The sequence below is a fragment of the Bos indicus genome, chromosome 8 (genome assembly GCF_029378745.1).
Source record: "Bos indicus isolate NIAB-ARS_2022 breed Sahiwal x Tharparkar chromosome 8, NIAB-ARS_B.indTharparkar_mat_pri_1.0, whole genome shotgun sequence".
Taxonomy (NCBI): Eukaryota; Metazoa; Chordata; class Mammalia; order Artiodactyla; family Bovidae; genus Bos; species Bos indicus.
In genome coordinates, this window is record NC_091767.1 from 1,661,128 (window position 1) to 1,949,485 (window position 288,358).

General features: G+C 43.7%; 3 protein-coding genes, 1 long non-coding RNA gene and 1 other non-coding gene across 10 annotated transcripts; 1 reads left to right on the forward strand and 4 right to left on the reverse strand.

Annotated features, from left to right (window-relative positions):
• Positions 1–28,801: 28,801 nt before the first annotated feature.
• MFAP3L (microfibril associated protein 3 like) lies at positions 28,802–81,889 on the reverse strand. 3 transcript variants are annotated; one of them, XM_070794362.1, is made up of 3 exons: positions 81,633–81,889; positions 48,594–49,016; positions 28,802–34,888 (listed from the first exon to the last, which is right to left on the reverse strand). In XM_070794362.1, exons 2-3 carry the CDS (start codon positions 48,883–48,885, stop codon positions 33,975–33,977), a joined length of 1,206 nt encoding a protein of 401 aa, XP_070650463.1. In that variant the 5' UTR covers positions 48,886–49,016; positions 81,633–81,889; the 3' UTR covers positions 28,802–33,974. The 3 variants fall into 3 exon arrangements, with proteins under 3 accessions (XP_070650463.1, XP_019821325.2, XP_070650462.1); XM_019965766.2 differs by lacking the exon at positions 81,633–81,889 and adding an exon at positions 81,143–81,332; XM_070794361.1 differs by lacking the exon at positions 81,633–81,889 and adding an exon at positions 49,525–49,632.
• A 64-nt stretch (positions 81,890–81,953) lies between these two features.
• LOC139184491 (uncharacterized) lies at positions 81,954–227,669 on the forward strand. 3 transcript variants are annotated; one of them, XR_011567980.1, is made up of 3 exons: positions 81,954–82,245; positions 82,539–82,735; positions 227,154–227,669. It is a non-coding gene; the product is annotated as an uncharacterized lncRNA (long non-coding RNA). The 3 variants fall into 3 exon arrangements; XR_011567979.1 differs by lacking the exon at positions 227,154–227,669 and adding an exon at positions 98,869–99,208 and having other exon boundaries at positions 81,954–82,264; XR_011567978.1 differs by lacking the exon at positions 227,154–227,669 and adding an exon at positions 98,869–99,208.
• Positions 130,402–154,842, reverse strand: AADAT (aminoadipate aminotransferase). 2 transcript variants are annotated; one of them, XM_019965767.2, is made up of 13 exons: positions 154,422–154,840; positions 153,687–153,855; positions 152,217–152,349; positions 147,189–147,263; positions 145,169–145,378; positions 144,041–144,106; positions 142,348–142,430; positions 141,859–141,955; positions 140,530–140,591; positions 140,198–140,262; positions 135,516–135,622; positions 131,657–131,758; positions 130,402–130,740 (listed from the first exon to the last, which is right to left on the reverse strand). In XM_019965767.2, the coding sequence occupies exons 1-13, from the start codon at positions 154,486–154,488 to the stop codon at positions 130,702–130,704; spliced, it is 1,275 nt and encodes a 424-aa protein (XP_019821326.2). In that variant the 5' UTR covers positions 154,489–154,840; the 3' UTR covers positions 130,402–130,701. The 2 variants fall into 2 exon arrangements, with proteins under 2 accessions (XP_019821326.2, XP_019821327.2); XM_019965768.2 differs by lacking the exons at positions 141,859–141,955; positions 142,348–142,430 and having other exon boundaries at positions 154,422–154,842.
• On the reverse strand, positions 164,998–203,129 carry LOC109562760 (kynurenine/alpha-aminoadipate aminotransferase, mitochondrial-like). The gene is made up of 13 exons (XM_019965769.2): positions 203,063–203,129; positions 202,312–202,480; positions 201,173–201,305; positions 197,633–197,707; positions 187,425–187,634; positions 186,336–186,401; positions 185,217–185,299; positions 184,682–184,778; positions 181,780–181,841; positions 181,449–181,513; positions 179,142–179,248; positions 167,497–167,598; positions 164,998–166,380 (listed from the first exon to the last, which is right to left on the reverse strand). Exons 1-13 carry the CDS (start codon positions 203,127–203,129, stop codon positions 166,339–166,341), a joined length of 1,278 nt encoding a protein of 425 aa, XP_019821328.2. The 3' UTR covers positions 164,998–166,338.
• Positions 227,670–236,948: 9,279 nt separating the features above from the next.
• TRNAC-ACA (transfer RNA cysteine (anticodon ACA)) lies at positions 236,949–237,021 on the reverse strand. Its single transcript has one exon. It is a non-coding gene; the product is annotated as a tRNA-Cys (tRNA).
• Between the last annotated feature and the right edge of the window lie 51,337 nt (positions 237,022–288,358).

Here is a 288,358-nt window from a genome sequence, read left to right on the forward strand (position 1 = left end):
TTCTTGCCTGGAAAATCCCATGGACAGAGGAGCCTGGTGGGCTGAAGTCCATAGGGTCACACAGAATCAGACATGACTGAAGTGACTTAGCACACACATACCACCTATGTTATGTCTCAGTACGACCCTGGGTTTCATACAGCAATGCTGAATTAATCTCTATGTCTGATCAAATCTGAAGGCCACCTCTGGAGAAGAAAACAGTTAATGGAGACGGTCAGAGATTTAGGAACATTTACGGACTGAAGGAAGGGCTTCTCTGGTGGCTCAGTGGCAAAGAAGCCACCTGCCAATGCAAGAGATGTAGGTTCGATCTCTGGGTCAGGAAGATCCCCTGGAGAAGGAAATGGCAACCCATTCCAGTATTCTTGCCAGGAGAATCCCATGGACAGAGGAGCCTAGAGGGCTACAGCCCATGAGGGTCACAAAAGAGCTGGATACAACTTAGCAACTAATCAACAACAACAATGGGCTGAAGGAAATAGGCCAAATAGAGGTAATATTGGAAGATATAAGAGAGGAAAACACGGATCATTGATGAGACATTGGAAAGTTTTCCTGAAGTCAGTAGAGAAAAACAGCAAACCAATAGTGAGCTGTTTGGAGGTTGAGTGAGTTCACCAGACAGCCCTGATGGCGGTGAAGGGGGGAGGTTGTGCGATGTGAGGGCTGGGAGTGGGTGGAATAGCCTGGCTGGGGAAGGAGTGTGGCCATAGAGGAGAGAACAGCTTCAGAGACATCACAAGACTTGCCACCAGAATGGCGCAAAGTACGTGGACCTGCAAGGACAGTCCCTAGCGCCTTTCTGGCACAGCTCACCGGTGCTCAGCAGATGTCTGGTCCCTTTTTTGTTTTTGTTTATGTAGTTTACCAGGTCCTGGAACATGGAGACTTTTCAGGCCACGGTATCTACTCCCTGAGGCCACTACTTTCCATCTGTGGTCTTGCAGGTACCATCCACGCCAGAAAACCCTGTCACACATTCTTCACGGCTCACAGGCTGGCCTCCCTCCATCAACCCCCGTCTCAGCGTCTCTGCTGTCAATTTCAAGCACGCTCTAATCCCAGCCCCTTACAGGCTTGTTGACGCATGTTTCTTCTCGCCACTCTAGTCATAGAAATAGACACTGGAGAAGTGGCAAAATTGGTTTGCATGCAGATGATGTGTCAAAGATTTACCTCAAACCCAACAAAATAACAGAAGCCAGCACGAGTCTCCTGCTTGGCACGGAGCAGGCTGGTAGGGAGCCCCCCTGGGGAAGTACACGGAGGAGCAAGTGAACAACGGCCCCAGAAGCATCACTGGGAGCTCTGAGCCAACTCAGCTGCTAACCCAACAAACACTCAGTGTGACTATACATGTGTATGTCACATAGGGCGTGGAACACATGTCTATAAATAGTCCGCTGAGGCTGGCAGTGACCACACAAGCTCGGTACTTTGCTGGCTTACTTAACTGTACAGAAAGAACAGTGTGTGAGCCCTGCTTGAGGGGCTATGCGTTCAAGGAGGCTGCTGAGAACCTGATGGTCACATCAGCCCTCTGTCATGTTCAATGTGACGGCTGCAGGGAGGGCTTTGAGCTCAGGGAAGGGCCTCCCAGTGGTAAAGAATCCGCCTGTCAATACAGGAGACGGGAGTTTGATCCGTGGGTCAGGAAGAGCCCCTGGAGGAGGAAATGGCAACCCACTCCAGGATTCTTGCCTGGGAAATCCCATGGAAAAAGGAGCCTGGCAGGCTGCAGTCCAAGAGGTTGCAAAAGAATCAGACACGACTGAGTGACAGAACAACGGCAACCCTCTAAGTAGTGGTTTATGCAGCACACACATTGAGAATCTCCCATGTTCCAGGCACCGTGGTGGCTGCCAGGCACACAGAGATGAGTAGAACAGAGTTCAAACCACGCAGAGCCTGCAGTCCAGCGAGCATGACAAACATGAGGATTCTGGGAGGTAGCTGAGTGCTGCAACACTGGAACATACTGTCACTGGGGCTCGTAGAAAGTTGCTCCAGTTCCTTTTGCTGGATGATAATAAACTAGCCCAGGACGTAAGGACACGAAGGGATTGTTGTATTTGTATCCTCACAGATTTGGGGGTGCACAGAGCACAGAGGAGGCGGCTGTGTGTGTGCCACCATGTCAGGGGCCCCACCTGGAAACAGGGCAACCAGGTCTGCCTACCAGGTGTGTCACATGGCTTCTGTATGGAGCCAGGCTTCCTCATGGCTCCAAGGGAATGTGTTCCAGCCAACAGCATGGAAGCCATGTCATCTTTTAGGGCCCAGCTTCCCAGGTGGTGCAGTGGTAAAGAATCCACCTGCCAAAGCAGGAGATGTGAGAGACTTGGGTTCAGTCCCTGGGTTGGGAAGATCCCCTGGAGGAGAGAGCAGCTTACTCCAGTATTCTTGCCTGGAGAATCCTATGGGCAGAGGAGCTGGTTGGCTACAGTCCACAAAGTCACTAAGAGTCGGACACGACTGAGCACACACACACAGGGCGTGGCTCCTGAGACACCACACCTGCCACAGACTCTTTGGGGTGAAGCAGTTACAAGCTTACCCAGAAGCAAGGGGAGGAATGTGGACCTGAACTCTCAGTGCAGGGAAAGTAGAAGAATTATGCAGCCGTTTATAAAAACTGCTCTGGAGAGAGTGCCTTCCCAGCTGGAAATCAGGGAGGAGTTCACAGAAGAGGTGATGTTTGGGCTGCACCTTGAGAGGAGTGGAGGTTCGCCAGGAGAAGTGGAGAGGTGTGAAGAACAGCAGCCCAGGCTCACACGTCCACAGACACGTAGAAATACGAGAAAGATGAAGCCAAGGGATAACCATGAAAGGAACAAGCATTGGAGGAAAATCAGTTTCACTTCTCTCTCGTTCTCTGAGTACATCAATGTGTCTGAACTGCTAACTCAACATTGCTCACTGGTCCCTAAACACGTACAGTGCCTGGGCAAGTGCTGTGGAGAAGGTGGGTTTAAAGTCAGACTCGAAAGTGAAGGCACAGTTTTTCATTAGCAAACACCTTGGAGAAGGAACTAGCAACCCACTCCAGTATTCTTCCCTGGGAAATCCCATGGACAGAGGAACCTGGTGAGCTAAAGTCCATGGGGTCACAAAAAGTCAGACACGACTTAGCGACTAAACCACCAGCATATGTACTCCCTGTGGGCACCATGCCAAGGACAGGGCCATCTATACTCACTTAATCTTCCCCACTGCCCTACAAGACAGCCCTTGCTACTATATTGCTTACAGATTGGGCATTGGGGTCCAGAAAGGTGAGGTTACATGTCCACCTGGACAGAGGCAGACCTGGGATTCACAGCAGGTAGCCTGACCACAGGGTCTGGACCCCTGAGCCCATATGGTGCCACCCCTCAGACAGCTGGGGCCGAATACAGGCTGAAACTGAAGGTCAGCCTGGGAGCTTGGACTTGATCTGTGTGGCGACCATGAGCTGCTTAGGGCCACCTGAAAAGACAATGAATGTGACCTAAATTGTGTGCACGCAGCTCACATGGCTGGTTCTTGGCTGATGCAGGTAAGACAAGTCTCTGGATTCTGCGTCCAGTGTTCCTCACTCTTTGCTAAAGCTTGCAGGCCCAAGACAGTACCTTCTGGCCCAGCACCTCTTCTGATCTCTCCAGTAATGCTGTGAGAATCTCGACTCTGGAAGAAACCAGCAACGGGGTTCTCTTGAGCGAGGACTTAGCCCACAGCTTCACAGGGGTGCGTTCCAGCCAACAGCATGTGAGTGGGAGCCTGGGCTGTTTTAATTCTAATCTAGAACAAGACCAAGCATTTCTCTGCGGTTTGACTTGCAGAGATGAAATGCAATGTATCAAAGCAGTTTCATTTCCCCATCAACTCAGCACTGGTTTTACCATCGTGAGCTGTGGTTGACCTAATGCTTTGCTGAGCTGTGTGTGGTGTCATTCAGGTGCGTGTGATGATACAGGACAGACAACCTCAGTTGGGCAGAAGGTCTCAATGGAAGCACTACGGTATTAGCATTCCTGCTGTGCTTATTATAGAACCTAAGATACACAATGGTTAGAGCGTGGTAGGGGGGCATGGTGTGACTGCAGAAAAACAATGGAAGCAGCTGGCGGCTCCATTTTGGGTTTTGTGGAAGTTTTAAATGGACATTGTGCTAATCTCATCATCTATAAAATTTTTAAACTGGTTACTTTGTGGTGACTTGACACTTCCACTGAGATATATTAGAATGTGACAAGAATTCTAATATATCAATATTATAGTATCAAGTACCTAATATAGCAATAGTATAAATCGAATTTCAATATAAAAATATCTAATAAAAACAACAAAAACCATGACATCAAGCCCCTGGCTCAAAAATGTCCTCCAGGCAGACTCACAGAAAAAGACCGGGGCAAGTGAAGTAGATCATTTTGAAACTGAAGGTGGTTTAAAGGAGGAAAGCAACAATTCTAGAAATTGTGTAGTCTGAAGACATGACCTGGGAGGGAAGTCAGGCTCGTTTTGACAGAAGGTGTGTGACTGTGGGGCTGGATCTAGCTGGGACCAGAGCTGTGTGCCTTCAGCCTCACAAATCACCCCAGTGAGCTTCAGTGGACACACACAAATACGTATTTTTGTTGCACAGCAAAGGAAACCCTACACAAAATGAAAAGACAACCTATACAATGGGAGAAAATATTTGAAAATGATGTGACTGACAAGGGATTAATTTCCAAAATAGAAATTATGAAGTTCAATTAAAAAAAAAAAGAAACCTAATCAGAAAAAAAGGGCAGATAATCTTAAGTACACATTTCTCCAAAGAAGACATACAGATGGCCAACAGGCATATGAAGAGGTGTTCAATACCACTAATTATTAGAGAAATTCAAATCAAAAGTACAGTAAGATATTACCTCACTTTGGTCGGAATGCTGCTGCTGCTGCTAAGTCTCTTCAGTCGTGTCCGACTCTGTGCGACCCCATAGACGGCAGCCCACCAGGGTCCTGCATCCCTGGGATTCTCCAGGCAAGAATACTGGCGTGGGTTGCCATTGCCTTCTCCGTTGGTCAGAATAGGCATCATCAAAAAGTCTATAAATGATAAATGCTGGAGAGGGTATGGTAAAAAGGGAACCCTCCTACACTGTTGGTGAGAATGTAGACTGGTGCAGCCACTATGAAGAACCCTGTGAAGGCTCTTTAAGAAACTAAAAATAGAGCTCCTGTGTGACCCTGCCAGGCATATATCTGGAGAAAACTCTAGTGAGAAAAAATAATGCACCTGTGTTCACAGCAGCACTATTTACAATAGCCAAGACAGGAAAACAACCCGAATGTCCATCAGCAGATGACTGGATAAAGAAGATGTGATGCATATACACACTGGAATATTACTCAGCCATAAAAGGATGAAATAATGCCATTTGCAGCAACATGGGATGGACCTAGAGATGATTATATTAAGTGAAGTAAGTCAGACAAACAGAATATTGTGTGGTATCACTCATATGTGGAATCTTAAAAATGTGATACAAATGAATTTATTTACAAAAGAGAAATAGACTTGCAAATGTATAAAACAAACTTATGGTTACCAAAGGGAAATATGGGGAGAGATAAATTGAGAATTTGGGTTTAACAGATACCTACTATTAATACTATATATAATATATAATACTATATATAAAATAGACAAATAACAAGGACCTACTGTATAGCACAGGGAACTATGTTCAATATCTTGTAATAACCTTTAATGGTAAAGAATATGAAAAATAAATAGTAAAGAATCTGAAAATACATATATATTGCTTCCCAGGTGGCACCAGTGGTAAAAAATCTGCCTGCCAATGCAGAAGACGTAAGAGACGCAGGTTCGATCCCTGGGTTGGGAAGATCCCCTGGAGTAGGGCATGGCAACCCACTCCAGTATTCTTGCCTGGAAAATGCTATGGACAGAGGAGCCTGGAGGTCTACAGTCCATGGGGTCACAAAGAGTCAGACATGACTGCATACACACACATGTGTGTGTGTGTGTGTGTGTGTATACACATAACTGAATAACTTCTTGTGGTACATTTGAAACAATGTAAATAAATTATACTTCAATTTTTAAAAATCTACATAATCAGCCTTAAAAAGGAAGAAAATTCTGATACATGCTAAAACAAAGATCAAGCTTAAAGACACATACTAGGTGAAATAAACCAATGACAAAAGGAAGAAACAAAAAAACCCAAAAAACCCAAATATGCATTTTTTGCTGAGCTTTCTAAAAACTTGTTAATTAAGTAAGCCATTCTGAAAATTGTGCTTCCTGTATGAATGGATGGGTGGATGGATGGATCTCACTAAGTATCTTTCTCTCTAGTGAAGCAGTCTACTTGGTGCCCTACCTGACTTTCTGGACTAAACTCCAGCAGCAGCAGAAAACAGAGAGGTCAAAGCAACCAGCGCTGGCTCGTCAACCGACCAACAGCCAGAAAAAGGGCCTCCTTTTTCTCTTTCTTGAGCCCATTATACATGTTTTTTGGTGCAGAGTAAAAGTGAGCCAAGAACACCCATTTGTATGCCACAAGCCTTCTGCACAGACTGTTATTTTAAAAGGACATTCACACACACTGTAGCTGTCTCTTGGGGAAGCTATGAAAATACTTGTGGATTTCTGAGCTGTCATTTCAAACACACAGTGGTGGGGAAACTAATCTACAAGTATTAAAGGATTCTTGGTTTTGTGCATTAAGGTGACATGAAAAGATGTCATATTCTCTTCTAACTTGAATCCACTGAGTACTTATTTGGGTCTACAGAGACACTTAAATTTCTCTTCAGAAAATCTTTCCTGCTGACAAAGCTAGGGTGTCATTGGTGATGGAATATCAAAACTTTCACTTACGGACCTAAAACACACATAAGAGGGAGTACTGAGCGTTCTTCTTGTGTGTGTGTTTTCAGTAGCTCAGTCATGTCTGACTCTTTGCGACCCCATGGACTGTAGCCCACCAGGCTCCTCTGTCAATGGGATTCTCTAGGCAAGAATACTGGAGTGGGTTGCCATTTCCTACTCCAGGAGATCTTATTTGTTAGTTATCTTGATGACAATGGTTCAAGAGGGTATATCTCATACCCAGGGGATTTAAATCATTCCCCAGTTACTTCCTCTCCAAGGTTTTCATACATATTATCGCTTGGCTGAAACTGAAAGTCGCTCAGCCACGTCCAACCGTTTGCAATCCCATGGAATTCTCCAGGCCAGAATACTGGAGTGGGCAGCCTTTACCTTCTCCAGGGAATCTTCCCAACCCAGGAATCAAACTGGGGTCTCCTGCACTGCAGGCAGATTTTTTACCACCTGAGCCACAAGGGAAGCCCATCAATACTGGAGTGGGTAGGGTAGCCTATCCCTTCTCCAAGGGACTTCCCAACCCAGGAACCGAACCAGGGTCTCCTGCATTGCAGGCGGATTCTTTACCAACTGAACTATGAGGGAAGCCCATTCCTTGGCTACATATGTGGTTATTCCATGCTGAAACAAACCATACATGGGATATTTGGGAAGAGATAATTATCCACTTGGCTGATTTTGGGGAAGGAGTTGGTTTTACCTTCCAACCTGAATTGCTTACAAGAAAGAGAGGCCATTTTTGGATTCCTTCTGATTCTATGAATGTTAGCTCTATTGAAGCTCTTTGATTCTCCTACCTTGTTGCTTAGAAACATTTCATTAAATAGTGTCAGTGCTTCAATCTGATACGATTTAAAATGTTACTTTTCTCTTTCACTGTAGAATGAGCTTTTTGCTTTGTCATTTCCCCCAGTAATACCCAAGTTATTTATAGTTGCTAATATTTTATTGACACAAGAATGGTAGGTCAGAGTGAGCTAATGGTTCTGGCCTTTCTATTTTAAGGGCACTGGTTGGGGGTTGGTCCAGAAAAGGCTGAGGTGGACAGACAGGTGTGCTGGGCTATCCTTAAGAGCCTTCCTTTCTGACTCTTAGAACCCAAGAAGAAGAAGAGATTCACAACCCCCATTTCAGATTTCTTCTGAGCACCCCTCCTGGGCCCAAGTGCCTATCACTGACCCCCTGAAATCCCACCAGTGGTGACATTTCTCTGATGTTGTTTAAGCAGTTACCAGATTCAAACTTCCCTGGAGAGTTGTTGAATAGCCGGATGAGAATAAAGCCTGAAAGAAGTGTGGGCTGAGACAGCACTTGTGAAAGCAGGGGAAGAGAGTAGGGGTGCAGACGGGGAAGAAGGGAAACTGACAAAATCAAGATCACGGACCCCACCCCACCCCTGCCCGGGTCATGTATAATTTGGCCCTAATTCCTCAAAGAGCTACTTCACAAAAGAGTTAATTAGGCCTGTAACTCATGTTAAAACTTGAACTGCTAGTTTAGAAAACCACCAAATTCTATCTTTAAAAGTAAAACCTGGGGCTTTCCTGGGGGTCCAGTGGTTAGGAATCTGTACCATTGCAGGGGGGTGTGGGTTCGATCCATGGTCAAGGAACTAAGATCCCATATGCCTCATAGTGCAGTCAAAAACTAAAAGAGAAAAAAGTGATACTTGATTTATACCATCTGAATTATGCAACAACTATATTTCAAATGAATGTATCTATATTATGTCCACTAATAGAGAGGATTTTACATGGCTTAGAATTGTTCCCTTAAGACTTGAAGGTTATTGAAAACTAAGTGAAATAAAACTTCTCAAATGATCATTCCAATGATCATTTGATCAAATACACATACACACATATCATACTTATACTGTGGTCCCTGTACTTCAAGCTCCCTGTTAGATAAAGGGTGTTGCCAACTTATACCAATGACTTGATTGACCATCCTGATTGTAATACCTTGTGTTACAGGTAATTCTCATTGTTTCAGAATCCTTCCTCCTTCAGGGTGACTAGCTTGTCTTGCAGCCCTAGACCTAAAAGAATAGTAGACACATCCAATTTGTTGTCGTTCAGTAGCTTAGTCGTGTCTGGCTCTTCTGACCCCATGGACTGCAGCATGCCAGGCTTCCCTGTTCTTTACCATCTCTTGGAGTTTACTCAAATTCATGTCCATTGAGTCACTGATGCTATCTAACCAACTCATCCTCTGCCTCCCCCTTCTCCTCCTGCCCTCAGTCTTTCCCAGCATCAGGGTCTTTTCTAATGAATTGGCTCGTTGCATCAGGTGGCCAAAGTATTGAAGCTTCAGCTTCAACTTCAGCATCAGTCCTTTCAGTGAATATTGAGGGTTGATTTCCTTTAGGATTGACTGCTTGATCTCTTTGCAGTCCAAGGGACTCTCAAGAGTCTTCTCCAGCACTATAAATAGAAAGCATCAATTCTTCGGCGCTCAGCCTCCTTTATGGTCCAACTCTCATATATGTACATGACTACTACATCCAATACCAGTGTTTCATAAGTAAAAAGCTTGCTACCGTAACATACACAGTAGATCAGACTTCCTTAGAGTTTCAAGTTTTATGGGTGAACTGACGCAGAGTAAGGAAGGCCCTTTATTCATTTATGAGAGGCTCTCTGACCGAGAGCTGCCAATAGAGGCACAAGCTAGGAAGAAGATACTCAAACGGACTGTAATTTGATTATCTTCTAAGACAAATAGATCTTAGCCATGATTCAGGCAGAAAAAGCTAATAATAACTTCATGTGGAGTTATTATTTTTGCCCATAAGCATCTGGGTGGTTGAAGCAGTCTGTATGATTTGGCACAAGTCCAAACTGTAGAAATACTTTGGTTGAAAATAGTTACGTGGGAAACCACTGGAAATGGATTTCAACGTCTGAGAGATTTCAATAGGGTGAATCGGTCCATTTTTCCCCCCTGATATTTGGTGTTTATTTTTCATGGACTATAGCCCTCCAGGTTCCTCTGCCCATGGGATTCTCCAGGCAAGAATAATGGAGTGGGTTGCCATTTCCTTCTCCAGGGGATCGTCCCAACCCAGGAACCGAACCTGGGTCTCCTGCATTGCAGGCAGATTCTTTAGCTACAAGGGAAGCCACCCTCTATTTTTCATTGGCAAACACAAAAAGAAACAAACAAAAAAAATATGCATGTTTTCTAGAATTTTGGATTAATGGCCAAAATCATGGCTGATGATATTAGGTGCCTCGAATACTCTGTGGAGCTCATGGTGCACCTGCTCGCTGATCCTTAAGACTGCTGGGAAGTACAAGGTAGAGGCAAGATTCTATTTCCAGGCAAAACTTGGGCTGTCTTATCAGCTATTCACAAATAATACACCTGTATAAAGGTAGGATTCAAACACCTGAGCCCACCTATAAAATGTTCTCTTCTGTATATGACGGGTTTCCCTGATGGCTCAGATGGTAAATAATCTGCCTGTAAGAGACCCAGGTTGGAGCCCTGTGTAGGGAAGATCCCCTGGAGAAGGGAATGGCAACCCATCCCAGTATTCTTGTCTGAAGAATTCCATGGACAGGGGAGCCTGGGGTTGGGGGGGGCTACAGTCCATGGGGTTGCAAAGAGTTGGACATCACTGAGCGACTAACACACACACAAAGGTAGGATTCAAAAACCTGAGCCTACCCATAAAATGTTCTCTTTTGTATGTGAGAACTTCAACTTTTAAATTTCATAACTAGTCAAAATGTACAGCATGTATCCTTGATTTCCTTTCTTCTTTTTTGTCTGTTGTTTCAACTAATGGCCAGTTTCAGTCCCCTAGACCTACTAGTCCGAAAAAGAATTGTCCTTTGATGGCTCTGGGGCTTCCTTGGTAGCACAGATGGTAAAAAAATTTGCCTGCAGTGAAGGAGACCCTGGTTTGATCCCTGCGTTGGGAAGATTCCCTGGAGAAGGGATGACAACCCACCCCAGTATTCTTGCATGGAGAATTCCATGGACAGACCACAGGGTCGCAAAGACTCAGACATGACTAAGCGGCTAACACTTTCACTTCCACTTTGACGGCTCTAGGGAGGCAGCTGGCTCACTCAGTGTGCTGACATACTGAAGATTCGTGGAGGTTTCAGATCTGGCCAGCACTGCTGGGAACATCCTTCCCTTTTGCAGCAAAATGCCAGGTCTGAGAAAAGAAAAAGAAATGAATGTAATTTTTATAGACACAAGGTTCTATGCTTACAAAGTCCATGGACCGATTTTAGCGATAACAGTAATAGTGAAGTTTTAGATTTAGAGACATCAAGTCATTTCCATGTCTATCTGGTCAACTAATTAATGATAAAAGACCCAAGAATATAAAATGCTGGGGAAACTGTATAGTTACATGCAAAAGAATGAAACTGGACCACTGTCTTAGACTACAGCTCAACTCAAACTGAAATAAAGACTTGAATGTAAGACCTGAAACCATAAAACGCTTTGATATAAACAACAGCAATATATTTTTGGATCTGCATCTTAAAGCAAAGGAAATTAAAGCAAAAACAAAGAAATGGCACCTAATTAAAGGTTTTTGCACAGCAAAGGAAACCACTCACAAAACGAAAACACAACCTACTGCATGGGAGAAGATATTTGTAAATGATTTGACTGACAAGAGGTTAGTATCCAACATACATATGCAGCTCCTCCAACTCAACATCAAAAAAAAAAAAAAAAAAAGAAGCAACCTGATTAAAAAATGGGCAGAGGACCCGAATAGACATTTCTCCAGTCAACAGGCACATGAAAAGATGTTCATCGTCACTAATCATCAGAGAAATGCAAATCAAAACTACAATGAGATACCATTGTACCTGGCAGAATGGCCATCTTAAAAAAGCCTGTAAGTGATAAATGCTGGAGAGGGTGTGGAGAACAGGGAGCCCTCCCACACTGTTGGTGGGAATGTAAATTGATGCAGGCACTATGGAGAACAGTATGGAGGCTCCTCAAAAAACTAAAAGTAGAACTACTGTATTCGACAGCAATCCCACTCCTGGACACAATACCTGAAAAAAAAAACACAAGAAAACAAAAATACCAAGAATGGGGACCTTTCCTGTTCACTGCTGGTTTCCAACACCCAGAATAGCATCTGGCAGACACACAAGTAGGCAATTAACAGCATTTGTTAAAGGAACAGCAGTGGTCATCACCATCATTGTTGTTCTTTGCTGCTCTATCATATTTCATTTCTGGTATAGATAGATAGTGATAGATGTAGAGATAGATATTCTTCATATTGATTTACAAGAGAGTGGCAGGACACCCAGCCAGCGAGGGTGTCCTGGATCACCTGGCAGTGGTAGTTTGTCTATGACCTAACAAGTGTAGACAGGGTGGGCGGTTACCCTGACGGTAAAGACAGGTATCCAGGCAGTAGGGTTTGGACAGCTGGGCATGCGTTTTTCCAGGCTTTCCTATTGACCAGTGATGGCCAATGTACACATCTGTCAGACTGACATGAAGGTGCTGAGACCTCAGCTGTGCACTCCTTCTTCATCTTACCCACACCACACACACATATCAGTCATTCCCAATCTTGTAAGAAAAGTCCCAGAGGCAGGACAAACAGAAAGGGGAGCTGGATTCACAGGCAAATACCCCCAGGAACCTGAGAGACATGGGTTTACACAAACCTGAGAAAGCCTGACATGTAATGCTTTTGTCAGGTGAGTGTAAATGGAACATCAGAGGCTGAAGAGCTTCTGTCTGACAGCACGATGACCATTAGGTATTCAGGACAGAACCAGCGATTCTCCTTTCCTGAGAGCACCTGTCCGTGGTTCCCATTGGCTGTCTCCTCTCTGCTCCCAGAGGGTGTTTGGAGCCGGAAGCCCTCTCCCTGGGCTGGGTGAGCATGCTCCTTGCCGAACTGCTCATCCAGCCCAGAAGCCCGGGTCCCACACCCACCTAAGAAGAGCTCCAGCTCCCTGCGGGTGTACCAGTTCCTCCCAAACTGTGACTGAGGCTGGAGAACTAGGTTCCAATCAGTCCTCGTTTCTATGGCTACAAGAGTTCCCTGGGTGGCAGAAAATAAGGGCAGATTGCTCTCATTTTCTAAATGCATTGATATAAAGTGTTTTTTATTTATTTATTTTTTCGCTCCTATATTATATTTATTATTTTTTTATTTTATTTTTTAACTTTACAATATTGTATTGGTTTTGCCATATATCAACATGAATCCGCCACAGGTATACACATGTTCCCCATCCTGAAATCTACCCTCCAGTTGTTCATTCTCTGCCTCTCTCCCTCCTACCCCTGTTGTTGTTGTTCAGTCACTAAGTTGTGTCCAACTCTTTGTGACCCTGTGGACTGCAGCACGCTAGGCTCCCCTATCCTTCACTATCTCCCGGAGTTTGCTTAAATGCATGTCCATTGAATTGGTGATGCCTTCCAGCCATCTCATCCTCTGTCATTCCCTACGTACCTACCACTGGGATTAGAGCAAAGGCCACGTGGTCTCCCAGCCTCCATCTGCCTCCACTGCCTCCTCTCTAGTATCACCCGGATTTTGCTCGGCCCTCTTTGCCCCACTTCATAGTTGGTGTGGTTAGAACTCACAGGAGACTGGTCCTGTCCACAGGGTGTGCATCACAGCTGATACAAGCCAGGGACTGATTTAGGGACAGGCCTGTCATTAAGTCCAGGACAAAGAGATGTGAGATCAATTTGCTCGATATACTGATGAGAAAGAGTTCCCTTCCTTAAAACAAGAAAAACAAACAAAAATAATAAGAAATTGCCCTTTCATGTTTTCTGTTTCCGAATGACCAGTGTGAACAGCAATGTCCACACTTGCTTTTCCACCTGGAGATCACCAGGGAATCCAGTGAAGGACCAGGAGAAGCAGGATTGCTGAAGCCCGGAGGAAACCTCGCTATTTATTGACCCTGATGGTTTAATCACCCTGAGAAACTCTCCACTGACAGAGCGCTTGTCGTGTGAGAGTGAAAAAGAATCCTAATGTTGCTTGTCACTTTGAGCTCAGTTTTCTACCTTCTGGAGGCCCAAAAGCACCCTAACTAAGCTGCTGGATTCCAGCTGTTTGTTCAACATATCTTAAGAATCCCCTGGTTTGGGGACTTTTGAACAACAGTAGAATTTTCTACTTAGCTGGACTGTAAAGAAGGCTGACCGCTGAAGAGTTAAGGCTTTCAAACTGTGGTCCTAGAGAAGACTCTCAAGAGTCCCCTGGACTGCAAGGAGAGCAAACCGGTCAATCCTAAAGGAAATCAACCCTGAATATTCATTGGAAGGACTGATGCTGAAGCTGAAAATCCAATACTTTGGCCACCTGATGCGAAGAACTGATTCATCTGAAAAGACCCTGATGCTGGGAAAGATTGAGGGCAGGAGGAGAAGGGGACGACAGAGGATGAGATGGTTGGATGGCATCACTAACTCAATGCACATGAGTTTGAGAAAGCTCCAGGAGATGGTGATGGACAGGGAAGCCTGGAGTGTTGCAGTCCATGGGGTCGCAAAGAGTTGGACATGACTTCGAGACTATAGAACAACCATCACCACAAAGGATTTTATAGTAATTAGGAGAATACACCATGAGAAATGCTGAGCTGGAAGAAGCACAAGCTGGAATCAAGTTTGCCAGGAGAAATATCAATAACTTCAGATATGCATATGACACTACCCTTATGGCAGAAAGCAAAGAGGAACTCAAAAGCCTCTTGATGAAAGTGAAAGTGGAGAGTGAAGAAGTTGGCTTAAAGCTCAACATTCAGAAAACGAAGACCATGGCATCTGGTCCCATCACTTCATGGGAAATAGATGGGGAAACAATGGAAACAGTGGCAGACTTTATTTCTTGGGGCTCCAAAATCACTGCAGATGGTGATTGCAGCCATGAAATTAAAAGATGCTTACACCTTGGAAGGAAAGTTATGACCAACCTAGATAGCATATTAAAAAGCAGAGACATTACTTTGCCAACAAAGGTCCGTCTAGTCAAGGCCATGGTTTTTCCAATGGTCACGTATAGATGTGAGAGTTGGACTGTGAAGAAAGCTGAGTGCTGAAGAATTGATGCTTTTGAACTGTGGTGTTGGAGAAGACTCTTGAGAGTCCCTTGGACTGCAAGGAGATATGCAGTCCATCCTAAGGGAGATCAGTCCTGGGTGTTCTTTGGAAGGAATGATGCTAAAGCTGAAACTCCAGTACTTTGGCCACCTCGTGTGAAGAGTTGACTCATTGGAAAAGACTCTGATGCTGGGAGGGATTGGGGGCAGGAGGAGAAGGGGACGACAGAGGATGAGATGGCTGGATGGCATCACCAACTCGATGGACATGAGTCTGAGTGAACTCCAGGAGTTGGTGATGGACAGGGAGGCCTGGCATGCTGCGATTCATAGAGTCGCAGAGTCGGACACGACTGAGCGACTGAACTGAACTGAACTGAATGTCAATATGTGAAATAGATGAGCCTCTCTTTTCAACCGAAGATCAATTATTGATTCTATTTTTCAATGCTGTATGTGTTCTATCTTCAGTTCATAAGGCTCCACTGTACACTCTCAAGTCTGGTCCTGTGAGCAAGACTCCCTAACTCAAAGGTACCGAGAGGAAGCAGTTTCGACTCCATGTTTACAGACACATCTATCAGTCTCAAGCTGCTGAAAACAACTTGTAGAAACCACAGCAGTCATGGTGCTACTTGCTGCCATGTCCTGTATCCCTCACCTTCTCCTCCGCATTTCTCTAATGCCAATGTGATTCTTTGAGGCATCAGGTTTTAGTTTTAAAATCCCCAATTTATTTCTGCTCTCCTCCCACCCTCTTACTCCAGAAACAACTGTGCCCAAGCCCCTGATGGCACCTTCAGAAACACCTCATATCCCTTCCGATCGCCCTGCCATTCCTGCCACTCCCCTGGTTCAGACCCTCACCTAGAGCCTTCTGAAGTCCCCACAGGGAGCTTCACTCTCTCCCGAGCATCTTTCCAAAGAAGGCGTCCGTCCTGCCCACCCTGCTCCCTGGCCTCCAGGAGACCCCAGCCCCCCTCCCACTCTCCCCGTGCCTCCCCTTCTCTTCTCCAGCCAGCAGGAGGCCCTGGGACCCCTTTATGTCCTCCACCCCTCACCTCACATCGAGTCTGCTCAAATCCCATCTCCATCTGCTCAAATCCCAACTATTCTTCACAGAGTACCCAAAACCGTATTTTTCTTCATAAAGTTCTCCCTATTTCTCCCAGTCAAAAGTATGGCACTCCTCCCCTGACTTACTAGGATTTCATTTCTCTAATGAAGGCATTTATGACTTTTTGAAACACTGTCTATTGTAGATATTTACTCTATATCTTATTTACTTTCTAAAAAGATGAAGTGTTGAGGACAGAAACCAGGTCGTGTTCATTTTCATGTTCTTCAGTTCAGTTCAGTTGCTCAGTCGTGTCCAACTCTTCGAGACCCCATGAATCGCAGCACGCCAGGCCTCCCTGTCCATCACCAACTCCCGGAGTTCACTCAGACTCACGTCCATCGAGTCAGTGATGCCATCCAGCCATCTCATCCTCTGTCATCCCCTTCTCCTCCTGCCCCCAATCCCTCCCAGCATCAGAGTCTTTTCCAATGAGTCAACTCTTCACATGAGGTGGCCAAAGTACTGGAGTTTCAGCTTTAGCATCATTCCTTCCAAAGAAATCCCAGGGCTGATCTCCTTCAGAATGGACTGGTTGGATCTCCTTGCAGTCCAAGGGACTCTCAAGAGTCTTCTCCAACACCACAGTTCAAAAGCATCAATTCTTCGACACTCAGCCTTCTTCTTGGAGGCTAGTATTTCTTTGACCATTACTAACACCAGATAAAGAAAGCTAAACTAGTAAGGATGGGTTGGCTTTCTGTTGAATTCTGTTTTGTGAGTCCAAAACCTTGTATTATCTGATTAAAATGAAATAGAATTTTGAAAAAAAAAGGAACATTATTAGGTTCAGCTGGTCACTAATCAACTAAATAAGGGAGAATTATTTTTTAATATTTATTTATTCATTTATTTATTTGCCTGTACCAGATCTCAGTTGCAGCAAGTGAGATCTAGTTCCCTGACCAGGGATCAAATCCAGGCCCCCTGCATTAGGAGTGCAGAGTCTTAGCCACTGGGCTACCAGGGAAGTCCCAGGAAGAATTCTTTAAGGGGAGATGAATTCAGAATCATGTTAACTGCAAACGAGGAGAGATACCTTTGTTTTCTATTTCAGAGACATTCTTAATCTGAAAGACAGTTTGAATAACATCCATACTTCAGGATGATTCTCCGAATTTATAAGTACTTTTGGCCTTTCATTTGAAGTTTATCACTGGAACTTTACCAAAGAATGACTGTTTTGCTTTAGTGAAAAATACCACTTTTCAGTGAGTCAAGAGGTTGTATATACCCATATCAAAATGAAGGATCCTTTAAAACAAATGCCTATTTCTTTGCTGGGTGGACTTCTCTACTGATGAAGGTGATACTCTGCTATTCTTCTGCAGGCACCATGAGAGGATGAGATGCATGTTATCTAGTCACCAGTTAACACCGGGAGGTCTGATTGGACCGAAGGAACCTCTGCTCAGCTGGTCTGCAGGAAAAAATACACCCCAGGCTCATGCTGGGGAGACTCTGAGACACATCTAGGATAATCCTCCACATCTTCTTACCCTTAATTTTTTCCCTGCTGTTTAGCTTCAATCTGGGGCCTCTCTGGTGGCTCAGCAGTAAAAGAATCCACCTGCAATGCAGGAGATGTGGGTTTGATCCCTGGGTCAGGAAGATCCCCTGGAGGAGGGCCTGGCAACTCACTCCAGAATTCTTGTCTGGAGAATCCTTATGAATAGAGGAGTCTGGTGGGCTACATTCCATAGGGTCACAAGAGTCAGACAGCTTAAATTTAATACACAGTATAAAATAGAAGTAGATCCAGAGGTTATCAGATCAGGAAAACCGTAGAGTAAATAAACCCTATTCATTTCCATGAACTTACTGCTTATTGGGTAAGCAGATAAGGTAACCAGATAATAGAGTAGGATTTATTTTGACTCAGTTTAAGGACCATTTACAAAGTAAGCACTTGATAACTGGCAAAACAGAATTCTTGAGTATTCAGTAAGAGCAATTAAGATTTTATTTGCACAGTATTTGCATAAAAGTAAAAACCAACTGGGCCTATTTTGGTTCCACATCCAGTGGGGATAAAGGCAGCTCAGAGACACACAGTCAAGAAGCAGAGGAAAGTTGAGTTACAAAGGATCAAAAAGATTTCTGCCCTGTAATTAAGTAACACCTAGGGGTTAGCCTCCATGATTGTAAATATCAGGAAAGGGGATTTGCCAAGGGGTGGGCAGGGCTGAGGTCAGCAGGACTGAGGTCTGCCAGATGACGGGCGGACAGAGCTCGGGATCCGCGCCTGTCTTGGATCCGGGCGGCAGCGATTACAGAACCAGACATCACAGGGGAGTGTGGCCAATTGGCTGCCCCGGAGCCTGGCAGAAACATGTGGAATCTGGCCAGGAATTCCCCGTTCACCACTGCCTCTGGATTGTTACTCAACCTTCAGATGGAAAGCTGGCGTTGGAACCAAGACCGAGATCTGGCCGATCCAGTCGTGGGTGCGTTTCTGCCCAGGTAGGTGACGCGGGGTGAAGGCGTTGACAGGGATTCTCACAATTCAGATGTCAGCCTCCCCACAGCAAGTGTGCGCATGTGCCCCGTGGTGACGCAGTTCTGCCTTTACAGGACCATCCTCTTGATTTTCCATAGTTGCTTCTTTTTAAGAAACATAACTGTATTTATTTATTTTAGGCTGTGCTGGGGCTTCATTGTTCGCGGGACTTTTCTCTAGTTGTGGCTCGTGGGGGCTGCTCTTCATTGCGGTGCTCTGGCTTCTCAATGCAGTGGCTTCCCTTGTTGCGGAGCCCAGGGCCCGTGGGCTCAGTAACTGACTCGGCTCCCAACTCCAGAGCACAGGCTCAGTACTTGCAGCGCATGTGGGGTCTTCCCTGACCAGGGATCGAACCCGCGTCTCCTGCACCGGCAGGCGGATTCTCAATCTCTGGGTCCCCAGGGAAGCTCCATAGCTGCTATTTCTGAGACAGATCAGCAGGGATTATGGCCCTGGGATGACGTGCCTGCTGTGCCCTGTCCAGGGCCTCCTCAACCCTGAAATAATTTCCTCACATAATAAGGCGTGTCGTCCTGCTCCTCCAACAAGGCCAGCGGGCAGTGCTGCCCTGTTTGTGCCCTGAAAGCAGGTCAGGGAGAGGACACACCCCTGGTTGTTTAGGGAGCATTTAAAGCTCTCAGTTGTGTGTGGTTCCTTTTCCTCTGGGGTGGGTCTATCCTGGCAAAGGCTGAAGGAGAGTGCAGGATGGGCTTCTGGAATGGGATCCTCCATGAGAATTTTGTTTGAGATTAAAAGAAACCCAGGAGGCAGTCAGGGCAGCCTGGGCGGTTAAGCTGTAACCCCTCTCGAGGGCAAGGGGGCTGTCCCCGCCAATCCCTGAGCTGCAGAAAGGCTGCGCTTTTATTTTACTTAACCCTCCAGGATCTGAAAAGTGCCCGCAGAGAACACGGCATGAAAACACAGAGGTGATTCCAGTGTGACTGTTCCTTTTTCTTGAATTCACCGCAGGTTTCTAATTGTGGAAAGCGGTCTCACCAAGACAGCCCCAGAGTGGACAAAAGACCTTTAAACATCCCTTTAAAAGATATATATTAAGTTAAAGTTGACAGAAAGAGAAGAGTTATATTCCATTTCTTGAAAAAGAAATCTACCCCATCCTGAGAATGGGGGAACACTCTACAAGCATGGTTTTAGCTTCAATGAGATTCTTCAAAATGTACATTTTATCCTTCACTGGGCCCTGTGAATGAAGACATTTAATCCATTACCAATAGATCCTAATTAGCTGCAAGACGTGTTTGTTTTCATTTAATGTTGACTAGAGGCTTGGCATCTTTCTGCTTCTGCTGGGAGCACTGTGGGGGTTCAGACATGGTTGTTATCTGCACAGAGCTCTGTCTGGTAGCTGGAGAATCTCCTATGGTCTCAGGGAAAATGACTCAACTATTTCGTTCTTCAGAACATGGGACCATCTTTTGGGCTACACTGCCTGTAGGACAGGGAGGAAGAGGGGTGTCCTGTTATAAAGGGGAAACCAAAGAAAAGACTTAAGGGTTTACCCAGGTTTATCTGGTGGCTCAGACAGTAAAGAATCTGCCTGCAACACAGGAGACTCGGGTTCGATCCCTGGGTAGGAAAGATCCCCTGGAGAAGGGAACCCACTCCAGTATTCCTGCCTGGGAAATCCCGAGACAGAGGAGACTGGCGGGCTATAGTCTATGTGGTTGCCAAGGGTCGGACAGGACTCAGCGACTAACACTTTCACTTTCTTTCCAGCTTTATCTAAATAGTCTGACATGAAAATTGACAGGAAATGTTCCATCTCAGTGTTGATGAATGGGCATAAATAATTTCGTAAGGCTGTGACATAACAGCCTGTGCGCAGGAAACACAGTTAAACTTAGGTAACACATCTGAACATCATGGTTAGACTGAGGTGTGCAGACTTGGTGTTTTGCCCAGAGTGGAAAACACAACAGCAAGGTTACTGCAGCGGCAGTTATGAAAAAGACACTTTCGATCTTGATGGAGACAAAATATTCCAATTAATGCATCACAGTCAAAATAAACAAATATTTGAAAGAGGCTTCAGTGTTGCTGCTTAAAGGGAAGTCTGCCCTCCCCACTACCACAGGGCATCATTTCTTAGAAATGGTTTAATAACCTGAGTTCTGTAACAGGAGCCCACTGATTAGCTTAGCACAAAACACTTTGGGCATTGGGGTTCGTGTCACCGAGGAGATGACCAGGACCTAAACTGGAGGTTTCTTGGCTAGAAATTAGGTGGGTAGCCATTCCCTTCTCCAGGGGATCTCCCCAACCCAGGGATTGAACACTGGCCTCCTGCATTGCAGCCAGTTTCTTTACCATCTGAGCCACCAGGGAAGCCCAAGGAGTGTAATTTTCTGTAATTTTAATAATGGATTCACACAAGCTAATGCATTTACCAGCTGGCATATTTTAAAAATTCACTTTTATCCAGGCTGGCTAACAGTACAGAGATCGGTTTCTCAGTTTCCCTCTGCTTCCTTCAGGCAGCTCCTTTGAAGCTTTCAAGGGGTTGGCGTCCAGATCAGGCTGCTCAGGTCCTCCAGCCGTGGCTGGCCTCCCAGAAGTCCCCTTGGGACCTTCATCCCTCCTCCCCACTCTCCTCCATGATCTGAGTCCTGGGCACTCAGATTTCAGCTGCTTGGTAGGTAAAATCACTGGAGTAAACCAATCCAGACCACTTATCCATAATGCCTGATGTGATTACAAGTCCGGGTATTTGCACAGTAGAACAATGTTATCTGGAAGGAAGGAATCTTTCCTGGTGCCATTTCAGTGGCTTTGAATGAGGACTCTTCAAGGCTCATCAGATGATCCTGTTCTGGAAGCTGTCTCCTACACTTTCCTGGGTTGGGCAGAGGACCTTTAACTGTGGCCAGCTATCCTGGTCTCAACACCTGAGACGGTAACTGGCATTCATGCTTTCCTAATGTGACATCAGAAGTGACAGGCTGGGGACTGGCACTGCTCTCCAGCTCCTGTCTTACCCTGGGGAGGCTAACGAGATCAGCAGCGTCAGAAGGTGTCCGAGCCTTTCCCACTGACCGTTACCACTCTGTGCCTTAGCTGTGGAACTTCTGGAGTATATGTCGCCCTTGTGGAGGGAGGACATTATCTCTGAGACTCTCCAAGGCACAGAGCCCCCACGCCTCTGTTTGCTGCTCTGCATCTTCCGGCCGCACTCGGGTACAGGCTGTGATCTGGGAGTCCGAGGACCCTGCCAACAAGACACCTGCCTTGAGCCCCTCCTTCTCAAGGGCTTTCCAGGGACTCATGTGTCTGGTGGTCTTTCCTTGGTTTCAGAAACCACACCTGTCTGCCTACATTGAACCAGAACTTCTAAAGCAACAGGAACTCAGACACCAAGAAACAGAAATCTGCACACTTATTTCTATTGGAAAATATGATGCTAAAGCTGAAGCTTCAATATCTTGGCCTCCTTATGGGAAGAGTCGACTCATTGGAAAAGACCCGGATGCTGGGAAAAGATTGAGGGCAGGAGGTGACAGAGGATGAGATGGTTGGATGGCATCACTGACTCAATCAGTTCAGTTCAGTCCAGTCACTTAGTTGTATCTGACTCTTTGCGACCCCATGAACTGAAGCACGCCAAGCCTCCCTGTCCATCACCAACTCCCAGAGTTCACTCAGATTCACGTCCATCGAGTCAGTGATGCCATCCAGCCATCTCATCCTCTGTCGGCCCCTTCTCCTCCTGCCCCCAATCCCTCCTAGCATCAGAGTCTTTTCCAATGAGTCAACTCTTCGCATGAGGTGGCCAAAGTACTGGAGTTTCAGCTTTAGCATCATTCCTTCCAAAGAAATCCCAGGGCTGATCTCCTTCAGAATGGACTGGTTGGATCTCCTTGCAGTCCAAGGGACTCTCAAGAGTCTTCTCCAACACCACAGTTCAAAAGCATCAATTCTTTGGCACTAAGCCTTCTTCACAGTCCAACTCTCACATCCATACATGACCACTGGAAAAACCATAGCCTTGACTGGACGGACCTTTGTTGGCAAAGTAATGTCTCTGCTTTTCAATATGCTATCTAGGTTGGTCATAACTTTCCTTCCAAGGAGTAAGTGTCTTTTAATTTCATGGCTGCAGTCACCATCTGCAGTGATTTTGGAACCCCAAAAAATAAAGTCTGACACTGTTTCCACTGTTTCCTCATCTATTTCCCATGAAGTGATGGGACCGGATGCCATGATCTTCGTTTTTTGAATTTTGAGCTTTAAGCCAACTTTTTCACTCTCCACTTTCACTTTCATCAAAAGGCTTTTGAGTTCCTCTTCACTTTCTGCCATAAGGGTGGTGTCATCTGCATATCTGAGGCTATTGATATTTCTCCCGGCAATCTTGATTCCAGCTTGTGTTTCTTCCAGTCCAGCGTTTCTCATGATGTACTCTGCATATAAGTTAAATAAGCAGGGTGACAATACACAGCCTTGACGTACTCCTTTTCCTATTTGGAACCAGTCTGTTGTTCCATGTCCAGTTCTAACTGTTGCTTCCTAACCTGCATACAGATTTCTCAAGAGGCAGGTCAGGTGGTCTGGTATTCCCATCTCTTTTCAGAATTTTCCACAGTTTATTGTGATCCACACAGTCAAAGGCTTTAGCATAGTCAATAAAGCAGAAATAGATGTTTTTCTGGAACTCTCTTGCTTTTTCCATGATCCAGCAGATGTTGGCAATTTGATCTCTGGTTCCTCTGCCTTTTCTAAAACCAGCTTGAACATCAGAAAGTTTACGGTTCACGTATTGCTGAAGCCTGGCTTGGAGAATTTTGAGCATTACTTTCCTAGCGTGTGAGATGAGCAAACTCAGGGAGATAGTGAAAGACAGCGAAGCTTGGTGTGCTGTAGTCCATGGGGTCGCACAGTTGGACACGACTGAGACACTGAACAACTACTATTGGAAAAACACACTGATTACAGTTGGTTCCAGAGAAACTTGTTATCTAATTAAGTTTACTGCATATTAAAAAAAAAAAGTGTGTTCAGGGTGGGAAGGAGGAAGGTGTGGTTATCAAAGGGAAACTGAGGGATCCTTGACCTCCTGGAATTTCTGTGTCTTGGAGGTGGTGGTGGTGGATGTGCAGACATACACATGTGGTGAAGTGTCACAGAACTACATGCACACACACACACACAGTGTGTAAAACCAGAGCCACCTGGTCGACACTGGAGACTGCTCCAGTGTTGGGGCCCCGACTGTGATGGTGTACAATGCTTCTGTTAAGAGGTGACCCCTGGGGGAACTGGTCAAGTGTACATGACATCTCTCTGTGCTGTTTCTTACAACCCCACAGGCACCCAGAATTCTCAGCATAGAAAGTCTGATTATCACACACTGGCAGCTTAAACAAAAAACATTCATTGCTCACGGTTCTGGAGGCTGCAGAGTTTGTAACCAAGGCTCTGAAGATGCACTGTTTGCTGAGGCCGGCTTCGTGGTTCAGAGATGGCTGTCTTCTCGCTGTGTCCTTGGAGCCCTCTGGGCCTCTTTTCTAAGGACACAAACCCCATTCCTGAGGGCTCCACCCTCACAACCTCACTACCCTCCAGAGGCCTCATGGCCAAATACATCATGCTGGGGTTTGGGATTTCCCTGGTTTCTGAGGGGATCCAAACATCCAGTCTGTGAGCATGGCATCATCGTCTTCTGCTCCACAAAACCTTCCATTTTCAGCTACCGACAAGAGCATTTCTAGATCATAAGATGATTACACTGCTGTCCTGCTTCTAGAGTCATTCTTAAAGTCTCTTACTGATTCAAGATGATTGGGAGTAAAATCTTTGATTAATATGGTAGTTGGGTTACTGAGTTAGTGAGCCTGTGTCAGACACAGCAGTTCCAAACTTCAAAGGATGCACAGAAAGTAAAATATATTTAACTCAATCACCTCTAACCCATTATGGGATGGGAGAAGGAAACATAAAATAGCACGATGTAAGAATTATCCATCTATAAGTATTTTTAAAGACATGTTAAATTTTTTTTCTAGGACCCACCCGGCAGAATTTCATAAATATCACTAATGTATCTCAATAATTACTGTAATGACAAAAAGCTAGGATAGTTATATTCTGCACATAAAAAAAATGTAATGATCCCAGATTCCTCACATCAGCCGTCACCTTTCTTTTCTCCTACAAATTTAAATTTCTAAGGTCGTAACACTTTCAAAATGACTTCTACTAATAGAAGTAATCTAATCTACAAATATGGTTGTTGTTATTGTTTAGTTGCTGAGCTGTGTCTGACTGTTTTGCGACACCATGGACTGTAGCCTGCCAGGCTCCTCTGTCTATGGGATTCGCCAGGCAAGAATACTGGAGTGGGTTGCCATTCCCTTCTCCAGGGGATCTTCCTGACCCAGGGATTGAACTTGAGTCTCCTGCACTGGCAGGCAGATTCTTTACCACTGAGCCACCAGGAAGCCCACAGATGTGGTTCAGTTCAGTTCAGTTGTGTCTGACTCTTTGCAATCCCATGGACTGCAACGCGCCAGGCTTCCCTTTTCATCACCAACTCCTGGAGCCTACCCAAACTCATGTGTATTGAGTTGGTGATGCCATCCAACCATCTCATCCTCTGTCGTCCCCTTCTCCTCCCGCCTGTGTCATCCCCTTCTCCTCCCGCCTTCAATCTTTCTCAGCATCAGGGTGTTTTCCACTGAGTCAGTTCTTTGCATCAGGTGGCCAAAGTATTGGAGTTTCAGCTTCAACATTAGTCCTTCCAATGAATATTTAGGACTGATCTCCTTTAGGATGGACTGGTTGGATCTCCTTGCAGTCCAAGGGACTCTCAAGAGTCTTCTCCAACACCACAGTTCAAAAGCATCATTCATCTGTGCTCAGCTTTCTTTATAGTCCAACTCTCACATCCATTCATGACTATTGGAAAAACCACAGCTTTAAACCATATTTTGTTGGCAAAGTAATGTCTCTGCTGTTTAATATGCTGTCTAGGTTGGTCATAACTTTTCCTCCAAGGAGCAAGCGTCTTTTAATTTCATGGCTGCAGTCACTATCTGTAGTGATTTGGGAGCCCCCCAAAATAAGTCAGTCACTGTTTCCAGTGTTTCTCCATCTATTTGCCATGAAGTGATGGGACTGGATGCCATGATCTTAATTTTCTGAATGTTGACTTTTAAGCCAACTTTTTCACTCTCCTCTTTCACTTTCATCAAGAGTCTCTTTAGTTCTTCACTTTCTGCCATAAGAGTTTTGTCATCTGGTGCCAGATTCTAACTTTTGTAAAGCTTCAGGTTTAAAATAATTTTAAATACAGCCAACATTAAAATGCACCTCTTTTATGTTCAAGGGTCTAATACCTGGTGGATGAATTTTCTCACAGTCTCTATCTGTAATCAAGCCATTTACTTCATGCATAATAGCCTCGTCCTCTGGCCCAGAGGGTAAGGAATGCTATGGCAGGAAAGACAGGAGACATCACCCCACGGTGAGGGCCACGTGACCAGCTGGAACTGAAGACTTCTATCTCTTTGTTCAAATGAACTTGTCTTTTTTTCCCCACTTCATGTAAAAACCTTAATGTTTAGAATTAAGAGTACTTTTAAAGCTTTGGGACAACTTTAGTCACCTCATCAAATGGCTGGGAGGAATAAGTGTGCCACAGCAGGTGTAATAATCTATCAGACTTAAGAGTCAGAGACACGGATCCCCTCGGGGTCTCCAATGCACCTGAGCTTCACAGGAGTCATGAGAACTTTCAAGAAATAGATGTTGTAAACTGAACAAGAACAAAAATCCCTTAATCTAGCTAAAGGTCAATGTACAGGTGATTTTTTGCATGATTCACGGGGATCTCTATTCCATAAATGAGCTTTAAAATTAAGTTCATTATAAGAAAACTCTCTAAGAAAAACATCACAAGAAATTTGCTTGTTGAAAAATTCATATGCTATCAGCCTTTGTGCTTATTTTTTAGCTTATTTAATATGAGTTAATATCTTAAGAAAATTCTTACTCTTGGCATCTTCATGTTACCTAATAGTTAAATGCAGTTGGTACAGGCTTTACTTCACCTGTTATTTAAAAATACCTCAATAAACCACAAACACATACATATACTTCATTCAATTTTTGTTTGTTGTTTAGTTGCTAAGTCACATCCAACTCTTTTGTGATCGCATGGACTGTAGCCTACCAGCTCCTCTGTCTGTGGGATTTCCCAGGCAAGAATACTGGAGTGGGTTGCCATTTCCTCCTCCAGGGGATCTTCCCCACCCAGGGATTGAACCTGCGTCTCCTGCATTGGAGGTAGATTCTTTACCACTGAGCCACCTGGGAAGCTCACATTTCTTTCAGCACGTCAGTTCTAATGGTCTTTCCAAAACATACTCATCTACTGAGCTTTCATTTCAATCATCTGCTGATTCTTTCATTTTTCTAGCCATTGAACTATCTTTCTATTTAATGAACTGCAGCCTCAGGGTATCTCAGGGGCCGAGGGAGCACCAGAATCATTTGACTTCTGCCTCCAACACCCCGCTGGCAGAAACCATCTAAACTCAAGAGAGTGTGAGCCACATGATCTGTAATTAACGAGTGGTGCCAGTGAAGTGAAAGTGCTAGTGGCTCAGTCGTGTCCGACTCCTTGCAGCCCCATGGACTGTAGCCTACCAGGCTCCTTTGTCCATGGGATTTCCCAGGCAAGAATACTGGAGTGGGTAGCCATTCCCTTCTCCAGGGGATCTTTCAGACCCAGGGATCGAACCCGCGTTTCCTGCATTGCCAGCAGATTCTTTACCGTCTGAGCCAGTTGGGAAGCCTTAGTGGTGTCAGGAGCACCCACATTTTTTGGTAATCCTCTCTTCGACACAAATACATTTATAACTGTCTTTTTAGGTTGATGGTAAAAGGATGACTTCATTGTGGCAGGACAAACTCATGCTTTCTGTTCCAAATGGCTGGACAAGGACCAGTGTAGCACCATTTTTAAGATTTTTGACTTGGCACTTAAAACCTACCAACACCAGAGTATGTCCTCCATGCGGTCAAGGGCTCCGCTTCACCAGAGGTTTTCAAGTAGAGAGGAACCATGTGTGTTAGCTACTCTGCCTTAAAAGATAGGGAAATCAGAAAACCTGACATTTAATTTCCAACTCTGTGACTACACACTTGAAAATCCATCAGATGAAGCCTTACCTAGGCTCTTTTGATTAAGGCCCATGAAAGAATGGACTATTCCAAAACCTGTTAAAAATAAAAGCACAAAAATTAGCAGCTGTTTGTCCTGAATCTGAAAATATCTACCAGTCAACATTACACAGTTAGGACAAAACTTTCCTATTTTCTCTTCCCTAATGGCACATTTGTTACAGTTTCCATTAATGCCACTGCAGTTCTCTTAAAGCCTGTTTTGTTTGAAGAACTTACAGATATTAGTTATGTGCATAGTTTATTGGGTAACCCACTCAAACTTTTGTTTGCCTCTTCAGATTGTATCAAAATTTAATTTCTTTCCCATCTGGTGTTGTTCAGTCTTGTCTCATATACACAGCCTTATCTCAACCCTGAATATTCACTAGAAGGACTGATGCTGAAGCTTGAATACTTTGGCCACCTGATGTGAACTGGTGACTCATTAGAAAAGACCTTGATGCAGGGAAAGACTGAGGGCAAGAAAAGAAGCTGGTGACAGAGGATGAAATAGTTGGATGGCATCACCGAGCCAATGGACATCAATCTGAGCAAAATCCGGGAGATAGTGAAGGACAAGGAAGCCTGGTGTGATGCAGTCCATGGGGTCACAGAGTCGGACACCACTTAGCGGCTGAACAACAATCTCAGCTTATCTGAGAGGAACCCAGCTTTGAGAACTCTCATTGGGCACGTTCAGAGCAATCTGGCCTGAACTGAGTGCTCTCAGGTTTCTGCGTGAGGTCTGCAACTAATACCTTCTCTTGGGTGAGTCTCCTGGTCGTTGCGGATCTTCTGCAATAAGCTTGATGTTACATGTTAAAATTCCCTCTTGATATAAATAAATGGCCATCAAGTTCGTTAGGACAGAGTTAAGATTTTTGACTTTGGATAAAGTTTGTAGATTCACATGAAAATTACTTCCTTTACCCCATTTCCCCTAAGATATGCCACAGATGCAAAAGGTAGGGATGCACACTGCCCACGTACTTCTTACACAAGTAAAAAGTAAATCAGGCCACATGCACACAGCCTTGACCAGGGACATGGCACGCTCGGCACACCTGTGCAAATCCTTTATTAAAGCAACAACCAAAGTACAGGATGGCTCACATGTTTTTTTTTTTTTGCTGCTATATCAAATTAAATATTAATCATTTGTTTATACATTTAAATTATTTTAAAAAGGTGAACATTTATAGCTCACAAATCAACGGAGTGACATTTCCACCCAGATACATTTTTCCATCTTAGTTCCCAGTTTTAACAACAGACATTCAGAACCAGAGGGACAGCACATCAAAGGTAAGTGGCAGCACCTTCTGTGAGCAGCGCCAGGGTGTCTGAGAGATACACTGAAGGTTTACATTCTTCATTAAATAAAAACAATTTATGCAGGAATATTCTTAGACCTATTTGCTTTATTTTTACATTCTCTATGAGCTTTAAGTTTGGTGGTGGCATTCTGAGCATTAGACCTCTTACAAACGACATCTCTGAAAAAGTCTTAATTAAAGGTCATTATCACTGTCATATGATATTTTCTTGCATAACAGACACTCAGTCTTTCAGAAAGCAAAATAAGCAATTATATTTGATTTTTCACCCCACCACTGATTTGTTTAATCCAGATCTTGTTAATCACTGTAGAAACCCTATAAGTCATTAGGAAGATGAACTTTGTTATCTACTAGAGGATTTTACAATGAATAGGTGAATGTAAAAATGACTAATACCTTGAAGATGGTGGTGGTTTAGTTGCTAAGTTTTATCCAACTCTTTGCCCCTGTAGCCCGCCAGTCTCCTCTGTCCATGGGATTCTCCAGGTGAGAATACTGGAGTGGGTTGCCATTCCCTTCTCCAGGGGATCTTCCCTACCCAGGGATCAAACTCGCATTTCCTGCATTGCAGGTGGATTCTTTACTGCTGAGCCACTAGAGACACCCAACCTTGGAAACAACAGAGATCAAAATATGTGGGTGACTATACAATGAGATTTGGTGGCTATTTAAAGAGTACCAATGAATTAGTCTAAAGAGCCAGAACAGAAACAGGGATTATGACGTAAAGGAAATGCAAAAAGGGTGTGTGAAGATGGATACTGGGTAGTCATTGAACTGTGCTGAGTATAAAACAGAGTATCTGAAAGATACGTGAAATGCTGTGTTTTCTCACCCAATGAAACACTGAGACGAAACCCCTGTTCACAGAACGACTGGGGCTGTGAGGAGTTTGAGCACTGGTGAAAAAGTAAAAGTGGCAGTCACACAGTCGTGTCTGCCTCTTTGTGATCCCGTGGACTGAAGCCTGCTAGGGTCCTCCGTCCATGGGATTCCCCAGGCAAGAATACTGGCGTGGGTTGCCATTCCCTTCTCCAGGGGATCTTCCCCACCCAGGGACTGAACCCAGGTCTCCCGTGTTGTAGGCAGATTTTTTACTGTATGAGACACCAGGGAAGCCCTGGCATAAGACTGAAATTCAACCTGCACATACAGGTGGGCTGGTTTGCCTTTCTGAAACAGCTCCTCAGCCAGCAGGGATTGGGGTCTCTAGGGTTGAGCTGGTTTGTGTCGGTGGCACTACATTTAGAGGCTATCTGTTCAAAACAGGCAAACATTCTTTCTGCCTTACGCTTTCTTCATGGGCTAAAGAGCTGAACAGATTCAAGGTTACCAATAAGTAACAATCCATGTATTATATTTGAAATGTTATCAGTCCAGTGAATAAGCTACATAGCCATCATTCAAGCCCAGTCTCCACCAAACTGCTTTCTTATCACATGTGCCCTTCAAAGGAAGTCTGAACAACACAGATGTCTACAGTTAAAAATGAAACACACAATAAAGAAGCAAAGGATTCCAGACTCCACTGTGTGGGAGGTCAGGACTTTTGGCCTTGGCTTTGGGGAAAAAAACACAAACGCCCATCAGCAATCATTCTGGGTGTAATGACAGTACAGTAATGCTCAGGACGAGCGAGGACATTCAGGTGTTTCTAGAGCGATTTCTATATGTTACAGATGTCACATTTGGTTCCTAGAGATTTAGTCAAGTATTAGTATCTCGTTTTGTCAAGTATGATATACAAAAAGATGAGAATAGTAGATGTGCCCTAAAGATATGAAAATATATATAAAACAAAACCATTATAAATTACATAGATTTGCAATATAAAATTGTTTTTCCCCCATTTAGAATAAATACCATCCAAGTTTATAGGTCATTGCAGTGAATTAAATATGCACACATATCTGAATCATTTTCAGAACTTCAAGAAAAAAATTGTTATAGATATGACCAGCTGACTTGGAAACCAGAAACTGCTTGCTTTTGAGAAGAATGACCTAAGACCCAAAGGACATGGCTTGGGATTCAGTGTTAAGCTGCAAAACTGCCCCAAAGAGCCATATGTAGCCATACTTCTATAAATTTCTATGAAGCTGAACAATTTATCTTTGAAAAACCAGGCGAAAGTCATGAGACTGTCTCTGTCCCGTATTCTAGTGGGACAGCATTTCTATTTCGTAAAGAAGCTATAGCATAAACAAGAAGAGACAGAGACATCTTTGTAGTAAGCCAGCCTCATCTCTGGTTGGCTATTAATATTATTCTATCAAGAGCTTTCTGATGCCTTAAAGGGGAACATTTTAAAAATCTACATAATCTCCCCAGTCTAAAGAAGCTAAAACCAACCTGAAAACATTCTTTGGTCACTCAGTTCTGCTCCTGCTTTAAGAAAAATCTGCCTGTGTTTAACTATCTGTATCCGACATCCAGGTGGGAGATGCCTTCTCCTGTCATTTCCACGTGGAAACCTGTATGTGGGTTTCGGTGGAGGGAGAAGGGGACGGAATGGGAAAAAGTTTATTTGGGGACCCCCTATTGTGGCTTTGGGTGCACAGATCCATGGTAAGGATCTGCTGACCTCCACAAGTGGAAAAATGTTTACATTCTAAGACATATGATTAAACTTCTCCACAGGCCAAATACAGAAAACCTTTGTCCAGGGAGCCCATGCGGGGGTCAAGGTTTCTCTGGACTGTTCACTTCTCATGTTTTAGGTGACCACCCAAGACACTCCAAACTGATGGCAATGGGTCATCTGAGGCCAAGAGGAATCTGACCCAACTGTGTGTGTGTCAGACCACCTTTCACATCAGTTATCTCTACATAGAAAAGCCACTGAAGCCAAGTCCTCTGTTCTCAGCTCCAGACCCAGATGAGTTTCCTGAAAAAGTTGGCAGCAAAAGCATCTAATAACATCACAGGCCCATTTCTGCTCCTAAGACTCCTTGTCTCGTGTAAGGGGGGCCATCATGGGAGATGACAAACTTTCCACAAAACTCTAAATGTCAGAACCAGGTGGGATCTGGGGACCCAAGTACCACCTCCGTGTTTGGCAGACGAGAAAGATTCAACCCAGGGACGCGGTGAAGTCTCACTCACGCAGACAGTGAGGACGTGAGGACTAAGCCTTGGGTCTGTTCACCAACCGTGCAGCCCAAGGGACTTTTGTGGACCCATGACGTGGCCATGACACTCATGACGACCTCAAGGTTATGGCACTCCTGCTCATAAATGGCAAGGAAATTATACCTCTCCTTTTCATGGTTACATCTAAACTGCGGACGTTGCTCTAATGCTTTTGGGGGCAGAAGATCCACAACTGTCTTAAAAAGCTTTGAGTTTTGTAAGCTGGTTCCTTGAATTTGCAACAGTACTGATTTTCAGCATAAAAAATGTTAGAAGAACCACAGAGGACAGTGGAAACCTGAAAGCAATTGTGGAGAAGGGCAGGGTGATGATGCTGGTTTGGTAATGTGGGCAAGGGAAGCACTTAGATGGAGCCGGGGAGTGCGTGGGGTGCCCCCCACTTGCACAAAGCCCACAGTGGTTACCAGCACAGGCCAGTGAGGTGTGGGCCTGAGGCAACTAGCTTCGGCTTCTTTCTAGAACATCACTCTGGCCTCACATACAGCTGCCTTCTTTGGGGGCTAAAAATGAATTCAAGAACGCTGGCATGATGATGCCATTATCCTAACCTGTCTCTGCCCCCTTCAAGGATGGACAAGTCAGCCATGCAGTTAACAGGAGTGGGCCTGGTGGGGCGACCCCCAGGACCCTCACGCTTGCTGCCCTAACCCAAGCATTGGGGTCCCCTGACATCCGTGGTCCATGGCAGCGTGGCGGGAGCCCCACGCTCCCCACTTAAACAGATTCCTCAGGCGCCTCTGTCTCTGGAGGTGATACACCTTCCAGATGAAGCAGCAGCTGGCTTGGAGGGGGACACTGCTTAGACATAAGAACAGGGCTTTCCACGGGCAGTCTGGGCAGATTCAAGTTCATGGTCTCCCTCCAACCTCAGCTGAGCTCACCCAAAGGCTCTCAGAATGGGACGGGTAAACCTATTTTTATTTGGCTATTAAAGTGCTATTCCTGGGCAAGGTTTTATTTTTTTTCTTCTCTCAGTTTCACCACAGCAGCTTCACTGGAAACGAACGAACAAAAAAAGCAACGATGGAGACAGGCCTGGGAAACGACAAACATCAGGAGGCTGGTAGCTAGCTGCTTTGGAATGTTAAGATGACTCGTGGGAACCAGCCCTGACACCAAAGCCTGGGAGGTAAAAGTCTGGGGTGTGCGTTAGACGGTGGAGGTAGGGGGCGGGAATAAGGACAGAGTGGCCAAGGGAACAGACCCGCAGGAACGGTCAGCATTCAAGTCACAACGCCTGGGTTATAAAGCGACAGTGATGGGGCAAAACTGAGAAGAAAGTGCAACAGAGCCGCGGAGGGATGGACTACAGCTGCTCCCTTAGCAGACCCATTTTTCAAAAGAAGAGCGGCGCCCTGTGCCCCAGGCAGGGCTGTGAACTCAGAGTCTCTGACAGTCAGTGTTCTCTGCCAAAAGGGCAGCAGCGGTTAAGGTTATCTGGCGGAGAAGAGCCTCTGAGGTTCGTGTCATGTGGACAGACACCTGCCCAAGGTCACCACCCCGCTCCCCGACGATGCTCGCATCCCCCTTGGCTGGGGGTCGACTGGGGCGTGCGTGCAGGGGCCTGACTCATACGTGCGTGCGTGCGGGGCCAGACTCCTACCTACGACTGGCGTCTCCGGTAAGGCTTAGCGGCGAGGGCGGCCTGCATCTGTCCCGAGGGGTGGCCCTGAATCTCGGGGTGTGCATAGCTTCAGGGTTGGGGGGTACACTGTTAGACATGGCTTTCATAGACGACATGGGTGCTTCCGTCCCGCGGCCTGGCTGGCTCCGCGGCCTCTAGCAGACCAGGCGGCAGGACGTGGTCCGGCACCTCGACGGGCGTTGGTTCCTCGGAGGTCAGCGCTGCTGACGTGACCTCGGTGGAGGGCGCCGCGGACTCCGGGGAGTGCTCGGCCGACGGCTCGGTGTCCTCCTCCTCGTCTCTGGCCTCGAGGGCCCCGGCGGCCCGGTCGTCTGAGGGCTCCCGGTGGGCTGGGGGGTGCACAGACACCTCGATAGCGATCTGCTGGGGCTGCTCGTGCAGCGACGAGGCATCAGAGTCGGCGTCGGGGATGGTGTAGACCTCGTCCCCATCAGCGGCTGCGGCCTCCTGGCCCTCAGGCGTGTGGCGCACGAAGTTCTGGTGGCCATGCTCATCCAGGCCCACCACTTCCATGAGCTCCTCCACGATGGTCCTGCAGTTCATGATGAGTGGGGGCAGCGGCACACTGCGTGCTAGCTCCTCGATGTAGCGGGCGAACTCCATTGTCTTGAACTGCGTGACCTTGGCCAGCTCCAGCGTCTTGGCTGAGGTGATGATTGGGATGCGCTTAGCGATCTCGAAGGCCTTCTGCAGCTTCTCAGCGCCCTCCGTGCGGAAGAACTCGTTGATGGCCTTCTCGGTCTTCTTCAGGTGGCTGCTCATCATGCAGAGGCGGGTGACGTTGAGCACCAGCACGACGGCGAAGGCCACCAGGCACACCACCATGTAGTACACACCCATGTCGCCCGACGTGAAGACCACCCGCAGCGTCACCGTGTTGTTCACAGAACCGTGCACGTTGGAGGCCATGCACGTGTATCTCCCTCGGTCTGAGAAGGACACCTTGGTGATGTTCAGGAGGCCGTCATGCATCTGCCACTTTCCTGTGGGAGAAGGAGGACAGGGTCAGCTGGGCCCTCCGCTCCCCGCAGTGACCATCCACGTGGCACTGTGTGTGCCTCACACCACTACCGAGGCCGGCAGTGAACAGTGAACACCTCCCTCCACCACTGACGGTATGCACGGTGAGCTCTGAGCACACTTCCCACAACCAGATCTGCTGCTGCTGACTATGGGGACAGTGAATGGTGACTTCGACAGACGGGGAGAGGAACAGTTCTTAATCCACAGAACTCAGGTAAAAGTCACGAGCACCAGCCCATTTTATAGGATGGAGAAACTGAGGGAGGGGCCTCTAAGGAATCAGGAATTGGAATTAGGAATCAGTTGAGCTAGATGTGAGTTCAAGCCCAACAAGTTAGACTCTGAACACCAAATCATACTGTGCAATTCCACACTCTAGAGAAAAATTAGAAACACAGTCAGTCTGGAAAAACACTGTGCTATTACTAGGGAATTCCTTAATGTGGCATCTGATTTTCTCCCCTGCCTGTGAGCATGGCACTGCAGATACTGCAGAATATATGTTCACTGGAAAGTTTTTGTTTATAAAGTATAAAGAATATAAAGTACATTGGGATCAACCTAAGAAACAGAGTGAAAGTGTTAGTCACTCAGTGTCTGACTCTTTGTGACCCCATGGACTGTAGCTTCCCAGGCTCCTCTGTCCATGAAATTCTCCAGGCAAGAACACTGCTTGCCATGCCTTCCTTCAGGGATCTTCCCAACCGAGGGATTGAACCCAGGTCTCCTGCACTGCAGGCAGACTCTTTACCATCTGAGCCACCAGGGAAGTAAATCAGTTAAATTATAATTGTTTACCTGGGTTTCTCATATTTGAGATTGAAGTTATCCTCAGTTGATGGAAACATGACTTAAATCATTCATTCAGAGACTCTACAATGAACTACATCACTTACATTGTGCAGATTCAGAAGCTGGGTGTGAATAAATATAAATTTGGTTTTGCTTTGCAAATAAACAATAGACCCATCAGGTTGAATGGAGAAGGAAATGGCAACCCACTCCAGTATTCCTGCCTGGAGCATCCCGTGGACAGAAGAGCCCAGTGGGTTACAGTCCATGGGGTCGCAGAGTCAGGCATGACTGAGCAACTGAACAACAAATCAGGTTGAAAGCAGGCCTCACACCATGGAGAACACATGATAAAAAGTATTGAAACAGAGACAAACTCTTCCCTGTCTGGCCTGGAAAGGATCTAGCACTGCCCTGGGAATCAGGTTCTTAATCTGAACTAATCTTTGCTAGGAGAAGGCAATGGCACCCCACTCCAGTACTCTTGCCTGGAGAACCCCATGGATGGAGGAGCCTGGTAGGCTGCAGTCCATGCGGTCGTGAAGAGTCGGACACGACTGAATGACTTCACTTTCACTTTTCACTTTCATGCATTGGAGAAGGAAATGGCAACCCACTCCAGTGTTCTTGCCTGGAGAATCCCAGGGATGGGGGAGCCTGGTGGGCTTCCGTCTCTGGGGTCGCACAAAGTCGGACACGACTGAAGCGACTTAGCAGCAGCAGCAGCAGCAGCAGGGGTTCATCCTTAATCTGCCTGTGTACCCGCAGGTCAAAAGACCTGACCCCAGGGCCCCAGGAAACATGACCCTAGGTCTGCCTTTCAGGTTTTGGGTCTGAGTCTTCTGCAGCCCCTCCATCTCCCCAGATGGGCCCTCAGAGACACAAGGCCAGGCCCGGCCCTGGGGGAGTTCTGAGAGCTGGCTGATATTTCTGTAAAAGCACTAATGTCCCCAAGCGAGCCAGAGAAGCTCTCCTGAGAGATGGGGCAACTTAACTATAGTTTCCTTCCAAGTGTCTGTTATCACATTGCATTTTTGTTTGTTTCATCCCCCTCTGGCATAAACTTAAGCCTAATGAGAAGTCTGAGAGTTCCCCAAAGCAACTAGCGACTGTTTTAAAATAATAAAACAATCTGTAAGCATTAAAGTGACGAGGGTCCCCAGGGAGTGTGAGACAGGAAATAGCCTGCATCACTCCAGGTCCTCTGCCTCAGGGACCGTCCTCAGGGAAGCTGGCTGGAGCCGTGGGGGCCTGCAGCACCACCTCCCCCTCCCGCCCCCGCTAGCCTGGGGAACCTGGCGGGAAGCCTGCCATAGAAGGCGCTGTCACATTTTCTGGAGGAACATCTGTGGAGAGGGGCTCTTGGCGTCCCTGAGCACCCAGCTTCTAACAACTTAGCCAGTGTCCTCTCTGAGAGTAGAAGACGTGGGAAATCTAGTTAATTTCAATCTCCTGTGAGTGTGCGCAGACAGACCAACCTGTACCCACTGTGTGAAACCTCCCCTTGTCCACATGGGCAGGGGCCAGCCTCCTACTCTATTTACTCCTTGAATATCAGGCTTCAGATGTGATACAGCAGACTTATCCAAATATAAAAGCATCTGAGCAAGGGAAATGATCAACTTGATCTTCCTGACCCAGGGATCAAACCCACATCTCCTGTGTTCCCCTGCGTTGGCAGGTGGATTCTTTACCAACGGCACCACCTGGGATCAAACCAGACTATAGAAGGCACAGAAAAAAAGAACACGTCTCGTTGACTCAAAGTTTATGACAGACAGGGAAGGTGCTGAGCTCAAGAGGACTGCAGATTCTATCTGTGGGAACTTCTCACACTGACCTTCCTCACTTCGGTGGGAAATACAGCAGCAATAGGACAGGAGAAGGTGACGTTATGTGCATGGGGAACACTTGGGATCAATCTGTTCACCTCCTACCCTTTCATCCCCACTCCCTCTGTGGAGGAATCATCTACGAGTTCAAGGTCAGAGAAGGAGGAACCTGGGTGTAGAAGAGGAGGAGCAGAAAAGAGAGCTGAAGTCAGGAGGCAGGCACCTGACGGGAACATAAATGGCTTTTCCCAAATATCTCAGCTATGCTTTTAGTGATGGCTGTATTCTAACTGTTACAGAAAAGTGAAACTCAGAAATGCATATTAGTTACAAGACACCAATGCTTTATTGACTATTCAAAGGGTTTCTGAACTTGGATTTTATAGTTATCTTCAGGGATGTGTTCAACTGTCTCAGTTCAGTCCAGTTCAGCTCAGTCGCTCAGTCATGTCCGACTCTTTGCGACCCCATGGACAGCAAACACACCAGGCCTTGCTCTCCATCACCAACACCTGGAGCTTACTCAAACTCATGTCCATTGAGTCGGTGATGCCATCCAACCATCTCATCCTCTGTCGTCCCCTTCTCCTCCCACTTTCAATCTTTCCCAGCATCAGGGTCTTTTCCAATGAGTCAGTTCTTCTCAACAGGTGGCCAAAGTATTGGAGTTTCAGCTTCAGCATCAGTCCTTCCAATGAACACTCAGGACTGATTTCCTTTAGGATGGACTTGTTGGATCTCCTTGCAGTCCAAAGGGACTCTCAAGAGTCTTTTTCAATACCACAGTTCAAAAGCATGAATTCTTTGGTGCTCAGCTTTCTTTATAGTCCAACTCTCACATCCGTACATGACCACTGGAAAAACCACAGCTTTGACTGGAAACTGTCCACAGACATGTATTTATCTGGCCTGGGCCCAAGCAATTCAATGCAGATACAGACTCAAACACGTCAGAAGTTCCTAGTCACAGGTCAAAACAGGCCCCGTCTGCAGTAAACACAATTAGGTGACACTTGTGATTCGTTTGGGGGAAACCAGTGGGATAGTCAGTGCATAAATTGTTAGTTTCGTGCATATTCTGCTTCTTAGCCCAGAACAATGGGTCCTTAGACTAACACCTATTGTAGACTTTATCCAGTAATGAACCTTGTTTATTCTTGAAGTCTGAAGCCTCTCTGTGTGATAAAGTTGAAGTCTTTAGAAGGACAGCTGTCTTTTTTATCTTGTTCATGCATTCAACAAACTTTAGTTTACAAATTGTCTGTCACCAGGCTCCCTAACAGATAATGCAGATGCAAAGATGAATCAGACATGACCCCTGGCTGCAGAGACCAGTCATGTGGAGAGGGACGCAGACTCCCTGCCAAACCGGGGTGCATGGCACGTGCCCTGAGTGGGCAGGGCACCAAGGATGCTGCTGGATGAGAGGATGCAGTCCTGAGTGGGGCTGGGGTTGTTGGGAGACGAACAGGAGGAAGAGAAAGCACTCCAAGGCCAGAGCGGGTGATGGGACATGTGAGAAAAGGAGGGGAGCCCATGTGCTGCAGGGGCAGAGAACTGCGGGCAGAGGCCTGGCCACCCTACCTCTTCCCCTGCTCTGAGCCCTGGTTCAACCAGCGGAGAAAACCTAAAGGTCCAGACGCAGATGCCGGAAAGCGGGGGGATTTTAAATTAAGGAAGATGTCATTTCAAATCAAGGGGGCTTGTTTGAAAAAAAAATAAAGTTAAATTCCTAGTTTAGTGACACATAAAAACAAATCCCAAGTACTCTGAAGATCCAAATGTAAAACTATAAGTATAATGTCAATAGAAGACATGAAAATATTTCTATGGCCTTGGGACAGGTAAGCCTTTTTCAGCATTTCAAGAATCCCAGAAACTCCAACAGAGAACCCTGATGGATCAGACTTCTCCCCAGTTAAAAGTTCCACACTATGATATATGTTATACTAAAGTTACAAGCAAATGATAGAGTAGGAGAAAATTCTAGAATATCCGACAATTGCTTAGTAACTAGAAACCAAGAAGAACTCCTACATGTGTGTGTGTTGAGTTGCTTCAGTTGTGTCTGACTCTTTGTCACCCCATGGATTGCAGACCATCAGGCTCCTTCAGGCTCCTCTGTCCATGAGATTCTCCAAGCAAGAACACTGGAGTGGTAGCCAGTCCCTGCTCCAGGGGATCTTCCCAACCTAGGGATCCAACACATCTCCTGTGTCTCCTGCACTGCAGGTGAGTTTGTTACCACTGAACCACCTGGGAAGCCCAAAGAATGCCTAAAAATCAAGACAATAACCCAAAAGGAAAAAAAAAGGTGGGGGGAGGATTTGGACGAATAAGTCACAGAAAAATGGAACGCAGGTAGTGCCTAAGTACACAAAATCACCTGTGGTTAAATCATAGCAAAATTTAAAGAAATTCAAGTAACTTCTAAAACAGGTAACTTTTCCACCTTGCAGAGTACCAGAGGAGGGATGCGGGGGCGGTCATGGGAGGATGAGAAAGACATACTGCCCACAGATGCGGCTGCTGTGGGGACGCTGCTGCAAGGCTGCTTTCTGGAATCTACCGAAGTTCAAGATGAGTGTATCTGTTACCCACCTCTAGGATTCTTGAAATGCTTCAAATCAGGCAGGCCTACATCTGATCGGGAAAATATTACTGAATGTAAGAAAATCAAGGGCGTGGAAATATCTTTTCAGCATCTGTCTCCTTGGGGACACAGTTCTGGGACCTTCCTCCCAGCTAACACCCTCTGGGCGAAGCCGACATCTGGGTCCCAGGCCGGGAAAGCGGCTGAGCTTTTATCGCTTGTCACCTCGGGGCCTGGGCACACGGATGGTGAGTCACTCAGGGCAGCACAAGCTCACGTCCACAGAAGCAGTCAACAGCATCGTGTGGTGACAGCTAAACCTATGGTCCCAAGAAATGCCACGGTACATGGGATACTATGATTCGACATGACAGGTCAGGAATAACACCCATGCCAACACCTTCCAGTCAAATGACCACTGGACAGAACCAGAGTACCAACCTCTCCCGGAAGTGAAGCAGCTTGAGAAAGCTGGCAGTACAGCCATGGAGATGCTGTAAGCATAGTTCTCCTCCAAACCCATGTCTGCCAAAACCCCCATCTGTCCAGCTATCCTGAGGACCACTCAGCATCAATTAACATCATGCCCATGAAAGCATTCAGTTCAGTTCAGTTGCTCAGTTGTGTCTGACTCTTTGCAACCCCATGGACTGCAGCACACCAGGCCTCCCTGTCCATCACCAACTCCTGGAGCTTACTCAAACTCATGTCCATGGAGTTGGTGATGCCATCCAACCATCTCATCCTCTGTCATCCCCTTCTCCTCCTGCCTTCAATCTTTCCCAGCATCAGGGTCTTTTCTAATGAGTTAGTTCTTCGTATCAGGTGGCCAAAGTATTGGAATTTCAGCTTCAGCATCAGTCCTTCTAATGAACACCCAGGACAGATCTCCTTTAGGATGGACTGGTTGGATCTCTTTGCAGTCCAAGGGACTCTCAAGAGTCTTTTCCAACACTACAGTTCAAAAGCATCAATTCTTCGGTGCTCAGCTTTCTTTATAGTCCAACTCTCACATCCATACATGACTACTGGAAAAACCATAGCCTTGACTATATGGACCTTTGTTAGCAAAGCAATATCTCTGCTTTTTAATATGCTATCTAGGTTGGTCATCACTTTTCTTCCAAGGAGCAAGCGTCTTTTAATTTCATGGCTGCAATCACCATTTGCAGCGATTTTGGAGCCCCCCCCCCCAAAATAAAGTCTGCCACTGTTTCCACTGTTTACCCATCTATTTCCCATGAAGTGATGGGACCAGATGCCATGATCTTCGTTTTCTGAATGTTGAGTTTTAAGCCAATTTTTTCACTGTCCTCTTTCACATTCATCAAGAGGCTCTTTAGTTATTCTTTGCTTTCTGCCATAAGGGTGGTGTCATCTGCATATCTGAGGTTATTGCTATTTATCCCGGCAATCTTGATTCCAGCTTGTGTTTCTTCCAGTCCAGCGTTTCTCATGATGTACTCTGCATATACGTTAAATAAGCAGTGACAATATACAGCCTTGACGTACACTGACATGAAAAGCATACACACTAGCATGTGTAAAATAGAGAGCCAGTGGAAATTTGCTGTTTTGACTGGGCACTCAAAGCAGGGCTCTGTAACAACCTACAGGGGTGGGAAAGAGGGGGAGGAGAGAGGGAGGTTCAAGAGGGAGGGCACAGATGTACACCTATGGTTAATTCATGTTGATGCATGGCAGAAATCAAAGCAATATTGTAAAGCAATTATCTTTCAATTAAAAATAAATTTAAAAAATTAACATCATGACCAAATACAAAGCTCTTAGAATTTCCCTTAAATTATTTCTTAGAAGGAAAGGATTTCTCTTTTTCCTTGGAGAGGTCTTTCTGTGAAAGGGTAAACCACTAATGTATGGTTAATCTACTCATGGATAGGAGTAGATATTGTTTAGTCCTTAAGTCACGTCCGACTCTGTAGTGACTCCATGGACTATAGCCCGCCAGGCCCCTCTGTCCATGGGATTCTCCAGGCAAGAATACTGGAGGGGGTTGCCATTTCCTGCTCCAAGGGATCTTCCTGACCAGGAGACTGAACCTACATCACCCATGTCTCCTGCACTGCAGGTAGATTCTTTACCACTGAGCCACCTGGGAAACCCTGATAGGTGGTACAAGAAGGTTAAGTCTCTGCTCACAACCTCATTTAGACATGAAGGATCCGTTCAAACAAGGTTATTTTCATGAAACCAACTGAAGACTTTCCAGGAGGTGAGGGTCCTGACAACGTTTACACAGACAGAAAGGAAGTGCAAACACTCAGTCGAATGGCGCCGCACTGAGTCCACACTTGTCTGGAAGTGTGGGGCCTGTTGTCCAGTATGTGAAATAGAGGAGACTCAGGGAAGGCATCCAGCCTTTCTACAAAACAGACCTGAACACGAACGGAGCCCCACATGGCTGTCATGGGGCTTCTGCAACAGGTGCGAGCCACCCTTCCCGCCTCCCCAGAGCCCAGCCACTGCAGAGACCCAGGGCACAGACACCGTAGCAGCCAGGCCCCTGTGCCCCAGGGTCCCATCCTCCTGGGTGGCCTCTTCAGCCAGTCCTGGGGCTGCTAACAAGCTTCTTCCTACATCACATGGGGCCAAGGAGCCTGGGATCATCCCGGCTTAGTTCAGCTCTCTGCTCAGGAATGGGGGGAAGGGACAGGGGAAAGCTCAGGGTGTACACAGCCTGCTGTTGTGCTCCGCTTTAAAGGATCAAGAATACCTGAAAAGAAGCCATCTTTTCATTTCCTGGCAAGGGAAACATCTGACTCGCCAGCTAATTCAACTTGATAATCTTCATTTTTATAAAAGTGCCAAGCACACCACTCCATGCAGGCTGGCAAGAGTCTCTTCTGAGAGCGCCCAGCACCGGGTGGAGAGAAATAACTTCCTGTTTTGGCATCTTGGCTCTCCTCATCTGAGAGTGATAGGGAAGGCTCTTCCCACTGCTCAGACTAAAAGCTGTCTGGGCTCACATCCCAAAGGGAGCACCACTCTGAAGAAACACTACACACGGCGGCCCGTTAGCAGGCTGGCCTCTGACATGATTCCTTCTGGAAAATGAACCAAAGTACCACTTTTATGGGAGACTACATTACCGGTTCTCACAGGTGACTTAACTGACTGTGGAATGATTCTTTAGCTGGCTAAGATGCTTCTTTAGGTGGGACCAGGGTTTCTCCAGTTGATGATGGACAGAGAAGCCTGGTGTACATGGGGTTGCAAAGAGTTGGACATGACTGAGCAACTGAAATGAACTGAACTGAACTAAGGGTTTTTCCACTTGGGCTGGCATGTTGCATCAGATAATTCTTTGGAGGGCTTCGCTGGTGACTCAGGGGTAAAGAACCTGCCTGCCAATGCAGGAGACACGGGTTTGATCCCTGGGTGGGGAAGATCCCCTGGAGAAGGAAATTGCAAACCACTCCAGTATTCTTGCCTGGGAAATCCCATGGACAGAGGAGCCTAGCGGGAAACAGTTCCTGGGGTCTCAAAGAGCTGGACATGACTAAGTGACTGAGCAACAACAACACTTCTCTGTAGCGGGCTGTCCTGTGCATTGTGGGATGTTGAGAATATTCCCGTTTTCTACCCACTAGATGTCAGTAGCATCATCTCCCCCTCCTTCCTCTCCTGCCCTGTCCGCGACTACCAAAGACGCCTCCAGACTTGGCTGGTATCCTCTGGGTGAGAGAACCACTGGTTCTGGCAAAAGGAAAGTACACTGTGTGCATAACACCCCCCAAAGCATACACATGCACTGCTTTCTCCACGGCCGGAGCACATGGGGGTCAGCGGGCCTCTGCATACGGAGGGAACGTGCCAGGAAGGGGAGGTGGCTGACGGAAGAGAAGGTGCCTCCCTTGCCATCACAGTGTCATCTCAAGATTTTAAATAACACTGCAGGGATAGACATGCTTTTTAGTTTTTGGTTTTAAGGTTGAGAACTTGAGAGAGTGAATACGAAATTGCTCAGAAATGTATTTTCTTTCTTTACAACACACACCGTCCTATGAAGCAGAGACAGAAGCACTTGGGATCTTGACTGTGACAACACAGAACGAGGATGAAGTGACTGGTAACAGTGATGCAGCTGCCGTTTCCTGATGTCGTGGTGTATTCTAGGTACCATTGTTGTTCAGTCATTAAGTTGTGTCCGACTCTTTGTGACCCCATGGACTGTAGCCCGCCAGGCTCCCCGGTCCATGGAATTTTCCAGGCAAGCATACTGGTGGGTTGCCATTTCCTTCTCCAGGAGATCTTCCCGACCCAGGGATCGAATCTGTATCTCCAGCATTGCAGGCAGATTCTTTACCACTGAGCCACCTGGGAAGCCTCTCCAGGTACCATACTGAGCATCTAATACATCATGGAAGGCTCACAACCCTCCCTGGAGGTACAAGAGGATTATCTCTGCTTTACAGATGGGAAAACTGGCTCCAAAAAGTGGAGGAACTTGCTCAAAGAGCCATCATTGTTCTGTTCTGCTGAATTTCCAGTGGTATATTTACAGTTACACAAATTTTGTCTAATTTTGAGGAATCAACTTTTTAAATCTCAAATATTTAACTTCCTAAAAGAAGAATTTAGTGTAGCACTTTCATGGGTTCACACACTATTCCTTGCTTCATCAGAGAGGCAAACAATGATGTACACTTAATGCTGTGGGCACGGACTCCCTCCTGGATATGCTGGATTGGGGGGAGATTCACTCAGGTCTGAAGATGTGACCAGCACAGTTTTCTGTGATCCCTTGGCAGGAGGAGGTAAAAGCATCTCACAGGCTACTAAAAACATCTGCAGGAGCAGAGGATAAAAACACCAGAGCAATGTAAACTAAACCAAAATTCATAACAATGAATTCTACAAAGGTGGAGCAGCCATGAAAGAACTGTGAACTTCATAGAACTCAGCTAACTCTGGGTGTGTTTATTTTCAGAGATAATTCTTAATTATTTTTGGTGACAGAATGCTATAAGAGAATGGAGAGCAAATCCACAGGGAAACCTAAACCCTCACTTGAAGTAAGAATTTCCAGCATAATTGAGCCAGGCATGATTGCCAGGCCTGTGCCTTTTCCGGAGCAGACTTTCTTGAAATTCTTGTTATTTATTATCTGATAAAGGTGCCAATGTGCATTTTCATGGTTTAAAGTCAGAGTAAGAAACTACAGCAAAAATACACTGGAGAATTCATGCCTGAAATAATAGGGGCATTTTTATAACACTTGCTGGCACTTACATATGGCTACTCACCTGTAGCAAAAGAAAAACTGAAAAAAGGACATTTTGTGGCCATGTGTGGTTGCTCACATTATTGGAGCTCTGGGTTATTTTTGTAAAATGGTGGACCACCTCAAACATGTCCTTTGCATGTGTGCTAAGTCGCTTCAGTCGTGTCTCACTCTTTGTGACCCCATGGACTGTAGCCCACCAGGCTCCTCTGTTCATGGGATTTTCCAGGCAAGAATACTGGAGTGGGTTGCCATTTCCTCCTTCAGGGAATTGTCCTGATTGAACCTGGGTCTCTTACATCTCCTGTGTTGGCAGGTGGGTTCTTTACGACTAGCTCTACCTGGGAAGCCCAGGTGCATCCTTCGGTGAACTCCAAAAAAAAAAAAAGAGTCCCCCAGAAACAGATCATACAGTGGCCTCTCCTGATCTGTGGCATTGAAGTGATAACACGAGGGACACAAAGCAAGCCAGCTGCTGTTCCCACCAGCGAGGGGCAACAACCGATGCCTTCTAGGACCCGCAGGGCTGGCATCAGGAACAGTTGCGTCACTTCTCAGCACTAGCAAGAAATGGAACTATTAAACACTCCTGGAATCGCAGAGCACGCATGGCGGGCAACTCACCAAATGGTTCTGAACACACCTGGTGTACGCATGCTTCGTGTATGCATCACGGTGGGGGCCTAGCACTGCCTCTTGGTGACGGTGATGGGGCTGGTGCACCAACCATCCAGCCTCTCATCTGTTCTGTCTGCTCAGGGGCTTTCACCACCCCTTGCCTGCTGACACCTGGAGGAGGAGCAGGTGCTGGTAGGCACAGAGGGAGAATAAAGCCCAACCTGGCCACGCCCTGCTGAGTCCTGTCTTCTCCATCCCCCTGCTTCTCAATCCAGACCCGTGAGGATCAAGGCCACGAAACCCTCACGCCCACTGTAAGGACCAGAAACAAACTGGGCAACACGGTACAGGGCCTTAGTCAAAAGGGTGGTTGCTGATGGGAGTTACGCTCGCCTTGTTTGATTTCAGCAGTGGTCTGTGGCTCAGTGGTAAAGAACCTGCCTGCAGGAGATGCAAGAGATGAGGGTTCAATCCCTGGGTTGGGAAGCTCTCCTGGAGAAGGGAATGGCAATCCACTCCAGTAATCTTGCCTGGAGAATCCCATGGACAGAGGAGCCTGGTGGGCTACAGGGGCCTTGGGGTCACAAAGAGTCGGACGCGACTGAGCGACTGAGCACAGCACCAGGCAGCACTGCAGCGTACGCATGTAACTGACATTCTAGGATGTTAGCGCTGTTCCCACACTGTGGCAACCACCTCTTTGTTGAGTTATTAATGAAATACCACTCCATGTAAACTCCTAGCTGATCAGCCCAGATCTATATCCTGGTTAGAAGGTGGACATCTTCCTGTCATAAATGAAGACTTTAAGACCTTGGCTCCTCGAGTGGCACACTGATGCTCAAATTTTATGCTGAGGATAAACGTTCCATTTCCTCTGTCTTGCTCAGTGGTTCTGAATATTACCCCGTGTTACTTGTGTCCTGAAATGACTGTTATTATGTGAGGTAATCACTAGAGCTGAGCTGGCACGTTAAGTACCAATATTACAAGTTCTTCTAAAAAATCTAGTGTGTCTTTCCTCATGAGGCTTTAGAATAGCCAAGGGATTTGTCAGCACGAATGCAGCTACAAACAGGACCGGAGGGCTCTGGAAAACGAGCCATGAACCTAGCCTCTGCCTCCAGGCCACCTGTGTCTGCTCCTTCCACCCCCGGTGCCCACAGATGGAAGGGAAGTGACCCCAGGTGACTCCAGGGTATTCAACCACCCAAAGCACAGAGAGAGCCATGAAGCACAGGTCCACCTGCCGAGACTGACTGGTCACCATCGAGATCTCCTTGGAGTGGTCAGTACGACTCCAAGACAGACCTCGAAACATCACTGCTGAAGTCCAGGCCCACTCTGTGCCCATACTCTCCTCTTGCCAGGACACAGGGCTCAGAGTCCCTGCCATGGCCCTCTATACGTGGGACCACCTCTGCTCCAGGCCCAAGGGGGGCAGCAGACTCAGTCTGGAGTCCCTGGTCACTTCAGTGTCCTTGGAATCCCTAGCCCTGCAGAAAAACCCTTGGGGTCCAGGGACTTGAATATGTGCACATTGCCGTGATTACCATCCCCTCACAGGTGTGACGTCACTTCCTCCTGACTTACAGTGAGAGGAAGGGGCTGGACTGTTCCGTCTGCTCACCGTCAGTATGGATCAGCTCTGTGACCAGAGTAGTATCAGCATGGAAGGTTCTGGTCACAGCTAACGACCACAGGACCAGGGAAAAATCACATGAGAGAGGGGCTTCGCCTGTGCAGTCTCCAGGGTTCCTTCTAGTGGGCAAGTTCTGTGGTCCCATCATTGCTTCTCCCTCTTGCAGCCTCCCCGCCACCTCCTGGCCAACAGTCTAGAAACTTCAGCCAGGTTGCCAGGAAACACAGGTGATCTGTGGCTGCCAGCGAGAAGCTGCACAGAGCCTGCTTTCAAAAAACGTGACCTCGAGGGACTTCCCTGGTGGTCCAGTGGTTAAGAATCCACCTGCTGATGCAGAGGATATGGGTTCAGTCACCCGTCCAGGAAGATCCCACACGCATCGGAGCAACCAAGCCTGTGCACCTCAACTACTGAGCCTGAGCTCTAGAGTCCACGTGCCTCAACTCCTGAAGCCCGTGGGCCCTAGAGCCTGTGCTCCAGAGCCAGAGAAGTCACCACAGTGAGTAGCCCCTGCTTGTACAACCAGAGAAATATGGCACAGCAACAAAGACCCAGCACAACCCAAATAAACCAATAAAACGTTTTAAAAAAGCATGGCCTTTAACAACCGCTACATTCCATGAAACCAAGGAAAACTCCCTTATGAATGAGACACGTAAGGAAAACCCACTATATTCCACCCCTACAGCAATTAGTATGCATTATACTGTAACATTTTAAGAGGTTTTTTAAAAGACACTAATGCTTGCCTTTTGTTTTCTGAGTCAAGAGCGAAAAAAATGAATTCATTACCGCTGTGAATCCTTATCTAGTTCTCTCTCTTTCCTGAGAAAAACAAGACTCAAGAAGAGCCTGAAACGACATGATTAAGAACCAGAGACGTCTGGGGCACCCGCCCAACCCCTCCTCGTTTTTCTGACCCTGGACTAGTGGGATGGCCTACCTCCCCCTTGATCCTCCTCGTTCTCACTCAGCAGTTTGCCCGCCGAATTGTACCACTTGAACTGGGGTTCGGGAAGGCCGGAGACACTGCAGTTGATCAAGGCACTGTTCCCTTCCTTGACGATGATATGGTCGGTTCTGGCAACGACCACGGGCGCCGAGCCCACAGCCACGTTGGTGCCATTTAAAGTGCTGCTGGTCACACTGCTGGCGGTCGCCAGAGTGGATACTAGGATTAACAAGGGCACAGGAGGCAGGAAGCACACAGGCAGATGTCTCTTCACTCCATCCATCTTCTTCGCTTGTTCTTTACGGAGGCAGAGCCAGCTGGCCGGGGGAATCCTCTAGTGGGTGACACTCTGCTCATAGCAGGCCAGGGGCCAAACCTGGCCTGGCTCCATGGAGTTGGCTCCTGATTAAAAACCTGTTTAGAAAAAAAAAAAGAAATGCATAAATACTAGCATTCATACTTTAAAATGATTATTTATAATATGTTAGAAACCCAGCTAAAACACATATCTGGCTAATTTTTAAATAGCACACCAAATATGAAGTTGTTCCAAACGTTCATGGAAATCATGATATATGAGTTTGTTACTTCTGCTACTGAAGCATAAGACTCCTAGCAGGAACAGCGTAACTTTGTATCACACGACTTGCAGGGCTCAAAGGCCAGCCCGGCTTTCCTCAGTCAGCACCTCGAGGCCTCCTCTCACCCCCTACCTGTCTGCTTGTGGACACCGGGGTGCACTGGGTGCTTAGAATCTCTCTCTGCCGCTGGACAGGCCCTCTTCCTGCTGCAGTGCGCCCGGGGGTCTCCCCCAGCATCAGCTGGCGTGTCCCTCCCCCGACTGGGACGCCCTTCCCCTTTCAGGCAACCACTCCCGCGCCCTCTGCCCCGGCGACCCTCCCCACCCCCCGACGTCACTCACTGAACTCCTCGGTCTCCATCTTCATGTGCCTCCTGGGATGCAGGATGTGACATGGTGGGTGGCTGCACTTGCTCACCCAAGATCTAACCCCCGCCTACTGCCCTCCCCTCCATCTCACCCACTAAGCACATGGCCACACCCCGGGGCCTTTCTCCTCTCCACATTCTAAATTCTGAAGTTCCAGGTCATCCTGAGGTTCTCAGTAGCCGTCCTGCCCTGTACCCCACCTGCTCAGTGCCCTCTCTGGGTTCCTGGTCTCCCGACTCCCCTCAGGCTGCCCCTGCTGCCCCGGCCAGCACCCAGGCACACAGACCACCGCCCCCCCCCCACCAAGACCACGTCCTCCTGCCAGCATCCAGCGGGATGCAACCCACCCCGGGACGTCTTGGCTCTCACCACAGAGGCCTGCGCAGAACTGGGGATGAACTACACCCATGACGTGCTCGCAGAAACCAAGGCACGTCTCCGGCCCAGCCAGGATCCCAGCTTGCTGGTCCACTGTCCTCTTCCCTCCATGGTCTCTCCAGCTTCAGAACCAACACTGTGGCCCAGCATGGTACAGCCTGCCCCCCACAGGGTGCGGGGCTGAGTCCCCTTGTCCGCCTCCCACCCACTGGGGAGGCCTCCTGCCTCTCAGCCGCAAGCCGTCAGCTGCCATCAGCTCCTCTAATGGGGACACTCGGTGTCCACCTGCTCTCTGTTGAAGCGGATCCTGTTCACATCACCAGTCTCTTCCTTACCAGACCTGTGGCAACTGTCACTGTGACAGCGGCTCTCCCCAGCCTCTCCTCCTGTGGGGTCTCTGTACTCCACCCCCCACTGATGGTGCTCCCTGTTCTTCTCCAGCCCCTCTCCTCCCCCTGCGGCTAGTCCTGCCACCTCCCACCCAAGCACCCTCTGGGCCAGATTCCTGGTTCTGACCCCCTCCCTGCGGACAGTACCACCCACAGCTCATGCACTTCCTCACCAGGATGCTCTGTGGGGACTTGCGTCAGGCCCTCAGACCAGCCGGTCAGTCTGCCAAACAGGCTGTGGCACCGTCTATGCAGGAAGGCACAGGGACAGTCCTCAACTCCACCATCACCCTCTTCCTCTCTGAACGTCCCTAACACCACACTGTGAACTCCACCTGCTGAACACTGCTTGGGCGGGCCCCCCGTTTCTGTGTCCTCTGAGGCCCTCCCCGGGGGTCTCCGTGTCCCCCTCCTAGGAGCAGGGAGGGAGCCTTCTGGGCTGACCGCCAGCCTTCAGTCTTGGCCCAGGTTCCAGGCCGACCCCTCCAGCCGCTCTAAACACGAGCCACACGGTGCCCCTACTTTCTGTAGCAAGAATCTGCATCTTTGCGCTGCTGTGCTACACAATCTGGATTCCTTATCTCTTCTATTTAAAAAGAGTTACTGAACATCTACTATGAAAGTGAAAGTGTTGGTTGCTCAGTCTTCTCTGACTCTTTGCGACTCTTATGCACGGCAGGCCCCCAGGCTCCTGTGTCCGTTGGATTTCCCAGGCAAGAATAATGGAGTGGATTGCCATTCCTTCTCCACTGGGCTGAACTCACGTCTCCTGCACGCAGGCAGATTCTGCACCTGAGCCACCAGGAAACATCTACTATGGGCAGACGTTATTCTAGGTCCCCGAGACAGACGAACAGACAATACAGATCTTTCCTGTAGAGGTTATATCCTCATGGGAAAAGCAGAGTAAACACCATGGGTATAAGAACTTCGGATAACCACATATGCTTTGAAAAACACACCATGATGCACCTGAGTGCCAAATGAGGCAGTCCTAGAGAACTTCCCTGAGGGGGTGGCCTTGGAGCTCTTTGGGGATCACCCAGGCTCCAGAAAAGGGCACTCCAGGAAGAGCCAACCACTAAAGCAAATGGGGCACTACCAGATGTGTCAAAGAGGACGGGTCCAGATCTCCTAGGGCTCTAGAGGACAGACTAAGGAACCTGGATTTTATCAGACGTTCATCGAAAAATGTTATGCAGGGGAGACAGAGGATATGATTCCTCTTTTAAAATCAACTTTGCTCATGCTCAGTCACGTCTGACTCTTTGCGACCCCTGGACTGTAGCCTGCCAGACCCCTCTGTCCATGGGCTTCTCTAGGCAAGAATACTGGAGAGGGTTGATATTTTCTCCTCCAGAGTCTTTCCAACTCAGGGATCAAACTCACATCTCTTGCGCATACTGCACTGGTGGGCAGATTCTTTACTGCCAAGCCACTCACATCAGATCAGATCAGTTGTTCAGTCGTGTCCGACTCTTTGCGACCCCATGAATTGCAGCACGCCAGGCCTCCCTGTCCATCACCAACTCCCGGAGTTCACCCAGACTCACGTCCATCTCATCCTCTGTTGTCCCCTTCTCCTCATGCCCCCAATCCCTCCCAGCATCAGAGTCTTTTCCAATGAGTCAACTCTTCGCATGAGGTGGCCAAAGTACTGGAGTTTCAGCTTTAGCATCATTCCTTCCAAAGAAATCCCAGGGCTGATCTCCTTCAGAATGGACTGGTTGGATCTCCTTGCAGTCCAAGGGACTCTCAAGAGTCTTCTCCAACACCACAGTTCAAAAGCACCAATTCTTTGGCGCTCAGCCTTCTTCACAGTCCAACTCTCACATCCATACATGACCACAGGAAAAACCATAGCCTTAACTAGACGAACCTGTGTTGGCAAAGTAATGTCTTTGCTTTTGAATATGCTATTTAGGTTGGTCATAACTTTCCTTTCAAGGAGTAAGCGTCTTTTAATTTCATGGCTGCAGTCACCATCTGTAGTGATTTTGGAGCCCAGAAAAATAAAGTCTGACACTGTTTCCACTGTTTCTCCACCTATTTCCCATGAAATGCCAAGCCACTGGGGAAGCCAAAAATCAACTTTACTGTGCTGTAATTTACAAATTAATACAAGTACCCATTTAGGGTATGCATTTTAATAGGTTTGGGCAGATTTACGCACCCATGTAACCACAACAATACACAAGATGTGGAATGCTTCCATCATGACCAGAAGCACTCTCGTGCACCTTCCAGTTTTAGCTTTTCCATGGACCCACTTTGGTTACTTTGTATGTGGTGTAAGGAAGAACCAAGGTTCATTTCCTCCCCACAGGGGCATCCAGCTGTGTTTGCATCATCTATAGAAAATACCCTCCTTTTTCAGTGGCTGGCCTTGCCCCCTTGTCAAACACAATGAGTCTGTCTCTACACTCCTCCTGTTCCACTAGTGCTGATGTCTTTCCCGAGGCCAACACCATCCGGACCATACTGTCGACCTCAACATGTCTCTGTGGAGTCTGACATGTTCCCTGACACTTTAGATGCCCAGTGAATTGTTGAATGAATGAATCTGTCTTCAAAAGCAGAAATCATCATTCCAACTGTGTGGATAAAAACACTGAAGAGGTACTGGGGATGATAAGGCAGCTTCAGGTCACAGATTTCTTCAGTAGGAAAGACACACAGTCCCCACAGGGCTGGGTGCCTTCCTGTCCTGGACAGCCCACATGTGACTCTCCAGCAGCAACTAGGGGGCCCAGGATCATGACACATTACCCCCTGAGACTATGGTTTTCTCTACGTGGCTCATCTTGTGGTTTTCTTTCAGCAGAAGTTATCAAGCTGACCTGCTCCTTACCCAACAGTTAAGACATGGCCTCAGGTTTGAGAGCAACTAGGCGAGGATCCTGGAGTAGGCAATGGCACCCCACTCCAGTACTCTTGCCTGGAAAATCCCATGGATGGAGGAGCCTGGTGGGCTGCAGTCCATGGGGTCGCTAAGAGTCGGACACGACTGAGTGACTTCACTTTCACTTTTCACTTTCATGCATTGGAGAAGGAAATGGCAACCCACTCCAGTGTTCTTGCCTGGAGAATCCCAGGGATGGGGGAGCCTGGTGGGCTGCTGTCTATGGGGTCACACAGAGTCGGACACGACTGAAGCGACTTAGCAGCAGCAGCAGCAGGCAAGGATCCTGGATCTAACCCCCCTGACAACCAGGCTGTCTGTTACTACTGGTAACAGACTTACCAGTAAAGACTGCTACAAGGATTTATGATCACACATATGTCAAACATGCACTGCTTGGCTTGATAAATAAAAATTACTAATACAATGTACAAAGAATCCTTCACTGAAATTAATGCTTCTTGAGTTTACTCTAAGTTATATCACATCTTGTTTTCAGCTCTGTTGAATACATTGTGACTGCCATCCCACCACTGGAAATCATGACAACTGATTTGCAGCCATGGTTCCTCTGAAGGGGCTCAGATCCGAGAAGTGCGAGCACCATGGCCAGCACCTGTGGTCACTCCAACTCCCTAGAGGCAGGCGAGGACAGATGCTGACCAAGGACCTCAGGGAGAATGAGAAAGAAGTCATAGCAGGAGACAGGTTCTCATGAATATGTGCTGTAAATACACTGTGAGTTTTTTTTTTTTTTTTTTTGCAATTAGAGAGAATGCAGTAAATGCAGACTTTCAGTCAGTTCAGTCGCTCAGTCATGTCCGACTCTTTGTGACCCCATGAATCGCAGCACGCCAGGCCTCCCTGTCCATCACCAACTCCCGGAGTTCACTCAGACTCACGTCCATCAAGTCAGTGATGCCATCCAGCCATCTCATCCTCTGTTGTCCCCTTCTCCTCCTGCCCCCAATCCCTCCCAGAATCAGGGTCTTTTCCAATGAGTCAACTCTTCCCATGAGGTGGCCAAAGTACTGGAGCTTCAGCTTTAGCATCATTCCTTCCAAAGAACACCCAGGAATGATCACCTTCAGAATGGACTGGTTGGATCTTCTTGCAGTCCAAGGGACTCTCAAGAGTCTTCTCCAACACTATAGTTCAAAAGCATCAATTCTTTGGCACTCAGCTTTCTTCACAGTCCAACTCTCACATCTATACATGACTACTGGAAAAACCATAGCCTTGACTAGACGGACCTTTGTTGGCAAAGTAATGTCTCTGCTTTAAGCATAGTCAAAGCTATGGTTTTTTTCAATAGTCGTGTACAGGTGTGAGAGCTGGGCCATAAAGAAGGCTGAGCACTGAAGAATTGATGCTTTCAAACTGCAGTGCAGGAGAAGACTCTTCAGGGTTGCTTGAACTGCAAGAAAATGAAACCAGTCAATCCTAAAAGAAATTAACCCTGAATATTCATTGGAAGGACTGATGCTGAAGCTGAAGCTCCAATACTTTGGTCACTTGACATGAAGAGCTGACTCACTGGAAAAGACCCTGATGCTGGGAAAGACTGAGGGCAAAGAAGAGGGGGGCAGCAGAGGATGAGATGGTTGGATGGCATTGCCAACTCAATGGACATCCGTTTGAGCAAGCTCTGGCAGACAGTGAACAGGGGAGCCTGGCATGCTGCAGTGCATGCAGTCGCAAAGAGTTGGACACGACTTAGCAAATGATCAACCACAGGTCTGAGAAGCATGAGCACCATGGACAGAGCATGGGGTCAGTCTGACTCCCTGGAGTGGGGGGACGCCTGTGCAGATGCTGACCAAGGACCTCAGAGAGAAACAGAAAGAAGACACAGTAGGAGAGGTTCTCGTGCATATGTGCAGTGAGCACACTATGACATTTTTTTCTCCCCCGCAATTAGGAAGAATATGGTAAATGGGAGATCGTACTAGGCTTTAAGATGCATAAATCAGACGTACTTTCAAACAAAAGCTGGCCACATGGTTTCTACTTTCCAAGACACTGTGCAGGCCAGGACAAAGAGAAGAGGAGACTACTGTCCAATCATTTTCCAATCATGTCCATCAATGTTCTGGGCTAGAAACATAGTAACTGTTCCGGACTGGCATCTGGTTCCCTCAGAGACCTTACCAGGTAAGGGGCGGGGGCATCCCCTCCCACCCCACCCCCATGCAGGCCAAGTAGGGAGCTGACTCATCCCTCCCCTCCTTCCCCATCTGAAAAGTCACTGAGGCACTTAGAGAACAGAATGTGTCATTTATGGGCTGTTTGTAATCCAGGCGTTTTTACTGTAAAAACTCTCTGTGAACATTTATTTTCGAAAAGAAAGCATTTAATGCACATGAATGAATTAACAGTTTTTAATTAAGAATTCATCCTATTTCATGCAGTGCCCTTTCAAGTTCAGATTTTTACAAAAGTGTCTATTATGTGCCGGGCACACTGCCAGGGACCTGCGGAGTCAACACGCCATAGAATGCAGAGTTATAGGCCGTGTCTACTTACAGTGGCCTGCGGTAAGAGCCAGCAGTTAGTTCAGCGTGCTCTGCCAGTGCCGGGAGCATGGGGGTGGGCTGGCGACACTGGGAATGGGTGTTTTCTGTTGGCCTCCCCAGTACCCAGCCCCACTCCAGCTCTGTCCCCACCCCCGGAGTCCCATGGTGCAGACCCGAGTCCTAATTGTCCCAGGGCAGGTACAGCTTGTTCCAGACTCCCTGACACCCCTCCCACACAAGCCCTTGGCTTCTCAGGCACGCGGGGCAGCTCAGCAGACTCTTCTCCCTCCCCAGCACCCAAGGTCCTGCCTCCTTCCTTCCACACCCGCTCTGCGGCCACACTGGGGTGGAAGCCCCAGGTAGCTGCTCAAGAGGCAGGAGTCGCCAAAAGAACAGAAAGGCATCACGTCCCTTTGCACGCTGGGAAAACGTTCCACAAACGGACTTTGTTCAGCTTGTCAGACTTTGCACATGGTATCGCGAGGAGTTCACTTAATATCACCGTCACACTCAGAAAGACATTTCAGCTTCTGAAGAATAAATCACGAGGGCTAAAATCCACCAGCTTAAAACACAGTCCTTCAGAATACAACAAGGAAGGCCACAGATCCCCAAAACCAGGCTTACCCACAGCCACAATAGACGAATTGTTGAGGTTCATGGGTAAGCTCGGAAAACTTTCACAGAATACTTGACTTTAAAAATAAATGAAACTTAAGAGAAAACAGTTAGCAAGCATCAAAGGTCCTTTCTTCAGCTTGGCCCTTCCCCTACTTCCAAACAACTGCATTTTATCTAAATGCATTTTAATAAAATGCTTTGTGGCGTCTTATTTGCTATCTCTTCACCTATAATAAAACAGGACTATTGACCATGAAGCTCTGGAGTTGGAAGGGAAAGGGCCTCTTGTGTCAGGGTGTTCTGAACTACATGAATGTACATGATTGTTTTTTTCTTGGCAGGGTCCATGCTGGCGCTTCCCCATCAACTGTGATGAATAATTTTATACTTCATACAATGGCATTTTGTCACAACATCTACAAAGAGTCATCACTGGCTCTCACTTGTGCAGAAGTGATGTAAGCAGCACAGAGGCCTCCCCTTAGATAAGACGCATTCTTGATCGGTCCCTATTCCTCAGGTGCGGTGGGAAATCTCAACTTCCTGCGGAATGGAGAGGGCCGGACACGGTACGTCGTAGATGCTAACATTGAAAACTGACAGCCTTGGGACTTCCCTGGCCGTCCATTGGTGAAGACTCTGCCTTCCAGGGCAGGCGGGGCAAGTTCAGTCCCTGGCTGGGGAGCTAAGAATCCCACATGCCTTACAGCCACCCCTCACCCCCACAAAAAACCCCATAAAACAGAAGCAATATTGTAACAAATTCAATAAAGACTTAAAAACAAAAAGAGTAGTCCGAATTGAAAAAAAAAAACCCCAAAATAAAAAAACACAAGACAACTGATAGCCAGCTGCCACCACCCTGGTTTGGCTATCTTCCTGGAGCTTCCTTTCCTGTGTCTTAGAATCAGTGAAAAACACCCACACTAACCTTTTTAACCTGGGCTTCCCTGGTGGCTCAGCAATAAAGGACCCATGTGCCAGTGCAGGAGATGCAGGTTGGGTCCCTGGTTGGGAAGATCTCCTGGAGAAGGAAATGGCAACCACTTCCAGTATCCTTGCCTGGGAAGTCCCATGGACAGAGGAGCTCGGTGGGCCATGGGGTCACAATAGTAGGACACAACTGAGTGACTAAACAAGAACAAACCTTCTTTTACAAACGTGGTTTAAAAATGACTTTCTTTTGCAATTTTAAAGAAAAATGAAAAATTCTACCAGCCCATTCTTTCTCCAGTCACTTAAGTATTTAGATAGTGAAGGTGACGTCTGAACACGGGCTGTGCTGTGTGCTGTGCTTAGTCGCTCAGTCGTGTCTGACTCTTTGTGACCCCATGGACGGTAGCCGGGCAGGCTCCTCTGTCCATGTGATTTCCCAGGCAAGAATACTGGAGTGGGTTGTCATTTCCTTCTCCAGGGGATCTTCCAACCCAGCAATCGAACCTGGGTCTTCTGCACTGCAGGCAGATCAGGCAGATTCTTGACCAACTGAGCTACAAGGGAGATGCCCAAACACAAGCTAAGGGCGTCTAAAGCCAAGATGAAGAGTTGTGTGGAGCAAGCGTGTTCCTGCATGGGTGACTGCAGCCCAGCCACAGCATTTAAGTCCTCAATCAGCTGAGTTCTGTCTCAATGTCCAAAGTCATGTTAGAGAAATAGGGTCACGCAGTCCTTCTTTCTTCCTGACATGTACTCTGGCATGTATGCCTGTGCAGGGATCCTGATGCCTCTCATCACACAAAGCTAACTCCCCACCTGGACGGAGATGTGAAGGTTACAGGAAAGGAGGAAGAGCATCTTTGGAGGCACCCAGCATCCGTCCACACCACTGCACAGTAACTGAGGAGATTCCCTATGCCAGGCACACTGCTGTGGAGCACACGGGGAGGACAGGTCCTTACCCCAGTCCTCCAGAGTCAGGAAGGAGGACTCAGAGAGTGAACCAACAGTGACAGGGCAGTGGGACAACCGCCCCATCAGACAGGGCCCAAAGAGCCATGTGGTACCGCACAGGAGACTGCAGTGGTGCAGGCTCCAGGAAGAACCTTCTACAGGAAGTGACCCTGGGATCTAATGACAAAGGAGTTCGCCAAGGAGGCCAGGGGCCAAAGAGACCACAGTGCTTGGAGAGGACCTGGCACGTGGGGAAATGGGTATGACGGTGATGGGTGGCTGAGTCACTAAGTCATGTCCGACTCTTGCAACCCATGTGCACTGGACCCCATGTGCACTGGTAGCCCCGTGCACTCAGGCTCCTCTGTCCACTGGATGCTCCAGGGAAGAGTACTGGAGCGCGGTGTCCTTTCTGCTTCCAGGGGATCTTCCACACCCAGGGATCGAACCTGTGTCTCTTGCATTGGCAGGCGAGATTTTTTTTTTTACCACTGAGCCACCAGGGAAGCCCCAGTTCAGTTCAGTTCAGTCGCTCAGTCGTGTCCAACTCTTTGCGACCCCATGAATCGCAGCACGCCAGGCCTCCCTGTCCATCACCAACTCCCAGAGTTCACCCAGACTCACGTCCATCGAGTCAGTGATGCCATCCAGCCATCTCATCCTCTGTCGTTCCCTTCTCCTCCTGCCCCCAATCCCTCCCAGCATGAGGGTCTTTTCCAGTGAGTCAACTCTTCGCATGAGGTGGCCCAAATTTTGGAGTTTCAGCTTTAGCATAATTCCTTCCAAACAAATCCCAGGGCTGATCTCCTTCAGAATGGAATGGTTGGATCTCCTTGCAGTCCAAGGGACTCTCAAGAGTCTTCTTCAACACCACAGTTCAAAGGCATCAATTCTTTGGCCCTCAGCCTTCTTCACAGTCCAACTCTCACATCCATATATGACCACAAGAAAAACCATAACCTTGACTAGACGAACCTTTGTTGGCAAAATTATGTCTGCTTTTAAATATGCTATCTAGGTTGGTCATAACTTTCCTTCCAAGGAGTAAGCGTCTTTTAATTTCATGGCTGCAATCACCACCTGTGGTGATTTTGGAGCCCCAAAAAATAAAGTCTGACACTGTTTCCACTGTTTCCCCATCTATTTCCCATGAAGTTATGGGACCAGATGCCATGATCTTCGTTTTCTGAATGTTGAGCTTTAAGCCAACTTTTTCACTCTCCACTTTCACCTTCATCAAGAGGCTTTTGAGTTCCTCTTCACTTTCTGCCGTAAGGGTGGTGTCATCTGCATATCTGAGGTTATTGATATTTCTCCCAGCAATCTTGATTCCAGCTTGTGTTTCTTCCAGTCCAGCATTTCTCATGATACACTCTGCATATAAATTAAATAAGCAGGGTGACAATATACAGCCTTGACGTACTCCTTTTCCTATTTGGAACCAGTCTGTTGTTCCATGTCCAGTTCTAACTGTTGCTTGCTGACCTGCATACAAATTTCTCAAGAGGCAGATCAGGTGGTCTGGTATTCCCATCTCTTTCAGAATTTTCTACAGTTTATTGTGATCTACACAGTCAAAGGCTTTGGCATAGTCAATAAAGCAGAAATAGATGTTTTTCTGGAACTCTCTTGCTTTTTCCATGATCCAGTGCATGTTGGCAATTTGATCTCTGGTTCCTCTGCCTTTTTTAAAACCAGCTTGAACATCAGGAAGTTCATGGTTCACATATTGCTGAAGCCTGGCTTGGAGAATTTTGAGCATTACTTTACTAGCCTGTGAGATGAGTGCAATTGTGTGGTAGTTTGAGCATTCTTTGGCATTGCCTTTCTTTGGGATTGGAATGAAAACTGACCTTTCCCAGTCCTGTGGCCACTGCTGAGTTTTCCAAATTTGCTGGTATATTGAGTGCAGCACTTTCACAGCATCATCTTTCAGGATTTGAAATAGCTCAACTGGAATTCCATCACCTCCACTAGCTTTGTTCATAGTGATGCTTTCTAAGACCCACTTGACTTCACATTCCAGGATGTCTGGCTCTAGGTCAGTGATCACACCATTGTGATTATCTGGGTCATGACCAACATTATACAAATTTGTACATCAAGGATGAGCTGCACACAGGTAATGAGGGAGTGACCCCCAGATGAGGTTGGCTGCTGCTGCTGCTAAGTCGTTTCAGTCATGTCCGACTCTGTGCGACCCCATAGACGGCAGCCCACCAGGCTCCCTCATCCCTGGGATTCTCCAGGCAAGAACACTGGAGTGGGTTGCCATTTCCTTCTCCAATGCATGAAAATTGAAAAGTGAAAGTGAAGTCGCTCAATCGTGTCTGACTCTTAGCGACCCCATGCACTGCAGCCTACCAGGCTCCTCCATCCATGGGATTTTCCAGGCAAGAGTACTGGGAGTGGGGTGCCATTGCCTTCTTCAGATGAGGTTGGCAAGGTCACTAAACAATTCAGAAGGAGCTAGAACAAAAAGGTCTCATTCTACACTATGAACTACACTGATGTTCAGGCCTCTACAGCATCGTACGCTTGGTTATTTTTCTGATACACAAAAGGCACCTAACTTTTCAAAAATGGATGTTTTAAATCACTGTTTTTCAAACCTAACAATGAATGAGAGGTGCCAAGATGTCATCTCTGTAATACTTAATTTTTTTAATGGATCCGGCATAAAAAGAAACCCTTCTTGGGTCTTCATTTTTTTCCACATGCTGTGCCTTTTCTGATTAAAAGTTAGAATCATCTTACTCCTCTGCCATCATCTTCCACTTTTCCATGGAGAGTGGCATGGAAGCACATACACTGCCATATGTAAAACAGAGCCAATGGCAATTTGCTGTATGACTCAGGGGACCCAAACTGGACCTACAGGGGTGGGAAAGGGTGGGAGGTGGGAGGGAGGTACCAGACCGAGGGGACACATGTATACCTATGGCTGATTCATTTTGATGTTTGACAGACAACAACAAAATTCTGTAAACCAATTATCCTTCAATTAAAAAACAAATAAATTTAAAATAAATAAATATTTTAAAAAGAGGAATAAAGTAGGAGTCATATAAAATAAAACTCATAAATATAATGTTTAGAAAAGGAGAAAGAGAAAAGGAACAGTATTAAAGGTTTTCCACTAGTGTTAGTTGCTCAGTCGTGTCCGACTCTTTGCGACCCCATGGACTGTCGCCTACCAGGCTCCTCTGTCCATGGGATTCTCCAGGCAAGAGTACTGGCGTGGGTTGCCATTCCCTTCTTTACGGGATCTTCACCTAAGACAATTGTCAGGCAAGATAAAAACAGGTCTATTGCATGTATCTGTTCACAGAACAAGAATGTTAGGTCTGGAAAACCCTGGGCGTCTCTTCTCAAAGGTTTTTTTGTTTTTGGTGGGGATTTCTGTTTGTTTTAGTTTTTTAACACAAGGTAATCATGATGGTGTGATCACTCACCTAGAGCCAGACATCCTGGAATGTGAAGTCAAGTGGGCCTTAGGGAGCATGACTGTGAACAAAGCTAGTGGAGGTGATGGAATTCCAGTTGAGCTATTTCAAATCCTGAAATATGCTGCTGTGAAAGTGCTGCACTCAATATGCCAGCAAATTTGGAAAACTCAGCAGTGGCCACAGGACTGGAAAAGGTCAATTTTCATTCCAATCCCAAAGAAAGGCAATGCCAAAGAATGCTCAAACTACCACACAATTGCACTCATCTCACAGGCTAGTAAAGTAATGCTCAAAATTCTCCAAGCCAGGCTTCAGCAATACGTGAACCGTGAACTTCCTGATGTTCAAGCCAAATTTAGAAAAGGCAGAGGAACCAGAGATCAAATTGCCAACATCCGCTGGATCATGGAAAAAGCAAGAGAGTTCCAGAAAAACATCTATTTCTGCTTTATTGACTACACCAAAGCCTTTGACTGTGTGGATCACAATAAACTGTGGAAAATTCTGAAAGAGATGGGAATACCAGACCACCTGATCTGCCTCTTGAGAAACCTATATGCAGGTCAGGAATCAAGAGTTAGAACTGGACATGGAACAACAGACTGGTTCCAAATAGGAAAAGGAGTACGTCAAGGCTGTATATTGTCACCCTGCTTATTTAACTTATATGCAGAGTACATCATGAGAAACATTGGGCTGGAAGAAGCACAAGCTGGAATCAAGATTGCCGGGAGAAATATCAATAACCTCAGATATGCAGATGATACCACCTTTATGGCAGAAAGTGAAGAGGAACTAAAAAGCCTCTTGATGAAAGTGAAAGAGGAGAGTGAAAAAGTTGGCTTAAAGCTCGACCTTCAGAAAATGAAGATCATGGCATCTGGTCCCATCACTTCATGGGAAATAGATGGGGAAACAGTGCAAACAGTGTCAGACTTTCTTTTTCTGGGCTCCAAAATCACCACAGATGGTGACTGCAGCCATGAAATTAAAAGACACTTACTCCTTGGAAGGAAAGTTATGACCAACCTAGATAGCATATTAAAAAGCAGAGATATTACTCTGTCAACAAAGGTCCATCTAGTCAAGGCTATGGTTTTTTCAGTGGTCATGTATGGATGTGAGAGTTGGACTGTGAAGAAAGCTGAGTGCCAAAGAATTGATGCTTTTGAACTATGGTGTTGGAGAAGACTCTTGAGAGTGCCTTGGACTGCAAGGAGATCCAACCAGTCCATTCTAAAGGAGACCAGTCAGTCCTGAATATTCATTGGAAGGACTGATGCTGATGCTGAAACTCCAATACTTTGGCCACCTCATGTGAAGAGCTGACTCATTGGAAAAGACCCTGATGCTGGGGGGGATTGGGGGCAGGAGGAGAAGGGAACGACAGAGGATGAGATGGCTGGATGGCATCACTGACTCGATGGACATGAGTTAGGGTAAACTCCAGGAGTTGGTGATGGACAGGGAGGCCTGGTGTCCTGGGATTCATGGGGTCGCAAAAAGTTGGACACGACTGAGCCATTGAACTGAACTGAATTGAAGACAGAGAGACGAAAGAAGGTAAGAGACTGCCTGGGGACACACAGTTTAGTGGCTTCAAACCAGGATAAAAAGCCATGCCCATATCAGATCTGATAACATATTAAAACCTCTTGGCTCCATAAAGGTAGTTTTTCATTGTTCTGGCAGCTGAGACAGACACTGAGGGCTGTTCTAATCACAAGAGTATCTTTCAGAAGAGTTTATTGATGTTTTGGCCTGTATTTTACATCTTTGAATTCTCATTTCAAATGATCAGGCTAAAACAGTTTGGGGCCCAATTAATGAAAATCATTACTTGATCAGAGAGATACTTCCTCAGAAATCTGACAGTCCAGGGAATAAACCAGACCTGGGGACTGAATACAAATGGGATCAACCACTGGTGAGGGGGTGCACTGTGCTGCCAAACCTGTTCCCGAAGCATGGCAGGAGGTGGACAGAAGGTGAGGATGCTGCGTTGGCATTCTTCTCTCACCTCGGACCCCGTGATGATCAGATCACTTATCAGACTTAAAGCTGGTACAGAAGCATCTTGAGCTGTTTCTCACTTTCTCCTCCTGTCTCTATCACTAGGCGTTTTCCCAGATTCTCCTTCTACTTATAAAAAAAAAACAAACCTGAAACTAAATTATGTCCTTTCAAAACATTCTTCCTATCCTTTGGAGAGTGTATATAGGGAGATTCGATCAAACGTCAGTTTGATCCCTGGGTGGGAAGATCTCCTGGAGAAGGAAATGGTAACCCACTCCAGTATTCTTGCCTGGAGAATGCCATGGACAGAGGAGCCTGGGGGGCAACAGTCCATGGGGTAGCACAGAGTCAGAGATGACTGAGCATGCACGCATGCTGCTATAGGGAGATTCAAATTTTCATTCGAGAGCAATTAATTTTCTCTTATTGGCTAATCTACAGCATAGCTTCAGCTGACCTTCCATCCTTCCTTGTTTAATTTCACTGTGAGTCCATTTTCAAGACACTCATGATGTACTTTGTAAATAAGCTCCTCCGTGCAAAGTGAGACCAGGCAGGAGCTGGGGCGCATCTGGGAGCCTAGACGTCTCCACAGGCCAGAACTGCCTTCCCGCCTGGAACAACAGGCAGAGGTGCCCACATTCAGGAGTGATGCGTGATGGATGTGCTGATCCTGAGCCCTGCCCACGAGTCCAGTGCTCTGCCTTGATAGAGGGGTAGCCTCCTCCCCCGACAGGCTGCATAAACCAGAGACCAATATTCTTAACCTGCTTCCTAAATATGATGTTCAGGCTTGAAGAGACTGTGCACTTAGATTTTCTCAGATTCTGGCATACATAGTAAACACTTAAGGCCGTGGCAGAGAAAGCCCCTTTCTCAACCAATCTGCCTGTACATGGACGACCTCCCACTGGTCAATGGTGATGCCCCGTGTGGACTGGGTGGGGGAGGGGGGTTTCTCCACTGACTGGGGTGCATGGCTGGTTATTTCTTCTCCAAACCCACCATCCTGTGACCACAACAAGCAGGGGTGTGGCTGTGCTGTGGAGGGAGGGAGCTGGGAGGTGTCAGTCTGCAGACGAAGGTCCTCCTGCAGGAAATTAAGCGGGACAGAACACCAGATTGCCAGCTGCCTCTGAGCTCTTCCTTTTGATAGACTACCTTACTGGTTTTCCAAATGGCTCAGTGGTAAAGAATCCGCCTGCAATGCAGGAGACACGCGTTCGATCCCTGGGTCGGAAAGATCCCCTGGAGAAGGGAATGGCTCCCCACTCCAGTATTCTTGCCTGGGAAATCCCATGGACAGAGGAGCCTGGTGGGCTACAGTCCATGGGGTAGGGCTGCAAAGGGTCATACACAAGTGAGTATACACACATACACACACCTTACAGGGCATCCACGCAGACCCTGCTTTCCTCCAAATTCCACCCATTTCTTAGGAATTCTAGGTAACTGTGCCCATTCTTTACCACAGATCTAAGTTTAAAACATAAATCGTGGCTTCCCTAGAGCTCAGCCATCAACATATACTTGTGGGAGAGGCAGGGCACTGCCCATGAGCCCCTGGACGTGGGCAGGGCCAAGGACTCAGGCCTGCGAGGTGAGTGAGGTTTATGGGACTCTGGTACGTACCTATGATTGAGGAAATGGCATTTATATTTCACAGAGTCGAAACCACCCCTCATTCCTGGTCTCCCTGGTGTCTGATTAGCGCCATTGAGAGTTACCGAAGAGGGACTGGATCACCTGGGGAGTCTTCCTTCATCAGAATAAAATCTCATCTATTTGAGAAAATATGCTTATAACTGCAGAGAGCAGTTAGAAAGCTTTTATTCTCCTTACCAGCCCCGCTGCCACAAAGTGGTCACATGAGTGCTCTTAACAGGCTCTCTCTAAGAACCAGGTCTTAACAAAGACAGAAGAGATGTTGTAATTCCAACTCTACTAGATTCAATTCTTGTTCACAGTATGAAAACAACATCCCTTATACTCATCCGGCATTTATGATTTATAAGACACACCCTCGGATACTACCTCTTAGAGCCTTGCCATGACCCTATGACATGGGAAGGACCGTGTAGATCTGTCTACACTGACAACGAAAGAGGTCAAGGCCAAGCTGCCCACTGTACAGGGAGGCCCCGAGGACCCTGTGGCCCTGGCTGGGGCTCCTGCCACCTGGCCACAGTGACTGGGGGTCAGAGGTCACGGCCAGGGCACACTGGGTAAATGCCACTAATGGCCAAACTGCCGTGACTGCCATTTTCAAATGGTGATTTTTAAATATTTTCATATTTTTTAAGTTATTGTTTTAAAATTTTGGATATAGAGCAATAATTTCCAAAATGCGTTTGAACCAGAATAACCTTCTAGCTGAGTTCAATGCATATATCTTAAGGTCAATCTTCCCTAAAGTTTAAGTGTGTTTCAATGTGACACTGTGGAAAATTATCTTCACAAAAATACCAGAAGAAAAGTCAAAAACGTGGATTTAGTGTTTTCCATCACAATAAACTGGAAAATTCTTACAGAGATGGGAATACCAGACCACCTTACCAGCGTCCTGAGAAACCTGTATGCAGGTCAAGAAGCAACAGTTGGAATCAGACATGGAACAACAGACTGGTTCCAGATTGGGAAAGGAGTACGTCAAGGCTGTATGTTGTCACCTTGCTTATTTAACTTATACGCAGAGTACAGAACGTGAAATGCCAGGCTGGATGAGGCATAAGCTGGAATCAAGATTGCCCAAAGAAATATCAATAGCCTCAGATATGCAGATGACACCACCCTTATGCCAGAAAGTGAAGAAGAACTACAGAGCCTCTTGATGAAGGTGAAAGAGGAGAGTGAAAAAGCTGGCTTAAAACTCAACATTAAAAAAACTAAAATCATGGAATCCAGTCCCATCACTTCATGGCAAATAGACAGGGAAAAAAATGGAAGCAGTGACAGACTTTATTTTCTTGGGCTCCAAGAAAATCTGCACCATCACTGCAGATGGTGACTGCACCCGTGAAATTAAAATATGCTTGTTCTTTGGAAGAAAAGCTATGACCAATCAATACAACATATTAAGAAGCAGAGATATTACTTTGCCAACAAAGGTTTTTTCAGTAGTCAAGTATGGATGTGAGAATTGGACCATAAAGAAGGCTGAGTGCCGAGGACCTGAGGCTTTCGAACCCTGGTGTTTGAGAAGACTCTTGAGAGTCCCTTGGATTGCAAGGAGATCCAACCAGTCCATCCTAAAGGAAATCAGTCCTGGGTGTTCATTGGAAGGACTGATGTTGAAGCTGAAACTCCAATATTTTGGCTACTTGCTGCGAAGAGCTGACTCATTTGAAAAGACCCTGATGCTGGGAAAGATTGAAGGTGGGAGGAGAAGGGACGACAGAGGATGAGATGGTTGGACGGCATCACTGACTCAATGGACGAGTGTGAGCAGGCTCTGGGAGTTGGTGAAGGACACAGAAGCCTGGTATTGCAGAGTCAGACACGACTGAGCAACTGAACAGCAACAATGCACTCTCTGAAGGAAGCTTTGCCTCTCTAGGCTCTAACGGGAGAAGGCCCTGCTAGGCTGAGCACACTCTCCAGGTGTTCTCGATGACTTGTCAGGTGGGCAGTTAGATTCCTCTCAGTGATAAAAACAATTAAGACTCAGTCATCTCAATCAACTGGAACTCAAAGTATTTAGGAGGCCCACTGTTATCAGTTCATACTGCTCTGGGGCTTAAGAAATTTCTTAAGACCAGATCTTTACACTCAAGGCACTTATATTCTTGGTGATACTTGTATACAGAGCAATACATAATTAAGTGCTAAACTGAGTAAATACTGCAGAAATTGAGAGAAAGACCAGCTGGAAAGGTCCCAGAATGTTCACTGGGGTTGGCCAGGACTTGAAGGGCAAGAAATGGAGACAGGAGAGTTTTCCAGCAGGAGCGATGGCTTGGTTTAGCCAGGAGGGCGTGGCCCACCCATTAAAAACAAACATCTTCCTCACAGTACATTTTAGCAGGACTCATGCAGCAAGAGCCAAGTCATTGGAAAAGACTCTGACACTGGGAAAGAGTGAGGGTAGGAGGAGAAGCAGACACAGAGGATGAGATGGTTGGATGGCATCACCAACTCAACTGACATGAGTTTGAGCAAATTCCCCGAGAAAGTCAAGGACAGAGATCCTGGCAAGCTGCAGTCCATGGGGTCACAAAGAGTCAGACACACTTAGCCACTGAATCAGCATCAACAACATGCAATGCATCTGCTGTGCATGCTCATCTTGAGAATGCCAGCATATCAAGGCGCTCCTTCAGTCCAGGGCTTCTTAGGAGCAATGATAAAGGATGAGGACAGAGATCCATTACTCCAGTGGAGGAAGAGGAGATAACCAGAACCCAGAGAAAGGAAGAGATGGACCCGCTACAAAGGCAGAAGGGTCAAGCCTACCAGAGGTCCTGGGGTCAGACATACAGGGGAAGAAGCCCAGCCCCCAGTAAAGCAGAGGATTAGTAATATTCAAGCATTTTCTGGAAATTAATTTCAAGTTCCTCAAAAGCATTTTAAAATGGATTTCAAAAGCCAGGTTATCTTTGGGATGTCTAATGAGAGCTAGACTCACTCAGAGACCAACACCTAGGGCTGTCCAAGCCCCGAAGGACAAAAACCTTCCTTCCACCCAGTCCAGGAACAGAAATCTATAGGATGAAACTAACAACAGCATCTGAGAAGCGAGAAAGCTCCACAGCTGCTGGAAGTTTAAGCCATTCCACGGCCATCCTGGGGTGTGCACACCCAGAGTGAAGACCTGGGTGAAGCTTGGAGCCAAACCCTATGGCCATCTTCACTCCAATGCCTTCTCCTGCTAAGGGCCAGAGAAAGTGGGCTCTTTACCTTTAGAAAGCATCACTACGAACAAAGCCAGTGGAGGTGATGGAATTCCAGTTGAGCTATTCCAAATCCTGAAAGATGATGCTGTGAAAGTGCTGTACTCAATATGCCAGCAAATCAGCAGTGGCCACAGGACTGGAAAAGGTCAGTTTTCATTCCAATCCCAAAGAAAGGCAATGCCAAAGAATGCTCAAACTACCACACAATTGCACTCATCTCACACACTAGTAAAGTAATGCTCAAAATTCTCCAAGCCAGGCTTCAGCAATATGTGAACCGTGAACTTCCAGATGTTCAAGCTGGTTTTAGAAAAGGCAGAGGAACCAGAGATCAAATTGCCAACATCCACTGGATCATGGAAAAAGCAAGAGAGTTCCAGAAAAATATCTATTTCTGCTTTATTGACTATGCCAAAGTCTTTGACTGTGTGGATTACAATAAACTGTGGAAAATTCTGAAAGAGATGGGAATACCAGACCACCTGATCTGCCTCTTGAGAAATTTGTATGCAGGTCAGCAAGCAACAGTTAGAACTGGACATGGAACAACAGACTGGTTCCAAATAGGAAAAGGAGTACATCAAGGCTATATATTGTCACCCTGTTTATTTAACTTATATGCAGAGTGCATCATGAGAAACGCGGGACTGGAAGAAACACAAGCTGGAATCAAGATTGTCGGGAGAAATATCAATAACCTCAGATATGCAGATGACACCACCCTTATGGCAGAAAGTGAAGAGGAACTAAAAAGCCTCTTGATGAAGGTGAAAGTGGGGAGTGAAAAAGTTGGCTTAAAGCTCAACATTCAGAAAATGAAGATCATGGCATCCGGTCCCGTCACTTAATGGGAAATAGATGGGGAAACAGTGGAAACAGTGGCAGACTTTCTTTTTCTGGGCTCCAAAATCACTGCAGATGGTGACTGCAGCCATGAAATTAAAAGACACTTACTCCTTGGAAGGAAAGTTATGACCAACCTAGATAGCATATCTAGAAGCAGAGACATTACTTTGCCAACAAAGGTTCGTCTAGTCAAGGTTATGGTTTTTCCTGTGGTCATGTATGGATGTGAGAGTTGAGCTGTGAAGAAGGCTGAGCGCCGAAATTGATGCTTTTGAACTGTGGTGTTGGAGAAGACTCTTGAGAGTCCCTTGGACTGCAAGGAGATCCAACCAGTCCATTCTGAAGGAGATCAGCCCTGGGATTTCTTTGGAAGGAACGATGCTAAAGCTGAAACTCCAGTACTTTGGCCACCTCATGCGAAGAGTTGACTCATTGGAAAAGATTCTGATGCTGGGAGGGATTGGGGGCAAGAGGAGAAGGGGACGACAGAGGATGAGATGGCTGGATGGCATCACTGACTTGATGGACATAAGTCTGAGTGAACTCCAGGAGTTGGTGATGGACAGGGAGGCCTGGCATGCTGCGATTCATGGGGTCGCAAAGAGTCAGACATGACTGAGCGACTGACCTGATCTGATCTGATCTGATTACCTTTAAGAAAGCACAACTACCCCTTTAGAGTAGACAAAGGAGTCAGTGGGCCAACGTGGGATGGTCCCCACTGCCACAAATGTCACAGAGCTCTTGGCACATTCAAGAAAGTAGGGGGAAAGTGTTAATCAGAGGGAGAAACACTTAAATCAGGCACAGCCCTGGACACAGCAGCCATGTGGGCAGAAGGGAGAAGAGGCATCATAACTCCTGCGTGGTTGGAGCATCTGTTAGCTGTGTGACGACCCCTTCCAGAGGGACTGAGGGCAGAGAGACTGTCCACCACAATGTTTAACCAGAGAGATGGAAGCGGCAGGCGGGAGGGGGAGGTGGGGGCAGGAAAGCCCAGGTTAGTGTTAGCTGCTCAGTCATGTCTCTTTGTGACCCTGTGGACTGTAGCCCACCAGGCTCCTCTGTAAAGGGACAGGCATGGAAATAATCATGTCCCATCTCTTAGAGGAGACTTACTGCTTTAAGGAGCCCCAGTCTGCTACCTCCAGCTCTGTCAGTGGGTACCGACTCCAATTCTTTGATTTTTTTTTTTTTAAGGAGCAAACGATTCCCTTACACTTTTCCTCAAACCATCAACCACCTCAAATCCTCAATGGAAGGAAAGGGTTGGGACACTATTTAAACATCTGCCCAGCAAGCCTCCTCTTTCCCACTGATGACAAAGAAGCAACTTCAGCCAAGTGTCTAACAGAGCACAGAGCTCAGTCGTTTCAGTCATGTCCAACTCTCTGCGACCCAATGGGCTGCAGCCTGCCAGACTCTGTCCATGGGATGCTCCAGGCAAGAATACTGGAGTGGGTTGGCATTTCCTTTTCCCAGTTTCTAAAAGAGTCACCTTCTAAATCCAGAATTAGGAATTCTACCCACACTGATTTCCTTTTAGTCTCCCTGGAAAGCCCCAGACTTCTGACCAGAAGCTGGATAATCGGTTCAGTTCAGTACAGTTGCTCAGTCCTGTCTGAATCTTTGCAATCCCATGGACCACAGCACGTCAGGCCTCCCTGTCCATCACCAACTCCCAGAGTTTACTCAAACTCATGTCATTGAGTCCATAATGCCATCCAACCATCTCATCCTCTGTCATCCCCTTCTCTTCCTGCCTTCAATCTTTTCCAGCATCAGGGTCTTTTCCAATGAGTCACTTCTTCACATCAGGTGGCCAGAGTATTGGAGTTTCAGCTTCAACATCAGTCCTTCCAATGAATATTCAGGACTGATTTCCTTCAGGATGGACTGGTTGCATCTCCTTGCTGACCACAGGACTCTCAAGAGTCTTCTCCAACACCACAGTTCAAAAGTATCAATTTTTTGGTGCTCAGCTTTCTTTATAGTCCAACTCTCACATCCATACCTGACTCTGGAAAAACCATAGCTTTGACTAGATGGACCTTTGTTGGCAAAGTAATGTCTCTGCTTTTGAATATGCTATCTAGGTTGGTCATAACTTTTCTTCCAAGGAGTAAGCGTCTTTTAATTTCATGGCTGCGGTCACCATCTGTGGTGATTTTGGAGCCTCCCAAAATAAAGTCTGTCACTGTTTCCAGTGTTTCCCCATCTATTTGCCATGAAGTGATGGGACTGGATGCTATGATCTTAGTTTCCTGAGTGTTGAGTTTTAAGCCAACCTTTTCACTCTCCTCTTTCACTTGCATCAAGAGGCTCTTTAGTTCTTTTTAGCTTTCTGCCATAAGGGTTGTATCATCTGCATGTATGAGGTTATTGATATTTCTCCTGGAAATCTTGATTCCAGTTTGTGCTTCATCCAGTCCAGCATTTCTCATGATGTACTGTGCATGTTGGGGGCCAGACTGAGGTACTCCGCCCATGGCAAAGGTCATGAGGACGGAGGCTTGACATACGCAAAGGCAGGATCGAGCCTCAGGAGTCCCCCTGGAAATCCTTGAGCATCTACCCCCGTAACCGGAGCCCGCCTACTTTACTACTTTGTGCTCACCTACACCTCTGACTTTATGGGGGGCTGTCCCCCACCACCTCTTTCAGAGAAGGAGTTAACTTAGAGCTCCAGTTAATAATAATTCCTGGGTGTGATAAGAGTGTTTTAACCTACAAACTCCTCTGAAGGTTCTCTGGCCTGCCTGACAGGCTTGTCCAGCCACATGTGATCGCTCACAGCCTCCCAACCGTGAGAGGCACAAGATGCTTTAAACCTTCTAAAAACAGGTTCCTTAGAAAAGTTAGAAAACTATTAGTATAAGTATAATGGGCTGATTAGAAATTGTGTTGGTGAAGGGTTTTTCATTTGTTGAGCCAATGTTTGTTGCTAAGTCTCCATATCCCCTGCCCTTACACACATTAATGAATATATAGAAGAAATAAGTATTAACCTTTGATATTAATCACGTTAGACCTTAGGCTAAGTAAATTCTTTCCTTAACTAAAACCCACTATACCCTCACCCTGTAGGAATGTAACTTTATTTGGGTGGCGTCTGTTTTGAGAATAATCACCCCTGGAGAAATAAGTGTCCTGGTTGACTGACCGCTGTCACAAGGAGAGGGTCATAAATTGTCAGCAGGCCCCCTGGCCAGAAGATGATGTAACACCCCTAAGACCTCTGTATACATTTGTATGAAGCACCTGACTTTGATAAAAGTCAGGACTGCTGACCCCGCGTGACTTTTGCGTAACATCTCAGTGTATAAAAGTAGACCATGGAAAATAAAGAATTGGGATCAGTTTCTCAAAATACTGGTCTCCCCATGTCTCTCTCTCTCTCACTCTGGCTGAGTCTCCATCTGGAGCACGGAACCCACCATGCTTACTAATTATGCCTGGGCTTCTAGGATCCGACCGGGGAGGCCTCAGTGTCTCCTCTCCTTCGGGAGAACTGAAGGACACCTGCGGCCTACGTAAGTGGTGCAAACTTCTTGTCTTGAAGTTTTATTGGTCTCCCGCGTAAACCAAGCTACTCAGCCTCTTTTCTCCACTGAATTTTCCTACTGAGCTATCCTCATCCTATTACTCTTTATATCTTTGATAAAATATTTAAATAAATAGGTCGCCGACGCCATCCCCGCTTCGAATACCCTGGATCAGCCAGGGCTGGACCCCGGCATGTGCATATAAATTAAATAAGCAGGGTGACAATAGACAGCCTTGATGTAACTCCTTTCCCAATTTGAAACCAGTCTGTTGTTCCATGTCCAGTTCTAAGTGTTGTTTCTTGACCTGCATACAGATTTCTCAGGAGGCATGTAAGGTGGTCTGGTATTCCCATCTCTTTCAGAATTTTCCATAGTTTGTGGTGATCCACACAGTCAAAGGCTTTCGTGTAGTCAATAAAGCAGAAGTAGATGTTTTTCTGGAACTCTCTTGCTTTTTCAATGATCCAACGGATGTTGGCAATTTGATCTCTGGTTCCTCTGCCTTTTCTAAATCTAGCTTGAACATCTGGAAGTTCACTGTTCACATACTGTTGAAGCCTAGCTTGGAGAATTTTGAACATTACTTTGCTAGTGTGTGAGATGAATGCAATTGTGCAGGAGTTTGAGCATTCTTTGGCATTGGAATGAAAACTGACCAACCAAGCTGGATAATCACCAGAGAATTAATCCCTTCTTTCTTTCTCCCTTGCCTGGCTTAGGAAGTCTGTACCCTGCAGTAATGCAGTTCTGACTACAGCCCTGGGGCTTCCCTGGTGGCTCAAATGGTAAACAATCTGCTTATAATGCAGGAGACCATGATTCCATCTCTGGGTGTGACGATGCCCTGGAGAAGGGAATGGCAACCCACTCCAGTATTCTCGCCTGGAGATTCCCAGGGACAGAGGAGCCTGGTGGGCTCCAGTCCCATGGGGCTGTGAAGAGTGGGACATGACTGAGCGACACTAACTAACCTGGGCTTTCCTGCTCTGCTCCCATCAGCTTCAGTTCCGTCTGGTTAAACCAGTCTCGTGGCCCATAATCCCTCTAGAAGCAGCTGCACACACCTGACAGATGCGCCTCCTCCCTCCTCCTGGTTTAAGCGCTCACTCCTGACTAGCACTGCCTGATGGATCCCGTCCTGCCGGCCTGCCTGCAGTCCACACACTGAGGGGCTGCTGAAGCGGGCTGACTCTGAGAGATCCGATTCAGACATCCTCCAGGTCCTCATCCCGCCACTAGTATAAAACTGAAGTCCATGGCAGGACACACAGGATCCTCCATTCGGACTCCTGCCTGCCAGCCTCTATAGCCTTGTTCAGAGCTCTCTCAGCACCCATGTCCTCTAGACGTGCTGCCTTCCACAGTCTCACACACCTGGAACCCCCTACTCAGCCCTCAAGTCTCGGTTCAAAGCCAACCAGGACTTCCCAGATAGCCCCAGACACTCCTCTACTCACTGAGCTTCACCCAGAACCTCACAGTTGCACTGCAATCATCTTTGTGCACAGCTGTCCTTCCCCTCGATTATAAGCTCTCAGGTTATCAATATTTGCTGAGATGAATCAGTGAATGGATGAGATAGGCTTATCTGAAGGCAGAGATTTGGGGACACTGGCGTGTGGGTGACTGGTATGGTCATGGAGAAAAATAGATCACCCAGAAGGAACAAAATGGACCTCATGACGAGAGGAGTAAGGTTAGTGAAGTGAAGTCGCTCAGTCGTGTCCGACTCTTTGCAACCCCATGGACTACCAGGCTACCAGGCTCCTCTGTCCATGGGGTTTTCCAGGCAATAGCACTGGAGTGGATTGCCATTTCCTTCTCCAGGGGATCTTCCTGACCCAGGGATCGAACCCAGGTCTCCTGCATTGTAGACAGACGCTTTACCATCTGAGCCACCAGGGAAGTGTTAGAAACCAGCAAAGGAAAGATAAACCCTTAGAGAATGACAAACCTGTATCCCAGAGCCTAAGGGAGAGGAGTGTCAAGACAGAACAGCTTATACTGAGCTTGTCCTGCGCAGTGTAAAATAATAGTTAGTGCATTTTTATACTCAATTAAGGAAGTCCAGGTATAAACCTTACAAAGTTATGCAGATGGAAGCTAAACTGTAGATTCACAGCTGTGTTTCCATTAAGGTAAGTTTCGATCACGTCTCAGTGTTGGTCCTAGGATTGGATTTTGTCAGCACAGGGCTTCCTTTGCCATGTTGTTGGAAAAATCTGTTCTCCCTTACTAATTTTTCTACATGCAGTTCCGTTTCAACTTGGAGCTACTCTTGTCACACCTAAGGTAGAAGATTTCTTCAGATTTGGTTTTCCAGACACACAGAGATGTAAATTTACCCCAATTACAGGTTTTTACAGGACCGATATTAAGCCCTTGTACGTGAAAGAGACTGTACATAAAAGAGACTGGAAAGAATGATTGGATTTCTTAACATTTAAATCCGTAAGTTAGGGTGCCTGGTATGATAACTGTCACTTGCTCCCCAGCAAATGCAGAGCCTACAGAAACACTGCTGATGGGGGTAGCAGTTTCTCAGTGGAGTCCCTATGAGCCCATGACATGACAGACAGCTCCTGCCCACTGGTCAGAGTTGGCCCAGTGACCTGGCATCGCCTCAAGGTAGCACGTTCAACCTGACTTGCCCACAGACTCATGTCTTCATGTCTGCTGTGCTCCGTGTGTATTCAGAAGAGCAGCTGTCTGTTGGGAGGACAGTGACAGGAAGCTCAGTCTGGCGCTCTGTGACGCACTAGAGGGGTGGAGCGGGGAGGGGAGGCTCAGGAGGGAGTGGATGTATTAATATGTATCATTATGGCTGATTTGCATTGTTGTAAGCAGAGACACAACACTGTAAAAATTAAATAACAAAATAAGCTACAAGGATATACTGTAAAATATGGGAACACAATCAAATTTTACAATAACTACAGATGAAGCACAACCTTTAAAAAAGTGTGAATCATTGTACTGTATACCTGTAATTTATATAATAGTGTACAACTATGCTGCTGCTGCTGCTAAGTCACTTCAGTCGTGTCCGACTCTGTGCGACCCCATAGACAGCCTCCTACCAGGCTCCTCTGTTTCTGGGATTCTCCAGGCAAGAACACTGGAGTGGGTTGCCATTTCCTTCTCCAATGCATGAAAAGTGAAAAGTGAAAGTGAAGTCGCTCAGTCGTGTCCGACTCTTAGCGACCTCACGGACTGTAGCCCACCAGGCTCCTCCGTCCATGGGATTTTCCAGGCAAGAGTACTGAGTGGGGTGCCATAGTGTACAACTATACTTTAATAAAAAAGAGGACAACGAACAGAAACAAAATAGTCAAAATGTGACCACTCCACTGCTTTACTGTCTCCGTTCTTCCTGTACTAATGAATTGTGAATGCAAGTTTTCTTAAGCTCTTTTTTAAAATTAGTTCTTTGGCTGCATTGGGTCTTAGCTGCAGCCCATGGCATCTTCCATCTTGTGTGCTGCACTCGGGATCTTTAGTTGGAGCATGTGGACTCTCAGCTGCAACGTGTGGGATCTAGTTCCCTGGACAAGAGAGTGAAGCTAAGGCCCTCCCACGTTGGGAGCAAGGAGTCTCACCCACTGGACCACCACGGAAGTCCTATTTTAAGCTGTTAATTTCACACATGCATACTAAGACCATTTCAGATTAAAGAGGAGAACTGAGTTATACAACACACTGGTTCCAGATTCCCCACTGCCACGGATGACCTCCGGTTACACACCCTTTGTCGAACTGCCCTGTGAATCCTGGGGTTTAGGAAGATAAAATGGCAGCAGTTTGTCTGTCACAGGCTCCTGTTTCAAAGTCCTTAGGTGATGTCCCATATTTATCAAGAATATGATGAAATCCAAACTCCTCTGCCCCAGCTCCCGATCCCATCACACCAGACCTTTCCTCGTGTACGGTCAGATGACCTTTCTTGGGCTCCCTCCTAAGGCACCAAGTCACAAACCTAGTGACTTAGAACACACCCCTGTTATCTTTCGATCCTGCAGGTGAAAAGTTCCACATGGTCAGGACGGGCTAAGCAAGGAACTGGCAGGGGGTGGGGGAGGGACATCCGTGTCCTCACCTTCACCAGCTTCCATAGGCTGTCCCGCCCCCACCTCCCTCCTCGTTCCCTGGCCCTTCCATCTTCAAGGGCAGCAATGGCCAGCGAGTCTTCCTCACACGCATCTGACACTGAGTGGGCTTCCCTGGTGGCTCAGCAGTAAAGAAGCTGTCTGAAATACAGGAGATGTAGGAGACTCAGGTTCAGTCCCTGGGTTGGGAAGATCCCTGGAGAAGGGAATGGCAACCCACTCCAGTATTCTTGCCTGGGAAATCCCATGGACAGAAGAGCCTGGTGGGCTCCAGTCCATGGTGAAGTCTCTCAGTCGTGTCTGACTCTTTGCGACCCTGTGGACTGTAGCCCACCAGGCTCCTCTGTCCATGGGATTCTCCAGGCAAGAATACTGAAGTGGGATGCCATTTCCTTCTTCAGGGGATCTTCCCGACCCAGGGATTGAACCTGGGTCTTCTGCATTGAAGGCAGACGCTTCACCCTCTGAGCCACCAGGTCCATGCGGTCGCAAAAAAGTCAAACGTGACTGAGCATGCACACACACACACACACACACTCTGCTTCTCTCTTCCACTTGTAAGCACACTTGTGATGACATGGGGCCCACTGGATAACTCAGAACAATGTCTCCATCTCCAGACCCTCCATCTAATCACACCTGCAAAGTCCAGAAGTGGACATCTTGGGCAGGGAGGGAGGGCATTGGCTTAACTACCATCATGGTGGTCTGTCTGTCTGGAGAGCCCACTTCCGGCCAGAAGACGCCTATCCAATTCCTCAGGCATTCCTATTATTATCACTATTATCATGAAGCCTCCTCCCCTCCACCCCAAGGGCCTCCTTCCTGCACATTTTCCGTTCCTGGTTCAGATGCCTCTTGGGCAGCACTTACCTTGTTATTTGTGCTCAAGCCTGTCTCTCTGACTAGATTGTGAATCACCATGTCTTACTCACTTCTGCAGCCTTAGGGGCTTGACTATAAAGATGGTGGGGAGAAAAAATGAATGTGATGTTTTAAAGAGTAAAGACCTCAGGTAGAGGCAAGACCAATAAACACACAGGGCTTCTGTGCTGAGTATAACTTAGAAACTAGTTCTGACAGCTCTTCACTGGTCCTTATCACATCATCAACCAAGCCCTTTAATCCTTTAACTATTCCAGGGAGGTTTTCCAGCAAACTTAAAATCAACCATTTGCATCTAAGGCTGTTTCTAACTTTATAATTTTATTTATTTATTTTTTGGCTGTGGTGGATCTTCATTGCTGCACAAGCTTTTCTCTAGTTGCAGCGAACAGGCTTCTCATTGCAGAGGTTTCTCATGTTGCAAAGCACAGGCTCTAGGGCACATGGGTTTCAGCAGTTGTGGAGCACAGGCTCAGGTGCCGCACAGCACGTGTGATTCTCCCAGATCAGGGATCGAACTTGTGTCTCCTGCAAGCCACGTGTGATTCTCCCAGATCAGGGATCAAACTCATGTCTCCTGCAAGCCACGTGTGATTCTCCCAGATCAGGGATCAAACTCGTGTCTCCTCCAAGGCACGTGTAATTCTCCCAGATCAGGGATCGAACTCGTGTCTCCTCCAAGGCACGTGTGATTCTCCCAGATCAGGGATCGAACTCGTGTCTCCTGCAAGGCACGTGTGATTCTCCCAGATCAGGGATCGAACTCGTGTCTCCTGCAAGGCACGTGTGATTCTCCCAGATCAGGGATCGAACTCGTGTCTCCTCCAAGGCACGTGTGATTCTCCCAGATCAGGGATCGAACTCGTGTCTCCTGCAAGGCACGTGTGATTCTCCCAGATCAGGGATCAAACTCGTGTCTCCTGCACTGGCAAGCAGATTCTTTACCAGTGAGCTACCAGGGAAGCCCTTCTCTAACTTTTCTGTGATTTGCCATAGATCACAAAGTTCTGTCAAATGTCCTCCTGGGCTTGGCTAGAAAAGGGCGAGCCACACACCAAATGCTTGGTTAGATGCTGCATTGGGGAATTATTATCTGCACTATTTCTGCCCAAGGAGAAGGAAATGGCAACCCACTCCAGTATTCTTGCCTGAGAAATCCCATGGACAGAGAAGGAGCCTGGGGAACTACAGTCCACAGGGTCACAGAGTCAGACACAAGTTAGTGACTGGGCACATGCACTACTTCTGAATTCTAAGAAATGATTCTTGACCAAATCTGACTACTGTGTTGTGGGTTAAAAGCAACTTCGCCACAATAATTATTTGGTATTAGGAAGCAGCCTGAGAACACGAGTCCCATCATACCAGGTAAGCTTTACATGTATGTAATATACACAGGAGATTTTGAACTGGATGTACTTCTACAGAAAGGGGAAGCACATTTTCTCAATATCTGACTTGGTTCTTTCTCAAACTTCTAAAATTTTCTACAAACACATTAAGAAAAATGTTTAGGAGCAATGAACACCACCAACCAAACTTTTTGACTAAAATGAAGAATTGCAGGTCTAATTTGCAGAAAGAGTCAGCATGTTGCTGTTCTTGTGGTCTGGACACTTGCAACCTGTTTTCCCATTTTTCCCATTCCATGCCATGAAGCAAGTAATTCAATGTCAACTTGCTATGGAGTCAAATGCTCTTGTTATTAAATCTCAGTCACCTACAGGCAGGGCACACAGCCCGCATGGGGAAATGGTTTAGAGCATCTGGAATGAGAGCTGGCACCATCTCACCCACGAACAAACATTAAAAGCTATTCACAACCAATGAAAAGCAAATGCACCTCAAAAGTCTACTAGAATCTATAAAGAGCACAAAGCAGATGTTTTGGAACACGCTTAATAAATAAAACAACTGTATCCACTAAGTGGTGCTTTTGGCCACCAGCTTGAGAATCAGAACTTTAGTTAGAGGCAGAACTATTCCCCACTGGAATAAGGATTGTTTTCCTTGCTCCCGAAATCCAGTAACCATAAGGGTAGTAATGGTGCCAAATGTTTCAAGAACCAGCAAAAACTGTGGTGGGACCTACAAACTGCATTTGTCATGAAAATTATAAGCCCAGTAGAACTACATTGTTCTAACTTACTCCTTTCTGAAAACATTTTTTCCCCCATCTTCCATTTCATCCTGAACAATTTTACTATGTTCAGCATAGTAGCAACTGAGAAAACATGTTTCATTTAGAAACAAAAGTGAGAAAACTTTATAAAAAAAAAACACTGTGCTTCTGCCACACTACCGGTATTTCCAAGTTCTTATACGTATAAAATACCGCACAATAAAGATGGCTACAGTAACCCAACTTCTGAAAAACAATGACAATTCAACCATAACAGATTATTTTCTACACTGTGAGCAGATAGTGCGCACCTACAAACATTTTGTTTTTCCTTTTTGCTAGTTTTCTTTATAAATCTTGCAGGCTCAAGTTTTTCTCTTTTTTTGGACTGGAAGGCGGGTTAATGGTCGAGCTTAAAATAAATCGGCTTTGCAATTACTCTGTTTTTTAAGCCTATGAAGCACGTTTTCCCATTCCACGCCATGAAGCAATTCGATGTCAACTTGCTATGGAGTCAAATGCGACAAACTCCGGGAGCTCCAGCGGAGGCGGCGGCTCCCTGAGCGCATAGCTCCTCGCTTTCCTGCGGCAGCAGGATGCGCCGCCAGCACTCGGGGCCTGCGGGGCGCAGGACAGTGCACACCCCCCATCCCGGTCACTAAGGTCCGGTGACCCGGGCAGCCGGAATCGGCGAAGGCCCCACCGTGGCTTGACGTCCCCTTTCCTCCGAGACCTGCCGGCTCCTCGGCTGCGCGCGGTGCACACCGTGCTCCTCGCCATGGGAGGGCTACGACACGAGCCTGGGACGCGATGTCCCCACACCACTGCTCTGGGATCCCGCAACATCTTGCGACCCTGGAGCCCACTGCGGGGACCCGGGCGCCTCCCAGAGCGCAGCCCCAGCCGCGGGCTCCTCCAGCCCCAGCACCCCAAAGTTGGGCGGCCGCTACCGCGGCGACTCGGCCACCACGCGGTGCAGGGCTCCCCACCGCCCGCGCCCCGCCCGCCGGCGCCCAGCTAACCCGGCTAACCTGACGCCGCCTCGCCACTCCGGCGGCTGCCGTGCGCTCCTCGCCATGGCCAGCCCGGGAGCCGCGCCGTGTCGACGCCCGCAGCCTCTCGGCGGCTGTCCCTGCCCCCGCGCCGGCTGATGTGCGGGCTGCGGAGCCTCCCGGAGCCCAGCCTCCCAGAGCAGAGCGGAGCGGAGCGGAGCCCAGCGGCCGGGCGGAGCATGCCCAGTGCGCGCGCCGCGGCGCCGCCGGGTCTTCGCTGCAGCGCGGCGGGGCGGGGCGACCGGCGGGGCTGGGGGCGGTGGGCAGGCCCGCGGGGGAGGGACCAGGGCTGGGAGGTGGGGCGTGGCCCCTAGGTCCTAGCGGACCCGCGGCGGGACCCCGCGCCCGGCCGTCCCGGTCCAGTGCCGGCTCCGTGCGGCCTTGGCAGTCCCGGGGGAGTCCCGGGCTCCCGCCCTCAAGGCTGGGGACCCGCGTTGGACACGCGACGCTGCACCGCTCCTGCACCTACCCTTGCAGGGACCCTGTGCGGCCGCGAGGAGCCGCAGGAGCGGGACGTCAACCGGCGGCTTCTGAGCCGGAGCTCGGGATTCTAGACCTCCTTCTAGACTACTTGTAGTTTCTAAGTTTTCTTTAGTGACCACTGCTGGGCTTTTTCAGTAAGAAAGACAGATTTTCCAAGGCGCCTGCAGAAGTTGAGCGGCCCGGCCTCGCTCTGCAAGCTCGCCTCTTTGCAGACCCGCCGGACCCCGAGATGCGGGGACCCGGACCAGGCTCCTTCTAGGGCCGCCCCCGCCGCGGCGGCCACGCCCAGACACGCCCACATCAGCTTCCCGGGTCCCGCCCCCAGGGCTGCGGCGAAAACCCGGCGCGGCGGACTTTTCGCCGCGCCGCGGGGGCCGACGTTCGCCGGGCTGGAGCCCCACGAGGGCAGGCTGACCCTGCTCGGCTCTCCCCACGCCGCTCTCTCCCCGTCCCCTGTGAGCCTCGCGGGCGAGCGTCCCGACCCCCGCCGCGGCCCGGCCGCAGAAGCGGGTCAGGACCCGACTGAGCATGCTCGCCCGCTCGCCGCCGCGTCTGGACGCAGCCGGGCCTCTGGATCCGGCCGCACAGGGGCGGCGCAGGTGCGCGGTCCGGGCGCAGGTGCGCGGGAAGCGGCCGCGCCGGGCGTGGAGGGGGTCTGGCTCACGGGCGAGTGGACCTAGAAACCCTATTTTAACATTACTTTCATGACCTCAGGAACTTTCGGCTGGTTTTTTCTTTCAAGAAGCCTGAACCCTTCATTCCCGTCTCCAGGGTAGGAAGCATCTTTGACAACCACACGAGGACACGACATTGTCATCTGGTTTTTCAAACATTAAGGCCTTGTCCTCACTCTCAGGTCATTTTGCAATATGATAGTCCTCTTTGTCTTCAGACAGGTCTTCCTTTGAGACCCCACACTCTCCAGGGCCCTGCAGGACTGCGCTCGGCCACCTTGGACGAACTTGAGGTGGGCGTGGGAACTTCTTGGGTCACGGTTACGGAGGAGAGGACGGAAATGGAGAGCTTCCAGCGAGGAGAGTCTGCAGGCTGGAGAGGCATCAACTAAAGACCCCAGAGAGATGCCTTCAGGTCAGTGGGGTGAGGCCTGTTTCCCGTCTGGGGTGGGATGCGGGGAGCCGGGAGCGCTGGCCCCACCAGGTTCTGCGCTATGGTCGGGTCCCCTATGTGGGGCGGCATCACTTTCCCCTCGTCCGGTCCCAGGGCAGCGCCAGCGTCCTAGGAGACACCACCTGTCGTGGAAGGTCACGCAGGCAAAGAACTTCCTGGGAAGCTTACTTACGCTGGTACTTCTCAGAGCCCTACCTTGTGCTGGGGTCCCCGCCTCTCTCCCCCGTCATTGTCCCTGCCTCCCGAGCCCTGCTCTTGAGCTTGCTCAGGCTCCTTGGCAGTCCTCAGCGCGAAGAGTCTAGCCTGGGAGACGATGGGTGAGAATTTGCACCCGGCCTGTCCCCAGCAGAACTGGTGAGCTGTGGTTGCCCCTCACCCTCATGTCCTAGCTCGGTGACCGGTACCCTTCTTCTCAGCTGTACACCCTTACGGATGTTGTCCCGGAGTCCTCATCCACTTTCCCCTGTTGTCTAGCTAGTTGCTGGCCCACTCACTTGCCGGTAGACGTCGCTGGGGGCAGACCCACCACCTGCCCCACCCTCTTCAGTCGCATGATCTTGGCCGTCAACCAGAGTAACGACGTTCCAGAAGGATACTCCCTTAGTGATCTCTTCAATCCATCCTGTCTCCACACACTCTTCTTTCTAAGCAAATTGTATTTCAGTATGTCTGGTAAAAATTCTTACATGGATTCCCAGTGCCTTCAGGATCAAGTCCGAGTTTAAGCATGAACTGGCCCCCAGCTCCCTCTCTGAATTAGTATGTCCCCCATCCCAGTGACTTACCATGCAAAGTCATACCTCTGTGTTCCTGTAGCTTTCCTGTGCCTCCTTTTGTCTTGCTCACCCCTTTGCTGACTTACTTCTTCAACACCCAGCACAGGTTGGGTGTTCTCTGACTTTCCCAGGGCTTCCTGGTGGGCACCTTGCCTGTTCCATATGCTTTGTCTCCATCTGACACATCTGACCTTGATTTATTTTCCTTCATCTCCACTGAACCGAGGCAGCATGGCTGCACAAGCTCCTGTGGACACTCTCTGTCTTCATTAAGACTATGCTTAATTAGTGAATGATAGATTTATGCACCCCTATAATATTTCAACTTCATTAATTTAAAAAATTCTTTTCAAGATTGCACATTGTGTTTTGTTGCATTGAGCAGCTTCAGCTGCATGCAACAAATTCTGGTACAAATATTTTCTAATTTTCCTTGTTACAGCTTCTTGGTCTTCTATGTGCTCAGTTGTGTCTGACTGTTTGTGGCCCCATGGACTGTGGCCCACCAGGCTCCTCTGTCCATAGGATTTCCTAGGGAAGAATACTGGAGAGGGTTGCTATTTCCTCCTCCAGGGGATCATCCCAACCCAGGGATAGGACCCGCATCTCCTGCATCTTCTGCATTGGCAGGCAGATTCTTTACCACTGTGACACCTGGGAAGCCCATGGCTTCTTAAATACACTCGTCATTTAAAAGTGGACATTTAATTTCCAAATACATGGGGATTTTAAAGTATCTTTGATATTAATTTCTCATTTAAATGCTTTCTTCTCTGTAATCACCCTCTGTGTTTTTTCATTCTTCTAATTTTATTGAGGCTTTTGATGATTAAGTCAAAGATCTCTCCTTGTCACATTGCACTTGAAAACATGTGAGTTATTTTCAAGTATCTTTTGACGTTGATTTCTAACATAACTCCACAGTGATAGAACAGATTCTGTATGATTTCAATACCTTTAGCCCATGAAATTTTTGCACCTGGTTTTACATCCCTGGATATGTTCCAGTGTCTCCTAGTTTACAGTCTATGGGAACTTGAATAGAATTTGTATTATACTGTTTTGTGAAAATTGTATAAATCTTAATTATATTGAATTGGCTCATGGTACTTTTCAGGTCTACTGTATCCTTCTACTTTTCTATATTTTCATTCTGTTAATTTTTGAGCTTTTTATATTGAAACTCCAACTAAAAATCTTAATTTAGCTACTTAAAAATAATTGTAATATATAGTGAAACTATATGTAACTTTGTTCTGTGTTTTCTGAGCCTCCCAGAAATGTGTTGTCATACCTTCATAATTTTAAAAAATGACAGTAAAAAAAATAATGCTGCAAAAAATATCCTTTCTGAGAATTGTAAGGAAAAATACTAGAATAAAGTTACATCACATGCAATTTGCTGAATGGCTGTGCTCCTCCGAGTGATGTAAGTGAGACCTCAGATCTGACCTCTGGCCCAGTGGATTTTCTTCAGCTTCAGAGGTCAGGGCGTGTTTGCCGAGCCAGTCTCAGGCCCTTGTTTATCAGTCTGTGGCTGCAGAGTTCCACATGGTATTGCTCATTAATCCGCAAACTCCTGTGTCCTCTGTCCTCGGTTCCTTCTACAGCGTAGTCATAGCCTTCTAATTATGGGTTACTCTTAGAATAGATTGTGTTTGTTTTTTTTTCCTGTTGAGAGTGTGGCACCAGGGAGGGCAGATTAACCATTTAGAAGGAACGTATTTTCTGCGTCTCTCCTGGATCTCGTTGCTTGCTCGGCAGGACCAGCACTTGGAGCTGTCTGTGGCAGGACTGGCCCCCTACTTCAGATTAGCTGGGGCTGGTTGGCACGCCCAGACCTCCTGGGCAGAGTGGGCCGGAGCCGGCAAGTCCAACAGGCCGTCCGGGTGACACCTGGGTTCATTTGAGAAACACAGCTGTATGTCATTTGGGTAAAAGGAAAACACTGACGAGTCCAGAACTTCAAGTTGCCCCTGTCATGGTTTTCTCGGGTGGAGAGCTGCATGTGGGCGGGAAGCGTGTCAGGTCAGCTGTCTCAGAAGTGTTACCCGTGTGTCTGCTTGTTGATCAGCCGGCACTTGTGTTAGGGAGTCTGGGGGTCCTCACCAGCACAAAATAAGGCAGCTGCTTGCTCCTCTGTGTGCTTTACTTGGTGGCTGTTAGGCCACGTGTGAGTCCCTGGCACTCGCATCCTCAGGGCAGCCCCCCTTGAAGGGGGTTGGGGGCTGTGGATGCTCTGACCTGACCCCTTCCCGGAAGAGTCTGGGAGGTGCAGCGTGACTCTCATTAGGCAGTGTCCTTGTTCCTGGGAGCCTGAACAGGCATGGGGCGGGTGGGGGAGGCCTGAGTCAGTGTTAGGAAGCATTCCCTTCCTTGTTCTGGATGTAGACGGAGCACTGATGCTGGTCCTCTGAGGGTGTGTGCACGTGTGTGGTCAGACCAGTCAGCCGGACACTGGCAGAGCAAAGGGCTGCCTGTGGCTCACGCAGGACTGGTGACCCAGCTGGGGCTCACACCCTCTCCGACTGCCTTCTGAGGCCATGGCAAAGCCCTGGTCACCTTCCAGCAGAGCCTGCTGCCCACCGGATTTCATTCCAGATTGTGACTCGGATTAGGGACATGGTTTATGGGCAGGAGAGGGATGAATCCGGGAGTCGCCTCTGTGTGCAGGGCCTTCCCCAGAGGAGAGGTGTTGGTGCAGGAAGGTCAGGGGAGGGCATCTCTCTGCAGAGAGCCTACATGGGAGGTAGGTGGGGGTGGAGGCTTTCTAAAACAAGACTTCAGAGCTGTGTTTCCTGTGGATTCTGAGAAAGTGATCTCTTGTGTATAGCCTTTGTTCTGGTCTTTGAGTTTAGAGTCACCTCTGGAAGGAGGAAGGGAAGACATCCCCTTCCCCACCGTGGGTTAAAGTTGAATGACCTGTGTAATGAAACTGACAACCATGTCGCTGATCGGCAAGTGAGAAACAGAGATGCAGAGAGGTGCCCCAGGAACTCCAGTCGGGAGACCCTGCGCCCACGTCGGGAGACCCTGTGCCCACGTCGAGTGCCGCTCTGCCCTGGACTTTGCCCAGAGGGGCACCTGCAGCCTGCAAACCTGGGTGGGAGGGACCGTGGACCCCGCACCTGAGAACTCCAAGGGGAAGCGAGAGAGTCGAGGTGTGGTTTTTGTGCTGGTGATACCACGCTTCACTCATTTTTCAGCAATTATGTGCTAGAACTAGGAAGGGGCTTCCCAGGTGGTGCTAGTGGTAAAGAACTCCCCTGCCCACGCTGGAGACATCAGTTCAGTTCAGTTCAGTTGCTCAGTTGTGTCCGACTCTTTGCGACCCCATGAATCGCAGCACGCCAGGCCTCCCTGTCCATCACCAACTCCCAGAGTTCACTCAGACTCACGTCCATGGAGTCAGTGATGTCATCCAGCCATCTCATCCTCTGTCGTCCCCTTCTCCTCCTGCCCCCAATCCCTCCCAGCATCAGAGTCTTTTCCAATGAGTCAACTCTTCGCATGAGGTGGCCAAAGTACTGCAGTTTCAGCTTTAGCATCATTCCTTCCAAAGAAATCCCAGGGCTGATCTCCTTCAGAATGGACTGGTTGGATCTCCTTGCAGTCCAAGGGACTCTCAAGAGTCTTCTCCAACACCACAGTTCAAAAGCATCAATTCTTCGGCGCTCAGCCTTCTTCACAGTCCAACTCTCACATCCATACATGACCACTGGAAAAACCATAGCCTTGACTAGACGGACCTTAGTTGGCAAAAGTAATGTCTCTGCTTTTGAATATGCTATCTAGGTTGGTCATAACTTTCCTTCCAAGGAGTAAGTGTCTTTTAATTTCATGGCTGCAGTCACCATCTGCAGTGATTTTGGAGCCCAGAAAAAGAAAGTCTGACACTGTTTCCACTGTTTCCTCATCTATTTCCCATGAAGTGATGGGACCAGATGCCATGATCTTCGTTTTCTGAATGTTGAGCTTTTTTCTTTTTTTATTTTTTTTCTTTTCTTTAATAGAAAATTATTTAATTAGTATACATGTGTTCCCCAGAGGGATGGTGTGGGGAGGGAGGAGGGAGGAGGGTTCAGGATGGGGAATGTTGAGCTTTTAAGCCAACATTTTCACTCTCCTCTTTCACTTTCATCAAGGTGCTTTTGAGTTCCTCTTCACTTTCTGCCATAAGGGTGGTGTCATCTGCATATCTGAGGTTATTGATATTTCTCCCGGCAATCTTGATTCCAGCTTGTGTTTCTTCCAGTCCAGCATTTCTCATGATGTACTCTGTGTATAAATTAAATAAGCAGGGTGACAGTATACAGCCTTGACGTACTCCTTTTCCTATTTGGAACCAGTCTGTTGTTCCATGTCCAGTTCTAACTGTTGCTTCCTGACCTGCATACAGATTTCTCAAGAGGAAGGTCAGGTGATCTGGTATTCCCATCTCTTTTCAGAATTTTCCACAGTTTATTGTGATCCACACAGTCAAAGGCTTTGGCATAGTCAATAAAGCAGAAATAGATGTTTTTCTGGAACTCTCTTGCTTTTTCCATGATCCAGCGCATGTTGGCAATTTGGTCTCTGGTTCCTCTGCCTTTTCTAAAACCAGCTTGAACGTCAGGAAGTTCATGGTTCACGTATTGCTGAAGCCTGGCTTGGAGAATTTTGAGCATTACTTTACTAGCGTGTGAGATGAGTGCAATTGTGCGGTAGTTTGAGCACTCATCTCACATGCTAGAGTCCCTTGGACTGCAAGGAGATCCAACCAGTCCATTCTGAAGGAGATCAGCCCTGGGATTTCTTTGGAAGGAATGATGCTAAAGCTGAAACTTCAGTACTTTGGCCACCTCATGCGAAGAGTTGACTCATTGGAAAAGACTCTGATGCTGGGAGGGATTGGGGGCAGGAGGAGAAGGGGACGACAGAGGATGAGATGGACGTGAGTCTGGGTGAACTCCGGGAGTTGGTGATGGACAGGGAGGCCTGGCGTGCTGCGATTCATGGGGTCGCAAAGAGTCGGACATGACTGAGCAACTGAACTGAACTGAACTTGAGCATTCTTTGTCATTGCCTTTTTTGGGATTGGAATGAAAACTGACCTTTTCCAGTCCTGTGGCCACTGCTGAGTTGTCCAAATTTGCTAGCATATTGAATGCAGCACTTTCACAGCATCATCTTTCAGGATTTGAAAGAGCTCCACTGGAATTCCATCACCTCCATTAGCTTTGTTCATAGTGATGCTTTCTAAGGCCCACTTGACTTTACATTCCAGGATGTCTGGCTCTAGGTCAGTGATCACACCATCGTGATTATATGGGTCGTGAAGATCCTTTTTGTACAGTTCTTCTGTGTATTCTTGCAACCTCTTCTTAATATCTTCTGCTTCTGTTAGGTCCATACCATTTCTATCATTTATCGAGCCTATCTTTGCATGAAATGTTCCCTTGGTATTTCTAATTTTCTTGAAGAGATCTCTAGTCTTTCCCATTCTGTTGTTTTCCTCTATTTCTTTGCATTGATCACTGAGGAAGGCTTTCTTATCTCTTGCTATTCTTTGGTACTCTGCATTCAGATGCTTATATCTTTCCTTTTCTCCTTTGCTTTTCGCTTCTCTTTTTTTCACAGCTATCTGTAAGGCCTCCCCAGACAGCCATTTTGCTTTTTTGCATTTCTTTTCCGTGGGGATTGTCTTTTCCTGTCTCCTGTACAATGTCATGAACCTCAGTCCATAGTTCATCAGGCACTCAATCTATCAGATCTAGGCCCTTAAATCTATTTCTCACTTCCACTGTATAATCATAAGGGATTTGATTTAGGTCATACCTGAATGGTCTAGTGGTTTTCCCTACTTTCTTCAATTTAAGTCTGAATTTGGTAATAAGGAGTTCATGATCTGAGCCACAGTCAGCTCCTGGTCTTGTTTTTGTTGACAGTATAGAGCTTCTCCATCTATGGCTGCAAAGAATATAATCAATCTGATTTCGGTGTTGACCATCTGGTGATGTCCATGTATAGAGTCTTCTCTTGTCTTGTTGGAAGAGGGTGTTTGTTATGACCAGTGCATTTTCTTGGCAAAACTCTATTAGTCTTTGCCCTGCTTCATTCTGTATTCCAAGGCCAAATTTGCCTATTACTCCAGGCGTTTGTTGACTTCCTACTTTTGCATTCCAATCCCCTATAATGAAAAGGACACTTTTTTGGGTGTTAGTTCTAAAAGGTCTTGTAGGTCTTCACAGATCTGTTCAACTTCAGCTTCTTCAACGTTACTGGTTGGGGCATAGACTTGGATTACCGTGATATTGAATGGTTTGCCTTGGAAACGAACAGAGATCATTCTGTCGTTTTTGAGATTGCATCCAAGTACTGCATTTAGGACTCTTTTGTTGAGCATCATGGCTACTCCATTTCTTCTAAGGGATTCCTGCCCGCAGTAGTAGATATAATGGTCATCTGAGTTAAATTCACCCATTCCAGTCCATTTTAGTTCGCTGATTACTAGAATGTCGACGTTCACTCTTGCCATCTCTTGTTTGACCACTTCCAATTTGCCTTGATTCATGGACCTGACATTCCAGGTTCCTATGCAATATTACTCTTTACAGCATTGGACCTTGCTTCTATCACCAGTCACACCCACAGCTGGGTATTGTTTTTGCTTTGGCTCCATCCCTTCATTCTTTCTGGAGTTATTTCTCCACTGATCTCCAGTAGCATATTGGGCACCTACTGACCTGGGGAGTTTCTTTCAGTATCCTATCATTTTGCCTTTTCATACTGTTCATGGGGTTCTCAAAGCAAGAATACTGAAGTGGTTTGCCATTCCCTTCTCCAGTGGACCACATTCTGTCAGATCTCTCCACCATGACCCGCCTGTAAAAGACTCAAATTAGATCCCCGGGTTGGGAAGAACCCCTCGAGGAGGGCATGGCAACCCACTCCAGTATTCTTGCCTGGAGAATCCCACAGACAGAGGAAGCTGGTGGGCTCCAGTCCATGGGATCTCAGAGAGTCAGATACGACTCTGAAGCGACTTAGCACGCACACAGGAAGGAAGGAAAGGAATTCTGTCCTCTGTTTATCTTGTGGGTGCTTATGATAAAAAGTGGCTCCAGCTGGGACAAAGGCTGAGGGGAGCCCCAAGGTGCAGCTGAACCTGGTGGGCAGAGGCCCAGGTGGATGGCAGTGGAGAGGACCCTGGTGAGGAGGAACAAAGGGCGTGGGGATAATGGGTGCTGGCTCTGCAAAAGGCAAAAAGAGCTGGTTTAGGAGAACTGAAGGACTGGGAGGCCCAGAGGCCCTGCTTTCCATGGGTACTGGCTTCCTCTTGGGCCTTCCCCTCTGCCAGGTTCCGGTCCTGGCAGTCCAAGCCTTGCCCTGGGGCAGCAAGGTGGGGGAGGCGATGGGGGCTGGGGGGTCAGGTTCTGTCGCCAGCAGCATGGGGGCATTGGACAGCCACACAGGAATTATCACCACAGTGATGGGATGGGGCTGAACTTACTTCTGATGCTGGTACCACTGTAACTTGAGCCCTGTCAAGGAAATGAAGTCTCCCAATAGATTGAAAGTCCTCCCCTGTCACAGGAGACACACCGAAGTGTGCCAAGCTTCATTCTGATCCCTGCCCCATCTCCCTAACAAGTGCAGTGTCTACCATTGCTACAGGAACAGTTGTGGGGTGTGTTCTCCATGGTGGGCAAGTGTGCTTGTGAATCGTTCTTCACTGCTTCCAGCCACACAGGGGTTGACCCAGCTGAATCATCCGACCCAGTGCAGAAGAGTCTCCTCCTGGCTGGACCACACCAGAGTTTCAGACAGACACAAATTCTGCAGCTTCTCTTCAGCAGGCATTTCAATCTCATCGCATATAGATTCTGGCATGTAAGCTAGGCCAATACATTTTGCTGAATAAAATGTTGGAATTGGTGTTAGACCCACATGTTGGAGTATTTTGGAGGCAGGCATGTAAAAATACAAAATCTGTCATTCAGTTGGTTAGTGGGAAATGCCATCCAGGCTTTGGGCTCCATCTATGTCATGTTGATTTGGCTTTTCTCTCTGGTGAAGTGCTTTAGATCCATTACCAGTGTGTTTCTCCCTTACTTGGGGCAGCTGGCAAAAAGGCAGAGCTGCGAATAAATCCTGGATGAGTGTGGGACTGAATTCATGTAAATTTTTGCAGAAGGCTACTAAGTGGCTGGTTTTTTCAGCATCATGGTTCAAGGGCCCTCTATTGTGATAGATGAGCATTTCTGCTATTAATTTCAACGAACCTTTCCTTTTGCTTTAATAGGAATCCTAACATGTCTTGGAATCAGCCCTTCCTTGGGGAATGTTGTGATTGTGCATATGAACTGAATGCGCCAGTTTGCTCATGTTGAATGGAAATGGGCTGTAGGATCAGGGAGAAAGGCAGTCAGAAATTGCTGACACACCCAATGACACTGGCTGGTGATGTCCTGCATCATCAGAGCAGAGTTAGGAGAGTGCTCTGCAAGGCTGGGTCCACGTGGTTGACTTCAGTGAGTTATAGGTCCATGGGTCTGTGCTTGGCCTGTAGTGCTAATGACTGCAGATGGACTGAGCTAACCAGCCGGTCTTCAGGAACCTCTGGCTGGTACATGAATATAACATTTAATTATGTTAAAAGTCCACTGTCGCTTATTCCCCATAAGAGACAGAGGAGACGATGGCCCGTCATCTGCTAGCCGCTTATCGATGTGTAATTCACCTGCCACTGGGCCCGCAGTCCTCTGGCGCCAGAGAAGTGGGAGAGCCAGGGCGGCTCTGAAGGTGTCCTGAGCCCCAGACTAGCCCGGCCGCAGCCTGGAGTCGTTTCCATGGGCAGGGTCAACATCTGCCTTCCAGCCTTCGGGGCTTCGGTTCTGAAGGTCCGGTCTGGTTTTCTGTCTCTCTCGTTTTCGCTTGTATTGACTCTCACCCCACTCATTCTCTTGAGGGTGTCATTTCTTTCCTTTCGTCCTGTCGTGGGATGACTCCTGAGAAGACTTACCGGAAAAGGAGGAGCCACATCAGTGCTGAGACCCCAGGGATGGGGGGAGGCCAGGCTGCAGCCCCTGATGGCGGTCTCCCTAGCCTTTCGTCCAGGACGGCTCCCAAGACCGCACACAGGGCATGCTGAATTGATTTATCTGTAACGAGATTCTGGCTCAGGTTTCCCTTGAATAGTAGTTGTTACCTAACTTGGAGGATTCAGAATGTGACCTGACAGGCCAGTCAGGAGCATTGAATTACACAATTCAAGCCCTGCCAACTTTCAGACCCCCTGGAAATACACCTTTGTTTGCTGTGATGTGCTGTGTTGGATTGTCAGGAATCAGTTAGGACCGCGGGACCGCGGCCCCAGCTTCACCGAAAGCCCTCCCGTTGCTGGGTCTGCCTGGGCCTCACCTCCTCTGGGAGGAGCCTCTGTCTATGTGGGCCTCTGCTGGCAGGGCCTGGGGGCCAGGGGGCTGAAGGCCGAAAGCGCAGGGTGATGGGCACCTTCTGGGGCCCACGGTTCCGGAGTTTAGGAGGGGATGTGTGTCTGCACTTCATCCTCTTGTCAGTGGAGTACGATGTTTTTATGGACTCTGTATGTCTAATATTTATAAACGCATGTTTATACTTTTAGAGGGAGAATATTTTTCATTTGCTGCACCAGGAGTCAAGCTGCATCCTCCTAAACAGCTGGGCTTCCCTGGTGGCTCAGTGGTAAATAATCCACCTGCAATGCAGGAGACATGAGAGATGCAGGTTCGACCCCTCAGTTGGGAAGATCCCCTGGAGAAGGAAACGGCAAATCACTCCAATGTTCTTGCCTGGAGAATCCTGTGGGCAGAGGAGCCTGGAGGGCTATAGTCCATGAGGTCGCAAAGAGTCAGGGCAATGATATATGAGCATCATGACAATTTGCTCTGAATGTCAGCACAAGAAATTAGTCACAGAACTTGTGACTTTTAGAAAGGATTAGATGCAATATTTTGGACCAGTGAAAGTCATATTGCACATAAGTGAGAAAATAGAGTCTAATGCATGCATTTTAATTTATTACAAAATAAATATGCCAAATTTGTCTAACAATTTAGAGACATTGCATAATTTATAGTGACAGTTCATTTACGAAAGAACTAGGGTATCTTTTTTTTTTTTAAGTCATAAAACAAAGTGGAGAGTGACTCTTATCCCATGAGTGATTTATGGCAGAAGATTAATAAAAAAAATTAAGCATAATGAATGTACTTGCATGACAGGATTATAGCAGGAATAAATATCACAATAAATAGCAACAAATTTTACATTTTTAATCAGTCTAAGGAATTTTACTACACAGCAAATTAATTTTGTTTTTATCTGGCACAACATTAAAATTGTTTTATCAAGCAAACTGCATTGAACACACATTGCCCGTCCTCCCAAACTAGTTGAAACTCCTTGGGGACGGAAGCCTGTCTCTGGTTTATGCAGCCTCTGCATCCAGGGTGTTACTCTGCGTGATCGATACTGGCTCAGTGTCTGCTGGGTCAAACCTGACTGTAAGGTTTTTTATTTTGGACTATAGTTGATTTACAATGATGTATTAGTGTCTGCTGTTAATATATATATATATATATATATATATATTAGCAAAGTGAATCATATATATATACACATACATACACACATGTGCTCATGTGTACTCAGTCATGTCTGACTCTTTGTGACTCCATGGGCTATAGCCCTCCAGGCTCTTCTGTCCAGGATTCTCCAGGCAATAAATTGGATTAAAGATTTATTGAGCATGGTCCCACCCATCAGAACAAGACCCAGTTCACCCCTCAGTCAGTCTCTCCCATAAGGAAGTTTCCATAAGCCTCTTATCCTTCTCCATCAGAGGGCAGACAGACTGAAAACCACAATGACAGAAAACTAACCAATCTAATCACATGGACCACAGCCTTGTCTAACTCAATGAAACTATGAGCCATGCCATGTAGGGCCACCCAAGACGAACGGGTCATGGTGGAGAATTCTGATAAAATGTGGTCCACTGGAGAAGGGAGTGGCAAACCACTTCATTACTGTTGCCTTGAGAACCCCATGAACAGTATGAGAAGGCAGAAAGATAGGACATTAAAAGATGAACTTCCTAGGTCGGTAGGTCCCCAATATGCTACTGGAGATCAGTGGAGAAATAATTCCAGAAAGAACGAAGAGACAGAGCCAAAGCAAAAACAACACCCAGTTGTGGGTGTGACTGGTAATGGAAGCAAGGTCCGGTGCTGTAAAGAGCAATACTGCATAGGAACCTGGAATGTCAGGTCCATGGATCAAGGCAAATTGGAAGTGGTCAAACAGGAGATGGCAAGAGTGAATGTTGACATTCTAGGAATCAGCGAACTAAAATGGACTGGAATGGGTGAATTTAACTCAGATGACCATTATATCTACTACTGTGGGCAGGAATCCCTTAGAAGAAATGGAGTAGCCATGATGGTCAACAAAAGAGTCCTAAATGCAGTACTTGGATGCAATCTCAAAAACGACAGAATGATCTGTTCGTTTCCAAGGCAAACCATTCAATATCACGGTAATCCAAGTTTATGCCCCAACCAGTAACGTTGAAGAAGCTGAAGTTGAACAGTTCTGTGAAGACCTACAAAACCTTCTAGAACTAACACCCCCCAAAGATGTCCTTTTCATTATAGGGGACTGGAATGCAAAAGTAGGAAGTCAAGAAACACCTGGAGTAACAGGCAAATTTGGCCTTGGAATACAGAATGAAGCAGGGCAAAGGCTAACAGAGTTTTGTCAAGAGAATGCACTGTCATAGCAAACACCCTCTTCCAACAAGACAAGAGAAGACTCTACACATGGACATCACCAGATGGTCAACACCAAAATCAGATTGATTATATTCTTTGCAGCCAAAGGTGGAGAAGCTCTATACAGTCAGCAAAAACAAGACTGGGAGCTGACTGTGGCTCAGATCATGAACTCCTTATTGTCAAATCCAGACTTAAATTGAAGAAAGTAGGGAAAACCATTAGATCATTCAGGTATGACCTAAATCAAATCCCTTATGATTATACAGTGGACATGAGAAATAGATTTAAGGGATTAGAGCTGATAGAGTGCCTGATGAACTATGGAATGAGGTTCGTGACACTGTACAGGAGACAGTAATCGAGACCATCCCCAAGAGAAAGAAATGCAAAAAAGCAAATTGGCTGTCTGACAAATAGCTGTGGAAAGAAGAGAAATGAAAAGCAAAGGAGAAAAGGAAAGATACCCATCTGAAGGGAGAGTTCCAAAGAATAGCAAGGAGAGATAAGAAAGCCTTCCTCAGTGATCAATGCAAAGAAATAGAGGAAAACAACAGAATGGGAAAGACTGGAGATCTCTTCAAGAAAATTAGAGATACCAAGGGAACATTTCTTGCAAAGATGGGCTAGATAAAGGACAGAAATCGTATAGACCTAACAGAAGCAGAAGATATTAAGAAGAGGTGGCAAGAATACACAGAAGAACTATTCAAAAAAGATCTTCATGACCCAGATAATCACAATGGTGTGATCACTCACCTAGAGCCAGACTTCCTGGAGTGCAAAGTGAAGTGGGCCTTAGGAAGCATCACTACGAACAAAGCTAGTGGAGGTGATGGAATTCCAGCTGAGCTATTTCAAATCCTAAAAGATGATCCTGTGAAAGTTCTGCACTCAGTATGCCAGCAAATATGGAAAACTCAGCAGTGGCCGCAGGACTGGAAAAGATCAGTTTTCATTCCAATCCCAAAGAAAGGCAATGCCAAAGAATGCTCAAACTACCGCACAATTGCACTCATCTCACATGCTAGCAAGGAAATGGCAACCGACTCCAGTACTTTTGCCTGGAGAATCCCATGGATGGAGGAGCCTGGTGGGCTGCAGTCCACGGGGTCGCAAAGAATAGGACACTACTGAATGACGTCACTTTCTTTCTTTCATATGCTGGCAAAGTAATGGTCAAAATTACAATACATGAACCATGAACTTCCAGATGTTCAAGCTGAATTTAGAAAAGGCAAAAGAACCAGAGAACAATTTGCCAACATCTGTTGGATCATTGAAAAAGCAAGAGAGTTCCAGAAAAACATCTATTTCTGCTTTATTGACTTTGCCAAAGCCTTTGACTGTGTGGATCACCGCAAACTGTGGAAAATTCTGAAAGAGATGGAAATACCAGACCACCTGTCTTGCCTCCTGAGAGCTCTGTATGCAGGTCAGGAAGCAACGGTTAGAACTGGACATGGAACAACAGACTAGTTCCAAATAGGAAAAGAAGTACATCAAGGCTGTATATTGTCACTGTGCTTATTTAACTTCTATGCAGAGTACATCATGAGAAACACTGGGCTGGAGGAAGCACAAGCTGGAATCAAGATTGCCAGGAGAAATATCAGTAACCTCAGATATGCAGATGACATCACCCTTATGGCAGAAAGTGAAGAAGAATTAAAGAGCCTCTTGATGAAAGTGAAAGAGGAGAGTGAAAAAGTTGGCTTAAAACTCAACATTCAGAAAACTTAGATCACGGCATCCAGTCCCATCACTTCATGGCAAATAGATGGGGAAACAGTGGAAATAGTGTCAGACTTTATTTTTCTGGGCTCCCAAATCACTGCAGATGGTGATTGTAGCCATGAAATTAAAAGATGCTTACTCCTTGGAAGAGAAGTTATGACCAACCTAGACAGCCTATTAAAAAGTAGAGACATTACTTTGCCAACAAAGGTCCTCCTAGTCAAGGCTATGGTTTTTCCAGTAGTCATGTATGGATGTGAGAGTTGGACTATAAAGAAAGAAAGCTGAGCGCCGAAGAACTGATGCTTTTGAACTGTGGTGTTGGAGAAGACGCTTAAGAGTCCCTTGGACTGCAAGGAGATCCAGTCAGTCCATCCTAAAGGAAATCAGTGCTGAGTATTCATTGGAAGGACTGATGTTGAAGCTGAAACTCCAATACTTTGGCCACGTGATGTGAAGAAGTGACTCATTGGAAAAGACCCTGATGCTGGGAAAGATCGAAAGCAGAAGGAGAAGGGGATGACAGAGGATGAGGTCGTTGGATGGCATCACCAACTCAATGGACATGAGTTTGAGTAAACTCTGGGAGTTGGTGATGGACAGGGAGGCCTGGTGTACTGCTGTTCATGGGGTCGCAGAGAGCTGGACACTACTGAGTGACTGAACATTTGCATGAGTAAAAAGTATTGGTTTGTCAAGTTGCTTCTGAGTCTTGGGCAGAATGGACTTGAAGACAGTCTTTGGTAAATATATAGTTCATTAACATAGCTTAAGACAAACATTGCCATAAGGAAAATGCATTGGTCAGGTCAAGGTTTGAGAAGAATTAAGTTCAGGTGGAGCCAGGTGTTGTCATGGCAACACAGAAGTTTAAAAGGAACCTCTCTTTAAATTTGTATAGAAAAAGAAAAAATCTAGGACTTGTAGTTTGTTTCCTCCTGCAGCTAAAGAGAGAGATAAAAAATGTCTGACACTTGCAGCCAATTTCCTCCATTTGGAGACCCCTGGCCTTCCTGCCTGTTACCCTCTCATGTCTGGGCAGTAAAATCCACAGCACTGTATTGAAGAAACCTCTCAAATTCCTAGGTAGCTGGCGGCTGGGGAGATGCCCCAGGGTCCCTGATCACCCACAGGATCTAATCTGTTCTGCCTTAGTAGTAAACCTTCAGAAACTTCATTGGTGGTCCAGTGGTTAGGAGTCCAGGCTTCAAATGCAGGAGGCACAGGGTCAGTCCTCGATCAGGGAACTAGGGTCCCACATGCCATGCAAAGTGGCCAAAAAAAGAAAAAAAAAAAAAACCTTTATGCTTCAGTGCATTTTACTATAAGGATTAGACTTAAGTCACATTTTTTCCATCGCATGCAAGAAAGGGTCAGATGCAGGAGTCAGAGACCACACTGCCTTTTGTCCTGTAAGGAAGGTTTCTGTGATGTGAAGGAGACTGGAGATCACAGCAGATCTTTCATTGAGGTGTGTTATTGGAGGGGCAGCCATTCAGCAGCCTGGCTATGCACAGAGGTTTTGATCTAGCTTGAACTTTTCACTGGAGGCCTGCTTGATTGGCCACTGCTCTCAGATCATAGGACATGTGACAGTAAAACCAGGGTATTATTTATGATTAGAATTTAGTCTCACTCTATTCTGGTTTTAAGACCATCACAGGAGGTTGCTTGAGGTCCGAAGTTCATCAATATTGTCTTTGGACCAAAGGTACAGTATTTCTGTTCTAGCTGTGTGAGTGAGTTTCTCCATCTGCCCTTTGTTTCTTGACCTTTCCTTTAACAGGGACCTTGCTAATCTCACTGCCTTCAGAGTCCTGTGTGTAATCTGCTAAGGAATCTGGGGGATCACAACCAGTGCGAGATTCATCCTGAAACAACCAGATGGTCTAAACGCCAGGGATGCCACTTCAGTTTATGCTCCAGGACCAGGGACCGTGATGGCTTATGTTATAGCGAGTTGCCTGCTGACAGTGCCGTGAGGGTACCACATGCAGGAAGCGTCCCTGGGGCCACTGCGCTGAAGGCGCCCCCATGCCGAGTAAGAACTGCACATGGAGGCTGTGCATTCCAGGAGCTCTGTGACTTGGTTGTCTTCTCATTAAAGTACATTTAATCTTGAATAAGTACATTTCGTTTTTGTCAATTAAATTTCATTTTTATTAGTAATTACATTTGACTTAATAATAATTGCATCTAATAGTGGCCTTCCCAGATGGCTAAAGAATCTGCCTGCTAAACAGGAGACACGTGTTCAATCTCTGGGTTGGAAAGATCCCCTGGAAAAGGAAATGACAACCCACTCCAGTATTCTTGCCTGGAGGATTCCATGGGCAGAGGAGCTTGGCAGGCTATGGTCCATGGGGCTGCAAAAGAGTAGGACCTGACTTAGGGACTAAATAGCAGCAGCAGCAGTGTTTAATATTTCCAATAACGAACCCTTCCCAGCAGCCTGGTGTCCTCTGGGGGCCGAGCAGCTTGGGTCCATGTACTCAGTTCCCCAGACATCAGATGCTCCATGTCCTGGCCGGTGGCCCCTGGCCAGCCTGCAGATGGGGTGTCTCTCTCCAACACATGCAGTCCTGCCATCTGAGCTGCCTGCGTTTACCAGGGCAGCTGGTCCTTCCCTGACATGTTGTGACATTGTGTCCAAGGGTGTGCCCTGCATGGCCGTATGTGCTGTGTCCCTGCATCCTAGCACCTGGGTGGGGGCAGACCCCAAGCCCACTGGAGTGAGTCTGTTGCAGGAAGGAGGACCCCTTCCAGGGCCTGAAGCCAGGCTCTTGTCTAACACTCGGAAATGAATTGTCTGAGGAGATGCATGTGCTGACAAAGCAAGAGATTTTATTGGGAAAGGGCACCCGGGCAGAGAGCAGTAGGGTAAGGGAACCCAGGAGAACAGCTCTGCCATATGGTTTGCAGTCTCGGGTTTTATGGTGATAGAATTAGTTTCTGGGTTGTCCTTAGCCAATCATTCTGACTCAGAGTCCTTCCTGGTGGTGCACGCCTTGTTCAGCCAAGATTGATGCCAGAGAGAAGGATTCTGGGAGGTGGTCGGACATGTGGCGTCTCCTTTTGACCTTTCTGGAACTATTACAGTTGGTGGTGGCGTATTAGTTCCGAGTTCCTTACCAGGACCTCCTGTTGTAAAACAACTCATGCATATGGTTACTATGGTGCCTGGCCAGGGTGGGCAATTTCAGTCAGTGTGCTTCCCCTAACAAGTCCTGCTGGGCTTGTGCCAAGTGTGCACCGAGGGGTGATGTCCATGGGCTGGTCCGCACAGGCTGGCAGGTGGGGTCCATCCTTCTCTGTGCCATGGATGGAGTCCTGTTTCCCCCAGAGTTTCCCACGTGGGAGCCTAATTCCCAACGGGCTGGTCTTAGGAAGGGTGGATGGGTGCTGAGGGTGAGCTCTCCTTCTGGACTGGTACTCCTGTGAGCAGAGTCAGAGAGGGCCCTCCTCACATGGGGACACAGCAGAGGCAGCTGTGCAGGCTGGGAACACTGCCCCCAGCCCTGCCAGAAGCTGACCCGTGGACTCCCAGCCTCCAGAGTGTGACAGTAATGTCTGCTGTTTAAGCTCCCAGCCCAGGCAATTGTGACAGCAGCTTAGGCTGACTAAGATGCCATGTTTCCAGGGGAGGTTTGTCTAGAACATGGTCTTTCCATCAGCTCACAGCAGGGCTACTGGGAGGCCGGCTATGGGGGTGGCGGCATCCGGGTCGCCCTTAGCACAGATACTGCGACTGGGAGGCCGGCTATGGGGGTGGCAGCATCCGGGTCGCCCTTAGCACAGATACTGCTACTGGGAGGCCGGCTATGGGGGTGGCAGCATCCGGGTCGCCCTTAGCACAGATACTGCTACTGGGAGGCCAGCTATGGGGGTGGCAGCATCCGGGTCGCCCTTAGCACAGATACTGCTGTGGGGTTGTTTGTACTTGGCGTTTATGGGCCTGTGACTCCAGTGCAGGGGCCTTAGATCCAACTTTCGAACTGGTTCTGGATTTTGCTCATTTTGAGACACTTTGTTAGTCACTCAGTCATGCCCAACTCTTTGTCTTCCCATTGACTAGCCTGCCAGTCTGCTCTGTCCATGGGATTCTTCAGGCAAGAATACTGGAGTGGGTAGCCTTTCCCTTCTCCAAGGGATCTTCCTGACTCAGGGATTGAACCCAGGTCTCCTGCATTGGCAGTTGGGTTCTTTACCGTCTGAACTACCAGGGAAGCCTTTATGATAATTCAAAAGCTCTCTTACAGAAGAGGTGTATAATGTATTTGTTCACACTGAAACTCTTGGATTCTGAGTTTTTGTTTTAAAATTTTCTTGCAAAATCATTTGTTAAAATTATTAAATTAAAAAAAAAACCTTAAAATTTGTTAAAATTATAAAAATTAAAAAAGAAAAATTTCCAGGTTATTCCCATCTGTGAGCTCATCCAACCCCTCGACTGTTTCATTGGTCTCCACCGGCAGCCAGGCTAGGTTTTAAGACAGCAAAAGAGGCTTACCCAGAGTCTTTGAATTGATCTAGCCTCTGCACAGTCACCCCCTCCCCCACCCACCATCTGCAGTTCTAATGGCTGACTCCTTCTGCGTACTTCTGCTGGGTCTCACTGTGTGTATTTACACATAACCAAATATATTGAGATAAAGGTAGTGAAATTTAGGTGATGAGTGTTAGTAGTTTGCTAGGGTTGTGGTAACAAAGTTTCACAAACTGAGTTTCACAAAGGGAAACTTATCTCTTAGTTCTGGAGGCTAGAAACCCAAGATCAAGGCGTCAGTCAGCAGGACCATTGTCCCTCCGGGAAGGGGTCCGTCAGGACTTCAGTGTATGAGTTTGGGGGGACACAATTCCACACATAACTGTGATTGGCATGAAGACAGTCTGCTTATGGAGGCTTAGAACCAGTGGGGTCCTGGGGGATTATTGGATGCAACCTTAAAATTTGGACATGAGCTCAGTGGGCAGTAAAGACCTTATTATATTCAAAATTAAATCAGGTGATTTGTCATTGTTTAGTCATGCCTGGCTCTTTGTGACCCCATGGACTGTAGCCCGCCAGGCTCCTCTGTCCATGAGATTTCCCAGGCAAAATTATGGAGTGGGTTGCCATGTCCTCCTCCAAGGGATCTTTCTGACCCAGGAATCGAACCCGTGTCTCTTATATCTTCTGCATTGGCAGGTGGGTTCTTTACCTTCTGAGCCACCAGGGAACTCCTTAATCAGCTAAACCATCCTCCAAACGCTCCAAAATAATGAACGCTCCCTGCTGTCTGCCCGTGTCTCTTCTCCAGCCCCAGTGGGCATTCTCTTTCTCCGACTGCCCATCCTCCTGGTTCCAGCCCACCTCCACTGCCCCAGGAAACATTCCACCCAACCCTGCACCACCAGCCTGTAGTAACTAGGTCCCTTCTGTCTCCTGATTTTTATTCACTGAAATTTTCAGTGTACACACCACTTTATGTTTTAATCATGTTGTGCATTTTTAGGCTCTGTGCATTTGTCCATGGAAAAGTTTCTGGTTCTGTTATTAAAAGGAACTCTGATACTTAGGCACGTGAAATTTTTCTGAAATATAGTTTTTTTCCTTTTTTTTTTTTTTTTTTTTAGCTGTATCAAGTAGCATGTGGGATCTTAGTGCCGGGACCAGGGATCAAACCCAAGCTCCCTGCATTGGAAGCACAGGGTCCCAACCACTGGACAGCCAGGGAAGTCCCCTGAAATACAAGTGTTAGTCACCTGGATTTTGAAGAGTGGATGTGTGCGGCCGGGCTGTGGAGTGGATAGTAATGAGTGTCTGGCTGGCCATTCCTCACCCATACGTGAAACATGCTGCTCATTTGCACTTTGACAATGGCAGGCCTTTTGTTGGGACTGTATGTGCAATCACATATTTAGGAACTTTAGGGAGTCCTCAGGGGCAGACTCTGTTGGTCTTATCTCTATAAGGCTGTGTGCTCCTCAAAGGCATAAGCCTTCTCTTTCCTGCTTGGTGATGACTTCCTGCTGGGGCAGGGCTGTGCTTGGGGACCTGTCACTGTAGCTAGGGAAGCCAGAGGTCGTCTTAATGTAAGTAAGGTCAATGGGGGAAAAGGTGTTGTCTCACTAGACTAGACCCAGCCAATATTTTGAGAGTAAATGTATTTACCATGATTATCCTATGGGGTTTGCCATTTGAATTTTGAATACAATGTGAAATATACTTTTAAATATTGTAAAAATTACAGCCACATTAATCTTTCTGAAAAGTTAAAGGTAAGTTTTATTATTTCTCTACAATGAATGAAAATGCAGATCTTTAAAAAAATTAAATGAGACACAGGAGTATGCAGCATACAATTACTGACATGCCTTACACAGGAAGACAAAATAGATTAAATGTCTTAATGGTAAAATCAATGTTTAAATATATTACTTCCCCCACTATGACTTATAATGGCCTAGATGTTAATGCTTTATGTGAAATGTGCAGAATTGTCTTGATTAATTCTCTTAATACCTACTACATATATTATCTTGTATTCTTGCAGTTAATGGAATGAACAAATTTAAAAACATTACTCATGAAACTCCAGGCAACATTATGATTAAATAATGTTGCATTCATAATTCCTGCTAAATATGAGACACATTTGGATTTTTGACTCAGAATCAAAAATTTACTGTAATCTGGCTTCAAGCTTTTGAAGAAATCATGAGGCAAGCCTGCCACCTGCTGGCCAAGACTTGTTACTTCAGTCTACATTTCAAATAATCTGGGCATTTTTGATTACAGGAAAAGAATGTAATACAACTTGAAGCAATCCTACATGTGGACTTTTGAGATTTCCCAAGCTGTCATGAATTACTGAAGCCTGAACATCCCAACAATTTTCATTCCCACAAGCCTTTCATGTTTATTCTTCCTTCTTGATGACCACTGATGATAAATCTAGGGCTACATTTCTGAGCCTTTGATACAGAGTCCAAGTGCAATTCGGGCTTCTTTCTCTTGAGCAGTTATGTGCCAAGAACCTAACTGTAAGTGCTCCCACCGTCCTGCAGGATTGCACTCCTCTGCCTCTTCTTTCCTGACCACACCGCACACACACACTGGCGGAGTCACCATGTCCCCGTCATGGAGGACCCCAGGGGGGCTGCACCCCCCAGAGCCACCTGGGAAACCCCCGTTCCATTAACAGAAGACCCTTGTGGCTCTGTTTTGAAAAATCTGGACACCAGCCTTTCCTAACTATCTGGCTGCCTTCTTCTGGGTCCGAGTCACTGTCCTCCCAAGTCTGAGTTAGTGCAGTAGCCCTTCGACAGGCCTCCCTACCTCTCCTGTTCCCCTCAATTCAGCAGCCAGAGCCGCCCACTCAAGCTGGAGGCCTCCTCTTTTTCATGGTCAACATCCCACCATGGTTCCCCCGCTTGCAGGGTAAAAGCCAGAGTCCTCACCGGGGCAACAAGATGCCACCCCACCCTCCTTTCCCAGTGGGTCCCTCTTGTTTGCTCTGTTGCAGTCACCCTGGTCCTTTGGCTGTCCCCTGAATGAAAAGGCTCAAATCTGAGGTCTTACTCCTCCACTAGATACCCGTTTGGGTCCAGTCTAGTGTCCTGAATTCACCCTGCACCATGCTCCCTGCCTGCATCTCAGCCCTCTCTGCCAGGCAGCACCCACACGGCCCTTTGTCCCGTCTAAGATGCTATATGATACACTTGTGTATTGTGCTTATTACTTATGGTCAGCCTCCTCGGTGAAAAGGTAAGCTCTGTGATAACAAGGATCGTCATTCACTGATGGGTCACAAACACTTAGAACTGTGCCCACAAATATAGGCATTCAGAAATACTAAATATGTGGATATATCCCTTTGTTAAGCCAAAAAAAAAAAGAAAACAACCAAAAACAGCAACAAAGTATCAGGTTTATATTGTAAAACAAACTGCTTTATCAAAACTCTTTTGCATAGTATTTCCTGAATATTTTCCCATGTCAATAGACATGCACCTCATTTTTTTCTAACTACATTGAATGCCACTGTATGGTAATTGACTTTGTGTTAGTCGCTCAGTCATGTCTGACTTTTTGTGACCCCATGGACAGTAGCCCGCCAGGCTCCTCCATCCATGGGGTTCTCCAGGCAAGAACACTGGTGTGGGTTGCCATTCCCTTCTCCAGGGGATCTTCCATACCCAAGGATCGAACCCAGGTCTGCTGCATTGCAGGCAGATTCTTTACCATCTGAGCCACAATTAGTTTACTGTTTAATTAATTAATTTGTTTTAATGGTAACCTTTTAAAACTAGCTTTGTTGAGATGTAATTCATACAACACAAACTTCCCCATTTAAAGTGTATGATCCAAGGGACTTCCCTGGCCATCCAGTGGTTAAAGTGTCCCAAATAAAGTGCAGAACCCAAGGGCAGGAATCACTTACTGAAGACCTGCCCCCCGGCCAGGCGCTGAGGATGAGCCCTGAGGATGCGGCCACGAGGAGCGTGGCTTGGCTCCTGTCCTCAGGGCCTGGGAGGAGAACGCTGATTAACAGCAGCAGGGAGAATTACTGACCATGGGAAGAGCTGCAAGGAAAAGTGGTGCTGCCTGATGGCGGCCCTGTCCTGGCCAGTGCAGGGTGATGGCGATCTGGGCCTCCCCTCCACGAGCAGGGGGCCGCAGGACCCGAGTCCTCAGCATGAGCCGGGGTGGGCGCTGGGACGGGGGGCACTGGAAGGAAGTTGCTGTGGTCGGCCGCCTGGGCCGCTTCTTTCTTAAGGTGCTGTGATGAAGGGCCTTCAACTGTCTCCATCCGTGAACTCGGAGCTTCAGGTGCTCCGACAAGACGTATGCAGGTCTGGCCTTCCTGCCTTTGTTCTTCCTCTGCTTTCTGAAAATTTTAAGAAGAATTGCTGGAAGGGTGTCTAGGGAATCCTTGGTGTCCCTGTGGCTTCGTTGTCTCCTTCCTGGGACTGTTCACAGGCGGTTCGAGGCACCTGGGGAGAAGCCCCAAGGCAGGTCTTTGCAGGTGGAGGCTGTCCCGGGGGCAGCCTCAACCTGGACTCTCAGTCAGGCTCCAGTGTTCTTGAATTTTAGCCAGACTTGTTTTTATTTTCTCCTGGTTTCTTCCTTGAATGTAAAATCACTAAGAGCCCCGTGAAGTTCTCATCTGAAGTGCTTTTTCAATGACTCTAATAAACATATGACTGTAGTGTCTGGGCAATCCAGCTTGTAAATACTCAATGTTACTGGAATTATGACTGTATTACGAGCTAGTACTTAAATTTTCAGTGTCAGTTATAAATTTCCAGATTTAAAAAGGACATGAAACATTTACGAGAAGTATGAAATACAGAAAAAAAAACCCAAAAAAAAAAAAAAAAAAAAAAAACCATGAAAGCAGGAATACAAAAGAAAAGCAAATGAGCCAAACCAAGCTAGTAAGTGAGAAAATGAGTTACATATTCAGAGCAGATGAGAGCAGGAACCGTGCAATACTTGCTTCACCCTCAATTCATTGTTGTTCAGTTACTCAGTTGTGTCCGACTCTTTGTGACCGCACACCAGGCTTCCCTGTCCTTCACTGTCTCCTGGAGTTTGCTCAAACTCATGTCCATTGAGTCAGTGATGCCATCCAACCATTTCATCCCCTGTCGTCCCCTTCTCCTCCTGCCTTCAATCTTTCCCAGCATCAGGTCTTTTCCAACGAGTCAACTCTTCAAATCAGGTGGCCAGAGTATTGGACCTTCAGCTTCGGCATCAATCCTTCCAATGAATATTCAGGGTTAATTTCCTTTAGGATTGACTGGTTTGATCTCCTTAAGTAGCCTTTTAAAATTTCATTTGTATTGAAAGGTCGTTTTGCTTCTTTTCCTCAAGTATCTGCCCTTTATTCAGATTTTGCTTTAGAGGCTGCATTGTAAGAGTTTGTCCTGATCCCCTAGTTGAGATGGAATGTCCCATCTGCAGGCTCCTCGGGGTTCCCCCAGTGCTTCTCCTGCTCCATGGTGACCCATTTTCTGGGTCAGGATGGCCTTCGAAAGCCAAGTCAGTTCCGCCATTCTCCTGCTTAGAACCCTGCAGTGGCTCCCACGTTCTTGGGCTAATTCCAGATCTTGCATGGCCTGTAAGGCCTTACCTGGTCGAGCACCCCTCCACCTGCTCTCTGTCTCGTATCACTTTTCTTATGGGCTGAGTTGGGGTGGGGTATTCATATGTTGATATTCTAACCCCCAGGACCTTAGGATGCGCCTGTATTTGGTTGGAAAGCCTCTAAAGAGGTGATTAATTTAAACTGAGGTCATTAGGGTGGGTCCTGGTCCCTTAGGACACCTGTGACCATGGTCCTTATAGGGAGAGGTGAGGACACAATCATGCACAGAGGGATGACCACTTGAACGCAAAGGGAGAGGCAGCCATCCAACCATAAGCCAAAGGGGGAGGCCTCAGAAGAAACGGCCCTGCCTGCCCTGGATCTCAGACTTCCGGTCTGCAGACTGTGGGCAAGTACATTTCTGTTGCTGAAGCCAGCTCTCTGCAGGGCTTTCCCCACCTCCACTGACCCTGCAGCCTCTCTGAGCTCTTCACAGTTACTTCTCAGGCCCCTGGGCTCCACGGCCACGTGTGTGGTGTCTGCAGTCTGCCCTCTGCCAGCCTCACCTGCCCTCTCCAGCCCCCACTACAGGAGCACCCCAGCTGTACATCACCCTTTATCTTGAATTGCTTTCTTTGTTGTGCTTAGCACTGCATAAAACACTAATAAATTTCTTTACTCTCCATCTTCCTCTGCCGACTCTTCTTTGCCCCAAATGTAAGGATCTCTCTTTTGTTCACTGCTTTAGGTTGAGTGCTTAGAGTAGTAGGTGTACGCTGAGTTCAGAGAAAAAGAGAATGATCCAAGCAGTCAGACAAGAAAAGGGAATTTATTAGAGGGGAAGCCAGAGGATGACTGGCCCTTGAGAAGAACCTGTGTCCTCCCTTTCTGACCCGGTCTTTTTTATACCCCGCCAATGAAAAATTCTCTGAAGGGATGGTTAATTTTTAGCCTGTAGCTGAGTCCTGCGGTCATGTAGCCAGAAGTCTGGAATCCGGTGGTCTCATAGCCTTGAAAAAGTAAGTGCCAGTGGGAAAACAGAATGTCCTTTGGACAACTTGGTCAGTCTCAAGGGTCACTGTGGCTTTATTCTTTGTTTTTGAGGTCAACATAATGAGCCATTTCAACCATGGGCCCCCATGTAGACCCTATCAGTAGGCACTCAGTAAATATTTACTGCCTGAATGAATAAAATGAATAAATGAAATGTTAAATTGGGAAGCGTCGAAGTAAGGTAACTCTAAAGGCACACCAGTCAATGGGTATGTTTTGCCACCTGAGCCACCAAGGAAGCCCCAGTACATACATTAAAACATAATATTCCCCTAGTTAGTGTGGGGTTTCAGAAAAAGGGGTTAAGCTCCATGACTTCAGGAATCTTGATACACATTACCAGTTAAAATGAGATATTTAGTCAATATTTGATTTTCATGGAGATTAGATTCTCCAAAAATTTTAATGAAACCTACTTCTGTTAAAGTCAGTAATTGCTACCCACTGATGGTTTAACTGGACTTCTCTGTTGGCTCAGATGGTGAAGGATCTGCCTGCAATGCAGGAGATCTGGGTTCAATCCCTGGGTTGGGAAATCCCCTGGCTAAAGGCATGGCAACCCACTTCAGTATTCTTGCCTGGAGAATCCCATGGACAGGGGAGCCTGGCGAGCTACACTTCATTTGGAAAGGAATTTGAAGATACACCATGCTGTAGAAGTATTGTAGGAAAGCATGAAAGGTTTAAGGAAGTGTGGCGGGAGTGTGGAATTCCTTAAGTGGACAAGTCAATACTTGAATTTAAATGAGAAGAAAACCATGCAGAGTGACAACTGTTGACTTCAGGTCAATTTGAATCAGTCCTGTTAATTCCCACCAGGACCTAACAGCTCTGGCTCTTTAGGTGGTTGTGGACCAGGGTGGTGACCCCGGGGCTGCCATGGAAGGTCCGGGCACCAACAGCAGGAAATCCACACAGACCACAGGTGCGACCGTGCATTTGGCTTTCCCTCTGGTAGTGGTCACCCCACTCCAGTGCTCTTGTCTGGAAAATCCCATGGGCGGAGGAGCCTGGTGGGCTGCAGTCTACGGGGTCGCTAGGGGTCGCTAGGAGTCGGACACGACTGAGCGACTTCACTTTCACTTTTCACTTTCATGCATTGGAGAAGGAAATGGCAACCCACTCCAGTGTTCTTGCCTGGAGAATCCCAGGGACGGGGGAGCCTGGTGGGCTGCCGTCTACGGGGTCGCACAGGGTCGGCCACGACTGAAGCGACTTAGCAGCAGCAGCAGCGGCAGTGGTCGCCCCCACGTGCTGGCTCCATAGGTGCTTTGTACCACTGCCTTTCAGAACGTCTGTGTATTTGAGTGAGAGAAGTGTGATTGGCTTGCTTAGGGTATGAAAAAGTAAATTCATTGTTTCAGCTATTAAAGAACCATGTTAGAGAAGGTTTTGTGAATAAAGAAAAAAAGTGACCCCACTGTTACCCTCCGCCCCTCACCCCCTCCTTTTTTTGGTAAATGTCTTAGCTTTTACACAGTTGTAATTCAAATTATCTAATCTGGGTGGGGAGACCCTTAGGTAACGGATCCTGAGAGAGTCATTTCCTAGGCAGGTTGATAAGAAGTCTAGGGGTCCCCAAGGAGACAGGGGTCTGGAATTCTCAAGGAGGAAGAAAGGACAAACTTTTTCCCTCTACATTCTTAGGATTATGTATCCTGCCTGAGGACAGTCTCTGGATTAAACCTGGCTAATCATGTTATCTTAAAATGTAAATTATGGGAGTAGGTCTGGTCTTTACAAGGATTATACAACAATAATGTATCCTGCCTGAAGGCAGTCTCTGGACTACACCTTCTAGCTAATCCTGTTATCTTAAAATGTAAATTATGGGAGTAGGTCTGATGAGATCTTTACAACCTCCAGACATTCTTTGGATTCTTTGGAGAGTATGTAATTCCATTGCTAACACTAGCAAGGGGGTACACTTTTTACCTGCTCTGATGTCTATGTAAGAAGCTTTCTCTATCTCCTTTATACTTTAATAAAACTTTATTACACAAAAGCTCTGAGCGATCAAGCCCAGTCTCTGGCCCCGGATTGAATTCTTCTCCTCCGGAGGCCAAGGATCCCGGAGTCTTTGTGTAATTCAGCAACAAACTTTCATCTTGGGGGCTCATCTGGGATTCTTCAGGACAAGGTAAGGATGCTTGGAGCTCTAGTTCTTTGTTCTCCTAGCGAACATGTTTTCTGCTGCACTTTACTAACTCTACAGTGTGCTTGCGTGGATGAATGAAACACCCTGTGTGAAGCAAGTGAAGAGCCCTGCTCTGTGGTTCCGTGGTGACCTCGTACAGCTTATGGCAGAAACCTGTCGGGGGTTTATACTGACCTGCCATTGCCAAGAGGCACCCAACGTGTCTGACTGTTTGCGACCCCATAAACTGCAGCCTGCCAGGCTCCTCTGTCCATGGGGATTCTCCAGGCAAGAATACTAAAGTGGGTTGCTCTGCCCTCCTCCAGGGGATCTTCCCAACCAGGGATCTAACCCAGCTCTCCCACACTGCAGGTGGATTCTTTATTGACGGAGCCAACAGGGAAGCCCAAGAATTCTTGAGCGGGTAGTCTATCCCTTCTCCAGGGGATGTTCCTGACCCAGAAATTGAATTGGGGTCTCGTACATTGCAGGTGGATTCTTTACGAGCTGAGCTACCAGGGAAGCCCAGATTTAAGTATCAGTTCAATTCGGTTCAGTCGCTCAGTCGTGTCTGACTCTTTGTGACCCCATGAATCACAGCACGCCAGGCCTCCCTGTCCATCACCAACTCCCAGAGTTTACTCAGACTCACATCCATTGAGTCGGTGATGCCGTCTAGCTATCTCATCCTCTATTGTCCCCTTCTCCTCCTGCCCCCAATCCCTCCCAGCATCAGGGTCTTTTCCAATGAGTCAACTCTTTGCATGAGGTGGACAAAGTGTTGGAGCTTCAGCTTTAGCATTAGTCCTTCCAATGAACACCCAGGACTGATCTCCTTTAGAATGGACTGGTTGGATCTCCTTGAAGTCCACGGGACTCTCGAGTCTTCTCCAACACCACAGTTCAAAAGCATCAGTTCTTCAGCGCTCTGCTTTCTTCCCAGTCCAAGTCTCACATCCATACATGACCACTGGAAAAACCATAGCCTTGACTAGACGGACCTTTGTTGGCAAAATCATGTCTCTGCTTTTCAGTTGGTCATAACTTTCCTTCCAAGGAGTCTTTTAATTTCATGGCTAGGTATACATTTCTCAAAGAAGTCATGCAGATGGCCAACAGGCACATGGAAGGGTGCTCAACATCACAATTATCAGAGAAATGCAAATGAAAACTGCAGTGACAGCCACACCTGTCAGAATGGCTATGGTTGAAAAATCTACAAATAACAAATACTGGAAAGGGTAGGGAGAAAGGGAACCCTCCTATACTGTTGGTGAGCAAGTAAATTGGTGTTGCCACTCTGAAGAACAATGTGGAGGTTCCTTAAAAAACTGAAAACATGAGTATCATATGGTCCAGCAATCTCATTCCTGGACATATATCTGAAGAAAAGCATAATTTGAAAAGATACAGGCATTTAATGTTCTTTGTAGCACTATTTACAATAGGAAGACATGGAAGCAACCTAAAAGTCTATTGATAGATGAATTGATATAGGTGTGGTGCATGGGTGCGTGCTCAGTTGCTTCAGTCGTGTCTGACTCTCTGTGACCCTGTGGATTATAGCCTGCCAACCTCCTCTCTCCATGGGGATTCTCCATGCAAGAATACTGGAGTGGGTTGCCATCCTTCCTCCAGGGAATCTTCCCAACCCAGGGATCGAACCCGTGTCTCTTACATCTCCTGCATTGGCAGGCTATAAGTACCGCTAGTACTACCTACATATGTGGTACACAGACACAGACACACACACACACACAGACACACACACACACACACACACACACACAGAGGAATATTACTGAGTCACGAAAAAGAATGAAATAATGCCATTTTTAGCAACATTCATGGACCTACAGTTTATCATATGAAGTAAGTCAGATGATGAAAGACAAATATCATGATATCACTTATACATGGAATCTAAAAAATGATACAAAGGAACATATTTACAAAGGAAATAGATATCACAGACATACAAAACAAACTTATGAGTACTAAAGGGAAAGAGGAGGGGAGAAATAAATTAGGAGTTTGGGATTAAAATATACATACTACTATATATAAAATAGATAACCCACAAAAGCTTATAGCACAGGGAAATGTATTGACCCTCTTGTAATGACCTATAATGGAAAATAATCAGAAAGTCTGTGACCCCATGGACTGCAGCCTCCCAGACTCTTCCCTCGATGGGATTTTCCAGGCAAGAGTACTGGAATGGGTTGCCATTTCCTTCTCCAGGGGATCTTCCCGACTCAGGGATTGAATCTGGGTCTCCCTCATTGCAGGTGGATGCTTTACCCTCTAAGCCACCAGGGAAGCCCTGTATAACTCAATTGCTTTGCTGTATATCTGAAACTAAGACAACATTGAAAATAGACTATATTTCAATAAAAATTTAAAAATAACAATAATTGAGTGAAAAAATTTTTTACAACGGATAAGCAAACACTTTTCTTAGCAGTCAAATGTAAAATTGTTCACTAAATGAGAGTTATCCAGACTGCACTTATGGTGAACTGAAAAGGTCTTAGACTTGAAAATCAGATGCTATATGAAAGTGAAAGTGTTAGTTGCTCAGTCTTTACTCATATTAAACTTGTCTTAAGCCTGGGGTTAGGATTAGATTGTATAATTTGTTGTTGTTGTGCTCAGTTGTGTCCGACTCTTTGTGACTCCCTGGACTGTAGCCCATCAGGCTCCTCTGCAAGAATACTGGAGTAGATTGCCATTCCCTTCTCCAGGGGATTTCCCAGATCCAGGAATCAAACCTGGATCTCCTGCATTGCAGGCAGATTCTTTACCGTCTGAGCCACCAAACATGAATGAAAGAAGTCAATACTGGATCATGAAATAAACAATATGGACATCAGCATGTTCCCTCACAGCCTGGCATTGTTCTCTGGACATGTGAAAATGTGTGTGCACATGAGCAATTTGCACAGACACAAGTCTTATATTTATAGGTATTGTGTAATCTTATGCCTAAGAAGTTTAGGAAAATAATTAACACTCAGTATCCACTAACTAAGAAAAGGCAATTATTTTAACTTAGTGTTTAAAATTATGACCAAATACATAAATAATAAAAAGTTGCCATTTTAAGGTGAGGGATTCAGTGGTATTAACTACAGTCACATGTGTACATCCATCGTTACTATTATTTTCCAAAATCTTTCATCACTACAAATAGACCCCTTGTACCCATTAAGCATGAATCCCTCATTTCCAACTCCCCCCCGCCCCGGTTCCTGTAACCTCTGATCAACTCTCAGTCTCTATGAATTTGCCTATTTCAGATATTGCATCTAGTGGAATCACACAATGTTTGTCCTTTAGTGTCTCGCTTCTTTCATTTGGCATCACGTTTTCAAGGTTTATCTGTGTTGTAGGAGGTACCAGAACTCCCTTCCTTTTTCTGGCTGAATAATCTTCCACTGTGTGGATAGACCACATTAATCCATCCACTGATGTACACTTGGAAACACCCATATTTTGGCTATTATATTGCTGCTATGAACATTTACATTTCTGTTTGACCCCCAGTTTTTCAGTCTTTTTTGGTATGTACTAGGAGCAAAATGTTGAGGCACTGATAAACTGTTTTTTACAGGGGGCTACACCATTTTGCATTTTAACCAGCAATGTACATTTTCACCAGCAATTTCTATGACTTGCTATGTTCCATTAAAAAATATAATAGACATCCTGGTTGGTGTGAAGTAGTATCTCATTGTGGTTTTGACTTTCATTCCTCTAAGGACTAGTGATACTGAGTATTTTTCATGTACTTATTGGCCATTTATGTATCTTCCTTGGAGAAATGTCTGTTCAAGTCCTTTGTCTAGTTTTAAATTATTTTTGTTGTCTTTTGCTATTCAGTTGTAGGAGGTCTTTATAGACTCTGGATATTGAACTCTTATCATATATATGATTTGCAGGTGTTTTCTCCTACTCTCTAGGCTGTCTTTTCACTGTTTTCATGATGTCCTTTGATTCGGAAAAGATTTTAATTTTTGATGAAGTCCGATTCATCTATATTTATGTTGTTGTTGCTTGTATTTTTGTTGTTATGTCTTAGTGCCAAATCCAAAGTCAAGAAGATTTGCCATTATGTTTTCCTCTAAGAATTTATAGTTTTAGCTTTTATATTTAAGTGTTTGATCCATTTTGAGTTACATTTTTATACAGGGTGAGGTAAAGGTCTGATTTCTTTCTTTTGTACATGGAAATCCAGTTATTCCTGCACAATTCATTGAAGAGATTATTTTTTTTCCTATTGAGTGGTGCCCGTGTCAAAATCAATTGGCCACAGCTGTATGGTTTATTTCTGGATTCTCAGTTCTATTTCATTGGAATATCTGTCTATCCTTATGCCAGAACCACCTGATTTGGATTAGCATAGCTTTGCAGTTGATTTGAAATTGGGAACCGTGGAGTCCACTAACTTTGCTCTTTTTCAGGAATGTTTTGGCTATTTAGACATCTTCCAATCCCAAATGAATTTGAAGACTGGCTTTTCTATTTTGCAAGAAAAGCCATTGGACTTTTGATAGGGACTGTGTGGAAGGTGTGTTTCACTTTGGTAGTATTGACCTCTGAACAGTATTAAGTCTTCCTATCTGGGAGAAGGTGATGGCTTTCTGTTTACGGGAGTCTTCTCTAATCTCTTTCATCGATGTTTTATAGTTGTTAATGTGGACGTCTTTCACTTATTTTGTTAGATTTATTTCCAGATATTTTATTCTTTTGGGTGCTATTATAAATGGAATTGTTTTCTTAATTTCCTTTTCAGTTTGTTCATTAGAAAAGCAATGTTTATAAATAATTTTACCTCTACCTAGGAGGGTTGAGGAAATATGCCTTTCATCAAGACAAGGTAATTGCTTTATACATATTCAGTTTTACAAAGACAATATTAAATTAGAAAAAAGATAATCCATGAAATTAAGATCAGTGAAGCATGAGAATCACGTCATTAAGTCACCTAGTCTAAGCTGGAATTACTTTGCTAGCATTTGTGTGAGGTGGCCGTGAGTTACTTTGCGCGCCTGCAGTGATGGGCCTGCTCTCCTCCTCAGAGAGCAGGTAAGGCTGTGCTTAGAAAGTTACACTGACATGAACTTGCTTCCCTGTAGTTTTCGCCCTTTGGTTCCAGTTCCATCAACCTAAGGACGTGCACAGACAAATCTAACTCCTCTGTGACACGGCTAACTTTAATGTAGTTGAGGACAATTGTCACGTCTCGATGGAGTCTTCTCTTTCTGGGAAATAGAGTAGTTCCTAAAACCATTCATCGTGTGTTTCCAGTTCGTTGTTTACTCTGGTTGCTTCTCTCTGACTGTGCTCCAGTCTGTGTTTATATCGACCCAAAAGCATTGTGCCCCGGACAGTGCTGTGTTCTGGCCAGGGCCCACAGACCAGGTGATCCGCCTCCTTATTCTGGATATTGGGATCTGTTAGTTAACACTGGATATCAAAGTACTAGACTTAACATATTAGTTTTCAGTTATATTGACATATGCTTATACTTTGACTTGTGGGAATACAGATGGTAATAAAAAACGTCTTTGTCAATTGTCACATTTCAAGTGAAATAATAAGAAATCTGAACACGATTTTGTACAATCCAATTTTAGCACCTCTACATTTAGACTGTCAAGGACATATATAAATAGAGGGTATATACATTTGACATATTTTGCACATGTTAAAGATTCTGTTACAGAAGAAATATGCTATTTTATTTTTCAGTGGGAAGATAATTCTAAAGTTGTGGTGTTTTCTCCTTATTTATTATAAGAGACAGAGAGTAGCCTTTTGTAGGAATTTGTACTCACGGCATGAATTGTTCTTGAATAAGTAGGTTCATTTACAAGGATATTATCTCCAGGATTAACGATCATTTCAAACATCTAACAAAAGAAGCACAGGTTAGCTTGTATGATTTCCAGCCATAGAAACCCCCATGACTTTTTTTTTTTTTAAATTTTGAGCTCACTAGTGTTCTAGAGTAGGCATTGGCAGGTTTTCTGTAAATACTACATGGGGCGTGTTCTGTGGCCCTGGTGTCAGCGTTGCCACTGCTCATCTCTGTCTCTGTGGTGAGAACGCAGCCATGGGCCACGTGTAAGCCGATGGTGTGGCTGAGTTCCAGTAAAGCTCTACTCACAGGATCAGACAAGGGCTGGTTTTGCTCTCAAGCCACAGTTTGCCAACCTGTGTTGAAAAACAAAACATAACTGATTTGGCTCCTACAATTCATTTCTTCCTTATTTGTAAACATTTTAAATATTTGCTAGAAACCACATCTGTGTAAACGATGGAGATCAAGTGGTGAGAACAACTGTATAGTTTTTACCCTTATGGCAGTGCTCGGCCACCATGATGACTAAGTTTGCAGAAGTCCCAGAAACATGGGCTTCCCAGGTGGCACTAGTGGTAAAGAACCCACCCGCCAATGCAGGAGACACAGGAGATGCTGGTTTGATACCTGGGTGGGGAAGATCCCCTGGTGGAGGGCATGGCAACCCATGCCCAGGAATACTCCAGTATTCTTGCCTGGAGAATCCCATGGACAGAGGAGCCTGGCAGGCTACGTCCTTGGGTTGGCAAAGAGTTGGACACAATTGAAGCAACTTAGCGCTCATAGAACCGTCCTTTCCTACCCTGGGATGTTGCATAGTCCCCAGGCCAAGAGTCTCCTCTGTATCATTTTAACAACCCAGAGCTCTTGATAAACAGCAGGGCCGTTATCCATTGAGACAGAAGATCTGACTTTAGTTTCCTGATATGGTCTCAGATCTTCCATTTACCATTCCTCATGAGCTTTTGGCATTTTAAGACAAAAACAGTGCCCTTCTCTGAAGAGTTTCTAACTGAGTCAGGATTTACAGGACCTCCTTTGTTGTTGTCATTGTGGAGTCACTAAGCCGTATCTGACTCTTCTGTGACTCTGTGGACTGTAGCCCGCCAGGCTCATCTGCCCATGGGATTTTCTAGGCAAGTTGCCATTTCCTCCTCCAGGGGATCTTCCTGACCCAAGGATCAAACCTGAATCTGTTTAACTGGCAGGCAGGTTCTTTACCACTGAGCCACCTGGGAAGCACACAGGGCCTTTAAGGGCCAAACAAGTCACTAGGGTGGCTTGTGTATTATCCAGGAATCAGATGAAAAACCTCATCACAGACATTTCCCATGTTGATGAGGGACATGAGAAAGTCCAATAACCTAAATGAGGAGGGAGGGCTGTTTATTATCTGAAACACAGGCATCTAAAATAATATCTATCCTGGAGAACAAAGTGGAAGAAAGATTGACCCGGATTCCCAGGAGATCTTGGTAACAGCATGGCGACAAGCCAGTGAGTTACTGGTACATCTGGCCACCTTTGCTGCCTTTCTTCTTCATATGACCAGTGTTGAGACAGACAAAGAAGAAACTTTCTTGTGCATCTTTCTGGGGAGAAAAAAAGGCTCGCAGTATACCTTCTTAAGAAAAGAATTTCACTGAAAAGAACTTTTTCTCCTACTATTCTGGGGCATCACAAATGTTTGTATTCAAGAAAAAGACTCAAACAGCAGCTAATCCTTTTATTTTTTGCTTGTTAAGTCCAAAAAGAGGGGAAAAATGTAAAGTCTTATTACTTTAATATATTATTCTTAATAATAATTTAATTAAAATTCATTGAAACTGACCAGATTATGTCTTTCATATTTACATAAAAAAGGAGCAAGAAAGCTACTCTTGTTTGATATAAACAAGAGTCAGACTTTAATCTAGAGGTAAAGACTGAATTAGAGTCTTATCCAGGACTACTTATTCAAGAAAAAGAAAAGAAAAAGATATATGAAACTGAGAACTATATACGCAGTCTCTTTATCAGGGGAACCCCCAGTGGTGGTTACCTCGGTGGACTTCCTGGAATCCAGGAGAGAGGCAGAGAGAGGGACAGACAAACAGAGAGAGAGAGAGAGAGAAGACGCTAACGCAGAGGAGAGGTCAGCCACAGCCCAGACGTACCCCTGGATCTGGAGAAGCACAGCCAAGAGGGAGACGGGGCACAAGAGGCAGCTGGTACAGACGATGGCAGCAACAGACACACAAAGGGACGAGGCCTCAGCTCAGGAGGGTCAGGACGCACCCTCGAGGAATTAAACAGTCGTACAGACATAACCACGGCCTAACTCAACGTGGCCTGAATCTCTGAGCCACATGAAAGTGATCCTTGCTCACTAAGCTGCAGGGAATCTTGTCCGAAGGACTCAGAGCTCTGGGCTCTCTGTTTAAGAGAAACCAGGTTGGTTTCCCGGTCTTCAAGTTCTACTTATGATTCTAGTGAAGACCTGGTGTCCCACAAAACATGCTGCTCTGTGGTTAAGGGAGAGATGGCTGTATGGGTGCACATGTTAGATTCTTGCCATGGGTGCCCTTCCCCTCCAGTCTTACCTTACAGAGACCTTCTAGGCTGCCACATATGACGCATATGTCCATCTGTCCTTGGCTGGGTACATAATGGATGATGGGTGGATTATGCAATTTTTTTGTAACTGTTTTAACCAGGATAACAGTTCTGGGTATCTAAAGCAAAAAATGCATTTTGAAGTTGACATTAGTGAAAACCATAATAGTAGTAGATAGCAACCATATGGTAGCTTCATGGTGGTGGTGGTTTTCTTGCTAAGTTGTGTCTTACTCTTGTGACTCCATGGACTGTAGCCTGTCAGGCTCCTCTGTCCATGGGATTTCACAGGTGAGAATACTGGAGTGGGTTGTCATTTCCTTCTTCAGGTGGCTTCATACCAGGGACTTTATACATTCAGTTTAAAAATCCTTAAATGCTTTTTGCTGATATTAATATCTTACTTAAAATATAAGGCAACAAAGTTATAGATTAAGAAAATCCACATAAAGTTCATCAGCTGGTGGTTTAATGAGCTGAGACTTGAATCTACTGCTTTCTTATTCCAAAGCCTGTACTTTTTCTTTTACATCAGAGAATTCACTGTGTATATGATTTTTTGTTTTTCTTAGGGAGATTTTTGTAGGATACCTAGAAGTTTGGGTTCAGTAAGTTGTTTGCATCACAGAAAGAAAAGCCTAGGTATTCATTATGTACAATACTATTGTTATGCCCCCAATGTGTATTAATCCTTCAATCACAGAGGAAATAAACTCTGATAAAGTATAGTTAATAGACATTCTGTCAGTTACCCTTCATCACTGGAAGAAGACCAGCTAAAGAAAGCTGTATAATATTTGTTCTGTTTCCTTTATGAAATTAAACACATCTGAATTGTTGGGAAATGTGTTTCCATAGCTGCCTGTTAGAATAGAAATATAATTAGTGAAAAATTCCCAAGGCCCTAAAGTGTTTTCTGGGTCATCTTTTTCCTCCTCTCTTCTCCCCTGCTTCTTCTCCTAGTTTATCTTCTGTCTGTCTTTCTTTCCAGTCTCAGATCAAATGGTACCTGCTTTTGAAAACTTCTCCTTCTCCAGGTGACTACTTTTAAGGTTGAAAAGCAGGCACTGAGGAGTGTTAAGCAGTCAGTATCATTCCTGCTGTTAATTTCTCTTGAACAACTCTTCCCCAAACCTTCCTAACTGTTGAATATCCAGTTAAAAAAGACACAGTCATTTATCAGCTGGCTGCAGACTGCTGCTCATGAAAATGAACCAACTAAGTTAAATTATCTACTGATCAGATTGAGGGCAGGAAGAGAAGATGGCGACAGAGGATCAGATGGCTGGAGAGCATCACTGACTCAGTAGACATGAGTTTGAGCGAACTGTGGGAGGTAGTGAAGGAGAGGGAAGCCAGGCGTGCTGCAGACCATGGGGTCGTAAAGAGTCGGCATGCCTTAGTGGCTGAACTACTGATCGGTACCCAGCACTCTGAGAATACTGCAGTGCTCTCTTCATCATCTGTTCATTAAATTGGAAGGGTTTTCCGTTTTCTATGGTGATGACCACAGTCTTGAAAGGGAATGTGCTGCGGTTTGGTGCCCCAGTTGCCAAGCAGAGGACAGATTTTGGTGCCTTGCCCAGTTTCTCACTTTCAACAAAGGGAAGAGAGTAAGAAACATGTGTTTTGTAAACCGAGACGGTATGTTGCATTAAAGGCAATAAAACTTTACAGTGTAACGATGTCTAGTGATAGAATGCTAGTCTGAAAGAAACATAAGATGACTTTGTACGGACCTCACTAGTGGAGGAACTGAGGAATCAACACGTGCCACTGAGAAGGCGGACTGATCGCCCAGACAAAGCAGAGGCCACAGTGACAGAAAACCCTCCTCCACTCGGCCCCTCCCTGCCTGCCAGGCTCCCTGCAGCCCCTTCTGTCCTGTGTACCCGCCCTCCCCGCTCTGCACACGCCTGCAGGCTGTGCTGAACCCTGACTCCTGTGCCAGAAGAGCCCCCTGAAGTCTAACCATGACCGTGACCTGGCCTCTCTCTGTTGCTGATTTACTGCCCTTGTGCCAGTTCCAACTGAGTTCTCTGAGAGCGAGGGCAGTGCCTGTCCCAAGTCTTCTCAGAGCCGGGTTCAGACCTCCTGGAGCAGCTCTGCGGGGACCCCTCCCTCCTAATGGAGAGCTGCACCCCAACTCACCAATGACTCGAAGGGCAAAAGACTTTCTGGCTGCGCTTCTAGCCATGATGAGCCGTGTGTAATTCATTATCGAATCTAAGCACCAAGCCCCTCCTTTGGTAGTTGAAGACTAGGAAAGCTAAGGATCCACCTCAATCGTTCCTCCTAAACCTTGCCCTGAAAAGGTCACCTCCTCTGTCCCCTGAGTCTGAGTCTGGTGCTTGGAGCAGGAGAGGCCGGAGAAGCCCTGGCTACAGGTGTCGCTTGAACTTGGTTAGGAACCGGCTGCGGTGGATGGCAGGACTGGCAAAGTCCATGGCAGTGGCAATATACGTACCCCTTCGTGCCCCGTGGCCTTTGGTACCTCCCTTCGTCATGCCCATCCTCTGGCCACCGCCCCCGGCCTTGCCTCCATCCTGGTCTAGGTCCTGACTTCTCCTCCAGCCTGGTCATCGGTCTTGGCACAGGCAGTGTGGGAACCTGGCCCTCCAGCATTGCAGCCCTAACCAGGGTTAAAAATCCAGTCAGATTCCTGACTCTGCAGCTGGAGTTGCAGAAGAAAGTGGCGGATGGACTGGGGAGCCACCTGGATCCAGGCGAGAGGCTGGTGGAGGGCTCTTAGTCTACCCTGCTCAGGTCCTGGAGGAAGGCCACCTGCCTGGCTTCACACCGTGACCAAATCAGATGCAAAGTTCTCCTTTCAGCAGTGCAGACTGTAGACCCTCTCCTGGCAGGTCACCAAAGTGAACCGACGATTTCCAGAGCCTCTGTCTCCAGGACCTGAGAGTTTTACAGTTTTAAAACCATGTTTTAAACTCTCTGTTTCTGCCGAGTGCATGTCTTTCCCTGGTTGTCGGCCGTGGGTGCTTGTCTCCGGGTGCCCTAGTCTTCTTGATGTGGGGGGTGCTTCTCTTGTAGCAGGGCACAGGCACCCCGGCCTCTGGGCTAGGCAGCTGTGGCCTGGTGGGCTTAGCTTCCCAGGGCAGGTGGGATCTTAGTTCCCTCATCTAACCCAAGCTCACCCAAGCGGCCTTCAGTGGAAGGCCTAGGACCCAGGGAAGTCGCAACCAGAGTATTGTAGAGTGAGGATTCAGTGTTGACGCAAACTTTGCAGGAACCACTCTGAGGGTCTCCTCAGATTTTACTATCTCCTCTTCCCTTGGGTCCTCTGACCATCCATTATAGATTTAGGTTGGAAGTGTAGATCCAAAAAGATTCAGGACTTTGGGGCTAACACCTTGTCCCCCTTTTCTTATAGAATAATCCTCCTCCCCACACCCTCCACCAGTTTTCTCTGTGATTTCTCTTTTCTGAATCATCAAAATGGAATGCACAGGCTTCCATGGGAGCCCTTAATGAGAGATTTGTAAACAGTCCTTTTCTTTTTAAATTCTTAAATGGGTATTAAGTCATTTCTTTTTAACCAAATTCCTAACTGGATTCATTCATTTGGTAAACACTGTTGAGTTCTTCCTGAATGAGTGAGTATTGACCCTCTGCCAAAGGACTTTCTTAGACATAATAGTTTGATCTTGGAGTCCCTTCTGCCCTTATCTAGGTCCTGGCAACAGCAGGATGAGACCAGGAAAATCTTTATGCCCCCAGCTTGCGTGCTCAGTCATGTTTGACTCTAGTGACCCTATTGACTGTAACCTGCCAGGCTCCTCTGTCTGTGGGATTTTCCATGCAAGAATACTGGAGTGGGTTGCCATTTCCTTCTCCAGGAAATGGCAGATCTTCCTGACCCAGGGATCGAACCTGCATCTCCTGAATCTACTGCCTTGCAGGCAGGTTCTTTACTTGCTAAGCCCCTGGGGAAGCCCCTAGCTTAGGAACACAAGGGAATATATTATTAAAGCTGCTAGAAACCTAAAAGGCAATGATGGCGTTCTGGATTCAGAGACCTCAAGTGGTTTAAATCCCACTTAATGAAGTTATTTAATCTTGCTGTGCATCAGTTTGCTCCCGCTGTGAGCGGGATTAAATCAGAGAATCTCTGAGGCTTATCAGCACAGTGGCCTGATCTTATAAAAGTACTCAGTGACTCTTAGCTGTTATTATGACTAGTAACACTGTCCTTGGAGAAGGAAATGGCAACGCACTCCGACCTGGAGAATCCCAGGGACAGAGGAGCCTTGTGGGCTGCTGTCTATGGGGTCGTACAGAGTCGGACATGACTGAAGCGACTTAGCAGCAGCAGCAGCAACAACAAGGTTCTAAGCAAACCTAAGAACTCAGCCTGCTGATGGCATTGGCTAGAGAAACTATATGGCAACTTTTAAGGAAAATTATGTCCTTTGTTAATTCATATATGCAATTAAGAATCTTTGTGAGGTTACCTAAAGTGTTGCCTCTGAATGTTTCTAGAAATTAGCTCAAGAAGCTCTAACTTTTAAAATTAACTAAGTTATAAGCAATAGTTAATTATGAAATAAAACTGCAGATATTGATGTTACTAGAGATTCAGGATCCTCCCCCCGCCCCCATTAGTGTGATTCCCTTGATACTTAATATAAATCCAAACTTCTTCCCTTTGGCAGCAGGAAAGTGTTTGGTGAAAGGTATTTGGTGTTCTGAGCCAAGAAGAAAACTAGAATTTAGCCTTTGTAGCCATATTCTTGCACAGGTCTGTGCTTCTCATAATATTTATTATAAAGTTTTTTTTTAAGTATGGAACTAATCTCCACCCACACTTTCAGTCAATGATAACAGAACTAAAGGAGTCCAGAGTAAAGAGATTTTAGGCCAGCTTGTCATATCATGCAGGCGCTCAACCTTCATCAGTTTGCTGAATTTTATACTTGGCTGTAGGAATGCTGATTCACTGTGAGGTGGTGATCATTGAGGTCATGCAGAGAAGCAGAGAAGTAGCCCATCAGAGCAGATACTGAATGCAGGGGACCTGAGGCTGTGCTTGGAAATTCAAGGCAGAGAATGGCCAGTGTGGTGGGAAAGGGTAGGCAAAGGCTAAGCTAGGGACAGCTCACCTAAGAATCAGAAGCTGAGGAGATGATTGGTTGCTAGAAAATCAAAGAGACCAGACTTTGAAATTGTCAGGAGCAATCGCAGGAGGAATTTTCCTGAGGGTGTGGAATGAGTGATCAAGGTTCGCAGCTCAGGCTGCCTTTTAAAGGCTTGGCTTAGGACTCTTGGGTACAGAATGAATTATAAGGCCAGGTGTTCTGGACCCAGTCATTCTCTAAACATTTGTTGAGTGCTTGTCCTGTGCTGGGAGCTGTATCACGTTTAAAAGTGATGATGGAGACGAGCCACAGGTCCAGAGGCTGGAAGTACAGGATGAAGGCATCGGCAGGCATGGTTCTCTCTGAGACCTGTGACCCAGAATCTGTTCCAGGTCTCTCTCCTAGATGCTGCTGGTGTGTGGTATGGTTGAACGTTCCTTGTCTTGTGGCTGCATCACCGTGATGTGGCCTTGGTCTTCACGTGGCGTCTCCCTGTTGTGTGCACACCCCTGCTGTCAAACTCCTTATAAGGACACCAGTCTCATCAGACCAGGGCTCACCTTCATCGCCTCGTGTTAACTTGGTTACCTCCGTAAGGACTTTGTGTTCAAATAAAGTCATACTCCTAGGTACTAGGGGTTAAGACTCCAAAGTATCTATTTTAAAACATTGAAGTGTAGTTAATTTACAATGTTCTGTTAGTTTCAAGTGTACAACAAAGTGATTCAGTTATGTATACATACATGTGTATTCTTTTTCAGATTTTTTCCATTATAGGTAATCACAAGATATTGAATGTAGTTCTCTGTGCTATACAGTAGGTTCTTATTGTTTATCTATCTTACGTATGCTCCGTTGCTCAGTTGTGTCTGACTCTTTGTGACCCCATGGACTGTAGCCCTCCAGGCTCCTCTGTCCATGGGATTTTTTCTAGGCAAGAATACTGGAGTGGGTTGCCATTTATATTTTAACCTCAGACACTCCTGCGTAAGCTTCTTCTTCTCCCTGTCATCTCTCCATCCCCATTAGAAACACTAATTTTATGTTTTATGTCTGTGACTCTTTTCCTGTTTTGTAAATATGTTCATTTGTATCATTTAAAAAAAATTCCATATATAAGTGATATACAATATTTGTTTCTTTGTCTTCATTTAATATAATACCTAGGTCTGCCTATGTTGCTGCAAATGGCATTATTTCATTCTATTTTGTTTTTTAATGGCTGAGTAATATGTACCAGATTTTCTTTTTCCATTTATCTGTGATGTCCATTTAAGTTGTTTCCATGTCTTGGCTATGTAAATAGTGCTGCTATGAACATTGGGGTGCATGTATCTATTTGAACTAGAATTTTCTCCATATATATATACCCGGGAGTGGGATTGCAGGATCATATAGCAACTCCACTTTTAGTTTTAAAAATAAGCTACATAGAATTTTCCACATGGATATACCAGCTTACATTCCCACCAATAATGTAGGAGGGTTCCTTTTTCTCCACACCCTCTGGAAATTTTTATTTTGTAGACTTTTTAATGATGACCATTCTGACCAATGTGACATGGTACTTCATTGAAATTTGGATTTTCATTTCTGTAATAAATAGTGATGTTGAACATCTTTTCATGTGCTTGTTGGCCATGTATGTTTTCTTTGCAGAAGTGTCTATTTAGGTCTCTTGACTTTTTTTTTTTTTTTTTGATTGGGTTGTTTTTTTCATGTTAAACTCTAATAGTTCTTCGTATATTTTGGAAATTAATTCTTTGTCAGTAGCATCTTTTGCAAATATTGTCTCCTATTCCCTAAGTGGTCTTTTCTCATTTTTATGGTTTCCTTTGCTCTGTAAAAGCTTTTAAATTTAATTAGGTTCCATTTATTGTTTTTCTTTTTATTTTCATTAGTCTAGGATTGATCCAAAAAGATATTGCTGCCATTTATGTCCAAGAATATTCTCCCTAAGATTTCCTTTAGAAGTTTCATAGTATCTATTCTTACATTTAGATCTGTAAGCTATTTCCAATTTATTTTTGTTTACGGTATTAGCGAATTTTCTAATTAATTTCATTCTTTAACATGTAGCTGTCCACTTTTCCCTGTACCGCCTGTTGAAGAGACTGTCTTCTCCATTGCATATTCTTGCCTCTTTTGTCACAGATCACTTGACCATACATTTGTGGGTTTGTTTCTTGGCATTCTATGCTATTCCACTGGTCTGTATTTCTGTTTTTGTGCCAGTTCTATAGTGTTCTGATGACTCCCTTATATCAGTAGTCAGGGAGCATGATTCCTCTGGCCCCATTCTTCTTTCTTAAGATTGCTTTGGGTATTTGGGGGGGGGGGGGGTCTTCTGTGTTTCCATACATTAAAAACATTATTTATTTGTTTCCTTTTGGCTGTGCTGGGTCTTGGCTGCTGCGTGAGGGCTTTCTCTCGCTGCAGCAAGCAGTGGCTACGCGTCACTGCAGTGCGCGGGCTCCTCATTGTGGTGGCTTCTCTTGCTGCGGAGCACGGGCTCGCTTGGTTGCCCCTCAGCAAATGTGATATTCCCACCAAGCATCGAACCTGTGTCCCCTGCATCAGTAGGCAGATTCTTAACCACTTAACAGAACACCAGGGAAGCCCTCCATACATATTTTATTTTCTCAAGTTCTGTGAAAAATGTCTTTGGTAATTTGAGTGGTATTGCATTGAATCTGTAGATTGGCTTGAATAGTATCATTTGAACAATATTGATGCTTCCAATCCAAGAACAAGGTGTCTCTTTATACCTGCTTGTGTCGTCTTCTAAATCTTTTATCATTATCTGACAGTTTTCGGAGTAGAAGTCTTTGCCTCCTTAGGTAGGTTTAATCCTAAGTATTCTATTCTTTTTGATACTGTAGTAAATGAAATTGTTTCCTTAATTTCTCTTTTGATATTTCCTTGTTTGTGCACAGAAATGCAACAGATTTCTGTATGTGAATTTTGTGTCCTGAAAATTTACAGAATTTATTAATGAGCCCTAATAGTTTCCTGGTAGGGTCTTTAGGATTTTCTACGTATAGCAGCATGTCATATGCAAACCGTGATAGTTTTACTTTCTTCTTTTCCACCTTGGATTCCTTTTATTTTTCCTGTGTGATTGCATGGCTAGGAGTTCCAAATCTATGTAGAATAAAAAAGTTGAGGGGACATTATCTTCTTGTTTCTGAGCTTAATGGAAATGCTTTCGGCTTTTCACTGTTGAATATGAGATTAGCTACTGGTTTGTCACATATGGCCTTAGTATGTTGAGATATGGTCCCATTATGCCCACTTTCTGAGGAGTTTTTAATCATAAATGGATGTTGAATTTTATGAAAAGCTTTTTCTGCATCTGAGATGATAATACGGTTTTAATTTTTCAGTTTGTTAATATAATGCATCACATTGATTGATTTCCAAATAATGAAAACTTCTAGCACCCCTGTAATAAATCCCCTTGATCATGGTGTGTGATCTTTATATTGTATTGTTGGAGTTGATTTGCTAGTATTCTGTTGAGTATTTTTGTATTTGTGTTCATCAGTGATATTGGCCTATAATTTTTTTTGTGATATCTTTGTCTGGTTTTGTTATTAGGGTGACAGTGGCCTCATAGAATGAGTTTGGAACTGTTCCTTTCTCTGCAATTGTTTTGAAATAGTTTTAGAAGGATGATTGTTAACTCTTCTTCAAATGTTTGGTAGAATTCACCTGTGAAACCATCTGGTCCTGGGCTTTTGTTTGGAGTTTAAAATTTTCTGATTCAATTTCAGTATTGATAATTGGTCTGTTCATATTTTCTATTTCGTCCTCATTCAGTCTTGGTACCTTCCTAAGCATTTGTCCCATTTCCTCTGGCTTTCTGTTTTATTGGTGTATACTTGCTCACAGTAGTCTTTTAGGGTCCTTCTTATTTCTGTAGTGTCAGTTGTAGCTTCTCTCTTTTCATTTCTAATTTTATTGATTTGAATCCTCTTTTTTTTTTTTTTTTATGAGTGTGGCTAGTGGGCTTCCCTGGTGGCTCAGATGGTAAAGTGTCTGCCTGCAGTGCGAGAGACCCGGGTTCTATCCCTAGGTTGGGAAGATCCCCTGGAGAAGGAAATGGCAACCTGCTCCAGTACTCTTATCTAGAAATTCCATGGATGGAGGAGCCTGGTGGGCTACAGTCCATGAGGTCACAAAGAGTCAGACATGACTGAGCAACTTCAGTGGTTTATCCATTTTTCTCATCATTTCAAAGAACCAGCTTTTAGTTTCATTGATCCATAGGGAAGCATAAAAGACTTTCTTACACTGGGGGGAGGGACTCCTAAAGTGGACATGTCAATATTTAAATTTAAATTTGAAGGAAACCATGCTGAGTGACAACTGTTCCCTGTGTATGGCTGTTTCTATTTGCATCATATATTCAGGTGTACCTGTGTTGGTTGCATAGATATTTATACATGTATATCTTCATCTTGGATTGATCCCTTGATCATTATATAGTGTCCTCCTCTGCCTCTTGTAACAGTCTTTAAAGTCTATTTTGTCTGGGTATTGCCACTCTAGCTTTCTTTTGGTTTCCATTTACATGGAATACCTTTTTCGAACTCCTCATTCTCAGTCTGTATGTGTCCCTAGATCTGAAGTGGTGCTGTGTAGACAGCGTCTTATGTTTCTGTCCACTGAGCCAGTCAGTGTCTCTCATTCAAAGCATTAAATTCATTTACATTTAAAGTAATTATCCATAGGTATGTCCTTATTACCTCTTTGTTAGTTGTTCGTTTTTACGAATCTTTTTTCCCCCTTCCTCTTTTGTTCTCCTCTCTTATAATTTGATAGCTAACTTTAGTGTTGTATATGGATCCTTTTTTATGTTTGTGTCTATTGTAGATTTTCAGTTTGTGGTGATCAGCGGGTTTTGATATAGCATCTATATATAAACACGATTATTTTATGTTGCTGGTCTTTTAATTTAAATGCATCTCCAGGACCCTGCATTGTGCTCTCCTCACGACTGATGCTTTTGGTATCGTAGTTAGGAGTGGCTGATTTCCTATGTTTACCATGTGTATCTTTACCAGTGAGCTTGTCCATTCATAATTTTCTTTTTTCTAGCTGTGGCCTTTTCTTTTCCACCTAGAGAAGTTCCTTTGGCATTTGTTGTAAAGCTGGTCTGGTGGTGCTGAGTTCTCTTAGCTTTTGCTTATCTGTAAAGCTTTTGATTTTTCTGTCAAATGCATGAAAGCCTTGCTGGGTATTCAGTTTCTTCCCTTTCTTCACTTTAAAGCTATCATGTCACTCCCTCCTGGCCAATGTTTCTTCTGAGAAATCAGCTGATAACCCTATGGGAATTACATTGTATGTTATTTTTTGCTTTCCCTTTTTTAACTTTTAATATTTTTCTTTGTCTTTAATTTTTGTCAATTTGATTTGTATGTATATCTTCATGTTCCCCTCAATTTATTCTGCCTGTGACTCTGTGCTTCCTGATAGTTAGTTCTTCATTTTAAGTCAGCTTGAAATAGCTATAGTGATGACCACCAGGACCAAACGCTCCAGCTCATTCACATGGTGGAAAAATAACAACTGTCATGGAGGTTTTTATGTACATAAGGATCTTGGGAACGACAGTGACCTATACTTCTCATTCCTTACAAGACCTGATAACTTCACAGTGACTAGATGGAATGCTGGTAAATTGTTCTATAAGGACAGAAAATGGATACAGGGTGTTTATGATACTGTCCTAATGACATCCTATGCTCATGTACATGCACAGAAACATCTAAAAGGATGGATGATAAATGGTGTAATGAGACAGGCAGTGGCTTTTACTTTATCCTTTACATTTCTAGGATTATCTGAAAAATTACATGAGCATATTTTTAATAATCAGATGGGAAAATAAAGATAGTAAAAGATGAGAAAGAAAAGCATTAAAAAGTATATCCTGAGTACCTCAAAGGTATGTAGTAGCTTGAAATCACATAACTGGTAAGAATGTGTTTTTGAAGTTGTGTAGAATCATAAAATACAATGTAGTCCATTTTTCAAAGTCCTCAGTCTCCCCTCCTCAGAATTAATAGGAACATCTTTAGGTATGTTTAGTTTTAGAATTTCATGTTATAGAGATTTTTATATTATATAATGTCTGTGATACTCTTACTGAAAATTATGCATAATGGTCAAATTCTAACAACTTTTGCAATAAGCTTTCATTGAGTGAGTGCTCAGTCATGTCAGACTCTTTGTGACCCCATGGACTGTAACCAGCAAGGCTCCTCTGTCCATGGGATTTCCCAGTAAGAATACTGGAGTGGGTCACCATTTCCGACTCCAGGGGCTCTTCCCAACCCAGGGACTGAACCTGAGTCTCGTGAATCGGTGGGCAGATTGTTTTACTACTGCTCCAGGTGGAAGCTTTCATAACATTTCCTTAAAAAGAGATAAAGTTCACATTATATGCCATTTTAAACTTATTGGCTTATAAATAATTTACTATAAAATGTCAGTTTCAAAGAAGATTTATGGGAAATTATAAAGTGAATACAGAGTTCTTTACAATAAAACCCAGGATAAAATTAACTGTGTGGGTTGAATATTTATCAAAAGGTATGGATGAATTATATTTTGGAGATCTGATGGGTTCAAGGGCACTTTGAAAGCTGTGTAGTTAAATGACTACAGGCATGACATATTTAGTGAAACCCTGTCTGTAAATCTAGCACCAATGATTGTTTCTTCTTGCTGAAATACAGAAATAATTTATCTGAAATCCATGAGTGCTATGAAGAGTTTGATTTCTTCATTAAGATTCTTTTATAAGTTGGGCCAGTCTCTGAAAGGCCTAAAATAGAACAGAGAGAAGAATTAAGAAAATTAGATGCCATTTAGGAAAAGTCTGTCATAACTTAAAAAATTCAAACAAAGAGATCAGACCATGTAAGGTCAGGCTTAAACCTCAGGTCTATCTGAGTCAGACGCCATCATGTCCACTAATATAGGAAGATGGAAGCATATCAGAGTTCCAGGAATTTTTTAAAATTCTTATTCCTTCAAGATCATCTTTTTCTGTCACAACACAAATTGGTTTTTGCGTATACTCCCTCACTTGCATATGCCTTCTGTATAGTTTCAATTGTCCAACTCTATTCACATACAACTTACGAAAAGCATATTTAATGATGTGAGAAAGCAAGTAAATCAAGAACACACCCAGAGGCACCCCATCTCCAAGGATAAGTATACACTCTTCTCACAGTTACTGGATCTCAGCGTATGGCTCTTCTGTGAGTTCCCGACACATCAGTCAGTGCCTAGGAACTTGCTTTCTGTTATCTTGGTTGAAGATGGACTTTGTGATTAATCAATTAATTAACTCTAATCATTAATATTATTTTATTTGGCCTTTGCTGAATTTTTCCTTCAGAGATAGAGAGAGATGACTTAATGAATTTATACTTTTGGCTCATGTTAATTCCATGAAGGAGTGAAAGAGTTTCTCTTTGTAACATGTTGATAATCTGCAAACAATGTTGAGTAAGTCTGAAAACTTCATGAAGACAATAAAAATTCAACTGCAACTTGCTCTCATCATTTTTCTAAAGAAGTCTGGCAATTTCTTTGAATGGTAACTTATGACTTTCCAATTATTCTAGCTTTTCAGAAAACAAGGAAGACAACAAATAATGTTGTAACTCACAAAATGAACACAAAAAATAAATTGATATCTAGTGTTTCTCTAAAGAGAATATGGTACTCACCAAGTCCATCTGTTCTGGAGAAGCTGAAGAGAAGGATGCTCTGAAGTACGGGCAAGGAGCTGAACTGTCAGTGTAGAAACCACATCCCGGAAGCATGAATATCTGAGAGAGTTTATGGAAAATGGGTGATATTCCATTAAAGGGACAATAAAAACAGAGGAAAATCTAACCTGAGTAGGGGAAGACTTTTTAAGTTTAAAAGCAATTGAAGAAATCACAAGAGAAAAATCAATTTATATAAAAATTCTGCATGTCTTACAATAAACAAAACTAAAAGCATAGAAACTGGGAAAGTGTATAAATATTTAATGTAACCAGAAAAGTGAAATAAATCCAAACCACTTTTTAAGGTATCAAATTTGGAGGTGACCTTTAAGCTGGGACTTGAGAGATAAGTAGGTGTTGGTCAAGCAAAAGTAAGGGAAGAGTCCTTCAAGGAGAAGATATAGAATATGGAGGCCCCGAGTGGAAAGAAAACTGATCACTCAAAGAGGTGGTAACACTTCATACATAGAGTGATGGAATAAAAATGTCAAGTAATGTGTCCAAATGGTGGGACAGCTGTTCTACTTGGTGACCTCTGTGGCTGACAGCTCGCTGCCCTAGAGCACATGTCCGCTGCTTCCTGGCCATGAAAACACTGTTGCCAGCCTCTTTCTAGATGCCTGTGGCTGAGTGCTCGAATCCCAGCCAGGAGAGGGGACATCTTGGTGCTCCTTCTCAGCCTGGCCCCAAATACCTCCTGTGTGACCCACCATGCCCTCTGCAGTGTGCAGTCATCATGGATCTGTGTGCTGAAAAATGCAGAGCAAGAAGGTGGCATGAACCCAGGTCTCAGACTCATGGCAGGAGCAGAGGAGCCTGCAGACCATGTCTTTGAAAATTGTTCCCGAGTCAGAAACAAAATCCTTGAGATGATTGTCTAGTACAATCACGACATTCAAAGTTTTAAGTAACTGCTTGTTGTTACATGGTGTGAGTGTGGGACCTCTGTGCTGAAGTTAGATGAGGTGGGAATGAAATGATCTGGGGCATTCTGGGGAGAAGGTTTCAAGGCAGAAGATGAGTTTTGTGTCTTGATTAACGTGCTAACTCGCTTCAGTTGTGTCTGACTCTGTGTGAGACTATGGACAGTAGCCCACCAGGCTCCTCTGTCCATGGGATTCTCCAGGCAAGAATACTGGAGTGGATCGTCATGCCCCCTCCAAGGGATCTTCCCGACCCAGGGATCACACCCATGTCTCCTGCAGGTTCTTTACCACTAGTGCCTCCTGGGAAGCATCTAGAATGAAAACCATAATTTCTTTCAATATTGTGGGACTCTTTTGGAATGTGCCAGAAGCAAATTTCTGTAGAGAAGGAGGAAGTGGTAGTAATTTCCTTCCAATATGGTCAAAATCTAGATTAAGAGAGTGGTAATAAAGTTGATGATTATTTAGAAAAGTTAAAGGTACATGCAACAGGGAATAGGGAATAAATGAAGGGGACTGAAAAAACTATGATAAAACATGAAGTCTGTATCCTTAGCTCCTAGCTCAGGGATACACACAAATAGCCATTCATCAAATGTTTCAGATGATTATGGCATTGATAAGAAAGCAAACAAAATGTTATAAAATTGACTTATTATACTAAAATGCACTTCTTTGAGTCAGGTAAGTATTTATTAAGCATTTACTATGTGCTGTCATTAGAATTAAAAAATTCATAAAGCACAAGTCCTGTGCTCAAGTACAACAGTTAGAGAAGGTGAGTGACTTTCCCAGGGGAGTGGATTTGGCCTCAGGTCCAGTCAGCCAGTTCCCAGCTCTGACCTCTAGACTGCCTCATCTCTTATGCTCTAGCATGGGAGTTGGCCAATATCAACAGTCTGTTCTTTTGCACTCGTTGCTTCAAGAAAAAAGGTATTCTAGAAACAGATCTGGGTGTTTAGAAAAGAGTGACAAAAACCATAAAGGAATTAATTAATAGAGAAAGGATACTTTATTTGGTAAATTGGAAAGCCAGACAAAAATGTTTAGATTTCCCAGTGTAATCAATGTCTCTGAATGAGAGGGGATGTATATCTAAGTATACTTATGATTTAAGTATAAAAGGAGAGAAAAACCCAGAAGAAATCCTTGCAGGACAATTTTAAGTAAAAAAGCAGGATGTAAACTTTTCTGTGTAATTTTAATCATTTAAAACAATTGCATAGCCATATTAAAAACTTGATTAAAAAATGCACATCACCCACAAGTGCATGAGAAGATGCTCACCATCACTAATCATCAGAGAAATGCAAAGTAAAACCACAATGAGATATCATCTCACACTTCTCAGAATGGCTATAAACAAAAAGAACACAAGTAACTAGTGTTGGCGAGGATGTGGAGAAAAGGGAACACTCATGTACTACTGGTGGAAAAGTAAATTGGTGCAGCCACTATGGAAAACAATATTGAGGTTCCTCAAAAAATTAAAAATAGAGCTACCAAATGATCCAGCAATTCCAATCCAATCATATATCTGGAAGAATAGAAAACTCTAATCTGAAAAGATACATGTACCCCAATATTATTTACAATACACAAGATAAAAGAACAACTTAAGTGTTCATCAAACATGAATGAATAAAGATGTGCTACACATATACATCGGAACTCAGCCAGAAGAAAACGAAGTCCTGCCATTTGTGACAACATGAATGGACTTGGAGGGTATTATGCCTAGTGAAATAATTCAGAAGAAGAGAAACACCATGTTATCACTTATATGCAGATAACAGAAAGAAACAGACCCATACCTATAGAGAACAAACTCGTGGTTACCATTGGGAAGAGAGAAGCAGGGAGGGGCAACACAGAAGCAGAGGAATACGATGTACAAACCACTGTGCATAAAGTAAATAAGATACAGGGATGTATTATACAGCATAGGGAATATGGCCGAGATTTTATAACTTTAAATGAAGTCTAACCTTCAAAAATTTTGAATCAGTATGGTGTACACCTAAAACTAATGTAATATTGTAAATCAACTATACTTTAGAAAATAATTTCATAGCCAAAATACTAGGTATATACAAACTCTTCAAGAAAATATATCACAAATGGTAATAAAATCTGGGTGGTAAAACTATGGGCTATTTAAAATTTTTTCATTATGCTTTAATGAAGTATGATGCTACAGTGAATATGCTTTACTTTCTTTTTTTTAATTTAATTTTATTTATTTTTTTTGCTTTACTTTCATAGTCAGGAAAAAAATGTACTTTAAATATTATAATGGCCAATACTTAGCATTTACGATGTTCCAAGCATTAGTTTAAGTGTTTTTTCCGTGTTGATGTCTGTCATCATCATAGCAACTCTAAGAGGGAAAGAGTCCTATTACCTGCATTTTCCAGATGAGACTTGGTGAGGGCACCTCACCCAGCACCACATATCAGGGCAGGGCTGGAGCTGGGGTTCACTCCTAAGGACTGAGGCTCCAGAGACTGTGCTCTTAGCCACTAGGCTAACCAGTAGCTGAGCTGAATGACTGTATTTCCCCTAGTTTAGACCAGAAGACTAGTTCTGTAACCCCAAATCCATCATGATCTCAGGACTTCTCCTAATGCAGAGGCTCTGGGTTTGATCTCTGGTTGGGGAACTAGATTGCACATGCCACAGTGATGTTTTTATGCTGAAACTAAGTAAATAAGTAAATATTAAAAAAACAGCCCCCCCCAATCTATTATGATCTTAATAATAAGATATTGTAACTGATACACAAAATCATCCTTCAGTTGGTGGGCAGTGATAAACATCTCTTGCTGTTTTTGTTAAGATATCACCTTACAGAAAAAGTATAGCTTCCCCCCCACCCCCTGTTTTACCTCTTTCTTAAAGGCTTTTTCTTCGATCAGTTTTCTTACATCATGAATGCCCTTAATTTTAACCCATAGAAACATTCCTGCAGTAGGAACATGCCATTCTGCCAAACCTACAAAGAGAAGAAGAGAAGAAATATTTCCTAAGGCCATTGTTGATGATGTCAACTATATTGCTTAAATGATGTATCGCAGTAACTGTAAACTAGTATTTCCAAAAAAGTTCCCTTGGAGATAGCATTTTTTAAAAAAACATAGTTTTATGAGTCCTGAAGAATGAGTGTTACAGTTTTATTTCAAAAAGCAAGGGGAACATTTGAAAGGGAGAGAGGAGACTCATGTATATTTAAGATTTTAGTGGGTCTCAGGGCCATTCAGGAACTCCAATGTCATGCTTGCCTCCCTTCCTTAGAGCTGCCCCTAAGACACTCTTTCAATTTTAGGAGAGGATTCTTCAACTCTTTCTAGAGTCTTCTAGTATTTCAATAAATCCTATCATTTATATAGCTGTTCAGAAGTCCAATAAAGTTCTTTTTTTTTTTTTTTAATCAGAATGTACTAATAATTAAGAAGTATGGGCTTCCCAGGTAGCTCAGTGATAAAGAATGCATCTGCCAATGCAGGAGATGCAAATTCGATTTCTTGGTTTGGGAAGATCCCCTGGAGAAGGAAATAGCAACCATGCCAGTATTCTGGTCCGGGAAATTGTATGTCCAAAGAGTTCAACCAAAGAGTTGAACATGACTTAGCAACTCAGCATGCATGCACAATTAAGAAGTACTTAAAATTCAGGAATTCCAGGTATATTTGTAGGTTTTGTTTCATTGAATATAAGCATAGAGAAACCAAGAAGGAACAAGAGTTACTTTGATTTTAGTCATTACTCTTTAGGGAAAAAAAAGAAAACCAAACATGGATGAGGATTAAAACCTTTTTTTCAGCACAACAGAAGTGATGCAACAGTACTCTTATCAAAAAGATAAGACTTCATAGGGAAGCAGATATGATGGAAACAAGGAATTGATACTTTGTATATACTATTATTCTTGCCAAAGGCATTTTCAGTGGGATAATTAAAGCCATGCAATTCATTTTACTTTCTTTGTCAATAGACAATTAAATCTAAACTATTCTGAAATCAGATTAGTGATAAAAAATATTAGATAAATGAAGTTAATAATTACAAGGCAAATCATCTGTAATGAGAAATCCACCTTAGATTGCATTTAGCTTGTACTATAGTACTATTTTGTCTTTACGGAGTCAGGTTAGAAAAGGAATATATTGCTTATGTCACAATTCCTCTTCTATTTGGAGCAATATTTTGAAAATCTTTCAATACAGATGTTGGCTTTAAGTAGGTTATTGATGGTTGATTGTTAGCTTAATTGATCTTTTTTTCTGAAAACCATAGATCCTTTCCTGAAGCCAGGTATAGACTTCATATATAGAAATATGTAGAGTTGTGTCAGGGTTTGTGCTGTTGTTCAGTCGCTCAGCTGTCCGACTCTCTGTGACCCCATAGACTGCAGCAAGCAGGGCTTTCTGTCCTTCACTATCTTTTGGAATTTGCTCAGACTCGTGTCCATTGACTAGATGATGCCATCCAACCATCTCATCCTCTGTCATCCCCTTTTCCTCCTGCCTTCAATCTTTTCCAGCATCAGGGCCTTTTCCACTGAGTCAGTTCTTTGCATCAGGTGGCCAAAGTATTGGAGCTTCAGCTTCAGCATCAGTCCTTCCAATGAATATTCAGGACTGATTTCCTTTAGGATAGACTGGTTGGATCTCCTTGCAGTCCAAGGGACTCTCAAGAGTCTTCTCCAACACCACAGTTCAAAAGCATCAATTCTTCAGTGCTCAGATTGCTTTATGGTCCATCACATCCATACATGACTACTGGAAAAACCATTCAGTTCAGTCAATCAGTCGTGTTCGACTCTGCGACCCCATGAATTGCAGCATGCCAGGCCTCCCTGTCCATCACCAACTTCTGGAGTTTACCCAAACTCATGTCCATCGAGTCGGTGATGCCATCCAGCCATCTCATACTCTGTCATCCCCTTCTCCTCCTGCTCCCAATCCCTCCCAGCATCAGGGTCTTTTCCAGTGAGTCAACTCTTTGTGTGAGGTGGCCAAAGTATTGGAGTTTCAGCTTCAGCATTAGTCCTTCCAATGAATATTCAGGACTGACTGATCTCCTTTAGGATGGACTAGTTGGGTCTCCTTGCAATCCAAGGGACTCTCAAGAGTCTTCTCCAACACCACAGTTCAAAAGCATCAATTCTTCAGCGCTCAGATTGCTTTATGGTCCATCACATCCATACATGACTACTGGACAAACCATTCAGTTCAGTCAATCAGTCGTGTTCGACTCTGCGACCCCATGAATTGCAGCATGCCAGGCCTCCCTGTCCATCACCAACTTCTGGAGTTTACCCAAACTCATGTCCATCGAGTCGGTGATGCCATCCAGCCATCTCATACTCTGTCATCCCCTTCTCCTCCTGCTCCCAATCCCTCCCAGCATCAGGGTCTTTTCCAGTGAGTCAACTCTTTGTGTGAGGTGGCCAAAGTATTGGAGTTTCAGCTTCAGCATTAGTCCTTCCAATGAATATTCAGGACTTACTGATCTCCTTTAGGATGGACTAGTTGGGTCTCCTTGCAATCCAAGGGACTCTCAAGAGTCTTCTCCAACACCACAGTTCAAAAGCATCAATTCTTCAGCGCTCAGATTGCTTTATGGTCCATCACATCCATACATGACTACTGGACAAACCATTCAGTTCAGTCGATCAGTTGTGTTCGACTCTTTGCAACCCCATGAATTGCAGCATGCCAGGCCTCCCTGTCCATCACCAACTTCTGGAGTTTACCCAAACTCATGTCCATTGAGTCGGTGATGCCATCCAGCCATCTCATCCTCTGTCATCCCCTTCTCCTCCTGCTCCCAATCCCTCCCAGCATCAGGGTCTTTTCCAGTGAGTCAACTCTTTGTGTGAGGTGGCCAAAGTATTGGAGTTTCAGCTTCAGCATCAGTCCTTCCAATGAATATTCAGGACTGACTGATCTCCTTTAGGATGGACTAGTTGGATCTCCTTGCAATCCAAGGGACTCTCAAGAGTCTTCTCCAACACCACAGTTCAAAAGCATCAATTCTTCGGCGCTCAGCTTTCTTCACAGTCCAACTCTCACATCCATACACAACCACTGAAAAAACCATAGCCTTGACTAGATGGACCTTTGTTGGCAAAGTAATGTCTCTGCTTTTGAATATGCTATCTAGGTTGGTCATAACTTTCCTTCCAAGGAGTAAGCGTCTTTTAATTTCATGGCTGCAATCACCATCTGCAGTGATTTTGAAGCCCCAAAAAATAAAGTCTGACACTGTATCCACTGTTTCCCCATCCATTTGCCATGAAGTGATGGGACCAGATGCCATGATCTTCATTTTCTGAATGTTGAGCTTTAAGCCAACTTTTTCACTCTCCTCTTTCACTTTCATCAAGAGGCTTTTGAGTTCCTCTTCACTTTCTGCCATAAGGGTAGTGTCATCTGCATATCTGAGCTTATTGATATTTCTCCCGGCAATCTTGATTCCAGCTTGTGCTTCTTCCAGCCCAGTGTTTCTCATGATGTACTCTGTATAGAAGCTAAATGAGCAGGGTGACAATATACAGCCTTGACGTACTCCTTTTCCTATTTGGAACCAGTCTGTTGTTCCATGTCCAGTTCTAACTGTTGCTTCCTGACCTGCATATAGGTTTCTCAAGAAGCAGGTCAGGTGGTCTGGTATTCCCATGTCTTTCAGAATTTTCCACAGTTTATTGTGATCCACAGTCAAAGGCTTTGGCATAGTCAATAAAGCAGAAATAGATGTTTTTCTGGAACTCTCTTGCTTTTTGATGATCCAGCGGATGTTGGTAATCTGATCTCTGGATCCTCTGCCTTTCTAAAACCAGCTTGAACATATGGAAGTTCTTGGTTCATGTACAGTTGAAGCCTAGCTTGAAGGATTTTGAGCATTACCTTGTTATCATGTGAAATGAGCAAAATTGTGTGGTAGTTTGAACATCCTGTGGCATTGCCTTTCTTTGGAATTGGAATGAAAACTGGCCTTTTTCAGTCCTGTGGCCACTGCCGAGTCTTCCACATTTGTGGCATATTGAGTGCAGCACTTTAACAGCATCATCTTTTAGGATTTGAAATAGCTTGGGTGGAATTCCACCACCAGCACTAGCTTTGTTCATAGTGATTCTTCTTAAGGTCCACCTGACTTCACACTGCAGGATGTCTGGCTCTAGGTTAGTGACCACACCATAGTGGCTATCCAGGTCATTAAGACCTTTTTTGTAAAGTTCTTCTGTGTATTCATACCACCTCTTCTCAATTCTTCTGCTTCTGTTAGGTTCTTACCATTTCTGTCCTTTATTGTGCCCATCTTTGCATGAAATGTTCCTTTGGTGTCTCTAAGTTTCTTGATGAGATCTCTAGTCGTTGCCATTCTATTGTTTTCCTTTATTTCTTTGTGCTAATATTACTAAGATTATTTATAGAGTAATATTTTCTTGTCAAGAATACTCCTGGACCCTGTTTCCTTCCCCGGGATTATTAACAATACTCTGTGGTATCCCTCACTCATATAAGGACTGCTGCTCATCCCAGGATAGGATGTGCGTTCCACTCACCACTTAACCACTTGTCTGCTGCTGCCATTAATGCATCCCTCTGCTTCCTGTAGAAATCAATAACCCTAGAGGAAGAAAACAATGAAAAATATGTGTTTGCTATACTGATTGCAGAAACCAAAAGGCTCTGAGGGTCCAGTCTATAAGAATCTATTTTATATCTTGATGAAGATGTTGAATTCTTGATGAGGGAATAGACCATATTTCTTTGATCTGTCCAGTGGTAAACTTTCTAATTTGTAGTGTTTCCATTATTTTGGAATAATTAGAAAATGAAAATTAATAGGGTGAAGTCCATTTCTATGTAAAGTATGAAACCTCAAATACATTACCTGTCTACGTGACCCAGGAAGCCCTCTTCTCCCCATTGGTATAGAAGCTGTGATACCAGGAGCTAAAAAGCATAAGACAGTAACAAGGTTCACACTCTAAATGTGTTTTTGCCAAAAATGAAAGCAAATCACTCTTGACTATGTGCAAACCATCCTAAAAAAGATGCACCAAGCTGCAACAAGCTTTTTCGAGTCAAGCTTTTTATAACAGTGCTGATTAACAACAGTGACAACAATAACATTAAAAATAACAAATGTTCATCAGGTTCTCACTGTGTGTCAGAAACTGCTGTACCATGTGAATATACTAATATTTCAGATTAGTTGGTCTTTGTAATACCCTTATTAGGCAGGTCATTGTCTCCAGTCTACTGAGGCAGAGACTGAAGCATGAGGTGAGCTTTCCTGAGGTCACAGCTCATCACAGAGCCTGGACTCAAGTAAGACTGTCCAGTCCCAGATCTACTCAATAAATGCTGCCCTGGATGGCCTAAGTATAAAACACATACAGTTGATGCATAAAGTTATACAATATTTCCAGAGATTTTTTTAATCCAGAATAGATGTTCTAAATGTTGTAAATGGATAGTGAAATTTGGTTGATAACAGATACAGAAAATATGGAAAAAGTCCCCAAGGTGATAAAACATGCAGGCATCTGCACTTTGTGGAACATATAATATCAAACAAATGTCCATTTTACATAAACTACCCTTTTGGGTTTCATAGCTAGCAGTTCTGTCCTTAAGGTTTGATTTTCAAGGTTGCCTTAGGGATGGGTCCAATCATTTCTCAAAGCTTGTGAAGAAATGTATGCAATCTCCAAAAATAATTTTACTGTCTTTTAATTAAAATGCATCCCAGCTGGTCTCTGTAGGGAGCTTAGCGCGTGGGCAGTGAAGGCAGACGCCTGGCCACTGGGAGGTTAGCACGTGGGCAGTGAAGGCAGACGCCTGGCCGCTAGCAGGTCCGGAACCCTTGCTCTCAGACTCCAGGACAATGGAGCGAGCTGTGTGTTACTTCACCAAACCCCTTCCATCCTGTTGAGTCTAACACTGTTTTTATTGGGTTCCTGGGCTAGATGCCAGGACACAAGATGAATGAGATCTCTGACTCTCAAGGGGCTTGGTCTACACTTGAAACAGCATCAGGTCCATTCAAATCTCTTTTGCCTTTTGGAGCAAATACGTGCTGTCTAGCTAGTCCATGTGGAGCTAGAGATGGAGTCGGTGATCTCTCTCGTAGTGACACCTTACTCTGTCTATTTGCCAAGATCTATTTCTTTTATGATCTGATTCAAAAAGTTGATATTTCATAAACCGTCATTACCTGAGCAAAAGTGCTGGGGTGCATTGTTGAAACTTGTATGTGTAAAACAATTCTCTCAATCAAGGGCTTTGGACCAGTTATAAACCCTATTCTCAACCTGCTCAAAACGAAAAGGCACATTACCAATCATGCATTATCAATGAACACCATGTTACTGATTTCATGACTTAACACCTTCTAGTAAAACTTCTTATTTAAACTTAACTGTACACTTAAAATAGAATGAATATCTGACAAGGTATTTTTAAAGTCTTCTGTACATGACCCAAACTTGACCAGTTCCCTTACAGGTATAGCTTAAAGGTCAAGGATCTTTGACCAGTGGGGATGGATTGGGAGAAAATCTGTTAGTAATAGTAATAATCGAACAGATGTGTTAAGGTGAGTGTGTACAAGCATCTTAAGTGAGAAGAACTGTCTGCACTAAAGATGCTGAGGGGCAGCCCTGTCACCTTTATCTGCAGCCTGAAGGCAGAGCCAGGGCCTTACCCTGAGGACAGGACTTTGGAAAAAGAGTCAGCTCGGATGACGCGCCCATCCTCGTCCATGGAGAGAAATGTCGGTGCCCAGGGCTTGAAATGGAAGATAAATACGATATTTATATCTGTTAGATCTGTATCCCTACTTTGTGCAGAGTGGGGAAACTTCACCTAGGACCTCCTTGTCCCAAGGCTTGAGATCCAGGATGAACAGTTTCCCAGGAAGGATTCCAGGAAAACTAGTTTGGAAAAGACCACAATGAAGAGGGTCATCAGCATGCAGGGCTGTTTAGAAAGGGAATGCTGACCCTTAGAACAACCAGAAACCCTGAAAAAGTATAAATGAAGATGAGCCATGTAGTCAGCGTGCAATGCTGAAACTTCCATGTTTATTTCAAAGTAAATGCCCACAGGGAAGGGGGCCATGGTCGTGTTTAGGGTGGGTGGCAGGCAGACATGATAGGCAAATAGATAAAAAGCCAAGAATTGTGTTTCTTTTCAGTAGATTTGTAGTGGGGACTGAATCCGTGTGTCTGTTCTCTGCAGTCCTGAGAGCAATTCTAGTGTTAGATTTTGAGGAACTGGGCGCTGGAGTCTGGGCCATTATTGTTGTCTCCTAGGGAAGAGTGCTCGGGGACAGTGGTGCACGTGGACACTGGGGAAGGATCTCCTGCTGCTGCTGCTAAGTCGCTTCAGTCGTGTCCGACTCTGTGCGACCCCATAGACGGCAGCCCACCAGGCTGCCCCATCCCTGGGATTCTCCAGGCAAGAACAATGGAGTGGGTTGCCATTTCCTTCTCCAGTGCATGAAAGTCATGTTGATGTGTGGTAGAACCAATACAATATTGTAAAGTAAAAAAAAAAAGTGCAGAGGAGACTATATAATATACAATGTTTTGTGGAAAAAAGAAAAGGAAATAAAAATACATATTCATGTTTGCTACTAGATGCATAAAGAAACTCCAAAAGAATTAAAAGAAATTAATAAAAATGATTACCTGTTGGAGTAGTGATGGGAACTGGGGTGAGTGAGTGTGACATTTTTCCCTGTATATTTTTATATATGATTTGCTTCTTGTACCATATGAATGTACTGTCATTAAAACTGAATAAAATACAAAATATAAATGAAAAAAAAACAGGAAAGTGAAGTCGCTCAGTCGTGTCTGACTCTTCGCGACCCCATGGACTGCAGCCCACCAGGCTCCTCCGTCCATGGGACTTTCCAACTGGAGTGGGTGCCATCGCCTTCGGTCCTTTATTGTGCAGGTGCGTCCCGTCCCTACGCGACAGGGATGGCAGGCAGGGACCATGATGCTAGGAGCGCCCTCCTCTGCTCACAGCACATCACTGATGAGCACAGCCCTCCGCCTTCTCTCGGAACACAGCTCCCAAGTCCTCCAGCACATCAGCCTCCCCTGAGAGACTGAGGCTAACACCCCAGGAGACACCCACTCCACATCCCTGGTACCATGTCTATGGAACTACGATCAGGATGTGGAGTCAAGACGACCCTCACCTTGACTCACATGTTCCTTCATGTGCCTGACACAGAGCCAGCCACTATTCTAAAAGTAGGGAAATTCTGGAATAAGCAGTTAACACCACAGAAGAAAATATTCAGCAGCCAGGCTAATATTCAATCAGGTGCATTAACAACACCTCATCTTCTAACTGTGGGCTGAGTTGACACCATTGCTTACCTTGTTGAACTGCATAAAATAGTAAGGATCATCTTCTATGATGAGGAAGTCATATTTTCTTGCGAGCTAAAACACATTAAATAAAGTAAGAGTAAAGTTAAATTAAGAGCTGTGTAAGATGAAAATCACTTGAAATCATTCATAGTTCTTTGTACTCATTCAATCACTCATTCATTCATCCCAGCAGCTGCTGAGTGCCCACTGTCCTAGGAGGAGGAACCAGCCCTAAACGTTCTGTCCTCACAGAACTTTCATTCTGGTGGTAAAGACAGAACCTGAGCTCCTAGATAGTGACCAGAGAAGGATTAGGTGGGAGGTTCTGAGGGCCCGGCAGATGGTTGAGGAGGCTGATGTTTGAGAGAGCGAGACAGGGAAGCTGCAGGAGAGCCCAGGCTGACCGGAAGGATCAGTTGTGCAGATGCTGGGGGAGATGTTTAGACTGAGAGCAGGGAGCAATGGCCCTGGAGGCAGAAAATACTTGGCATGTTTTAGGGACAGAAGTTTCTAGAAGGCATGGCTGTTTAAGGGACAGAGGGAAGGATGTGAGAGCCCCCGGTTTGGGAGCAGAGGCCCAGGTCTCATCAGTGTGTGGAAGTGAAGGACTTTTATCTTTATTTTCCGTGTGTGGTTGGGAAGCGGCTGGAGGAGGGGCTGTCGGTCCACACTTGAATAGGAAGAGTTTCAGTGACTGGTGGTGGGGCCGGCGCTGGGGGACGGGGCGTGTGTGTGGGGAGGAGCTTCACGAGTGAGTCCCAGGGTCAGGGCGGGAGGGTGGCTGAGGAGATGGTGGGTTTGGGTAAGTGGTTGGTGGGGGCCATGGGATGGATTGGAGGTGGGAGATGAGGGGCAGACAAAAAAAGGGAGTAAGAGGTGAATGTAACATCACACCAAGAAAAGCATCTCTTTCAATGAAAATATCAATTAAAGGGAAAGGAATATATCATAGTCAACCAGATTGTAGTAATTTCTTGTGTTTAAATTTGTGGCGACCCTGGCATAGATGGCTTCTTTTTATTAAAAATCATCTTCCTTGAGAGGAAGAGGCTAACCAGAGAAGGAATTTGGGAGCACTCTTCTAAAGAGTCAGAAGGAATCAAGCACACAAGTACGTAACACCTTTGAAAATACCTCATAGATTTCCCTTTTGCGCTCAGCTGTTAATGAGTTCCCAGAGGGGTTGTTGCCATTTGGGACAGTGTAAAGAAATTTGGGGCTGTTTTTCTTGGGGTTCTTTGAATCTTCTGGTTTCCATTTGGAAAGTATTTCTCTGAGGGAGTCTGGAATAATCCCGTGCTCATCACTGGAAACATTAATCATGTTGCAGCCCAGGGGTTGCAGCTGTCAAATACAGAGAGAAAAGCAAGTCTGAGATTGAGACATGACTATAAAATATCAGTGCCAAGGGTTCTTACACTAAGGAGAATGTTACCATTTACACCCTTAAACGCAAACCTGCCCTCAGCTCTATGCCCACGCTGCATCATCTTCACAATTATGATTAGAACTGGTTCATAAAATAGGTGTTTATTAGGGAGTGATTTTGAGGAAGGAAATCAATCTTAGAAAGCACCTGTGATGCTAATACATAAAAAGTTTTAAGCAGAGGTGATACTCAAAATATTGGACAAGCGGTGTAGCATGGGAGCACAGACACAGAGCAGGGTGGAATGGGGTCCTGGAGACTCCCCGCCAATCGGCATTAGCTCTGCACTGTGGGGGTTCAGGGTGGTCGCAGGAGAGGGGTCGGGGGGGCCACGGTGGTGCTGGGGCACCAAGGAGCATCCAGGCCTTGGCTCCTCAAGAAGTGTGCAAGTATTTCTATATTGCACTGATTGCAGAGGCTGTAGTTGATAATAGTGGCCTTGTTCATGAACACAGTTTTACAGAAGTCTTGCACACAGATCTTCAGCCTATTCCCTCAGAGCCTGGCACAGATCTCTATTTGGGCATGTGACAGTGTGGTGCATCCAGCTATTTACATAGATGCAAGTTTTATATGTATATTTGAGGAAAGTGATTAATAATTAGCCTCCAATCATGAAGAAAAGGGAATTATTTTTAGTTTTTAAAGTTGTGGTAAAATGTGTATTCCTAAAAACTGTGCCATTCTAAAGTGTGTGATTCAGTGGCAATAACTGTGTTCGCGACGTGTGCGTCTCGTGACACTATCAAGTCCAGAATCATTTCATCACTCCACACAGAAACCCTGGACCCAGTAAGCAACCACTCCCCGTTTCCCCTTCCCCAGTCCTTGGTCACCTCCAATCAACTTCTGGTCTCTATGAATTTGCTTGTTTTATATATTTTGTATAAGCAGAATCATACAATATTTGTTCCTTTGTGTCTGGTTGCTTTCTCTGAGCGCCTGCAGTGATGGGCCTGCCTTATTCCTCAGAGAGTGGGTAAGACTGATGGTTAGAAAGTTGTTACATGGAGTTGAAATTGCTTCCCTGTAGTTTCCACACTTTGGTTCCAGTTCTGTCAACCTAAGGACATACACAGACAAATCTAACTCCTCTGTGACATGGCTAACTTTTATGTAGTTGAGGACAATCCTCATGTCCCCGTGGATCTCCTCTTTCTGCGGGAAAAAGCATGGTTCCTAAAAGCATTCAACGTATGGTCTCATTTCCAGTTCTTTGTGACTGTGGTGCTTCTCTGACTGTGTTCACATCAGTCCCAGAGTACTGTGCCCCAGACAGTGCTGAGTTCTGAGCAGGGCCCAGCAGAGCAGGTGATCTGCCTCCTTATTCTGGGTCTAGAGTCTTCTAATAAACACTAGATATAAAAGTCCTGGTCATACTGATAGGTTTATTTATATTACATTGACATATGATTTGTCTTAGACATGTGGTAATATAGACAGTAATGAAAAATGTCTTTGTAAATTAAGAGGCATTTCAAGTGAAATATTAAGAACACTGGACAGGATTTTGCACAACTGAATTTTAGCACCTCCACACTTAGATTTTGTAAAACGTAATGTATATATCAGAAGTTATGGTTAGCATATTTTGCTTCTATTAAAACTTCTCCTCTTCACAAAGATGCTATTGTATTTTTCAGTGGGCAGATAATTCTAAAGGTGCAGTGCTTTCTCCTTATTTACTATAAAAAAGAGTTACCTTTTGTAAGAATGTGTACTCACAGCATGAATTGTTCCTGAATAAATAGGTTCATTTACAAGGATATTATCTCCAGGATTAACGATCATTTCAAATACCTAATAAGAGAGGCAAAGGTTAGCTTGGAGAGTATGATTTCCAGTCGTAGAACCCCCCACAACTTTATTTTGAGCTCACTAGGGTTCCAGAGTAGGAGTTGGCAAGTTTCCCATAAACGCCAGATGGGGCGCGTTCTGTGGGCCCTGGCATCTGTGTTGCCACCATTCAGCTCCGCCTCTGTGGTGACAGCACAGCCACAGACAGCATGTAGGCTGAGTTCCACTAAAGCTCTACTTGCAGGATCAGACATGGGATGATTCTCTTTGGCTCTCAAGCCATAGTTTGGCAACCTCTCTTCTACACTGAAAAATAACAGAACTGATTTGGATCCTAAACACATTTACGCCTTCTTTGAAAAAAGTTTGTCTCTGTTATAAGCCAGGCCTGTGTAATGTATGGAGAGAAAGTGAAGATTGTATGGGATGGTTTTACCCTCATGAAGGTGCTAGAGCACTGAGCTAGACACCACTCAGATAAATATGCATGTAAAATCAGTGATAAGTACTGCTGTGTAGATGCCAGTGTTCTAGTGCTCATTGTAGGAGGACTTGGGCACTCGGCAGACTTGGGGTACTCAGGGAAGGCTTCTTTGAGGAAGTGAAGAGTTGGGGAAGAGGTGACGATAGGTACACATCTGAGAAATTGAAAGAATCCTGTGGCTTGGAGGTGGAGTGTGAAGAGGAGAGTGGAGGGAGGTCAGAAGGAAGTGGGCAGAGAGCATCCCATGGAGGCCTTTGGACAAGTGAGCCAGGGAGACTTTTAAGTAGAGGGCGGGACCCAGGAGTCATGAGATCAGACAGGCATTTGAGAAGGTCATTCTGGCTTCAAGATCAAAGTATCAGAGAGGAGTGAGAATACAGGTGGAGTCTGGGAAGATTCTAGGCTCATTTGGGAGGTTTTTGCTGCAGTCCCAGGGAAAGGCAAGGATGGTCTGGGTGGGGTGGTGGTGGTGGAGCTGAAGAGAGCTGAGGGGCATTGAGGAAACCAGTAGCAAGGGACACAAGTGTGGGCTGAGGGGAAGCAGAGAAGGAGGGGTAAGGAGGGGCCTCTAGATTCCTGGCTGTACAGCAGGGAGGTGATGGGAGGGGTGTCATTCACTGGAAAACACCCCCGATGTTGTCTGTTCTGAGGGAGAAGCAGCTGAGTGTGTTTTGGTGTGAGGTGCCCCTGAGACAGCCTGGGGTGAGGTCACTGGGGGCGGTGGACATGTGGATGTGGAGGGCGCCTGGCGATGGAGGCGTGGGCAGGGGCACCTGGCGTGATGCCCAGGGGAGGTGTGTGCGGGAAGGGAAGAGGTCCGAGGCCCAGTCTTGCGGGGCTCCTGTGGACCATGGACACTGCAGGGTGGGCAGGGCAAGGACGGGGGAGTTTCCAGAAAGGACGGTTTCAGCAAGGGCTCAGGAGACGCGGAGGTCAAGGGAGACCAGGCCTGCAAATCAGAGCAGATCTTGAGGACCCTGTGATGCCTCAGGACATCAGCAGAGCCAGACAGAGATTTTCCCTGCCTGAATCAGAGGGGTCCGTTCCAACGAATCTTACACAAGGCACAGAACCATCCTTGCCTACCCTGTGATGTTTCATCAGCCCCAGGTCAAGCCTCTCCTCGGTGTCACTGAACAACCTAGAGCTCTTGACAAGCATCACGGCCAGTATCCATTGAGACAGAAGATCTGACTTTTCTTTCCTGATTTGGCCTAGGATATTCCATTTACTATTCCTCATGAGCTTTAGGCATTTTATGACAAACACAGGCCTCCTCTGACAAGTTAGTTGATTTACATTTTACACGACCTCCTGCTACTGCTGCTGCTAAGTCGCTTCAGTTGTGTCTGACTCTGTGCGACCCCAGAGACGGCAGCCCACCAGGCTCCCCCGTCCCTGGGATTCTCCAGGCAAGAACACTGGAGTGGGTTGCCATTTCCTTCTCCAATGAGTGAAAGTGAAAAGTGAAAGGGAAGTTGCTCAGTCGTGTCCGACTCTTAGTGACCCCATGGACTGCAGCCTACCAGGCTCCTCCATCCATGGGATTTTCCAGGCAAGAGTACTGGAGTGGGGTGCCATTGCCTTCTCCAACAGGACCTCCTAGGACCAAGCAAATCCATGTATAATTCATGGATCAGATGAAAACCTCATGACCAACATTTCCTGTGTTGGTAAGGGGACATGACAAAGTCCAATATCCTAAATGAGGAGTGAGTGCTGTTTATTATCTGAGACTTGTGCACCTAAAATAATATTTATTCTGGAGGGCAAAATGGAAGAAATGTGAAACCATATTCCCAGGAGGCCTCTGTAAGCGCATGGCTGTGACCAGTGAGTAACTGATGTTTTTGGGCACGTGTGCTGTGTTCCTCTTCGATAGGACTAATGTTGAGATGGACAAAGAAGGAACTTTCCAGAGCATCTTTTGTAGGGGAAAAAAAAGGCTCATGGTGTACCTTTCTAGGAAAGGTATTTCACTGAAAAGAACTTTTTTCCTACTGGTCTGGGGCATCACAAATATTTCTCTTCAAAAAAAAAGCACCTCAAACAAAACACTCTCTGACATAAATCACAGCAGGATCCTCTATGACCCACCTCCCAGAATATTGGAAATAAAAGCAAAAATAAACAAATGGGATCTAATTAAAATTAAAAGTTTCTGCACAACAAAGGAAACTATTAGCAAGGTGAAAAGACAGCCTTCAGAATGGGAGAAAATAATAGCTAATGAAGCAACTGACAAACAACTAATCTCAAAAATATACAAGCAAATCCTGCAGCTCAATTCCAGAAAAATAAACGACCCAATCAAAAAATGGGCCCAAGAACTAAATAGACATTTCTCCAAAGAAGACATACAAATGGCTAACAAACACATGAAAAGATGCTCAACATCACTCATTATCAGAGAAATGCAAATCAAAACCACTATGAGGTACCATTTCATGCCAGTCAGAATGGCTGTGATCCAAAAGTCTACAAGCAATAAATGCTGGAGAGGATGTGGAGAAAAGGGAACCCTCTTACACTGTTGGTGGGAATGCAAACTAGTACAGCCACTATGGAGAACAGTGTGGAGATTCCTTAAAAAACTGGAAATAGAACTGCCTTATGATCCAGCAATCCCACTGCTGGGCATACACACCGAGGAAACCAGAATTGAAAGAGACACATGTACCCCAATGTTCATTGCAGCACTGTTTATAATAGCCAGGACATGGAAGCAACCTAGATGTCTATCAGCAGATGAAAGGATAAGAAAGCTGTGGTATGTATACACAACGGAGTATTATTCGGCCATTAAAAAGAATACATTTGAATCAGTCCTAAGGAGGTAGATGAAACTGGAGCCTATTATACAGAGTGAAGTAAGCCAGAAAGAAAAACACCAATACAGTATACTAACGCATATATATGGAATTTAGAAAGATGGTAATGACAACCCTGTATGCGATACAGCAAAAGAGACACAGATGTATAGAACAGTCTTTTGGACTCTGTGGAAGAGGGAGAGGGTGGGATGATTTGGGAGAATGGCATTGAAACATGTATAATATCATATAAGAAACGAATTGCCAGTCCAGGTTCGATGCACGATACTGGATGCTTGGGGCTGGTGCACTGGGATGACCCAGAGGGATGGTATGGGGAGGGAGGAGGGAGGGGGGGGTTCAGGATGGGGAGCACATGTACACCCGTGGCAGATGCATGTTGATGTATGGCAAAACCAATACATAAAGTAAAAAATAAATAAAAAGAAAAAAAAGAAATAAATATGAGAACTAATAAACTATATTATGTTCTAAAAAAAAAAGAAATGTTAAACCATATTCCCAGGAGGCCTCTGTAACTGCATGGCTGTGAGCCAGTGAGTTACTGATGTTTTTGGGCACGTGTGCTGTGTTCCTCTTCGATAGGACTAATGTTGAGATGGACAAAGAAGGAACTTTCCAGAGCATCTTTTGTAGGGGGAAAAAAAGGCTCATGGTGTACCTTTCTAGGAAAGGTATTTCACTGAAAAGAACTTTTTTCCTACTGGTCTGGGGCATCACAAATATTTCTCTTCCAAAAACAAAAAAAACAAAAAACCACCTCAAACAGCAGCTTATCCTTGTCTTTGTCCTAATTAAGTCATAAAACAGGGAGGAAGTTTTAAAGTGTTATTGCTTCAATACATTATTCTGGAATAATAATTGAATTAAAATTCATTAAAAGTAACCAGATTATAGGTTTCCTCTTATACATAAGAGGAACAAGAAAACTACTCTGGTTTAATATAAACAAGAGTCATACTTTAAGCTAGATGTGCAGACGAATACAGAATCTCCTTATCCAGGACTACTTATTCAAGAAAAAGAAAAGAAAAAGATATATGAAACTGAGAACTATATACGCAGTCTCTTTATCAGGGGAACCCCCAGTGGTGGTTACCTCGGTGGACTTCCTGGAATCCAGGAGAGAGGTAGAGAGAGAGACAGACAAACAGAGAGAGACAGAGAGAGATGACGCTAACGCAGAGGAGAGGTCAGCCACAGCCCAGACGTACCCCTGGATCTGGAGAAGTACAGCCAAGAGGGAGACGGGGCACAAGAGGCAACTGGTACAGATGATGGCAGCAGCAGACACACAAAGGGATGAGGCCTCAGCTCAGGAGGGTCAGGACGCACCCTCAAGGAATTAAAAAGTCGTACAGACATAACCACGGCCTAACTCAATGTGGCCTGAATCTCTGAGCCACATGAAACTGATCCGTGCTCACTAAGCTGCAGGGAATCTTGTCCAAAGGACTCAGAGCTCTGGGCTCTCTGTTTAAGAGAAATCAGGCTGGTGCATGTCTTCAAGTTCTACTTATGATTCAGGTGAAGACCTGGTGTCTCACAAAACATGCTGCTCTGTGGTTAAGGGAGAGATGGCTGTATGGGTGCACATGTTAGATTCTTGCCATGGGTGCCCTTCCCCTCCAGTCTTACCTTACAGAGACCTTCTTGGCTGCCACATGTGACACATATGTCCATCTGTCCTTGGGTGGGTGCATAATGGATGGTGGGCGGATTATGCAATTTTACTTGTAACTGTTTTAGCCAGGATAACAGCTCTGGGATTCTAAAGCATAAATACATTTAAAAATTGACAGTAGTGAAAATCAGAATGGTAGTAGACAGCAACTAAATGGTGACTTCATACCAGGCACTTTATATATATTCAATTTAAAAATCTTTGAATGCCTTTCACTGATATTACTATCTTTACTTAAAATACAGGGCAACAATCTTACAGAGTAAGAAATTAACATAAATTAATCAGCTGGTTGTTAAATTAGTAGAGACTTGAATCTAAAGCTTTCTTATTCCAAAAGCTATAGTTTTTCTTTTCCGTTAGAGCATTCACTGTTACTGACTTTTTGTTTTCCTTTGGGAGAGTTTGTAGGATACCTGAAGTTCAGGTTCACTAAGTTCTTTGCATCATGGAAAGAAAAGCCTCTCTGTGTTAGCTGCTCAGTCATGTCCTACTCTTTCTAACACCATGAACTGTAGCTTGCCAGGCTTCTCTGTCCATGGGATTATGCTTGCAAGAATACAGGAGTGCGTTGTCATTTTTTTCTGTAGATCTTCCCAACCCCAGGATCGAACCCGCATCTCTTATATCTCCTGCATTGGCAGGCGTGTTCTTGGCATACATTATATACAATTGTTATGTACCTAACATGAATTATTCTTCCATCACAAAGCAATGGACTAATAAAATATAATTAATAGACAGTCTGTAAGTTACCCTTCATCAGTGGAAAAAGACCAGCTAAGGAAACCCTTAGAATATTTGTTCCATTTGCCTTTATGAAATTAAATACATCTGAACTGTAGGCAACACATTTCCATAGCTGCCTGGTTAGCATGGAAACATAATCATTAAAACTTTTTCTCAGGACCTAAAATGCCTGCTTCCTGTGTCATCCTCTCCTTTCTCCTATCCTGGTTTATTTACCTATCTATTTTCACTTTGTATTTTTTCCAGTCTGAGCACAAATCGTACCTACTTCCAAAATCTTCTCCCTCTCCTAGTCATATAAGGTTGAGAATCAGTCATTAGGGATCTTAAGCAGTCAGAAACATTGCTGCTCTTAATTACTCTGAAAACTCTTCCCCAAACCTTCCTAAATGCTGATATCCAGTTTAAAAAGACACAAGATGCTTTATCAGCTGGCTGTAGAATATTGCTCATGAAAATGAACCAACTAAGTTAAATTATCTACTGATCAGATTGAGGGCAGGAGGAGAGGGGGCGGCAGAGCATAAGATGGTTGGATAGCATCACTGACTCAGTGGACATGAGTCTGAGCAAACTCTGGGAGACACTGAAGGACAGGGAAGGCTGGCGAACTACGGTCCATGGGGTCATAGAGTCGACACAAGTTAGCGGCTGAACTACTGATCAATCAGTACCCAGCACTCTGAGAATACTGCAGTGCTCTCTTCATCATCTGTTCATTAAATTGGATGGGTTTTCCGTTTTCTATGGTGATGACCGCAGTCTTGAAAGGGAACGTGTTGGGGTTTGGTGCCCCAGTTGCCAAGGAGATGACAGATTTCGGTGCCTTGCTCAATATTTCAGCTACAACAAATATGGAAGAGAAGAAGAAACACTTTCAGTTAAGACTTTCATGAACAGAGATGGTCAGTATGTTGCATTAGAGTCAATAAAACTTTACAGTGTAACGATGTCTAGTGATAGAATGCTAGTCTGAAAGAAACATAAGATGACTTTGTACGGACCTCACTAGTGGAGGAACTGAGGAATCAACACGTGCCACTGAGAAGGCGGACTGATCGCCCAGACAAAGCAGAGGCCACAGTGACAGAAAACCCTCCTCCACTCGGCCCCTCCCTGCCTGCCAGGCTCCCTGCAGCCCCTTCTGTCCTGTGTACCCGCCCTCCCCGCTCTGCACACGCCTGCAGGCTGTGCTGAACCCTGACTCCTGTGCCAGAAGAGCCCCCTGAAGTCTAACCATGACCGTGACCTGGCCTCTCTCTGTTGCTGATTTACTGCCCTTGTGCCTATTTCGGCCCGATTTCTGTGCCAAGTCTGCGTAGAGCCAGGTTCACCCAGGCTGGAGCCGCTTTGAGGGCACCCCCACCCCCACTTCCAGCCCATGGGAGAGGGGCACAGCTCGGACTCACTCATGACTCGGATGGTAGAAGGCTTTCTGGCCGCGCTCGTGGCGGTAATGAACCGAGCGTAATTCATTCTCCTTCTCCGATTGGAGGTTTTTCTCAGTCCGGCCTAACCCTTGCCTGAGAAAGGCACCTCCTCTGGGTATCGGTTTCTGGCGTGCAGGGCCAGAGTCCCGGCTGCAGGCTGCGCTCGGGCCTGGTTAGGATTCGGCCGGCGGGTGGCAGGCCTGGCAAAGTCCACTCACAGGCTCACGACGCGTGCCTCCTCCCTCCCTGCGTGACGCGGTCTAGAGCCAATGGCCACCACTCCCAGTCGGTTTCTCGCCCCGAGACCACGCCTCCACTCCCGTAGTGGCTGCGTGCCGCGCCTCGGGTCTGGTTTCCGCCTCCAACCTGTGAGGAGTCCCGGCGTCCCGGCGGCAGCAGGTCAACCCCACCCCTGGCCGCGCCTCTAGACGGGTCCTCGCCTCCAGCCCCTTGGCCGCAGAGAACACGCCTCCATTCCGGCGCCGCCCTGATGGCCCGCCCCTCCAATCCGAGGCCCGGCCACACCCTCTAGCTTGGTCCTGCGTCTTGGGGGGCCAGGCAGTATGGGGACCTGGCACCCCGCATTAGCAGCTTGAACCGGGACCTGGAGTCTCTGCAGGAGACTGGACCTGGAGCGGCCAGGACCTCCTGGAGACTGCACCTGGAGCGGCCAGGACCTCCTGGAGACTGGACCTGGAGCGGCCGGTTGGCCGGGAGCAGGATAGCCGGGGCGATAAAATGGAGATGTTGATGTGACTAGAGAGATTCAGGATTTCCTCCTCACATTTAATTAGTGTGATTCCCTTAGATACTTAATACAAACTTAAACATCTTCCCTTTGTCAGGAGGAACCTGTTTGGTGAAAGGTGTTTGGTGTTCTGGGCCAAGGAGAACATTAGCCTTTGGAGCCATATTCTTGTACAGGTCTGTGCTTCTTATAGTATTGATTACATACAGAATTTTATTTTTTAAAGTATGGAAATTATCCCCACCCACATTCCCAATCAATGGTAACAAAACTAAGGGAGCCAAAACTAAAGAGCTTTCTCTTCATAAGATGCAGGCTCTGAACTTTCATCAGTTTCTGCTGAATTTTCCACTCAGCTGCAGGAGTGGGACAGGTGAGACTTTGAGGGTGCTGATTGACTGTGAGGTGGGGATGATTGAGTTCAGGGAGACAGGCAGAGAAGTGACGCATCAGAGCAGATACTGAATGCAGGGGACCTGAGGTTGTGCTTGGAAATTCAAGGCAGAGAATGGCCAGTGTGGTGGGAAAGGGTAGGCAAGGGCTAAGCTAGGGACAGCTCACCTGAAGATCAGAAGCTGAAAACTGAAAAAATGATTGATTGCTAGAAAATCAAAGAGACCAGACTTTGAAATTGTCAGGAGCAATCGCAAGAGGAATTCTCCTGAGGGTGTGGAATGAATGATCAAGTTTCGCAGGTCAGGCTGCCTTTTAAAGGCTTGGCTTAGGACTCTTGGGTACAGAATGAATTATAAGGCCAGGTGTTCTGGACCCAGTCATTCTCTAAACAATTGTTGAGTGCTTCCTCTGTGCTGGAAGCTGTATGTTGTTTAAAGTGATGATAGAGACAAAGGACAGGTCTGGAGGCTGGCAGTACAGAATGAAGACATTGGCAGGTGTGGTTCTCTCTGAGACCTGTGACCCAGAATCTGTTTCAGGCCTCTCTCCTAGATGCTGGTGGTGTGTGGTAATTTTCAACGTTCCTTGGCTTGTGGCTGCATCACTGTGATGTCGGCCTTGGTCTTCACATGGCATCTCCCTGTTGTGTGCACACCCCTGTTGTCAAACTTCTTATAAGGACACCAGTCTCATTAGACCGTATGGGGTCACACAGAGTCGGACACGACTGAAGCACCTTAGCAGCAGCAGCAGCACCTTCATCACCTCGTGTTAACTTGGTTACCTCCGTAAGGACTTTGTGTTCAAATAAAGTCACACTTCTAGGCACTAGGGGTTAAGACTCCAAAGTGTCTCTTTTTAAAAATTGAAGTATAGTTAATTTGTAATGTGTAGTTTCAAGTGTACAGCAAAGTGATTCAATTAAACATCTATATTCTTTTTCAGATTTTTTCCATTATTAAAAGATACTGAGTATAGATCCCTGTGCTATACAGTTGGAACTTATCTATTTTATATATAACATACTTTATTTTAATCCCAGCTCCTAATTTAACTTCTCCCTCCCTTCTCCTCCCAGTGACTTTGGTAAACACAAGTTTATGTTATATGTCTATGAGTCTCTTCCTATTTTGTGTATAAGCGCATTTGTATCTTTTTTAAAAATAAGATTCCTCATATAAGTAGTATCATATAATGTTTGTCTTTCTCTGACTTCACTGAATATCATAATCTCTGAATCTACCCATGTTGCTGCAAATGGCAGTATTTCATTCTTTTTTATGGCCTAATAATATGTACCATATCTTTTTTCATCAATTCATCTGCCAGCAGACATTTAGGCTTCCATGCCTTGTCTATTGACAGTAGTGCTGGAATGAGCAGTGAGGTGCATGTATCTTTTTGAATTAGAGTTTTCTCCAGGTATATGCCAAGAAGTGGGATAGCAGGATCACATGGTTTTTTAAGAAACCTCCAAACTATCCTCTATAGTGGTTGTGGCCGTTTACATTCCCACCAGCAATGCAGGAGGGTTCCTTTTTCTCCACACTGTCTCCAACATTTATGCTTTGTAGACTTTTTAATAATGACCACTGTGACGTGATGTTGTTGTTTAGTTGCTAAGTCGTATCTGACTCTTTTGTGACCTCATGGACTGTAGCCCCCAGGCTCCTCTGCCCATGCAATTTCCCAGTTAAGAATGCTGGAGTAGGTAGCCAATTCCTCTGCCAGGGGATCTTCCTGACCCAAGGATCGAGCCTATGTCTCCTGCTTTGCAGGTAGATTCTTTAACACTGAGTCACTTGGGCAGCCCTTGTGATGTGATACCTGATTGTAATTTTGATTAGCATTTCACTAATAATTAGTAATGTTGAGCATCTTTTAATGTGCCTGTTGGTAATCTGTATCTCTTCTTTGGAGAAATGTCTATTTAAGTCTTCTCTCCATTTTTTGATTGGATTTTTTTGGTTTGATATTAAGCTATATGAGCTCTTTGAATATTTTGGAAATTTATCTTTTGTCAGGAGCATCTTTTAAAGTATTTTCTCCAGTTCCCTAAGTTATCTTCTCATTTTATTTATGGTTTCCTTTGCTGTGCAAAAGCTTGAAAGTTTAATTAGGTCCTATTTGTTTAGTTTTGTTTTTATTTCCATTTACTCTAGAAGATGGATCCAAAAAGACATTGCTGCCACTTATGTCAGGAATGTTCTACTTGTGTTTTCCTCTTGGAGTTTTATTTATTTATTTTTAAATACATAGAAATGAATTTAATGGGTAAAACACCTGTACACTAAAAATATAAAGTACTATTGGAAGAAATAAATGCAGGGACAGACTATGTCCATGGATTGAAAGACTCAAAATTTTAAGATGGCAATAGAACAAATTGTTCTTGGAGGCTCAATCCAATCTCTATCAAAATTCCAACTGCCTTTTGCAAAAATAAACAAACTGATTACTGAAACACAAATGCAAGAGACTCCAGATAGTCAAAACAATGTTGGAAATGAAGAACATAACTGGATAAATTAAAACTGTTGGCTTCAAACCTTACTACAAAGCTACAGTAACCAATACAACGTGCTCCTGGTATAAGGATAATTACAGGATCAATGGAATTGAATTGTGTTTCTAAAAAACACACGTATATGTAGTCAATTGATTTTTGAGAAGGTTGCCACAATAATTCAGTGGGCAAAGAACAGCCTTTTCAAAAAAATGGTGGGGTAACAAATGGACCTCACATACAAAATAATAATATTGGATAACTACATCACATCTGCTACCAAAATTAACTCAAATGGATTAAATAGGTAAATATAAGAGACAAAATGTAAAAATTTCAGAAATATACATGTAAATTTTTTATGATTTTACCTTAGAGAAAAGTTTCATTATAACACCAAAACAACCAACACACAAAAAAATTATTATTGGACGTCATCAAAATTAAAACTTTTGTGTGTCTAAGATACTGTTAAGGAAGTGAAAAAACTCTTGGAGTTTTATAGTATCCTTTCTTACATTTAGGTATATAAGCCATTTTCAGTTTATTTTTGTGTATGGTATTAGAGAATGTTCTAATTTTGTTCTCTTACATGTAGCTGTCCAGTTTTCCCAACACCACCTGTTGAGGAGACCGTCTTTTGCCATTGTATATTCTCGCCCCCTTTGTCATAGCCTAGGTGACCACAGGTTTTATTTCTGCACTTTTTATCCTGTCCCACTGGTCTAATGTCTCATTTTCTGCCAATACTATACTGTTTTGATGGCTGTAGCTTTGTGGTGTAGGCTGAAGACAGGAAGCATGGTTCCTCCAACTCGATTCCTCTTTCTCAAGAGTGTTTTGGCTATTTGAGATCTTTGGTATTTCCATAAAAATTTTTATTAAAAATTTTTTTAAAATTTATTTTATTTTTTAAATTTACAATATTGTATTGGTTTTGCCATATATCAACATGAATCCGCCACAGGTATACACGTGTTCCCCATCCTGAACCCTCCTCCCTCCTCCCTCCCCGTACCATCCCTCTGGGTAAAAAATTTTTTAATTATGTGCTCTAGTTCTATGAAAAATTCTTCAATGGGTATTGTATTGAATCTGTAGATTGCCTTGGATAATATGGTCATTTGAATAATACTGATACTTCTAGTCCAACAACACAGTGTGTCTTTCCATCTGTTTGTGTCATCTATATTTTCAATATGCTGCTGCTGCTGCTGCTAAGTCACTTCAGTCGTGTCCGACTCTGTGCGACCCCATAGACGGCAGCCCACCAGGCTCCCCCGTCCCTGGGATTCTCCAGGCAAGAGTACTGGAGTGGGTTGCCATTTCCTTCTCCAATGCTTGAAAGTGAAAAGTGAAAGTGAAGTCGCTCAGTCGTGTCTGACTCCTAGCAACCCCATGGACTGCAGCCCACCAGGCTCCTCCATCCATGGGATTTTCCAGGCAAGAGTACTGGAGTAGGGTACCATTGCCTTCTCCGTATTTTCAATATATCTTTTATCAAATCTTATAGTTTTCAGAGTATAGATCTTTGCCTTCTAAGGTAAGTTTAGTCACAGGTATTTTATTATTATTATTATTATTTTTGCTGTAGTGAATGGGATTGTTTCCTTAATTTCTGTTCTATTTTCTTTTGTTTGTGTATAGAAATGCCACAGATTTCTATATATTAATTTTGTATCCTGTAAGCTTATGGAATCCACCAATGAACCCCAGAAGTTTCCTGGTAGCATTTTTAAGGTTTTTTATGTACTACATTGTGTCATCTGCAAATGGTGAGAGTTTTACTTAGGGGAAATGCTTTCAGCTTTTCACAGTTGAGTGCAGTATAAGCTGTGGGTTGTTATATTTGATGTAATTATGATGACATCAAAGTAAGTGAGTGAGAGTTGCTCAGTCATGTCTGACTCTTTGTGACCCTATGGACTGTAGGTCACTAGGCTTCTTTGTCCATGGAATTCTTCAGGCAAGAATACTGCAGTGGGTAGCCATTTCCTTCTCCAGGGGATCTTCCCGACCCAGGGATTGAACCCAGGTCTTCTGCCTTGCAGGCAGATTCTTTACCATCTGAACCACCAAGGAAGCCCATATGGTTCCTTTATGCCCACTTCCTGAAGAGATTTTTTAAAGTCACAAATGGATGTTGAATTTTATCAAAAGATTTTTCTGCATCTATTGAGATGATCCAAATTAAAAATAAAAACCATCTTTAATTTGTTAATGTGGTATATCACATTGATTATTTTCTTAATATTGAAAAATCCTAACTTCCCTGGGATAAATCCCCTTGATGATGGTGTGTAATCTTTTTAATGTTTTGTTGGAGTTGATTTGATAGTATTTTGTTGAGGATTTCTTGCATTTGTGTTCATCAGTGAAATTGGCCTGTAATTTTCTATTTTTGTGGTATCTTGTCTGATTTGGTATCAGAGTGATGGTCGCCTCAAAATGAATTCAGAAGTTTCCTTCCTCTGCAATTTTTTGAATAGTTTCAGAAGTATGGGTGTTAATGCTTCTGTAAATGTTTAATAGAATTCACCTGTGAGGCTACCTGGTCCTGGACTTTTGCTTGTTGTGACCTTTTAAATTTCTGATTTAATTTCAATACATGTAATTGGTCTATTCATATTTTTTCTTTCCTCCTGGTTCAGTCTTGGTACCTTCCTAAGAATTTGTCCATTTCTTCTAGGCTGTTCATTTTATTGGTGTATATTGTAGTTGCTTGTAGTAGTATCTCATGATCCTTAGTATTTCTGTGGTGTCTGTTGCAACTTCTCCTTTTTCAGTTCCAATTTTATTGATTTGAGTTCTCTCCTTTTTTTTTCTTGATGGGTGTGTCTAGTGGTTTATCAATTTTGCTTATCTTTTCAAAGAACTAGCTTTCAGTTTCAGTGATCTACAGGGAAGCATTGAAGACTTTTTTACATGGGGCCAGAGGAGGGACTCATATTTGACAAGTCAATATTTAAATTTAAATCAGAAGGAAACCCTGCACAGTGACAACTGTTCTATTTGCCTTATATACTGAGGTACTCCTAGGTTGGGTGCGTATATATTTACAATTGTTATTTCTTCTTCTTGGATTGATCTCTTGATCGTAATGTACTGTCCTTCCTTGTCTCTTGTAACAGTCTCTATTTTAGAGTCTATTTTGTCTGATATGAATATTGCTACTCCAGTTTTTTTTTGGTTTCCATGTGCAGAGGATGCATTTTCCCGTCTCCTCACTTTCAGTCTGTGTGTGTCCCTAGATCTGAAGTGGGACTCTTATGTATAAGGTATTGTTTTTGTATCCATTCAGCTAGCCAATGTCTTTTTGTTGAAGCATTTAATACATTTAGGCTTAAGGTAATTTTCAGTACATATGTTCTTCAGTTCAGTTCAGTTCAGTCGCTCAGTCATGTCTGACTCTTTGCGATCCCATGAATCGCAGCACGCCAGGCCTCCCTGTCCATCACCAACTCCCGGAGTTCACAGACTCAGGTCCATCGAGTCAGTGATGCCATCCAGCCATCTCATCCTCTGTCGTCCCCTTCTCCTCCTGCCCCCAATCCCTCCCAGCATCAGAGTCTTTTCCAATGAGTCAACTCTTCGCATGAGGTGGCCAAAGTACTGGAGTTTCAGCTTTAGCATCATTCCTTCCAAAGAAATCCCAGGGCTGATCTCCTTCAGAGTGGACTGGTTGGATCTCCTTGCAGTCCAAGGGACTCTCAAGAGTCTTCTCCAACACCACAGTTCAAAAGCATCAATTCTTCAGCGCTCAGCCTTCTTCACAGTCCAACTCTCACATCCATACATGACCACAGGAAAAACCATCCTTGAAGATGGACTGATTTGATCTCCTTGCAGTCCTTCTCCAATACCACAGTTCAGAAGCATCAATTCTTTGGCGCTCAGCTTTCTTTATAGTCCAACTCTCACATCCATATATGACTGCTGGAAAAACCATAGCTTTGACTAGACGAACCTTTGTTGGCAAAGTAATGTCTCTGCTTTTGAATATGCTATCTAGGTTGGTCATAACTTTCCTTCCAAGGAGTAAGCGTCTTTTAACTTCATGGCTGCAGTCACCATCTGCAGTGATTTTGGAGCCCCCAAAAATAAAGTCTGATACTGTTTCCACTGTTTCCCCATCTATTTCCCATGAAGTGATGGGATAGGATGCCATGATCTTCGTTTTCTGAATGTTGAGCTTTAAGCCAACTTTTTCACTCTCCTCTTTCACTTTCATCAAGAGGCTTTTGAGTTCCTCTTCACTTTCTGCCATAAGGGTGATGTCATCTGCATATCTGAGGTTATTGATATTTCTCCCGGCAATCTTGATTCCAGCTTGTGCTTCTTCCAGTCCAGTGTTTCTCATGATGTACTCTGCATATAAGTTAAATAAGCAGGGTGACAATATACAGTCTTGACGTACTCCTTTTCCTATTTGGAACCAGTCTGTTGTCCCATGTCCAGTTCTAACTGTTGCTTCCTGACCTGCATACAAATTTCTCAAGAGGCAGATCAGGTGGTCTGGTATTCCCATGTCTTTCAGAATTTTCCACAGTTTATTGTGATCTACACAGTCAAAGGCTTTGGCATAGTCAATAAAGCAGAAATAGATGTTTTTCTGGAACTCTCTTGCTTTTTCCATGATCCAGTGCATGTTGGCAATTTGATCTCTGGTTCCTCTGCCTTTTCTGAAACCAGCTTGAACATCAGGAATTTCACAGTTCACATATTGCTGAAGCCTGGCTTGGAGAACTTTGAGCATTACTTTACTAGCGTGTGAGATGAGTGCACTTGTGCAGTAGTTTGAGCATTCTTTGGCATTACCTTTCTTTGGGATTGGAATGAAAACTGACCTTTTCCAGTCCTGTGGCCACTGCTGAGTTTTCCAAATTTGCTGGCATATTGAGGGCAGCACTTTCACAGCATCATCTTTCAGGATTTGAAATAGCTCCACTGGAATTCCATCACCTCCACTAGCTTTGTTCGTAGTGATGCTTTCTAAGGCCCACTTGACTTCACATTCCAGGATGTCTGGCTTTAGGTCAGTGATCACACCATCGTGATTATCTGGATCGTGAAGATCTTTTTTGTACAGTTCTTCTGTGTATTCTTGCCATCTCTTCTTAATATCTTCTGCTTCTGTTAGGTGCATACCATTTCTGTCCTTTATCGATCCCATCTTTGCATGAAATGTTCCTTTGGTATCTCTAATTTTCTTGAAGAGATCTTTAGTCTTTCTCATTGGGTTGTTTTCCTCTATTTCTTTGCATTGATCGCTGAAGAAGGCTTATATAAGAATATATGTTCTTATTGCCATTTAATTAATTGTTTGGGGTTTGTTTTTATAGATCTTTTTTCTTCCCCTCTGCTTTTGTTCTCTTGTGATTTGATGATTAACTTTCGTATTGTGTTTAGATTCCTTTTCTTTTTTGTGTGTATCTATTTTAGATTTTTGGTTTGTGGTTATCATGAGGTTTTGACATAGCATCTATATACAAGATCGTTTTAAGTTACTGGTCTTTTAATTTCAAAGGTATTTCCAGTATCCTATGTCTATGCTGTACTCTTCTCAATTGCTGGTTAGAAGCATTTACTGTACGTTTGCCTTTGTATGCATGAATGAGCTTTTCCGTTCATAATTTCTGTGTTTTTAGTTGTGGCCTTTTCTTTTCCATCTAGAGCAGTTCCTGTAGCATTTGTTGCAAAGTTGGTCTGAAAGTGAAAAAAGATGTTAGTTGCTCAATCGTGTCTGACGCTGTGACCAAATGGACTGTAGCCCACCAGTCTCCTCTGTTCATGGAATTCTCCAGGCAAGAACACTGAAGTGGGTAGCCATCCTTTCTCCAAGATATCTTCCTGACCCTGGGTCTCCTGTATTGCAGGCAGATTCTTTACCGTCTGAGCCACCAAGAATTCCCTGGTGGTTCAGATAGTAATGCTTTTCAGTCTCTGATGAAATGCTTTTCATTTCTCTGTAGAATCTGCATGAGAGCCTTGCTGGATATTCTCAGTTGTAAGTCCTTCCCTTTCATCACTTTAAATATATCATGTCACTCCCCTCTGACTTGCACAATTTCTGCTGAGAAACCAGCTAACTTTATGGGGATTCCTTTGCACATTATTTATTGCCTTTTCCCTTAATATTTTTAATATTTCAATATTCCCTTTAATATTTTTTCTTTAATTTTTGTCAATTTGAGTACTATGCCTCTCAGTGTGTTCCTATCTGGGTTTATCCTGCCTAGGGCTCTCTGAACCTTCCGACAACTCTTAATTTTAGGTTAGCTTGAAGTAACCATAGTGATTCTCACCAGGGCTCAATGCTCCAGCTCATTCAGATGCTGAGAAAATAATAGCCATGATGGAGACATTTATATATATATAAGGAAGGTGGGAATAACAGTGACATAAGTGTCCTAATTCCTCAAAGAACCTGATAACTTTATAAGGACTAGATCATGGAACGTAGGTAAAGTTTTCTACAGCAACAGAAAACAGATACAGGGTATTTTTGATACTGGCCTAATGACATCCTATTCTTGTACATATTATGTGTACATGCACAGAAACATCAAAAAGGCTGGCTGATGCATGCTGAGGCTGAGACAGCCAGCAACTTTAACTTTATTGCTTATTCTTCCTGGATTGTTTGAAAACATTTAGATCAGCATATATTTAATAATCAGATGAGGGAAATAAAGATCATAAAGGTGAGAAAGAAATCATTAAAAAGTATATTCTAAGTACCTGAAAGGAGTGTAGTAGCCAGAAATCCTATAACTGGTATGAATACATTTTTGAAGTAGTGTAGTATAAAAATACAATTTAGTCAATTTTTCTAGGTCCTGGATCTCTCCTCCTCATTTAGAATTAGCAAGCAGACCTTTAGGTATGTTTAGTTTTAGAATTTTATTTTAAAGAGATTCCTATGCCATAATATAATGTCTGTGTTTCTCTTACTGAGAATTATGCCCAATGGTCAAATTCTAACAACTTTTGCAATACATTTTTATTAAATTTAATTAAAAATAGAGTTTACATGATATACCATTTTGAATTTCATTATATTCTTACAAATAATTTACTGTAAAATGTTAGTTTCAAAGAAAATTTATGGGAAATTATGAAGCGACTATCAGCTCAGTGCAGTCGCTTAGTTTTGTCCAACTGTTTGCGACCCGTGGACTGCAGCATGCAGGGCTTCCCTGTCCATCACTAACTTCCAGAGCTTGCTCAGACTCATGTCTATTGAGTTGGTGATGCCATCCAACCATCTCATCCTCTGTAGTTCCCTTCTTCTTCTGCCTTCAATCTTTCCCAGCATCAGGGTCTTTTCAAATGAGTCAGCTCTTCGCATCAGGAGGCCAAAGTACTGGAGTTTCAGCTTCAGCATCAGTCCTTCCAATGAATATTCAGGACTGATTTCCTTTAGGATGGACTGATTGGATCTCCTTGCAGTCCTTCTCCGATACCACAGTTCAGAAGCATCAATTCTTTGGCGCTCAGCTTTCTTTATAGTCCAACTCTCACATCCATACATGACTACTGGAAAAACCATAGCTTTGACTAGACAGACCTTTGTTGGCAAAGTAATGTCTTTGCTTTTTTGTATGCTGTTTAGGTTTGTCATAACTTTTCTTCCAAGGAGCAAACGTCTTTTAATTTCATGGCTGCCGTCACCATCTGCAGTGATTTTGGAGCTCGAGAAAATAAAGACTGTCACTGTTTCCACTGTTTCCCCATCTGTTTGCCATGAAGTGATGGGACTGGATGCCATGATCCTAGTTCTTTGAATGTTGAGTTTTAAGCCAGTTTTTTCACTCTCCTCTTTCATTTTCATCAAGAGGCTCTTTAATTCCTCTTCACTTTCTGCCATAAGGGTGGTGTCATCTGCATATCTGAGGTTATTGATGTCTCCCGACAATCTTGATTCTAGCTTGTGCTTCATCCAGCCTGGTATTTTATTATAGTAAGTGTGAAAAGGCAGAAAGCGACTATAGAGTTCTTTACAATAAAACCCATGATAAGGATATCATTTGGGGGGTTGAAAATTTATCAAAAGGATTATAAATATATTTTGGTATTCTGATGGTTTCAAGGGCACTTTAAAAGTTTTGTAGTTAAATTTTTACAAATGTGACATATTTGTTGAAACCCAATCTGTAAGTCTTACACCAATGATCATTTCTTCTTGCTAAAACATAGAAATAATTTATCTGAAATCCATGAGTGCTATAAAGAGTTTGATTTCTTCATAGAGATTCTTCTATAAGTTGGGCTAATCTCTGAAAGGCCTAAAATAAGACAGAGAGGAGAATTACCGAAATTAACATGCTTTTTGGGCTTCCTTTGTGGCTCAGCTGGTAAAGAATCCACCTGCAACGCAGGAGACCTGGGTTCTACACATGTATTGGAAAGATTCCTTGGAGAAGGAAAAGGCTACCCACTCCAGTATTCTGGCCTGGAGAATTCCATGGACTACATAGTTCATGGGGTCACAAAGAGTTGGACATGACTGAGCAACTTTCACTTTCAAGAGGCTTTAGGAGAATTCTACCATAACATTACAAATTTTTAAAAAGGAGTCTTATCTTATGTTGAGATCAGATAATGAAAGCTCAGGGTTAACCTCAGGTTTATCTGGGTTGTATGCCATCATGTCCACTAGTATATGGAAACATGTCAGAATCCCAGACATTAAAAAGACATTTTTTTACCCTCAAGTTCATCATTTTCTCCCAGAACACCAATTACTTTATTTTTTCAAATATTCTTTCATCTGCATATGCCTTATATGTAGTTTCAGTTGTCCAACTCTACTCATATATAACTAATGAAGAGCATATTTAATGATGTGAGAAAGCAAGTAAATCAAGAACACACCCAGAAACACCCCATCTCCAAGGATAAGTATTACAATCTTCTTGCAGTTACTGGATTTCAGTGTATGGCTCTTCTGTGAGTTCCTGACATGGTAGTAGTTAGCAACTTGCTTCTTTTCTTCATATTATCTTGATTAAAGCTGGACTTTTTGATTAATCAATAAGTTAATTCTAATCATCAATATTAGTCTATTTGACCCTTGTTGATATTCTTCCTTCAGAGAAAGAGTCCGATGGCTTCGTGAATTTGTACTCTGACTCATGTTAATTTTATGCAGGAGGGAAAGAGTTTCTCTTTATAACATGTTGATGATCTGTCAACACCGTTGAGTTAGGTCTGAAATCTATTCACAGAATCAATAAAATTCAACTCCAAGTTGGTCTCATTACCTTTCCATAGAAGTCTGGCAACTTCTTTGAGTTATACTTCACGACTTTCCAACTATTCCCATTTTTCAGAAACCAAAGGAGACATCAAATAATGTTGTAACTCACAAAATGAACACAAAAAATAAATTGATAACTCACCATGTCCATCTGTTCTGGAGAAGCTGAAGAGAAGGATGCTCTGAAGTAGGGGCAAGGAGCTGAACTATCAATGTAGAAACCATATCCTGGAAGCATGAATATCTGAGAGAGTTTTGGAAAATAGGTAATTAAAAGAAAAATAAAAATAGAGGTAAATCTAATCTCAGAGTGTCAGAGGACTTTCTGAGTTTAAAAGCAATGAAAGAAATTTGAAGAGAAAAAACAACTTACAGAAGAATTCCGCATGTCATACAATAAACAAAACTAAAAGCACAGAAACAGGAAAAGTATTTAGGATAAATATGACAGTCCTATCTCTTCTCTGTATACTAAAATAAAAAAGCACAGAAACAGAAGAAAAACACTAAATTTTAGCTTTAATGGACCAAGGACAGATCCTACAGGCAACAGAAATTGTAATAAACATAATAACCATTTAATGTAACTAGAAAAGTAAAATAAATTCTAACAACGAAACATTCTTTATGAGATATCAAGTTTGGAAGTGACCTTTAAGTTGGGACTTCAAAGATAAGTAGGTATTGACCAAACAAAATGTAAGGAAAGAGTCCTTTGGGGAGAAGATACAGAGTGTAGAGGCCTGAAAATGCAAAGAAAATGGGTCACTCAAAGAGGTGGAAACAATACTTAGACTGGAGGAATAAAATGGCAAGTAATTCTGTCAGAACTCTGGGACACCGTCTCCTTCGGTGACTTCTGTGGCTGCCAGCTTGCTGCCCCCACACAAGTGTCCTCTGCTTCCTAGGCATGCAAACACACTGTTTCCAGCCTCTTTCTAGATGCTCATGGCCAAGTGATTGAATCCCAACTAGGGAGGGGAAGTCTTGGTGTTACTTCCTGGCCTGGCCTGTGAACATCTCCCCATGTGACCCGCCATACCCTCTGCATGCTGTTTTCATTGTGGCCCATGAATTGAAATGCCATGCAAGACGGTGGCAGGAGCCCAGGTCTCTGACTCAAGGAGGGAGCAGAAGAGCCTGTAGACCATGCCTCTGAAAATTGTGCCAGAGAAAGAAATAAACTTGCCTTGTGTTAAGTCTTTGAAATTGTTGTCTAGTAAAATCATGATATTCAAACTTCAAGTAACCATTGTTATTACTTGTTATAAATCTGGGCTCTGGTCACTGAAGTTTGATGAACTGGGAATGAAATGATTTGGGGAACTCAGGGAAGAAGATTTCAAGGTGGAAGAAGAGTTTTTTGTCCTCATTAACAATGAAAATGTCATTTCTCCCAATATCGTGGAATAGTTTTGGGGTGTGCCAGAAGCAAGTTTCTGTAGAGAAGGAGGAAGTGGTAATAATCTCCTTGAATGATGACCCAAATCTGGTCTAAGGCAGAAGTGATAAAGTTGCAGATTATTTAGAAAAGTTAAAGTACATGCCACAGGGTATATGGAATAAGTGAAGGGGACTGAAAAAAACTACTATAAAATAGGAAGTATCTATCCTTAGCTCTTAGTTCAGGGAGCTGTTTTCTTACACAGAAATAGCCACTTATCAAATATTCTGGATAATGACATTGATAAGAAAGCAAACAAAATGTAATAAAATTGACTTATTATAAGTTCAATTGCTCAGTCGTGTCCGACTTTTTGCAACCTCATGGACTGCAGCACACAGGGCTTCCCTGTCCATCACCAGCTCCCACAGCTTGCTCAAACTCATGTCCACTGAGTCGGTGATGCTATCCAACCATCTCATCCTCTGTCATCTCTTTTTCTCCTCCCACCTTCAATCTTTCCCAACATCAGGATCTTTTCCATTCAGTCAGTTCTCCACATCAGGTGCCCAAAGTATTGGACCTTCAGCTTCAGCATCAGTCCTTCCAAAGAATATTCAAGACTGATTGCTTGAGGATTGACTGGTTCGGTCTCCTTGCAGTCCAAGGGACTCTCAAGAGTCTTCCCAAACACCACAGTTCAAAAGCATCAATTCTTTGGTGCTCAGCTTTCTTCACAGTCCAACTCTCACATCCATACATGATCACTGAAAAAACCATAACCTTGACTAGATGGACTTTTGTTGGCAAAGTAATGTCTCTGCTTTTTAATATGCTGTCTAGGTTGGTCATAACTTTCCTTCCAAGGAGTAAGCATCTTTTAATTTCATGGCTGCAATCACCATCTGCAGTGATTTTGGAGCCCCCAAAATAAAATCTGACACTGTTTCCACTGTTTCTCCATCTATTTCCCATGAAGTGATGGGACCAGATGCCACGATCTTCGTTTCTGAATGTTGAGCTTTAAGCCAACTTTTTCACTCTCCTCTTTCACTTTCATCAAGAGGCTCTTTAGTTTTTCACTTTCTGCCATAAGGGTGGTGTCATCTGCATATCTGAGCTTACTGATATTTCTCTCAGCAATCTTGATTCCAGCTTGTGCTTCATCCAGCCCAGCATTTTGCATGATGTACTCTACATATAAGTTAAATGAGGAGGGTGACAATATACAGCCTGATGTACTCCTTTCCCAATTTGGAACTAGTCTGTTGTTCCATGTCCTGTTCTAACTGTTGCTTCTTCACCTGCATACGGATTTCTCAGGAGACAGGTAAGGTGGTCTGGTATTCCCATTTCTTTAAGAATTTTCCACAGTTTGCTGTGATCCACACAGTCAAAGGCTTTTGTGTAGTCAATAAAGCAGAAGTAGATGCTTTTCTGGAACTCTGTTGCTTTTTCAATGATCCCATGGATGTTGGCAATTTGATTTCTGGTTCCTCTGCCTTTTCTAAATCCAGCTTGAACATCTGGAAGTTCACGGTTCACATACTGTTGAAGCCTGGCTTGGAGAATTTTGAGCATTACTTTGCTAGCATGTGAGATGAGTGCAATTGTACAATAGTTTGAACATTCTTTGGCATTGCCTTTCTTTGGGATTGGAATGAAAACTGACATTTTCCGGTCCTGTGGCCACTGCTGAGTTTTCCCAATTTGCTGGCATATTGAGTGCAATGCTTTCACAGCATCACCTTTAAGGTTTGAAGTAGCTCAACTGGAATTCCATGACCTCCACTAGCTTTGTTTGTAGTGATGCTTCCTAAGGCCCACTTGACTTTGCATTCCAGGATGTCTGGCTCTAGGTGAGTGATCACACATCGTGGTTATCTGGGTCATGAAGATTGTTTTGTATAGTTTTTCTGTGTATTCTTGCCACCTCTTCTTAATATCTTCTGCTTCTGTTAGGTTCAAACCATTTTTTTTCCTTTATTGCGCCCATCTTTGCATGAAATGTTCCTTTGGTATCTCTAATTTTCTTGAAGAGAGTCTTTCCCATTCTATTGTTTTCCTCTATTTCTTTGCATTGATCACCGAGGAAGGCTTTCTTATCTCTCCTGGCTATCTTTCCTTTTCTCCTTTGCCTTTAGCTTCTCTTCTTTTCTCAGCTATTTGTAAGGCCTCCTCAGACAGTCATTTTGCCTTTTTGGATTTGTTTTTCTTGGGATGCTCTTGATCACTGCCTCTTGTATAATGTCATGAACCTCTGCCCATAGTTCTTCAAGCACTCTGTCTGTCAGATCTAATCCCTTGAATATATATGTCACTTCTCCTGTATAATTGTAAGGGATTTGATTTAGGTTATACCTGAGTGGTCTAGTGATTTTCCCTACTGTCTTCAATTTGATACAATGAGATGGCGGAGTAGAAGGACATGCACTCATCTTCTCCTGTGAGAGCTCCAAAATGACTTATTAAACTAAAATGCAATTCTTTAAGTCATGTAAGTATTTATTAAACAATTATTATGTGCTATCATTAGCATTATAAGAATTGATAAAGCATGAGCCCTGAACTCAAGGATGATGGTTAGAGAGGGTGAATGACTTTCCCAGGAGAGTGCATTTGCTCTTGCTTCCAGACAGCCATTTTCCTGCTCTGACTGCTAACCTGCCTTGTCTCTTATGTTCTAGCACAGGACTTTGCTAGCATCAACATGGTTTTTCTTTTGTACTTAGTACCTCAAGACAAACATGATACTAGAAACAGATCTTAGTGTTTACATAAGACTGACGAATATGTTAAAAAAATTAATGTTGAAAGGATGATTTATTTGATAAGTTGGGAAGCTGCACAAAAAATTATTTAGATTTTTTAGCTTTATCAATGCCCCTAAATTAAATCTCAATAGACTTATGGTTTAAGCACAAAATGTGCAGACATCCTTGTAGATTAATTATGTGAAAAAAGGTGGATGTAATTTTATGTAAAATTACATGTAAATTTCCCTGTAATTTTAATCATGTAAAATAAATGTATAGCTATATCAAACAAATTAAAAGTCCTGTTAAAAAAACAGCAGAAGACCCAAATAGCCATTTTCCAAAGAAGATATGCAGATTGCCAATAGGCACATGAAAAGATGCTGAACATCATTAGTCATCCAGGAAAGGCAAATCAAAGCACAATGAAATATCATATCATACTTCTCAGAATGGCTCTCATCAAAAAGACCACAAACAAAAAATGTTGTTGAGGATGTGGAGAAAAGGGAACTGTCATATACTATTGGTAGGAATTTCAACTGGAGTAGCCATTTTGGAAACCTGTATGAGATTTCTCAAAAAACTAAAATAGAACTATACTATGATCCTGAAATTCTATTCCTGGGTATACATAAAATAATTTAAATATTAATTTAAAAAGATACATGCACCCCTATATTTATAGCATTATTTACAATTGCCAAGATATGAAAGCAACATAAACATCCATTTGCAGATGAATGGATAAAGAATTTGTGGTATATGCCTATGATGGACTACTACTCAGCCATACAAGGGAATTAAACCCTGCCATTTGTGACAACATGGACAGATTTGGAGAGTATTATGCTTAGTGAAATGAGTCAGAGATAGAAAAATGCCATATGTTATTGCTTCTATGCAGAACCTAAAACAGAAATGAATAAATATAACAAAAAGAAATAAGCTCATAGGTATAGAAAACAAACTTGTGGTTACTGGTGGTGAGAGGGATGGGAGGAGGGGCCGGATAGGAGTAGAGGATTAATAGGTACAAACTATTATGTATAAAATAAATAACACGTAAGGATATATTATACAGTGTAGGGAATATAGCTAGTGTTTTATATTAACTTTATGAAGAGTATAATTTTAGAAGTAATGAGTCACCGTGTTGTATACCTGAAACTAATGTAATATTGTCAATGAACTATACTTTAGTAAAAAAAAAAAATTTCATTTCATTAAAAAAAATTAGATACATACAAGCTCTTCAAGAAAATGTAGCATGAATGGTCAAAAAACCTGGGTGGTAAAATTATGGGCTATTTAAAAAAATTCAGAAGTAATACAGAACACGGTGGAGTAAAAGGACTTGAGTTTACTTCCTCTCGTGAAAACACAAAAGTCACAACTAACTGCTAAACAACCGTCAACAAAATGGACTGGAACCCACGAAGAAAGATAGTTCCATATTCAAAGAAGAAACCACAACACGATGCTGGGAGGGGTGCATTTGTGAGATTAGCAAATCTCAAACCTGCCAGGTGGGTGACCCACAAGCTGGAAAATAATTACAGCTCAACGGTTCTCCCACAGGAGCGAGAGTTCTGAGACCCCCACCAGGTTCCCCTCGGCATCAGGGGGAGGAGCTCCACTAGAGCATTTTGTCTTTGAAGGCCAGCAGGGCATGATTGCGGGAGTTTCACAGGTTTGAAGAAGAGAGAAACTCCACCCTTGAGTGGCACAAAGGAGGTTTCGTGCGCACTAGCACCCAGGGGGTAAAAGCAGTGACTTCCCAGGAGCCTGGAATGCACCTATCTGTGTGTCTTTGTGGGTCTACTGGGTGGGAGGTGTGGTGAGTGGGAGGCAGAAGTGGCTTAATGTGGGGGCAAAGACACTGGTGGCAGTGGTACTGGGGAGTCCTCATTGGCATGGTCTGTCCTGGAGGTTGTCACCCTGACACCAAGACCTGGCCCCACCCAACAGTGGCTGCAGTGCTGGGACACCTCAGGTCACAGAACCAATAGGATGGAGACACAGCCCCACCCATCAGCAGACAGACTGCCTAAAATCTTGCTGAGCTCACAACTACCTCTGAACACACCCCTTTACATGGCCCTGTCTGCTAGTGGGCAGGAAACATCCCCTCCCACCAGGAAGCCTGGATAAGTATCTTATACCTGCCTCATCTGCCAGAGGGCTAACACCAGAAGCAAAGAAGCACTATAACCCTGCAACCCGCTGAATGAAAACTGCAAACACAGAAAGTTAGAAAAAATGAGATGGCGGAGGAATATGTTCCAGATGAAGGAACAAGATGAAACCTCAGAACAACCAAGTGAGGTGGGGATAGGCAATCTACCCCACTAAAATTCACAGGAATGATACTAAAGATGATTCTAGATCTCAGAAAAGGAATAGAGGCACAGAACAAGAAGATACGAAAACGTTTAACAAAGATCTAGAAGACATAAAGAAGTGAGTTAAACAATACAATAACTGAAAAGAAAAATACACTAGAAGGAATCAATAGCAGAATAAATGAGGCAGAAGAATGAATAAGTGAGCTAGGAGAGAGGATAGTGAAAACCATTGTCACACAACAGATTAAAGAAAAAAAATGAAAAGACGTGAGGACAATTTGACACCTCTGGGACAACTTTAAATGCACCAGCATTAGCGTTATAGGGGTCCCAGAAGGAGAAGAGAGAGAGCAAGGGCCTGAGAAAGTATTTGAAGAGAAAATAGCAGAAAATTTCCCTAATGTGGGAAAGAAAACATTTACCCAAGTCCAGAAAGTGCAGAGTCCCATACAGGATAAACCTAAGGAGGAACACACTGAGATACATAGTAATCAAATTGAAGACAAAGAAATGAATCCTAATTGGAGAGGAAAAAGTAAAACTAAAATTGTTTGCAGATGACATGGTACTATATATAGAAAATCCTAAAGATGCTACTAGAAAACTACTAGAGTTCATCAATGAATTTGGTAAAGTTGTAGGGTAAAAATTAATGCATAGAAATCTGTTAACTTCTATAACACTGAAAGATCAGAAAGAGAAATTAAGGATTAATCACATTTACCATCTCATCAAAAAGAATACAATACATAGGAATATAACTAACCACGGGAAGAGGGAATGGCAAATCACTCCAGTATTTTTGCCTAGAGAATTCCCATGAACAGTGGAGCCTGGCGGGCTGTAGTCCATGAGGTTGCAAAGAGTCAGATATGACTGGGTGACTAAGCACAGCATAGCACATACCTAACCAAGGCCTCAAAAGACCTGAATTCTAAAAGTATGAGATGCTAATGAAAGAAATCAAAGATGACACAAACAAATGAAAAGATACACCACCATGTTCTTGGACTATAAGAATCAATATTGTTGAAATGACTCTACTAACGAAGACAATCTACAAGTTTAATGTAATACCTATCAAATTGCCAATAGCATTTTTTTTTTTTTTTGCAGACATAGAGTAAATAAATCTTAAGATATATATGGGAACACAAAAGACCCCAAATAGCCAAAGCAATCCTGAGAAAGAAAAAGGGAGGTCAAGGACTTGGGGTCCCTGACTTCAGACTATAATGCAAAGCTACAGTAATTAAGACAGTGTGGTTCTGGTGAAAAAAAAACAAAAACAAAAACAGAAATATAGATGAATGGAACAGTATGGAAAGCCCTGAAATAAACTCATGCACCTATGATCCATTAATCTATGACAAAAGGGGCAAGACTGTAAAATGGAGAGAAGACAGTCTCCTCAATAAATAATACTAGGAAAGCCAGAGAGATACATATAAAGAAACAAAATTAGGACATTCTGTAACACTATACACAATCATAAACTCAAAATTTATTAAAGACCTAAATGTAAGACCTGAAATTATAAAACTCTGAGAGGAAAACATAGGTAGAACACACTCTGACATAAATTTCAATAATATCTTTTTGGATTCACCTCTTACAGTAAGGGAAATAAAAGCAAAATAAACAAATAGAAGCTAATTAAACTTAAAAGGTATTCAGCAAAGGAAACCATTAACAAAATAAAAGGTCAGTCTATGGGATGAAAGAAAATATTTTCAAACAGGGGATTAATCTCCAAAATATATAAACAACACATGAGCTCATTATCAGAAGGATCAAACAACCCAATAAAAAAATGGACCAAAGATCTAAATAGACATTTCTCCAAAGAATACATACAAATGGCCAAAAAGTACATGTAGAGATGCTTAACATCACTAATTAATAGAGAAATGAAAAATGAGAACTACAATAAGGAATGACCTCACACAGGTCAGAATGGCCATCATCAAAAATTTTACTAACAATAGATGGTGGAGAGGGTGTGGAGAAAAAGGAACACTCCTACACAGTTGGTGGGAAAGTAAATTGGTATAGTCACTATGGAGGACAGTATTGAGATTCCTTAAAAAACTGAAAATAGAGCTACTGTATGATTCAGGAGTCCCACTTCAGGGAAAATGTCTGGAGAAAACCAAAATTCAAAAAGTTATATGTGCCTCACTGTTCACTGAAGCACTTTAGACAGTAGTCAAGATGTGGGAGCAACCTAGATATCCATCAACAGAGGCATGGATAAAGAAGATGTGGTACTATTGAGTTCAGTTCAGTTCAGTCGCTCAGTCATGTCCGACTCTTCACGACCCCATGAATCAGAGCATGCCAGGCCTCCCTGTCCAGCACCAACTCCCAGAGTTCACTCAGACTCACGTCCATCAAGTCAGTGATGCCATCCAGCCATCTCATCCTCTGTCATCCCCTTCTCCTCCTGCCCCCAATCCCTCCCAGCATCAGAGTCTTTTCCAATGAGTCAACTCTTTGCATGAGGTGGCCAAAGTACTGGAGTTTCAGCTTTAGCATCATTCCTTCCAAAGAAATCCCAGGACTGATTTCCTTCAGAATGGACTGGTTGGATCTCCTTGCAGTCCAAGGGACTCTCAAGAGTCTTCTCCAACACCACAGTTCAAAAGCATCAATTCTTCGGGGCTTAGCCTTGTACACAGTCCAACTCTCACATCCATACATGACCACAGGAAAAACCATAGCCTTGACTAGACAGACCTTTGTTGGCAAGGTAATGTCTCTGCTTTTGAATATGCTATCTAGGTTGGTCATAACTTTTCTTCCAAGGAGTAAGCGTCTTTTAATTTCATGGCTGCAATCACCATCTGCAGTGATTTTGGAGCCCCCCAAAATAAAGTCTGACACTGTTTCCACTGTTTCCCCATCTATTTCCCATTAAGTGATGGGACCGGATGCCATAATCTTCGTTTTCTGAATGTTGAGCTTTGAGCCAACTTTTTTGCTCTCCACTTTCACTTTCATCAAGTGGCTTTTGAGTTCCTCTTCACTTTCTGCCATAAGGGTGGTGTCATCTGCATATCTGAGGTTATTGATATTTCTTCCAACAGTCTTGATTCCAGCTTGTGCTTCTTCCAGTCCAGCGTTTCTCATGATGTACTCTGCATATAAGTTAAATAAGCAGGGTGACAATATATAGTCTTGACGTACTCTTTTCCCATTTGGAACCAGTCTGTTGTTCCATGTCCAGTTCTAACTGTTGCTTACTGACCTGCATACAGATTTCTCAAGAGGCATGTCAGGTGGTCTGGTATTCCCATCTCTTTCAGAATTTTCCAGTTTATTGTGATCCACACAGTCAAAGTCTTTGGCATAGTCAATAAAGCAGAAATAGATGCTTTTCTGGAACTCTCTTGCTTTTTCCATGATCCAGCGGATGTTGGCAATTTGATCTCTGGATCCTCTGCCTTTCCTAAAACCAGCTGGAACATCAGGAAGTTCACGGTTCACATATTGCTGAAGCCTGGCTTGGAGAATTTTGAGCATTAGTTTACTAGTGTGTGAGATGAGTGCAATTGTGTGGTAGTTTGAGCACTCTTTGGCATTGCTTTTCTTTGGGATTGGAATGAAAACTGACCTTTTCCAGTCCTGTGGCCACTGCTGAGTTTTCCAAATTTGCTGGCATATTGAGTGCAGCACTTTCACAGCATCATCTTTCAGGATTTGAAATAGCTCAACTGGAATTCTATCACCTCCTCTAGCTTTGTTTGTAGTGATGCTTTCTGAGGCCCACTTGACTTCACATTTCAGGATGTCTGGCTCTAGGTGAGTGATCACACCATCATGATTTTCTGGGTCGTGACGATCTTTTTTATACAGTTCTTCTGTGTATTCTTGCCACCTCGTCTTAATATCTTCTGCTTCTGTTAGGTCCATACCATTTCTGTCCTTTTTCGAGCCCATCTTTGCATGAAATATTCCCTTGGTATCTCTAATTTTCTTGAAGAGATCTCTAGTCTTTCCCATTCTGTTGTTTTCCTCTATTTCTTTGCATTAATTGCTGAGGAAGGCTTTCTTATCTCTTTTTGCTATTCTTTGGAACTCTGCATTCAGATGCTTATATCTTTCCTTTTCTCCTTTGGTTTTTGCTTCTCTTCTTTTCACAGCTATTTGTAAGGCCTCCCCAGACTGACGTTTTGCTTTTTTGCATTTCTTTTCCATGGGGATGGTCTTGATCCCTGCCTCCTGTACAATGTCAGGAACCTCATTCCATAGTTCATCAGGCACTCTATCTATCAGATCTGGGCCCTTAAATCTATTTCTCATGTCCACTGTATAATCATAAGGGATTTGATTTAGGTCATACCTGAATGGTCTAGTATAATGCCATTTGCAGCATGGATACACCTGGAGATTATCACACTAAGTGAAATCACACAGAGAAAAACAAATATGTGATTAAACTGTATATGGAATCTAAAAAAAATGATACATAGGAACTTATTTCTAAAACGGAAACAGACTCGGAGATTCAGAAAAGTTTACCAAAGGGGAAATGGTGGTGGTGTGTGTGGAAAGGATAAATCAGGAGTTTGGAATTAACATATACACACTACCGTATGTAAAATAATCAATAAGAACCTACTTGTATAGTACAGGGAATTGACTCAGTATCTTATAATAACCCATTTTCTAATATGGGAAAAGAATCTGAAAGGCATAAATATATGCCTATGTATAACTGAATCAATTTTCTGTATACCTGAAACTAACACAGCACTGTAACTCAACTATACCTCAATATCAAATAAAAATTAAAAAGTGACATTATGCTTTAATGAAGTACAATGCCACCCTGAGTGTGCTTTACTTTCATAAGGGAAAAACCCTTCTATTTTAAATACTAATGGCTAACACTTATCAAGCATTTACTATGTGCCAGGCATTAGTCTAGGAGTTTTTTCCATGTTGATTCCTTTCATGATAGCAATCCTAAGAAGGAGAGATTCCTATTATCTCCTTTTTTCAGATGAGACTCAACACCACATATCATGAAGGACTGGAGCTGGGATTCACACCCAAGGACTGTGGCTCCCAAAACTGTGCTCTGGCCACTAACATAACCAGTAGCTGAGCTGAATGACTGTATTTCCCCTACTTAGGAGACTAAATCTGGAACCCAAAATCTATCATGATCTTAATAATGAGATAGTGTATCTGATAGGCAGATGTAATGCCTTGTGCTAGTTGGCAACGATAAACATCTCACAATTTTTATTAAGAAATTACAGAAAAAGTTTAGCTTTTCCTCCTGTCTTACCTCATTCTTAACGGCTTTTTCTTCAATCAGTTTTCTTACATCATGAATGCCCTTAATTTTTACCCACAGAAACATTCCAGCAGTAGGAACTTGCCATTCTGCCAAACCTACAAAGAAAAGAAGAGAAGAAATATTTTCTGAGTCCAGTTTTCATGATGTCAGTTATATCACTTAAATGACAAATGACAGTAATTGTAAACTAGCATTTCCAATGGAGAAGGCGATGGCACCCCACTCCAGTACTCTTGCCTGGAAAATCCCATGGACGGAGGAGCCTGGTAGGCTGCAGTCCATGGGGTGGCTGAGGGTCGGACACGACCGAGCGACTTTCCTTTCACTTTTCACTTTCATGCGTTGGAGAAGGAAATGGCAACCCACTCCAGTGTTCTTGCCTGGAGAATCCCAGGGATGGGGGAGCCTAGCAGGCTGCGGGAGCCTGTTGGGCTGCCATCTATGGGGTCACACAGAGTCGGACACGACTGAAGTGACTTAGCAGCAGCAGCAGCAGCAGCATTTCCAAAAAAGTTCCTTCAGTGACAGAATTTTAAAAAATATATTTTTATGAGTCCTGAAATTGGATGTTCTGAGTTTTATTTCAAAAAGTGAGGGGAAGTTTTGAAAGGGAGAAAGGGGACTCATGTGTATGTATAGGATTTTAGTGGGTTTTAGGGCCATGCAGAAACTCCTGTGTCATGCCCCTCTCTCTTCCTTAGAGCTGTCCCTAAGGCATACATGTCTCTTTCAAATTGTAGGAGAGGATTCCTCAACTCCTTCTAGAATCTTATTAGTGTTTCAGTAAATTGTTCAGAAGTGTAATGAATTGACATTTTTATCAGAATGTAATTAGTTATAAAAGTCATACTTAAAACTAAGGAATTCTGGGTGCATTTGTAGGCTTTATGTTTCATTGAATATAAGGATAGAGAAACCAAGAAGGAAGAAAATTATTTTGATTTTAATTATTACCATTTTAAAAAAAGAACTTGTTGGTGATTAAAACCTTTTTTCAAGTTTACAGTGTGGTAAAATAGTACTCTTATAAAAAATACTAACTGTATTTTTACCAGGACTTCATAGGGAAGAAGGTATGATGGAAATAAGGAATTGATACCTTGTATTAGGGCTTCCCAGGTGGCTGAGTCCTAAAGAGTCCACCAGCAATGCAGGAGACCTGGGCTTGATCCCTGGGTCGGAAAGATCCCTGGAGAAGGGAATGGCAACCCGTTCCAGTATTCTTGCCTGGAGAATCCCATGGACGGAGGAGCCTGGTGGGCTACAGTCCCCGGGGTCACATAGAGTCGGACTGAGCCATGTTCACTTCACTGTGTATTCACCATTATTTTTGCCAAAGGCATTTTTAGTGGTGTAATTAAAGCCATGAAATTCATTTTACTTTCTTCCTTAATAGAAAATTAAATCTAAACCATCCTGAAATCAAATTAGCAATATAAAAGATTAGATAGTAGATAAATGAAGTTAATGATTAAAAGGCCCATCATCTGTAATGAAAAACCTGCCAAAGATTGCAGTATTTTGTTTTTATAGAGTCAGAAAGAATTATGTTGTTGATTTCACAATTCCTCTTCTCTTTGGAGCAACATTTTGAAAACCTTTTTGGTTCAGAGATTATTTGGCTCTCAGTAGCTTATTGCTGGTTGATTGTTAGATTACTTGGTCTTTTCTTCTTTAAACCACAGATTCCGTGCAGCAGTCAGGTATGGTAGAAATGCTGTAATTGTGACAGGGTTATTGCTGGTTGGTTGTTAGACTGATTGGTCTTTTCTTCTTTAAACCACACACTCTGTGCAGCAGTTAGGTGTAGTAGAAGTGCTGTAATTGCAGCAGGGTTACTGCTGTTGCTTCTCACATTATTTATAGGGTACCACTTTCGTTTTTGAAAAGTACTTATTTCTGACTGCGTTGCATCTTTGCTGCTGCGTGTGGGCTTTCTCTGGTTGTGGTAAGCAGGGGCTATTCTAGTTGCCGTGCACAGGCGTATCACTGTGGCTTCTCATGCTGCAGAGCATGGGATCTAGAGTGCCAGTCTGATAGTCATGGTGCCTGGGCTTAGTTGCCTGGGGCATATGGGATCTTCCTAGAACAGGGATTGAACAGGTGTCCCCTGCATTGCAAGGCATATTCTTAACCATTGCATACCAGAGAAGCCCTAGAGTAACATTTTCTTGACCAGAATAGGCCTGGACCCTATTTCCTTCCCCAGGGTTATTAACAATACTCTATAGTATCACTCACTCATAGAAGGACTGCTGCTCGTTCATCCCAGGACAGGATGTATGTTCTACTCACCACTTAACCACTTGTCTGCTGCCGCCAGTAATGCATCCCTCTGCTTCCGGTAGAAATCAGTAACCCTAGAGGAAGAAAACAATGAAAAATATGTGTTTGCTACACTGATTGTAGAAACCAAAAGGCTCTGGAGTCCAGTCTATAAGAATCTATTTTGTATCTTGATGAAAATGTTGAAACTCATTGAGGGAATAGAGCATATTTGTTTGACCTGTCAGGTAGTAAACTTTGTATCATTGTGATTTTTCCATTGTTTTGGAATAATTCAAAACAGAAAATTAATCAAGTGAAGTCCATTTCTATATAAACTATGGAACCTAAAATACAGTACCTGTCGATGTGAGTCAGAAAGCCCTCTTCTCCCCACTGATGCAGAAGTTGTGATACCAGGAGCTAAAAGGCATGAGACAGTAACAAGGTTCATCCTCTAAAATGTACTTTTTGTCAAATGTAACAGCAAATCACTCTTGATTATGTACAAACCACACTAAGAAGATGCAATAAGCTGCACCAAGCTTTATAGGGCCGGTGACTTATAACAATGTTGCTTAATAACAATGACAACAATAATAACAAATATTTATATGGTCCTTGGTATATCCAAGAAACTGCTGTACCATACATTTCAGCAAAGTTGGTCTTTGCAATACCCTTATTAGACAGGCCGTTATTTCTCTGTACTCATATTGAGACTGAGGCATTGCTGCTGCTGCTGCTGCTAAGTCACTTAGTTGTGTCCAACTCTGTGCAACCCCATAGACGGAAGCCCACAAGGCTCCCCCATCCCTGGGATTCTCCAGGCAAGAGCACTGGAGTGGGTTGCCATTTCCTTCTCCAATGCATGAAAGTGAAAAGTGAAAGGGGAGTCGCTCAGTCGTGTTCGACTCTTAGCAACCCCATGGACTGCAGCCTACCAGGTTCCTCCATCCATGGGATTTTCCAGGCAAGAGTACTGGAGTGGGGTGCCATTGCCTTCTCAGACTGAGGCATTAGGTGAAGTTAAATTTCCTGTGATCACTGTTGGTCACAAATCCTGGACTCAAGTCAGAATGTCCAGGCCCAGATCCATTCAATAACTGCCACCCTGCACAGCCTCTCGAAATAATGGTGTGTTACTTCACCAAACCTCTTCCGTCCTGATGAGTTTTTATGGGGTTCCTGAACTAGATGCCAGGACACAAGATGAATAAGATCTCTGACTCTAGGAGCTTGGTCTACACCTTGAAACAGCTCAGGTATATTTAAATCCCTTTGCCTTTTGGAGCAAACATCTATGGTATATCTGATCTTCTAATTCAGCCCATAGGGAAATAGAGAAGCAGTCAAATGACTTCACTCCCTGACACCTTCACATTGTCTTATTTGCCCGCATCCATTTTATGATCTGATTTCAGACATTCCTGTTTCCTAAATTGTCCTAAATTCCTAAATTTCCTAAATTGTCTTCAGTGATCAATGCAAAGAAATAGAGGAAAACAACAGAATAGGAAAGACTGGAGATCTCTTCAAGAAAATTAGAGATACCAAGGGAACATTTCGTGCAAAGATGGGCTCGATAAAGGACAGAAATGGTATGGACCTAACAGAAGCAGAAGATATTAAGAAGAGATGGCAAGAATACACAGAAGAACTGTACAAAAAAGATCTTCACGACCCAGATAATCACAATGGTGTGATCACTGACATAGAGCCAGACATCCTGAAATGTGAAGTCAAGTGGGCCTTAGAAAGCATCACTACGAACAAAGCTAGTGGAGGTGATGGAATTCCAGTGGAGCTATTTCAAATCCTGAAAGATGATGATGTGAAAGTGGTGCACTCAATATGCCAGCAAATTTGGAAAACTCAGCAGTGGCCACAGGACTGGAAAAGGTCAGTTTTCATTCCAATCCCAAAGGAAGGCAATGCCAAAGAATGCTCAAACTACTGCACAATTGCACTCATCTCACACGCTAGTAAAGTAATGCTCAAAATTCTCCAAGCCAGGCTTCAGCAATATGTGAACCATGAAATTCCTGATGTTCAAGCTGGTTTTAGAAAAGGCAGAGGAACCAGAGATCAAATTGCCAACATCCCCTGTATCATGGAAAAAGCAAGAGAGTTCCAGAAAAACATATATTTCTGCTTTATTGACTATGCCAAAGCCTTTGACTGTGTGGATCACAATAAACTGTGGAAAATTCTGAAAGAGATGGGAATACCAGACCACCTGACATGCCTCTTGAGAAATCTGTATGCAGGTCAGGAAGCAACAGTTAGAACTGGACATGGAACAATAGACTGGTTCCAAATAGGAAAAGGAGTACGTCAAGGCTGTATATTGTCACCCTGTTTATTTAACTTATATGCAGAGTACATTATGAGAAACGCTGGACTGGAAGAAACACAAGCTAGAATCAAGATTGCCAGGAGAAATATCAATAACCTCAGATATGCAGATGACACCACCCTTATGGCAGAAAGTGAAGAGGAACTCAAAAGCTTCTTGATGAAAGTGAAAGAGGAGAGTGAAAAAGTTGGCTTAAAGCTCAACATTCAGAAAATGAAGATCATGGCATCTGGTCCCATCACTTAATGGGAAATAGATGGGGAAACAGTGGAAACAGTGTCAGACTTTATTTTTTTGGGCTCCGAAATCACTGCAGATGGTGATTGCAGCCATGAAATTAAAAGACGCTTACTCCTTGGAAGGAAAGTTATGACCAATCTAGATAGCATATTCAAAAGCAGAGACATTACTTTGCCAACAAAGGTCTGTCTAGTCAAGGCTATGGTTTTTCCTGTGGTCATGTATGGATGTGAGAGTTGGACTGTGGAGAAGGCTGAGTACCAAAGAATTGATGCTTTTGAACTGTGGTGTTTGGGAAGACTCTTGAGAGTCCCTTGGACTGCAAGGAGATCCAACCAGTCCATTCTGAAGGAGATTAGCCCTGGGATTTCTTTGGAAGGAATGATGCTAAAACTGAAACTCCAGTACTTTGGCCACCTCATGCGAAGAGTTGACTCATTGGAAAAGACTCTGATGCTGGGAGGGATTGGGGGCAGGAGGAGAAGGGGACGACAGAGGATGAGATGGCTGGATGGCATCACCGACTCGATGGACGTGAGTCTGTGTGAACTCCGGGAGTTGGTGCTGGACAGGGAGGCCTGGCGTGCTCTGATTCATGGGGTCACAAAGATCGGACACGACTGAGCGACTGAACTGAACTGAACTGAACTGAAATTGTCCTTACCTGAGTAAAAGTGCTGGTGTGCAATGTTGAAACTTGCATGTGTAAAACAATTCTCTCGATCAAGGGCTTTGGACCAGTTATAAACCGTACTCTCAACCTGCACAAAGACAGAAAAGGCATATTATCAACCCTGCTACATCAGTTAACTTCATGTTACTGAGTTCATGGGGAAGGAGGTTGTAACCTGGGGACAAAGGAATCTAGACAGTTAACACCTTCTAGTGACACTACTTCTTATTTAAAATACAGATTTAAATTTAATTGTACACTTAGAATGCATATCTGACCATATATTTCTAAATGTGTTTTTTCATACATGCAACCAAAAACCTGGGCATCCCCCTACACCTATAACTTAATTTGACCACTGAGGATGGATTGGGAGAAAATCTGTTAGTAATAGTAATAATCTAACAGATGTGTTAAGGTGAATGTGTACAAGCATCTTAAGTGAGAAGAACTGTCTGCACTAAAGATGCTGAGGGGCAGCCCTGTCACCTTTATCTGCAGCCTGAAGGCAGAGCCAGGACCTTACCCCGAGGACAGGACTTTGGAAAAAGAGTCAGCTCGGATCACACGCCCATCCACGTCCATGGAGAGAAATGTCGGTGCCCAGGGCTTGAGATGGAAGATACATACAATATTTATATCTGTTAGAGTCTGTATCCCTACTTTGTGCAGAGTGGGGAAACTTCACCTAGGACCTCCTTGTCCCAAGGCTTGAGATCCAGGATGAACAGTTTCCCAGGAAGGATTCCAGGAAAACTAGTTTGGAAAAGACCACAACGAAGAGGGTCATCAGCATGCAGGGCTGTTTAGAAAGGGAATGCTGACCCTTAGAACAACCAGAAACCCTGAAAAAGTATAAATGAAGATGAGCCATGTAGTCAGCGTGCAATGCCGAACCTTCCACATTTATTTCAAAGTAAATGCCCACAGGGAAGGGGGTCATGGTCGTGTTTAGGGTGGGTGGCAGGCAGACATGATAGGCAAATAGATAAAAAGCCAAGAATTATGTTTCTTTTCAGTAGATTTGTAGTGGGGACTGAATCCGTGTGTCTGTTCTCTGCAGCCCTGAGAGCAATTCTAGTGTTAGATTTTGAGGAACCGGGCGCTGGAGTCTGGGCCATTACTGCTGTCTCCTAGGGAAGAGTGCTCGGGGACAGTGGTGCACGTGGACACTGGGGAAGGATCTAGAAGTCCTTTATTGTGCAGGTGCATTCCCATCCCTACGCGACAGGGATGGCAGGCAGGGAGCATGATGCTAGGAGAGCCCTCCTCTGCTCACAGTACATCACTGACTGAGCACAGCCCTCTGCCTTTTCTCGGAACACAGCTCCCAAGTCCTCCAGCCCATCAGCCTCCCCTGAGAGACTGAGGTTGACACCCCAGGAGACACCCACTCCACATCCCTGGTACCATCTATGGAACTACGATCAGGATGTGGAGTCAAGACGACCCTCACCTTGACTCACATGTTCCTTCATGTGCCTGACACAGAGAGCCAGCCACTCTTCTAAAAGTAGGGAATTTCTAGAAAAAAAGTAAGCCTCCAGAGATGAAAACACTCAGGATCCAGGTTAAAATCAAAGCAGTGCAGTAACTTACAACCACTTGTCTACTGATTGTGTGTGAAGTTGATACCATCACTTACCTTGTTGAATTGCATAAAATAGTAAGGATCATCTTCTATGATGAGGAAGTCATATTTTCTTGCGAGCTACAAAAAGGTTGAAGGAGCATATTTATTTCTTAAGAGTTATCTAAGATGAAAATCACTTGGTATCAAAGTTCTTTGTACTCACTCATTCATTCATCCCAGCAACTACTGAGGCCCCGCTGTCCTAGGAGGGGGAACCAGCCCTAAAGGCTCTGTCCTCACAGAACTTTCATTCTGGTGGTAAAGACAGAACCTGAGCTCCTAGATAGTGACCAGAGGAGAATCAGGTGGGAGGTTCTGAGGGCCCGGCAGATAGTTGAAGAGGCTGATGTTTGAGAGAGAGACAGGGAAGCTGCAGGAGAGCTCAGGCTGACCGGAAGGATCAGTTGTGCAGATGCTGGGGGAGATGTTTAGACTGAGAGCAGGGAGCAATGGCCCTGGAGGCAGAAAATATTTGGCATGTTTTAGGGACAGAAGTTTCTAGAAGGCATAGATGTTTAAGGGACAGAAGGAAGGATATGAGAGACCCTAGCCTTACACAGAGGCCCAGGTTCCATCATTGCATGTGGCAGGTGAAGGACTTTGATACTGTTTGCAGTGTGGGGTGAAGCGGCTGGAGGAGGAACTGTAGGTCCACACTAGAGCAGGAAGGATGTCAAGGGCTGGTGTGGGGGTCGGGGTGGGTAACTCCAAAGTGCTCACAGGTCAGGGAGGGAGTGTGGCCAAGGAGATGGTGGGTTTGAGTAACGTGGGTGGTAGGAGCCACTGTATGGGGTGGAGGTGGGGGATGAAGAGAAGACAGAAAGAAGAGATGGGTGTAAGAGGTGAGTGTAACATCCCACCAAGAGTAGCATCTCTTTCAGTGAAAATATCAATTAAAGGGAAAGAAACATCATAGTCAACCAGACTGTAGTAAATTCTTGTGTTTAAATTTGTGGCAACACTGGTATAGATGATTTTGTTTTATTAAAAACCATCTTCATTGTGAGCAAGGGGCTAATAAGAGAAGGAACTTGAGAGTACTCTTCTAAAGAGTCAGAAAGAAACAAGAACACAAGTACGTAACACCTTCTTTGAAAATACCTCATAGATTTCCCTTTTGCGCTCAGCTGTTAATGAGTTCCCAGAGGGGTTGTTGCCATTTGGGACAGTGTAAAGACATTTGGGGCTGTTTTTCTCAGGGTCCTTTGAATCTTCTGGTTTCCATTTGGAAAGTATTTCTCTGAGGGAGTCTGGAATAATCCCGTGCTCATCACTGGAAACATTAATCATGTTGCAGCCCAGGGGTTGCAGCTGTCAAGTACACAGAGAAAAGCAAATCCAAGATTGAGACATGATTACAAAATATCAGTGCCAAGGGTTCTTACATTAAGGAGAATGTTATCATTTACCCTTCGCAAACCTGCCCTCAGCTTTATGCCCACGCTGCATCATCTTCACAATTATGATTAAAACTGGTTCATAAAATAGGTGTTTATTAAGGAATGTTTTTTTGACCCAGCAAATCAATCATAGAAAGCATCTGTGATGCTAATACATGAAATAGTTATAAGCAGAGGTGATACTCAAAATATTGGACAAGTGGTGTAGCATGGGAGCAACAGACACGGAGCAGGGTGGAATGGGGTCCTGGAGACTCCCCGCCAATCAGCATTAGCTCTGCACTGTGGGGGTTCAGGGTGGTCTCAGGAGAGGGGTCGGGGGGGCCAGGGTGGGGCTAGGGCACCAAGGAGCATCAGGGCTGTGGCTCTGCAAGGGATGTGCAAGTGTTTCAGTACTGTACCAACTACAGAGGCTGAAGTCGAAAGTGGTGGCCTTACTTATAGATAGAGTTTTGTGAAAGACTTGCATTTTCATATTTTATGTTTATGGATGAACAAAAGAAAAAACATGAGACTTAGTAAATAAGAATGAAAGGAAACCATACACAAAATGAAAAGACAACCTATGGATTGGGAGAAAATATTTAGAACAATGTATTTGACAAGGGATGAATTTCCAAATTATACAAACAACTCGCACAATTCAATATCAAACAAACAAAAACAAAAACAACCCAGTCAAAAAGTGGACAGAAGTCCTAAAGAGATATTTCTCCAAAGAAGACCTACAGATGGCCAACGTGCACTTGACAAGGCACTCAACATGGCTGACTATAGAGAAAAGCTAATGCAAACTACAGTGAGGCGTATCTCATACCAGTCAGAACGACTATGACCAAAAAGTCTGTAAACAGTAAATGCTGGAGAGGTCCCATTTGTTTATTTTTGCTTTTATTTCCAATATTCTGGGAGGTGGGTCATAGAGGATCCTGCTGTGATGTATGTCGGAGAGTGTTTTGCCCATGTTCTCCTCTAGGAGTTTTATAGTTTCTGGTCTTACGTTTAGATCTTTAATCCATTTTGAGTTTATTTTTGTGTATGGTGTTAGAAAGTGTTCTAGTTTCATTGTTTTACAAGTGGTTGACCAGTTTTCCCAGCACCACTTGTTAAAGAGATTGTCTTTAATCCATTGTATATTCTTGCCTCCTTTGTCAAAGATAAGGTGTCCATGTGTGCATGGATTTATCTCTGGGCTTTCTATATTGTTCCATTGATCTATATTTCTGTCTTTGTGCCAGTACCATACTGTCTTGATGACTGTGGCTTTGTAGTAGAACCTGAAGTCAGGTAGGTTGATTCCTCCAGTTCCATTCTTCTTTCTCAAGATAGCTTTGGCTATTCGAGGTTTTTTGTAATTCCATACAAATTGTGAAATTATTTGTTCTAGCTCTGTGAAGAATACCATTGGTAGCTTGATAGGGATTGCATTGAATCTATAAATTGCTTTGGGAAATAAATGCAAAAATAAACAAATGGGACCTAATTAAACTTAAAAGCTTCTGCACAACAAAGGAAACTATAAGCAAGGTGAAAAGACAGCCTTCAGAATGGGAGAAAATAATAGCAAATGAAGCAACTGACAAACAACTAATCTCAAAAATATACAAGCAACTCCTACAGCTCAATTCCAGAAAAATAAATGACCTAGTCAAAAAATGGGCCAAAGAACTAAATAGACATTTCTCCAAAGAAGACATACAGATGGCTAACAAACACATGAAAAGATGCTCAACATCACTCATTATCAGAGAAATGCAAATCAAAACCACAATGAGGTACCATTTCACGCCAGTCAGAATGGCTGCGATCCAAAAGTCTACAAGCAATAAATGCTGGAGAAGGTGTGGAGAAAAGGGAACCCTCTTACACTGTTGGTGGGAATGCAAACTAGTCCAGCCACTATGGAGAACAGTGTGGAGATTCCTTAAAAAACTGGAACTAGAACTGCCTTATGATCCAGCAATCCCACTGCTGGGCATACATACTGAGGAAACCAGAACTGAAAGAGACATGTGTACCCCAATGTTCATCGCAGCACTGTTTATAATAGCCAGGACATGGAAGCAACCTAGATGTCCATCAACAGATGAATGGATAAGAAAGCAGTGGTACATATACACAATGGAGTATTACTCAGCCATTAAAAAGAACACATTTGAATCAGTTCTAATGAGGTGGATGAAACTGGAGCCTATTATACAGAGTGAGTAAGCCAGAAAGAAAAACACCAATTCAGTATACTAACGCATATATATGGAATTTAGAAAGACAGTAACAATAACCCTGTATACGAGACAGCAAAAGAGACACTGATGTATAGAACAGTCTTTTGGACTCTGTGGAAGAGGGAGAGGGTGGGATGATTTGGGAGAATGGCATTGAAATATGTATAATATCATATATGGAACGAGTTGCCAGTCCAGGTTCGATGCACAATACTGGATGCTTGGGGCTGGTGCACTGGGACGACCCAGAGGGATGGTATGGGGAGGGAGGAGGGAGGAGGGTTCAGGATGGGGAACACAGCTATACCTGTGGAGGATTCATTTCGATATATGGCAAAACCAATACAATATTGTAAAGTTTAAAAATAAAATTAAAAAAAAAAATGCTGGAGAGGGTTTGGAGAGAATGGAACCTTCCTACCCTGTTGATGGAAATGTAAATCATATAGATCCTATGGAGAAGTGCATGGAGGTTCACTAACAGACTAAAAATAGAGTTACATATATGATCCAGTGATCCCACTCTGGGACAATTAAAAAATATATATCCACACCAATGTTCAGCACTATTTACAATAGTCAGGACATGGAAGCAACCTAATGTCCATTGAGGGATGAATGCATAAAGAAAATGTGGTACATACATAGAGTGGAATATTGTTGTTTAATCACCAGGTTGTGTCCGACTCTTTGAGACCCCATGGCCTGCAGCACACCAGGCTTCTCTGTCCCTCACCATCTTTTGGAGTTTGCCCAAGTTCATGTTCATAGCATCAGTGATACCATCCACCCAACTTATCCTCTGTTACCTTTTTTGCCTTCTGCCTTCAATCTTTCCAAGCATCAGGGTCTTTTCCAGTGAGTTGGCTCTTCACATTAGGTGGCCAAAGTATTAGAGCTTCAGCTTCTGTTATCAGTCCTTCCAATGAGTATTCAGGGTTGATTTACTTTAAGATTGACTGGTTTGATCTCCTTGCAGTCCAAGGGACTCTCCAGCACCACAGTTCAAAAGCATCACTTCTTCAGCACTCAGCGTTCTCAACCATACACGACTACTGGAAGGACCATAGCCTTGACTATATGGACTTTCATCGACAAAGTGATGTCTTTGCTTTTAAACACACTGTCTAGGTTTTTTTATTGCTTTCCTGCCAAGAAGCAATTGTCTTTAATTTCATGGCTGCAGTCACCATCTGCAGTGATTTTAGAGCCCAAGAAGAGGAAATCTGTCAGTACTTCCACCTTTTCCCCTTCTATTTGCTATGAAGTGATAGGGCCAGATGCCATGATCTTGGTTATTTAATATTTAGCTTTAAGCCAGCTTTTTCACTCTTGTCCTTCACCCTCATCAAGAGGATTTTTAGTTGCTCTTCGCTTTCTGCCATTGGAGTGGTGTCATCCACATATCTGAGATTGTTGATACTTCTCCTGGCAATCTCAATTCCAGTTTGTAACTCATCTAGGCTGGTATTTCTTCACGATGGGCTCTGTGTATAAGTTAAATAAACAAGATGACAATAAACAGCCTTGTCGTACTCCTTTCTCCATCCTGAACCAGTCAGTTGTTATATACAAGGTTCTGTCGCTTCTTGACCAGCATACAGATTTCTCAGGAGACAGGTGAGATGGTCTGGTATTCCCATCTCTTTAAGAGTTTTCCACAGGTGGTTATGATCCACAGTCAAAGGCTTTAGCGTAGTCAATGAAACAGAGGTAGATGTTTTTCTGGAATTCCTTTGCTTTCTCTATGATCCAGGCAATATTGGCAGTTTGATCTCTGGTCCCTCTGCCTTTTCTAAACTCAGTTTGAAAATCTTGAAGTTCTTGATTCACATAATGATGAAGCCTAGCTTGCAGGATTTTGAGCCTAACCTTACTAGCATCGGAGATGAGTGCAGTTGTCTGATGGTTTGAATCTTGTTTAATATGCCCTTCTTCGGAATTGGGATGGAGATTGAGCTTTTCCAGTCCTGTGGCCATGGCTAGGTCTTCCAAATTTGCGGACATATTGAGTGCATAACTTTAATAGCATCATCTTTTAGGATTTTAAGTAACTCTGCTGGAATTCCATCACTTCCACTAGCTTTATTGATAGCAGTGCTTTCCTAAGGCCCACTTGATTTCAAATGCCAGAATGTCTGGCTCTGGGTGAGTGCCCATACCATCATAGTTATCTGGGTCATTAAGATCTTTATGCACAGTTCTTCTGTTTATTCTTTCCATCTCTTCTGCTTCTACAATGTCTTTAGTCTGTCCTTTATTGTGCCCTTCTTTGGATTAGATATTCCTTTGATATCTCGAATTTTCTTTAAGATATCTCTAATCATTCCCCTTCTGTTGTTTTCCTCTATTTCTTTGCATTGTTCACTGAACAAGGCCTACTTCTATATTCATTTCAGTTCAGTCGCTCAGTCATGTCTGACTCTTTGCGACCCCATGAATCACAGCACACCAGGCCTCCCTGTCCATCACCAACTCCCAGAGTTCACTCAAACTCATGTTCATCGAGTTGGTGATGCCATCCAGCCATCTCATCCTCTGTTGTCCCCTTCTCCTCCTGCTCCAATCCCTCCCAGCATCAGGGGCTTTTCCAATGAGTCAACTCTTCACATGAGGTGGCCAAAGTATTGGAGTTTCAGCTTCAGCATCAGTCCATCCAATGAACATCCAGGACTGATCTCTTTTAGGATGGACTGGTTGGATCTCCTTGCAGTACAAGGGACTCTAAAGAGTCTTCCCAAACACCACAGTTCAAAAGCATCAATTCTTTGGTGCTCAGCTTTCTTCACAGCTCAACTCTCACATCCATATATGATCTCTGGAAAAACCATAGCCTTGACTAGACGGAACTTTGTTGGCAAAGTAATGTCTCTGCCTTTCAATATACTATCTAGGTTGGTCATAAGTTTCCTTATAAGGAGTAAGTGTCTTTTAATTTCATGGCTGCAATCACCATCTGCAGTGATCTTGGAGCCCAGAAAAAGAAAGTCTGACACTGTTTCCACTGTTTCCCCATCTATTTCCCATTAAGTGATGGGACCGGATGCCATGATCTTAGTTTTCTGAATGTTGAGCTTTAAGCCAACTTTTTCACTCTCCTCTTTCACTTTCATCAAGAGGCTTTTGAGTTCCTCTTCACTTTCTGCCATAAGAGTGGTGTCATCTGCATATCTGAGGTTATTGATATTTCTCCCGGCAATCTTGATTCCAGCTTGTGCTTCTTCCAGCCCAGCGTTTCTCATGATGTACTCTGCATATAAGTTAAATAAACAGGGTGACAATATACAGCCTTGACGTACTCCTTTTCCTATTTGGAACCAGTCTGTTGTTCCATGTCCAGTTCTAACTTTTGCTTCCTGACCTGCATATAGGTTTCTCAAGCGGCAGGTCAGGTGGTCTGGTATTCCCATCTCAGAATTTTCCACATTTTATTGTGATCTACACAGTCAAAGGCTTTGGCATAGTCAATAAAGCAGGAATAGATGTTTTTCTGGAACTCTCTTGCTTTTTCCATGATACAGGGGATGTTGGCAATTTGATCTCTGATTCCTCTGCCTTTTCTAAAACCAGCTTGAACATCTGGAAGTTCATGGTTCACGTACTACTGAAGCTTGGCTTGGAGAATTTTGGGCATTATTTTGCTAGCGTGTGAGATGAGTGCAATTGTGCAGTAGTTTGAACATTCTTTGGCATTGCCTTTCTTTGGGATTGGAATGAAAACTGACCTTTTCCAGTCCTGTGGCTACTGCTGAGTTTTCCAAATGTGCTGGCATATTGAGTGCAGCACTTTCACAGCATCATCTTTCAGGATTTGAAATAGTTCAACTGGAATTCCATCACCTCCACTAGCATTGTTCACAGCGATGCTTTCTAAGACCCACTTGACTTCACATTCCAGGATGTCTGGCTCTAGGCGAGTGATCACATCATTGTGATTATCTGGGTCATGAAGCTCTTTTTTGTACAGTTCTTCTGTGTATTCTTGCCATCTCTTCTTAATATCTTCTGCTTCTGTTAGGTCCATACCATTTCTGTCCTTTATCGAGCCCATCTTTGCATGAAATGTTCCCTTGGTATCTCTAATTTTCTTGATGAGATCTCTAGTCTTTCCCATTGGGTTGTTTTCCTCTATTTCTTTGCATTGATCACTGAGGAAGGCTTTCTTATCTCTTTTTCCTGTTCTTTGGACTCTGCATTCAGATGCTCATATCTTTCCTTTTCTCCTTTGCTTTTTGCTTCTCTTCTTTTTACAGCTATTTGTAAGGCCTCCCCAGACAGCCATTTTGCTTTTTTGCATTTCTTTTCCATGGGGATGGTCTTGATCCCTGTCTCCTGTACAATGTCACCAATCTCAGTCCATAGTTCATTAGGCACTCTATCTGATCGAGTCCCTTAAATCTGTTTCTCACTTCCACTGTATAATCATAAGGGATTTGATTTAGGTCATACCTGAATGGTTTAGTGGTTTTCCCCCACTTTCTTCAATTTAAGTCTGAATTTGGTAATAAGGAGTTCATGATCTGAGCCACAGTCAGCTCCCAGTCTTGTTTTTGCTGACTGTATAGAGCTTCTCCACCTTTGGCTGCAAAGAATATAATCAATCTGATTTTGGTGTTGACCATCTGGTGATGTCCATGTGTAGAGTCTTCTCTTCTGTTGTTGGAAGAGTGTTTGTTATGATCAGTGCGTTCTCTTGGCAAAACTCTATTAGTCTTTGCCCTGCTTCATTCCGTATTCCAAGGCCAAATTTGCCTGTTACTCCAGGTGTTTCTTGACTTCCTACTTTTGCATTCCAGTCCCGTATAATGAAAAGGACATCTTTTTTGGGTGTTAGTTCTAAAAGGTCTTGTAGGTCTTCATAGAACTGTTCAACTTCAGCTTCTTCAGCGTTACTGGTTCGGTCATAGGCTTGGATTACCATGATATTGAATGGTTTGCCTTGGAATAGAAGAGAGATCATTCTGTCGTTTTTGAGATTGCATCCAAGTAGTGCATTTTGGACTCTTTTGTTGACCATGATGACTACTTCATTTCTTCTAAGGGATTCCTGCCCACAGTAGTAGATATAATGGTCATCTGAGTTAAATTCACCCATTCCAATCCATTTTAGTTTGCTGATTCCTAGAATGTCGACATTCACTCTTGCCGTCTCCTGTTTTACCACTTCTGTATTACTCAGCCATAAAAAAGAATGAAATGATGCCATTTGTAGTCACATGGGGTCTAGAGATTATCATACTAAGTGAAGTAAATCAAAGAAAGACAAATATTATATGATATCACATATATGTAATCTAAAAAATGATACAAATAAACTATTTTGAAGTATTTTACACAACAAATAGACTTACAGACATATTATAACAACTTGTGATTATTAAAGGGGAAATGTGGGGAGGGATATAGTAGGAATTTGGGTTTGACATATACATACTACAATATATAAAATCAACAGCAGTTTCCTACTATATAGCATAAGTAACTATATTCAATGTCTTATAATAACCTATAATGGAAAAGAATCTGAAAAGAACAGATATATATTGTAATATATATATATATGTATGCACATATATATATATATATCTGAATCAGTTTCCTGTATACTTAAAACTAAAATGACATTGTTAATAAAGTATATTTCAATAAAATTAAAAATAATAATAATTAAGATTAGCTTCTCAGAAAAATAGTTTTCAAGGGATAAGCAAACATAGTTAGTAGAGGTCAAATGTATACTTATGCACTGAGAATAGTCTAGACCATATTTGCAGCAAATTTAAAAGATCTTAGACTTTCCAAGCACGTCTACATGAATACAAGAAGTTGATGTTGGGCGATGAGATAAATGTGCATGGAACTTTAGCCTCTTCCCTCAGAGGCTCGTACGATTTGTGTTTTGGCATGTGACAATGTATGTGCATCCAGCTATTTACATAGACGCGATTTTACATATATGCTGCTGCTGCTGCTAAGTCGCTTCAGTCGTGTCTGACTCTGTGCGACCCCATAGACGGCAGCCCACCAGGCCCCACCGTCCCTGGGATTCTCCAGGCAAGAACACTGGAGTGGGTTGCCATTTCCTCCTCTAATGCATGAAAGTGAAAAGTGAAAGTGACCTTATGAGTTTAGGAAGGTAGTTAATAATTAGTCTCCAATCACAAAGAAAAGGCAATTATTTTACTTTGGTTTTAAAAGGGCTTCTCTGCTAACTCAGATAGTAAAAAATCCACCTGCAATGCAGAAGACCCCGGTTTGATCCCTGGGTTAGGAAGATCCCCTGGAAGAGTGCATGGCAACCCACTCCAGTATTCTTGCCTGGAGAGTCTCCATTGACAGAGGAGCCTGGTGGGCTACAGTCCATGGTGTCTCAAAGAGTTGGACATGAAGCACAGCACACCTTTTGGCTTTGCCAGTAAAGAATCTGCCTACAATGCCGGAGACACAGGTTTAATCCCTGGGTCAAGAAGGTCCCCTGGAGGAGGGAATGGCAACCAATTCCAGTATTCTTGCCTGGAGAATCCCATAAACAGAGGAGCTTGGGGAGCTACAGTCTATAGGGTCACAAAGAGGCGGACATGACTGAGCAACTAACACTTTCACTTAAAAGTTTTGGTAAAATATATATTACTAAAAAATGTGCCATTTTAAAGCATGTGATTCAGTGGGAATAATTATGTTCACAGTTTGTGCAACTCTCATCGTTATTAATTCCAGAATCTTTTCATTACTCCAAACAGAAACCCTGTGCCCACTAAGCAAGAAATCCCCATTTCCCCCTCCACAGTCCTTGGTCACCTCCAATCAACTTCTGGTCTCTATAAATTTGCTTGTTTTATATATTTTGTATAAGCGGAATCATACAATATTTGTTCCTTTGTGTCTGGCTGCTTTCTCTGAGCACCTGCAGTGATGGGCCTGCCTTATTCCTCAGAGAGTGGGTAAGACTGAGGGTTAGAAAGTTGTTACATTGAGTTGAAATTGCTTCCCTGTAGTTTCCACACTTTGGTTCCAGTTCTGTCAACCTAAGGACACACACAGACAAATCTAACTCCTCTGTGACATGGCTAACTTTTATGTAGTTGAGGACAATCCTCATGTCTCCTCTTTCTGCAGGAAAGAGCATGGTTCCTAAAAGCATTCAACATATGGTCTCATTTCTAATTCTTTGTGACTGTGGTTGCTTCTCTGACTGTGTTCACATCAACCCCAGAGTACTGTGCCCCAGACAGTGCTGAGTTCTGAGCAGGGCCCAGCAGAGCAGGTGATCTGCCTCCTTATTCTGGGTCTAGAGTCTTATAATAAACACTAGATATGAAAGTCCTGATCATACTGATAGGTTTAGTTATATTACATTGACATATGATTTGTCTTAGACATGTGGTAATATAGACAGTAATGAAAAATGTCTTTGTAAATTAAGAGGCATTTCAAATGAAATACTAAGAAAATGGGACATGATTTTCCTGACTGAATTTTAGCACATCTACATTTAGATTTTGTCAAAAGAAATGTATAAATCAGAGGGTATGTTTAGCATATTTTCCTTATACTAAAACTTCTCTTCTTTACAAAAGAAAGATGCTATTTTATTTTTCAGTGGGCAACTAATTTTAAAGGTGTGGTGATTTCTTCTTCTTTATTATAAGAAAGAGACTTGCCTTTTGTAAGATTATGTACTCACAGCATGAATCGTTCCTGAATAAACAGGTTCATTTACAAGGATATTATCTCCAGGATTAACGATCATTTCAAACACCTAACGAAAGAAACACAGGTTAGCTTGGAAAATATAGTTTCAAGTCTTAGAACACCCCCTCCAACTTTTTTTTTTTTTTTTTTTGAGCTCACTAGGGTTCTAGAGTGGGTGTCTCTGATAGCTCAGTTGATAAAGAATCCGCTGCAATGCAGGAGACTCTGATTTGATTCCTGAGTCAGGAAGATCTGCTGGAGAAAGGATAAGCTGCCCACTCCAGTATTCTTTGGCTTCCCTTGTTACTCAGCTGGTAAAGAATCTGCCTGCAATGCAGGAGACCTGGGTTTGATCCATGGGTTGGGAAGATCCCCTGGAGAAGGGAAAGGCTACCCACTCCAGTATTCTTGCCTGGAGAATTCCAAGGACTGTATAGTCCATGGGGTCACAAAGAGTTGGACACGACTGAGCGACTTTCACTTTTACTTTCAGGGTTCCAGAGCAGGAGTTGGCAAGTGTTCCATAAACGCCAGATAGGGCGTGTTCTGTGGGCCCCGGTGTCCGTGTTGCCACCACTCATCTCCGCCTCTGTGGTGAGAACGCAGCCACAGACAGCGCGTAAGCTGAGATACACTAAAGCTCTACTTACAGAATCAGACAAGGATTGGTTTTGTTCTCAAGCCATAGTTTGCCAACCTCTGTTCTAGGTTGAAAAAAAATAACTAGTTTGGCTCCTAAAGTGTATTTATGCATTCTTTGAAAAAATTTTAAATCTTTGATATAAGCCAGGCCTGTGTAATGTATGGAGAGAAAGTAAAGATTATATAGGATGGTTTTACCCTCATGAAGGTGCTAGAGCACTGAGCTAGACACTACTCAGATAAATATACGTGTAAAATCAGTGATAAGCACTGCTGTGTAGATGCCAGTGTTCTAGTGCTCATTGTAGGAGGGCTTGGGCACTCGGCAGACTTGGGGTACTCAGGGAAGGCTTCTTTGAGGAAGTGAAGAGTTGGGGAAGAGGTGACGATAGGTACACATCTGAGAAACTGAAAGAATCCTGTGGCTTGGAGGTGGAGTGTGAAGAGGAGAGTGGAGGGAGGTCAGAAGGAAGTGGGCAGAGAGCATCCCATGGAGGCCTTTGGACAAGTGAGCCAGGGAGAGTTTTAAGTAGAGGGCGGGACCCAGGAGTCATGAGATCAGACAGGCATTTGAGAAGGTCATTCTGGCTGCAAGATCAAAGTATCAGAGAGGAGTGAGAATACAGGTGGAGTCTGGGAAGATTTTAGGCTCATTTGGGAGGTTTTTGCTGCAGTCCCAGGGAAAGGCAAGGATGGTCTGGGTGGGGTGGTGGTGGTGGAGCTGAAGAGAGCTGAGGGGCATTGAGGAAACCAGTAGCAAGGGACACAAGTGTGGGCTGAGGGGAAGCAGAGAAGGAGGGGTAAGGAGGGGCCTCTAGATTCCTGGCTGTACAGCAAGGAGGTGATGGGAGGGGTGTCATTCACTGGAAAACACCCCCGATGTTGTCTGTTCTGAGGGAGAAGCAGCTGAGTGTGTTTTGGCGTGAGGTGCCCCTGAAACAGCCTGGGATGAGGTCACTGGGGGCGGTGGACATGTGGATGTGGAGGGCGCCTGGCGATGGAGGTGTGGGCAGGGGCACCTGGCGTGATGCCCAGGGGAGGTGTGTGCGGGAAGGGAAGAGGTCCGAGGCCCAGTCTTGCGGGGCTCCTGTGGACCATGGACACTGCAGGGTGGGCAGGGCAAGGACGGGGGAGTTTCCAGAAAGGACGGTTTCAGCAAGGGCTCAGGAGACGCGGAGGTCAAGGGAGACCAGGCCTGCAAATCAGAGCAGATCTTGAGGACCCTGTGATGCCTCAGGACATCAGCAGAGCCAGACAGAGATTTTCCCTGCCTGAATCAGAGGGGTCCGTTCCAACGAATCTTACACAAGGCACAGAACCATCCTTGCCTACCCTGTGATGTTTCATCAGCCCCAGGTCAAGCCTCTCCTCGGTGTCACTGAACAACCTAGAGCTCTTGACAAGCATCACGGCCAGAATCCATTGAGACAGAAGATCTGACTTTTCTTCCCCAATTTGGCCTAGGATATTCCATTTACTATTCCTTATGAGCTTTAGGCATTTTATGACAAACACAGGCCTCCTCTGACAAGTTAGTTGATTTACATTTTACACGACCTCCTAGGACCAAGCAAATCCATGTATAATTTATGGATCAGATGAAAACCTCATGACCAACAATTCCTGTGTTGGTAAGGGGACATGACAAAGTCCAATATCCTAAATGAGGAGTGAGTGCTGTTTATTATCTGAGACTTGTGCACCTAAAATAATATTTATTCTGGAGGGCAAAATGGAAGAAATGTGAAACCATATTCCCAGGAGGCCTCTGTAAGCGCATGGCTGTGACCAGTGAGTAACTGATGCTTTTGGCCATGTGTGCTATCTTCCTCTTCGATAGGACTAATGTTGAGATGGATAAAGAAGAAACTTTCCAGAGCATCTTTTGTAGGGGAAGAAAAGGCTCATGGTGTACCTTTCTAGGAAAGGTATTTCACTGAAAAGAACTTTTTTCCTACTGGTCTGGGGCATCACAAATATTTCTCTTCCAAAAACAAAAAAAACAAAAAACCACCTCAAACAGCAGCTTATCCTTGTCTTTGTCCTAATTAAGTCATAAAACAGGGAGGAAGTTTTAAAGTGTTATTGCTTCAATACATTATTCTGGAATAATAATTGAATTAAAATTCATTAAAAGTAACCAGATTATAGGTTTCCTCTTATACATAAGAGGAACAAGAAAACTACTCTGGCTTAATATAAACAAGAGTCATACTTTAAGCTAGATGTGCAGATGAATACAGAATCTCCTTATCCAGGACTACTTATTCAAGAAAAAGAAAAGAAAAAGATATATGAAACTGAGAACTATATACACAGTCTCTTTATCAGGGGAACCCCCAGTGGTGGTTACCTCGGTGGACTTCCTGGAATCCAGGAGAGAGGCAGACAGAGGGACAGACAAACAGAGAGAGAGAGAGAGAAGATGCTAACGCAGAGGAGAGGTCAGCCACAGACCAGACGTACCCTTAGATCTGGAGAAGTACAGCCAAGAGGGAGAGGGGGCACAAGAGGCAGCTGGTACAGACGATGGCAGCAGCAGACACACAAAGGGATGAGGCCTCAGCTCAGGAGGGTCAGGACGCACCCTCAAGGAATTAAACAGTCATACAGACATAACCACGGCCTAACTCAATGTGGCCTGAATCTCTGAGCCACATGAAACTGATCCGTGCTCACTAAGCTGCAGGGAATCTTATCCGAAGGACTCAGAGCTCTGGGCTCTCTGTTTAAGAGAAATCAGGCTGGTGCATGTCTTCAAGTTCTACTTATGATTCAGGTGAAGACCTGGTGTCTCACAAAACATGCTGCTCTGTGGTTAAGGGAGAGATGGCTGTATGGGTGCACATGTTAGATTCTTGCCATGGGTGCCCTTCCCCTCCAGTCTTACCTTATAGAGACCTTCTAGGCTGCCACATGTGACACATATGTCCATCTGTCCTTGGCTGGGTGCATAATGGATGGTGGGCGGATTATGCAATTTTACTTGTAACTGTTTTAGCCAGGATAACAGCTCTGGGAGTCTAAAGCATAAATGCATTTAAAAATTGACAGTGAAAATCAGAATGGTAGTAGACAGCAACTAAATGGTGACTTCATACCAGGCAATTTTACACATTTGAGTTAAAAATCTTCAGATGCTTTTTGACGATATTAATATCTTTACTTAAAAGACAAGGTAACACACTTAGAGATTAAGAAATCCACATAAAGTTAATTGGTTGGTGTAAAAGAGCTGAGATTTGAATCCACAGCTTTCTTAGTCCAAAGCCTGTACTTTTTCTTTTATATTAAGCACTTCCTGTATAATTTATTTTTCTTTTCTTTTTGTTTTGTTTTCCTTAGGGAGATTTTCTTAGGATACTCAGAAGCCCAGGTTAAGTTCTTTGCATCATGAAAAAAAAAAAAACCAAAAAACAAAACGTAGGTGTACATTGTATACAATTCAATTCTTATTCACCCAACATGCATTGTTCTTTAATCACAGAGGAAACAGGCTTTAATAAGGTATAATTGATACTCATAGGTTACCCTTCATCACTGGAAGTAGATCAGCTAAGTAAAGCCTTTGAATGTTCGTTCCATTTGCCTTTATGAATCTAAATACATCTGAACTTCAGGCAACATATTTGCACAGCTGCCTGTTTACAATGGGAATATAATTAGTGAAAAATTCCCCCAGGAAATAAAATGGCTGCTTCCTGGATCATCTTTTTCCTCTTTTCTCCTACGCTGCTTCTTCAGTTAGCTTATCTTCTTTTTTTATCCCGTTTCACTTTTTTTCCCCCAGTCTCAGCTCAAATGATAATCGCCTTCAAAAGCCTTCTCTCCTTCTCCTAGTTATGTATGGTTTAGAAGCAATCAGTAGTGGTGTTAAGCTGTCAGTGTCCTTGCTGCTTTTAACTCTTCCTCAAACCTTCCTACCTACTGACTATCCAATTAAAAAGACACAAGTAACATTGTCAGCTGGCTGTAGAACATTGCTTATGAAAATGAATCGAGTAAGTTAAATTATCTACTGAACAGGACCCAGCACTCTGAGAATACTGCAGTGCTTTCTTCATCAACTCTTCGTCAAACTGGATAGCTTTCCCGTTTTCTATGGTGATAACTGCAGTCTTGAAAGGGAACATATTGGGGTTTGGTACTCCAGTCGCCAAGGAGATGACAGATTTCGGGGCCTTGTCCAATTTCTCATCTTAAACAACGTGGAAGAGAAGAAGAAACACTTTCAGTGAAGACTTTCATAAACAGAGATGGTCAGTATGTTGCTTTAAAGTCAATAAAACTTTACAGTGTAATAATGTCTAGTGATAGAATGCTAGTCTGAAAGAAACATAGAAGATGAATTTTTCTGGGCTGACCTCACCGGTGGAGGAAGTAAGGAATCAACAGGTGAAGCTAAGAAGGCCGGCTGATCAGGCAGTAAGCCAGGGGCCACAGAAACAGAAAACCCTCCTCCACTCGGCCCCTCCCGGCTCGCCAGGCTCCCTGTGCCGCTTTTCTGTCCTGTGTACCCACCTTCCCTGCTCTGCACACGTCTGCAGGCTGTGCTGAACCCCACCTCCTGTGCCCAGAAGAGCCTCCTGGACCCTAACCAGGACATGCCCACTGCGGCCTGGTCTCTCTCTGTTGCTGATTTACTGCCCTCCTGCCTATTTCAGCCTGACTTCTGTGTCAAGTCTCCACAGAGCCAGGTTCACCCAGCCTGGAGCTGCTTTGTGGGACCCCCCTCCCCTCCACTTTCGGTCTGGAGGAGAGGGGCGCAGCTTGGACTCACACATGACTCTGATGGAATAAGGTTTTCTGGCCGCACTCTTGGCTGTGATGAACCGTGTGTAATTCATTCTGGATTCCAAGTACCAAGCCCGTCCTTTGGTGGTTGAAGACTAGGAAAACAAAACAAGGATCCACATCAGTCCTGCCACCTAATTCTTGCCCAGGAAAGACTTCTTCTGCTGCTGGTCAGTCCCACTCACATGGTCAGGCTTCATGTCCCCTCCTGCCCATCAGAGCAGCTACTGGAATGCAGGGGACCTGAGGTTGTGCTTGGAAAATCAAGGCAAAGAATGGCCAGTGTGGTGGGAAAGGGTAGGTGAGGGCTAATCTAGGGACAGCTCACCTGAGGATCAGAAGCTGAAAACTGAAGAGATGATTGATTGCTAGAAAATCAAAGAGACCAGACTTTGAAATTGTCAGGAGCAACCGCAGGAGGAATGAGTGATCAAGGTTCGCAGCTCAGGCTGCCTTTTAAAGGCTTGGCTTAGGACTCTTGGGTACAGAATGAATTATAAGGCCAGGTGTTCTGGACTCCGTCATTCTCTAAACATTTGTTGAGTGCTTCCTCTGTGCTGGAAGCTGTATGTTGTTTAAAGTGATGATAGAGACAAAGGACAGGTCTGGAGGCTGGCAGTACAGGATGAAGACATCGGCAGGCATGGTTCTCTCTGAGACCTGTGACCCAGAATCTGTTCCAGGCCTCTCCCCTAGATGCTGGTGGTGTGTGGTAATTTTCAACGTTCCTTGGCTTGTGGCTGCATCACCGTGATGTCGGCCTTGGTCTTCACATGGCGTCTCCCTGTTGTGTGCACGCCCCTGTTGTCAAACTTCTTATAAGGACACCAGTCTCATTAGACCAGGGCTCACCTTCATCACCTCGTGTTAACTTGGTTACCTCCATAGAGACTCTGTTCAAAGAAGGTCACACTCCTAAGTACTAGGGATAAGACTCCAAAATGTCTTTTGTTTTTAAATTTGAAAATAGTTAATTTACGGTGTTGTGTAGTTTCAGGTGTATAACAAAGTGACTCAGTTAAACATATATATTCTTTTTCAGATTGTTTTTCATTATATGTTGTTTTTTAAATATTATTTTATTTATTTTAAATTTATTTATTTTAACTGGAGGCTAATTGCTTTACAATATTGTCCTGGTTTTGCCATACATTGACATGAATCAGCCATGGGTGTACATGTGTTCCCCATCCTGAACCCCCTCCTACCTCCCTCCCCATCCGATCTCTCAGCATCATCCCAGTGCACCAGCCCTGAGTGCCCTGTCTCATGCATCGAACCTGGACTGGCGATCTGTTTCACATATGATAATATACATGTTTCAATGCTATTCTCTCAAATCATCCCACCCTCGCCTTCTCCCACAGAGTCCAAAAGACTGTTCTATACATCTGTGTGTCTTTTGCTGTCTCGCATATAGGGTTATCATTACCATCTTTCTAAATTCCATATATATGTGTTAATATACTGTATTGGTGTTTTTCGTTCTGACTTACTTCACTCTGTATAATAGGCTCCAGTTCCATCCACTTCATTAGTACTGATTCAAATGTATTGTTTTTAATGGCTAAGTAATATTCCATTGTGTATATGTATCACAGCTTTCATTATATGTTATTAAAAAATTTTGAGTTTAGATCCCTGTGCTATACAGTTGGAACTTTATCTATCTTATATATAATAGTGTGTATATTTTAATCCAAACTCCTAATTTATCCCCGTGCTATCTGCTTTAGTAACCATAAGTTTCTTTACTATGTCTGTGAATCTACTTCTGTTTTGTAAATAAATTTATCTGTATAATTTTTTAAGACTCCACATATAAGCAGTATTAAATGATATTTGTCTTTTGCTGTCTCACTTATTTCACTTAGTATGATAATCCTCTGTCCAACCATGTTACTGCAAGTGGAATTTTTTCATTCTTCTTTATTGCTGAGTAGTATTCCATTGAATGTGTGTGTATACACACACATACACACACACACGTTCTTCATCCATTCATCTGTCAATGCACATTTATGTTGCTTCAGTGTTTTGGTCATTGTAAACTTTGCTGCTGTGAGTATTAGGGTACACATATCTTTTAAGATTAGTTTTTCACTGGATATATATCCAGGAGTGGATTTTGTAGATCATCTGGTGGGTCTGTTTTTAGTTTCTTAAGAAATTCCCATATTGTTCATCACCAATTTACATTCCTAACATCAGTGTAGAAGGGTTCCCTTTTCTCTAAATACTCTCAAGCATTTATTATTTGTAGCCTTTTTTTTTATGGTGGCCATTCTGACTGCTGTGAGGTGATAACTCATTGTAGTTTTGGTTTGCCTTTATCTAATAATCAGCGTTGTTGAGCATATTTTCATATGCCTTTGAATTGACTTTTGTGTATGGTGTTAGAGAGCACTCTATTGTCATTCTTTTAAATGTAGCTGTCCAGGCTTGCCGCATCACTTACGGAAGAGACTGTTCTCTGTTGTATTCTCTCGCCTCCTTTGCCATAGATCAAGTGACCGCAAGTTTGTGCGCCTGTTTCTGAGCTTTCTATCCTGTTCCGTGGATCTCTGTCTTTTTTCTGCCAGTTCCGTACCTTTCTTTGATGACTATAGCTTTGCAGTATAATGTCAGGGAGGCTGAGTCCTCCAGCTCAGTTCTTTCCTGTGATTCTTTTGTCTATTCAGAGTCTTTTGTGTTTGCACATAAATTTAAATTTTTAAAATCTAGTTCTGTGACTATGCCATTGGTATTTTGATAGCGAGTGCCTTGAATCTGTAGATTATCCTGGGTGGTATGATCATTTTAACAACATTAATGCTTCCAATTCAAGAATCTGGTATATCTTTCTGTTTGTCACGTCTTTAGTTTCCTTCATCAGTGTCTATAGTTTTTTGGAATAGAGCTCTTTTGCTTCTTTAGCAGGTTTATTCCTCAGTATCTTATTCTTTCTGATGATAGTGGTAAATGAGATTGTTTCCTTAATTGCTCTTTCCAGTGTTTTGCTATCAGTGTATAGTAATGCAACAGATTTTTGCATATTAATTTTGTATACATCAACCCTGCCAAATTCATGGATGAGCTCTAGGAGTTTTCTGGTAACATCTTTAGGATTTTCTATGTATAGTATCATGTGTGTGTGCATCCATGCTAAATCACTTCAGTTGTGTCCAACTCTCTGTGACCCTGTGGAGTGCAGCCCACCAGGCTTTTCTGTCCATGGAATTCTCCAGGCAAGACTACTGGAGGAGGTTGCTGTGCCCTCCTCCAGGGGATCTTCCTGACTCATGTATTGAAGATGTGTCTCTTAAGTCTCCTGCATTGACAGGCATGTTCTTTACCACTAGCGCCATCTGGGAAGCCCCGTATAGTATCATACAAGTGCTAAATGTTGATAAAGAAGAATCTAATTCATAGTGTAGATTGGTCCCAACCTGTGCTTACCAAGCTCAAGTGGTTCTGTGTTACTCCCTGGGGACGCTGCACGACTGCTTGGTTCTTGATAGTAAACCTTCAAATCCAGGCATCTGCAAACAGTGGCAGTTTTACTTTTTCTTTTCCAATTTGGATTCCTTTTATTTCTTTTTCCTCTCAAATGATCATTGCTAGGACTTCCAAAAGTGTGTTGAATAATTGTGGCAAGAGTGGGCATCCTTGTTTTTTTCCTGATCTTAGAGGAAATGATTTTAAAATTTCAATGTTCAGTATGGTGTTAGTTATTACTGATTTCTTTCTGGATGATCCATGCATTGATAAGTGAGGTGTTAAAGTTCCCCGCTATTATTGTGTCACTGTTGATTTCTCCTTTTATAGCTTTAGCATTTGCTTTATATATGGAGGTGCTCCTAAGTGGGGTGCATATATGTTTACAATTGTTATATCTTTTATTGGATTGATCCATTGATTATAATTTACTGTCCTCTTTTTCTCTTGTAACAGTCTTTATTTTTAAAGTCTATTTTGTCTGATATGAATACTGCTACTCCAACTTTCTTTTGATTTCTGTTTGCATGGAATACCATTTTCCTTCTTCTCACTTTCAGACTGTATGTGTCTCTTGATTGGAAGTGGGTCTCTTATAGGTAACACATGTATGGTTCTTATTTATAGGTTGTTATGAATTTGTTTTTTCTCACACAGCATGTGGGATCTTTGATCCCTGACTAGGAATCAAACAGGCACTCCTTGCTTTGGAAGCATGGAATCTTAACCACTGGACCACCAGTGAGGTTCCTATGGGTCTTGTTTTTGTACCATTTATCCAGTCTATGTCTTTTGGCTGGAGCATTTAATACGTTTAGAGTAATTATAGATATATTGCATTTTGTTAATTGTTTTGGGTTTGCTTTTGTAGGTCTTTTTTCTTCTCTTCCTCTTTTGTTCTTTTCTCCTGTGATTTGACAGTTAACTTTAGTGTTGTGTATGGATGCCTTTCTCTTGCGTGTGTTTGTATCTATTGTAGGGGCTTTCCAGGTGGCACTAGTCATAAAGAACCTGCCTGCCAATGCGGAAGACATAACAGACGTGGGGTCAACCCCTGGGTCAGGAAGACCCCCTGGAGGGGGCCTGGCAACCATTCCAGTATTCCTGCCTGGAGAACCTCATGGACAGAGGAGCCTGGCAGGCCACAGTCCATAGAGTCACAGTCAGACATGACTGAAGCGACTTGGCATGCACGCACACAGCTATCATAGATGTTCCCTGAAGCACTGTTTCTCAGATCCTGTTCCAAGGATTATTTGCATCAGAATCACTTTAAGGGCTTATTAAAAATTCAAATTCCTGGGCTCTGCCTCTTACCAAGTAAATTAGAATCTGCCAGGAGGAGTGGGGTGAGAGGGTTGGAGGATGGGTGGTATGACAGGAAAGAGCTCTGAATCCTTTACAAATGAAGTAAGAAAGCCAAGGCTCAGGTTTGTGGTAACCACGAGGTTTTGATATAGCAGTCTATATATAAGCAAGATTGTTTTATTTTTTATGTATTGATTTTTTGTTTCCCTTTATTTAAACTAATTTTTAATTGGAGGATAAGTGCTTTATTTTCAATGTTATGTTGGTTTCATAACAGTGTGAATCAACTATAAGTATAAATATATCCCTATACTTTTTAACCTCTCTCCCACCCACACCATCCCACCCCAAGATTGTTTTAAGTTTCTGGTCTTTTAACCTTGGCTGTACCACCTGCCACCCAGTGTACAGACATATGTGTGGAAATAGGAAATCTTGTTGCAGGTATAGGAGGGCTTATCTATTTATTTTTCTAGAGAATTAGGAGGTCCAGTGCTGAAGGAGAAGGGGGATGTGGAGGACTGGGCATTTGATGTGAAAGAACAGGATCTGAATGTTTAATATGCAAGCAGAGCAGTGGCATAGCATCCCTGAACAGTAACACAGGCCCATTTGAGGCTGGCAACTACAGGTTGGGACCAGGCTACACTATGAATTCGATTCTTCTTTATCAATATTTAGCACTTGGGTGCAAACACAGATGACAAGGGGTAGCTGTATCTATCCAGGATCAGGGTTTTGCATGTGGAGGCAATGAGCGGTCTGTGGCAAACATTAGGAAGAGAGGAGTTGAGATTGTATCTAAAAGGGTGCAGGTGACGGGACACAATGAAACAGCTGATGGATAATGTGAGGGTAGGGGCTTCTGTGGGCTTCCCTGGTAGCTCAGCTGGTAAAGAATCCGCCTGCAATACAGGAGACCCTGGTTCAATTCCTGGGTTGGGAAAATCCCCCTGTAGAAGGGATAGGCTACCCACTCCAGTATTCTTGGGCTTCACTGATGGCTCAGATGGTAAAGAATCCACTGCAATGTGGGATACCTGGGTTTGATCCCTGGGTTGGGAAGATCCCCTGGAGGAGAGCATGGAAACCCATTTCGGTATTCTTTCCTGGGAAATCCCATGGACATAGGAGCCTGGCAGCCTACAGTCCATGGGGTCACTGAGTTGGACCTGACTGAGCAACTAAGCACAGCACAACACAGAGGCTCTTCTGTAGATGGGAGGTTCCCTGGAACTTGGTATGGGAAAAATACTCTGCGCTGGGCGCCCTGGCGGTGAGGGAAGCTGGCCCATAATAGTGGCAGCATAGGCAGATGCGGAGTGTGCCCGAAGGCAGGGTCTAGAGGGGTCAGATTGCCTGAGTCTCCAGGGAGTAGGGCCTGCTGAAGAAAGTGTGTGAGCGATGGTGTGGACGTGGTTTTGGGAGAAATGAAGATGCCAACCTCATTTCTCAAGTGCAAGGTAAGGGGGGTGTAGGAGGATGGGCAATTGTTGCCTAAGGAAGCTACAGGAGTAGGCATCCACAGTGCTTTGCAGGCTGAAGTAAAGCCAGAGCCTGGTAAGGCCAGGGAGCGTGGAACAGAGTTTAAAGGTCAGAAGGAATTATGATGATCCAGCCATTCCAGAGGCTTGAGAGGTGGAAAAGAAGTGAGTTGCTCAAGGAAGTAGTCACACAGGTTATTTGTGTGATGAGAGTGTGTAAATAACCAAAAGCCTTTATGTTAGAATAGGAACCAAGGAAAACAGGGATGTGTATCCTGGTTGATATGCCAGCTGTTCCCTGAAGCACTGTTTCTCAGATCCTGTTCCATGGATTGTTTGTGTCAGAATCACTTTAAGGGCTTATTAAAAATTCAGATTCCTGGGCTCTGCCTCTTACCAAGTAAATTAGAATCTGCCAGGAGGAGTGGGGTGAGAGGGTTGGAGGCATGGGTGGTATGACAGGAAAAAGCTCAGAACCCTTTACAAATGAAGTAAGAAAGCCAAGGCTCAGGAGGAGAGTGGACACATACTTCACTAGAGGATGCCTGCAGTGCTGGATGGGAGCCCAGAGCAGGATGCTCAGAGGTGGTGAGCCCAACAGGGAATCATTCATCCTGGTGTTCAACGGCTGTGGACTGGCCTGCCGTAGTGGATTGATTGGACGAGACTAGGGTTTTAAGTCATACGAGGCTGAACTTCCTATAGATGAGAATGAGGCTGTCCTTAAAGCTAAAAATGACCCCAAAACTTTGAGATCTGCCCCAGGTCTTGTCAAGGGGCAGGGAAAGGGGAGCCCACAGAGTCTGTTTGTTGGCAGTAAAGAGAAAATTTACCTGTTTCCAGGGTTTCCCTGGCAGTCCTGTGGTTGGAACTGCACTTCCACTGTGAGGAGCATGGGTTCAGTCCCTGGTTTGGAAACTGGGATCCTGCATGCTGGGTGGCATGGCCAAAAAATAGGGGAAAAAAATCTGCCTCATAAATATAATTCCATCAGATCTGGCCTTTCCATGAACTAGTTACACTTTCAGGGTTCCCTCCCTACCACAATTCAGTTTTGACTGGTAGTTCTCTTACCACTTGGAAGATTTCATCTCATTTGTGACCTTCCCAGAAAATCAGATCCCAACCGTCTACATTCTATCCAATTTCTCAAAGTTAGACTGATGTCATTGCAGCTGCTTAGACTGGCTCTTGTCTGGTAGAGGCTGACTTTGTGGGTTCTGGCAGCCTCCCATTACCTGAATCCCCATTACCAAAGCCAACAATCAGGGGATATTCCAGTTGAAGATCTGGAGGGCTTTTGCTTCACCTGCACCATTATCTCAGCTATTGACAGGCCAGTGTGACACCTTTCCGTCTTGTGTGTGGAAACTTGTTCCAGGATATTTGTAAGTCCAAAAGTTGCAGGCTTCCCTAGTGGCTTAGACAGCAAAGAATCCACCTGCAATGCAGGAGACCTGAGTTCGATCCCTGAGTCAGAGAGATCCCCTTGAGAAGGGAATAGCTACCCACTCCAGTATTCTTGCCTGGAGAATTCCATGGAGAGATGAGCCTGGCAGGCTAAAGTCCATGGGGTTGCAAAGAGTCAGACACGGTTGAGCAATTAATACTTTCATAGTTCAAAGGCTGTGGGAGTAGGACTCCTAGAGGGTGGTGGGTAGGAAAAAAAATCCAGCTGTATTTGGGGTGCTAAAGCAGAGATTACTGCGTGGGAACACACGATCCCATGGGTCACTAGCTTGTATGTAGCAGTTTTAACTGTTATATCTGAGGGCTTATCTAGGACGTGAAAATCTGTCAACCTTCATAGCTTTAACATTGCATTGTGTGTATAGTATATTCTTAGACTAGAGCCAAGAATCTTTAGCTTCTCTCTGGATGGATGTGGTTGTTAGAAGATGGATACATAGAGGTGGAGAGAATTTCACCTCACATAGTTGTGGTCTTCTAGCTGGGAGAATGGAAGAGATATTATTAAGGCAAAACTAGAGCTAGGGAGCTATAGAATTCAGGCGATGGGTCTCAGGCAACTTTATAGGAAGTACATCAGGCTGGTGACCCTAACAGTGCTCTTAGGAAGTCATCTTGGGAGTGAGTGGGGACAGCTGATTATCAGATATTCTTCTGGCCTCCCGAGCACATGGACACCCAGCTTTATCTTTGTTTTCCAGTGTCCTTTGTGACCAGGGGCCATGTGACCCAGTTCTAGCCAATGGAAAGTGATGTTCTCTGCTGGCATAACCGGATCTGACGCCTGCATCAGACATAACAGCTTGCGCTCATGCTTTTCCATAGCAGTTTTGCTCTTCCGTCTGTGGCCTTACAACCAGAGCACTGGCTTTGCACCCGTGTTCTTCTCTTGACCCTGTGAAATCTATTAGCTCAGCTTGTCCTTTGTGGCTTCAGTGGAGTGGGCTGGGGCAGTGGTCCCATGCCAAGGGCATCTGCTGTCCCAGCTGCATGTGTTCATTCAAAATAAATTTGGGTTGATTGCCTCCAAAGGTACACAGCTTTTCTGATTTGATGGGATGAAGGAGGGTGCACATATTCAACTACAGAGGTGCTGTCCAGGGAGTGTGGAGCCTCTTCTCAGGCAGGGACTTTCATTCAGGGCTGGAAGGGATGGACCAGTTAGAAATGTGGCTCAGATGTGCCCTCAAGTTACTGACTGTGTTTGATGAAGCGAAGTAGGTGTACCAGCTGGACTGGAAAATCTTCCCACACGAGGAAGGAGGAAGTGTAACCCAGGAGGCAGACCTGTGCTCGTTATGTAAGAAAATTATGTTATGTAAGAAAATTACGTTATGTAAGAAAACAGGTGCAGATAAGGCCTACCCTGGATGATGGCTCAGCTGAGAGGTGAGGATGCAGTCACGGGGAACAGATCTGTGTCATCACCACTTAGGTCAAGAAGTGGGCTCTTCCCAGGACCCCAGAAGCACTCCCCACTCCTTCCTCAGTGACCACTTCCTCTTCTCTAAAATTGATTTCTGTCTTGACTTCCAATACCGCAGGTCGCTTATGCCTGCTTTTGAACTTGATATAAAATGGAACCAGGCAGTTTGCCTCACTTTGTTTTCTTTTCGACAACATCGTGTTTGGGAGATTTACTTACATTGTTAGTAGTAGTACTTTATTCACTCCTGTTGCTGCATTCCAGTGTATGACTGTAGCATCTTGTATGTGACCGTGTATCCCTTGTACTGTTCATGGACATGCGGAAAGTTTCTACTATTTGGCAGCTAAGAGTGTTGCATTCATGAACATTATTGTACACATCTTTTGGTGAAAATACCTATGTATTTTGGATATACACCTAGAGATGAAATTGCTAGGGCTTCCCAGGTGGTGCTCGTGGTAAAGAACTGTCTGCCAATGCAGGAGACGTAAGAAATGTGGGCTAGATCCCTGGGTTGGGAAGATCCCCTGGAGGAGTACATGGCAGCCCACTCCAGTATTCTTGTCAGGAGAATCCTGTGGACAGAGGAACCTGGCAGGGTACAGTCCCTAGGGTCACAAACAGTCAGACACGACTGAAGTGACTTAGCATGCAGGCGGGATATATACATATTTTGTGTTGATAGAAACAAACAATTTTCCTAAGTGGTTATTTGCTACTTTACCTTTTCGTTAGCAGTGCATGAGAATTCCAGATGCTCCACCTTATCAACTTTGGGCATTGTCTCCTTCTAAAATTTTAACTATTCTGGCAAGTGCATAGTGATAGTTCATTGTGTGCTAAAGACTGAATGTCTGTGTCTGCTTCCCCTCCCCTTCTCCCCCCATTTCACGTGCTGAAATGCTAGTCTCCAAAGTGATGGTAGGAGATGGGGCCTTTGGAAGGTGCTTAGGTCATGGGGATAGAAGCCTCATGAATGAGATTAGTGTCCTGATAAAAGAGACTCCAGAGTGTTCCCTAGCCCTTCCACCATGGAGAACACAATGAAATATCTGGCCCCTGGCTGAGGATGTCACCCAGCCATGCTGGCACCCTGATCTGAGACTTTCAGCCTCTGTGAGATATACGTTTCTATTTATTATCAACAACAACAAAAATATTGCTTGCTTTGAAGTCCCTCTTTTCCTGTCACATGAGCTTGGTCCTTGCCATGCCCATGACCCAGCTTCAACCATGCAGAGGAGGACAACCCGGTCATATAGGGGTCAGCAAACTACAACCCTTGGCCCTTTATGGAATTATTTTCATATTTTTAAATGGTTGGAAAAACTCAGAAGAAGAATTATATTTTAACACATGAAAATTATATTAAATTTAGATTTCAGTGTCTATAAATAAAATTTTATTGGAACTCATTATTTTAGCCATACCCATTAGCCATACTCATTATTTTTTTTCACTTACTGTGGTTGCCTTTGCAGCAGGGTTGAATAGATGTAACAAAGATGCTATGGCCTGCAAAGTGTGAAATACTTACTATCTAGCCCTTTCCAGGAAAAAACTTGCCCACATCTACTTAGAATATTGCTAAACAAAAAATAAAATGAATTTGTGACCTTAAGTGTCCATGAGAGCAAAGCTACTGACCACATGAGGGGCTAGACCATTATCTTACTTAAGTGACTCCAGTAAAAACAATTATGGCAGCCTTTTTACCCTAATACAGAAATTAATTCTGCAGGCAGAGTGTTGCTGTAACAAGAAGCTAAAGCCATATGGCATTGGCTTAATGGTTGGGCAGTGGATGGTGAGGAACATTATTTCTGGAAAACTGGAATCAGGTGACTCAAGTCAGTTGGTGAGTGTGGCTCCCACCCCTGTTAATTTAGAAGTCAGATCATGAGTTTTTGGTGCCTATTGCTTAGCGGAAGGGGTTGCCAGGACTCTTTCCTAGTTGCATTTAACAAGGTATAATAAAAATGGGATGAGCTGGCAAGAACTGGTTCATTTTGAAGCATATTTGGAAGCAAATGGGCTTTAGGTTTGAAATCCAAATGTTTCCAAATTCAAACTCTGGAGACAAAACTTACTCAGCGTCTTTATCAGCTTAACAAAACATTCCTGCTTTATAGCAAAATCAGGCTAAAAGATTGTTATCCAGCTCAAGCCTATTATTTCAGATAATATTGTGGGCATCAAGGTAGTCTTCAAAAAATGGGGAAGAAATGCTTGACACAAGCAATGAACCCGTAAACACAAGACAGGTATAAATATTTGCTCTGGAATACAACTTCAGTTAAGGCTCCAAGTACATAATGCTGATTCAAAGTCAATACACAGAAAAGATGCTTGGAATGATTTCTATTTTTTTTTGAATTTACCAAGGCTAGATTTATGGCCCAGGACGTGATCTATCCTGGAGAAGGTTCCATGTGCGCTTGAGAAAAAGGTGAAATTCATTGTTTTGGGATGAAATGTCCTATAGATATCAATTAGGTCTAACTGGTCTATTGTATCATTTAAAGTTTGTGTTTCCTTGTTAATTTTCTGTTTAGTTGATCTATCCATAGGTGTGAGTGGGGTATTAAAGTCTCCCACTATTATTGTGTTATTGTTAATTTCTCCTTTCATACTTGTTAGCATTTGTCTTACATATTGCGGTGCTCCTGTGTTGGGTGCATATATATTTATAATTGTTATATCTTCTTCTTGGATTGATCCTTTGATCATTATGTAGTGACCGTCTTTGTCTCTTTTCACAGCCTTTGTTTTAAAGTCTATTTTATCTGATATGAGTATTGCTACTCCTGCTTTTTTTTGGGTCCCTATTTGCATGGAAAATCTTTTTCCAGCCCTTCACTTTCTCTGTATGTGTCCCCTGTTTTGAGGTGGGTCTCTTGTAGACAGCATATGTAGGGGTCTTGTTTTTATACCCATTCAGCCAGTCTTTGTCTTTTGGTTGGGGCATTCAACCCATTTACGTTTTAGGTAATTACTGATAAGTATGATCCCGTTGCCATTTACTTTATTGTTTTGGGTTCGAGTTTATACACCGTTTTTGTGTTTCCTGTCTAGAGAATATCCTTTAGTATTTGTTGGAGAGCTGGTTTGGTGGTGCTGAATTCTCTCAGCTTTTGCTTGTCGGTAAAGCTTTTGATTTCTCCTTCATATTTGAATGAGATCCTTGCTGGGTACAATAATCTGGGCTGTAGGTTATTTTCTTTCATCACTTTAAGTATGTCTTGCCATTCCCTCCTGGCTTGAAGAGTTTCTATTGAAAGATCAGCTGTTATCCTTATGGGAATTCCCTTGTGTGTTATTTGTTGTTTTTCCCTTGCTGCTTTTAATATTTGTTCTTTGTGTTTGATCTTTGTTAATTTGATTAATATGTGTCTTGGGGTGTTTCGCCTTGGGTTTATCCTGTTTGGGACTCTTTGGGTTTCTTGGACTTGGGTGATTATTTCCTTCCCCATTTTAGGGAAGTTTTCAACTATTATCTCCTCAAGTATTTTCTTATGGTCTTTCTTTTTGTCTTCTTCTTCTGGAACCCCTATGATTCGAATGTTGTAGCGTTTAACATTGTCCTGGAGGTCTCTGAGATTGTCCTCATTTCTTTTAATTCGTTTTTCTTTTTTCCTCTCTGATTCATTTATTTCTACCATTCTATCTTCTAATTCACTAATCCTATCTTCTGCCTCTGTTATTCTACTATTTGTTGCCTCCAGAGTGTTTTTGATTTCATTTATTGCACTATTCATTATATATTGACTCTTTTTTATTTCTTCTAGGTCCTTGTTAAACCTTTCTTGCATCTTCTCAATCCTTGTCTCCAGGCTATTTATCTGTGATTCCATTTTGATTTCAAGATTTTGGATCAATTACACTATCATTATTTGGAGTTCTTTATCAGGTAGATTCCCTATCTCTTCCTCTTTTGTTTGGTTTGGTGGGCATTTATCCTGTTCCTTTATATGCTGGGTATTCCTCTGTCTCTTCATCTTGTTTAAATTGCTGAGTTTGGGGTGTCCTTTCTGTATTCTGGCAGTTTGTGGAGTTCTCTTTATTGTGGCATTTCCTCACTGTGTGTGGGTTTGTACAGGTGGCTTGTCAAGGTTTCTTGGTTAGGGAAGCTTGTGTCAGTGTTCTGGTGGGTGGAGCTGGATTTCTTCTCTCTGGAGTGCAATGAAGTGTCCAGTAATGAGTTATGATATGTCTATGGTTTTGGGGTGACTTTGGGCAGCCTGTATCTTGGAGCTCAGGGCTGTGTTCCTGTGTTGCTGGAGAATTTGCTTGGTATGTCTTGCCCTGGAACTTGTTGGCTCTTGTGTGATGCTTGGTTTCAGTGTAGGTATGGAGGCGTTTGATGAGCTCCTGTCAATGAATGTTCCTTGGAGTCAGGAGTTCCCTGGAGTCAGGGTTTGGACTTAAGCCTCCTGCTTCCAGTTATCGGTCTTATTATTACAGTAGTTTCAAAACTTCTCCTTCTATACAGCACCATTGATAAAACGTCTACTTTAAAGATGAAAAGTTTCTCCACCATGAGGGTCACCCAGAGAGGTTCACAGCATTACATGGAGAAGAGAAGAGGGAGGAGGGAGTTAGAGGTGACCCGAAAGAGATGAGGTGGAATCAATAGTGGAGAGAGTGGGCTAGCCAGTAATCACTAATTGCAGAGGAAGGTAAACTTCCAACTCATTTTATGAGGCCACCATCACCCTAATACCAAAACCTGACAAAGATCCCACAAAAAAAGAAAACTACAGGCCAATATCACTGATGATATAGATGCAAAAATCCTTAACAAAATTTTAGCAATCAGAATCCAACAACACATTAAAAAGATCATACACCATGACCAAGTGGGCTTTATCCCAGGGATGCAAGAATTCTTCAATATCCGCAAATCAATCAATGTAATACACCACATTAACAAATTGAAAAATAAAAGCCATATGATTATCTCAATAGATGAAGAGAAAGCCTTTGACAGAATTCAACATCCATGTATGATAAAAACTCTCCAGAAAGCAGGAATAGAAAGAACATACCTCAACATAATAAAAGCTATATATGACAAACCCACAGCAAACATTATCCTCAATGGTGAAAAATTGAAAGCATTTCCTCTAAAGTCAGGAACAAGACAAGGGTGCCCACTTTCACCATTACTATTCAACATAGTTTTGGAAGTTTTGGCCACAGCAATCAGAGCAGAAAAAGAAATAAAAGGAATCCAAATTGGAAAAGAAGTAAAACTCTCACAGTTTGCAGATGACATGATCCTCTACATAGAAAACCCTAAAGACTCCACCAGAAAATTACTAGAACTAATCAATGATTATAGTAAAGTTGCAGGATATAAAATCAACACACAGAAATCCCTTGCATTCCTATATGTTAATAATGAGAAAACAGAAAGAGAAATTAAGGAAACAATTCCATTCACCATTGCAACAGAAAGAATAAAATACTTAGGAATATATCTACCTAAAGAAACTAAAGACCTATATATAGAAAACTATAAAACACTGGTGAAAGAAATCAAAGAGGACACTAATAGATGGAGAAATATACCATGTTCATGGATTGGAAGAATCAATATAGTGAAAATGAGTATACTACCCAAAGCAATTTATAGATTCAATGCAATCCCTATCAAGCTACCAATGGTATTCTTCACAGAGCTAGAACAAATAATTTCACAATTTGTATGGAAATACAAAAACCTTGAATAGCCAAAGCTATCTTGAGAAAGAAGAATGAAACTGGAGGAATCAACCTACCTGACTTCAGGCTCTACCTCAAAGCCACAGCCATCAAGACAGTATGGTACTGGCACATAGACAGAAATATAGATCATTGGAACAAAATAGAAAGCCCAGAGATAAATCCACGCACATATGGACACCTTATCTTTGACAAAGGAGGCAAGAATATACAATGGAGGAAAGACAATCTCTTTAACAAGTGGTGCTGGGAATACTGATCAACCACTTGTAAAAGAATGAAACTAGAACACTTTCTAACACCATACACAAAAATAAACTCAAAATGGATTAAAGATCTAAACATAAGACCAGAAACTATAAAACTCCTAGAGGAGAACATAGGCAAAACACTCTCCGACATACATCACAGCAGGATCCTCTATGACCCACCTCCCAGAATATTGGAAATAAAAGCAAAAATAAACAAATGGGACCTAATTAAACTTAAAAGCTTCTGCACAACAAAGGAAACTATAAGCAAGGTGAAAAGACAGCCTTCAGAATGGGAGAAAATAATAGCAAATGAAGCAACTGACAAACAACTAATCTCAAAAATATACAAGCAACTCCTACAGCTCAACTCCAGAAAAATAAACGACCCAATCAAAAAATGGGCCAAAGAACTAAATAGACATTTCTCCAAAGAAGACATACAGATGGCTAACAAACACATGAAAAGATGCTCAACATCACTCATTACCAGAGAAATGCAAATCAAAACCACAATGAGGTACCATTTCACGCCAGTCAGAATGGCTGCGATCCAAAAGTCTACAAGCAATAAATTCTGGAGAGGATGTGGAGAAAAGGGAACCCTCTTACACTGTTGGTGGGAATGCAAACTAGTACAGCCACTATGGAGAAGAGTGTGGAGAGTCCTTAAGAAACTGGACATAGAACTGCCCTATGATCCAGCAATCCCACTGCTGGGCATACACACTAAGGAAACCAGAATTGAAAGAGACACGTGTACCCCAATGTTCATCGCAGCACTGTTTATAATAGCCAGGACATGGAAGCAACCTAGATGTCCATCAGCAGATGAATGGATAAGAAAGCTGTGGTATGTATACACAATGGAGTATTATTCGGCCATTAAAAAGAATACATTTGAATCAGTCCTAAGGAGGTAGATGAAACTGGAGCCTATTATACAGAGTGAAGTAAGCCAGAAAGAAAAACACCAATACAGTATACTAACGCATATATATGGAATTTAGAAAGACGGTAACAATAACCCTGTATACGAGACAGCAAAAGAGACACTGATGTATAGAACAGTCTTTTGGACTCTGTGGGAGAGGGAGAGGGTGGGATGATTTGGGAGAATGGCACTGAAAAACGTATAATATCATATATGGAATGAGTCGCCAGTCCAGGTTCAATGCACGAAACAGGATGCTTGGGGCTGGTGCACTGGCTAGACCCAGAGGGATGGTATGGGGAGGGAGGAGGGAGGAGGGTTCAGGATTGGGAACACATGTATACCTGTGGCAGATTCATTTCGATATTTGACAAAACCAATACAATATTGTAAAGTTTAAAAATAAAATAAAATTAAATTAAATTAAAAAAAAAAAGGAAAAAAAAAAAAAACCACAAAAAACCAAAGTCAATACACAAAACTTCCCAAGCTCCTGGGGGACTTTTATCATCAAAGAAACTGATACTGGCCTCAATAAGCCCTATTGTTGTTGTTGTTATTGTTTAGTCACTAAGTCATGTCCTATTGTTTACAAGCCCATGGACTGTAGCCTGCTAGGCTCCTCTGTCCATGGGATCTCCTAGGCAAGTATACTGGAGTGGGTTGCCATTTCTTCCTCCAGGGGATCTTTCCTACCCAGAGATAGAACCCATGTCTTCTGCATTGGCAGGTGGATTCTTTATTGCTGAGCCACCTGGAAAGCCCTCCAAAATGCCCTGAGGCTCCCCTGGCCTGAACAATGGTGGGGAGATGGAAAACCTACAGCACCAAAGAGAGCAGATACTCTAACGTCCACCTCAGGTGTGGATACTGAGTAGGGACAGGAAACAGGAGGCATCTCCACTGGCCACCTGCACAGTGGGCAGAGGTTCCTCCTGGCAGGTACTGCAGGGCAGAGCAAAGAACAGACTTCAGGCAGAGCCCAGATTCCATTATTTTTAAGATGTAAAATTCAAAAAGGTAAAAATCACAACACTCATACCCATATAAAATGAGCACATGTCAAAGATTTCATTTAACTCATTGTGAGGTAACCCATAAAACATTAAAATGAGTTGAATTGATAAGAGTGAACATCGACATTTTAGGAATCAGTGAACGGAAATGGACTGGAATGGGTGAATTTAACTCACATGACCATTATATCTACTACTGTGGGCAAGAATCCGTTAGAAGAAAAGGAGTAGCCCTCATAGTCAACAAAAGAGTCCAAAATGCACTACTTGGATGCAATCTCAAAAATGACAGAATGTTCTCTGTTCATTTCCAAGGTAAATCATTCAATATCACAGTAATCCAAGTCTATCACCTGACCAGTAATGATGAAGAAACTGAAGTTGAATGGTTCTAGAAATACCTACAAGACCTTTAGAACTAACACCCAAAAAAGATGTCCTTTTCATTATACGGGACTGGAATGCAAAAGTAGGAAGTCAAGAAATACCTGGAGTAACAGGCAAATTTGGCCTTGGAGTACAGAATGAAGCAGGGCAAAGGCTAATAGAGTTTTGCCAAGAGAACGCACTGGTCATAGCAAACACACTCTTCCAACAACAGAAGAGAAGACTATACACATGGACATCACCAGATGGTCAACACCAAAATCAGATTGATTATATTCTTTGCAGCCAAAGCTGGAGAAGCTCTATACAGTCAGCAAAAACAAGACTGGGAGCTGACTGTGGCTCAGATCATGAGCTCCTTATTGCCAAAATCAGACTGAAATTGAAGAAAGTGGAGAAAACCACTAGACCATTCAGATATGACCTAATCAAATCCCTTATGATTATACAGTAGAAGTGACAAATAGATTAAAGGGATTAGATCTGATAGACAGAGTGCCTGAATAACTATGGACGGATGTTCATGACATTGTACAGGAAACAGTGATCAAGAGCATCCCCAAGAAAAACAGAGGCAAAAGGCAAAATGATTATCTGAGGAGGCCTTACAAATAGCTGTGAAAAGAAGAGATGCAATAGATAGAGCAGAAAAGGAAAGACATACCCATTTGAATGCAGAGTTCCAAAGAATAGCAAGGAGAGATAAGAAAACCTTCCTCAGGGATTAATGCAAAGAAATACAGGAAAACCATAGAATGGGAAAGACTGAAGATCTCTTCAAGAAAATTAGAGATACCAAAGGAACATTTCATGAAAAGATGGGCACAATAAAGGACAGAAATGGTGTGGACCTAACAGAAGCAATAGATATTTAGAAGAGGTGGCAACAATACACAGAAGAACTATACGAAAAAGATCTTCATGACCCAGATAGTCACGATGGTGTGATCACTCACCTAAAGCCAGACATCCTGGAAGGTGAAGTCAAGTGGGCCTTAGGAAGCATCACTACCGACAAAGCTAGTAGAGGTGATGGAATTCCAGTTGAACTATTTCAAATCCTAAAAGATGATGCTGTGAAAGTGTTGCACTCAATATGTCAGCAAATTGGGAAAACTCAGCAGTGCTCACAGGACTGGAAAAAGTCTGTTTTCATTCCAATCCCAAAGAAAGGCAATGCCAAAGAATATTCAAACTACTGCACAATTGCACTCATCTTACATGCTAGCAAAGTAATGCTCAAAATTCTCTAAGCCTGGCTTCAACACTATATGAACTGTGAACTTCCAGAAATTCAAGCTGGATTTAGAAAAGGCAGAGGAAACAGAGATCAAATTGCCAACATCTACTGGACCATCAAAAAGCGAGAGAGTTTCAGAAAAAAATCTACTTTTGTCTTTATTGACTATGCCAAAGCCTTTGACTGTGTGGGTCACAACAAGCTGTGGAATATTCTGAAAGAGATGGGAATACCAGACCACCTGACCTGCCTCATGAGAAATCTGTATGCAGGTCAAGAAGCAACAGTTAGAACTGGACATGAAACAACAGACTGGTTTCAAATTGGGAAAGGAGTACATCAAGGCTGTATATTGTCACCCTGATTATTTAACTTACATGCAGAGCACATCATGAGAGACGCTGGACTGGATGAAGCATAAGCTGGAATCAAGATTTCCGGGAGAAATATCAATAACCTCAGATATGAAGATGATACCACCCTTATGGCAGAAAGTGAAGAAGAACTAAAGAGCCTCTTGATGAATCTGAAAGAGGAGAGTGAAAAAGTTGGCTTAAAGCTCAACATTCAGAAAACTAAGATCATGGCATCTGGTCCCATCACTTCGTGGCAAATAATGGGGAAACAATGGAAACAGTGAGAGACTTTACTTTTGGGGGCTCCAAAACACTGCAGATGGTGACTGCAGCCATGAAATTAAAAGACATTTGCTCCTTGGAAAAAAAGTTAGGACCATCATAGAGAGCATATTAAAAAGCAGAGGCATCACTTTGCCTACAAGTTCCATCTAGGCAAAGCTATGGTTTTTCCAGTAGTCATGTATTGATGTGAGAGTTGTACTCTAAAGAAAGCTGAGCATGGAGGAATTCATGCTTTTGAACTGTGGTGTTGGAGAAGACTCTTGAGAGTCCCTTGGACAGCAAGGAGATCCAACCAGTCCATCCTAAAGGAAATCAGTCCTGAATATTCATTGGAAGGACTGATGCTGAAACTGAAACTCCAATACTTTGGCCACCTGATGCGAAGAACTGAGTCATTTGAGAAGACCCTGATGCTGGGAAAGAGTGAAGGTAGGAGGAGAGGGGGCTGACAGAGGATGAAATGGTTGGATGGCATCAGCAGCTCAATGGACATGAGTTTGAGTAAACTGTGGGAGTTGGTGATGGACAGGGAAGCCTGGTGTGCTGCAGTCCATGTGGTCACAAAGAGTTGGATGTGACTGAGTGACTGAACTGAACTGAGCTGAATTGACAATTTTTTTCAGATTTTTATTTTATAAAGGGACAAAATTCATTTGCTTTTTTATGAACAAGAATTATTTCTACTGATTTTGATAGCAAACATTACTTTTTAAATTCAAAGTATAGTTGATTTATAGTATTAACATTAATTTCATGTGTATGATATAGTGATTCAATATTTTTATGGATTATACTTAAAGCTGTTGCAGAATAATGGTTACATTTTCCTGTGCTGTGTAATGTATCCTTGTAGCTTGTTTATTTTATACACAGTAGTTCATATGTCTTAATTCCCTTCTTTATCTTATCCCATGACCTCTCTCTCCACTGATAATCTCCCCAGAGATAGTTTGTTCTCTGTATCTGTGAGTCTATTTCTGCCTTTTTTGGTATTGTTCATTTGTTTTATAGTTTAGATTCCACATGTAAGTGGAAATATACAGTGTTTGCTTTGCTCTGTCTTATTGCACTAAACATGATACCCACTAGGTCCATCCATGTTTTTGCAAATGGCAAAATTTCATGTTTTTTGTGGCTGAGTAATATATTTCATTGCAGAGCTATATTACATTTTCTTTATCCATTCATCTGTTGATGGATACCTATGCTGCTTCTATATCTTGGCAGTGTTAATAATGCTGCTATGAACACTCAGGTACTTATATCTTTTTGAATTAGTGTCTTCATTTTCTTCACATGTATACCAAGGAGTGGAATTGCCTGATCATATGGTAGTTCTATTTTCAGTCTTCTGAGGAACCTCCATACTGTTTTCTATAGTGGCTGCACTAATTTACACTCACACCAACAATGTATCAAGGTTCCATTTACTCTGTGTCCTCATCAACATTTATTTGTTGTCTTATTGACAATAGCCATTTTGACAATGAGTTGATATTTCATTGTGATTTTGATTTGTATTTACCTAAAAGTTAGTGATGGTGACCATTTTTTTTCATGTGCCTGTTGGCCATCTGTATGTATTCTTTAGAAAAAGGTCTATTCAGGTCTTCTGCTAATTTTAAAATTGAGTTGTTTTTATAATATTAATTTGTGTGAGATGTTTTTCTATTTTGGATCTCATCCTCTTATTGGTTATATAATTTGCAAATATTTCCTTCCATCCTGTAGCTTGTCTTTTCATTTTTCCAATGGTTTCTTTTGCTGTGCAAAATCTTTGTTTAATTTGGTAAAACTTATTTATTTTTGCTTTTGTTTCCCTTTCCTGAGGAGATGGGTCTAAAAAACATTGCTATGACTTATATCAAAGAGTGCTGTATCTGTGCTCTGTTATAGAAATTTTATGGCTTTTGGCCCTACACTTATGTCTTTAAACATAAAGAATTTATTTTTGTGTATGGTATGATGGAATGTTCTAATTTCATTCTTTTACAGGTAGCTGTCCAGGTTTCCCAGCACCACTTGTTAAAAGAAGAGACTGTCTTTTCTCCATTGTATATTCTTGCCTCCTTTATTACAGATTAATTAAGTGTAGATATGTGGGCTTATTTCTGGGCTCTCTATTTTTTGCATTGATCCATATATCTGTTTCTATGCCAATACTATGGTGTTTTGATTACTGTAGCTTTGTAGTATAGTCTGAAGTCAGGGACCATGATAACTCCAGCTTTGTTCTTTTTTCCTAAGATTGTTTTGGCAACTTGGGGTATTTGTGATTCCATATAAATTTTAGGATTATTTGTCCTAGTTCTGTGAAAACTATTATGGGTATTTTGATAGGGATTGCATTAAATATGTAGATTAGTTTGGGCAGTATGGATATTTTAACAAGGTTAATTCTTACACTTTATTAACACTGAATTTCTCTCCATTTATTTTTATCATCTTCAGTTTATTTTCTCAGTGTCTAATAGTTTTCAGAGTATAGGTCGTTCATCTCCTTGGTTAAATTTATTCCTAGGTGTTTTGTTCTTTTTGATGTGGTTGTAAATGGAGTTGTTTTCTTGTTTTCTCTTTCTAATAGTTCATTTTTAGTGTACAGAGATGCAATACATTTCTGTATATTAATCTTGTATCCTGCAACTTTACTGAATTCATTTATTAGTCTTTTGGTGGGGACTTTAGGATTTTATATATAATATCATGTCACTTGCAAATAGTAACAGTTTTACTTTTCCCCTTCTGATTTGGATGCCTTTTCTTAATATTTCTTTTTCCTGTTTGACTGCTGTGGCTAGGGCTTACAATACTTTATTAAATAGTATTGTATTTAAGAATGGGCATCCTTGTCTTGGGAGGAAAAGTGTTCAGCTTTTCACCATTGGGTGTAATATTAGCTGGGGTTTGTCATAAATGGCCTTTATTATGTTGATAATAATAGCTATATTCCCTCAGTTACAACTTTGATGAGAGTTTTTCTTTATCATAAATGGATGTTGAATTTTGTCAAATTGTTTTTCTGCATCTATTGAGATGATTATGTGATTTTTATCCTTTCTTTTGTTAATGTGATGTATCAAGTTGATTGATTTGTGGATATTGAACCATCCTTGCATCCCTGGAGTAACTCCTACTTCATCATGGTGCATGATCCTTTTTATATATTGTTGGGTTGTTTTGCTCATATTTTGTTGAGGACTTTTTTCTCTGTGCTCATCACCTGTACTTTTCTTACTTTTCTGTGTCTTTGTAACATTCGCGGGCTTCTCCAGGTGGCTCAGATGGTAAAGAATCTGCCTGCAATGCAAGAGACCTGGGTCCAATCCCTGCTTCAGGAAGATCTCCTGGATAAGGGAATGGCAACCAACTCCAGTATTCTTGCCTGGAGAATCCCATGGAAAGAGGAACCGGCTGGGCTACAGTCCATGGGGTCTCAAAGAAGGACACAACTGAGCAACTAACACTTTGACTTGTAACATTTGCATTGTTTAACTTATATTTTATCCTTACAGGGTTGTAAAAAGCTTAGTCAAAGACAGAACACAGACTTATAGAATCTGGTGACTGCAGGAGGGCCTGCTGGACTACTTAGATTGGAAGGATGCCCAGTAATCTTGCTGATTTCCATGTTTACACTATGGAACTGTGACTTCTGTGTACTTTCTAACCTTTCACTTCCTGAATGGCAGTTTTATCGTGGTGTTTCTGGTTCATGTATCTGTTGTGAGTATATGGAGAGCAGGTCACTTTCTTTTAGTCTGTTTATCCCTGGATAGTACATCACTTGAAGGGTCTGGACTTTAAGCTGGATATACAGTGGGATCCTGGGTTGTGTCTGAGGGGAGTTGTCATTTGTAGAACAAGGGTACTGACAGAATTTAGATGGCCAGAGAAACAGACATGACTTTCATTCCAATTCTGTTCTTTCCTTCACCGTGGCTTCCCAGCTAGAAACTTTATCACCTGGCCTTATTTGCAGCTAGGTGTCACTTGGTGACTGAATTTTCACCGATGAAATCTTAACAAAGCTGTCTAAACCTCACTGTGCTTTCTTTTTAAAAACCACTTATGCACTCATTTTTGGCTGTGCTGGACCTCCGTTGGTGGGCTTTCTCCAGTGCAGTGAGTGGGGGCTGCCGTCTAGCTGTGGTGCATGGTCTTCTCATTGTGGAGGCTGCTCTCATTACAGAGCACAGGCTGTAGGGCGCACGGGCTTCAGGAGCTGTGACACGTGGCTCTAGCTGCCCCATGCATGTGAAATATTCCTGGACTCGGGATCAAACCTGTGTTCCCTGCACTGGCAGGTGGATTTCTCACCATTGGACCCCCAGGGAAGTCCATACTGCATTTTCTTAAGAGAAAATGGCTGACTCTGGTGTTCTTTTTTCCCCTCTACTCTGACTTGGGAATGGAAGTAGCTGTGACCCAGCTTCAACCCTGCAGATGAGCATGACTCTTAGAGTGTGTTGGAGTGAAAATATGGGAGAACACAGATCCCATAAGGACCCATGGAGCAGAGCTACTGGTCCAGACTTTCTGGACTATTACATGGGAGAAAGATGAATGCTTTTGTCTTTTTAAAAAAATTTCTTAAAGATATTATTGCTACATTTTAGCCTTTGCCCTGAATTATATAAGAGAGCTTAGAAAGGGGTACAATTATCTGACCCTTTCTGTGCAGCAGTCTTAAGAAGAATTATTTTTCTCTTTCAGGAAGAAAGCTATGCTGCTGCTACTGCTGCTGCTAAGTTGCTTCAGTCGTGTCTGACTCTGCGACTCCGGAGATGGCAGACCACCAGGCTCCCCTGTCCCTGGGATTCTCCAGGCAAGAACACTGGAGTGGGTTGCCATTTCCTTCTCCAATGCAGGAAGGTGAAAAGTGAAAGTGAAGTCGCTCAGTCATGTCCGACTCTTAGCGACCCCATGGACTTCAGCCTACCAGGCTTCTTGATCCATGGGGTTTTCCAGGCAAGAGTACTGGAGTGGGGTGCCATTGCCTTCTCCGAAGAAAGCTATATCCCATTTAAATGAGCAAGTTTATTCATTGAATTTATTTACTCTCTCATTGTGAGAAATATCCTCTGGCTTACTCCAGAAGGGGCCCTCAACAGCAGGATACTGTCAGATGAATCCTCAGGAGGTGATTCTCTGTAATGTTTTGCAGCTACTTATTATGAGGACATGTCCAAGCACTATAAATGCCTAATTCTGTTGTTCTTCTCTCACGTATCTAAGGGCCTATGAGATTTATTCCCACAGCCTTCTAACATTCTTTCCCTGGAAGATGGAAGAAGAGGGACATGAAGGCCAAGGCCTTTGGGGTCTGGGTAGAACTGATGCCATCTTGTTTGGCAGCAGATTAAGGGTCCAGAAGCAAAGGGTGAGATGTTGGAACTGAGGTCCAGAGAACAGCAGCTCTCAGATGCCTTCCTGAAGCTCCTTCTCTATTAACTACCAGAGTAATATTAGCAAGTTGAGCGTCAGATCTGAATGTCCTTAGACTCCTCAGCTGATCTCCAGGAGACATCTGAGCGGTTATGGTATCAACCTGGGGGAGCGTCAAGCCAATTTTCTCACACTCTTGAGAAAATTGTGTCCCTTATAAATGAAATGTCAAAAACAAACTAAACTTGTGATGAAGAACCATCTTCTGCCACTTTTGTTTCAACAGGGGTTCAAACATATTAGAATGGAGAAGAGTTTTATGTGATTAAAAGGGGAAATCTGAGAGAGTCTTAGTTGCTAAGCCTTCTGAGGTGAGGCTTGTGTGATCAAAATCTCCCTAATTATAACTGTAAATCTTTGGTACATTTGGTTGTCTTTGGTTGGCTTCCAGGGGACAAGTGAGCAGTTTCAGGACACTTCAAAAGAAGAGTTATTCAACATTAGGGGCAGAGGGTTTTTGTGGCCAGTGATTCATGGAGTAAGTTAGGATTGGTGGCAGTGACACTTTTGCTGTACGAAGAATCTGACTGCCATGATAACAGTTCCCAGAAGGACCTGACTATGGAAAGTTAAGGCTCTTTTCTGAAATTCTTTAGCAAAGGCTGCCTTTGGACACTAGTTAGTAATGTTGTGCTTAGTTGCTGATTTGTGTCTGACTCTTTGTGAGCCCACCAGGCTCCTCTGTCCATGAGGATTCTCCAGGCAAGAATACTGGAGTGGGTTGCCATGCTTTCTCTAGGGGTCTTTCCAACCCAGGGATCAAACTTAGGTCTTCCACATTACAGGCAGATTCTTTTACTGTCTGAGTCACCAGGGATGCCCAGTTAGCAATGGAGAGGTGTTTCTAGAATGGCAGGTGTCAGAGTGGGTTGTTGGGGTGTCAGGACATCCAGGTTTTGTGGATCACTCCCATTCTCAGTGTGAACAGTCCTTGAGTAACAATGACCAGATGCCTACATCAGGGTGAGCACAGTGCTGGGGCAGCGCAACAAGGAGACGGGAGGTGTTGGTATAGAGGTCTTTGCACCAGGAGACTCTAGATTAAGAAAGCATGCATCAGTGCAGTTCACACCAACTATGGGCCAGGAAATTCTCCATCTCCTCTTGACCCAAGATTTAGTGTTATCCTAGTTATCAAAGCTGGTCTGGCAAAGGGAAGAGGGGGAAGCCGAGGCCAGTTTTGTGGTCTGCGGATGCACCTCTTGAGCAAAGACTTGATTGTGGAGCCTGCTGAGGCTCTGGTGTCTAGAAGACGGCCTATCCAAAGTTCTGAGAGAGTCTTTTAGGCCTCTGGGATACAGAGTAGTGTGTTCTACTGGTAGCCTGAGCCAGGGATCAGTGAGGGAACCATAGAGCCTTGCAGAGCGGGGAAGTACATTCCGTGGTCAGAGCACACGCTGGAGACAAGGAAGTGGGTGTAAACCCAGGGCTGTGAGTGTCTGGGGCACGGGAGCAGACCTGTCCTCCTCTCACTATCTCTCACCCTTCACTCACTCTCACAGGTTTGCAGAGTCCAGGCTTCTTTCACTCTTTTCATTCTCCATCTTCTCGCTGGACAATCTCTTTAACATACAAACCTTCAAATACCTTCTCTGCTAACAAAACTAAAGATGTAAGCCCCGATTTCCCATGCTTACCCCAAACCCCACAAAGAAAAGTTGTCCTTATATCAAACCCTCAAACAACTACATAAGCTCATAACAGAAACTCCTCTTTCCATGAAGCAGTTCTGTTTTTAAAGATAGTCATCATGTACATTTTTTTGGACAGACTAGCATGGAAACATATACACTACCATATGTAAAATAGATAGCCAGTGGGAATTTGCTGTATGACTCGGGGATTTCAAACCAGTGCTCTGTGACAACAGAGAGGGGTGGGATGGGCTCGAAGGTGGAAGGGAGGTCCAATAGGGAGGAGACATTAGTATAGGTATGGCTGATTCATGTTGATGTATGGCAGAAATTAACACAATATTGTAAAGCAATTATCTTTCAATTAAAAATAAAATTTAAAAAATAAAATTAATTTTTATTGGCATATAATTTATTTACAATGTTGTGTTAGTGTCTACTGTACAGCAAAGTGAGTCAGCTGTACATATACATATATCCTCTCTTTTTTGAATTTCCATCCCAGTTAGGTCATCGCAGAGCACTGAGTAGAGTTCCCTGAGCTATACAGTAGGTTCTCATTAGTCATCTATTTTATACAGAATATCAGTAGTGTATATATGTCAATCCCAATTTCCCAGTCCATCCCACCACCCCTCCTCCCTTGGTATCCATACGTTTGTTCTCTATGTCTGTGTCTCTGTTTCTGTTTTGGAAATAAGATAATCTGCACTATTTTTCTAGATTCCACATGTATGTGTTAATACACAATATTTGTTTTTCTATTTCTCACTTCACTCTGTATGAAAGTCTTTAGGTCCATCCATGTCTCTACAAAGACCCAATTTCATTCCTTTTAATGGTTGAGTAATATTCCATTATGGATACGTAGCATATCTTCTGTATCTCAATCCTCTGTTGATGGACATTTGGATTGCTTCCATGTCCTGGCTGTTGTGAACAGTGCTGCATTGAATATTGGGGGTACATATATCATTTTTTAATTATGGTTTTTCTCTAGGTATATGGACTTCCCTGATAGATTAGTTGGTAAAGAATCCACTTGCATGCAGGAGACCCTGGTTTGATTCCTGGGCCGGGAAGATCCACTGGAGAAGGGATAGGCTACCCACTCCAGTATTCTTGGGCTTCCCTGGTGGCTCAGCTGGTGAAGAATCTGCCTGCAAAGTGGGAGACCTAGGTTCGATCCCTGGGTTGGGAAGATCCCCTGGAGAAGGGAAAAGCTACCCACTCCAGTATTCTGGCCTGGAGAATTCCATGGACTGTATAGTCCATGGAGTTGCAAAGAGTTGGACATTTCTGAGCCACTTTCAGTTTCACTTCTGGGTATATGCCTGATGTGAAGAATCGACTCATTGGAAAAGACTCTGATGCTGGGAAAGATTGAGGGCAAGAGGAGAAGAGGGTGACAGATGGTAAAATGATTGGATGGCATCACTGACTCAATGGACATGAGTCTGAGAAAACTCAGGGAGATAGTGAAGGACAGGGAAGACTAGGGTGCTGCAGTTCATGGAGTTGCAAAGAGACACGACTTAGCGACTGAACAGCAACAACTGGGTATATGCCCAGTAGTGGGATTTCTGGATCATATGGTAGTTCTATTTTTAGTTCTTTAAGGAACCTCCATACTGTTCTACATTATGGCTACTATTATATTACATAAATTTACATTCCCACCAATAGTGAGAAAGGGTTCCCTTTTCTCCACACTCTCACCAGAATTTATTGTTAGTAGATTTTTTAATGATGGCCATTCTATCTGGTGTGAGGTGCCACCTCATTGTAGTTTTGATTTGGATTTCTTTCATAATTTGTAAGGGATTATGCATTAAGAAAATGTATTATTTGCTTATGTTTTTATGACTCAACCTTATCATGAGAAGAACTTTCTAATGTTTTTGAGAATTGCTAGGTGTAGAAATAACAATTACTTGTCTAGTCAAGCTCTTGTTTTTTTTTGTCTAGCCAGCTCTTGTCATCATTTGGTTCGTCAGCCAATTAATGTTGGAAATTTTAATCAAATCAAATTGTTTTTGTTACTATTGTTGCTGATGTTAATACAGACAACATTAGTGAGTAAAAGAGATTCAGGTACTTAGGACTTTCAAACAAGTAGCTGTATTTTGAATCAAGTGTCTAGGAAAGTCACAAAAAGTATTTATGCCTATCAGAATGGAAGATGGAGTCAGGTAGAGGAACAAAAAAATGGTGCTCACGTGGACATGGGGACTTGCTCTGGTTCCTGGTTCAGTATGTTAGTTGCTCAGTCGTGTCCAGCTTTTTCTGACTCCCCGAACTGTATTCTGCTAGGCTCCTCTGTCCATGAAATTCTCCAGGCAAGAACACTGGAGTGGGTTGCCATTCCCTTGTCCAGGGGATCTTCCCCACTCAGGAATTGAACCTGGGTCTCCCGCACTGCAGGCAGATTCTCTACCATCTGGTTATCTATTGCTATTTAACAAATACACTCAAAACCTAGCTGCTTAACAGTCAGTCATAGAAGAAGCTCTTCCCTGGGGTCCCTGGGATGTGGTCTCAAGGAGGCTGGGGATGAGTCATTGGAAGGTTTGACTGGGCAAGGCATCTTCAACAGTTCTCCACGGTGGTGGCGGTTGATGCTGACTATAGGCTGTGGATTGAAGGGCTTCTCCCCTCGGCCTCCCCACTCAGCCTCCCCACAGGGCTTAGGCTTTGATTTGTTACATCTGAAACAGGCACAGAGTTAGTCCTCCTGATTTTAGTCAAGGCAGTCATAGGACACAATTAGACCAAACAGTGTGGAGAAATGAGCACTTCTAGATGGAGGAGAGAGAGTCACACACAGAAGAGTGGGTAGGATGGGAAATACAATGGAGGCAGTCTGTGGAAAATACAATCTTCTATGTCCTATGTTACTTATTTTTTTTCCCCACTGTGCTATCAAACTCTGTCACCATTAATTACATCTGAGGCTAAGGACAGTCTAGCAAGCAGATGTTAGCCCAAATTTTCCATGCTTTTCCAGATAGGTATAAGTTTTTTTTCTGCCTAAGGGCAAGATTCTCTGCTGAGGACTATTTCTTTAAGGTCTGACTTTTCCTGTTTCCCGTAATGGATTTATGAAATCCATTATCTGACTTTTCTAATGTAATCAGCACAAATATTCAATTCTTGCAATAAGATGAACTTTGCTGCTTTGACAGGGAATTTGTGGTAGGATCTATATAAAAGTGATTTCATGATCCTCACTTATTCAGGGGCAGATTTAAGGGAGAAAAGAATCCCTTCCAGACACTTGTTACCCACTGCATTCATAACGTGAAAAACCACTCCTTTCGGCCTGAGGTTTGAGTCTGCAGCTCTTACTTGGCCTTGTAATGTAGTAACAGTAATTGCTGCTATTTTTTCAGTGCTCATACTGTGCCAGGCACTGTGCACGGAGCACTGGATACAGTTAATTTTATCACTTAGATACTCTTGTGGACAGGTGACAGGCAAATACACAAAGCTAGTAAGTCACGTGAGAACCTGAGAACTTCATATGGGGTCCGCTTCAGTTACGAATTTACATTAGGCCAGAATCCAGGCTGGGTTTAAGTAACTTAATGCAAGGTTACTCTTACTTTATTTATAATAAGAATAGTGAACATTATGAAGGGTGTATATCATGTAACGTAAAGTAATGTAATATAAAGTAATGCCCCCACAAGTCAGTGGTCAGAGCAGACCATGCTGAGGAGCTCAAAGGTACAGTTGTGTTGAGGGACCACACCGTCCCTCAAGAAAGGGTTCACCCTGTTGCCATCCTGGGCAATTTCTCAGTGGGCCACAGCGGTCAGCCTCTGTGATATAGGAAGTCGGGCCATGGCCCACCATTGATCTTCTTTCATCTCTAAATAAGTTGAATCTTTCCTATTTGGGCTGCAAGTCCACTTACTTTGATTTCTAATTACTTCTGGATGAGAGTAACACATGTGGGAATAAAACCACACATGTACAAATAAACGCCGCTGACCAGCGCGTCCTCTTTCCCGTGCTTGGCATACACTTACACACATCTACACATGTCTCAGGAACTTGGCAGCTGCTCTGCATGGCTAAGTTGGCATGTCTGAGACAGATGGGACTCCAGGCCCTTTGCTGAAATGCTTATGCCTAAACCAACATCTCCTCAAGCAACAAAATACAGAAACTATAAGGGACTAAAAATAACTTCATGCATGCCCAGTTTGGGAAAATTATAGACAAAAAGATACAAAAAGGCCAGAAAGCCCAATTGCCACTTCTGAAGAGCTGGGAGCGAAAGCAGGGACTACACGTGCTCCCTGCAGTCACCACCACCGGGGGAGGGTGGTAGGCAAAACCCCTAAGCCACGTCTCTGACTGGAGCCCGGGGCACATTGCTACCCTCACCCCATGGAAAGAGCCAGCTCCCCACCCCTGGCCTTGGGGAGTGAGCAAGGGAAACTGTATTTGTTTTCACTGTATTTCCCTGCTGCAGCAGGGACCCCAATAAAGCCTTGCCTGAATCTCTAGTCTGGTTTCTGATCAATTCTATTGATTGCAGAAGGCCAAGAACCCTGGTTGGTATCTTTGTGTTTATAACTGGGGAATGGTTCAGGTGCTTAACCCATGTTAAGGAAATGGGTGAGCATCACATTAAAAAAAAAAAAAAAAAACAACAAAACTAGAATGGACTTTTCCACAAATTGCTTTGTATTTATATTTTAACTTGTATCTGTCATGTCCGTTTGTCATTTGACTCAATGTTGCAGTCAGTAGCCAATGCTAGACCTTCCTTTCTTCCTAAAGTCCAGCCTAGAGTCACCTTCACTACCAAAAAGAAGAAGAGAATACCATCACAACTTGAGGTGAACAGTTGCAAAGGGACTAGTGACCATTATTGGCTTCAATTCAGAGACTGGAGAACTGACTCAAATAAGGAAAGTGTAGCAGTTATGGCACCCCACTCCAGTACTTTTGCCTAGAAAATCCCATAGACGGAGGAGCCTGGTAGGCTGCAGTCCATGGGGTCGCTAGAGTCAGACACGACTGAGCGACTTCACTTTCACTTTTCACTTTCATGCATTGGAGAGGGAAATGGCAACCCACTCCAGTGTTCTTGCCTGGAGAATCCCAGGGACGGGGGAGCCTGGCGGGCTGCCGTCTACGGGGTCACACAGAGTTGGACACGACTAAAGCGACGCAGCAGCAGTTGCCTGGGTCACCTTTGCATCAGATCACCAGCTTCTGTTTTTTATTTCTTAGGTGAAGTCACATGATGTTGACGTGTAACATGGCAACAAAAGGATGTTCTAACAAGTGGAAGGGCATGTCAGTCTGTTGAGTTGGAGCCCGTCTTTGCTGAATTAGATAGGATTTTATCAGGAGGTAGATGAAACACTAAAATAGCAGCACTATTTGAGGTAGCTCAGTGCCCTAGGGCTGTACCACTCCTAGGTACAGGACCTGAGGAGAGAAGCTGCCCTGCAGGGGCTGCGATCTGGGCTGGAGGCAGTCGACCAAGGCCACCTTGTAGGAAGAGAGCCCAGGTCAAGCACGCTGACCTCACCCTCTTCTCTTCGTCATCTTGGTAGAGATGAAACCTCTAATAAGGGTAGATTTTCAACTTTTATGAGTAGCCAAAGAGAGAGATTGTGTGGCCAGGAACCCAGATAAAATCAAAGACTCTACCATCATCACTAGGTTTCTGGGGTGGGATGATGAATGGGAACATATTAAGGCATTCCTACCAAAGTTTATAGCGGACACGTTAGTCTTTTCCCACTAACCATAAAAGTCAATCACAATTGCCATTCAGACAATGGCAATTTGAGTTCTAATGCTAGCCCATGTCTCATCTGGGAATAATCATGACACCACATACTTAGTATCTTGAAAAATTCCTATCTTTCAGTGACATCTGCTTCAGGAACAAGTCTTGAGTTATTGTGGACAGCCCTGCCTGTGGCCAGTAGATGCCAGAAGCATATATACTAGAGAGCTCAGGACTTAATTTGGGTGTAGTTTGGAGTCTTATAGGAGAGGCACAAAATAGCCTCTGATCTCTGGTAAAGACAGAAAGGTCACAGAGTAGCCATCATCACAGGAGAATACTATACCTGGCAAAGCTGCCCTTCAGAAATGAAAGAGAGAGAGACTTACCTGTGCAAAAAAAGGCTGAGGGAGTTCCTTGCCTCTAGCCCTGCCTGACAGGAAATTCTAAGGCTGTTCTTCAAGTGGAAATAAAAATTAATTAACATGAAAAAATGTACAAATGTGTAAAACTCACTGGTAATGATAAAATATAATCAAAATCAGATATCCTCTAATATTGTAACTGTGGTTCATAATTCACTTACAACTCCAGCTTAAAAATTTAAAACAAATGTATTAAAAATGTAATGATAATAATTTGTTATTGGATAAATAATGTAAAAAAAGATGTAAAGTGTAACATTGATAACGTAAAATGTGAGTAAGGAGGAGAAGTAAAAGTATAAGGTTTCTGTATGCTGTTAAAGTTAAGTTGTTATCAGCTTAAAATAAAAAAATACCTTATAACTTTAAGGTATTTTGTGTAAGTCAGGAAAACTATAACATAGTACTGGAATTTCTAGACAGAGCAATCAGGCAAGAAGAAGAAATAGAAAGCATCCAAATCTATGAAGAAGGAGAAGGGGAAGGGGAAGGAGAAAAAGAGGAAAAGGAAGAGGAAGAAGAAGAAGAGGAGGAAGAAGAAGAGGGGGAAGAGGAGGCAGAGGAAGAGGAAGAGGAGGAGGAGGAGGAAGAAGTAAAATTTTCTCTATGTGCAGATGACAAAATCCTATGCAGTAAGTCCCCTACATACAAACGAGTTCTGTTCTCAGAGCACATTGTTCAGTCCAATTTGTTGTAAGTCCAACAAAGTTAGCTTAGGTACCCAACTAATACAATTAGCTATATAATACTGTACTGTAATAGTTTTATAATACTTTCCACACAGATAATATGTAAACAGCAAGCAAAAACATTTTTGATCTTAAAATACAGTACCTTGAAAAGTACAGTGTACAGTAAAACGGCTGACACACAGGTGCTGGCATGGAGTGAACAGGCAAGAAGAGTTACCGCCTGGAGGAGGGAGAGGAGGTGGGAGATGGTGGAGCTCAAAGATTGTCAGCAATAGGAGGCAGGGGCAAACTGTAGTTTCACTCATGCCTGATGTTGATGGAATGTGTGTTCACATCTTTGAAAATTTGCAACCTGAAAGTTCATTTGTAGGGGACTTACTGTATGTAGGAAACCCTAAAGTAAAAGTGAAGTGAAGTTGCACAGTCGTGTACGACTCTTTGCGACCCAATGGACTGTAGCCCACCAGGCTCCTCTTTGTGACCAGGCTCCTCAATCCATGGAATTTTCCAGGCAAGAGTACTGGAGTGGGTTGCCATTTCCTTCTCCAGGGGATCTTCCTGACCCAGGGGTCGAACCTGGGTCTCCTGCATTGTAGGCAGGCGCTTTACCATCTGAGCCACCAGGGAAGCTCAGGAAACCCTAAAGATGTCACCAAAAACTCTTAGACCTAAACATGCCTTTAGTAAATCTCTAGGATACAAAGTAAACATACAGAAATCATTTGCTTTCCTGTATGTTAGCAATGAAACATCTAACAAAGAAATAAAACAATCCCATTTAGAATATCATCGGTAAAAAAATACTTAGAATAAATTTAACCAAGGAGTGAAATATCTCTACGTTGAAAACTATGTCTCTGATGAAAGAAATGGAAGACACAGAAAAATGGGAAGAAAGACATCCTGTGTTTATAGATCAGAAGAATTAATATTGTTTAAATGCCCAAAGTTCTCAAAGCTGTCTATAGAGTCAATGCAATTCCTATCAAAATTTCAATGTCATTTTTCACAGAAATAGAAAAAAAATCCTAAAATTTGTATGGATTTATAAAAGAGCCTGAACAGCCAAAGCAGTAATGAGAAAGAAGAGCAAAACTGGAGTCACCACATTTCCTGGATTCAAGCTGTGCTTCAGTTCAGTTCATTTCAGTCGCTCAGTTGTGCCCAACTCTTTGTGACCCCATAAACTGCAGCATGCCAGGCCTCCCTGTCCATCACCAACTCCCAGAGTTCACTCAAACTTATGTCCATTGAGTTGGTGATGCCATCCAACCATCTCATTCTCTGTCATCCCCTTCTCCTGCCCTCAATCTTTCCCAGCATCAGGGTCTTTTCAAATGAGTCAGCTCTTTGCATCAGGTGGCCAAAGTATTGGAGTTTCAGCTTCAGCATCAGTCCTTCCAATGAATACCCAGGACTGATCTCCTTAGGATAGACTGGTTGGATCTCCTTGCAGTTCAAGGGACTCTTGAGTCTTCTCCAACAGCACAGTACAAAGCATCAATTCTTCTGTGCTCAGCTTTCTTTCTTTCTTTTTTTTTTTTTTTTAATTTAAATTTATTTATTTTAATTACAGGCTAATTACTTTACAATATTGTATTGGTTTTACCATACATCAACATGAATCTGCCACGGGTGTACACGTGTTCCCAGTCCTGAACCCCCCTCCCACCTCCCTCCCCATACCATCCCTCTGCTTTCTTTATAGTCCAACTCTCACATCCATACACGACCACTGGAAAACCCATAGCCTTGACTAGACGGACCTTTGTTGGCAAAGTAATGTCTCTGCTTTTGAATATGCTGTCTAGGTTGGTCATAACTTTCCTTCCAAGGAGTAAGCATCTTTTAATTTCATGGCTGCAGTCACCATCTGCAGTGATTTTGGAGCCCCCAAAATAAAGTCAGCCACTGTTTCCACTATTTCCCCATCTATTTGCCATGAAGTGATGATGGGACTGGGTGCCATGATCTTAGTTTTCTGAATGTTGAGATTTAAGCCAACTTTTTCACTCTCCTTTTTTACTTTTATCTATACTTCACTTTCAAGCTATACTTCAAAGCTATAATGGTATTGGCATAAAAAAACATAGACCAGTGGATCAGAACAGAGAGCCAGAAATAAAACCCTGAATTTACAGTCAACTAATATTTGATGAAGGAGTCAAGAATATTCAATGGAGGGAAAGAATAGTCTCCAATAAATGGTGATGGGAAAACTGGATAATCACATGCAGAAGAATGAAGTTGGACCCCTGTCTTATATCACCCACAAAACCCCACTAAATCAGAGAGTTAAAAGGTAGTCCTGAAATTGTAAAACTCCCAGAAGGAAACAAGAGAAAATGCTTCTTGATTTGGTCTTGGCAATGATTTTTTTGGATATGGCAAAAAGAAGCACAAGCAACTAAACAAAAATCTCATCAAGTGGAACTACGTTAACAAAAAAGCTCTGTGCATTTTCATCAACAAACTAAGAAGGAAACCTAAGAATGGGAAAAAATTTGCAAATCATAAAACTGGTAAGGAATCAACATCCAAAATATATGAGGAACTCATACAACTCAGGGACAAAGGAACAAACCAATTAAAAATGAGCCAAGGACTTGAATAGTTTCCCAAAAGAAACACGCAGGTGGCCAACAGGTACATGAAAATGTGTTCAGCATCAGTAATCATCAGTCAGTTCAGTCACTCAGTCATGTCCAGCTCTTTGCGACCCCATGGACTGCAGCACGCCAGGCTTCCCTGTCCAGCACCAACTCATGGAGCTTGCTCTAAATCATGTCCATTGAGTCAGTGATGCCATGAAACCATCTCATCCTCTGTAGTCCCCTGCCTTCAGTCTTTCCCAGCATTAGGGTCTTTTCAAATAAGTCAGTTCTTTGCATCAGGAGGCCAAAATATTGGAGTTTCAGCTTCAGCATCAGTCCTTCCAAAGAATATTCAGGACTGATTTCCTTTAGGATTGACTGGTTTGACTTCCTTGCAGTCCACGGGACTATCAAGAATCTTCTCCAACACCACAGTTTAAAAGCATCAATTGTTCGGTGCTCAGCTTTCTTTATAGTCCACCTCTCACACCCATACATGACTACTGGAAAAACCATAGTTTTGACTAGATGGACCTTTGTTGGCAAAGTAATGTCTCTGCTTTTGAATATGCTATCTAGGTTGGTCATAACTTTTCTTCCAAGGAGCAAGTGTCTTTTAATTTCATACTGCAGTCACCAACTGCAGTGATTTTAAAGCCCAAGAAAATAAAGTTTGTCATTGTTTCTGGGAATCATCAGGGAAATGCAAACTGAAACCACGATGAGATATCACCTCACATCTGACAGAATGGCCATTGTCAGAAAGACAAGAGAAAAACTGTTAGTGAAGATGTGGAGAAACCCTTTATCCACTGTTGGTGGGAATGTACATTGATGCAACTATTATGAAAAACAATGTTGATGTCCCCCCAAAAATTAAATATAGAACTACCATGTAATCCAGCAACCCCACTTTTGAGTACTTATCTGAAGGACACAATATTATATCTGTATCTTTATGTTCATTGCAGTGTTGTTTATAATAGTTACGATATGGAAACAATGTAACTATCTGCTGATGAATGAATGGGAAAATGTGACATATACACAGTGGGATATTATTGATACATAGCCATGAAAGGAGAAAACCCTGCTGTGTGTGACAGCATGGATGAACATTCAGGGCATTGTGCTAGGTGAAATAAATCAGTCTGAGAAAGACAAACCCTGTGTGACTTATATGCACAATCTAAAAACTGGAAACATATTGGTTGCGATGTGTGGAACTGGTGGGAATAGGTGCAGATGGTCAAAGGCACCAACTCCTAGCTATTAAGTGATGAAGAACTGGGATGTAATGTACACATAGTGACTACAGTGTACAGTACTCTATTGTGTACTTAAAACGTTGATGAGAGAAGACCTTTAAAGTTATCACAAAAAACCCAAAAGGTAACTAGATGAGATGATGGATAAAACTGACCTTATTGTGGTAATCATTTTGCAATGTATACGTACATCAAATAATCACATAAGATACCTTAAACTTGAATGATGTTAGGCGACCCACTCCAGTATTCCTGGGCTTCCCTTGTGGCTCACCTGGGAAAGAATCCACCTGCATCATGGGAGACCTGGGTTCTATCCCTGGGTTGGGAAGATCCCCTGGAGAAGGGAAAGGCTACCCACTCCAGTATTCTGGCCTGGAGAATTCCATGGACTGTAAAATCCATGGGGTCACAAAGAGTCGGACACGACTAAGCAACTTGCGCTTTAGCTTTGAATGATGTTGTATGTCAATTTTCTCTAAATAAAGCTGGTAAGAAATAGAATTATGTGTAAAAAAGATATTTATGATGCATGCCCCCTTCCTTTTCTTTTCTTTTTTAGCAGAAGAAATTGCTATGTGATGATTAGAAGAAGGTTGGCCAAAAGTTGAGTTAACAGTTTAAGGTTCTGTTATTTTATAAGTTATCAAACTTGGTCATGTGGATTCACAGTGTTTGGCTGAAGTTCCTGGTTCAACCCTGAAAAACAGCTTGCTAAGCTAATGTGGGGGAAAATTGCTAAAACCTGAAACAAGGTGTTTAAAAAGGTGATGCTTTACAAACATCTGTAAGAAGCAGGAAATAAATGCAAACTGTGAATTTTATTATCATAAATTTTAAAAAGGCAGGATGACTTTGTATTTTGTGCATCTCCTCAGTAAATTGTGTGTAAGCAACAGTAGAGATTAAAACTGGCTGTGCGAGCATAGTGCTCATCCCTGGGAACAGCTTGCATCCAGACAACAGTGGAATTCATTGTAGGAAAACATCCTTGCTTGACAGGTTCTGGGTCTTGTTTGGCTGTTTTTGGGTGTATGTGTGTGTGCTGGCAGGGACTGTGTCATCAACACACTCAGGAAACATGACTGGTGGGACATTTATTTGGGCGTCTTTCCTTTCTAGCTGCTCGGTGCTAGTCACTGTGGCAGCCTTCTCCTGTGAAGAGAGAGCCTCTGGTGTGTGTGTGTGCTTTTATTCACGCGGAGCACATGCAGCCTTGTTAAGGGAGGCCTGATCTTACCTGAGATGTGCAGTGGCCCGCACTCTGCAGGGGAGCTCTGCCTGCAGCTTGTTCTGAGACGGATGGGATTCCCAATTTGGGCTGTATTGGATCCTCTAGTCTGGCTTTTAGAAACTCACGCCGTATTAGAGCTGTTACCCACAGAAGCTGTTCTCTTACATAGTACGGGGTTGAAGGTGGAGGTCAGAGGTGCTGGAGATGTCTTAGACTATGTAGCGTGACGAGGCACTTCGTGACACAAGGCTGGGCAGGATGTGTGTGAGCAGGAGGTGGGGAAGGGGGTGCTTGTGTAAGGAGGTTGATGAGCAGTACCTGTGGGGAGGTGATCCAGAAAGATGGCCTGCTGAAGCAAAGGACACATGCATGCTGACTTGTCCTACCGTCTCCTACCTCGCTGACGCTTATCCTCGGGTCCTTCCTGGCTTCAAGTTACCACCTTTGCAGGTTTATCACAGGATCCGTCATAGTGCATATAAGTCTGCCTCGCTCCTCCTTCCTCGCTGAGAAGTCCTTGAGGGCAGCCACACTTTCTCATCCCTTTCCTCTCGTTTCCAGAACTGACTGCTTCCCTAGTGCCTGGAGCCTCTGAGTAATGTTTAACCATTTCTGGAATAGATGGATAGCTGTTTCACACTGTGAAATAGCACCCAAGTCACATGAGTAGGGCAGACCTCTTCACAGAGAACATTAGACAGAAGAGTCACCCAAGAGTCACGGTCCGTGGGAAGACGTGGGCATGGAGTGCAGGGTGAATGGGGACTTTTGTCCTATGTTACTAATAGGCTTTATGACTTCAGGTGATGTAAATGAATTCATGCCTCTTTGGAAAATTAGGGAGCTTTCATTGAGCAGAAATAATAAATATTTTATTTGAAAGTGAGTATAAAAATATCTGCTCATAAAATTTTAACAATTGTTAAAATGACATTTTATATATACTGAAGAATATACTGGAGAATAAAAAAAATAAGTGAAATGAATCAGACAGAAACATGCCTCTGTAATAGAGATAATGCAGTGTTCATGGTGAAATGTTTCTTTTACACCAGATTCCCTCTTGTACTGAAATAGGTTGGAGTGGCAGGCTGCGGGACCCACAGTGGGAGGTCCTGGAGTTTCTGGAGACAGACCTGGGTTCGAACTTGCCATCTAGCTGTGTGTCTGTGTGAATGACTCACACACTCGAGATTTCCTCACACAGAATTTGTATGTATATAACACTCTGAACTTCAGGGCTGCACGAAGGGTCTTGGTGGAGAGTGTACCACATACCAAGGACTCAGTTACAGGCAGGTCTGTTTCCTATGCTGTCCAGTGTAGTCTGCACCTCTAGAGCTTTCCTCTGGGGTGTCTCACCTTCTCCTGCACCCTGATCAGTGTTTCTGCGGGGGGTGGGTTCACTGGCCCCGGTTCACAGAGGTGTGGGTGAGAGTGCAATGGAAACTTCCCCAGACTCCTGTGCCGTGATGGAGCAGCAAGTCTGAGTCCTAAGCACTGGACACTAGGTGTCTCTCTCGTGCTGGCTTTCAGCCTGGACTCACCAGGCTGCTTTGGGCTTCACCTGCACTGGATATGTGACTCTTCTGCATCTCTGGCCTGCACTGGCCTGCACTGCACATCTTCTCTGATGTCCGTGCCAGCCTCTCGCTGACCCTTGCCTCTGTTCAAACCTCCCTGCTGCCTCAGCCCAAACCTCCCTGCTGCCTCAGCCCCTGTTCTCTCCATGTCACTGCTTCCCAGAGCCCCACAATTTAGCTCTTTCCTTTTTTTCCCAAAGGAGTGTCTTGCAGTGTCACATACCTCGATGTCCACACATAGTCCTCTTAACTCACTCCATCCAAAGCATTTCATAGGAAGCACATTGGCTCACAGGTTCATTCACTGATGTTTATGGAGTTTGTGTTCTGTGTGCAGCTGAGGCTCACCTTTTGGTGTGAAAACACAAGGCTTTCTCCCTGATGCATTTAGAAGACTCTGGAGAAAAATGGAAATTTCCCAACACAGAAAAAGATCTCTTCAGCCACTAGAGTGTGTATGCCAGACAATTAAAAAAAAAAAATATATCCATTTTCTGCCTTTGGAAAGGATAACTGCAGGAGATGCAAGAGACATGGGTTCGATCCATAGGTCAGGAAGATCCCTTGGAGTAGGAAATGGCAACCCACCCCTGTGTTCTTGCCTGGAAGATTCCATGGGCCCAGGAACCTGGCAGGCTATAGTTCATGGTACCACAAAGACTCGGACATGACTGAGCACATAATAACTGCATTCTGTTGTGGGTGCTTTGAGGGGAGAGGACACACTGACGTCTATTGAGAGGGAACAAAAAGCAGCAGAATGAGGACTTGTGTGTAGGACAATGAGAATGTGGGTAGAGCAGGACTCGATTGCTAAAGAGGGACAGAAGTCAGCAAAGGATGGGCTTGGCTAGGTAGTGCTGGGTCCTTCCCCTGATGGGTCTGTAGGTTGGTGATCTGTCACTGGGAATGGGCATCCCATTCATGTGTGTGAGCCCTGTGGGTGGTTCTGGGATGGCCTGGGTGGGCAGCTGTCAGGCAAGGGGTCATTATCGTTACTAAGTGGAGACACTATTGTGCTTTGTTCCAAGCCCTCTGCAACTGATGACCACAACTGAGATGGTGACCATATTTGTAGCTTCATCACCCTGCCTATACCGGGAGGTATTTTTAGCCCATTACCCTATCACCTGTTAAGTTGGGAGTCAGTGTTATGCCCCATGCCTTGAGCATGATACACGTTTTGGCTAACCTACACGTATGCTTCTCTCTGTGAGCTCGTGAGTCCTCTCCATGTATGGGATGGGCAGACAGGAGTAGACTCCATGATATGATGTATGAGCAGTGTGCTCAGCAATGTGGGAAAAAAAGAAAGGAAGAAGCCTTGGCCCCCCCGACTCCTATTTATAGGGCAGGTTCATGGTGCAGTGTCAGTTCAGGGAGTGAATGCACTTGCTAAAGGGTTCGTCTGCTTGAGACAGTCATAGGAACCAAGACTGTGTAGGTCTCTTCACTCTTCAGATATGGCTCAACTCTGTTTTAATACATTTTTCACCTGTCTGATCTCATGCGATATGTGTGAAACGAAAAGGTCATTTTCTGAATTTCTTGGAAAAGTCAAATGTCCTCTGTAAAGTCTTTTGTTGATAGGTGATATTACACAGAGGGAAAATCATGGGCTGCTGGCTTGATGGGTTTCTAGCTGAACACCTGCACGTACAAGGTGTTAATCTGACGATGAGGATGAGTATTCCGGCTTCATGCTGGATCCTGTTCTGTTGGGTACATTCATCAGGGACTTGGATAAAGATCCTGGGGACACTCTTGCACATCTGTGAGTGATGCAGAGTGAACAGGATTAATAAAGGAACAAAATGACAGAATCAGATGATGAAAGAGGTCTCAACGTGCTAGACAGATGAACCAAACTTTTAAAGAAGCTTGATGGGAATAAATACCAAGGACTATGTGATTTGTTGTTGTTGCTTTAGTATTGTTGTCTCTTAACTTTAGAAGCATAATAGAACAAAATAAGCAAAGACACACCAGGATGTGATAGTTCAAAACATGTATTTATGAACACATAAGTACACTATTTAAAACACATGCAATTGTAGAATTAATGTAATACTTCAGAACAATATTTTACAGAGGGACCTGACTAAATAGATAGTTCGCCTTTTTGTGGTCTAGGTCACCAATCATTCAAATAGCAACAGCCTGAATCTTCATTTGTCCTCTTTGAGACTTGTATTTTGGTGATGACAGTCTCAAAGTCAGCCTTATTTGTTCTGAAAACAGCTGGCCAGGAAAGTCTGCCTGAGTAAGAAATCTTATATTTCCCTGGTTAAAGCCCAGAGCAGCTTGTCGGCAGCGGCATGACAGCTGCAGTGTCAGCCTTGTCGTTCACGAGGCCACACACTTCTAAACATCACCGAACAAAGCTGTCCTATCCTCACCCATGACTTTCTGTCTTTGTGAATCAAAGGAACTTCAGCACCGAATGTGTCTGCAATTAGGTAGCACTTTTGGAATCACTTTCATGAGAGGAAGCAATGAGACAGATCCCCCACTTTGCAATATTTTCTTGAATCCACTGCAGACTATAGGCACTGCATGGAAACTATCCTCAGGAATATTTTTAAAAATAACTTTGTCTGAGAAGTGAATATCTGCCCTAGTTACTGAAGTCATAGTGGTCACAAGTTTTATAGAAATCGGAGTATGGGTCACGTTTTGGTGTTTTTTTCTTTGTTTTTTTAATTGAAGTATAGTTGATTTACCATATTAATTTCATATGTACAACATAGTGATTCAACATTTTTATAGATTATACTCCTTTGGAAGTTATTACAGAATAATGGCTATATTTCCCTGTGCTGTGTGATGTATCCTAGTCGCTTATTTATTTTATACATAGTATTTTGTGCTTCTTAATCCCCTACCCCTATCTTGTCCGTCCCCTCATTTTCCTCCCCCAACTGGTAGCCCTTGGTTTATTCATTATATCTGGTATATTTATTAGTTTGTTCATTATATCTGTGAGTCTGTTTCTGTTTTGTTATATTCACTAGTTTGTTGTATTTTTTTCTTTACAATTTCACATATAAGTGATATCATACAGTATTGACTTTCTCTGTCTCCTTTATTTTACTAAGTGTAATAATTTCTAGGTTCATCCGTGTTGTTGCAAATGGCAGAATTTCATTGTTTTTATGTCTGAGTAGTATTCCATTGCGTATATGTTCCACATCTTCTTTATCCGTTCATCTGTTGATGGGCACTTAGGTTGCTTCCATATCTTGGCTATTGTTAATAGTGCTGCTGTGAACCAGAGGTCACCTGGATCTTAGAGTTTTATTTAATTTCATCTCCACTTGGATGTGGGAATTTTATTTTTAGTTTTTATTGCAGATCCTTCATGCTGTTTTCCATTTATGTGTTTCCATTATTGTGTCAATTTATGTTCCCACCAACAATACATGAGGGTTTCCTTTTTTCCACATCCTCTTGAGGGTTTGCTATTTATGTTCCTTTTGATGATGGCCATCCTGACAGGTGTGAGGTGATATCTCATTGTGGTTTGACCTGCATTTCCCTAATGATTAATGTGATGCTGAGCATCTTTTCATGTGCCTGTTGGCATCTGTCTATCTTCTTTGGAAAAATGTCGATTCAGATCTTCTGGGCATTTTTAAATCGAGTTTTTTGTTCTTTTGATATTGATCTATATGGGCTATTTATAACTTTTGGATATTAACCTCTACTGAATGAGAGAAAATATTTGCTAATGTCTCTTTGTTTTTTTTCTTTTTGGGGGACAGAAACACTCCTTTGATGATGGATGTAGTTTTGCAAGTATTGATTTGATGAGAGGTTTCGCTGGGGCATCCTATTTCCTCACAGTCACTCCACGTGACACGCCCAACTTCATCTCTTAAACCTCCACAGTCTCTACTCCAGCATCCTGGTTGCTGAACTCCGTGGTGGTCACCTTGCTCAGATCCAGACCCGTCTCTTCACCACTTTTCAGGACACATCCTGGCTGAGCTGCTGCTGAACTGAGAGGTCCTAGGCTTGGTGGAGGCTATTGGGCTACTGGGGCACGAGAATGAAAGCCACTTAAGAATAGAAATTTTATGAAGTACAGCAAAAGAAAACAAAAAACAAACTAATGTTCAATTACAAAATGAGGGAGACTTAGCAGTAATGTTTGTGAAATGCTTTAGAGGCTATTAGTAAGAATCTTCTGAAAACAAATGCACTGTGTAATGTGGCTGCAAACCCATGTCTGTGTCACGCAGTGTCAGCCGAAGTGCATCAGAGTCAGGAAGTCAGGACCCACGCCCTGTGAGTCGATCGGTTCACTCCTTCCAGTGTTTTCGTTTCAGCTTTTAGCAATGCAACTTTCTTTTTAAAATAGCATTTATTATTTGCTTTTATTACAAAGTAGTGTATTTTAACTATAAAAAATCTGGAAAGTACAGAAAAATCCATCAAGTAAAATGTCATCTGTGATCTTATCCATGGGAGAGAACTGCGGGGAGCGAGCTCCGCCCGTGGCAAAGGTCATGAGGAAGGAGGCTTGGCATACGCAAAGGCGGGATTGAGCCTCAGGAGTCCCCCTGGAAATTCTCGAGCATCTACCCCCAAAACCAGAGTCTGCCTACTTTCTGCTTTGTGCTTTCACCTACACCTCTGACTTTACGGGGGGGCTGTCCCCCACTGCCTCTCTCTGAAAAAAGAGTTAGCTTACAGCTCCAGTTAATAATCCCTGGGTGTGACAGTGTTTCACCTACAAACTCCTTTGGAAATCCTCTAGCCTGCCTGAATAGGTTTTTCTGGCCACATGTGATTGTTCAGAGCCTCCCAACTGTGAGAGGCAGGAGATGTTCTAAACTGTCTAAACACAGATTCCTTTGAGTAGTTAAAAGATTGATTAGAAATTGTATTGGTGAAGGGTTTTTCACTTATTGGGCCAATGTTTGCTGCTAAGTCTCCATACTCCTTACCTACTGTGTCCTTGGCAGTGTATTGACTGATATAATGGGTGTATAGAAATGTAAGTAGTAGCCTCAATGTTTGTAACCTTGGACCCTTGAGTTAATTCTTTTCTTGATTGAGCCCACCTCACCTTTGCCCTATAGGAATGCAGCTTTGTCCAATGCTTTTTTGGAGGCTGGTGCCTGACTTTGGAATAATCACCTTTAGAGAAAGATAAGTTTCTTAAAATGTTAACAAGCCTCCTGGCCAGAAGATGATGTAATTCACCTGAACTTTTGCATATGATAAGTTTGAAAGCCTGGCTTTGATTAGGACCAGGAACTGCTGTCCTTGCATGACTCCACCCCTTCCCCCATTATCCTCTGTGCACAACTTAAGGTATAAAAACTACTTTGAAAAATAAAGTGCAGGCCTTGTTCACTGAAACTTGGTCTCCCCATGTTGCTCTCTCTCCCAAATTCTGGCTGAGTCTCCATCTGGAGCGCGGAACCCACCATGCTTACTAATTATGCCTGGGCTTCTAAGATCTGACCGGGGAGGCCTCAGTGTCTCCTCTCCTTCGGGAGAACGGAAGGACGCCTGCAGCCTACGTAAGTGGTGCAAACTTCTTGTCTTGAAGTTTTATTGGTCTCCCGTGTAAACCAAGCTACTCAGCCTCTTTTCTCCACTGAATTTTCCTACTGAGCTATCCTCATTCTATTACTCTTTATATCTTTGATAAAATATTTAAATAAATAGGTCGCCGACGCCATCCCTGCTTCGAATACCCTGGATCAGCCGGGGCTGGTCCCCGGCAGAGAACCACTGTTAAAGTCTTGTCACATGATCTTCCTGAACATACACAGATATATACACATGAATGATCTCACTATACACTTTGGTGAGATCCTTTTTCTTCCTCTTTACAACATAGTAAACATCTGAATGCCATTCAGTTACTTCTTCAATGTACTTTTAAATTTGATCATGTAAGTATGCTATACATGCTACATTTTTGAAAACTGTAAGTAACTCTGTGATGACATTATTGTAGACAAATGTTTTTTTCATATACCTGATCATTTCCTAAAGAAAACTCTTAGAAGGGTAAATTCCAGATGGAGAAATGAAGTATGTTCAGAAGACAGTGACTTTATTTCATGAAGGGACTAGAGGGACTAGAAATGATGTCATTGGGAATAGTTGCAAGAAAATAATTGAAAATCATTGTGAGAGAAAAAAATGGGGATTCAAATCTTCACATATTTCAGGTCTGTCACAAAGAGAAGAGGAATAACATGACTCAGAAATATAATACCAAGAACTTGAAGCTAGAGGGAGACACAGATAGTTTGATGCAGGATGCTCATTACTGCCAGAGCTGCCGAGACTCAGCTGAGAGGGGTTGAAGGGGAAGCACTCTCAACTTGGAGGCATCTTCATAGGCTGATGGCCACTTGGGAGAGATGGGGTCACAGGTGTTCAGGGCCAACCGTGGGGTGGGCTCTTCTAACCTTCTGAGTCAATGATTTGTCCTAGGCAGAAAGTTTTCTTAATAAATGGATCCCTGATTAGATCATGTCAATAGGAAATTATTTACACAGGCTTTTGGGGAAAAAAGAAACAGCTGCAAAGCTGGCTTATTTCAGAATTCAGGTGTATTTTCTTTCTAAAATAATTCTAGTGGAAATATTTCTTGTAAAGGAATTGATCATTTCCATCATCACTGTATTCATTATCATCTGGATTTTTAAAATTTATAATACATGTGTATACATACATATGATACATATACACAGATATATATCTATGATATATCTATATATAATCTGTAATGGGATGCCCAACTGAGTGTCCCTTTTATGGTGGTTTCCCCCCATTTATTTTAGGGAGAGAGCAGTCAGAGGTCATGTTGTCAATCTTGGCAGGTGTGAAGGCAGCTTCCTCCACAGAGGGCCTTCCTGGGGGCAGTTGCTGCTGTGGGCTGAGCCTGATACAGAGTAGGTCATCGGCAAGTGTTTGGAAAGTGAATGAAAGGATGAACGAATGGTGTAAGTGATGCCTTCTGGAGACTGAAGAGAGTCCTTCCGATTTCTAAGCAGAGAGTGTGCTCAGATTCTGGGTCCCCAAGTGGAAAGGAAGTAGCTGTCTGGTGTCTAGGGATGTGGCTTTCTTAGAAGGGCAGAGGGATGGTGGCTCAAGGTCTACAGGAGGCTGAGAGCTCAGCACAGTGCTCCTGGGTGTGTCCCCTTGGGGTAAACTGGGGATTGGCAACAAAGGGAGTCCAGGCAATGGAAATTCTAGCCTGCCCTGGCTTGTTCTAATTTGGAGGAGGCTGGGTTATCCTCCTTAAGAACCACCAGGGTCTGTGGGGGAACTGAATGCATATCCTCTCAGCTGACCAGCATGAAAATCAGACTCGGTGTCAGCACCATTAGTGCGACAGGACCAGGGGCGTTGGCCACCATGTGCTGGCAAGAAGCAATGGGGTAATGGGCTTACGCAGAGAATACAGATTGTCTTTGCTTAGCTGTGGAAATCAGGCTGACACTCTCACCTTTGGACTGAGAAGGCTGTTAAGGTTTGGGTGATTTAGGGAGGGTCCGGGAGACTGTCAGCTGACCGAGGGCTGGAGATCCTGCGTGCTGTTTACTCACGCGTCCTAAGCAGAGAACAAGGCCTGGCTCATAGTGGTCACTCTGCAAGTATTAGTGGAATAAAGGAGTATTGGACTTCCGCTGCTATGGCACGTGGAGTTCAAGTTGTTGGTTACTTAGAAAAATAAAGATATCGCCATATATTTATACTGATCTGTGGAACAGCTTATATAATTTCCTAATTATCTACTAACACATGCATAAGGAGATGTGAGTATACATGTGTAAAAGATGACATTTTAATTCCAAAAAAGGAATTCTTTTCAACTGGCTTCAATACCGCAGCCTATCCAGCCACAAGTTTGCCAATGTCATCACTGTTACCAGTGAGTTGGTTATAATTCTGGGTTATAATACTGACTTATCTTTCAAACCAAATTTTTGTCTGTGTTGTGAAAGCAAAATTAGATGGAGCAAGGATCAATAAAGTGTCCACTGAATATACTATTGTAAAAATGGAATTAATAATAAGAAATGAAATAACCTGACAAATGCTGTTGTAAAAAACCTCAGGGTGTCATTTGAAATTGATATTGTAAGGAAACTCTAGTTGCAGAGTGAACTTTAACATATAAATCTTCCACAGCACAGGTCGTTCATGATTTATTTCTGAAGATGTTGGGCATCATGATGTGAAGTATATTTCAGACTCATTGACTGACTCAGATTTCTGTTTCTTTCTTTTTCCTGGAACTCACACAATATGACTTGGAAGAATATTTATTTTAGAATTCTAGAATTATCATTTTTACTTAAAGATTAACCATAATTGGATAGGTTTCCCCTTCTCTTTTTCCTTCTTGTAGAAGGACTTCAAGATGAAAAACACTGAGCGTATTCTAGGGGCCAAGGCACTTCAGTGTCAGGAGGAGCTATTTCCTTTTGGTAGAGAGGGTGTGAAGTTTTAACACCTAGCCAGAGAGGGATTGTAACCTCCATGCTGTTACTAAAGCTACTTTTTTGAGATGAGACTTAAAAAAATTTTTTTGGCTGAATTCACATGTTCAAAAGTCAGAGAATCATTTGGCTCAAGGGCTTTTCCATTCACTTTGAGTCCAAGGATACATCCAGTGTTTGGTAAATATTCAGATTCTCTGAGAGTTAATGCCCAAGCAAGTTGTGCATGCCAAACAACTCCCAGCGTGGTGTTCTTTCTGGTAGCATGACAATCAGATGTGCCTGTCACCTGGACCCTGGAAGGAGCTTCCATTTGATGTGGTTATGAATATAAACAGAGATGAATGACAAAGATCTTGGACTGGCAGTTCTAATGAGGGGGATGAACCTAGAGTCTATTATACAGAATGAAGTAAGTCAGAAAGAAATATCAATACTGTATACTGATGCAAATATATGAAATCTAGAAAGATGGTACTGATGAATTTATTTGCAGGGCAGCAATGGAAAAACAGACATAGAGAACAGACCTATGGACATGAGGGGAGGGAAGAAGGGAGGGGGTGAGATGTATGGAGAGAGTCAAGTGGAAACTTACATTAGTATATGTAAAATAGACAGCCAGTGGGAATTTGCTGTGTGACTCAGGGAACTCAAACAGGGGCTCTGTGACAATCTAGAAGGGTGGGATGGGGAGAGAGATGGGACGGAGGTTCGGGAGGGAGGGAACATGGGTGTACCATGGCTGATTCTTGTTGATGTTTAACAGAAAACAACAAAATTCTGTAAAACAATTATCCTTCAATTAAAAAATAAGTGTAGTGGCAAAAAAAAAAAAAAAAAAAGATCTTGGGGTCGGAATTTTTAAGATGGTAGAAAACTGATATTGTTCTTGTGTCAATTACAAAATCTTCAACTTGAGCCATCTTCCCCATTGCCAGCCCCCCAGCATTAGGGTCCTAGTTATTTACTTATTTCCCAGCTTTATTGAGATATTCTTGATATAATAACATTTTATAAGTTTAAGGTGTACAGTGGGATGATTTGATACACTTACATATTGAGAAATGATTTCTATGGGAGAATTAGTTATCACCTCCATAACTCACATAGTTACTATTTGTTTGTTTGTGGTGAGAACTTTTAAGATCTACCCTCTTAGCAACCTTCAAGTATATGAAAATGAAAGTTAAGTCGCTCAGTTGTGTCTGACTCTTTGCAACCCCGTGGACTGTAGCCCACCAGGCTCCTCCATCCATGGGATTCTCCAGGCAAGAATACTGGAGTGGGTTGCCATTTCCTTCTCCAGGGGATCTTCCCAACCCAGGGATTGAACCCAGGTCTCCCACATTGCAGGCAAGCGCTTTAACCTCTGAGCCACCAGGGAACTATAGTCACCATGCTATACCTCAGATCCCCAGAACTCATTCATCTCATAATTGGAAGTTCATAATCTTTGATCAGCATTTCCCCATTTTCTCTACCCCCAGCCTCTGGTAGCCATCAGGCTATACTCTCTGTTTCTATGAGTTCTGCTTTCTTAGATTTCACATTGGCATCTGCATGCTTGCTCAGCCATGTCTAACTCTTTGAACCCCATGGGCTGTAGCCCACCAGGCTCCTCTGTCCATGGGATTTCCCAAGCAAAAATACATTACTTTGCTAACAAAGGTCCGTCTAGTCAAGGCAATGGTTTTTCCAGTGGTCATGTATGGATGTGAGAGTTGGACTGTGAAGAAAGCTGAGCACTGAAGAATTGATGCTTTTGAACTGTGGTGTTGGAGAAGACTCTTGAGAGTCCCTTGGTCTGCAAGGAGATCCAACCAGTCCATTCTAAAGGAGATCAGCCCTGGGTGTTCTTTGGAAGGAATGAAACTAAAGCTGAAACTCCAGTACTTTGGCCACCTCATGCGAAGAGTAAACTCCTTGGAAAAGACTCTGATGCTGGGAGGGATTGGGGGCAGGAGGAAAAGGGGACGACAGAGGATGAGATGGCTGGATGGCATCACCGACTTGATGGACATGAGTTTGAGTGAACTCTGGGAGATGGTGATGGACAGAGAGGCCTGGCGTGCTGTGATTCATGGGGTCGCAAAGAGTCGGATACGACTGAGCGACTGAACTGAACTGATGATTAGTGATGCTGAGCATGTTTTCATGTACCTGTTGGCCATCTGTGTCTCTTTCAGGAAAATACCTATTCAAGTCTTTTGCCCATTTTTAGTTGGCTTGTTCTTTTGTCGCTGAATTGTATGAATTCCTCATGGTTTTTAGACATTAATCCCTTATCAGATATATGGCTTGTGAATATTTTCTCCCATTCTGTAGGTTTCCTTTTAATTTGTTGATGGTTTCCTTTTCTGTGCAGGAGCATTTTGTTGATTAGTTCCACTTGTTGATTTTTGGTTGTTGCTTGTGCTTTTGGTGTCATATCCAAAAAAATGTTGCCAAGACCAAAGTCAAGGAAGATTTTTTTTCCCTGTTTCCTTTTAGGAGTTTTGCAGTTTTAGGTCTTATAATCAGACCTTTACTCCATTTTGAGTTATTTTTTTGTGGGTGTTATAAGACAGGCTCTAGCTTCATTCTTCTGTGTATGACCATCCAGTTTTCCCAACACATTTATTGAAGAGACGGTTCTTTCCTCACTGAGTATCCCTTGTCAAATATTAATTGACTGTAAATACAGTAGTTTATTTGTAGTGTAGAACTTAGGAAGTGTGATGCCCCCAGCTTTGTTCTTCTTTCTCAGGAGAACTTTGTCTATTCAGGGTCTTTTGTGGTTCCATGTGGATTTGAGCATTGCTTTTTTTCTATTTCTTTGAAAAATGCCATTGGAATTTTGATACAGATTACATTGACTCTACGGATGGCTTTAGATAGTATGGACATTTTGACGATATTAATTTCCTGATCCATGAATGCAGGATATCTTTCCACTAAGTTGAAACTTCTTCAATTTCATTTTGTGTCAAAAATTTCTACACTAATAGAAAATTCACAGTGACTTTTTGACAATTACTGTCTTCTTTATACCTAGGCTGTCTCTTTTGGGTGCATTTCAAATTGTTTTTCTACACTTCCTGGGGACACCTGGAAACAGCACCTCTTACTTCTCCACACGTGTGTAACATCCCTCTGTGTTTCATGACTTTGCTCAATTATTCATTTCTCTTTATAGCTCCTCTGTTTGTAATGACTCCGCTGCAGGTATCTTTTCACATATGGGAGACATGTGGGTGAGGGTCTCATATTGGACCCCGAGCCCCTGCTTCCAGGATGCTGCGAGTGAGCAGCTGCCAGCCCCGTCAACCACAAGGGCTCCAGTGTTCAACCAGTGATGTGAGAGGTGATGTCCTGAGAGTCTTATATTCTCTGCACAGACCTGAGTTTCTTTTTGCTTTTTAAGTTCCTGAAAACATTGACTCTTTGTGGAATATAAAAATAATTCATTGTCATAGTAGAAATACTGGAAAGGCTAAAACCTTTTAAAAAGAAAATAAAAACTACACAAGACTACACAGGGATAACTATTGTTAATATTTTCACATATTAATAAAAATTCCTTTCTAACTTTTTTCTCTGGAAAAAGGTCTTCCACCCAAATTTTGAGGGTTTCTCTCCAAGACCCATTTTGTATATGGTTTTTAGTATGCATACAGTTTTTTCCCACTTAATGTTGTATCATGAGCATTTAAATAATATCATGAATTTTCCCTTGGAAACAGGAATTTATTAATGGCTGCATAATACTTGAACATATAGATACACTGTAATTCATCAGAAATGCACTGATGCTGCAAAGATGAGCATTTCTGGGCTATATGAAATAATCACCATTGCCAATAACTAGAATACCCCATGCCATTAGTGATTGGCATTGGTGATTATTTCACATAGCCCAGCAATGCTCATCTCTGCACCATCAGTGCATCTCTGATGAGCTTTTTTTTAACATGTTATTATGCAAAATGTCAAATAGATACAATAAAGGGGAGAATATTTTATTACAGAAATTTTATTCTTTCCATCACTAGTTTTAACAATTAAAAACTCACGGCCCGTCTGGTTTTATCTATATACTCTCTTACTCAGGTTGTGTTGAAGCAAATCCCAGACATTATTAAATATCAGTAGTTATCACTAAAACATAAGGTCAAAAGTACTGCAACGCTACCATATCACACCAAAAAATTTATCCATAGTTCCTCAATATGTGATACTTCTTTTAGAGAGTAGGTCTTTAGAGGCGAATGATCACTGCTTGAACAATGTATCTCTTGACAAATATTACTTTTTAGGAAAGTTTTAAAATTTGTACTTCCATTTCAGTGTATGGAGATTTCTGTCTGGCCTCTAGAATCACATTGAGCTCGGATCCAGGTCTCCCGCATTACAGGCGAATTCTTTACCATCCGAGGCACCAGAGAAGCCCATATTATGTTGTTAAATAGGGAACAGTTTGAAGGGCAAATAATGGATGAACATTATTCAAGGGTGTGGTTGAACACCCACTGTGCTCTGGAGTTGGACTGGAGTGAACTATCTGGGGGCATGGCTCTGGGTTTTACACTCACTTTTACTTTACCTTTGATTGTGCAATGTCATCTTTAACAACAGCAATTATACTTGGGTTCACACACATTTTGTGCATTAACTTCATCTCTGCTTTTACTTAATTTTCTTTTGTCCTGATTGTTTGTACTTTTTTTTAATGTAGGTATTTAATTAGAGATGTATTGGTTGCTAAGAAAGGAAAAACACAGGATGAAGTTTTATCATAAAGTAGGAAATTCAACTAATCATTAAAATTGCTCCCAATTTTTGCCTATTTTAAATGATGATGTAATGAACATAGTCTGACAACATTCCTATCCCCCTGTTTTGTTTTTAAGGAAAATTTCCTACAGGTGACATTATGAGGTCAATGGGCATGATGCTTAATTTTGTTGGTGGTGGGGGTGTTCTGAATAGCTTTTTCTGACCTGTTTTCCAAAATGTCTATATAATTTGCACTGCCTTCAACAGCTGTGAGCTGAAAAGCTTCTCTTCACCTTTGGAAGTATTGTTGTCATTTGGAAAAGAATTGTGTTTTTTGCTGAAAAACTAAATAATGATACCTGAAATTATTGGATTACTAACAGAGTGGAATAGTTTTCTTGTATATTTATTTATAAATTAATTTCATCTTGACTTCTGGGAAAAACTGAATGAAAAGTAAAAAGAAATTTAGGCTGAAAATGTAGAGAGAAGAGATCAAATGGAAACTCTCAGACTTCTGAGTTGTGTCTTGAATGGAGATGGACTCTGGGGATGAGAAATTGATGTGAAAGCTGTGAGAAACTTTGTGGGGTCTGGACAGGAGGCCTGGCACTCCCACTGTGGTGGAATTCACTGCATTTGCAGAATCTGGAGACTGGAGGGCTTCATGCAGGAGGGGACTGAACACAGAGAAGCTGGTCCTGGGAAAGGCATGGGGTGAGGGTGCACTCCGGCCCTCTGGGTCCTTCCCTGCGATGCTTAGATTGGGTCTGCAGTTTCCTCTTCGGGCCCTGGTCATAGTCTCTTATTTGCCCCTTGTTCCATCCATATTTCTCCTCAGCTGCTTCCAGGGCGGCATTTCTAAAGCGTAAATGTGTACATTGTGGAGTGGATCTGCCGACTTAAGGCTTCGAACCTTCTGGACTCCACTGACAAGGAAATCTGTGAGCCAACACAAGCCTTCAGAAATTTATGTGGAAACATGTCTGCAGATTGATTGGCGGCTATAAACCATCTTCTCCCTAGAATTTACAGCTCACCTGAGACCTTTGGGTCAGGACCACCTAGTTATTTCTGGAATGACAGTTTATTGCCTTGACAGAGGACTTTAACAACTATTTTTTACTGTAAGTCTTTGCTAAGAATACTTCCACCTGTTTTACTACCTAAACGTGATTCAGAAAATGCAGAGGGTAAAAAGGCATTATTTGTTAACAATTTTAGTGTCCCGTTTTTAACCATCTAAGTATTTATTGGTGATACATTCTGTGTTTAGCACAGGGTTAAGAGTTTGAGAAATTTGGGGCAAACTAGATATAATATTGCCTTTATCCTTGTTGGAAAGACCAATGATACCTATGATGAAATTAAAATATCATAGTTTAATAATATAATAAAATAATGTAATAATGATAAAAAAGAAATAATGATAATAATATAGCTAACACTGGACAATTACTGTATGCCACAAAGTATGTTATACAGGTTTATATGAATTATTTTAACTGTCACATTTAATTTTTACAACCAGCTTATGAGGTACATTAATTAAAGGTCAGATGTCATCTATTGAGACAGATGTGGTCAACGCCTAATTTGATTAAGTCCACAGGAGGGAGAATCACTTCCAGAATTGTCATAAACACCTTCAAGATGGGAGAGAATTTGAAACTCTCTCTGAAGGCTGGGTGGGGATCACACAGATGAATATAAGCAGGAAGCAGAGATGAGGGTGCCCCGAGCAGATTCCCAGAGGTAAGGATCTCAGTTATTGTGAGTATTACAGGATGCAGAGCATTTGCAGAAGGCGATGAAAGAAAACACATGAAGGTACGCAGGCTGGGAGTAAGTAATATATGTGTACAGCTATGACTTGCAGGCAGGCTGGGCGCTTCACGTCTAAGAATTAGGCTCCAGAGCTTTTTCGCTTGCCCCCTTAGCCTTTTTCTAGAGTGCTATGCTTTGGGATGGCTCTGGGCGGAGGTTCCGGCGGAGAATTTCCTTGCCGTGTAGTCTGTGAAACATCAGAGGAGCTCTGTGAAACATCAGAGGAGCTCTGCAGCAGACCTTTCTGAGGACCGCTACCTTGTTACCTGAAAACTATCCAGATTCTGGGTCGGGATTTATGGTTTCAAACTTTCTTCTCAAGCCGTGGCCATCGTCACGGGTTCAGCTAGTTTATGTTTCATCTGTGATGGCCCAGGTGTCGGGGTGTGGGCTTAGTATAAGCAAACCTCAGAGACACTGCTGGTTTGGTTCCAGGCACCCCAATAATGTGTGCTTCCCTGATATGTCATTTGGTGACATATCATAAGAATCAGTCTGCAGTGCAGGAGACCCCAGCTCGATTGCTGGGTTGGGAATATCGCCTGGAGAAGGGAAAGGCTACCCACTCCAGTATTCTTGTCTGGGAAATCCCATGGACAGAGGAGCTCGGTAGGCTACAGTCTATGGGGTTGCAAAGAGCAGGCCTGACTGAAGTGACTTAGCATGCACAGCATGCATGTATTTCTGTACAGCTTAGTGCCGAGCTTCCAAGTGCAGACTCTGGAGCTGAATTGTCTGAGTACTAATCCCAGCTCGTCTGTGGCCCAGTCTTTATTCCTCTTTCTTCACATGAAAATCTACTTTGAGTTCCTTGATTAGATTATTGAGTCTGTGGACAAATACCTCTCTTAATGTATATAAGATGTGTCCGATAATGCATTTATTGGAAATGAATTACTGTTTTGCAGACCCAAGTTCAGGAAGCACACTCTTTTCTATCAATGTTGTGTATGTGTGAGGTGGACCACAGTGACCATGCTTCCCTTCCCACCCTGGGTCCTCTTTGCTACTGTCATGTCACCCGGCGACAGAACCGATAAGACCACCAGTCGCGTTCATGCATCCTCCTGTCCTGTTCTGGGCTTCAGTGTGCCTAGAGACACTTGCTGGTTTTTCAGATTGCCTTTACCTCCACATCAGTAGGTGTGGGGAGGCAGAGGCCGTGAGCGATACACTGTGTCCGGGGCTTGAGCAGGTTGTCCTTATGACTCCTAGCTGTCTTCCTGAGGAGAAGCATGGGGCCTGGGCTGTGTGAGTCTGTTTCTCGCATCCTCCCCCTGGGGAGGTGACATGCCTTCTGAATTTCTCCACTACTCTATCTGGGGCAGCTCTATGTTTATTGGAGGGGAGTAACAAACCAGTGTGAAGTCCATCTCTCCTCCAATTTTTAGAGGTCGGAGAAGGCAATGGCACCCCACTCCAGTACTCTTGCCTGGAAAATCCCATGGACGGAGGAGCCTGGTGGGCTGCAGTCCATGGGGTCGCTAAGAGTCGGACACGACTGTGCGACTTCACTTTCACTTTTCACTTTCATGCATTGGAGAAGGAAATGGCAACCCACTCCAGTGTTCTTGCCTGGAGAATCCCAGGGACGGGGGAGCCTGGTGGGCTGCCGTCTATGAGGTCGCACAGAGTCGGACACAACTGAAGTGACTTAGCAGCAGCAGCATGGAGCATTACATGGTTTCTTGTAGGAAGTCTGAAGCTCTTCCCTATAACACAGACTTTCTCCTTTATTCACAATATCCTGGTCTTTACACGTCTACCTGGTAATGATTTCTGTTCACCCTGTAGAATATTCTTTTCCAGCTCCTTCTCAGGTTTTTGCATCTCATTTTTAAAGAATACTCACTGTCTGAACCAGTTCAGGCTGCCATAACAAAATACCACAGACTGAGGGGCTTAAACAATAGAAATGTTCTATCTCACAGTTCTGGAGGCTACAAGCCGGAGACCAAGGTGTCAGCATGTTGCTTTCTGGTGAGGGCTCTTTCCCTGGCTTCCTTCCTTGCCTTCTTGTGTCCTCACACAGCGGGGAGAGTGAGTGAGCAAGTCCCTGAAGTCTCTTCTTGTAAGGGCACTAGTCTCATTAGGAGAACCCCAACCTCATGAGCTCATTTAAACTGTCACCTCCCAAAAGCCCTACCTCCAAACACTGTTGCATAGGAGGTCAAGGCTTCAACATGTGAGTTTTAGGGGATACATTCAGTGCATGCACACATGATCTCTAAACTAGAGGTGGACACACTCCTCACCAACAGGGAAGACACACGGACTCCCTCCTGCAGCCTTAGGGGATACATTCAGTGCATGCACACATGATCTCTAAACTAGAGGTGGACGCATTCCTCACCAACAGGGAAGATGCATGGACTCGCTCCTGCAGCCATGTCTGCAGGCACCTCTCTGTTGCTCTGCAGCCTCTGTTTCCTGTATTTGCCTCCTTGTAGGCCATGGCTCCTGGAGGGTGAGCAGTGTCCTTAGACTTGAATTTCTAGCACAGCCACAGGGAATCTATAGGTGTGGGTTACTGGATAAGTCAGCACTCTCAGTCTGAAACATCCCTTGATGTTATCGCCGTGGTTTCGTCAGTGCCCACTGGCTGAACTCCCTGTTTCCCTTGGCTTTCTCACCCTGTCTCTGTGGTGCTGGCTCTCTTCCTGTTCTTTATATGATAAGCCGCTTGGTACGACTCTCTCCCTGGCTGCTTTGCTGGGTTAGCAGTTACAGGTTATCAGCACTTTCATTGTTCTGCATTTTTTTCTTGTTATCTATTACTGTGTGCATGTATGTCACACACACGGCGGGAAGGAGGCCCACACTCACCCTCATCATGTGTGTTCACCAAATTCCATTTGGGCCCTTCTCCCCAAGTATAAGGACAGCAAATTTCTTACATTTTAGAAATGACAGGATCTGTGGTTGTGAATCTGTGGTGTTTTAAGATATTTTTCTTAAGCATGATTATATAGAAATCACTTCACTGGGAAACCTCACAAATTCCCAAACTGTCAAACAACATCCACCAAAATTCAAAATTGAACTGAAAACATAAGACACATAAACAACAAACAGTCTCCACCCCACCCCCATTAAATGAAGTTGACTTGATTTTTCACTTTGATATACTTGGAATTTTTTTTCGAATTGTCATAGTGGATGAAGTTTTAAAGTTAAAAAGAAATTCTCGTCTATCAATTAAGACCAGAGGAAATCAAATAGAAAGCAAAGGCATGGATTATGTTAAAAATGGAAGGGCTGTGAATATAGACATCAAATATGACTGAATGTGAGCTGTTTTATTTCCCTGAGCACTGCAGATACACGAAGCAGCTCTGATTTCTCAAGATTCAATAGACTGAAAAGTCAGTCAAGTGGCTGGAGTTCTATTTCTTTGATGGGGAATTAGGCAAGGAGGCCCTCAGAGCAGGTTTTGCCAATTTTTGAGGGAATGGGTGGAACAGCACTTCTCTAGTCAGGATTCATCATGAGCAGCACAGCTGATGGGTGAGGGCAGAAAAGATGGAGTGTGTGGGCAGAGTTAACACCCCAAACACAGCACAGGGGCTGGGGGACAAGAGGGATGCTCTGGGGGCGCAGCCCTGCCCTTTCTGCACCTGGGCAGCCCAGTTTCTTTGGTTTGGGTTTGTTTTTTTTGTTTTGTTTTTGTTTTTAAAGCAGTGCAACTGCTGCAGTGGTCTCCACCAGGCATCGAACAGTAGCATTTTTAATGCATCAATTCCGTTGATTTTTCTTATGTTCAACTTGGCTTTCATTGAGAGAAGAACCCCTTTCCTTTTACATTTTCATTTTATTGGTTTCAGTTCAGTTCAGTCCTCAGTCCTGTCCGACTCTTTGTGATCCCATGGACTGCAGCGTGCCAGGCCTCCCTGTCCATCACCAACTCCTCGAGTTTATTCAAACTCATGTCCATTGAGTTGATGTACCATCTAATCCTCTGTCATCCCCTTCTCCTCCCACCTTCAACTTCCCCACCATCAGGGTCATTTCAAATGACTCAGTTCTTTGTATCAGGTGGCCAAAGTATTGGAGTTTCAGCTTCAGTATCAGTCCTTCCAATGAATATTCAGGACTGATTTCCTTTAGGATGGACTGGTTGGATCTCCTTGCAGTCCACGGGACTCTCAAGAGTCTTCTCCAACACCACAGTTCAAAAGCATCAATTCTTCAGTGCTCAGCTTTCTTTATAGTCCAAATCTCACATCCATACATGGCTACTGAAATAACCATAGCTTTAACTAGATGGACCTTTGTTGGCAAAGTAATGTCTCTGCTCTTTAATATGCTGTCTAGGTTGGTCATAACTTTTCTTCCAAGGAGCAAGTGTCTTTATATTTCATGGCTGTAGTCACCATCAGCAGTGATTTTAGAGCCCCCCAAAATAAAGTCTGTCACTCTTTCCACTGTTTCCCCAACTATTTGCCATGAAGTGAGGGGACTGGATGCCATAATCTTAGTTTTCTGAATGTTGAGTTTTAAGCCAACTTTTTCACTCTCCTCTTTCACTTTCATCAAGAGGCTCTTTAGTTCTTTGCTTTCTGCCATAAGGGTAGTGTCATCTGCATGTCTGAGGATATTGATATTTCTCCCAACAATCTTGATACCAGCCTGTGCTTCACCCAGTCCAGTGTTTCTCATGATGTACTCTACATATAAGTTAAATGAGCAGGGTGACAATATACGGCCTTGACATACTCCTTTACCAATTTGGAACCAGTCTGCTATTCCTTGTCCAGTTCTCACTGTTGCTTCTTGAACCGCATTCAGATTTCTCAGGAAGCAGGTCAGGTGGTCTGGTATCCCCATCTCTTTAAGAATTTTTCACAGTTTGCTGTGATCCACACAGTCAAAGGCTTTGGCATAATCAACAAAGCAGATGTTTTTTCCTGGAACTCTCTTGCTTTCTCAATGATCCAGCGGATCTTGGCAATTTGATCTCTAGTTCCTCTGCCTTTTCTAAATCCAGCTTGAACATCTGGAAGTTCACAGTTCATGTACTGTTGAAGCTTGGCTTGGAGAATTTTGAGCATTACTTTGCTAGTGTGTGAGATGAGTGCAATTGTGCGGTAGTTTGAACATTCTTTGGCATTGTCTTTCTTTGGGATTGGAATGAAAACTGATCCTGTGGCCACTGATCCTATGGATACTACTGAGTTTTCCCAATTTGCTGGCATATTTAGTGCAACACTTTCACAGCATCATCTTTTAGGATTTGAAATAGTTCAACTGGAATTCCATCACCTCCACTAGCTTTGTTCATAGTGATGCTTCCCACTTGACTTCGCATTCCAGGATGTCTGGCTCTAGGTGAGTGATCACACCATCATGATTATCTGGGTCATGAAGATCTTTTTCATATAGTTCTTCTGCGTATTCTTGCCACCTCTTCTTAATATCTTCTGCTTATGTTAGGTCCATACCAATTCTGTCCTTTATTGTGTCCACCTTTGCATGAAATGTCCCCTTGGTATCTCTAATTTTCTTGAAGAGATCGCTAGTCTTTCCCATTCTATTGTTTTATTTCTTTGCATTGATCACTGAGGAAGGCTTTCTTATCTCTCCTTGCTTTTCTTTGGAACTCTGCATTCAAATGGGTATATCTTTCCTTTTCTCCTTTGCCTTTTGCTTCTGTTCTTTTCATAGCTATTTGTAAGGCTTCCTCATACAACCATTTTGCCTTTTTGCATTTCTTTTTCTTGGGGATGCTCTTGATCACTGCCTTGTGTACAATGTCATGAATCTCCGTCCATAGTTCTTCAGGCACTCTATCAGATCTAATGCCTTGAATCTATTTGTCACTTCCACTGTATAATTGTAAGGGATTTGATGTAGGTCATATGTGAATGGTCTAGTGGTTTTCCTACTTTCTTCAATCTATTGGTTTACGTAATGTTTAATAAAATGTTAGTTATAACAAGGTCTAGTGACACATGCAGTTTTGTGACCAGATGAAACTGGTAAGCAGTGGTGGATGAAAGGAAAGTCCAGGAGTCCAGCTGGGCTCATTCATGTGTCACAGGCAGTCAGTTCTAAAGAGAAAATAAAACTCAGGCATTTGAGTAGGTAAAGTTTCAGGCAGTTAAGAGAGCTCTTTTTGTAAATGGCATGAACATATGTGTTTACTCATTTATCTTTCATGTATACCATATTCAAATATGGAATAATTTATACAGACGTTATCATGCAGCAGTTTTTCTCGAAGGTTTAGTTTTATTTTGTGTCAGAGTTTCTTCTGCCCCTAACGGTGTCAAGTCTTCTTGCCCTTAATGCCCTGCTGCTTTTAGCATTTCTGCAGTGATGTCTCAGCTAACTTCCCAATCTTTTTTTTTTCCCCTTTGATTTGTCTAGGGCATGATTCAAAATCTCCCATTAAAGCCAGCTCTAGCCAAGTTCATTTTTATGATCCAGTTTTGTGAAGCACACTTGATTTTTTTCCCCACACTTCAACAGATTTAAAACACCGACTCGATGCACATGAGTCTGAATGAACTCCGGGAGCTGGTGATGGACAGGGAGGCCTGGCGTGCTGTGATTCATGGGCTCGCGAAGAGTTGGACACAGCTGAGCAACTGAACTGAACTGAAGGGGTTTTGAGGGTAGTGATAACCTACGCACCGTGCAGGTCCGTCAGGGTATTGAGAGGAAGCAACTGCTTCTTTGGTGACAGATGACATCTGTACCCTCCAGTCTACATACAGCATTCTATTGGCAACTCGATGTTAAGCAAAAGGTTTGGCTTTGCCCCTGGCTTTGTTTGTGCTCAGCCGTCTTCCACGTTAGGCACTGACAACAGAGTTCAGTGGCGGAGCTTCTTACGAATGGTGACGTTAATTATGCAGCTGGCAAACTCATGGCTGCTGCCCGGATGGTACCACGAATACTACCTTGAACTTTACTGTTGTTGTTTAGTCGCTCCGTTGTGTCTGACTCTTTTGCGACCCCGTGGGCTAGACCGTCCGTGGGATTTCCCAGGCAAGAATACTGGAATGGGTTGCCATTTCCTTCTCCAGGGAATGTTCCTGTCCCAAGTGGATTCTTTACAGCTGAGTCACCTGGAAGCCCAGCTTAAACAATAGCTCAGCAATAAAACAGAGTCCTAGTTCTTCCTCAAGGGATACATATACCAACAATCTGACACATATCTTTGAGCTGTTTGGTAGAAACCAAGACTCCTGCCCAGGTGGAAGATGGTGACTACATGCTGACCACAAGCACACAGACCCCAGGCTGGTTGGAACTAGTAGGCTGATGAATAAGATAACCAAAACATCACCCCATTACCTCAGTGCTAAGCAATCAGAAGAAAGTCCACAAGCTGCAACACTCAAACCAAATGTTTCCTTTAAAAATGCTTCCCTGGAAACCACTGGAGAGTTCAGCTCTTTTGAGCATTAGCTGCCTATTCTTTAAACTTTGTGGCGGACAAATCGCAATTAGTCTTAGGTACGAACCAGACAGCACTTGGCTTCCTGCAGCAGTAAACATGTGAAGCCCAGAGGTTGTAATTTCAGAGTGACTGACTGGCTCTGTATCAAGTCTAAACACCCAGATGGAAAGGGAAAAGCAGTGTCCATCGGAGCGCAGGTGATGCTCACGGTGCCTGTTTTTTTTCCTCCTGATTTTAGGAAAGAATTTCTAGAGAAAAGCCAATAATTTATGCTTTGCTGCTGACTTCAACAGTTTTCTGCATGCCTATAAAATGTAAACGTGTATTGTAGGGACAGGCTGGGGCTTTCAGGCCATGGCAAGATGTCTGGGTGCACAAGATGAATGAGATAAGAACACTGCCTGGGAGGAGCTCACATTCTAGTGATGCAGACAAACACCCCCAAACTCACGTGGAGATATGTATGGGAGTGGAGGAATAAGCTCTTGACTGGGGGGAACAGAAGGAGGAGGTGACCTCTGAACCTTGAAGATAAGCAAGCACTTGTCAGGCAGATAGATGTTCTGAGATGGCAGAGTCTGCAGCCCAGATGCCCAGCATCTTTGGAATATATAATAATGGCCATCTTCGGGAAAGTAGAAATACACACAGAGATCTTTAAACAAGTAACCTCTTAGGATTAGTACAGTAATACTTGCTATGAAGGCAAAGCGGTTACAGATGAGAGCTGTAGAGGGATTCTAGGCAATGGAGAGTCATTATAGGTTTCCGTGCAGTTCTCTGAAGTGTGTGTGTGTGTGTGAGAGAGAGAGAGAGAGAGAGAGAGGTTTGAAGAGAGATCTATGTGGCAATGTGCAAGAAACACTTGGGCAGGGACTGGAAGGGTCTGAAAACAGAGATACCCATTAGGAACCGGAAACAGTGTAGGCAAAGGAGGTAAGTTGTGAACTTCAGAACTGACAAAGGAAAGAGAGAATAAAAATATAAATTTAGTTATTTCCCAGAGGGATCTGACCAGAGATTTATTCATTCATTGACCAAACAATCAATCATTCATTTAATATTTATTAAACACACTCTGTTTTCAAAGCACTGTTCTTTCAAGAAATAGAAAGAGGAGGATTGCTTTTGAGAGTTCAGTAGGGAAATCAGGCATTATACTCTACTAGTTGGGGTTCCCCAGAGAAACAGAATCAGTAAGATATATATTTATAGTGACTGTGTGATGGTGGTGACTTAGTTGCTAAGTTGTGACTGACTCTTTCGGTACCATGGACTGTAGCCAGCACCATGGACTGTAGCCCACCAGGCTCCCCTGTCCATGGAATTTCCCAGGCAAGAATAATGGAGTGGGTTGCCATTTCCTTCTCCAGGGTGTGTGTTTATAGTCTATTTCTTATGATGTGTATGTATATCTATCTATCCACCTAGAGATAGAGATTTATTTTAAGGAATTGGCTCACATAATTGTGGGTTCTGGCAATTCTGAAGTCTGTAGGACAGACCAGTAGCTTGGAGACCAAGAAAAGCCTGATGTTGCATCTTGAGTTAGGAGACCTCAGTTTTTTCTCTTAAGATCTTCAACTGATTAGACGAGACCCACCTATGTTATGGAGGGTGATCTGCCTTATTTGAAGTCCACTGATCTAAAGGCTCATCTTGTCTAAAAATGCTTTTGTAGCAATATCTTGACTGGTTTTGCCCTAAAATCTAGGTACCATGGCCTAGATGAGTTTACAAATAAGATTAATCATCACACACAAAAATAGCTGAGAGAAACCTGTGTGTGTGTAAGAAACTGTATTTTAGCTTAGCTTGGAAGAAAGGGATGAGGATGAATGTTTGAAATGGAAGACACAGAATGAAAATAAAGATGGAAATGAGGAAAAAGCAGGATGTGTATAGAGAATTATAGTTTCCTTTGATTAATGTGGTGTGTGAGGAAGGGAGTGATGGGACTGAAACTTGAATTTTTAATTTGAACTTCGTGTCCCATGAAGACTGAGGTGGAGGGGCTCCAGTCAAGCTTTTTGCTCAAAGGATTGTGTTTTTGGGGTCAGTATGGAGTTCAAGCTGACAGCAAGGCCTGGTCAAGCCGCCTCAGAGTCAGGTGGCTTCCACGGGGGCAACTGATGCACCTTCTTGCTGTATGACCATCCAGAATACGATTCTCTTGGAAGGTGGGTATGAACAAGTCCCAGACTATCATTTAGGGTTTCAAGGTCATCAAAGAACATGATTGCTGGAACATTGCTTACAATTGTTTCATAAAAAGATATCACCCATTTTAAACAGAGGGCATAGATGAAAAAAAGAACCTGTGGGTGAGATGTAGCTGTTCAAAAGTAATTAAGATGGGAAATCAATTCTATTGTACTGCCTGAGTTCTTTCTTTAAATTCTTGATGAACTTGTTGAAAAAAATTCCATAACACTGGTTTCACGCCTGAGAAGGACTGATACATTATTTTCCATGACTTACTCTTTTGTACTAATAATTCTTTACTTACAAAGATTTTATGGTTGCTGTTAACCTATTTGAGTTAAGGCCTTTGGTTAATTGTAACCCTCTCAGTTCAGACATTTCTTATATGGCTTAAGCCAAGTGCAGAATTTCCCTCTTTTTGTGTTTTTGATTAATTTTTTTATGTTTTTAAGGACATTGAGTTGTGGTCCATTTTCTATTATGTTGATCCTTGGATTAGCCTAAAGGAACCCAGACATTTGATTTTGCTTCTTTGGAACAAAATATCCCCAGGCTTTGGGGAAAGTATGGGTGTGTATTACTAGGGTCTTCATGGCAAGGGCTTAGTCCCTCCCATCCATCCATCCACAGAGTGTCTCTCTGTAGGACCTTGTAAGAGAGATATTCCATCCAGCAAACTTGCTATTTTTCTTTCTTAGGATAATGAGTAGGTTATATTAAACTGGTTTCTAGGAATCTAAATCTTAGATCCCCCAGCAGCCTGCCTGGGACCATATTGCTAAGGCTTTGGACTTTGGAGCCAGGCTTTCCGGGTTAGAACCTGGCTTTGTTACCTGTCCTGCGTGCTTCTGTGAGCTACTTAACCATTTTGCCCCCGTTTCACACCTGCAGAGTAAGGATGGGAATATAGCATCATTGCTGTGAGGACTGGAGGATTTAATGATACTCAGAGTTTAAACAGTGCCTCTCATGTGACACATGCTCCGTAAGTGCTAAGTCTTGTCATCTCAGGTGAGAACTGGGTGGGTGTGCTGAGTTGTTCAGAAGAATCTTGTACCATTAACAAGTCTTGGATGACTGTTTTCGGCTGCATAAATGGAACTTTACTTCTCTGGGACAGTCACTAACCCTAAGCACAGCTGTCCATGGATAAAGCTGTAATTTTCTCTTTCCTAGGTCCTTTCTCTTTTTAGATACCTAGTTATTGTTCCACCTGGAAAGACTCATTAGAGAAGCAACATGTAGTTAGTTTTTAAATGATGGAAGAGGATGGGATTGCCCCCCGACTGGGTCAGCTGTCACCTGTACAATGATTATGAGATGAGTAGGAAGGTGCAGGAAAAATTAGGGTTTCTCTCTGGCCAGAGTGGAGACTTTTTTCTGTGTGCATAAACATCCTTACAGACATAGTGGTCTTTAAAACTGATGCAGTGACATTTACGTGTTGATAAGTAAAATCACTTTTACGTATTATTGTATTATCTCCTGACTTTTGTGGCCAGACTGATAACTTATCGGGGATATTGTTCAGCATGCATTATACAAGGTCTGTAACTCTGGTGATGCGATCAGAAAACATGTGACAATTTGTCTTCTTGTCATGCTGGTAATCTGGAAATCATATGTACCATGATAGGCAAAATGGGCAGTAATTATGTTTCATAAGGAAAATACAGGTTTTAAAACTGTCTAGTAATAGTGAAAATGTCATTGTAACTGCATCTCCTATGTCTTATACAACTAGAAAAGCAAAGAGGAGGAAATGCATCTGCAGCTCCTATCCCTAAGAACCAGAACAATCAGAAAAACAAAGAGACATTCCTATTTAATTGGTTTCTTTTTATGTACCCTCTTGGTGTTTCAGGAATCCCATTTTCTTTTTATTGGCATCTTAGCTGCTCTGTTTATGTGCCCCAAAGCTAGTGATTTTTAAAAAACTTTCTATTTCTTTTCCTCAAAGCCTTTACGTAACTGCTGATCCTCTTTCCACTGTTATCCCCGACAGATGATTTGTTAGTTTCATTTCCTCTTCTGATCAAAACTCCTTTGTCTGGATGACTCCAAATTACTCACATCTAATCTTGCTGATTCCCTGAATGACATTTCCATGAAGTTATCAGCAGGCGGTGCGCTGTATGATGAAAAACATTAAAACGTGAAGCCTGTTTTGACAGCAAGATTCTTCCCTGGGCAATGCTAAGCAGTGTCTATGTCTGACCCGTGAATCATGATGAGAATCACAGGACTTAACAGCAGTAGTAAAACCTCGTGATAAAGCACCTTGTTTTCCCACCATTTGGATAACACAGTGGGTCCAATCTGCTCCCTCGAGACCAGAGTGTAATATCATGACTGCATCTCTTTAATACGATCCACACCCGTGTGGCTCTCATTTTCCAGCAAACAAATGAGTGCCTACTCGATGTGCAGCATTCTAGTATCATGAGTGGGTCCTCCTCCTTTTCTTAATTTTATTTTTTATTGACATATTATAGTTGATTTCTGATGTGTTAGTTTCAGGTGTACAGCAAAGTGATTCAGCCACACACACACACACCACACATACACACACACATATTAACACACACACACACATATATATACACACATGTATGTGTATATAGGCTTCCCTGGTGGCTCAGTGGTAAAGAATCTGCTGGCCAATGCAGGAAATGAGGGTTCAATCCCTGGGTTGGGAAGATGCCCTGGAAGAAGAAATGACAACCTGCTCCAGTATTGTTGTTGTTCTGTCACCCAGTTGTGTCCGACCCTGTGACCCCCATGAACTACAGCACACCAGGCCTCCCTGTCCCTCCCCATCTCCCAGAGTTTGCCCAAGTTCATGTCCATTGCATTGGTGATGCCATCCAACCATCTCATCCTCTGACGCCCTCTTCTCCTTTTGCCCTCAATCTTTCCCAGCATCAGGGACTTTACCAATGAGTCAGCTGTTCGCATCAGATGACCAAAATACTGGTATACTCCAGTATTCTTGCCTGAAAAATCCCACGGACAGAGGAGCCTGGCGGGCTACAGTTCATGGGGTCACAAAGAGTCGGACACGACTAAGCGTGAGCATGAGCGTGTGCGTGTGCACGCACGTGTGCGTATATTCTTTTTCAGATTCTTTTTCCTTACAGGTTATTACAAAATGCTGTCTATAGTTCTCTGTGCTGTACAGTTGGTCCTTGTTATTTATCTATTTTATATACAGTCGTGTGTATATATATGTTAACAGGAGTGGGTTCTTCTGTTTTTGAATTTATGAAACATTTTCTTTTCACGACTCCGAGAACACCTTTGGCTCATCCTCATAGCAGTTTAAGAGGTTAAGAGCTTCAGTAATGAAGAGAAACCTGAGAACCAACTGCTCATTCCAGAACGTGTAGGCAGCCCCTGTCTGCATCTCATCCAGTGGCACACTGCGAGATGGGGGCATGTGGATAAATAAGATCTGGGCTTCACAGTCCATGTCTTGGTGAAAGGATGGCGGGGAGAGGAGAGGTGAACCAACGTGTACAGAGTGACATGCAAGACCCTCACAGACGTACTTCTTAAATCATGTCAACAGCGTTGGTAGACCTGGTGCTCCCTCTGTTTTACATGGAAGAGACCGGTTCTCAGAGCAGTTGAGTATCTTCCTCAGGGTCCCAGGGCCAGTGTGAGCTGGAGCAGTGGTTTCCACCAGGGCTGTCCTCCTTCCCATCTGTGCTCTGTCTGCCCTTTGCACGGGCCACTCACAGGCAGAAGGAAAAATCAGCAGGGCAGTGATTATAGGAGTTCATGGTCGTGTGTCTTCATGGTCAAGGAAGTCATCATGCAAAGAGTTCCAAAAACCTAAAGGTGAAACTGATGATCTATCAAAAGGGAGAGCAAATGTCCTCCTTGAGATGGTGAAGTATACTGAAAAACTAGAAAAATACCTGTGCTAGATTAAAGCTCACTGCCTCAGATTGCTTTCTCTACAGCCTGCCTCTTCTAACGTGCTCTGTCTGCTATCAGCAGCTCTTCAGGTGCCAGGACACGGAGTTATATGGAAATTCCCTGTCACTGCAGCTACTTCAGTGTTTAGATTTTTAGGCAAAGATTCTTTCCTGTGGTCATTTTTACAGGCATAACTTATGGGAGAATACCAATCGTGAAATAGAAGCTGTTTTAAAATGAAAATGCATCTGATAGATGCTGTAGAATCTAGTCCTAGGATGGTGTAGCAATCTGAAACAGGCTTTGAGACAGAGAACATAAATATTCATCCATATCCAGTTCATTTGTCTTGTGCCTTCTGCTTCCATTACTCATCTGAAAAGACTGTGTGCATGTGTGTCTGTGTGTATATATGTCTGAGAGAAAGTCATTTTTCTTGAGAGTATTTTAAGTTTAATATTGCAGAAGGTGTACCAGCTGTATGAAAAAAAGGCCCCAGTTCCAGTAGACTGGAGCTGGTGTCAGTGGGCTTAAGGCTCCTACGTGAGCTCTGCCCCTTTGGACACTGAGTAGCTGATGGTTCCGGCCTCTGCCATTTGACAGTCGTTCCCATTGGGCAAATCCAAGATCCTGCTCTTGCACCATGGCTGGCCTGTTTTTATAGAGTTTTCCTGAGACATGGCCGCACTAACTGGTTGACATGCTGTTCATGGCCGCTCTCATGCTACAGTGACAACTGATTAGTTGAGACCCTGTGGTCCAGAAAGTAGAAGATGTTTACTGCCTGACCTTCAGGGAAAAGTTTTCTGGCTCTAGTCGGGAGCACCCACCCTTTATCTTTGTTTATTGGACTTAGTCCTAAAATACATTGCATTGCACTAGAGCTTTACAAAACCAGCATTGCATTAATGAAACTTAAGCAATATTTTGAAATACATCAAAGTCCTTTGGATATAGAAGACTAGGAATGGAATAGTCACAGTTTCTGGATTTTCTCTTGCCCCGAATTTGCATCCATAGGCTTCCAAATTGTATTCTCTTTCACAGACACTCTGTTGGTCTCAGTTTTTAAATCTGAAATCTTTAACAGGATGCCGTGCACAAAAAATGTGATACCTGGCAACATAGAATGGGATTAAATTTTTAGTCTGTGGTTTTAATACTCTGTGAATTTTCCTGTTTCTTTCCCTCCTGTTTCACTGGCTAGCCTTCAGATGTACATCATCCACTGGAACTCATCCTTTACATTTTAGTTTGTCAATTTCCTGAATTTAACACTCATCACCATTATCTGCAAGCTGCAAAATATAAAAATCCTGTTGTGAAAATGATCAAGAATCTCCATAAGCTCAAGTGTTGACTTGGCACTGGAATAACAGATATTTCCTATGGTAATGTAAAAGAAAAGGAAAACCACCAATTCTTTTAGATTTCTAGGTATAGATCTTTACAGAAAATCTACAGATTTGTTTTATAGGAACAGAGGAAACTTCAATGTTTCCTCTGTTCATTTTTAAATTTTCCATATCTTTAGGCTTTGTTTTCCATATCTTTAGGCTTTATTTCCTCTGATCATTTTTAAATTTTCCATATCTTTAGGCTTTATTACAGCTTTGCATGACACAGTTGTTCAAAAGACATTTTATGAAGCTGGATAATTTTTTATCTAGTAATGCTGTCTTAGTGGCTCAGCTGTGTCCAGCCCCATGGACTGTCGCCCACCAGGCTCCTTGTCCATGTTATTCTCCAGGCAAGAATACTAGTGGTGGAGGTGGTTTGGTCACTAAGTCATGTCTGACTCTTGCGACCCATGGACTATATAGCCTGCCAGGCTCCTCTGTCCATAGGATTCTCCAGGTAAGAACATTGGAGTGGGTTACTGTTTCCTTCTCCAGGGGATCTTCTCATCCAGGGACTGAACCTGGGTCTCCTGCGTTACAGGCAGATTCTTTACCATCCGAGCCACCAGTATTAATATGACAGGAACAGCATAGAGAGGTTCTGAAGTCCGTTTTAAGATGAAAACTCATATGCCAGCAGGAAAGAAGTCAGTAACAATCTGGATAATTTAATGAAAACAACCTCCCAGTTTTAATTACAGCATCACAAATGTGCAGATATAATAATTATGTTACCTTGATGTATATTTTCCAAAGGAATCCATAAAATAAATTCAAACGCAAGCAGATGGCTATCATGAGTAGTATCATTTCTCCGTAGGAACAATACAATTGCATACATTTTTATAAAAAAAAAGATGAATAAAAACATCCCAAGCTACAATATAGCATTTAAGTATTTTCTGCATGTCTTGTTTAAAAGCCTTTTCCTTATTATTATTTTTTTGCCCAAAGGGTTAGAGAGATGTAAACCTATGAAGATACTAGATTAGCTTGTTTAATTCCAGTATCTCTAGCCTTCTCTAGATGGCAGTCAAGTCACAGGGTTTTTTCAGTCTGCTTCTGTTGAGAGCCTACAGGAAGAACACAGCAGATTTCTTTTCTTGTTTGTCACAGTCCTCAAACAATGGTGATGAGACTATTAAAGTCGGGCAACTGACATAATTGACATGAGAGGATGAATATAGCAAAGGATGCCTGTCTTAAGGCTGCACACGGAAACCAGACAGCAAGGGACATAAAACAAGAAGGGAAGAGACTCAAGGGAAATGGGCCTGGACTAACTCGTATCCAGTTATTACGTGTGTGTGTGTGTGTGTGTGTGTGCACGCATGAGTGCGCACATGCGTGTGTGTACAGCATCCTCTTTGAAGATCTCAGATTTAAAAACAGGCCAGTTGAGCTTCCGTGGAAGAGAATGCACATTTGGAAGCCTATGGATGCAAATCTGGGGCAAGAGAAATATCAGAAAGCGTGACTCCTAGGCTGCAACATCCAAAGGACTGACTTACTGTAAAATTTGATTACAGCAAAGTGTCACTGATGCACTGGTTTTGGAAAGCTCTCGTGAGAGACAGCGTATTTTCAGATTGAGGCTGGGTGACCTTGGATGATGTCCGTACCTGGCACTCCTTAATAGTGAAAAGAGTCAGTGGTCTAGGACAAGAATATTTACTCGCTCATTTTAAATGGCTGATTGTGAATCCTGAGGAAAAGTGTTTGTGTAACATGTATTCAACATGCAACAGATATTTTTGACTGCTTACTGTGCACCAAGCCCTCTGTTCAGAGACTGGGATTTAGATGGGTGTTGGTCCCTACCCCAGTGGCTCCATGAATGGATACTCTGCTAGGACAGATACAACTGGATGACATGGGACCCCTGTCTCATGCTTCTAGCATAGGATTGAGAAGAGCTGATAAGATATGGTTAGATTTTCCATGAAGGTCTTTGTCCAGCACTGGGATTTAATAAAATAGCAATGAAAACATCAACAAACCCACATTCATTTATTGTATATCTAAATAGACTGTGTTTTAAATAACTTCATCTATATGTATTACATGAATCTGGCAAGGCGGGTATTAGTACCTTTATCCAGGGATCGAACTCAGATCTCCTGCATTGCAGGTGGATTCTTTACCAACTGTCAGTCTTTACCCTGGGAAGCCTTCCAGATGATGAAGCTCAGAGAAGGAAGATGTCCTTCCTAGGGGCACACCGCAAAGCACACAGATTCCAGCCAGGGTCCTTGGGTCTCCAGCAGGAGCGCTCTTCTACCACACCCAGCTGCCCGCACTGGGGGCTTCCCTGTGTGTGTGGTGTGTGCACTTCTTCCACCTGAGACGGATCCACCCATACAGAAGTGTTGGGGACAGCACGCACGGCCTTTCCTGGATCAGTCTGTGTTGGGACGACTCAAGGGAACTCAGTGCTGATGCTCCAGGGCTTACTGTCTGCTGACATGTTGTCAGGATCCGGAAGGGAGGTGTTTTGGCATCAAGAATATTTTTCATATCCCCTAACAGGTGCTGTGGTGACTCCTACTCCTCTGGTCCTGATGCAACTTGAAATGTGGCTCAAAGGAAAGAAGAAACACCGCCTTTGGCACTTGGTGTCTGAAAGTGAGTGTCCAAATGTAGGGACAGTGGCCGGGGAGGTGGACAGGCTCTTGTGGTTTCTGTGACCATAAAGACAGGATAAGTCTGCTCTGCAGCAGCCCTGTTGTAAGACTCAGTGTGAGCAAAGATGTTGTTCAGTCGCTCAGTCATGTCCGACTCTTTGTGACCCAATGGACTGCAGTGTGCCAGGCTTCCCTGTCTTTCACCATCTCCTGGAGCCTGCTCAAATTCATGTCCATTGAGTCAGTGATGCCATCCAACCACCTCATCCTCTGACTTCCCCTTTTCCTCCTGCCTTCAATCTCTCCCAGCATCAGGGTCTTTTCCAGTGAGTCAGTTTTTTGCATCAGATGGCCAAAGTATTGGAGCTTGAGCTTCAGCATCCGTCCTTCCAGTGAACATTCAGGGTTGATTTCCTTTAGGACTGACTGGTGAGTAAAGTGGTGGGTGTGTTAGTATCCCAGGACTACTGTAACAAAGTACCACAAACTGGGTAGTTTAAACAGCAGAAATGTATTGTCTCCAAGTTCTGGAAGGTAGAAGTCCAAAATCAAAATGCTGGAGGGACCACACTCCACTGAACGGGGCAGGAGGTCCTTCCCTGCCCCTTTCTGGCTCTGGAGAAACTGGGCCAGTGTTCTGCCAGTAGCCCTGTGCTCCTGTCTTGCAGCTGCCTCAGTGCAGCCCTGGCCTCAGCCTCAGGTAGCTCCCTTCCTGCGTCTCTGTCTTCTTGTGAAGACACCTGTTATACTGGGTTAGGGGGCACCCTAGTCCAGTATGACCACAATTTACAATCCAGTATAATCCAGTTCAGTAGAATCATACTTGTGATCTCCCAGTTTCCAAACAAGGTCATATTCTGAGGTACTGGGAGCTTAAAGATTCTAGCATGACATTTTTTAGTGAAAGATGTTTTTCTCCCATAACTATATGTAAAGCAAAGAACAGATTCTAGCACTAACTCTGTCACTAACTAGCCATGTATCTAGCATTTCCATCTCCCTGGACATTGGTTTGCTCATCTATAAAGTGTGGGAGCTGGAAAAGTTGACTTCTAAGGTCTTATTCTATTAGCCTGAGAATCAAGGGGCTGGGGCGTGGCCTCTGGGCATGCACCTCTGGCGCCTGGACATTGCTGTCAGGACAGGGTATGTGGCTCAACCAGGCTGGACACCATGCAGCTCTCTTCCTGACCCGACCCTGGTCTCCTTCTTCAGTCAGTTGATAGGCTTTGAGGATCCTCAGGATCTGAGATTTCATTTATTTTACCTCTGTGCTGTCTGCAGGGATACAACAAAGAAAATGGTATGAGGAAGGAGGGAGGGATTTATAAACCGGAAACCATAGAACTAAAGGAAAAAACAGAGACAGTGATCACAGCTCCAATAGGTTAACCATGATAGGCTCCAAGTCTGTTGCTGGTGGAAGGGGACAAGCAAAATTATTGCCTCAGTTCTAAGTGCAGATTGTATTGGACCAGTCTTTTCCAGCAGATTATTTCGTTACATTGAAGTGGATGTGTTTATGAGCAGGTTCAGAGCGAATTAATTCACAGAGAAAGTTGCTGGTGGCCTGAGTTGCCGATCATTTCCTTTAGAATTGCTTCATTCAGTGCATCCAGCTGCCCAAGTGACCATGCCTTCACTCCCCTACCTGTGAAGGTCACTCAGATGGGATGCAGGGACCTCTCATCCCTCTCTAAGTAACTGCAGTGCTGTGCTTGTGAGCTCAGGAGTGATCAACAGTGTCATTCAACATACAGATGGCCAATAGGCACATAACAAGATGCTCAACATCACTATTAGAGAAATGCAAATCAAAACCACAATGAGACGTTATGTGCCTATTGGCCATCTGTATGTTGAATGACACTTTAGAAAGATGGTAACAATAACCCTGTGTACGAGACAGCAAAAGAGACACTGATGTATAGATCAGTCTTATGGACTCTGTGGGAGAGGGAGAGGGTGGGGAGATTTGGGAGAATAGCATTGAAACATGTATAATATCATGTATGAAACGAGTCGCCAGTCCAGGTTCAATGCACGGTACTGGATGCTTGGGGCTGGTGCACTGGGACGACCCAGAGGGAGGGTAGGGGAGGGAGGAGGGAGGTGGGTTCAGGATGGGGAATGCGGGTATACCTGTGGCGGATTCATTTCGATATTTGGCGAATACAAATAGCAAGTGCTTGAGATGGTATGGAAAAAGGGAACTGTACACTGTTCATAGGAATGTAAACTGGTGCAGCCACTATGAAGAACAGTATGGAGATTTTTAAAAAGCTAAAAATAAAGTAGCCATATGATGCAGCAATCCCACTCCTGGGCATATATCTGGAGAAAACTAATTCAAAATGATACATGCATTCCACCCTTCATAACAGCACTATTCACAGTAGCCCAGACATTAAAGCAACCTAAATGTCCATCGACAGATGAATGGATAAAGAAGATGTGATATTGATACATATATACAACAGAATACTAGTCAGCCATAAAAAAGAAAGGAATAATGCCATTTGCAGCAACATGAATAGACCTAGAGATTATGATACTATTTTAAGTGAAGCAAGTCAGACAGAGAAAGACAACTATCACACAATATCACTCATATGTAGAATCTAAAAAAATGATACAAAGGCACTTATTTATAAAACAGAAATAGACTCACAGACTTAGAAAATAAACTTATCTATTATGGGTTTAATAGATACAAACTATATAAAATAAGTAAGCAACAAGGATTTATTATAGAGCAAAGGGAACTATACTCAATATCCTATAATAACCTATAATGGAAAATAATGTGAAAAAAGTATATAATTGAATCACTTTGCTGTACACCTAAAACGAATACAATATTGTAATTGACTACACCCTGAATACAAATATGATTTCACAAACAAATTTTAAAGAACATTTTATAATAACAACTATCCATCCTCTTTTTCAGAAGTAGCATTATTGGGTTATATTTTGTGTACATTAAAATTCACCCATTTAAAATGTGTATTCCAATGGTTTTCAGTGCTTTCACAATATGGCGTATTAATGTTCACAGTATATGTGACCCACATCACACTGGATAACTCTCATACTGGATAGCTATAACAGTCTGATTTTAGAACATTTTATTAACTCTTAAACTAGGTCACTCCCAGTTTCTGCTAACACTTCCACTCCCTGCCTTTGACGATCACTAATCTACTTTCTGTCTTTACAAATTTCATATGCTGATAATTGCATGAAAATGAACTCATACAATATGTGATCTTTATGACTGGCTTTTTTCATTCAACAGAATAATTTAAAGGTTTATCATGTTTTAGCAGGTACCAGTGATTTAGAACAGGCAGAGGAACCAGAGATCAAATCGCCAACACAGTTGTATCATCAAAAAAACAAGAGAGTTCCAGAAAAACATCGATTTCTGCTTTACTGACTATGCCAAAGCCTTTGACTGTGTGGATCACAATAAACTGTGGAAAATTCTGAAAGACATGGGAATACCAGGCCACTTGACCTGCCTCTTGAGAAACCTATATGCAGGTCAGGAAGCAAGAGTTAGAACTGGATATGGAACAACAGATTGGTTCTAAATCTGGAAAGGACTATATCAAAGCTGTATATTGTCACCCTGCTTATTTAACTTATCTGCAGAGTACATCATGAGAAATGCTGAGCTGGATGAAACACAAGCTGGAATCAAGATTGTTGGGAGAAATATCAATAACCTCAGATATGGAAGAAAGTGAAGAAGTACTAAAGAGCCTCTTGATGAAAGTGAAAGAGGAGAGTGAAAAAGTTGGCTTAAAACTCAACATTCAGAAAACTAAGATCATGGCATCTGGTCTCATCACTTCATGTCAAATAGATGGGGCAACAGTGGAAACAGTGACAGATTTTATTTTTGGGGCTCCAAAATCACTGCAGATGGTGATTGCAGCCATGAAATTAAAAGACACTTGCTCCTTGGAATAAAAGTTATGACCAATCTGCTATTGCTACTGCTAAGTCACTTCAGTCATGTCCGACTCTGTGTGATCCCATAGATGGCAGCCCACCAGGCTCCCTCGTGCCTGGGATTCTCCAGGCAAGAACACTGGAGTGGGTTGCCATTTCCTTCTCCAATGCAGGAAAGTGAAAAGTGAAAGTGAAGTCACTCAGTTGTGTCTGACTCTTAGCGACCCCATGGACTGCAGCCTACCAGGCTCCTCCATCCATGGGATTTTCCAGGCAAGAGTACTGGAGTGGGGTGCCATTGCCTTCTCCAATGACCAATCTAGACAGCATATTAAAAAGAAGAGACATTACTTTGCCAACAAGGGTCCGTCTAGTCAAAGCTATGGTTTTTCCAGTGGTCATGTATGGATGTGAGTGTTGGACTTTAAAGAAAGCTGAGCACTGAACAACTGATGCTTTTGGACTGTGGTGTTGGAGAAGACTGTTGAGAGTCCCTTGGACTGCAAGGAGATCCAACCAGTCCATCCTAAAGGAAATCAGTCCTGAATATTCATTGAAAGGACTGATGCTGAAGCTGAAACTCCATACTTTGGCCACCTGATGTGAAGAACTGACTCATTTGAAAAGACCTGGATGCTGGGAAAGATTGAAGGCAGGAGAAGGGGACGACAGAGGGTGAGATGGTTGGATGGCATCACCGACCAAATGGATGTGAGTCTGAGTGAACTCCAGGAGTTGGTGATGGGCAGGGAGGTCTGGCGTGCTGCTGTCCATGGGGTCACAAAGAGTTCCGATACGACTGAGGGACTGAACTGAACTGAACTGAATGATTTAGCTTCTTTTTGTTGCTGAATAATATTGCATGGCCTGGATCCATCACAGTTTATTCTTTAACTCTCAAACTAGCGGTCACTCCCAGTTTCTGCCAACACTTCCACTCCCTGCCTTTGACGATCACTAATCTACTTTCTGTCTTTACAAATTTCACATGCTGATAATTGCATGAAAATGAACTCATACAACATGTGATCTTTATGACTGGCTTTTTTCATTCAACAGAATAATTGACCTTCACCAGTGTTCCTTCACCAGTGGAGGAACACATGGGTTGTTTTCACTTTTTAGTTTCTATGAACAGTGCTGTTGTGAACATTAGAAATAATTTTTTATGTGGATTTGTGTTTTCTTTTCTCTTGGGTTTACATGCAGGAGTGGAATTCTGAGTCCTGTGGAAGCTATATGTTTAACAGATGGAGAAATGGTCAAATTTTCCAAAGTGGCTGCACCATTTAAAACATCTGCCAGCAATATATGAGGGCTCCAATTTCTCCTAATCTTTGCATATGCTTGTTATATTTTTTTTCGTCCTTTTAATGATAGCCATTCTAGTGGATGTGAGATGGCATCTCACTATGCTATTCTTTGGTATTTCCCTAATCATTACTGAGGTTGGGCACGTTTTTCTTCTGCTTATTGATCATCTGGAAGAAGGTCTATTTAGATTCTTTACCCATTTTTAAATTGGGTTGTCTTTTTGTTATTGACTTGTAAGTTTTCTTTGTTTTATTCCAAACACAAATTCCTTATCAGACCTGTTTAACAAATGTTTTCTCCCATTTTGTGAGTTCTTATTTCACTTTCTTGATGGTATTGTTTGCAGCACAAAAGATTTTAATTTTCGCGAAGTCTGATTTCTCTTTTTCTCTTGTCCCTGTGCTTTGCTCAAGGAACCGTTGTCTAAGTCAGGGTCACAAAGATTTGCTCTTATGTTCTCTTCTAAGAGTTTTACACATTTGGCTCTAACACTTCTACCTGCGGTCCATGCTGAGTTAGTTTTGTCTGGCGAGAGGCAGGGCTCCATTTTCATCATTCACGTGTGGATGTCCAGTTATCCCACTACATTTTGTTGCAAAGGCTGCTCTTTTCCCATTGAGTGGTTTCAGCATACTTGTCAAAATTCAACAGACACAACTGCTTTTTACATTTTATGGTACCTTGAAATTTTTTCATATTTAAACTGTTTCAGTAATTATGCATGCATATATTTGCATTATGGTTTTTAATTTAATAACATACATATTTTCCAGATTTATACAGAGAATTTCAATGTTTATATGCCATCATTTTGAGGTATGGTATTTTACCAAACTGTTTCACTGTATTTTGACACATCCATTGCCACATTAACTTGGGGGAAAAAATGAATGAAATTTTGACTGAGTTTGGAATAAAAATTTTGAATATCAGCATCTTTTGACTTAGACATACAGGGAATAATAATATTTTCTGTAATCAAGGGAACTTCAGAAATGGAGGAATTTCTAAAAAACCTCATCAGAGAAAGAATGAGATGTAGAAACTTGCCAAATCCAGCGAGCGTGAAGCAAACATTCAACAATACCGATAAGGACTCTTCTCACTCTCTCCTCCATGTCTTCTCAAAATACTAGGAAGATGCTGATGCCAAAGTTAGCAGGCTAAAGTAAGAATTGGTGAGAAACCCATTTTGATTGTTACATAGAATTAGAAAATCCAGTTTAAAATAGAATCATGATTGGAGTTTTTGTTGTGAGGATGGTACTTAAGGTAGATCCAAGAGTCATGAGAATTCCTAAGTTTTTATTCCAGGTAAGTGAGAGGAGAAGAAATTATGCAAATTCACTTTAACCAGATTGTGTCTTATAAAGTTAACATTTCCTTTTGTTTCAACGGATAGGAGAGGAAATTATAGAAAAGTAATAGGATCTAAACTTAAGTAAAATTATTAGGCTTTTTTTTTTCTTTTCTTTTTTCTATTTTTAGGAGTTTCTCTTTGTGTCGGGCAAATTACCTAGACAAATCTTTAGCAAAAATAAAATGAGAACTAATCTATTAGGCAGTGAAGGATCTATAGGTTATTCAGGAAAGAACTTCTTCTGTAAGTCATTTGGGAATAAAACCATTTTACAGTGGCTATGAACTAATAAGGTGAGGAGGCATCGAGGGTAAGATGAGCCGAGAACAAGTGTGAGCAGAACATACAAGAAGGTGCATGGAGGACTGGCAGGAAAGTAGGCAGGATGGAAAGGCAAGAAAATGAAATAAACCTAAACATCATTTGCATTGTTTGCATTGAAAATGCGAAGTTCTGATTTTTTTTTTTAATGTTTCTCTTTTGGCAAGTTAAAAAAATTTTTTTTTAAAACTAAGAAGTTGTTGAAAGAGAGCTTCACTGGTAAGCAACACAGAAATTGTACAGGAACCCACACGTTTTGTTTTAGAATTATGTTTCTGTTTATAATTTTACAGACTGTCCATAAGTTTTGAGTGGTATGTGACATTCTTAAGTCTCTTTGAAGGTGTGTTAACTTTATCTCTTGCTCTAAAGCAAGTTATCCCTGACTTCTGTGATTTTAGAACCACTATATCACGTCATCCATGATGTTGTGGGTCAGGAACTCTGGAAGGGCTGGCTGGATGATTCGTCTCTGCTTAGGTTGGCAGCAGCTGGGCCTGCAGGATCCACTCAAATCTGATTTCTCCGTTCGCATCAGGTGCCTGGTGCTGCCTGGCCTCTCTCTCTCTCCAGCATCGCATCCTCTGGGTCTTCTGTGTGCGGTGGGAGCCTCTCATGGACCATATTCTTAGGGCTCCAGCACCCCGGTGCTTGCGTTGCTTGTCCAGGCCGAGCCTGGAGCTCGTCCCCAGCGTCCTGCTGGTAAAAGCAGCCGTGGTCCAGTTTAGATCCGTGGGGAGGGGAGAGAAAACCCACTTCCCCATGGAAGGAGGATCAAAGGCTTTACAGCTTTCTTCAGTCCTCCATGACCAGCTTATTTTATTTTACTTTTTTTTTTTTAGCAGTTTTAGCTTCTGGGGTCTTCTGAGAATCCAGTGAAGGTTAGAGAAAACATTCTCTGCATTTTACATACACTTTTGGTATAATCACTTACCCTGAAGATGTGAGAATCTCAAGTAAGGCTGCTTGATGAAGGGAATTGGAGACAGTGTGGTAATCATTCCCTCGATGTCAGACCCCCTGGGCTGCTCACTAAACCCAGTCTCCTTGGCCCTCTTCCTGCCTCCTTGAGCACGCTTGATGCCCCTCCCCCATCCTTAACCTTCTCCTCTGCTTGCTGGAGGTCTGTCTTTGGAAGGATCTTGGTTGTAGTTTGGCGGTTATAATTTCACAAGGTTCATTTCTCTCAGGGTAGCAATAAACCTGTGAAGTATGACTGGGTCAACATTTCTCCAAATGAGTTCTTCTGTCCATAATTTATAGCCAGCACCAGACATTCTGTGACTAGAAAGACAGGAAGGAAATCATCTCCTGGGATGGTATTTTAATAGCCAGATGTCATTGCCATTAGCGAACTTTTAGGCTGGACACATGGATAACCTTGACAACAGACTTCCCACTCTGGTCCAAGCTGTCCACCTGGATTTTGGTTTTTACCCGCCGAAGTCAATACAAAGATTGTTTCTCAGTTTCATTCTGTAAACTTACAGTGACTGCAACCCGCAGGAACTGAAATGAGGCATCCCTCGCTTGGGAATTTTTTTCGGAAACAATTAACAGGCTTCTTTGGGGTTGTCTTTGTATGAGGAAGCTCTGCAGCCTGCTCACAAGCTTGTAATGTAATCTCAAGACACAGCTGTTGTTTCAGAGAGTTCATTCATGTCAGCAACAATTAAAAAGTTCTTTGTTTTCCAAACATGCTTCCCAGCCTGCCTTGAAGAGCTTGGCAGACAATGACTCCTGCAGCTTGTGGAGAGAAATCTTCCTTGGGGAGAAATCTTCCTTGGGGAGAAATCTTCCTTGGGTGTGGCAGAATGGGTGTGCCCCATTCCTGTCAGTCTGGTTCCATGATGTACTACAGGTACACCTGTGCGTTTTGACAGCGAGGTTTTAAATTTAGGAAATCCACAGTCATCGCTTTGACACTTTGAGGAGTGGCTGCTTGTCACAATGAGTTAAAACATGCTTATGAGATGGGGTGAAGCTCAAGCCACTCTCTTGCAATCACTGTTACCCTGTTTCTTTATTTTTTCATTTTGCATATCAAGGTGATGTTTCCCTGGGACATGAGCCTAATAGCCTGTAGGTCTCTCCCTTGAGTGAGGTGCGTCATACAGCTCACAGGCTCCCTGTGAAGGCTTCGTGCTTTGAGATTGGGAGCCCCTGGACCAGGGAGAACTGAAGGAGGGACATATGACACGATTTCAAAGCCTAGAAGCAGGTTCTTCGCCTGTCAGTGCGGTGAGCCTCTGTCAGGAGCAAAGCAAGGAACAGAGAACGTGTGCAGAGCAGTTTTGTGTCCATCTGACCCTTCACCCCGTGGACGGGGCTTCCTTCACAGCAGGCGGGTGCCAGCTGTGCATCTTTACAGACATTAGTGCCGTTAGTGTGTGCATCTCTCAGGTTGTGCACATATGCTTTTTGTCATTTTAATTGTGTGTGTGTGTGTGTGGTAGTTAGAGAGCTCATCAAACAACACACCTCTTCTGTTGTGGTTTCGTTTCTAGACCCCTCTTTCTGCTGTGAAGGAGGGAAACAGGTGGAGCTGGGGTAGGTGAGGGGAGCTCATTTATGATAAGCTGAAAGCCACCTTGTTGCACAGCCAGGGGGGTGTTTTCCTCTCACTTTTTACGTAATCAGAACGAGCTGCTGGCATCGCGAATGAAATATTGTGTTAGCTACTTAAGAACCAGCTTTATATTCTTGCAAATGCCAATAAAATGAAACAAAACAACCCTGACCCCATCGTCTGAGGCACGCAAAAAGTAAAGCTGGACAAAGTATTTCCAACTCAAGTTTCACAAGTCGACAGATTCTATAAAGTCTAATGACATCAATGTAAGAGTGTCAGGCATACAGATAGATATTGATAAGTGAGATTTTGACTGTCTTGCACACCTATTGGCACACACCCATCCTGGCTCTCTTGTAGCCACATGGTTTCCATGGTTCAAACTCCCCTTGTCTGGAAAGACGCCCCAGGCCAGGGACACTCCTGTCTCATAAAGTCAGAGCCTCCCAGGGAAGACCTCCAGAGCAACGCAGGGCTGCCATCCTTGGTCTGCATCGCATGATACAGCTTTCTTATTCTGCCTTTGTGAAAGTCAAGACCCACAGTATCTCGGTGGTAGACGTGGACTTAGTCTCAAGTCACTTGTGAAATAAATCTTGCTTCATACAAAAGGAGGAGGATGCAACAGAAGCAGAGAGATTGAGGGATTGCCCAGGGCACACTCTGCTAGTGACAAAGCTGGGATCTGAACCCAGGCCTTTGGACTAAGTTGACCTCAAATATTAAATCAGAAAACTTGATATGAGTGTTCCAGTTGCTATAGATGGAAGGCTTGTGTTTCCTAATTTTCTGCATTGAAACCTAACTCACAATGTGATGCTTTTAGGAGGCAGGGTCTTGGGGTGGTGATGTGGTCAGAGGGTGGAGGCCTCATAGCTGGAATTAGTGCCCTTATAACAGAGACCCTGCCCGATCTCCCAGGTGGAACAGAGGAAAGAATCCGCCTGCCAAGGCAGGAGACAAAGGAGACCCTGGTTTGATCCCTGAGTCAGGAAGTTTCCCTAGAGAAGGAAATGGAAACTGACTCCAGTATTCTTGCCTGGAAAATTCCATGGATAGAGAAGCCTGGTGGGCTACAGTCCATGGGCTTGCAAAGAGTTGGACGTGACCGAGCACACACACACCCACTCCAGTGCCTTGCCCCTTCCACCCTGTGAGGACTCAGAGAGAAGATGCCATTTACGGATCAGGACCTGGGTCCTCACCAGACGCTGAATCTGTCTGTGCCTTGTTCTTGGATGTCCAGCCTCCGAAACAGTGAGAAGTACACGTCTGTTGAAGCTGCCTCATCTGTGATAGATTTGTTATGACAGCCTGAGCAGGCTAGGCCTTAGGTCTTTTTGTTTTTATAGTTTTATTGAGATATACTTCATACACCATAAAATATACTCATTTAAAGTGTATAGTTGTGTGTTTTCTCACATATTCAGAGAGCAATCACCGCTGCCTTTTAGGTCATTTTAATACTACACAAAGGGACTCTGTGCCCATTAGCAGTTGGTTCTCAAATCACCCTAGCTGGCCCACGCCCAGCCCTAAGCAATGGCTAACACTCTCTGCATCTTTATGGATTTGCCTGTTGTGGGCAAGGGGAATCAATACAGTATGTGGTCTTTTGTGACTGGCTTCTTTCACTTGGGATAATGTTTCAAGGTTTGTCCATGTGTGGCGGGTGTCCATACTTCATACTTTTAAAATTGCTGAATAACATTCCATTGGCTGGCCAGCCCACATCTGTTTATCCATTCATCAGTGGATGGCATATAGGGGTACTCAGTTTTTGGCTGTTAGGAACAATGCTGTTGTGAACATCGTGGGCAAGCTTCATGCACACATGTATTTGTATTTCTCATGGGTGTGTACCTAGGAATGGAGTTCTTGGGTCATATGGTAACTCTAGTCAAGGTCCGTCTAGTAAAGGCTATGGTTTTTCCTGTGGTCATGTGTGGATGTGAGAGTTGGACTGTGAAGAAGGCTGAGTGCCGAAGAATTGATGCTTTTGAACTGTGGTGTTGGAGAAGACTCTTGAGCGTCCCTTGCACTGCAAGGAGTCCAACCAGTCCATTCTGAAGGTGATCAGCCCTGGGATTTCTTTGGAAGCAATGATGCTAAAGCTGAAACTGAAGTACTTTGGCCACCTCATGTGAAGAGTTGACTCATTGGAAAAGACTCTGATGCCGGGAGGGTTTGGGGGCAGGAGGAGAAGGGGACGACAGAGGATGAGATGGCTGGATGGCATCACTGACTCGATGGACATGAGTCTGAACTCCGGGAGTTGGTGATGGACAGGGAGGCCTGGCGTGCTGCGATTCATGGGGTCGCAAAGAGTCGGACACGACTGAGTGACTGATCTGATCTGATCTGATCTGATGGTAACTGTATTTTAATTTTTTTAGAAACTGACAAACTGTCTTCCATTGTTATTTGTTTATTTTTTATGAGTTTTTTTTTTGCTTTTTAATTGAGGTATAGTTGATTTGTAGTGTTGTGTTAGTTTCAGGTGTAGAGCATTATACATACATATTTATCTATTTTTTCAGATTCTTCCCTTTTATAGCTTATTATAAAATATTGAGTGTGCTATACAGTAAGTCCTTGATGTTTATCTACTTTATATATGGTAGTGTGTATGTTAATCCCAGGCTCCTAAAAGTTATCCCACTACATCTGACATGAGTTTGTTTTTACAACAAAGTGAAAATGTTATGTTAATAGTGACCATGAGCCAAGGAAACTTTAGTGAATTACAAATATATGCATAACTACATAAGCACAAGTCTGTATACAATAATACACAGTTCAATTATGGAAAGGAGCAAGACATTTCTCATAGCTAAAAATGAGACTATATAAAGCAAAAACCTTGCTTTCCACATCTCAGATTACTTGCACAGGCTGTATTTAAACCAGCTTACAGACAACAGGCTTCTGATTCACAGTTAGACAGATGTGGCCAAGTTAATGTTGTCAGAGAGCTCTTGTACTTGGCATTTCTGGACATAGACAATGGCAACAGCTTTGTTATAAGGATGTTAGAGTATTTTGAAATACGAAAATGAAAGTCAGCAAGAGAGAAGACTGCCAATGCAGGACAGGGCTGGTTTTTACACTGAGGGTCTCTAAGCAGCCTGA

Bases quoted from the DNA above. Each gene is read 5' to 3' on its own strand.
- MFAP3L (XM_070794362.1), bottom strand. From the start codon at position 48,885: ATGGATGGAGTGAAGAGACATCTGCCTGTGTGCTTCCTGCCTCCTGTG. The intron at 34,889-48,593 runs GTAGGCCATCCC...CTTCTCCCACAG, and splicing joins CGAGGAGGATCAAGGGGGAG to GAAAGTGGCAGATGCATGAC.
- AADAT (XM_019965767.2), bottom strand. From the start codon at position 154,488: ATGAATTACGCTCGGTTCATTACCGCCACGAGCGCGGCCAGAAAGCCT. The intron at 153,856-154,421 runs GTGAGTCCGAGC...TATTTGTTGTAG, and splicing joins TTCTACCATCCGAGTCATGA to CTGAAATATTGAGCAAGGCA. The intron at 131,759-135,515 runs GTAAAACAGGGG...AAACTCTCTCAG, and splicing joins AAAAAGCCTTTAAGAAAGAG to ATATTCATGCTTCCGGGATG.
- LOC109562760 (XM_019965769.2), bottom strand. From the start codon at position 203,129: ATGAATTACACACGGTTCATCACAGCCAAGAGTGCGGCCAGAAAACCT. The intron at 197,708-201,172 runs GTAAGACTGGAG...TTCTTTCGTTAG, and splicing joins GCCTAGAAGGTCTCTATAAG to GTGTTTGAAATGATCGTTAA. The intron at 185,300-186,335 runs GTAAGTGATGGT...TTCCATCTCAAG, and splicing joins ATTTTATGCAATTCAACAAG to CCCTGGGCACCGACATTTCT.